This window comes from Eurosta solidaginis, chromosome 2 (assembly GCF_040869045.1).
Source record: "Eurosta solidaginis isolate ZX-2024a chromosome 2, ASM4086904v1, whole genome shotgun sequence".
Lineage (NCBI taxonomy): Eukaryota > Metazoa > Arthropoda > Insecta > Diptera > Tephritidae > Eurosta > Eurosta solidaginis.
The window spans coordinates 93,254,368-93,542,725 of NC_090320.1; the positions used below are offsets into that span (position 1 = coordinate 93,254,368).

Consider the following 288,358-nt stretch of genomic DNA (forward strand, 5'->3'; position numbering starts at 1 on the left):
TTGGCTAGAGAAACCGCCTCACACCTGGAAAACTTACGTGGCCAACAGGATCTCTCTCATTCTCGATCATGTGAGCTACGCTACCTGGCGACATGTTGCGAGTGGCGATAACCCCGCCGACCTCGGCACCCGTGGTTGTAATCCACAAGAACTCTCGATGTCCGATTTATGGTGGAAAGGCCCGGAATGGCTACAAAAACTCCCTTCATTGTGGCCGAAAACATTGTCAACTCATCCTTCTCCACCTGAACAGCGCCGCCTTGAATCATTTCATACCGTGGAATATGTTGATCCTCTCGAACGCTTCTCTTCCCTCCCTAGAGCACTTCGCGTTATGGCATACGTGTACAGATTTATTAACAATTCGAGGAAACGGGCAATTCCTACGTCCCTGAAATTGACTCATAGCGAAGTAAAGCAAGTGAAAATGCGTCTTATCACTCAAACCCAAACTCATTACCCACGTGAGATGCAGTCACTACAAGCATCAACCCCCGTCAGTAGCAAGAGCTCCTTGCTCACCTTAAACCCGATGTTGGATCGATTTGGAGTCATGCGAGTCGATGACCGTCTATCCCGAGCTGACCTCAGTCGTAATGAACGATTCCCTATTATTCTCCCAGAGAACTCAAAATTCTGTTCGCTGCTGCTCACTTTTCTCCATCAAGAAATGCTGCATGCTGAAAAGTAGTTAATGGTACGGATGGTACAAAAAGAATATTTTATTCCCTGGTTGAAACAAAAGCTAAAGAAATGCGTATTGCAGTGTAAGACGTGCACCATTTACAAACAAAAAATGCGCACACAGATTATGGCCGCACTCCCCCCTGAGCGATGTACCTACTCACTTCCCTTTCACACCACAGGTGTTGAGTTTGCTGGACCATTCTCGGTTAAAACATCCACACTACGTCGGGCTCCCTACTCCAAGGCGTATGTGTGTGTATTTGTATGTTTCTCCACCAAAGCCGTGCATCTGGAATTGTGCTCCGACTTGACCACAGAAGCATTCAAGGCTGCCTTTGCCCGATTCGTCGGACGCCGTGGTCTCCCCTCAAAAATTATGCCAGACAACGGAAAAACGTTTGTAGGAGCTAACCGAAGCTTGAAAAAGGGATTCTCTGAAAATCTTCAAGAAACCGCGAACGACATTTCTCACAAATACATGACCCATGGCTTCTCTTGGCACTTTATCCCTCCATATGCACCTCACATGGGCGGTCTCTGGGAAGCTGCCGTCAAGAGTTTCAAAATACACCTCACGAAGACCGCAGGGAATACCAAGTTTACCTTCGAAGAATTCACCACCCTTCTCGTTCGCATCGAAGCGGTTCTCAACTCAAGACCGATCTCCCCCATGTATCAGGACCCCAGTGACCTCCTGGCCTTAACACCCGGCCATTTTCTGCGTGGGGCCCCCCTGCTCTCTACACCCGAGCCCAGCGCTGACAACCTGTTCGTCACTCATAAGTGGCAGAAGTTGAGAGCCATTCATCAGCAATTTAGTACCCGATGGAAAAGCGAGTATCTCAAGGAGCTTCACAAAAGGCATAAGTGGAAGCACCAACAACCCAATGTCAAGGAAGGAGATCTCGTGGTCACCCCCAAATGAATGGAGGCTCGGACGCATTGTCAAACTCCATCCCGGTCGTGACAAAAATACCCGCGTTGCTGATATTCGCACTCAGGCAGGAACTGTCACGCGCAATATAATAAAGTTATGCCTACTTCCCGACGCAGAGATCCCTACTTCTCATCTCGTCATGAACGCCACACTCCCATCAACAGCCCAGATAGAAGATACACGATCCCTACGCCCGCAGCCACCGTCAGCATTTAACCAGGCAGTGACCACACGGGAGAAATTGCAGAAGCTGCTTCACCGCGTAACGGCGCAGGCGGGCCGCCATGTTGAAGACATGAGTCTCAATTTATTTAATCCCCTGTATTTATGTATAAATTGCGTGCGGACGGCAACCCTACCTTTTCATCTTTTTCCTATATAAAAAATGTATAAGAGAGTCACGTAACGGTCCTTTCAAAATTGTAAGCGGTCAAAAGCCGCTCTAGTTGTTCTTCCCTTCAGATAAGTTGAGTTAGGCATAGACGCGTACAAGATATTTTATGTAGCTACAATTCCTCTACGCTTCAAGATCTGCATACGTAGCTACTTACAAGCGTCGCTACAAAAATTTATTTATGCTGTATAATTGCCATTATACAAAAGTTGATTTTGTATAAAATTAAAAACAAAAGTTTTCACCACCGCGCATAAGAGAAAAAAAGAATTTTCAATTCCAAACGGTTTTCAATAACAATTTTTGTTTGTATCGGTCAACATAAACATGTCCAGCGACGAAGAATTGGTATTGCTAAATTTCCTTCGTCGCAGAAAGGAAAAGAAAGCAAAGAGAAAATATTGGGCACATGCATATATTCAGAAAAATGTTAATTGTAGACTGTTTGTATGTGCAAAGGAGTTGTCTCAGGATGATACAAAGTTCCGGACATTTTATCGTATGTCAAAAGCTACATTCAAGGATTTGGTTATGCTCGTTGGTGCTTCCATACAGAAAAAAAAAAACACCAATATGCGTGAAAGTGTCCCTCCTGAAGAACGGCTTATGGTAACATTAAGGTATGTGTATAACATTGTTTCATTCAATGTACGGGATTCAATTGTGTAGGGCCTCATTTTCGGAAAAGGTTCAGTAACGTTGTTGTTGTTGTTGTAGTAAAGTTTCGCCCCACCTAATAGCTGCGACCGATCACAAATCGCCATCAACATCCGCTAACGGGAGTCCAAGGAAACTTGCTGTTTCGACAGGGGTGGACCATAATTAAAGGGGTGTTAGAGGCGTTGGTTCCACATTACAATTAAAGAGATGGTTGGTGTCATGTGGGGACACATTGCAAGCGGGGCATACATTTTTTATGTCGGGGTTGATTCTGGATATGTAAGAGTTTAACCTGTTACAGTATCCAGATCGAAGTTGAGCTAGAGTGACGCGCGTTTCCCTAGGCAGAGTGCGTTTCTCCTGTTGTTGTGTTAACAGTGGTCGTTCCTCTTCTGCTAGTTTTGGGTATTGTTCTTTAAGTACTGGATTCACCGGGCAATTCCTGGCATAGAGGTCCGACTCTTTGTGGATTTCACTGAGGACCTGTTTGTGCTTTTCAGCTTTATATGGCTGTGTCCTCAGGTACCTTATTTCCTCATAATGCTTACGGAGATGACCTCTTAAGCCCTGGGCGTTGTAGTTCATCAATCAGATGTGTGTTGGGATGTCCAGGTTTCTGGGTATTCAACAGAAACTGTTTCGTTATCATTTCATTTCTCTCCCTAATGGGGAGTATTCTCGCCTCATTATGTAGATGGTGTTCTGGGGACGTAAGACGACAGCCCGTAGCGGTTCTGAGGGCGGTATTTTGGCAGGCCTGTAAATTCTTCCAGTGAGTAGCCTTTAGGCTTGGCCACCATAACGGGGATGCGTAGAATGCAATCGGCCGACCAATTGCTTTGTAAGTGGTAATGAGCGTTTCTTTATCTTTACCCCAAGTGCTGCCGGCAAGAGGTTTGAGGATTTTATTACGCTTCTGGATTTTCGGTACAATTGCGGTTGCATGCTCTCCAAGTTAAACAAAATAGGGAATAGGACACCACCCTGTTCCACATCTTGTTTAATTCCTCTTGGTTTGGATGTTGCATTCCTGAATTGCACCGATGCTAGCCGACCAGACAGATAATTTGCGGTCCACCTTTTAAGACTTAGAGGAAGGGGAGACCCTTCCAGGTCTTGCAGTAACGTGCCATAGTTGACCGTATCAAAAGCTTTTGACAGGTCTAACGCAATGAGTACTGTCCGATGATGAGGATTTTAATTTAATCCGCAATTTATTTGAGTACTAATTGCATTTAACGCGGTGGATGTGCTGTGTAGTTTTCTGAAGCCATGCTGATGATTGGCTAGTTGCAAATTTGCTTTGAAGTAGGGGAGCAAAATGGCTTCAAGCGCCTTGGCTACTGGCGACAGGAGAGATATCGGGCGATTAGCCTAGGCCATTTAAACTGCTGCGTAGAAATGCGACACAAAATCGCTTGCAGCACCTGGGGGAAAGTACAAAGCAACGCCTTTGACGATGTAGAACGCAATTGGCTGACCGATCTTTTTTGTGAGCCACCAGTATGGTCTTCCGATCTACATATCCTCCACTGGATACAGTTGCAGGCCTACCATAATTCTACACTCATAACTGCTATGAAATGCTTGGTTATGACATCTGAATAACACGAACTCCTCCTTGTTGAAGATCGAAATGATATGCTAAACAAGCTGCTTCTGAAATTTTCTAAGCCGGGATTTCCCGACCGAAAACCGTTTTATCCAGATAAATACGCGCTGGCCCGCAAAGGTTTCTAAACACAGTTGGCTTAAACCGCATTTCCAAACGTTGCAGATAAGTACGTACATTTCCAGGGCCCGATACCATCTCGCCTTTCATAATCTGGTTAAAGTACTTTCAATAGTGCTTAGTCCCTCCAAAACTTTCCGGGACCTGGGGTAATTAAACACTTCCCAGTGCGTTCCTTGTCACCTTGTCACTTGCTCATATTGTTACAGAGTAAATTCTTACTTATCCAGAATCACCCCGGCATGCGTCATGTAATCCGCATGACATACACCACCGAGTCAATTGTAATGTAGAACCAACAAATTTATTTATTTATTTATTTGAAACTTATTTGTACAAGTAAGACACTGTCTTTTAGGTAGTACATCACATCAAAAAATTGAAGTTACATACATATAAATAAACTTAATAAAGAATGAGCACAAAATTTTGATTAAAAATAATAAAAAGCTTATACGTATTTAATTAATAATAGTGTGATAGAAACAATTCCAGACCAATATTTGAAGAATGAAGGTTTGGGATATGTAAATTAGGGTAAGTTAAGAGTTTAGGAAATATAATACTGCTTGTTTGAAACATCCTGCCTTACGAATTGCTTTTGTCTTGGAAGGAAGTGAGTTCCATAGACGGATTGTACTGACAAAGAACATTCTAGAGGATGTGGAGTATTTAAAAGCCGGTATCAACAGATTCAATGTTCGAGTGGACTGACTCAAGGTTAGCTTATTAAATAGGTAAGGGGGATATTGAGAATGCAGAAGTTTGTGCAAGAAACATAGATTTCTCATTTTTAAGAAATTGCAGACGTCACTCCCGAGTATTTGCACGGCACACGAAGATATGTGATCGTACTTTCTTTTAGAAAAAACAAATCGGGCGGCATTATTTATGGCCAGCTGAAGTTTGTTAAGCGATACCGAATCAAGGTTACCATATATAAGTTCACTGTAAGAAACTTGAGGTACTATAAGAGTTTTGACCAGCTTCAGTTTAGTGTCTCGCGGTAGTAAGTAGGCAGTTCTGTAAAGATGGCGAAGGGTGTTATAGATTTTACCCACCACAAAGCTGATATGGTTAGCACTAGTAAGACTAGAATTAATTCTGAAGCCTAGATTGGTAACCACATCCTGGAAACCTATTTTATCACCATTTAGCAAAATTTCAGGAAGGCTGCTTAAATCGTATGCTGCGTTCGATATTGCAATCGCCTTAGATTTTGACGCATTAAGATGTAGCTTATTTGCGCGAGCCCAGTTACTTATGCGCTTTAAATCATTATTCAGCCTAACAAATAAGTCTTCGGAGAGCCCGATCGGGCGCGACATGTAGAGTTGGGTATCGTCAGCGTAAAGGTGTATAGATGCGTGGCGGCAACAGGCGACTATGTCGTTGATAAAAAGTGTAAACAATACTGGTCCCAGGATGGATCCTTGTGGAACGCCCAACGTTATGGACTTTAAATCAGAGAGTTTATCACCGCACTGAACTCGCTGGAATCGGCCATTGAGATAATTTTGCATTAACTTAATTGCAAAAGGGCTGAAATTATAGTAATTTTCGAGCTTGCGAAGTAGTATTTTAAAATCAACCATATCAAAAGCTCTTGAGAAGTCTAGAAGTACTAATACCGTAAGATCGTTGTTGTCGTAAGCTGGACGTATATCTTCCAGAATCTTCAACATGGATGTAGCACAACTATGGCCTTTTCTGAAACCTGATTGGACTTCAGACAGCAAGTGGTTGTCATGAATATTGTCAATTATCTGCTTTGATAGTAGCTTTTCGTATACTTTGGATAAAGCAGGCAGTAGGCTAATTGGTCTAAAGTCTTTGCAGGAATCAGGAGAATTTGATTTAGGAATGGGAATAACATTCGCCGTTTTCCATTCACTTGGAAATCCACTGGTTATTATAGAAAAATTAAATATATGTGTCAGAGAAGAGATGGCAAAGGGAAGTATAAGTTTGATAAAACGCAAGCTAATGCCGTCGATTCCCACGACATTAGACTTAGTAGCCATAACAGCTCCTAGCACATCATTCTCAGTTACCACAGTGAAATCAAAAGTACCTGAGGTAGGCGGACTTTTAACCCCGGCTACAGCTATTTTACTATGATCGTTATCATCTTCATACATAATAGCATTATTTTCACTATCATTTGATTGGCCGCGTAAAAAGAACGAGTTCATAACATTGGGGTCAATGCTGCACTCAAGACGGTCTTTTTTGGATACTCCTAAGGAACGAAGATTTTTCCAAACCATTCTAGGGGGTAAATTAGTATCAAAATTAGCATTCAGATAAGCTACCTTAGCATCGCGGATGCAAAGATTAACCCGATTTCGCAAAACGCGGTAAGCTTCCCAATGGGTTGCATTTTGATATCGCTTCCACTCCCTGTACGCTCTCCCACGCTTTTTTATTAAATTTAAAATTTCCGCTGTAAACCACGGCTTCTTATGGCTTTGAACTTTTATGGTTTTTAGGGGAACATGTGCATTAAAGAGGTAATTAACAATGTTATAAAAATATTGCAATTTTTCATCTAACGTAGAAAAATACACACATCCTCTCCAATCCAGACGAGAGGCCTCTTCATTTAGAACTTCTAAGTTAACACCGTTGTAGTTCCTATATGTTAATTCAAAGCCAGATTCTTTAGTATTAAATTCCAAGTCATACGCTAATATCTGCATTTCATGGTCAGAAATGCCTTCCATGGGAAGTTGGTCAAAATGATTTACGAAATTGACATTATTAACACATACCAGGTCTAGCAGACTAGGTTTACTGTTGGGAGCAAAACGGGTCGCGAATTGATTTATAATGTGTAAATCACACGATTCAAAGTTATCTATGATGGACTTACTACGGGAGTTACTACTAAGAATATCTATATTGAAATCACCGCAAATAATAACGTGCTCATAACTTAGAGAAAACTCAGTCAACTTCTGAAATAAGTAAGACTAAAAACTAGGGAATGAAACATTGCATTAGCATGCTGTATTAAATATAAATATTGCATCACACATATGTACATATTTTCATAATTTCTCTGCTACTGCAATTCAGTCAGCGCTCTCATGTCATTAATTTTAACTGCTTCACCTTGTTGGTGAGTACGCACATACACAGATCCACGCATTGTGAAAACAGAAATAAGCCGCTTCTGTTTTTTTAGTTGAAGCGCATGTTGTAAAATCTCACGGTTGCTCCTCGTTAGACATTCATGCACAAAAATTTTGCCGCTTTTGTTGTTCCCAATATCCGTAAGAGTCATTGGCCTTTTGCTAGTTTTACAAAACAATGCAATTGCCCTTAGAAGTGAAGAGCGGTCAGAGGGAGAGTTTAACTTAAAAATTACCGGCGAACTACCATTTTTGCTCTTACGTATGCGAAAGGCAGAGCGTATTGACGGCACACTTAGCTTGACAGTGCGACATATGTTTGTGAATACTTCACCTAAATTTTCATCTGCAGTCTGTGGAACTCCACTTACCAAAACGTCCGAAAGCACAGCATTGTTTTGACATTCATTTATCTGCGTCTTGAGCGAATTTACCTCCAATCGAAGCTGCTTGCATTCAGTTTCCACTAATTCAACCCGGGTTTCCATACCATTGTAGATTGTTTTCAGATTTGTGATCTCTGCCGTCAGCTCACCAACTCTTTGAAGAACTCTCTGCTCAGACTCTCTTACAAGTTCAGCAAACTGCTCCATCATGCTCTCTTTCCATATGATCAATTTTGCCTCTAGGCGGGAAATCTCACTAGAACTTGGCGGCGGGCTCTCCACTTTCGAAGCCTTCACAAATGTAGGAGTGTGAAGAGGAGAAGCAGAAGAAGAAGCAGAAGACGTTTGGCGTGTTGTTATCTTTGTTTTTGGTAGTGGCATATTTATGTATGTTTATGCAATAATAGCAACGAATTCAAATAAATAGATTTATTTTAAACAAATATAACTGCAGCGAAACTTTGCAAACGGATCTCACGTACTGATAGAAAATAAATCTAGCAGTAATTTCTTTGTCGTCCAACTCTGTTGAAAATCCTAGCATTAGGTGTTGCTACAACAACATCTACCCTGTTCTGGTGACAAATTCGATTTGTTATAGGAATATTTTCTGAGTCGGAGCTTTTCATTAGATATGAGTATCTTTGAATTGGGGCCACTACTGAGTTGGTGGCGAACATGTTGTTGTATATGTGCGTGGTCTAAATTCTTTATAACTTTTTGTTTAGGTATCTGGCTACAGGATGCACGTTCAATGCGCTTGCTTTATATTTTCAAAGAGGAGAACGTACAATCGGAGTAATTGTTGAAGAAACAACAAAAGCTATATGGAATTCATTTAAAGATTGTTATATGACGTTGCCAAATGAGGAGCGTTGGAAGAGTATTGCGGGAGGGTTCTCTGATCTATGGCAGCTGCCAAATTGCTTAGGAGCTATCGACGGAAAGCATGTGCGTATTCAAAAATATCCAAATTCGGGTTCAGCTAATTTCAATTACAAAAACTACCATTCAGTAATATTACTTGCCTGTTGCGATGCCGACGGGATATTTACATCAATAGAATTCGGATTTGCAGGACGAAATAGCGACGGGGGAGTTTTTAGAATTTCGACGTTTGGACGTTGGTTAGAAAGTTACAATAATTTACCATCCCCAAAGGAACAACCGCATGACGACAGTGGAAATAAGTTTCCATATTATTTCGTAGCAGATAACGCCTTTCCTTTAAGGAAAAATGTTATGCGGCCTTATCCGGAAAGGAACATTGTCAACAAGATGCGCATATTTAATTATAGACTAAGTCGCGGTAGGAAGAACATAGAGTGCAGTTTCGGGATGATGGTAAAAAAATTTGGAGTTTTCTCAACACCTATACGATGCCAAAAGTACGAAACAATCATTTCAATTATACAAAGTGCTTGTATCTTACATAATTTTATAAGGAAAAAAGATGGCATATCATACACGACCTTCCTTCCCGATATCGAAAACCAGCAACCAGTTCAACGGAACCCAAGTACTCTGCCAGAGTTCGATAATGTAAACATAATGGAAAATTCTGCCCCACAAAACTCACGACACTATTTAAGCAATTATTTTTTATTACCAAATGTTTCTTTGCCCTGGCAGTGGAATTATTGTTTATAAAAACTGTTAGACTGTTTTACTTTCCATTTAACAACATTTATTGCAATAAATTTAATTCAAATAGTGGAAAAAAGTGAATAATAATTCATATCAAATAATATTACGAATAGTACTCGATCTGTTCTGTGAATGAGGCTAGTTTGAACTATGTGTACACATGCGAATAAAATTATAGCAGCAAAAATTAATTGCAAGTTGTTTCAGCTACTTCCTTTTTTGTTTTCACTATTTTTAAATAAAACTTAAATTAATTGTAGAACGAAAACTATGCAAACCGATTTCAAAAACTTGTTCTAAATTTTGGGAAACATTTTAAGCATGTGATTTTTTAGTCCACCTTATTTATATATATATTTATATAATTATTTTTCTAAAGCAAAACTAGGTGAAAACCGCAAAAAGGCCTTGTGGCAATACTTACTTCCCTGGGTGTACATGTATTCAAACTAGCATCCACTTGTAACACTGGTACTTTTTTCGTTTACTATTGTATCGTCTAATTCATGACTACTTCTATGTAGTAAGATACTTATGAGATCAGCCCATTGAAAACATACCCATTCTAACATCTGTTTATAACTAAATAATAGTATAATTATATAATAAATAATATACAAAAACGCAAGTTTACTCGTTTGTGTAAAAGGCTCTTTCATTTTCACAGTCAATTGTTTCAAATAGTACTGGAGTATAGGTTGGAGTATCATCGGGCGAAGGAGCTGGGGTGCAGACTTCTATATTTTGGCTGGATCAAACAGTTCCCGCCTTGTTCATTTAAAAGCTCCTCTAGCAGCATCATAGATCGAATTTTAAATGTGCGCAAATTCTCGAGAGAAAGACTTCTTACGTCGGGAAGTAAGCTCATTAGAAATATTTCTTTTTAGATCTTCCGAAGTTGTATTTCCCTTTTTTGTTTTAAGGTAATTTAGAACCGCCACATCGACTTCATCTCTGCCTCGTGTGCACCTTGCCTTAGTTGTCTTTAACTACCGCCGCGTCCGCATCGCAATTATCTTTGTAAATACGAGTTGTCGTATAAGTGATTTAAAGCTAAATAAAGTTCATATTAAAGCACATGAAGTGCCAGTGTATTTAAAGTGCAGTGTTGTTATTTTATTTAAGTGGAAAATTCTCTCCCTTGCGCAGCGGTGCCATCCCATAACCCCCATATAAAATCATATTCAATGTCTAATTCCATGGCATCGTCCTACAGGGATCCAGGCTTTTTCTATTCACCTGAGACACCTTCCCAGTTTTCCTTCATATGTGCTACGAAAAAAAAATGTTTCATTGGGAGAAACTCTTCAGAGGTTATTAATTTCCCTCCCCACAAAGAGATTGACTGGCTCCATCGGATGACAGTTTTTTACAGCTGATATTTTGACATTGTTTGACGGAATATAAATATAGGACCCGAGTGATTGAGAAGGACCATTAGTGTCTCTGCCTATTTGCATGGCATTTGTAGGTCGAATTCTATCTTACTTGAGCAGATTTGTATTCAAAGTTAATTTTCTTTGCTATCAACAACGCTACAACTACCTATAGAGCCTACTTTAAATGACTGTGATTAGAAGCGTTGGTTCCACATTACAATTAAAGAGATGGATGGTGTCATGTGGGGACACATTGCAAGCGGGACATACATTATGTATGTGGGGGTTGATTCTGGATAGGTAGAAGTTTAACCTGTTATAATATCCAGAACGAAGTTGAGCAAGAGTGATAGGCTAGCTGCAAATTTGCTTGGAAGTAGGGGAGCAAAATGGCTTGACGCGTCTTTGCTACTGGCAATAGGAGAGATATCGGACGATACGACTTTCCTATGTTAGTATTTGAAACCCTCTTTCCCTAGGCTTTTAAGCATCGGCATGGCTATGCCGTCTGGGCCCACTGCTTTGGATGGTTTAGCACGATCAATGGCGTCCTCAACCTCTTTAGCGGTGATGGTGATCGGTGACGCGCTGAATTTGTGTTTATGTGCGTGTCTATTGGCTCTCCGTCTATCTTTGTCGACCGTAGGATGCATTATATATTGTCGGCAGAAAGCGCTCGCGCATTTTTTCGCGTCCGACAGCACTTTGTCACCAAAGGCGATGGAAACTTTGTCTTTGTGCTTAGTCGGATTCGATAGGGACTTTACGGTGGACCAAAGTTTACCCACACCGGTAGAGAGGTTACAACCTCTTAGGTGCTCCTCCCATTTCGCCCGCCTGTACTCATCCACAAGCAATCTGATGCGTTGGTTTATATCCCTTATTTGGGGGTCGCCTGCATCAAGCTGTCTTATAAGGTCACGTTCTCTCGCTAAGTTTGCGGCCTCCGCCGGGAAGTGGGGCCGGATTTCGGGAATTCTCCCGGCGGGAATGAAACGAGCTGAGGCGGATTCAATGACCTTGCGGAAAGCACGCTCCCCTTGGCGGGCATCCGTCGGGATAGGGAGGGCAGTAAAGCGGTTGTCTGTCAAGGATTTGTATTCGTCCCACTTTCCTTTTTTGAAGTTTATGAAAGTGCGTTTTTCTGTGAAGATGAAGTCGGCAGTACGTTCGATCGAAATAAATAAAGGCAGGTGGTCGGATGCCAATGTTACCATCGGCTACCAGTTGACGCAGTTTACGGAGTTCTGCGCTCACGATTGAAATATCCGGCGAATTGTGACAGCTTCCTACCATATGTGTGGGGGCGTCTCCGTTTATTGTGCAGAACGTCGTTTCTTCTATTTTATTCGCCAACATCTCACCCCTACAGTCCGCCCGTAAGTTTGAATGCCATAGATCGTGATGGGCATTGAAATCGCCTAAGATAATGCGATTGTTGCCAGTGTGCAAGGCGCTGATATTAGGTATCCACCGGGGCAACAGGTGGCAGGAGGGATGATGGCAGGTTGATGATTTCTAGGTTTGCATCGCCTGACACGACAGATAAGGCTTGACGTTCTAATCGTCCCTGCGGTCGATGTCGGGATCAAATATATGATATTGCACAGAGTGGTGTATGATAAACGCGAGGCCGCCTCCATTTCCGCTCATGCGATCTTTTCTGTGGACATTAACCCAGAACAGGTTTGCAGTGCAGATCTTGCTGTGAGTTTAGCCTCTTGAATCGCAGCAATGCGGATGTTGTGCCGCTTCATGAAATCGACTATCTCCGTGATCTTCCCAGTTAGTCCATTACAGTTTAACTGCAGAATTCTGAAGTGCATAGGGGGAGACGTCGCCACTCTCGGAGTAAGTGACGGGTGACTACGCCTGGGTTGAGGAAGGCCAGGACGCAACTGCTGTTGTGGCCTTGGGACTGGGCGGCCTTGGGCAAGCATTGGGGTACCCGGTAGATTGAGGTTTGCGACCTGGCAACATGGCGCAATGAAATCCGTCGGGGGTTGCCGTCGCGGAGGCCAGAACATCTAGGAAAGTGGCACCGCCATCAATCAGATGTCTGTTTGGAAGCCCACGTTCCTGGGTATAGGAGGCAGCCCGTGGCGGTTCTGAGGGCAGTATTTTGGCAGGCCTGTAGCTTCTTCCAGTAGGTAATCTTTAGGCTTGGCGACCATATGGTGTAGGAAAAATAGTGACTCCTTCTGGTGGTGAAGATAGCTATTGATATGTAGAAGTTAAACAGAAGTAGAGATAGGACGGCGGTTTGAATGCGAGTTTTTTTGAAGTTATTTCAAAAAAAGCGTTGAGGATTTTTAATATCTTACGATGTACCTTCGTACATGTTTCTGAGAATGAAGAATGAGACCTATTCAAACTCAATTTTCACCAGGACAAGGCCGCTGAGACTTTGCTATACTTTAACATACAATACTTTACCCCTTTTTAGCACAACTATCATTTTTGATTTTATTAAATTTTAAAAAATGTTTCTTCCCTTACAGTTCAGCATATCGTTTGCCAACACAGTCAATTGCCACCAATGGATATTGCGGCGCGCGATTGATCAACAAGACGATTCCACGACACCTTTGAGTATTCTTGATCTGAAAATTAATATGCAACGAATTTGTACAACACACACTGAAATAATCTTGAGTAACTAATAATTCTAAGCTTTTTCCTACGTTCCTATTCTAAGCTTTTTATGCTCTATTTAAAAAAAATATTCAACAATCGCATAAAGTTTGCAAAGATTTTTGTCAAAAATTTTTAAGAAAACCTTATAAACTAGATGTATAACAAAAAATATTTTGAATATAAATATTTGCTGATGAATTTAACTGACAGTACCAAAACCATCAACTAAACGGTCCTTATAAATATTGTAATCACATAATTTAAAACAAAATCACGAAAATCACGAAAAAAAGAAAATTGCATAAAGTACCCTCAATGTAAAATTATTCCACTGAATGTATATATCGCATATAAAAAATGTCAAAAATGAAAAAATTTTAAATCGGTATTTAAGTGTAAATCGATCCATGAAAGTATCGTGAAATAACTTTTTTTTTGGTAGTTACCGTTATCGTTTAGTTAAGAATTTTGTTATTTTTGTTGTATAAATCAACATTCAACACAAAGCTTCACTGATTATGAGTTGCAATACTTTTTTGTTTAGGTTTCGATATGTAAAATTACATATTTTTGTACACAGTTCTAAAATGTAAAGGAAAAAAATTTATATTTGTCTATTAATTAAATTATTAAAAAGATATTGTTATATTAATGATATAGAGAAGCGCCAACACGAATGCAAGTGGTTTCAAACCTGTGGTAGGCAATTCACCACTTTAACTGTCAGAAAAAGTTTTAAATTTTTCATTTTATTTAAAAAAAAATTGAAAGTTGCAATTGAAGTTCTGAAAGCTCGGAAATTTCAATTGAAGTTCAAAAAATTAAATAGAAGTTCACAATTTTCAATAGAAGTTCAGTAAATTATAATTGAAGCTCAGGAATTTCAACTGCAGTTCAGCAAATTACAACTGAAGTTCAGAAAATTACAATTTAAGTTCAAATATAATTTTCTGAACTACAAACAGAAATTCTGAACTTCACTTTTAATTTTCTGAACTTGAATTGAAATTTTTGAACTTAAATTGTAACTTTCGAACCTCAATTGCAGCTTTCTGAACTAAAGTAAAAAAGGTATAGCATTAAAATTGCCGAATTACAAGTCAACTTACTCATTTTGTCAATTGCCTACTCGCGATTTGATGGTTTACTGCAACCAATAGTTCTGTTAGTTCTTCTCTTTTGTTTTCTATATCATTAATTAATTTATTTAAGTTTCCCTTAACTTTGTATGCATACAATCGCATACAATAAAATTTGTATTTATGGCTCACCAACAAGACTGAAAAACTATTCCTTCGTTATAGTTAATAATTTACAACTAATATATATAATGTAATATATTATAAAAATGTTGAATAAAAGAAATGTTAATGGATTTGAATTAAAGAAATGTTTTATTTATACCCTGCAAAAACACTCCACGTCATTTTACGGTCATTGTGACTTTTCCCAGCGGTTATATTCATATTCACATTTGTATGGGCGTGATTAGGTTTTGTGACCAAATTTTCCGTTTCTCCTATTAATGTGATCGTGCATTCTGCTGCTCACACACGTCACAATGCTCGTCAAATGGCGGTCATATTCTTCGTCATTTCACTCCACATTTTCGAGTCATTCGACAATCAATTTTACTGCGGTTTTACCATTTATATAACCGCCATATAACATGAATTTTACTTGCAGATTTACTTTACCTGGAGCAGCCATATGAATAAAATATGAACCAAAAAAATTGAATTTACAATATTTATTATTTTCAATATTGTTATATATGTACATGAAATTGCAACTTATATTAACACAGTTCATATAAAAAAGAAGTACTTTAATAATAATCAAACTCGCTTAATTGGTTTTTCTTTTCCAATTGAAATCTTTTCTAAGCGAGCAGAAAATAATTTTAAGCTTTAGAAAAAACTCCAAATATTTGAATAATCTACAACTTAAAGCTTAGTAGAAATTCAGATTAGGTTTACTCTTTTTTTCAGATCAAGAATATTCAAAGGTGTCGTGGAATCCGATTGCTGTCGTAATTGATGAACTTAAAAATGTACGACTAGTAATTGAGTCAGACATATTATTGTTCTTAATCGAGTCATTCAAGCAATAATTCTGCAACCCTCAGCAGGAGTATTGATTGGTTTCAAATCTAATTCCGACAGCAATCGTATCACGACATCCCTTATTATAAATGCACATGAAATTGCAACTTAAATTAATACAGTTGATATAAAGAAAAGTAAGTACTTTAATAATAAATAAACTCTCTTAATTGGTTTTTGTTTTCCAACTGAAATCTTTTCCAAGCGAACAGAAAATAATTTTAAGCTTTAGAAAAAACTCCAATAATTTGAATTAATTTAAGTCTACAACTTAAAGCTCAGTAGAAATTCAGATTAGATTTACTCTTTTTTTCAGATCAAGAATATTAAAAGGTGTCGTGGAATCCGATTGCTGTCGTAATTGAATTTGAAAGTAATAAAGTAAAGTATGAACTTAGAAATGTAGGACTAGTAATTGAGTCAGACTTATTATTGTCTAAATCTAATCAATCAAGCAATAATTCTGCAACCCTTAGCAGGAGTATTGATTGGTTTCAAGTCTAATTCCGACAGCAATCATATCACGACATCCCTTATTATATATGCACATGAAATTACAACTTAAATTAATACAGTTGATATAAAGAAAAGTAAGTACTTTAATAATAAATAAACTCTCTTAATTGGTTTTTGTTTTCCAATTGAAATATTTTCCTGTGCAAGCACATCGCTAACCTGTGTTGGCAAAAGATATGATTATACTGTCTTCGATAGATATTCGAACGAGCCACTACTCGGCGAAGTAGAGATGACCGTTGTGTCGGTGGCAGCAGTTACAACAGCAGTTTCTAACTTTGCACCATCCGTACAGTGTGATGAATGCTTCACTGCCTTTACCAATTGCTTGGCGCCAGCAATTTTTGTTTGTAAAGCTTTAGCTGTAAAGCAAATATATAGATGGGTTAAAGTGGTTTTCGTATGTTATTCAACAACTCACCCTATACCATGATCACAGCCTTCTCATCGATTTTGAATATATGTACTGTTTCAGTATTCAGACCCAGTTCGTTGATGAATACGTATACTATCCGTTAGGAAGACAATTGGGTGCGTTCGATTCATTCATATACTGTGGATATTTGAGCCGTAGACGCAGATATTTTGATTCTTTTTGAAATGTAACATTTGTAAACAGTTTGGTTTCTCTGCTGTCACCATCACCACTAGAGATCTATTGAAGAAACGCTCGACCAAGATAATATGTTGCGATTTACGCGCATAGATTTCTCCCACCTTGTCACAGTTATTGATGGAGAAAATGCGAAAGCCATATTTACCATCCAATACGGAAATGGAACTGTAGAGGAAGAAACATTTTATAAAATTTAATAAAATCAAAAAAGGATAGTTGTGTTAAAATGGGGTAAAGTATTGTATGTTAAAGTATAGCGAAGTTTCAATAGGTCTCATTCTTCATTCTTAGAAACATGTACGAAGGTACCTCGTAAGATATTAAAAATCCTCAACGCTTTTTTTGCAATAACTTAAAAAAAAACTCATATTCATCAAATTTCTGTTTAACTTCTACATATCAAGCTACCTTTACCACCAGAAGGACTCACTATTGCTTCTACATCTATGCAATTGTTTCCTACATCGATGAGCTCTGTGATAAAATAAACAGCTATCTCCCCAATCTCTCCCTCACTAGGGTAGGCACCTCACCGTTGGTGTGAGGGCTTAGCCGAACTCCATAGCGCCCGACTATGAGGCGGAACTGTTTAGGACTGGCATCTACGCCGTTTTGCCTCATAGGAGGGCGGCGGGATGTCGGTGACCAAGAACTGTCAAGCTGCTAATCCGGGGTGTTATGTGGACCGTGCCTATTGGACAATTTGCAGCCAGGGGATAAATTCGGCTGTATTCGAACGGAGCCTTCCCGATACCGGACCACCTCGGGAAGTATTGATGGCCTTACCACAGTAAGGGGCGCTGCTATGGCTGACGGTGGAGGAGAGGGTGAGGAAGGCTTCAACGGCACTTTATGCATGTAAAAGAATGCAAAAGAACCGGCATATACGATCAGAAGGCACTCGAAGACGATGCCTCAAAACTAACAACCAGAAGCAATAATTATCATTTCACTGACACAAATTTTATTGTTTTTTCTTCGGGAGTTGAACACAATCTTTTCATTATATTACTTATGAATTTAAAGGCTTCATTCTGTATTGCGAACGATAGCTCAGACGAACGATCCGCCTCCAAACGAATTCGTCTAGCAATGGTATTCTCTATCATTTTTGTTCAGGCTTTACGTTTCTAACTAACAGGATGCCAAAAGTAATTATCAAGTGATAAGTTGCCATCGTTTAACATAGTGCAAACACACTAGCGATTCGTTTCTGATCCGCAACGAAGGTCGTTCCGCAATAGAGAATGAGACCCTAAGATTAGAAATTTTTTTCAATTTGTATTTTGACTTACCAGCAACAACAGAATCATGTTTAATTGTATGCCGCACAATCATTATAGCATCATGTAACGAAGCTCAGTTTCTTCCAAAAATTGTTCGGCACCGCCACATAAAATCAATGTACATGTTCTAGTATTAACGCAACCTGTAAATAATTATAAACTATGAAAATAAAATCAATGTCAAACCTATCAAACCTTGGAAAACGTTGAAACGTTCACCACCAACTTGACGTTCTTCAAAGTAATCACATTGACCCAAAATACTTGAATTAATATCATTAGCTGTAGTCATAACAGCACCACCACAAGCTTTCATTCTACGTTTCCAATCTTCTTCTGGTACATGAACAGCACAGAACATATCACGATCTGCAAAATACTGTGTAGCAACATCACCAATTGGTAATTTAGAAAACACAACATTGGCGCCTTACGTAGCTAGTTTATTCTATAGAATACGCCATTCAGCATCAACAATTTTCTGATACTCTTGGACATTTGAGGACATTGCTGTGGCAGATCATTTTTCCAATAAAGCACTTTTTTGCTCCTTTGATTGGCGCTTCGACATGTACAGCCATGTCATATTTTAGCATGCATAATTGTAATGCTTTACGTATAGCTTTAATGATGATACGTGCATGCACGCCTTCCTCAACATCTGGCTTAACTTGTTTTAAGATTTCACATGCTTAAAATACTACTGAAGTGGTGCCATCGCCGACCTGATAAGAGAAACATTTTTATTCTACACATTCTAATATAACAAAAAACTTACCTCAGCATTTTGAAATTTGGCGATGTCTACTAGAGTTTTACGGCTGGATTCACAATATCCAATAGTTTCATAATGGTTTCCCCAATGATTGAAATTGTGGCCTTACCACTGGAATCAACAATATGCTTGTCCATACTACGTGAACCCAATGTAGTGCGTACAGTGCCACAATTGAATGCGAGGCATTGATGTTGGATATGAGTTGAGGTTTACCATGAGAGCTATCAGTACCCAAGCATTTTTTACACAAATACTCATGTACCCAATACAAGTTCAGGACGTTCATACATATTTATCGACACGCTGTCGGGTATGGCCCAAATGTTGGGAATATGCAGTTGGCACTGTTGAGAAAAAATATGGATCAATGAACACAAGTAAAAGTGAAAGATTTTTTTTACCATCTCTTGTTACTTTACACATTAGACATTGGAAACGACGACCAGCATCTACAAGTTGCTATTGAGCCTTGCAACGATTACATCTAATTGCACCCAATTCACCAAAATTTACAATGGGTGGCTCATATTCACCCTCAACCGTGCGTGCCATTGGTGAGACGGTAAGTGTAATGGACAAAGCTGTTGTTTTTAATAAATCAGCTGTTGCAGGTATATAATACAAAGACGACCTGCAAAGAAGAAAGATCAATGTAATTGCCAAACAAAACATTAATTTCGATTATCGATACCTAACGTAACGTGGCGAGGAGTTACCCTGATCTTCTACCACATATTTTGTGGTCACCAATGGTGGCAATAAACCCTGTTCATTAGTAATAAAAGCACCACCAGCGCTATTTTGATTTTCAATGATAACGCTTATCGGATTTGGCATCTGATCGGGATCTAAACGGCGTTGGGCTTGATCATACTGTTGCGGCTGTTGATATTTACCAGTAACAGGTGCAGGTGGTTGCTAAAGAAAATAACACAAAAATAATCATCAGCAAATTTGTAAATTATTAGTTGTATTAGCATACATTATAACCAGGACGTCCGGACGTGTCCGGGTATTGAGGGTTGACCCGGCTTGGGTGGTTGACTGAGCATTGGCGTCTGTCCAGGTTGTGTTGGTGGCATCATAAAAGCCATCAATAACAAGTGCCAAGAATATATCCGCGGCATACCTGCCGACCAAAATGATTCAAGGGGTTGTAATTACCAACCTCACCTACCCGTGGCGAATCCTGTACCTAACAATTTGGAGTGAACAATCGGTGCCAGTTAACCCTCTGAAATGATCGGCGCAATTGTACGCCATTGTGTTGCATTAATTTGGCAAAATGCAAAAACTTTTCATCCTCCTCCCGTGACCATTCTGTCTTCTTTATGCTAGGATCAAGCCATTCGTACCAGCGTGCCTTACATTGCTTGGCAGGTTTGCGGTGCAGCAGTGATGCAATACGTGACCACTGGTTTTTGCCATATTTCATTACAGCTGCTTTGAGGATTTCATCCTGAAAGTTATCAATTTAGTTAATAAACGGCCAAGAGTAACCAGTCGCGTCAAATGCTTACCTAAGGGTTTCTCCACACACCACCTTTTATCATAATTCGCGGCATGGTGTTATATAATTGTGAATTCTTTCGATGAGCACAAAAATCAAATCAAAAATGTTTGTCGAAATAAACAGCAAAAATCATTGTATATTAAAGACTGGGAAAATTTTAGAATAGCACCCCGGGCAGTTCGGGGTAAAACTTGGTATCAAATGAAAGAGGGAGTTGTTAAAGTTTGCAAATTTAGCAAATTTCTAAAGCACTTTAAATTGCAATTTACACATCTTTCAAAACCTTAATCCACATACATATCTATATAAATTGGCAACGATAAACTTAAGTTGCATTTTTGTGTATTTCACATTTCATTTTTGCATTGTTTTTACTTATTATAAATGTTTTTATTAAATCAATCGCGCTTTTGTCGCAACATGCACATATATATATATATTTTATTGATGACATTACAAAGCTGTACTGCCACATATATATACGTATACACATATAAAATTTGTATAGAAATTTGCAAACTTTAACACCAAATAACTTTTAAATTATAAGTTTGCGCACTTTAAAATATATATATTTGTGATCTGGAGAACTCCCTCTTAATGTTAAATCTTTCCGGAGATATTCCATTTAAAACTCTCAAAATTGAAAAAATTTTCCACCACCAAATGTTTTGCTGTCGCTGCTGAATTAGAAATGGCGGATTTTTTTGCACGCAAAAATGACGTATTTTGCTATCCCTATAAAAATAATAGGTGCGAGAGAGCACGATACATTGTGGGAAAGCAAAATTTGTCAGCATGCTATTTCATTTGCACAATTTTTCATTCCAAATCGTCACCCGTGTCAAAAATTCGTGTGGCTGTGTGGGTTTTTGGTCACACGATTTTTGCAGGGTATAGCAGTATAATCCAAGTAAAAAAACGGTCATAATACTAGTCAAAAGGCGGTCATATTAACGTAAAAATACTGTAAAAATACTCGTCAAGTTACAGGTATATAACTTAAGCTGGAGACATTGGTGCTTTATCGGTAACCGTATCGATAACCTTATAACAGCTGATTCGACCAACCTTATGAGAATCAATGCAATCGATTATTGGTGCCGCTAAAGTCGTAACCGTATCGTAGCCAACCAATTGGGTTTTGGTTTACCGTCGTAACGATAAACAGCTGATTACGTTAGGGATACGGATACAGCGATACGACATACGGCACCAATGACTCCAGCTTTAAAATATGACTGCCATAACGTGAATGTAATAACAGTACAGCACTATAGTTTGTTTACATTTCGATAACCTAAAACCGTATATGTGTGAGCAGTATGGACAATCACATAAATAGGTACGACGGAATGGACTGGTCACGAAAGTTACCGCTGCGCTGTACAAATGCTACATAACGATTTACGTGTTCCATCGACACAGCTTTTAGTCATTTTCCTAATAAATTTACGGGCACATTTTTGCTGGGATGTTAACCAAATTACCATAGTCGTATGATAGAACCATGGTACAATTACCAGGTAGAAGCATTAGCAAAAATGCAACCCTCCCGTGTATTTTGTTGTTGCCGCTGGAACATAAACTGTCAATCGGTCTTTCAATTTTTGTTGTCAAAAGTGATGGAAGAAGAAATGTCATTTGTAATTTTTGTCAACAAACCGAAAACTAAAATAGAAAATTAACTGGTAAATGTTAGTTTTCTGCCCATAGATGAATCTTTGCCGCTCACGAAATTATTCTTTCACACCGACGCAGCACACGCAGTTGGCAAAATTCCAATTAATACAATTAACATTGATTTAATGTCAATATTTGGCCATAAATTATATGGTCCAAAGGGTATTTGGGCACTTTATATACAGAGTGGATCTGGACAAGATCGTGGTATACGTAGTGGTAATGTACCTGTACTGATTTGGTGCTGCATGTAGGCTATTTGCCTTAACAATTTGTAGTTATCTTTCTGATATTTGTTTTGGTTTTTAAGGAAAACGTGACCTACTGGCCGAATTGTATTCGGATTTAAGCCCAAAATATATTGGATTTACAACACCGCCAACAGGAACTGGTGCTGCATATAACGGTAGCGAAAGTGATGGGGGACTTCAAAAAAGAAGTACACGGCGCCGCGAATTGCTTATATATACTACAAGTCCAGATATAGGCGGTAGCGATAGTGAACTTTTGACTGATGCAACGACTACGAGACGTACACGTAACCAGGCAATATCGCCTTCACCGACTACATTAGCTGTAGCAAGTAAAAAGTTTATAAGTCCTATTGAGAAATTACTTGTGCGAAATTGTGAGACACAAAAGTAGTCCGTAAATGGATTAAATCGCATTGGACTTTTTGCTATAAAAGATATACCAGCGGTAAGAGCGCTTATCTCTAGCTTCAAATATATATTAAGAGTGTTAAAAGTTATTGTTTAAAATTTATTTTGTAGGACACAGAGCTTACCTTCAATTATCATTGGGATGATCTGTTGGGTAATGAGATAAAAGTTTGTTTATGTGGTGCTGTTAAATGCGCTGGTGAAATTGGTGGCAAAACAAAAGAAGAAAGACCTTTTAAAGTGAGTGGTAACACAAAATTGCATAAATAATAAAAAAAGATAATATTCATTTTGGTTTTACAGGAGCATTCCACTATAACGGACGTCAGTAAGACAAAATCAGTTCATTAACGTAAAAGAAAACCCCTAAAAAGGCTGCGAAATCGCGTTGAGGAAGATAGTGGAAAAAAGATAATAAAAAACGTTCGGTAATTGTGCAGTTTAGGGGCCCCACCCTAAAATTTGTCCTTTTTTTTGAGTGAGGTATCAAAAGACGCGTATTCACGTCTAGATCAATAATCTGAAAGCGGAAGTTAACTTTTTTTACCCGTTCAAAAGATAATAACGAAAAACCGCCACGGTGATGCACAATTTTTTTTGTGGGTACAACAGAACAACAACCATATGCAAATCGCCAACTTCAACTGCAAATATCTCCGGACAGAGATACAATTTTTCTTTTCCGCCTTCGGATTATTGTTCTCGAGATTAATACGCGTCTTTTGATACCTCACTCAAAAATCTTGGCCCAACTTTAGGGTTGGGCCCCCAAACTGCACTACTACCAAACGTTCTTTGGTTAACGTGAAGATGGCTGAAGAAGTTCCAAATGCAACTAATACAAGCAGTGAAATGACAAATTTGGAAAAGCAAATTGAGGACAACACTACTGAAACGCCTACCGCTCATGACGAAAGGAATTATAATGCTGGTGTAAAGCCATAAAATTGCTGATGCGATGGAAAACATGAAATTGTACCTAGTATGAAGATTAATGAAAATGCAAGCTTACTATGTAGTAGGGCATGTTTTTCTAACAAAAAATTTAAAAATTTGAAATATTTAACGAGCTCGAGGCCATATACATATATATTCAGATTAAAACCAGGATAGATTTTATATATATGTATATATATTAAATTTTATTTAGTCGATATTTCGACCTCAATCTGAGGTCATTCTCAAGACTGTAAAAAACAAACACGAAACATTAAAATCATAAAACATATAAAAACCTATTTATAAACTTACACTCTTGGGTGTAGCTTGTCGACTAATTTTACAATATTAAACATAAGTACAAGAAGGCAATAGAACCGAAAAAGTAAACATCAAAAAATATACAGTAATGGTAAACAAATTTTTACACAAACAGCAATACATTAAACTAACTAAATAATAGGCGAAACTCTCATAGTGTTCTCCTGTTGCTCCTGTTGATCAGTTGGCGGTATGCCGACACGCATTTTTGGACCATCCAAGACATGGAACAGCAAGAAATTGAGAGAAATAACTTTACTTCACTAATAAGGGATCACTTAAAAAAACCGAAAATCAGTGAGCGTGACAGATTTATGTTAGATACCCTACAATCGGCAAAGATGGTCCTTAAGAAGAACAACGACTTATTGGTTCTGAATGTCGACAAAGGTAATGTTACAGTCTTGATGAAAAAATCTGATTATGAAATGAAGGTGCAGCAAATGGTTAAAGACATTTCTGCATATCGCATTTTGAAGCGTGACCCTACCAATAAGTTACAAGAAAAAAAAAAATGAAATTGTTGAGAAATTATTCAAGAATAAAATGATAGATACAAAAGAGAGATATAAACTTTTGAGTAAAACGGCTAACGAGCCAAGATTATATGGTCTCCCAAAGATCCACAAGGAAGGAGTTCCCCTAAGACCCATTTGTTCGTCTGTTAACTCCCCTTCGTACAGTTTATGTAAATATGTTGTTAACGTCCTCAAAAATATTACGAAATCATCAAAATATAATGTCAAAGACGCTATTGAATTCAAAAATAAAATAAAAGACACTCACATATTTGACGATGAGAGTCTAGTATCATTCGATGTTGTTTCCCTATATCTCAGTATTCCTGTGGATCATGCTTTGGAAATTATATCATCCAAATGGAATCTGATAGAACCCCATACAACTCTGACCAAAGAACTGTTTTTGGGAGTCGTACGTTTTTGTATTAAATAAAATAGGTATTTTAAAGTCAACAATAAAATATATGAGCAGCGTGTAGGAATGCCGATGGGGTCACCGGCATCGCCGGTTATAGCAAACATAGTAATGGAGGAATTGTTAACAAAATTTGAAGAGGATGCGTCTCAAAAGCCCTGTTTGCTAACAAAATATGTTGACGATCTGTTTGCCATTGTGAAAACGAATGCAGTGGAAGACATGATAAATCTATTAAACAGCTACAATCGAACTATCAAGTTTACATTTGAAATTGAAAAAGATGGATTACTACCATATCTAGATACGCTGGTAATAAGAAAGTATAATAAGTTATCCTTTGATTGGTACAAAAGACCCACTGCATCGGGCAGATTGATCAATTTTTATTCGAAGCACGACAAATCAACCATAGTCAACACAGCGAAAAACTTTATCAAGAGAGTTTTATCAATCAGTGATACGATATACCATGGCAAAAATATAGAAACCATTACGAAAATTCTGAAAGACAACGATTTTCCTTTAGGTCTAATAAGAGGCTATATTCACGACCATTTTACAAAAGCTAACACCAATCAAACCTTTAATGATAAAACTAATTCTATATATGTATATAAAAAGAAGTGTACATTTTGATTGTCACTCCATAACTCGAGAACGGATAGAAAGATTGCCATGAAATTTTTAGGAAAGATACAGGAAGGAGAGATGATGGTTAGTTGATTTTGAAATCCCAAATCGGTTTAGCCATTCTTGAGTTATGATTATTTTTTAGAAAAATCTAATATATAAAATTCTTCTGTCACGGTTCAGAGGCTTAACTCCTCCGAAACGGTTGAACCGATTCTCATGAAATTTTGTGAGCATATTGGGTAGGTCTGAGAATCGGCCAACGTCTACCTTTTTTCGCTACGTGCCTAGGGTCTTGAGATCAAAACGTGTACCCCTAGAATGTGTTTATACAATATGGATATCAAATGAAAGCTGTTGATGTGTGCTATAGTACAGGATAATTTTCATACCCCTGGGTGACTAGGGTCTCGAGATATAGGCCAAAACGTGGACCCGGGTACCCCTAGAATGTGTTTACACAATATGGATATCAAATGAAAGCTGTTGATGAGTGCTATAGTACAGGATAATTTTCATACAACTGGGAGGCTAAGGTCTCGAGATATAGCCCAAAACGTGGACCCGGGTACCCCTAGAATGTGTGTGTATTATGGATATCAAATGAAAGCTGTTGCTGAGAGCTCTGAAGTTCATTGTGATATTTGATTTAGTCGCATCAACCTGGCAAAGCTGATAAATATGCACGCGAAGCCGAAATAAAGACAAGAATTAATAATACCCACATACCTATTTACATACGTCCTATTTGATTTGCCTGAAATTTCGTATATGAATTTGCCTATATTAGTATTTACGATGCTTTTTTCGGGGAAGTATACCAGAGACGGACTGGGACTGGGATTAGGACTAGGACTGGGACTGAGACTGAGACTCGGAATGGAACTGGAACAAAATACATACCACCCTCTGGGACTGGCAATAAGAGATGAAGAAGAAGGAGAAAAACTTGAGAAAAGAGAGGAGACTGAGAAAGAGATAGAATGAGACGAAGATGGAGATAAAGCGAAAAATACGGAGGGAGGAGTGAATAAAAAGATTAGGAAAAAGTGTAGAGGGGTAGGGCAGAGTTAGACGGAAAAAGCTTATTAAAATGTATGCAGATAGGCCAAATTTAGGGCAGAAAAACGTCTGCCGGGTCTGCTTGTAATATGTAAAACATAATTGTCTATCAAATTTTTCTCTTGGTGGCCCTGATAAGGGCCGTTTTGCGTAGGTATAATTGATTCGCAATTTTTTCTCTTTGGTGGTTAGTGGTAGCCCTGATAAGGGCCGTTTTTCGTATATATAGTTTTTCAATCACATTTTGGAATCATATTTGAATCAAATGTGTTTACTTTGGGTGATCAAAAATTTATAATAATTTTTCATTCTGCTTTCTGAATCTTGTATGAATATGTATGTTGACTGAATAATGAATTTTATACTTGTTGAAATTTTACTTTTCATTAAAAATCTTTTTTTTTCGCATACACATATTTTTTCATGAAGCTAAAAAAAAATATATAAAAATTTTATTATTTATGCAGAAGATATTCATTATTCAAGACAAAAATAATGTAATGCTGCTTGTGAACGAAGATTTCCCCAACCATTTCTCTCCTTCAGCTTCCCAGAAAATACATAATGATTGGACAATACATAGGTTGTGAGCTATTTGAACCCCAGGTAAGTGAAACTATCTTGACATACCTGGATACGGCTTCAACATCCCGCAGTCGCAGGTGTATATCGGTCAAGTTTGTTTGCGAGTTAGCTGTGGTTCGACTAGCTCACTTTTGCATGCTTTCTTCCCCTGATGAAATAAGATTATTATGTAGTATCCTATTTTGAATGAGATATGAAGAATAAATGCATTATAATGGCATTCCAAAATGATTCAAAAATCTCAACCAAAACGATTGAAATATATTCACGAATATGATCAGAAAATGACTGTGAAAAGCAGTCAAATATTACTCTAAAACTATTAAAGCTCAATTTTACAATGATATCAAATATGAATAAAAAGCGTTTCGAAATAGGAATCATAAATGATTATTCAAGAATAATCACATTTATGGTACATTTTTCTCTAGACGATACGTTAATTTTCGAACAGAAAATGCTTTTAAATTTGAACGTTTTTAATCATCTTGGGGTATGATATTTAAATATTTTTTGATCAAAAATTTCAATAAATACTGGGTGGGAACTATTTTGTTTTAATTTGTAATGTTGAATACATAAATGGTTTTAAGCCCAATCCCAAGTTCTATGCACAAATAAAAGCTATGGTACTTTACTCCTAAGTTCTACGCATGCCAATTAGTATATATACAATACAAGGTAACGGAAAACACTTACCACGTAGCAACATCTTCTGCATCTGTCCTTCTGTAAAAACAGACTCCACGGCAGACATTACGATGGCCGTGTTGGCAATATTTCCTTTCAATTTTTCATTCTCCTCACGTAGCTTAAGATTTTCCACCCTCAAGCGGGTAATTTCTGATTCCATTGCACACTGGAGTAATATTTCACTAAATAAATTAAATTTATATGAGGTATTAGAAAGACTAAAATGTAAAGTGAATAAACTACGGGAACTTACTGCGTCTGGGTTTCACAGCTTATTTGTTGAACATCATGTATATCCGTTTGTGTGCTGCAGTTTTTCCGTGCCAAGTATTGGCTTTTCGCTCCAAACGTGTCACTTAAACAAAAAAAACCAAACATGTAGAAGGGACTTTATCAAATAACTTGCATATATTATCTTACTTTTCTTTCATATTAGAGATGAAAGGTTCACTTTGTAGCGGCGAAAGTATTGTCCGAAATTTTGGTAGATCACCGTAGGAATTACGGTTGGGGACGACGAGACAACTTTCGTTTTTAACAAACTCTTGATTAGTACTCCTAAGTCATAAATAAAATTATATTTCATTTTTTATCTTGCACCAATCGGGAAACTGAATACTTACATAAAAGCCGGTAAATATAGCGACGGAGTGGAGTTGGGCATCAAATTTACTCTTTGCGCTCCCACAATTAGGTCAGAGGCTTGAAAATGGAGCGAGCAAATGAAGCCGTTTTGCGGAAACTTAACGCCACAAGCCTTTTCCCAATTTTTTCTCTTCCTTGGATCTTGCGGGACTGTGAAAAGCTTCACACCCGCTTTCTCCCTTCTAATATTTGTTATGGAAACGCATTTACATTGGAATCAGTAAGGAAGGCGGTCGGCATGATGTGTTGGTGCACAGTGGCTAGTCATTGTCGGCTGGGGCGGGTCCTTGCCAACCTTACTGTTCCTGCGCCATAAGCAGAGAAAATGGTCATATCATGCCTATCAAAACTGAAAGCTGTCAAAATCAAAAAACCCTGACTGAAGCGCAGAGACCGACTCAAAACGCTTATATATTCAAAAGAAAACAACATCCGGCCGAACCGGATGTCACGGACAGACCGTTAAACATTCAAATTCAAATTCAAAAAAAACTGTCAAAAAAAGAAACTAACTAACGATCAAAAAAAAACTAACCGAACCGGAAACGACCGGTTACTAAATCTGAAAAATCAAAGAGAGAGAAAAAAGCTGAAAAATAAAAATACAAATAAAAGGGCCGAATATATAGAGGGGCGCCACGGGTGGCGTTGCGACGCCCGGTGCTTGTCCCACCCTCAAATCCATGGCCACCGACGCACCTGAATTTCGGTGGCCCCTTACCTGCATGCCTACCTAGTGCCTTCTAAATAACGTAGACGCCAGCATTCCCATTTAGATTACAAAATTTATTCACAAGTCATTATTAAGACAGAGGTATACTAGAAATACACAAATGTTGAAATATTTTCTATTATTTATAAGTTACCCTAACTACTGATTTTACATTTTGGTGCTTTACGCACTTTTATTAAAGGAAAAAAAAATCTCAAAATAATTAAATAAAATTGAAAAATTTCCTCAAAATTGCTGGTATGTATAAATATGCAAAAGGCTCCAAAGAAATAAAATACCATATCAGAGGTTTAGGTTAACTACCGAACGCAAAACTATTAGAGCCAAAAAAAAATTTACTTTGAATTCCTTTCTTTTCTTTTCATAACCTGTTCTTAGTTATTTAGTTTAAGTTTAGCTAGTTGTATTACCCTTTCCAATTGCTATTCATTTATAATTGCCTTTTGGTTTTGTTAATAATTCATTGTATTTATGAGGTTTTATCTCATTTTATTTTATTGATTTATTGTATTTATTTACGTATTAAGGTATTTATTGTCTTATTTATTTACTCTATTTATTTATTTCGCTTTAATTGATTTTAATGTAGTTTTATTCTAATTTACTTTAACCTGATTTTATTTTAAATTATATTGGTTAATTCGTTTATATACGCGCGCTGATTTTAGGTTTATAATTTATTTTCTTTTTCTTTTATATGTATGTATATATATATGCATTTCGTTTGCTCATATACTAGTAGACATACTTACATTCTTGCAAGTTGTATGAAAGCTTGCTGACATTTAACTTTCTTAAATTTATGTATAGGTAGGTATGTCTTATAATATACTATTTCCGTGTATTAATAAAGTCATTTTAGTATCTGTTGTAAAGTTAGCTTATTTTTAACTTTATCTTCTTTATTTAATTGTGTTCTTTTAATAATTTGTTACCGCTTTTGAATATATATATAATAATATAGTTAGATTTACAACAAATTCAACTCCTACGCACCTTTTTTATTTTTGTATGTATGTTTGTATATTTTAATTACGTTACGCCTTCACTTATTGATTTCTGAACTTATCGGATCTAATGCAAATTGATGCAATTGATTTAACTCAAATTTCCGTAAATACTTATTTACTCTGGTTGTTGTATGTTATCTTTATATATGCATATTAGTTGCATTTGCTACTATATATGTATGTATGTATGTATAGATTTTTGTTTGCTTACATTTGCACACTTAAACGCTAGAATATTGTTTTCGAACTGTCGCTATACTTGTGCTTTTGCTTTGCCATTTCATTGTACAATTATGCATGTTTATGCTATATACTACACATTTTCTTACTGCTCCTCCTATTCCTGCTCCCTACAGTTGTATGTATTATATATTAATGTAATTACTAGCATTATTTAATTAGATTGTGTTCAATTAAGTTAAGTATAATTTTCTTCTTTTTGCCAACTTCTAAGCTTTCTAATTCAAAAATTCCATTTTCTGTTTATTATTATTACTTGTGTTTTGGAACGAACTCACCCAAGTCAGGTTGCAGGCCATTGGTGTTGGCTCTGCCGTTGTCGCTGTCGTTGCAGGTTGGTGTTGGTACTGTTCGTGGTTGTTGCGCTCTGGTCCGAGGTGATCAAATGAACCTGGTGGCAATATAACTTCGTGTTGACCTTTACGATCTTGATGACTTGGTGCTAATTTTGGGCGTTCGTGGTGTTACGCTGCCGCGTACTGCTGCCGTTTCTTGACTGTCCTTATGTTACTACGAAAAACAATTGCGTGGTTGCGGTTGACTAAGATTGGTCCTTTGGTGTGGATTAGTTGCTTTGCTTTATATACGTGTGTTTTTATGCTTGGTGACGATGATTTGATACTGTCACCGGAGACTGATCATTTCAAGTAATTTTAATAAAACTTTGCAGATGTAAACAAAGCCAGGTGTTGAGCCTGCAATCGTCAGAATGTTTTATAGGTATAAGTATGTAACTTTTTCACAAAATTTGGATGGACATCCCCACAGTAATAATGTATGTTTGTTAAGGTTTATCACACAACGATTAAGCTATTTTATTAAGTTGCTCCACTTTCAGCCCAAACAGAAGTCAATGATCTATGAAATTCTATACATTAGTTCCTTCCAAATAACCATAATACGTAATTCTTCCAACTGCAATTCCAGTCCGGTTATAGCATTTATTGTACACCGATGAGAATAAACTGTCTGTATGCGCTTCACGTTCAACCGTCCCTTTTGTTGCTTTTTCTTCAAATACCTTTCAACGAATTTATCGAAATTGTAGTAATAGTATTTTTAAAATAATACTTCCATTATTTTTATAATTTTGCGCCCGAATTTTAATAAAATCGGTAATTTTCTTTTTTATCAGTTTCTCTCGTTTTTTTTTCTCGTGTGTATCGGGCGGAAACTCATGGTAGCAAAAAAAAATTTTTCCTCGTGATGGCCGGTCTGTCTGTTCCCTTCTTTTCCGATATTTTTCATCGCAACCTTTGCCACATCGCTAGGTGTGTTCCCGTGAACACGCTCCCAAGTGGATCGCAGCCATATACCGTAGCAGCAGACCGTAACAAACCTGCTTCGCTTAGAAGGCCCGACGATGGAGCGAACAGGAAACCGGATCCGCTGTGGGAAGCCACTGCCAGGAGCCTCCAATGCCAATCAACGTGGGGCACGACTCACCCCTGAGATAAGAGTCTCAAAGTCCTACTACGAAGCTAGCCGGGCAACATAGGTCCATCAAAAAAAAGTTAAGTCAAATTTGGGAATTAATTCTGTTTCCTAGTTTAAAAGGGCTTTGCGGCAATTAGACATTTGTTATGGAGAACTCGTCAAAACTCCGAAAGGTTTTAGTGGTTATCGCCCCACAAAGGCAAGACAAAAAAAAAGTATAGACATTTTGATATGGAGAACTCGTCCAAACTCCGAAAGGCTAGTCCGCCTTAAGCGTGGACTGCCAGGGTGTTCACGGTCCTCGGTGAGTACGCGTGTGAACATCCTATGAGGTCAGTGCTCGGGGAGAATACTGGGCGAGATGTCCCCGACCGCCAAAACGCCCGGACAAAAAAAAAGGTCCAATTGGTGGGTATATATAAAAAAAAATCAAATTGTAATTTAGCAAGGAGACGTTTGCTGGTTCATTGTGAACGAATGTCCGAAGCGTGAAAGCGACCTATCAATTTCCCGTTTAGGTCCTCGAGATCATACAATGCGTTGCCTATTTTTCGAAGCACGCGACACTTCAGGTATTTGGGTAGGAATTTGGCATTAATGCCCTGTTTAAAATTACTTAAGGCAAAGTTTCTCCGAAAAACTTCCTGACCTTCCTTATAGTTGACATGTCTAGAGCGCTTGTTATAGGTGGTTACTCCCCTATCTTTGGCCTGATCTAAATTTCTGCGGATCTGCTCACGAATATTAGTCAACTTGTCAGCTCGGCTTACTACCGTAACCTGGTCTTCTCGAAGGCTGCCGAGTTTCCCTAAAATGTTGTACGTTGAGGCATGCTGGACCATGTTTTGGCCATATAATGCAAAGTATGGAGAACACTGAATCGCCGTATGAAAATCACTTCTCAAAACTGATAAAATTTCGGGTATATGCTTATCCCAATTAGTGTGGTCAGGTTTATCCTTCAGGAAAATCCTAATCTTAGAAACAATTTCTCTATTGACGCGTTCGGATGCGTTCGCTTGGGGAGAATATAGCCCCGTCCTCACGTGCGTCACCCCGTAATTTACTAAAAATTGGTTCATTTCCTTCGAGGCAAACTGTTTACCATTGTCACTGTGAATAAACTCAGGGACCCCTACAGCCGGAAAAATTTCTGACGCGAAGTAATTTATAACGTTAACAGTGGTAGCTCTCTGCATGGGCTTTAGCCAAACGTATTTTGAAAAATGGTCTAGTACTATGAAAAGAAATTGATTTCGCCATTTAGATCTCGGATACGGCCCTAGAAAGTCGCAATACAACCGCTGAAATGGCCTTTCGGATTCAAAGGTACTCCCTATAGGTGGTCTCGACTGCTGATTGGTGGGTTTTACCGTTTTGCAGGTGTCACAACGCTGGACGTAGTCCCTGACGTCCTTAGCCTGCTGCGGCCAGAAGTACTTCTGCCTAACACGTTCTAAGGTTTTCTGCCATCCGCCATGGTAACTCCGGTTAGCGTCATGTGCTAATCTCACTGCTTCCTCAGTCAACCCTTTTGGCAACCATAAACGCCACAGCGAGTCTTCTTCCCCTTCCAACCCCTTACGAAACTTAACTCTTTTGAAGATTACACCGTCTACCACTCGTAAATCCGGAAGTGATTCCTCGTTTTCGGTGACGGTCCGAATTAAGTCTAAATATTCGTTGCTGCTAAATTCGGGAGAGACTAAATCTATTTCTCCGGGCGTGGTAGTGAAAGTTAACTCGTCAACATCAAAACGCGACAGCGCGTCCGGTACTACATTCAGGGTGCCCTTACGATGTTCCATTCTAAAATCGTATCTTTGCAGTAAGAGTGACCATCTCGCCAACCTCCCGCTCAAGTCTTTTTGTGTCATCAACCACTTGACACTGGAGTGGTCCGTAACAATCCGAAAAGGTAATCCTTCGACATAGGGTCGGAAACGCTTCACGCTAATTATGGCTGCAAGACATTCTAGCTCGGTTACTGTATAATTGCGTTGAGCATTATTCAGCTTTTTCGACACGAACGCGATTGGATGCTCAGCGCCGTCATCATCGACCTGGAACAACACTCCGCCAACACCTATTTTGGAAGCGTCGCATTGTATTACGAATTCTTTGGAAAAGTCTGGTTGGGCCAAGACAGGCGCCGAACTCAAGGCTACTTTTAGTTTTTCGAACGCCTCTATAGCTTCAGGAGTGAGTTTAAACGGGCCTGCTGACTTGCGGAGACAGTCGGTCAAGGGACCTGCCAAGTCAGCAAAATTGGTAATAAATGCTCGGTACCAATTCGCCATGCCCACAAACCTACGCACTTGCCGAGGGGATTTAGCGATCGGGAAGTTTTGTATTGCTTCTACTTTTCCCGGATCCACTTTCAGACAGCCGCTGCCTATCAAGTACCCTAAGTAGCGTATTTCCTTCTGACAAAATTTACTTTTTTCCACATTTATTGTCAGACCTGCATCTCTCAAACAGTTCGCCACTTCCGCTAGCAATTTTAGATGATCCTCAAAATTGGTGCTACATACCATCAGATCGTCCAGGTAGACAAAGACGTTCTCTCGCAGACGCGAAGGGATCGCCTTGTCCATCAGCCTACTCATAGTCTGCGGTCCATTGCACAGACCAAATGGCATCACCTTGAAGTGGTACAGAGGCCTCCCCGGAACTGCGAATGCTGTTTTTTCCTTAGAGGACTCTGTCAATTTGATCTGGAAGAACGCGTCTTTCAGATCAATGCCACTAATAAAATGCGTGTCCTTGAGTCTGCTCAATAAGCCGTTGATATGAGGCAGGGGGTATGAATCCTTCTTAGTCACCGCGTTGACCTTTCTCGAATCTATGCACAGCCTGACTTTGCCTGGTTTCCGGACCAGTACTACAGGACTACACCACGGGGAGTTGGATTCTTCTATAACTCCTAACTGTAGTAACCTGTCTAGTTCTCTAAAAGCTTCGGCTTGCCTCGGCGGCGAAAGGGGGAAATGCTTGCTTTTTATAGGTACAGCATCACCGGTGTCGATGTGATGCTCCACTAATTTAGTTTGCCCTAGGCCTAACTTCTCGTACGAAGGAAACGTCTCGATGACTTTTCGCAATTCTGATTTCTGTTCTGGTGACAATTCATGGAGGTTAAGTTCCTCTTCCTTTTCAAGCCTAGTCTCTAAACACTCTACGCTCGGGAATATTTCGGGAGCTAACGCAAATGCTCTCCAAAAATCTATCCCGAAGTATGCTTCTTGGAGCAATGAGGGAACAAGGTAAAAACGAATAGTCTTTGTGATATTTTTAAAAGTGACCGGTAGAGATACTGAGCCTAAAATTTTTTGCTTGTTGCCGCCTGCGGTATATACGAACGCATGTAAGGGCTGATATTCGAAGCTGTTATCTTTAGGAATTCTAATCCATTTTTCCCTAAGATGGAGACGTTGGCTCCCGAGTCCAACAACCCTACAAGAAAACTATTTTTAATTTTAGCCTTTACTAGAGGCCTTTCGTCCTCTGTAAGCGTTAACGTGGTGGCTTGCAGCAGTCTACGCTCCTGTACTCTCCGGTGGTATCTCTTCCTACACTTCAAAATATTGTCCGATACCGGATATTGGTCAAAAATGGTATGTCTTATTTGTTCATACCTATGCTCCCTTTCTTCTAGGGTTGGGGAAAGTTGCGTTTGGCACGCGACATCCCTATGCTGGCGTCGCAGAATTTTGATTTGCTCGCCCATCGTGAAAGAGGACGTTCGACTCTCGGATTCAGAACTATTCGAATCGTCAGTACTATCGGGGAAGGTTATTATTACAGTCGAGGGTTCTTCTGCCAGGGTACTACTGCACCTCGGAAGCTCACCACCTCCATGCAGAGATTCGCCCTCTGGTTCAGCGCACGGGACGACGCCTCGAGCACTGGCTGATGTGGGAGCTATGAAGCCGAACGAGGTTCCCCCGCCTTCTCGCTCGGGTACTGGTTTCCCTGCCTGCGATGGTCCCTAGGGCATTTAGGAGTGAATACACCCTTATACCCACATTTAAAACAAAAAGGACTTTTTATGGGTTCCTCGCAATATATATAGGAGTGCCCCATTCCCTGGCAATTCGAACACTGGATTCCCGAGTAGTCCGGTCTTCTGCTGCGTCTATATTCCAGCGCCTCTATCTGGGGATCTATCTCGCCGTCCTCGCCGTCCATCTTCGCGTCCGGGGTTGTCACGCGTGCTTCGCTTACATGCCGTCCTGGGTAAATGGCTCCCAGCAGCTTGCTCTCTTTCAGCACTTGTTCACCTCTGCGTGCTACATCGCGTAGATCATGGAGGTTACTTACGTCCGCATTAAAAAGCATTAGCTTAAGGCCACTGTTGACGTTCCTTTTTATTATGTCAATCAGTAGAAGCTCTGACATTGGCTCCCTTAAGCGCGCGTTCAAGGAGATTATGTCCGCGTGAAACACGTCATAACACTCACTTGCCTTTTGCTTCCGCATGGAGATCTCCATCATGATCTCGTGGTCCGTTTTCAAAGTGCCAAACTCTCTTTTTAACGAGTAGCACAAAAAGGCATAAGTCGCATTTGGGTTTTGTTTGGTAAATAGCCAGTACCATTCTTCGGCTCGTCCAGAAAGGAACAAGTGGAAACTGGCCATTATTTGTTCATCCGTGCATTGTGTGCGCTCACACAAGGTGTTCAGTTTAAAAAGAAAATCGGCTACGCTGCCAGTGCCGTCGAATGCGATTTTCCACTCCTGCGGTTTTACTGCTATGCTGCTTGGAGTCGGGTACATTGGCGGTACTACCGATGGCAATGGGTTACGGTCCATCCTACTTGCGTTCCTGTGTTGCTGGTGTGCTTGCTGCGTGGATTCGAGAGCGGCGTTGAGCTGGGCCATGTTGGCTCTAATTGAGCCCATCTCTCTCCGCATTTCCTCCTGCGAAGCCTGAAACAGTTGGTGTAGCACGTCCACCCACGAGCCTCCACGAGTGGCTTCGTCCTGCATTCCTAGGGTGTTCGCCTGATCACTGGTAGCGTCCCCAAAATTTCCAACCTCTTGATTTGGTGGTAAGGCACCAGCTCCATCTGGTGCATAGTTCGACACATTGGTCATTAGCCCCGAGATGTTATGTGTGTTTAGCAGCGATGCATTCAAATTGCTGGTGCTTACAGGTATGTCCAATTTGTCGCGGTCGTCGTTCCGGTTTGAGCCTATATGAGTCCCCGCGGGATTTCCGTAGGACCCCCCTACTGGGGTATGCACCACCAAAGGACGCCTAGCTTTCGAAAAAGCCCCCCTATTAGCACCGCCCCGGTGCTGGTTCCCTCGAAAACTGCCCGCACTCCCGAACGGAGTGTTCCGGCCCGTTTGCCCGTAGGACTGGTCACGCGACATAATCCGTTAGAAAAAAAATTACTTTGTCAAATCCTAGTATTCGAAGAAAACTTCTGTTCCCAGAAGATGGTTTGTTGAAAGAGGGGAAAAAAAATTTATATATCTATATATAAAAAAAATTGTGCGAGAATTAATGCAATCATTTATCAATGATCGCACCAAAATAGAAAAAAATTTCAAAAGCTGAAAAGAAAACGGTTATTATATATAAATTTTATATGAACAATGTAGGTGGTGACGGGAACGCTGACATCTCATCATCAGAAGGCAGTAGGCCAGGCAAAAAAAAAATTTTTTTTGGTACAACACATTCATACTTGGCCCTAGTGCTCCCAACCGCAATCGAGGGGGGGTCTTAAGGCCCCCTCCGAGATAGGTTGGGCCCACTAGGGTCCGTTCCAGGTACCCACGGGTTGGTCTCAACACGCCCAGCCGCAACACAGGGGCAGTCTCCAGGGGCTTGCCCCTGGGACTGGTTGGGGGTGTTGAGGCCTCACGTCCATTCTCCCTGGACACCCCTCCTGCCTCCGCCGCAATGGGTGGAGCGGTTTCGAAACCGCTCCCCAGTCTGGTGGGGACAGGAAGGAGTGCCACTCGGAATCCCAGCTCAACCCATCACCCTCCAGGTGGTATTCCAAGCTACCACCTGGGACGTGGGACGAGCTGGGGTCCTCACTACACGCACACACACATTCACCCTGGACAACACAAATTCGGCTAAAGGAACCTAAAAAAAAACTACTCTACAAAAAAAAACCCAAGTTAGCGGACATATTATTACCAGGGCCGACTAACGGACAAAACATCCGGCAAACCAAAATCCCAACTACAAAAAAAATCAAGTGCGTGCAGCACTGCCTCATCGGGTGAAATGAAAAAAAAATCCGGGGACTTGACGTAAAGTCCGTGGCTCCTTCGGCCACTGCCCCCGATGACCAGCCCGGACAACCTGATCCGTCTAACCATCCCACCGCAACGTAGGTGACAGCTTCTGTGGCTGCGCACTCGGACTGGTGGGATGGTCAACCTCACAGGTTGGCCCGACTGACCCCTGCGGCCAGCGCCTTAGGTGCCACGTTGGGCGCCATCTGTTATGGCGCCCTCAGCAACTGTCAACGATGATCACTTCGGACAACTTGATCCGTCCAACCATCCCACCGCAAAGCAGGTGGCTGCTCCTGCGGCTGCTCACCTCGGACTGGTGGGATGGTCAACTTCACAAGTTGACCCGGAATGATCAGCGCGACAGCGCCTCAGGCACCGAATCTCGTTGGGCGCCATCTGTTATGGAAACGCATTTACATTGGAATCAGTAAGGAAGGCGGTCGGCATGATGTGTTGGTGCACAGTGGCTAGTCATTGTCGGCTGGGGCGGGTCCTTGCCAACCTTACTGTTCCTGCGCCATAAGCAGAGAAAATGGTCATATCATGCCTATCAAAACTGAAAGCTGTCAAAATCAAAAAACCCTGACAGAAGCGCAGAGACCGACTCAAAACGCTTATATATTCAAAAGAAAACAACATCCGGCCGAACCGGATGTCACGGACAGACCGTTAAACATTCAAATTCAAATTCAAAAAAAACTGTCAAAAAAAAGAAACTAACTAACGGTCAAAAAAAACTAACCGAACCGGAAACGACCGGTTACTAAATCTGAAAAATCAAAGAGAGAGAAAAAAGCTGAAAAATAAAAATACAAATAAAAGGGCCGAATATATAGAGGAGCGCCACGGGTGGTGTTGCGACGCCCGGTGCTTGTCCCACCCTCAAATCCATGGCCACCGACGCACCTGAATTTCGGTGGCCCCTTACCTGCATGCCTACCTAGTGCCTTCAAAATAACGTAGACGCCAGCATTCCCATTTAGATTACAAAATTTATTCACAAGTCATTATTAAGACAGAGGTATACTAGAAATACACAAATGTTGAAATATTTTCTATTATTTATAAGTTACCCTAACTACTGATTTTACATTTTGGTGCTTTACGCACTTTTATTAAAGGAAAAAAAAATCTCAAAATAATTAAATAAAATTGAAAAATTTCCTCAAAATTGCTGGTATGTATAAATATGCAAAAGGCTCCAAAGAAATAAAATACCATATCAGAGGTTTAGGTTAACTACCGAACGCAAAACTATTAGAGCCAAAAAAAAATTTACTTTGAATTCCTTTCTTTTCTTTACATAACCTGTTCTTAGTTATTTAGTTTAAGTTTAGCTAGTTGTATTACCCTTTCCAATTGCTATTCATTTATAATTGCCTTTTGGTTTTGTTAATAATTCATTGTATTTATGAGGTTTTATCTCATTTTATTTTATTGATTTATTGTATTTATTTACGTATTAAGGTATTTATTGTCTTATTTATTTACTCTATTTATTTATTTCGCTTTAATTGATTTTAATGTAGTTTTATTCTAATTTACTTTAACCTGATTTTATTTTAAATTATATTGGTTAATTCGTTTATATACGCGCGCTGATTTTAGGTTTATAATTTATTTTCTTTTTCTTTTATATGTATGTATATATATATGCATTTCGTTTGCTCATATACTAGTAGACATACTTACATTCTTGCAAGTTGTATGAAAGCTTGCTGACATTTAACTTTCTTAAATTTATGTATAGGTAGGTATGTCTTATAATATACTATTTCCGTGTATTAATAAAGTCATTTTAGTATCTGTTGTAAAGTTAGCATATTTTTAACTTTATCTTCTTTATTTAGTTGTGTTCTTTTAATAATTTGTTACCGCTTTTGAATATATATATAATAATATAGTTAGATTTACAACAAATTCAACTCCTACGCACCTTTTTTATTTTTGTATGTATGTTTGTATATTTTAATTACGTTACGCCTTCACTTATTGATTTCTGAACTTATCTGATCTAATGCAAATTGATGCAATTGATTTAACTCAAATTTCCGTAAATACTTATTTACTCTGGTTGTTGTATGTTATCTTTATATATGCATATTAGTTGCATTTGCTACTATATATGTATGTATGTATGTATAGATTTTTGTTTGCTTACATTTGCACACTTAAACGCTAGAATATTGTTTTGGAACTGTCGCTATACTTGTGCTTTTGCTTTGCCATTTCATTGTACAATTATGCATGTTTATGCTATATACTACACATTTTCTTACTGCTCCTCCTATTCCTGCTCCCTACAGTTGTATGTATTATATATTAATGTAATTACTAGCATTATTTAATTAGATTGTGTTCAATTAAGTTAAGTATAATTTTCTTCTTTTTGCCAACTTCTAAGCTTTCTAATTCAAAAATTCCATTTTCTGTTTATTATTATTACTTGTGTTTTGGAACGAACTCACCCAAGTCAGGTTGCAGGCCATTGGTGTTGGCTCTGCCGTTGTCGCTGTCGTTGCAGGTTGGTGTTGGTACTGTTCGTGGTTGTTGCGCTCTGGTCCGAGGTGATCAAATGAACCTGGTGGCAATATAACTTCGTGTTGACCTTTACGATCTTGATGACTTGGTGCTAATTTTGGGCGTTCGTGGTGTTACGCTGCCGCGTACTGCTGCCGTTTCTTGACTGTCCTTATGTTACTACGAAAAACAATTGCGTGGTTGCGGTTGACTAAGATTGGTCCTTTGGTGTGGATTAGTTGCTTTGCTTTATATACGTGTGTTTTTATGCTTGGTGACGATGATTTGATACTGTCACCGGAGACTGATCATTTCAAGTAATTTTAATAAAACTTTGCAGATGTAAACAAAGCCAGGTGTTGAGCCTGCAATCGTCAGAATGTTTTATAGGTATAAGTATGTAACTTTTTCACAAAATTTGGATGGACATCCCCACAGTAATAATGTATGTTTGTTAAGGTTTATCACACAACGATTAAGCTATTTTATTAAGTTGCTCCACTTTCAGCCCAAACAGAAGTCAATGATCTATGAAATTCTATACATTAGTTCCTTCCAAATAACCATAATACGTAATTCTTCCAACTGCAATTCCAGTCCGGTTATTAGCATTAATTGTACACCGATGAGAATAAACTGTCTGTATGCGCTTCACGTTCAACCGTCCCTTTTGTTGCTTTTTCTTCAAATACCTTTCAACGAATTTATCGAAATTGTAGTAATAGTATTTTTAAAATAATACTTCCATTATTTTTATAATTTTGCGCACGAATTTTAATAAAATCGGTAATTTTCTTTTTTATCAGTTTCTCTCGTTTTTTTTTCTCGTGTGTATCGGGCGGAAACTCATGGTAGCAAAAAAAATTTTTCCTCGTGATGGCCGGTCTGTCTGTTCCCTTCTTTTCCGATATTTTTCATCGCAACCTTTGCCACATCGCTAGGTGTGTTCCCGTGAACACGCTCCCAAGTGGATCGCAGCCATATACCGTAGCAGCAGACCGTAACATATTGCACAAACAACACTTTCCCATATTTAAATATGCACAAAACACAAGTAAATTCTGTTTTCTTTCTTTACAAAAATTTGCAAAACATTTAAAAACCACTGCGTATTAAGAAATTTTCACATCAAAAGTAAATAAACGAAAAATGTAAACATAAACAAAGTTTGACATTTTATGACCACCTTCGAATGAAAAAACACGTAAAATGCAACTCTGATGCTTTTACCTGGTAATTGTACCATGGATAGAACGGAACTACAAAACGTCATCTTTGACTACATGTACAGTCGTGTACATTAAATTAACAAATTGTTAACAATGTCGAGTACTTTAAAAAGATTAATAAAAATAAACACATTAAAAATTTGCAATTAAATGAGATAAAATATAAATGTTTTTGTGACTGGCGTGATGCCACATTATCCGTGCATATAAATAAAAGAAAAATTACTTACCAAAAAAAAAAAAAACATGGAAATACTTAATTGAGCAAATATTATAAAGTGAAATTAACATTTGTTTAAGAAATAACTAAATAAATATGTTGACACAAAAGTAATCACAAACTAACATAAAAGCTGATATGCGTATTGAATCATGGATATATGCACATTGTTCAGAGATTAATCTAACGGAACATATATGTGATTAAATAGAAACTAGTAATACATAAACTTATAGACATATGCACATATAATCAGATTTTGCATAAAATTGGAGCAAAAAAGAATGCAAGAAACGGAACATGTAACGGGGTAGAGATTACCTCATATATAATTTACAAAGATACCTACAAAACCACTGAGGACATATAACGGAATAGAAAACATCTTTATTTTTTAATGTACAGTCATGTACAAATGACGAGTAAATATAAATTCTTTAAAATATAACGCTAAATACGAAGACGAATTGAAATTATGTGAAAGATTATACCTTACATATAAATGGTGTGACAAAGCGGTAAAATTATCATAATTTCATGATATAACGGAGTTATAAAACTGTAAAATGGAAATTATTGGAATGAATATAAATTTATGAAAATACGACACCTGTTATGACGAATATACATTTACAAAAATAAGTTTAAGTAAATATTGGCAAAAAAGCATAATATAGCAACTTTAACAAGCGCATTGCAGTGTAAATATTAGCAAATAAGCATAGCATAACAACTATAACAAGCGCATTACAATACCTTGTCTAACCTGGTTTCAACTTTACAATTAAACACATTTCTACAATTGGAATTACAATTTTACAATTAAAAAATTAATAATCTACATAAAGAAAACAAGTCACGACTGGAAATTGCCCAAAAAGCTGAATTATTTAACAAATCAACACGACACATGATGACTATATTAATATTTCTATTACAATGGGAGGATGCCTGAAGCCACTGGCTTGGGCATGATGGGGGTACCACTTGCTGGATGGAGTGAAATTATGATACATACATAAAAATATAATTCAGGAGTAATTGCAAATCTTGAAAAAGCACATGGCAACAAGCCATATATTTAGCGGTTAAAAGGAAACAATTTGTGCTACGGGTTTTTACTTTGCGACATATGTTAGCTGCTTATGCACGTCTAAATGTTGCAAGTATATTATCCTTATACGTTGGTTAACCTGGCGATTTAAGAGGCAATTTCAGGGTCCTCTTGCCATTTATTGGAATTGAAAGATTCAATTCCCAAAACAGGAAAAAAATAAATAAAATTGTTGGATTACGTGTTCCATTTTCTTCATGCTGGAGTACTCTAACAATACTCCTTTGCAATGCGTTTGCGGACCACCATCAGGCGATCATAGCTCGTTTTTTAACGACAGTGATCACGACACGATGACGATCGAACAGAGTTGCCAAAAGTAAAATATTGCATGCAAATAACTTATAATAAAATTTTACTTTGGCAACTCTGATAAAATGCAACATGCGCACTGGTTTTATGTATACATACTATAGTATGTATAGAGAAATATTAGTTTCTTTATTCACGCAAATGCTAAATAACATAAGAATATTCGTAGCATAAAATATAAAAGTTGTATTGCCCCTCTTCATTTACTTTCATTTTAAATTAAATTCACTTTGATAATTCTTTCCGACACAATTCCTCTTTAGTACTTTGGCACAGGCATGCTTAACCAACGAACCGATATCATTTCGTTACGATAATTAACGTTAATAAACGAAACAAAGTCATTTCGTTTCGTTTATTAACGTTAAGAACGTCAAATTAACGAAGTGATTTTGCTCCGTTTTCTGCCATATCAAAACGAAATCAAATCGTTTATGTTGATTATTAATTTCAAACTATGCTGGCAAAGCTGATTGATGGCGGAGTCATTAAAGGTGAAGGCATTAGCCAAGCTGATTGCAACTTTTCTCATGAATTTTGACAGTACGAACATTTCTCAGAGTATTTTGACATTACCACCAACGAATTACACAAACAAATTACATGGAGTTCGTGTGTATGTCCGCTCGCTGTTGGCACCTTACTGGCTTCACCATGGCTATAGCATTGCCAGCACAATTCAAACTTTAAGTATCACGTTTTTGTTAACGTTTTTACCGTTAACGAAAGCTTTTCGTTTCGGTTAAAAACGAGATACAATTTATCTTGATAATTTCTTTATCGATAATATTTCGAAGTGTTTCAACGGAAACGGTGGAAATTTTTTGATAAACGATTAGCTTAACGTTAAGGTGCATCCCTGCTTTGGCATATGATCCTCTGTGGGTGCTCTATAGAGTACTACAGTGAAAGTACTTTGGAAAGTACTCTCACGTATGTACTCTATGGAATACTGACAAACAAAGCGAGAGTGGGATCACCTACTCCTCTCCTAGGACATCGCAATGTTAATTGGAGCACATTTTTTGTATGAATACAGATTAGATTTTGAGCAGTCCTATACTCCCAAAGGAGTATTCCTTACATTATTTATAGAGTACTCGCGTTTTTTGAAGGGATGTTAGGTGAATGGAACGTAGAGAAAGCGTAAAACTTTGCAACTTTTGTGTGTTGTGGGAGCGTCGTGCGCTAAATTATGTAAAATTTTACCACCACCTCAGTGCATAATTGCCAATGCATCGGGTGCATTTTGCGTTTGCCATCTCCTGTTGACAATCTCTATGCCTGTACAATGAAACGAGTAAAATCAGCTGATGAGATGAGCCACCTACACCATTGAGCCAGGGGTTATTGAAAATTCGTCAATGTCCTGGGAATTTTTGGCGATGCCACCCGCATGAAACTAACAAAATTTTGTTTTAACCACCCCAGGCAGACATGAGTGAGGGGTGAATCCTAACCTTTTCCCTATCACTAGCCAACTGGTGCGTTCCAAGGGTGAATCTCCCAAGTGGACCATAACAGGATCAGAATTTAAAAATTTGCGCAATTTCCACTGTACACTTTAAAATTCACAGAGAGAGAATACAGCCCCATATAGATATCAGGATCACAGAACACAAATCACAACAAAACCAAAATTATCGGCAGGCATGTCAAAAGACCCGTATTGGCCATAGTATTTTTGCCCACAACATTTTTCTGCGTTGGCGGCCTTTGCCCGCGCTTATAAAAATTACCCTGGCCGGTCCACCAGTGGGGTGGGATCAAAATTAAATACGTGCAAAATTCCTCTGTACCTACACACAAGTTTTTTCAGTGAACAGCAACATTACAACAACTACATGAAAGTTGCCAACGTCAACTGCAAATATCTCCGCACAGAGATACAATTTTTCTTTTCCGCCTTCGGATTATTGTTGTGGGGCCAATACGCGTCTTTTGACGCGTCTATCGAAATTTTTGGTAACGTATTAGCAGTCGACCCGTGTTCTAGACTATTGGCAAGTTATATTTATTTATTTATTTATTTATCAGTCTACAAATTAAACAATTACACAGACCAAATATACCGGCACTTAAATCTCAGATGTAATACATGATATATACAACATAAGCAGTCATCAATTCTAAAGTAATATTTAAACAGTATTGAACCAAACGCTTGACAATTTCAATGAAAGACTTAGAAGTAAGCAAAAGATAAAATGTTGTAAATGTGTTAAAATGTACTCATGAAGGAGCTAGTAAATAATAATTTATGAAATTGACAATAAAGCAAATTAATAGTAGATAAATATATACAGAATAGAATTTATACAGAATTTCATTACATATAAAAATAATGATCACTACACAATTTCGCAAACAAGTTTCAAGTAACTGGTACTTCAAATTTGAAACAGAGGGTTGAACAGTATATCACGGTTTAGCGTTCTTTGCTTCATTTCGAATTACAAATTTAATGTAGTTAAAAGGTATTTTTTAATACCAAGAAACGAGTCGCTGACGTCTAAATTTTTACAGTGTTTATTAAAATCACGACATAAACAGTGAAGTGGTTCGTGCATTTCATAATTCGACCTGCATGTAGCTACAAAAATTGATTGAAAATGTCTAGATGGCCTAATAGGAACGTTAAACTTAATTTCGCCAAGCAAAAATGGACTATTTATTGACCCTCTTATTAATTTAACAATAAATAAGACGCCAAGCATCTCCCTGCGGCTTTGCAATTTGGGCAGCTGTATTAGTTTTAACCGGCTGCAATAGGGGGAAGATTTTTAGAAGGGGCCCATGGTAAGGATCCCATGGTAATGTCAGAGATAAAATATTTATGGATCTCATTCCCGGTTTTTTAGGGACCCGTTGTCATTTTTATCTTTTTCGTTAATATCTTTTGAACGAGTTATTTTCCACCTTCGGTTTATTATTACTGATATCAATACGCGCTTTCGACACCTCTCTCGATATTTTTGAACGCGCATTAGCAGTCGACCCGTGTTCTAGACTTTTACCAATTTAGGCAAGGTGCACACGAGGCTACGCGTCATAGATGCGTACAAGATATTTCATATAGCTACAATTTCTCTACACCTCAAGATCTGCACACTAAGCTACTTTCGAACGTCGCTACTAAAAGCAAACAATTATAGAAAAAAATAAAAATTAAATTTCTTCAGCTATATCCGTCCCCGAAACGAAAGGAAAATAGGTATTAAAAGTTGTTTGTATCCCCGTGTCTTTGTAAATTATGAAAGGCAATTTTAAACCACCGCGGACTAGAGAAAAGGGTGATTTCTAGTTTCCAACACTTTTAAGCCTTGTGGTGTTAAAACCCTTTTTCGCTTTGGTAATATACTTTTCACGCACTTTTATGAACTGCAGTCATATTTTTTAACTAATTACACAAATTTGCATACAAAAAAATGTAAACAAACATCTTGTTCTTTTTTTTTTTTTTTTGCAAGCGTACGTACGCTCAGCGGCCAAAATTGTTGTACGCTTAGCTACACGAAAATCTAATGCTTTGTCGCTTTCATGCAGCTGACGCCTCGTATGCAGCTCTCCATTCAAATACATGAGTTCGGCATCAAAGCGTACAAATTTCGCCTTCAGCGTCTATGACGCGTAGCCTCGTGTGCACCTTGCCTTATATGTATGTCAGTGAGAAAATATTTTTCAAACGCCACGCAAACAAAGCAGTCATTGTATAACAGAGTGTACACTGGCTTTCAAGAAAATTTACGAAGTTTTTATCAGTGACATCACAGTTTTGCTTGGCAGGATCAGAATTTTAAAATTAACACAATTTCAAGTTTCACTCACATTTAGAGTATCTAGCACCAATAATGACAACCGTGTATGCAATGTGTTTAGTACATAAGAAGGAAAGTATCGAGCAGTTGCTAAAAATCCATGGTTCAACTATACATGGTTGGCTCATCTGTAAAGCAACAAAATATGTCTGTTAAAATTGTCAATATCTGCTTGCATGTCTCGCAATACCAGATCAATATTATGTATGTATGTAATACACTCTTCGCAAATAAAATTCACCATTGGATGTGTTCCTATTACAGTAGCTTTATAGCTATCCAAGCCGGAACATTTTGCTGCCGAGTGGTATACTTTCGCACACACACCCACACATCTAATTCCCGTCTCCCCGCGAATTGCAAGTTTGCACTTGTCACACTTATTTTCGCTTTCAGACATATTGCCTTTGCTATCGTTTTCACTATGCCGTTTTCGTTTTGTGTTAATTTGTAATTATATATGCATATGTATGCGTTTCTATTCGCTAGACTTGAGTCACTTTCTCACCGGTATAAAATTATTAAATATTTATATGGTATTTCACTAGGTTTTGAAACGTTATTGATATTCGATTTTGTTAAATTAAAAGTGAACTGATCTTCTTACAGAGTCTCTATCTCACATATTTGTCACTTTTAATAATTATTCAAAGGGTTTCACCATTTTTGCAAACAAAATTCAGCGAGCGATCTTAAACACGTCCTTTCCTCTCGACTTCTCGCTTCATCATCAATGATGACTAAGTGTGTTATCTTATCTATCAACTGCCTGACAGGCTGTTCAATATGGCTACTTTTCAGCGTTTTGACAGGGTGTTCAATATGGCGGCGCCTATCTTCAGCGGGCGATAGAAAGAGAGACAGAATGAGACAGCGATAGTCAAATACAAATCAGGTGATCCAATCACTTTGGAATTTTGACGTTTATGCAGAAGATATCACACTTAAGGCTCCATTACTCATACTTAGCATAGACTTGACTTGGCTTGCGAACTGTCACTTACAGTTCTGTTAAATTAACATTGCATGTTACTGATTACTCAAAATTTAACTTGACTTAGAAGTCTGTTGAATTTTGATTTTCTATGTAAGTTCTAAGTGACGTTTACATTTTGAGATGCCATTTGTTTGTTTCCATTTCATTTTGACATTTTGTCATACAAATTGACATTTATTTAGAAATAAATTTCAACGCTGATTATGATGCCAGATTTTATGCGCCAAGTGGAGTATAATCGTGGCTAAGTTGCCAAGTTTACGCCAAGTCAAGTCAAGTCTATGCTAAGTATCAGTAATGGGGGCTTTAGTCATTATTCAGAATGATCCCTTCGACCATGCAATGAATAGATAAAATCAGCTGATGAGATGAGCCAACCTGTATAATTGAACCATGTAAAAATCGTTATATTTAGCTCTAATTTACAAATCACTCTCGAAGATTGTGCATGGCGCATGTAGACATTAGATCAACTGTTTTTTATGGGCAATTCGGCGTCATTTTCCTTTAGCGTCTTTTTTCTTTCTTTCATTCGCTCAATCAATCAACTGTGACGTAGCTGCGCAGAACGAAGCAATTTTGAACTCGTGAATGTGCAATCTGTTGACTTGATTTGTGGGTCTAGTCATTGATGGCTCTATTAGTTACAAAATTCGTTGGCATAGTAAGTGCAAAACGAGGTTAAGTATAATTTGAGTAACATTAATTTAGATGAGTCGCACACTTATAATAAGTATTAGTAGGTGTTCGTCATATTTCATGAAAAGGCTTGTAAAATATGTTCTTTGTTAGTGTTTAGGTAAAGTCCACAAATTTGCATTCGCTAACAAAGAGACTTTATTTATTATGTACCCAAATGGACTGTCTCCCTGTATAACGAGTGACTGAATTTAAAGTATACATGCCACTGAGAAAGTTTGTATAGAATAATTTCTATCTTTTATTCATAATGGATGTTTGCCTTATTGTGGATGGATTGTTTTTCATTCATTTTATAATTCGATTTGAATTCTCTTTTTTCAGATATACTAAATACAAAGACTTGGGAATACATTTTACGGATATAAATTGATCTGTGCACTACAAAAAGCAAAAATAAATCGAGTATCTAAAAAACCCTATTAATACGATCTAACTTCGGTTGAAAATAAAAAATGCAAATTAAAAACCCAGAGGCATTGAAAAGCTGGCTTGTAGTAGTGTTGGAGCCCCTGTAAGCAGTGATATATTATGTAAAGTGATGCATTTAAATTTCTTTTTTAACTCGTTCCAGATGCGATGCTGACTCCTCTGCTTTAGCGCGTTATGTTTTGGCTTTGCTAAAAAAGGATAAACCAGAAAAAGAATTGAAAAAATTGATGAAAGAACAGCTTGATGTATTCCTAGCTGAAGAAACGAAACCATTCGTTGAGAGGTTATTCGGTGCCATTAACTCTGAGGACTATTTTTCTACCATGTTGCTTCCTGACAACAAACTGGAAGATGACCCTATTTCGGCTGCAGAATGCTCTTTAGACAGAGTTCAAATGAATGAGATTTCACAGGAAGGAGGAAATGAGAATTTACTGCCGTCAAAGCCTATAGATATCATGCCACCTGTCGTTGGTACTGAACAAATTCAAACCCCACCCATTGATGAAGTAAGTCTTATAAGTTGTCAACATTTTTCTTAGTAGCCAATTAATTTCTTATAACATTTTAGAATGTCGACAAAGAATTGCTAATTAGCGGTATTGCCGATAATCAAAAATCAAACATTACAACCCAAATTTCTTCCAACACAGCAATAATTAAAACTGAAACCACTTCGATAATAGCTCATACATATACTAGCACATATGCCCATCATATGTGTAGTTTAAGTCCTCCAATAAGAGAAAATGCGGACAAAGAGAACCAACCACGAGAAAATCGACGTCGTCGTTCCTCTCTTCATTCTCGCTCGCGAACAAGGTCCCGATCAAAATCCAATGAAAGGCTATCTCGACGATCTCGGTCCCGCGATCGCCGAATAAATGAGCGTGAAAAAATTCAACGGCAATTCCGTAACAAATCTCCTCCCACCACAGATTTGCGTCACGTTGGAGGTTATGAAAGGCGTCGTGGCGGCAGTGGTAATGAACGTAAACGTGCTATTAACAGTAATAATATGACTGGTGCAGGCGAACGTTCTCCTCGATTTAGTGGAAATGCTGGAGAAGGAAGCACTCGTAAAAAACGTCAAATTGGTTCAAATTCACGAAGTCGATCTTCTTCCTTGGAGCGTAGAATTAAAGGGTCCCCAAATACTTCCCGCAGTGCTCGTACTTCGCCCGATCGCCATAATCATCACTGTCATGATCAACATGAAACAGAAAAGCGTCAAAGATGTCGAGATTTTGATGAAAAGGGGTATTGTGTTCGCGGAGAGACGTGCCCTTGGGATCACGGAATTAATCCTGTAGTATTTGAAGATATCAACAATTCCGCTTTAATTGGTATGTCACTTCCGGAATATAATCCAGACTCTCCTGATTTGTGGATGAGATCGAGCTCTGGAGCAATGGTCAGTGTTTCTCCTACTTCACTTATAACTAGTACATCAGGCATAGTTAGAGATGTTAATGCTCCAGGTATAAATCCATTCACCGGTGTCGCGAGAGGAAGTGGAATATTACCTATGACTGGAGTTTCTACTTCGGTAGCGTTTCCCCAAGTAGGGCCTGCATCGAATAAATTAGGCAACAATGGAACTCTGTTAACAGCAGCCTATACTCGCAGCACCAATACAGGCCCTGATTTCAGAGTAGCTGCACCTATGCTATCCTTTCCTTTCAATGCAACATCAGTAACAGCTCCACTTCAGCGGGAACTTATCCCCATACCAGTGGTTGATCCAAGTAATCAAGTCTCTGGAGGCGATATAAATCAAGTAGCCTCAGGTAAACGGCGCTTTGATTTGGAAGACTCTGTAGCAATTGCTGAGGCTCCCACAAAACGTAAACTCCCTATTAATAGCCGCCTAGGACCACGTTTACCTAATATTCAGAACAACTGCTCCTTGGAGCTACGAAAAATTCCCCGTGGTTTGAATACAATCGCTCATCTTAACAATCACTTTGCAAAATTTGGTAAAATTGTAAATATACAGATATCTTATGACGGTGATCCCGAAGCGGCTATTGTAACATTTTCCACCCATGCAGAAGCAAATGTTGCTTACCGCAGTACCGAGGCTGTGCTTAACAATCGCTTCATAAAAGTGTTCTGGCATAATCAAGACAGCGTTGCATTAATTAATGACAATTCGCCTATTTCTTTAGGAGGACTTCGAAAAAATAGTCAGTATCATTTAAATAATATACCAGCTGTACCCACACCGACATCAGATTCAGCTAAAATTTCAAATGAAGTCCCCTCAAAGCATTGTAAGAGCTCATCGGGAAATACAGCGAACGGGTCAACTACGAATGAATCTTCAAACCCAACGAATATTACAACGCTCGTAGCAGCAGCACATGTGCCGCCAACATCATTGCGGCTGAAAAATAATGTATCTCGAAGCGCTTCAAATGCCATTATACGGAAAAAACAAGAAGAGCAAGCAAAAGCTGTTGTTCAGCTGGCAAATGGACTTCGAAAACGAAAACAGGAACTATTACAAAGTTATGTAAAACAAATGAAATCGGCATTAGAGCTGGTAGAACGTTGTGATCAAAATGATCCACAGCGCACAAAGACTCTGGACACCATTAAAGTTTTGCAAGAAACTATTGATAAATTACGTAAAGAGATAGCTGCAGAACAAGAGCAAATACAAGCACACATACAAACCCAACAGCCACCCCACGCGAAAAAGACGAAAGAACAGCAGAAGAAAGAGTTACTTGACATTGAATTAGAGTTAATTGCTCAACAACAAGAAGGCAATGATACAACTGTCATTCAGAGGCGTCTTGAAGATTTACAACGCAGTCTTGGAATAGTTCCTGGAAGTGGCTCTGTAGGTATTATACCTACACAATCACCACTAACTAGCGGAAAAGCGCCGTACTTTCCTACTAGTAAAACAATTCCTCGAAAGCGCTCATCATATCCAGAAGGATCCACTCGCGTTGATCGCAGACCGAAATCAATAGTGGTCACTGGATTTACTTGTGAAGAGTCCGAATTTGTTCTCGGCCACTTTAAGGTACGTTAATTTGAAATATTGTAAAAATTTTGAGATTAAAATCGCATATTGAATTAAAAATGAAGTTTAGGAAGGAAATCAGTGTCCATTCATCACTCATCCACCAATTTTATTTGTTAGACTTTCAACTTAATAAAAAAAAAAAAAAACAAATACAAGACGCGAAAACCTCCAAAAAGATTTCGCTTCCAATTCGTGTCGTGTTCCTATTAATTTTTTCTAAAAATCACTATTCTTTCCGGCAGTTTAACCCGGGACCCTCGGTGTGGTAGGCAGAGCACGCTGCCATCACACCATCGCGGCCGCCTTTCAACTTTTGGATGTTGTTGTTATGTTAATAGTGCTTCGCCCCATTTAATGGGCGCGACCACTCACATATTTATTGATGTATTTAGATCTAGTAACAAAACGATTAGTGCAGGTACTTATGGTTATATTACAGAAACCAGCTTAAGTTAAGCTTTGGAATACTTTAACAAAGATAATTGATATTGGTACACGCTTATATTAGCTTCACGTGTATATGCTTGTTTGTAACTGTCTAGGCTAGGCGCGCAACGGAGAGTTAGACCCATCTAGCGGCAATTATTGAAGTGGTTAAATAACTAGCTACAAAACGATTTGTGCTTAATAGCGTGGGCACGAACCTCGTACTATGGTGTTATCAACATCAAATAACTGAAAGTGTATAAATCCATCATAGAGCCGTTTTCATATATTGTCCCACAATATTCTTTATGGCCAATGAAACTCAGGTAGATAAGCTACAAGTTATGCAAAATAAAGCTATGAGAGTTATATTAAACATGAGGTATGATACTCCCATTAATAACATGATAGAAGCACTAAACTGGTTGAGTATAAAACAGCTCATATTCTACCACAGTATGAAATTTGTATTTAATATTAAGCACGGTGAATTACCAACATACCTCAGCGAAAAGCTTATATATGTAAATGATGCACATTCATACGTAATCAGAGAAAACAAAAATTTTAGATTACCTCTTTTCAAAACAGAAGTGGACAAGCAAAATATATTTTATAAGGACCTGAAATATTTCAATGAACTTCCTAATCACATAAAAAGTAGTAATACCTTCAATACTTTTAAAAAAAGTTTATTGGAGCATTGTAAAACTCTTCCAATAAGATACAGTTTTTTTTTCTTTTATTTTTTTACATGATATACCGATACTGGAGCGCGAAAAGGGAATGGTAATATTGGAAGCAGCAAAATACAATGCACCCGGCCGTAAGGAAAAGAAAATCAGTCGCCACCTGTAACTCCAGACAGTTCCAACAACTGATTTCGCTGGAATTCGGTATTTTCAGCCTATATTTACTGTTGCTGATCGGAATCACTCGCATTCAGACAGCATAAATATAACAATAAAATTATATTATGTGTAACCAAAATAAGGTCAAACAAAAGTTGGAGCAGGGGGGATTGGAAACACGTCCTTTTCAACCTCCCATTATATTTTGAGCTGTGCTGATCGGAATCTTCATGCATTCCGACAGCGTCTTTACTAAACAAAGTTGAGGGGTGATTGGGTACACGTTATTTTCAATTTCCAACATCCAAAGACATGTTTAGCTGTGTTGATCGGAGACCAATACATTCCGACAGCTTAAAATACACATATATTTGAAAAATATAAGTTCCAAACTTTGTTGCCTTAAGCTGGGAGCACTGGAGGATTGGAAACGCGTCCTTTCCAACCTTCCTTAAATGACTGGCTCCCAGACTCGTCCTTTTGTCACGCCAGTAAATATGCTGATCGGAATCACATGACATTCCAACAGCATATTCAATAGAAATAAGTGATATAATAATGAATTGTACTTAGTAGTTTAAGTTTTAGGCCTAAACAGCCGTAATAATAAATAAATTAAATTAAATATCTAAGTGGATTGTAGATACGAAAATGGTACCATATTTGCGTGTTTTTTTTAGTTTTTTTATACTATTTAATTTAATTTAATGTATTTATTATTATGGCTGTTTAGGCCTAAAACTTAAATTATAATTGGAGCTTATATTTTTCAATAATAAATGTATTTTAAGCTGTCGGAATGTATTGGTCTCCGATCAACACAGCAAAACAATGCTTTGGATGTTGGATATTGAAAATAACGTGTACCCAATCATCCCACAACTTTGTTTAGTAAAGACGCTGTCGGAATGCAGGAAATTCCGATCAGCACAGCTCAAAATAAATTGGGAGATTGAAAAGGACGTGTTTCCAATCCCCTCTGCTCCAATTTTTTTTTACCTTATTTTCGTTATACATCATATAATATTATTTTTATATTAATGCTGTCGGAATGCAAGTGATTCCGATCAGCAACAGTAAATATAGGCTGAAAATACCCAATTCCTGCGAAATTAGTTGTTGGAACTGTTGTTGTAGCGATAAGGTTGCTCCCCGAAGGCTTTGGGGAGTGTTATCGATGTGATGGTCCTTTGCTGGATACAGATCCGGTACGCTCCGGTACCACAGCACCATTAAGGTGCTATTCCGACCATCTCGGGAACGATTTATGTGGCCACATTAAACCTTCAGGCCATCCCCTCCCTCCCCACCCCCAAGTTCCATGAGGAGCTTGGGGTCGCCAGAGCCTCGTCTCTTAGTGAAACAGGATTCGCCGCGGATAGGTGAGGTTGACAATTGGGTTTGGAGAAGCTATATATTGCGCTGGCAACCTGAAGGGTTACGCTACACACCCCTTGAATCTGGTATTTTAGTCGCCTCATACGACAGGCATACCTACCGTGGGTATATTCTGACCCCCTTACCCGCTGGGGGCTTGTTGGAACTGTCTGGAGTTACGGTGGCGACTATCTTTTCCTTAGGGCCGGGTGCATTGTATTTTGCTGCTACCAATATTACCATTCCCTTTTCGCGCTCCAGTATCGGATATATCATGTAAAAAAATAAAAGAAAAAAAAAAACGAATCTTATTGGAAGGGATTTACAATGCTCCAATTAACCTTTTTTTTAAAGTATTGAAGTTATTACTACTTTTTATGTGATTAGGAAGTTCATTGAAATATTTCAGGCCCTTATAAAATATATTTTGCTTGTCCACTTCTGTTTTGAAAAGAGGTAATCTAAAATTATTGGTTTCTCTGATTACGTATAAATTCGCATCATTTACATATATAAGCTTTTCGCTAAGGTATGTTTGTAATTTACCGTGCTTAATATTAAATTCATACTGTGGTATTGTTATATGTGGTAGTATTATAAGCTGTTTTATACTCAACCAGTTTAGTGCTTCTATCATGTTATTAATGGGAGTATCATACCTCATAATTAATATAAATCTCATCGCTTTATTTTGCATAACTTGTAGCTTATATACCTGTGTTTCATTGGCCATAAAGAATATTGTGGGACAATATATGAAATGCGGCTCTATGATGGATTTATACACTTTCAGTTTGTATTTTCTACTGATAAATTTGCATGACAAAAACCAATTTTCTTGCCTATTTTGGCAACTATGTAATCAATATGATCATTAAATTTTAATTTATTATTAATCTGAACCCCTAAGTACTTGAAAGTTTTAACTTTTAATGTTTGAGTTCATTATTTTTAGCTCGATATTACAAGATTCCTTATTCATCGCTCTAGATATGACCATGAAATGGGTTTTATTAACATTAAGTTTAAGCTTGTTGTTACAAAGCCACCTGTATAGGGAGTTCAAGTCTTCCTGCATTTTGCTCCTAGCTAACATGATACCAATTTCACTTACTGCTAGCAATGCGTCATCCGCAAACCGCCTTATTTTACTATGTTTTAGTGCCGAAGATATATCATTTATATATATGTTAAATAGGCCGTTGCCAAAACCGATCCTTGTGGCAATCCAATTCCTGTCAATACCTCATCTGAGACAACCGACTCAATGGCCGTTTTTTGTCTTCGGTTACCTAAAAAGCTCTGAAACCACTGCAGCTCGTTGCCCCTAATTCCAATTTTTTCTAATTTTTTAATCATTATATTTCTGTCTATAGTTTCAAATGCTCTCTTTAATTCAATAAAAACAGCAAGTATACTTTTCTTTTGATTTAGTTCTTCTTTCCAACTCGATATTACATAATTTAAAGCCGTTTCACAAGAGTGGCCTTCTCTGAAACCGGATTGTTCTTTAATTAGTATTTTATTTATTTCCAAGTTATGAGCTGATTTTTACTATTGTTTCTAGAATTTTTTCGATATTCGGCAACGTGTTAATCGGTCTAAGATATTCTGCCTTTAATGAATTATTTACCTTCTTTATTGGCACTATTGTTGATATTTTCCATGCGTCGGGCACTATGCCCTCTACTAATGATTTATTTATGATATCCGCATAGAAATGTCCCATGTATGACACCGAATCCTTAATTACTCCTTCTGATAGTAAAATTGTTCCTCCCATTTTATTTTTTAAAAATGATTTGGTGCAACTAAATGGATATCAACTTTTCAGGGCTGATAGACGTGGTCATGGTGGTGGTGTTGCTATATATGTCAAAAGTAGTTTATCCTGTAAACTTTGCTGCAGTGCTAGTCCAAGTGATTCTGTCGAATATGTGTTCGTAGACGTGTTCTCTGTAAATAATGAAAGGCTTCTTATCAGCTGTGCATACAGACCTAATCGTGGAGTTGACTTCTCTGGCTTTATTGAATTTCTCGAGCCTCTACTTATAAGCTATGATAATATAATCATCGCTGGGGATTTCAACTCCAATCTTCTTGTCGACTCAACTCTAAACCTAAGTATGGAGTCTCTTGGAATTTTTCCCACCAATTTAACTTCACCTACACACTTTACTGACTAAAATTCTTCTTTGCTGGATTTATTTTTTGTGAATGATCCCCTGAAATTGCTCCACTACGATCAATTGTCGGCATCTTGCTTTTCAAAACACGATCTGATATTTCTTAGTTACAACTTTCAAACGTCACACATCCAATGTTCCTTTACGTATCGTGATTTTAGAAGCATATATTACAGTTCCCTTAATGCAGCGGTGGAGTCGGTCGAATGGAGCTTGATTCGTACGCTAACATCGGTCGATGATCAGGCATCATTCCTACAGAACCATATTATTAGGCTTTTCGACAACCATGTGCCAGTGAAACTCAAGGCTGCTACACACAATAATACCCCTTGGTTTAGTGCCAATCTAAAACACTTAATTAACCAGCGTAACCTTGCTTACTCACGATGCAAAAGATACAAAACCCTGGAAGCTCACAACTGCTTCAAAGCAGCTAGGATCGCTGCAAACAAAGCCATTAGGTCAGCAAAGCAGAAATTTTATAATAAGTTTAGTGCTGCTTTGAGTTCGAAGGAAACCTGGAAGTCGATTAAACATATTCATAAATCAAACATACACATAAATCTGCCAATCCCAACTGACAATATATGTGCTGACAATTATTGTATTCGCGCTAATGTTGATTTTGGTCCTCTTGAGTTTGCTAGTGTCGATGATTGTGATGTCGTTCAAGCCATTCTTTCAGTAAAGTCTAATGCTATGGGGTTCGATGGTATATGTCCGCTTCCCAAGGCAGTCGGTTCTATGTACCGGAGCGACTCGGGATTTTTCCCGACCAAGGACTGTCATTTCAGTGTGACCCCATTTAATTTGTTTCGTCCCTCCCACAAATTGTCATCCTCCCAGCAGCTCCTTGCAGCAGGACTGCTACATATTCTCTTACTCCGGGAAGGTATCGAACCCAATTCGGGTCCGTCTCCTGGCCCCGGTCCTGAGAAATGGTTTTGCTGCATTTGCCAGAAAAGAATCTTTTTAGGACGGTCATACTCTGTTCAGTGTGTCTCGTGCAAGGGATGGTTGCATCGGACAGGTTGTTCTGGGCTTGATCCCAAAACCCGACGTCCACGTAACTTTTATAAATCTTTTGTGGCTCCTTGCTGCTCACGCCCAAGGGCGTCCCGTAGTCTACGCCTAAGCGTATCCCCACTACCTTCCAGCAGCTTCGCTGCTCAGCAAGCCACAACAAGTACCCGCTGCTGCTCGCGCCCCACGGCGCTAACAACTCAAACAGCTGATACCACTCATAACTACTACCTTCGTAGTAGAGCTGGTAGCAATGCTGAGCATTAGCCCCTGCCCCCGTCTTCTCCCCCCCTCTTTTCTGGCAGCAATCGTGCAGGTCAGGGAAACAGACTCTTAGTCCCTGCCTCCGTTTGCACCGTCTGCCAGCACGGAATATATAGGTTTGCGACATCCGCTCAATGCAGCTCCTGCCTTGGGTGGTGCCACTTTCCTAGATGTTCTGGTCTCCGCGACGGCAACCCCTCGACGGGTTTCATCGCGCCATGTTGCCAGGTCGCAAACCCAAATCATCCGGGTACCCCAATGCTTGCCCAAGGGCGCCCAGTCCCAAGGCCACAACAGCAATTGCGTCCTGGCCTTCCACAACCTAGGCGTAGTCACCCCTCACTTACCCCTAGGGTGGCGGCGTCACCCCTCATGCACTTCAGAATTCTGCAGTTCAACTGTAATGGACTAACTGGGAAGATTACGGAGATAGTCGATTTCATGAAGCGGCACAACATCGCATTGCTGCGATTCAAGAGACTAAACTCACAGCATGATCTGCATTGCAGACCTGCTCTGGTTATAATGTCCACAGGAAAGACCGCGAGAGCGGAAATGGAGGCGGCCTCGCGTTTATTATACACCACTCTGTGCAATATCATATGTATGATCCTGGCATCGACCGCAGTGACAATGTCTTAGAACGTCAAGGCCTATCTGTCCGGTCAGACGATGCAAATCTAGAAATCATCAACATCTACATCCCTCCTGTCACCTGTTGCCCCAGTGGATACCGCCCTAATATCGAGGCCTTACTCACTGGCAACAATCGCATTATCTTAGGCGATTTCAATGCCCATCACGACCTATGGCATTCAAACTTGCGGGCGGACAGTAGGGGTGAGATGTTGGCGGATCAAATAGACGGAACGACGTTCTGCACAATAAACGGAGACGCCCCCACACGTATGGTAGGAAGCTGTCACGGTTCGCCAGATATATCAATCGTGAGCGCAGAACTCGTAAACTGCGTCAACTGGCAGCCGATGGTAACATTGGCATCCGACCACCTGCCCATACTTATTTCGTTCGAGCGTACCGCCGACTTCATCGTCACCGAAAAACGCACTTTCATAAACTTCAAAAAAGGAAAGTGGGAAGAATATAAATCTGCAACAGACAGCAGCTTTGCTGCCCTTCCTATCCCAACTGATGCCCGCCAAGGGGAGCGTGCCTTCCGTAAGGTCATTGAATCCGCCTCGGCACATTTCATTCCCGCCGGGAGAATTCCCGAAATCCGGCCCCACTTCCCGGCGGAGGCCGCGAGCTTAGCGAGGAAACGCGACCTTATAAGACAGCTTGATCCAGGCGACCCCCAAATAAGGGATATAAACCAACGCATCAGATTGCTTGTGGACGAACACAAGCGGGCGAAATGGGAAGAGCACCTAAGAGGTTGTAACCTCTCTACCGGTTTAGGTAAACTTTGGTCCACCGTAAAGCCCCTATCGAATCCGACTAAGCACTAAGACAAAGTTTCCATCGCCTTTGGCGATAAGGTGCTGTCGGATGCGAAAAAATGCGCGAGCGCTTTCTGCCGACAATATATAATGCATCCTACGGTCGACAAAGATAGACGGAGAGCCAATAGACACGCACATAAACACAAACTCAGCGCGTCACCAATTACCATCACCACTAGAGAGGTTGAGGACGCCATTGGTCGCGCTAAACCATCCAAAGCAGTGGGCCCAGACGGCATAGCCATGCCGATGCTTAAAAACCTAGGGAAAGAGGGTTTCAAATATTTAGCGCATGTCTTCAACCTGTCTCTTTCCACCTTTGTCATACCCGAGAAATGGAAAAAAGGCCAAGGTGGTCCCGCTACTAAAGCCTGGGAAACTAGCTAACGTAGGTGAGTCATATCGTCCGATATCTCTCCTATCGCCAGTGGCAAAGACGCTTGAAGCCATTTTGCTCCCTTATTTCCAAGCACATTTGCAGCTAGCCCCTCATCAGCATGGCTTCAGAAAACTTCATAGCACTACCTCCGCGCTAAATGTCATTAGCACCCAGATAAATTGCGGTTTGAATCAATATCTCCACCATAGAACAGTACTCGTAGCGTTAGACCTATCAAAAGCTTTTGATACGGTCAACCATGGCTCGTTACTGCAAGACCTGGAAGGGTCTACCCTTCCCCCATGTCTTAAAAGGTGGACCGCAAATTATCTGGGTGGTCGGCAGGCATCGGTGCAATTCAGAAACGAAACATCAAAACAAAGGAGAATTAAACAAGGGGTGACACAGGGTGGTGTCCTATCCCCGCTTTTGTTTAATTTCTACATATCTAAGCTACCTTCACCACCGGAAGGAGTCACAATCGTTTCCTACGCCGATGACTGCACAATAATGGCCACAGGCCCAGGCCCAAAGATCGATGATCTATGCAATAAAATAAACGGCTATCTCCCTGATCTCTCCAGTTTTTTCGCCTCGCGAAACCTGGCATTGTCACCGACTAAATCTTCCGCGACCTTATTTACAACATGGACGCCCCAAATGTCGACCATATTGAACATCCACGTCGATGGCACTACGCTACCGACTGTCCTACACCCCAAAATCTTGGGTGTGACGTTTGATCAGGATCTACATTTTGGTGCGCACGCAACCGCAATTGTTCCAAGAATTCAGAGCCGTAATAAAATCCTCAAATCCCTTGCTGGCAGTACCTGGGGAAAAGATAAAGAAACGCTCTTGACCACATACAAAGCAATTAGCCAGCCGATTACGTGCTACGCGTCACCCATATGGTCGCCAAGCCTAAAAACCACCAACTGGAAGAAACTACAGGCCTGCCAAAATACTGCTCTCAGAATCGCCACGGGCTGTCTTCTTATGTCCCCTGAACACCATCTGCATAATGAGGCGAGAATACTCCCCATCAGGGAGAGAAATGAGATTCTGACCAAACAGTTTCTGTTGAATACCCAGAAACCTGGGCATCCCAACAGACATCTGATTGACGAACCAGCACCGCCTAGGGGCCTAAGGAGTCATCTCCGTAAGCATTTTGAGGAAATACGGCACCTGAGAACCCAGCCGTATGAAGCGGAAAAACACAAGCAGGTCCTTGGTGAACTCCATAGACAGGCGTCGGACCTTTATGTCGGGAATTGCCCGGTGAATCCAGTACGTGAAGAAAAATATCCAGAACTCGCAGAAGAGGAACGCATACTCCCCAGGGAAACGCGTGTCACTCTTGCTCAACTTCGTTCTGGATACTGTAACAGGTTAAACTCTTACCTATCCAGAATCAACCCCGACATACAAAATGTATGCCCTGCTTGCAATGTGTCCCCACATGACACCAACCATCTCTTTAATTGTAATGTGGAACCAACGCCTCTAACACCCCTTTCCTTATGGTCCACCCCTGTTGAAACGGCAAGATTCCTTGGACTCCCGTTAGAGGATATTGATGACAATTTGTGATCGGTCGCGGCTATTAGGTGGGGCGAGCATTGCTACAACAACAACAACATGGTAATGTCCGAAATTTTTAAAAATAATTCTTCCTAAAATCCTTCCTCACTTAACCTACTTGGTTAACTCTGTGCTGACGTCCTGTGTATTTCCCAAATATTGAAAAGTTGCTAAGGTAATCCCAATCCCCAAGCAAAACAAGGAGTATAGACCTATAGCTATTCTGCCTTTCCTTTCCAAGGTCGTCGAACGAATTTTACACTGCAGATAAATACTTATGTGCAAGATAATAACCTTCTCACAGATTCCCAGTCTGGATTCAGGTCAAATCGTAGCTGTAAAACGGCGCTCCTATCGGTGATAGAGGATATATGAGAAGAAGTTGACAAAAATTTTACTGCTTTCCTAACTCTTTTCGACCATTCAAAAGCGTTTGACTCGGTCGACCACACCGTTCTCTGCAAGAAGCTGGACAACCTATTTAATTTCTCCAACTGTGCAACAGCCCTCATCAGATCGTATTTGGCTGACCGAACTCAGGCAGTAAGTGTTGATAGCAGAAAGTCTGACTTCGTCAGTGTTTTAAGAGGAGTCCCACAAGGCTCAATCCTTGGTCCCCTGTTATTTGTTTTGTATATAAACGATTTGCCTGGTGTTCTCAAGTATTGTAATATTCACATTTATGCTGACGACGTACAATTGTATATGTGCTGTCCTAGTTATCGTACCAGTTCATGTATTAATAACTTAAATTACGATTTATGTCAAATTGGTACGTGGGTTTCTATGAACGGCTTATGTCTTAACCCTAAGAAGTCGAAATGTATAGTCATTCATACTAGATAAAAGTGGAATGGAAAATTTAATTTTTGACAACACTATTATAGAATACGTTGACACGGCAAAAAATCTAGGTATATATTTTAACAAAACCTTGACATGGAAAGATCACATCTTCCGCACAGTGGGAAAAGTGTATGGGATGCTTCGTACACTCTGGCTTACACAATATTTTACTCCGTTACATATTCGTCTACTTATAGCAAAAGCGTACTTAATACCTACGCTGCTTTATGGTTGTGAGGTTTACTCTAATTTTGACTATGTATGTAATAGGAAACTTAATGTTGTTTATAACAACATTGCTAGATACGTCTATGGGTTGAAAACACTTGACCACGTCTCTCATCATGCTTACAGGTTGCTAAACATTTCTTTCGATAACCTTATTAAACTTAAAACGCTCACTACGCTACATAAATTAATATATATGAAGGAACCTGACTATTTGTATCGGAGGCTAAATTTTCTCCAGTCGTCTAGATCTGTTCTCCTTACCCACTTCAGACATCGTATGCTAATATCTGATCGCCAGTTCTTCATTACTTCCATACGTCTTTGGAACTTGCTCCCTTCTAGACTTAGGCTTATAAGCAATGCTCTGCTCTTCAATAAAGAATTAACAAGTTTCTATAATAACCTAGACAATTGAAATACTGATTTCTTCTAAGCAAATGTACTCTATCATTCGTTTATTTTATTTATTTACTATTTATTAAATATATTATTTATTGTAACCTTTTCTTAGCCATAGTCATTAGCTTTAAGTTTCAAGTTTAAATTGTTCTTATTTTATGCCTTTTACCGACTAGCACTGTAAAATAATTTTTGCCAAATTGTTGTGCTGGGATGAATTGCCTAATAAATACAAATACAAATACCCTTTAGCTACAAATATGACATCATCAACCGTAACTTCTTGGAATTTCAGACATGTGCTAAGCGTGTATTGCACACTGTCGCCACTATCAAAAGTTTCGATTTCTCGATTTATGTCAACAATACTATCAATAAAGAAGGAATTCAATGCTTGAGCTATACTTCGGGTGTTTCATATGTTATACCATTTACAATCACTGTCAGGATATTGTCTCGCACCTCAGTTAAGTTTACTGCTTGCTTAAGGTGTTTCCACATTAATTTCCTATCAGAGGAATTTAAGGCGATATTTTTCTCCATATACTTAATCTTTTTAATTTTGATTAGTTTCTTATAATACTTCGCAACCGGATTATATTCTTAAAATTCATCAGAGGATCTGGCTTGTGAGTGTATTTATTTGTATTTGTATTTGTATTGGATTTTTTAATTTGTTAATTTCGGTCAGTTCATGATCGTACCACTTATTTATCAACCTCACTACCCTGTCTTGTTCTGATGTTAATAAACCCATGCAGTGTGATAAGCAGGTATTTATATATTCAACCGAGTCATTGAGATGCATATTTTTTAATACGCTGAAATCATAGTTTCTTAATAAGTAAATGAGGTTATTAGCAGAATAATTCTTCCAACACATTGTGGGTATCATTCTCCGCAGAGGATTTGAATTACACACTTTGAAGGCAAATGAAATCGTTTCGTGATCAGAAATTCAGTGATTTTCAAGATTAGTACAGGACAGTACATCAGCATTTGCATATAATAGATCTATTCTCGTTTGGGACCTCTCAGCAATACTTGTATTGAAATTTACCATTTGCCTCATTGCGCTACGTGAGAATATCTCATTGAGATTAGAACTAGTTGCGGTATTAACATTCATGTTAATGTTAAAATCATCAATTAACAAGGAGTTTGTACCACTCTCCAGTTCCTCAGAAAGTATAGCTTCTAAGTGATTTAAAAATTCGATATCACTAGAGCTTGGAGAATGGTACAACACACCTATTTGCCATTTAATGTCGAACTTTCTTAATTTAATTATAGCACACCAAACATTTAAATCAATAGCTCTATTATACCTGACTTTGTACTGGATACCTTTTTTTAATAGTAAGACTACACCTCCTGTGTGTCTGCTATGAGAATCGCAACGAACCATTGTATAATATCGTTTTGCTTGTTATAAACAATGGATGATTCCTGTGGAAAGTGCAATAAAGGTTTCGGTAGATCTGATTCTATGATTGTCCCATGTGGTGGCTATTGCAAACAGCTCTTCCATCGCGCCTGCTGTGCAGGGCCTATCGCCGAATATGACGTGAACCTGATGAAATCTAACCATAATATTCGGTACCTGTGCCCAGACTGTGCTAACGGGCCTGAAAAACTCTGTAAACTATTTGAGTCTGTGATTGCTACACAAAAAAGTGGGTTAGAAGCACTGATGACTGCCTTTGAAATTAAATTCAAAGATTTGGCCGCGCAAATTGATATTCTGAAAGCTAATATGAACATAGTGCCGTTGCATTACAACAACGAAACCAATAAAAGTAATGTGACTGACAATAATGGTGCAAAAAATAGCAAAAAACACCAAAAAAGAGCAAAACAACACGAAAATAATATTAATACGGCTTTATTAGCCGCAGAAATAAATGCCCCAAAGACAGATGTAGTTAGCTCTCGTACTTTTAGTGCTAAAAGCAATCATAATATTAATTGTGATAGTTGTCGCTCTGCAGATGTCGATTTCTTGGCATTCTCGCCTTTGCCCAGTACCTCACACACTCTCCCTACTCCACATCTGGTTACCACTCCTGCTAACAAACCTGTTAACACCGATCCTAAAATTAATGCTGCTACAAATACAGACAAGACTAATACTGCCGCGATCAGTAGTGCGCTGTCAATTAACCATGCTACTAATACGGTTGAATCTATTTCTGCTGCTCCGTCTGCAGGGCCTGCTGCTGTTTCTACTGACGGCTGCCCTGTCTCTCCGGCTGCGTCCCGACGAATAGACTCTGCAAACATCATTGGCATAACTGCTGCTGGCATTTTGGGCCAAGATCTTAATCATTTGGCCTCCATTTCAACACACAGCCTGCTGTTTTTCAGAATGTTCGAAGAGAAGTGACAGCCGTTCCGCCTCGTAAAGTGATCTTTGTATCAAAGTTGCATGCATCACTATCGGAAGAAGACATTTCTAATTATATCTGCACTAAGCTTCGAGTTGAAAATAGAGGCATCAATGTCTTCAAGTTTACTTTTAAAAATGCAAGAGATATATCTTCCTTCAAAATATCGGTTCCTGATAAATATTTTGATAAGGTACTGGATACTTCCTTTTGGCCGACTCATTCTGTGGTTCATGTATACTCGAAAAAGCATGTCAATACGTCAAAAAACTAAGAGTCCTGTGCTGTGAGAGCAGCACATACCTTGATAGCTGTCTACCGTCCTGTTCAAAAGGTCAAGGAGTTGATAATATTTCCATAAATGGCACCCAAAAGCAATTGAGTGTCTACTTTCAAAATGTCTCCGGAATGCGAACTAAGTCTAACGTAATGTACAATATGAGTTCGCTTGTGGACTATGACGTGTTCGTTCTTATTGAAACCTGGCTAAATCCTGAGTTCCTTGATGCTGAGTTTTTTGACTCTTAATCTGTACACTGTTTATCGCAAGGATCGCGATTTTTCCAAAACTGGACTCTCTAGAGGCGGCGGAGTTTTAATTGCCATACGCCGGCACACCAACTCGTCGCTTGTGGAGCTGAAGGATCAAGACTCGCTTTTGGACCAACTGTGTATCTCAGTTCGCGGCATCTCTGAAATTTTTATCTGTGTGATACATTCCACCGTCTAGTCTAGACTCACTTTATAAGTCTCATATAGATAATATTACTGATTTAGTTCGTTCTTGTGATAGTGGTAACTTTTGCATATTGGGTGACTTTAATTTACCTAATATTGAATGGTCTTACGTCGATAATAACTACTCATTAGTTCCGAACAATGTAAACACCACGTCTGAGATTTACCTTATTGACAGTTTCTCAAGTGTTAGTCTTTCTCAGATTAACGGCTTCACCAATCAACTGTCGAGAATTCTTGATCTTGTCTTTCTTAATGATAATTTTAGCTGTACGGTCACCGAATGCCTGGAACCGTTGTCGTGCTCTGGTTTGCACCACATTCCGCTTATCCTCGAAGTAGAATTCTATAACTTCGAAAGTATTGGAACTCTGAATGAGGATCCTACTTTTTCATTTAGACGTGGAAATTATGACTGTATATATCAGGAAGTTTCTTCCGTTGATTGGGAAGCCCTGTTTTGGGGATGTGATCTTGCTCGATGCTTCAGCTTATTTAAAAACGTTGTAAATCAAATCTGCATAAACAATATACCTCAGAAAATGAAGCGGTGTTACAGAATACCATGGTATACTAGAAAACTAAAGAGGCTTAAGAATCAGAGGAATAGGTTTTACAAAAAGTTCAAGGCCACTAAGCTAATGGCGTATAAAGAAAAATACCTGCGTTATTCCAAATCGTTCAAAGCGTTAGGCAAGAGGCTCCATGGTAACTATGTTCGTAATTTTGAATGCGACATTAAGGAAAACCCTAGGGCATTCTGGACTTTGTAAAATCCAAAAAACGATGCTCAAGTATCCCTGCCTCAGTCATCTATAATTCTGAGCATGCTTCATCAACAGCTGAAGCGGCCAACCTTTTTGCAGCCTTCTTCTGCTCCAATTTCGTGACACCACCGGAAGACCCGCAGGAGTTGCCCACTGTGGTTGACAGTCCCATTAACTTTGGTGCGCTGACTCTATCAATTGAAGATATGGTCGATGGAATCCAGAATATTAAATCATCTACCCATACTGATATTGACGGCTTATCGTCTTATCTTTTGAAAAATTGTTTGGCTCTGGCATTTCCCCTCCTTTTAATTTTCAACAAATCTTTAGAGTGCGGCGAATTTATTGATGCGTGGAAGATAACCTTCATCAGCCCTATTTTCAAGTGTGGTAGCAAGAACAATGTCGCGAATTATAGGCCCATTGCAAAATTATCATCTGTTTCAAAATTATTCGAGTACATTGTGAAACAAAAAATGTACTTTGCTGTTAAACCTCTAATCACTGAAAATCAGCATGGTTTTATGGCCGGTAGATCCACTGTAACAAACCTATCTATCTTCTCTGATTTTTGCATATCTTCTTTTAATGACCGTTGTCAAGTTGATACTGTGTACACCGACTTCTCAAAAGCATTTGATAAAGTTAGTCATTCTATCCTGATTTCTAAATTGACTCGCGTGGACTTCCACTCGATGTTTTTATCATGGATTAAATCATACCTCCACCAGCGTAGCTGTGTTGTGGTTATTGACAATAACTCTTCAAACACATTCACAGCCACCTCCGGGGTGCCTCAAGGTAGCATACTTGACCCATTACTTTTTGTAATTTTTATAAACGATATTTCCACCTGCTTCCAGCACTCTAATTTTCTATTATACGCTGATGACCTAAAGATTTTTAATACCATCGCAAACTCAGACGACGTGAGTAAAATACAATCTGATTTAGATAACGTTGCTGTTTGGTGTCGTGCCAATAACTTGCCACTAAATGTTAGCAAATGCTTTCTTGTAAGCTTTTCTAAATCACGTGGCCTCATTCCCACTTCCTACTCTCTCGATGGTACCCACCTCTCAACACTTAACGAGATAAAGGACTTGGGGGTTGTCTTCGATTCGAAATTTTCTTTCACGACTCATATAAATTCTACTATTGCTAAGGCGTATTCACTTCTGGCTTTTATTAGGCGTTCCTGCACAGACTTCACGGATCCCTACACCCTCAAGTTATTGTTCACTGCACTAGCTCGTTCGAAGCTGGAATATGCCTGTTTTATTTGGAGGCCGTATCATGAATGCTATATTGTTAGGCTTGAACGTGTGCAGAAAGCGTTTGTTCGGTTAGCGCTGCGCTCGATGAACTTTTCTGAACCGATTCCATCTTATGAATCCAGGTTCTCACTTATCAAATTAGAGTCCCTGGAATGCAGAAGAACTGTCCTATCGCTCACGTTTGTTTATGACATCATTAATGGTGTAGTTGATGCACCTTGTCTCCTCAGGAGTCTCCAATTCCATATCCCTATAAGGCCTCTTCGCAATATACCGATTTTCTATATGGATTGTGTCCGAACCCTCAAACGCACCTTTGCTTAGAGCTATGACCGACTTTAATCGCATCTCTGATTCTTCAGCTATTGATTTTGCTCTTTCTAAGTTTACTTTTAAAACTATACTTACTGATATCTTTTCAAACAGATAAATGTACTGGTCAATCTCGTTATTTATTTATTTATTTTATTTATTTATTTATTTATTTATCAGTCTACAAATTAAACAATTATACAGACCAAATATACCGACACTTAAATCTCAGATGTAATTCACGATATAAACGACATAAGCAGTCATCAATTTTAAAGTAATATTTAAACAGTAGTGAATTAAACGCTTGACAATTTCAATTAAAAACTTAGGAGTAAGCAAAAGATAAAATGTTGAATTTATACAGAGTAAATTTGATTGCATACATAAAAAAAATAATGATCACAACGCAATTTTGCAAACAAGTTTCAAGTAACTGGTACTTCAAATTTGAAACAGAGGGTTGAACAGTATAGCACGGTTTAGCGTTCTTTGCTTCATTTCGAATTACAAATTTAATGTAGTTAAAAGGTATTTTTTAATACCAAGAAACGAGTCGCAGACGTCTAAATTTTTACAGTGTTTATTAAAATCACGACATAAGCAGTGAAGTGGTTCGTGCATTTCATAATTCGACCTGCATGTAGCTACAAAAATTGATTGAAAATGTCTAGATGGCCTAATAGGAACGTTAAACTTAATTTCACCAAGCAAAAATGGACTATTTATTGACCCTCTTATTAATTTAACAATAAATAAGACACCCAGCATATCCCTGCGGCTCTGCAATGTAGGTAGCTGTATTAGTTTTAACCGGCTGCAATAGGGGGGAAGATTTTTAGAAGGATCCCATGGTAAGTGTTTTAAAGCGAAAAGCAAAAATTGTTTCTGGACCGATTCCAGCTTGTCAGAATGAACCTGATAATGCGGATTCCAAATTATTGAAGCATATTCCAAAGTAGGTCTGACGGATTGGAAGGACTTCCTTGTAAAACACATGAACTTACATTTAGGTAGGTTTAGTGACATGGCGTTTACATTACACCAGTCACCAAGACTATTCAGATCAGCCTGAAGACATGCCCTATCCACGGGTGAGCGGATAGGCATTACAAGTTTGACATCATCAGCGTACATCAACGGCTTACAGCTCTTCAAAACACTAGGAAGGTCATTAATGAACAACAGGAACAAAACCGGACCAAGATGGCTGCCTTGGGGAACACCAGAAGTTACGTTTATGAACCGAGACCAACAATTATTAAATATAACTGTTTGTTTTCTTTCCCTCACATAAGAAGAAACCCAAGATAGAAGCAAAGGAGGAAATCCTAACCGATCAAGTTTGAACAAAAGTATAGAATGAGAAACTTTATCAAATGCCTTACCAAAATCAGTATAAATAACATCAACTTCACAATTAGTCTTAAAACTTTTGGATACAAAGGTTGTAAACTCGAGCAGGTTGGACACTGTTGATTTACCCTTGCAAAAGCCGTGTTGTGAAAAGTCAATTAATGAAGATACTCTAAAAGCAATCTGTTTTGTGATAATCAATTCAAATAGCTTAGGAATAGTGTTGAGTTTGGCTATTCCTCTATAATTTATAACCCACGTTCTGCTTCCATTTTTATGCAGTGGTATAATGAATGATTCTTTCCACTTCTTGGGGAATACCCCTTGCTTCAGGGATGCATTAAACAAACAGGTTAGAGGTCGATATAAGTATCGAGCACAAAATTTCAGCACTACCGACGGAATATGATCCGGACCACTAGAGTAAGAAATTTTTAGATTTTCCAGATGAGTTAAAACATCATCAGTACATATATATGGGACTGCCTGGGAATCCAGAGGAGACAATCTGAAAGGATAATTCGATGGCGGGTAATCATAGGTGTTTGAATAATTAGATTCGAAGAAATCCGCAAACATGTTAGCAATTTCGAAGCTATCGTTGGAATAATTTAGCTTCATTGTAGAAGGAAACCCTTTTATCTTCCTTTTTGAATTAACGAAGCTGTAAAACGACTTAGGATTGACAAAAATTTGGCATTTAATCCTACTGATATAGTTCTTGTAACAAATTCTGTTCAATGTGTTATATTTGTGACGTAAAATTGAGTAGGCCGCATAGTCAGTCATTGATCCAGAAAGTTTGTAACGTTTGAATGAACGCGTCTTCTGGTTTTTCAGGCGTTTCAATTCTTTAGTGCTCCAAGCCGATGATGATATAGCAGTGGTTTCTGACGTAGGTATGCATTTTTTAAATATTCCGTATAATACATTATTAAAATGGGATATACTGTCATCAATATCCCCATCGTACTCAGGCCAATTTATTCTCGATACTTCGAGTATTACTTTAGACCAATTGGCTTTTCTAAACAGAAATCGGTGAGGGGTCTTTCGCACTACGTTGGAGGAACGCTCAGAAAAATAGTAAGATTCCATAAACATCGCGAGAGCAGGATGATACACATCTTCAGGCAGGGCAAGGGGGTCACATCGATTTACAAAACAATTTGAATCGTCTGAGAAAATTAAATCCAAGCATTTACCGAATTTATTCTGAATGTTGTTAACTTGAAAAAGTCCAACATCTGCAAACTCGTTTAGGAAATCATAGTCGATAGCACGAGAAGAAGTAGGGACTAGCTTCCCATCGATAAGACTCCATGACACACATGGCAGATTAAAATCGCCAAGTACAGTGACAGAATCGCAGGCCCTGGCAGTACTGCACACAGATTTCACTATTGAGGAATGATTCAAATATAAGGAAATGTCAGATTGTGGGGGAACTTAGTTGGCTATAAAATATTTGTAGGTTGAGGAAAGTTTTACTCTAACACAAGGAAGCTCAACATCCTCAAAGTCAGGAAAATGTAGTTCCTCCGCGGAAAACCTAGTGTGAACGGCAATTAACACACCTCCACCAGCTCTGGCCAGTCGGTCTTTTCTAAACACTTGAAACGAACTCGATAAAACTTCAGCATTAAAAACTGTTGATTTTAGCCAAGTCTCAGTAAAAACGAGTACATCATAAGGACTCTCATGACTCCGTAGAAAAATTTCCGTTAGTTTGGTATTCAACCCCCTAACGTTCTGGTAAAGTATACTAAGTGAGATATTATTTACGTTTGATAAGACATAATTTAAGTTTGTACCACTTCTGGAGTGTTGTCTGGCAAGTTTTTTGATGCATTTAAAGTAGCGCGGTCACGGTTCGACTTTCTAGTAAACAAATGCACCACAGAGTGCTTCGGCCAGAAAGTAGAATCGAGTACCCTATCAAAAAATGTGTCAGGAACTAAGATTCTGAAAGAAGAGATCTCTCTCCCAGACTTAAAATTAAATTTATAAACATTAATATTGCTGTTAAGTTCAACACCAAGCTTTGAGCATACGTAGTTAGATATATCAGCTTCCGTCAGCGATGCGTGGAGCCGTGATACAAAACCTGGACCTACGGGGGGGAACAGCAGTCACCTCCCTAGGAGCACCAGTTTCTAAAGCAACCGATTCGGAAACAGGGGCTGTGATTGGGGCTGCGAGTGCGGTTGTTGTTACAGCAGTCGAATCATTACCAGAATTGGGTTGCATAGCAGGAACATTAACAGCATCAGAATCATCAGCATTAACAGAATTAGTGCTGTTCCCAACAGCATTCGCTTTGTTTTTTGAAGCTGGAGTCTTGTTCTTAACAGACATTGCAATGTTAGCAGCAGCACTGGGGTTAACAGTTGTATTGGGAATTTCAGCAGTATTAACAGGTACAGGAACATTAACACCATCAGAATCATCCGCATTAACACAATTAGTGCTGTTCCCAACAGCATTCGCTTTGTTTTTTGAAGCTGGGGTCTTCTTACTAGACATTGCAAAATTAGCAGCAGCACTGGGGATAACAGTTGTATTGAGAATATCATCATTATTAACAGGTGCTGTCAATCGTTTAGCATAAGACATTTGTGTATTGAAATCATGCGAGGGGGTGGCTGAGTGAACGCAAAAAGGCTCACTATTGTTATCAGCAGAAATTGGACTCGCATAAACAGGTGTTCGGGCGAGCAAGTGGCAATGTATACATGGCTGCATTAGTGTAGGTGAAATCGATAGAGTATGAGGTTTGAGCGGCAGCAACTAACATTACCACTAGTCAACGAGTTCGGATTAGTGATAGAGCTAACAACATTTTTTATTTTATTTATGCCATCAGCCATCACCTCCACACACCTTTCATTGTTTTTGTTAGAGTCGTCTTCATTATCTTTAAAATGTTTTTTGATGACACTTTTCATATCAGCCATCTCCGCAAACAAATCCTTAAATTTAAGGTCCAAGGCAAGCATTGTAGACTCCATTGTAGCTTTATGGGATGCCAACACAGCGTCATAGGCGTTACAAAGCTTGCCGTAGGCGTTTAGGCAATCCGCGCACATATAACTTAGGTGGCAGTTCTTCATAAGCAAATTCACGTCGTACTCTGAAAAGTTGCCTTCACAGCAAGAACGATGGTAGACTTTCTTGCAAAAGCCACCACAAGGCACAATAAGGGTATCCGAACGCGAAAAATGCTTGTCACACTTGGCACAATATTTATCCATTACACCAGATATCGTAATAGGTAAAATAGGTAAAATAAATATATAAAAACTGGATAAAAAGAATAAAAAACAGAGAGCGAGATAAAACACGTCTGTTCGGCACGAACGCAACTATTATTATAGCATGTAAGTTTTATTGTGTCTATACTCAACTTATGTACTATACTATTAAATAAGTATCTAATTTTAATTCAACATTGTTATCTAGTCTGTAAGGGCTGTAAATGCCATAGACTGAAATAAAGAAATATGAAATATTTCCGCATTACTAACACTAAGCGATGTTATACATGCTTCTGAACATAGAACGATGTCCGGATCTAACTCCTCTATAATTCTTTCGAGTTCAGCTTTGTTGCCTAGAAAACTACAAATATTTAGGTAAATGCACTGTAAGTTAAAAGCTTTTATCGCCCGATCAACTAGTTTTGGTGGCTAAAAGCCCATGCGTTGTCTTTCCAGCTTAAGTTTCCTTAAATAAACTGGGCATTCATGACTCATGATGTTGTGTTCTGTATTAATATTTAAACCTAACCGATTATTGGTATCTATGCAATTACCACATTTATTTTGGGGTACACTCTCTGTACAGTCTTCGACTTTATGTTCCCCGCTACATTTACTACACATCTGTTTAAGTGTACAAGTAGCCGCTATATGGTTAAACCCTAAGCATTTATAACATCTTTTTACCGTTTGAGCATCGTAAACTGGACAGCGGTCCCAACCAATATTGATTTTCTTGCATTTCAACACGTCTTCATAGTATTTGTGCTCAATCTCAATGACTGCATTGATATATGAGGCTCTGTTGTTGTTGTTGCAGTAGTGCTTCGCCCCACCTAACAGCCGCGACCTATCACAAATTGTCATCAATATCCTCTAACGGGAGTCCAAGGAAACTTGCTGTTTCAACAGGGGTGGACCATAATGAAAGGGGTGTTAGAGGCGTTGGTTCCACATTACAATTAGAGATGGTTGGTGCCATGTGGGGACACATTGCAAGAGGGGCATACATTTTGTATGTCGGGGTTGGTTCTGGATAGGTAAGAGTTTAACCTGTTACAGTATCATGAACGAAGTTGAGCAAGAGTGACACGCGTTTCCCTGGGGAGTATGCGTTCCTCTTCCACAAGTTTTTGGTACTTTTCTTTGAGTACTGGATTCACCGGGCAATTCCTGACATAAAGGTCCGACGCCTGTTTGCGGAGTTCACCAAGGACCTGCTTGTGTTTTTTTGCTTTATACGGCTGGGTTCTCAGGTGCCGTATTTCCTCAAAATGCTTACGGAGATGACCCGCTTCCCAAGGCAGTCGGTTCTATGTACCGGAGCGACTCGGGATTTTTCCCGACCAAGGACTGTCATTTCAGTGTGACCCCATTTAATTTGTTTCCTCCCTCCCACAAATTGTCATCCTCCCAGCAGCTCCTTGCAGCAGGACTGCTCCATATTCTCTTACTCCGGGAAGGCATCGAATCCAATCCGGGTCCGTCTCCTGACCCCGGTCCTGAGAAATGGTTTTGCTGCATCTGCCGGAAAAGAATCTTTTTAGGACGGTCATTATCTGTTCAGTGTGTCTCGTGCAAGGGATGGTTGCATCGGACAGGTTGTTCTGGGCTTGATCCCAAAACCCGACGTCCACGTAACTTTTATAAATCTTATGTTGCTCCTTGCTGTTCACGCCCAAGGGCGTCACGTAGTCTACACCTAAGCGCCCCCACTACCTTCCAGCAGCCCCGCTGCTCAGCAAGCCGCAACAAGTACCCGCTGCTGCTTGCGGCCCACGGCGCCAACAACTCAAACAGCTGATACCACTCATAACTACTACCTTCGTAGTAGAGTTGGTAGTAATGCTGAGCATCAGCCCCATCATTGAATCCGCCTCGGCACATTTCATTCCCGCCGGGAGAATTCCCGAAATCCGGCCCCACTTCCCGGCGGAGGCCGCAAACTTAGCGAGAGAACGTGACCTTATAAGACAGTTTGTTCCAGGCGACCCCCAAATAAGGGATATAAACCAACGCATCAGATTGCTTGTGGATGAACACAAGCGGCCGAAATGGGAGGAGCACCTAAGAGGTTGTAACCTCTCTACAGGTGTGGGTAAACTTTGGGCCACCGTAAAGCCCCTATCGAATCCGACTAAGCACAAAGACAAAGTTTCCATCGCCTTTGGCGACAAAGTGCTGTCGGACGCGAAAAAATGCGCGAACGCTTTCTGCCGACAATATATAATGCATCCTACGGTCGACAAAGATAGACGGAGAGCCAATAGACACGCACATAAACACAAATTCAGCGCGTCACCAATCACCATCACCGCTAAAGAGGTTGAGGACGCCATTGGTCGTGCTAAACCATCCAAAGCAGTGGGCCCAGACGGCATAGCCATGCCGATGCTTAAAAGCCTAGGGAAAGAGGGTTTCAAATATTTAGCGCATGTCTTCAACCTGTCTCTTTCCACCTTTGTCATACCCGAGTAATGGAAAATGGCCAAGGTTGTCCCGCTACTAAAGCCTGGGAAACCAGCTAACATAGGAGAGTCGTATCGCCCGATATCTCTCCTATCGCTAGTGGCAAAGACGCTTGAAGCCATTTTGCTCCCTTATTTCCAAGCAAATTTGAAGCTATCCCCTCATCAGCATGGCTTCAGAAAACTCCATAGCACTACCACCGCGCTAAATGCCATTAGCACCCAGATAAATTGTGGTTTAAATCAATACCCCCACCATAGAACAGTACTCGTAGCGCTAAACCTATCAAAAGCTTTTGATACGGTCAACCATGGCTCGTTACTGCAAAACCTGGAAGGGTCTACCCTTCCCCCATGTCTTAAAAGGTGGACCGCAAATTATCTGGGTGGTCGGCAGGCATCGGTGCAATTTAGAAACGAAACATCAAAACCAAGGAGAATTAAACAAGGGGTGCCACAGGGTGGTGTCCTATCCCCACGTTTGTTTAATTTCTACATATCTAAGCTACCTTCACCACCGGAAGGAGTCACAATCGTTTCCTACGCCGATGACTGCACAATAATAGCCACAGGCCCAGGCCCACAGGTCGATGAGCTCTGCACCAGAATAAACGGCTACCTCCCTGATCTCTCCAGTTTTTTCGCCTCGCGAAACCTGGCATTATCACCGACTAAATCTTCCGCGACTTTATTTACAACATGGACGTCCCAAATGTCGACCATTTTGAACATCCACGTCGATGGCATTACGCTACCGACTGTCCTACACCCCAAAATCTTGGGTGTGACGTTTGATCAGGATCTACATTTTGGTGAGCACGCAGCCGCAATTGTTCCGAGAATTCAGAGCCGTAACAAAATCCTCAAATCCATCGCTGGCAGTACCTGGGGAAAAGATAAAGAAACGCTCATGACTACATACAAAGCAATTAGCCAGCCGATTACGTGCTACGCGTCACCCATATGGTCGCCAAGCCTAAAAATCACCCACTGGAAGAAACTGCCAAAATACTGCTCTCAGAATCGCCACGGGCTGTCTTCTTCTTATGTCCCCAGAACACCATCTGCATAATGAGGCGAGAATACTCCCCATCAGGGAGAGAAATGAGATGCTGACCAAACAGTTCCTGTTGAATACCCAGAAACCTGGGCATCCCAACAGACATCTGATTGATGAACCAGCACCGCCTAGGGGCTTAAGGAGTCATCTCCGTAAGCATTTTGAGGAAATACGGCACCTGCGAACCCAGCCGTATGAAATGAAAAAACACAAGCAGGTCCTTGGTGAACTCCATAAACAGGCGTCGGACCTTTATGCCGGGAATTGCTGGGGTTATTCCTGTTGTTGTTGTTGTAGCAGTGCTTCGCCCCACCTAACAGCCGCGACCGATCACAGATTGTCATCAATATCCTCTAACGGGAGTCCAAGGAAACTTGCTGTTTCAACAGGGGTGGACCATAAGGAAAGGAGTGTTAGAGGCGTTGGTTCCACATTACAATTAAAGAGATGGTTGGTGTCATGTGGGGAAACATTGCAAGCGGGGCATACATTTTGTATGTCGGGGTTGATTCTGGATAGGTAAGAGGTTAACCTGTTACAGTATCCTGATCGAAGTTGAGCCAGAGTGACTCGCGTTTCCCTGGGGAGTATGCGTTCCTTTTCCGCGAGTTTTGGATACTTTTCTTTGAGTACTGGATTCGCCGGGCAATTCCCGGCATAAAGGTCCGACGCCTGTTTGTGGAGTTCACCAAGGACCTGATTGTGTTTTTTCGCTTCATACGGCTGGGTTCTCAGGTGCCGTATTTCCTCAAAATGCTTACGGAGATGACTCTTTAAGCCCCTAGGCGGTGCAGGCTCATCAATCAGATGTCTGTTGGGATGCCCAGGTTTCTGGGGAATTACAGGAACTGTTTGGTCAGCGTCTCGTTTCTCTCCCTGATGGGGAGTATTCTCGTCTCATTATGCAGATGGTGTTCTGGGGACATAAGAAGACAGCCCGTGGCAATTCTGAGAGCAGTATTTTGACAGGCCTGTAGCTTCTTCCAGTGTGTAATTTTTAGGCTTGGCGACCATATGGGTGAAGCGTAGCTCGTAATCGGCTGGCTAATTGCTTTGTATGTAGTCATGAGCGTTTCTTTATCTTTTCCCCAGGTACTGCCAGCAAGGGATTTGAGGATTTTGTTCCGGCTCTGAATTCTCGGAACAATTGCGGCTGCGTGTTCACCCAAATGTAGATCCCGATCAAACGTCACACCCAAGATTTTGGGGTGTAGGACAGTCGGTAGCGTAGTGCCATCGACGTGGATGTTCAAAATGGTGGACATTTGGGACGTCCATGTTGTAAATAAGGTCGCGGAAGATTTAGTCGGTGATAATGCCAGGTTTCGCGAGGCGAAAAAACTGGAGAGATCAAGGAGGTAGCCGTTTATTTTATTGCATAGCTCATCGATCTGTGGACCTGGGCCTGTGGCCATTACTGTGCAGTCACCGGCGTAGGAAACGATTGTGACTCCTTCCGGTGGTGAAGGTAGCTTAGATATGTAGAAATTAAACAAAAGTGGGGATAGGACACCACCCTGTGGCACCCCTTGTTTAATTCTCCTTGGATTTGATGTTTCGTTTCTAAATTGCACCGATGCCTGCCGACCACCCAGATAATTTGCGGTCCACCTTTTAAGACATGGGGGAAGGGTGGACCCTTCCAGGTCTTGCAGTAACGAGCCATGGTTGACCGTATCAAAGGCTTTTGATAGGTCTAGCGCTACGAGTACTGTTCTATGGTGGGGTTTTTAAAAACTTCAAAAAGTTTAAATCGTATGTTTGTCGTCTTCCCATCGTTTGTCGAGGAAAATTTTTCGTTTGTCCACCTTTTGCTAAAAAGTTATAACAAAAAAATTTTTTTGTTTCGAAAAAACCACACATTTTTTTTCGCTTTATTATGTTAAATCGAATGTCCGTCGTCTTCCCATCGTTTGTCCATGTTTGTCGAGGAATAATTTTCGTTTGTCCACCTTTTGTTAAAAAGTTATAACAAAAACATTTTTTTTCGTACCAGTTTCGACTCACAAAAACATTTTTTTTTTTCGAAAAAACTCCAAAAACTTTATTTTCGCTTTATTATGCTAAATCGTATGTCCGTCGTCTTCCCATCCTATGTCGATGTTTGTCCAGGAAAAATTTTCGTTTGTCCACCTTTTGCTAAAAAGTTATAACAAAAAATTTTTTTTTTTTTTGAAAAAACTCCAAATTTTTTTTCGCTTCATTATGCTAAATCGTATGTTTGTCGTCTTCCCATTGTTTGTCGAGGTAAAATTTTCCTTTGTCCACCTTTTGTTAAAAAGTTATAACAAAAACATTTTTTTTTTCGAAAAAACTCCAAAAAAATGTTTTTCTTATATTTAAGAATTCATGAGCTTAACACCGGCTTATAATAATTGAATTTCAATTATTATGTTTTCTAAGAGAAACTGAAAAGAAAGAAACATTAATATGGGGACAAAATGTCTCAATTGTGTTGTTAGTGTAGAAATGAGAAAAACTGAATTAAGCATGAAAACAAATACCAGCAGGATGGGTTAGTGGTTAAAGGCTACTGCAGTTTCACCATGTGATTCACGGTTCGAATCCCGGTGAAACCTTTGATAACATTACAAAATTGCCTGATGATGATTACGTTGGCGGTTTTCGAAATGTGTCCATCGCAATATGCCAGTAAATGTTTCTTTCTTTTCAGTTTCTCTTAGAAAACATAATAATTGAAATTCAATTATTATAAGCCGGTGTTAAGCTCATGAATTCTTAAATATAAGTATAAACTGAACACACCATTAAACAAACATACATAAAAATTTTTTTTCGTTTTATTATGTTAAATCGTATATCCGCCGTCTTCCCATCGTTTGTCCATGTTTGCCGACGAAAAATTTTCGTTTGTCTACCTTTTGTTAAAAAGTTATAGCAAAAAAATTTTTTTCTTTTCAATTTAGACTTTACAAAAACATTTTTTTTTCGAAAAAACCTCAAAAACTTTATTTTCGCTTTATTATGCTAAATCGTATGTCCGGCGTCTTCCCATCCTTTGTCCATGTTTGTCGAGAAAATATTTTCGTTTGTCCACCTTTTGTTAAAAGATTATAACAAAAATATTTTTTTCGAAAAAAAATTTTTTCGCTTTATTGTGCTAAATCGTATGCCCGTAGTTTGTCCATATATTTGTCCACGAAAAATATCCCATTGTCCACCTTTTGTTGAAAAGTTATAACAAAATTATTTATTTATTAAAAAACCCTAAAAAATTGCTGCTCATGAAATTATGTGTAAATTCAATTGCGGCATTTAGTCTTTTTTTATGTGGAAATATATGACAAACATTTGCTAACATAACGGGTTATAAAATTCGGGTTGCTCTTCTAACTCTCGAAGATAATTTTTCAGGGAAACTTCAAATTGCATGCGTGCTGGTTTTTTGTACTATCTCTATATGTGTTAAAACAAGTAAGGAAAGCTAAGTTCGGACGGACCCGAACATTATATGCCAGCTGTGATCTGCATATTACACAGGATAAAAAAAGAGAAGTGTCATAGACATTAATTAATTTGCCACTCATGGCATTAAAAGTATTATGGAAAAAATTAAAAATTCGTACGACTTTTGTTTGTCTAAGAAAAAGTCTTGCTTATTAACCTTTTGGATACAACCTGTAAACTAATAATAATAAAAAATATAAAAAATGTAGCTTATATAAGGCAATTTTCCATCCTTAGTCTACTACTGCCCACCTGTTTTATTTATTATTATACATACTACTTTTGTATTTTAATTGATTGCGATTGGCGGCCACTGTAGTGTGATGGTAGCGTGCTCCGCCTACCACACGTATGCCCTGGGTTCAGAACCGGGAAAAGCAACATCAAAATTTTAGAAATAAGGTTTTTCAATTAGAACAAAATTTTTCTAAGCGGGGTCGCCCCTCGGCAAGCGCTCCGAGTGTACTTCTTCCATGAAAAGCTCTCAGTCAAGAGCTCTCAAAATCAAGAGGAGCACGACGCAAATTGGAAGAGAAGCTCGGGCTAAAATCTCTTCGTGGGTTATCGCGCCTTACATAAATCTTTTTTTTTTTTTATTTTAAATTTAAATATCTCTAGTCGCTAATTAAATATATTGCAAAACCTCTGCAAATTTCTGATTTTCCCCCACTTGAACAAATATTGAACAAAAATTTTATCTTACTTGCGTTCACTCATCAAAGTGTGTTGTATAACATTTATATTTCACCTCTCTGGCAACCCCAACAATGGGTTGACAGAGGTGAATATATGTATACACTAGGCCGGGTCGATTTGTGGGGAGGCAAAAAAATCGCCCATTGCTCTGTGAAAATCATTTTCTAGGGATCAAAATAAGAAACTTTGCCGAAGGAATCATATCTCTAAAACGAATTCTGATGTCCCCCCCTTTGGGTCGTAGGGGCAAATTTTGAAATATCCCACTTTGAAATGCCTATGTTTTTTCTTTTTGGAGTTTATTTTTTTCTTTAGAAATTTATTTAGTCAGAACATATGTAAATGAAAAAATGAATTTAACTTAGTAATAGAAAAGAAATTAAAAAAAAATTATTAGAAATTAGCGTTTTTACAACCCCCTTTTAAAACCAAGGTGATGCATTTGCATGCCGTAAACATAGTTGTGTGGGTTTTTTATTCAACCGTTTTAAAAAATGAAGGTATCACTGTGACACAATTGCAGATCGTAAAATTGCTTGTGTTGTTTTTTTTAAGCCACCACAAGACACAGCAGGTAGAATTGAAATTGCCCCTACCCAAAAGTTCGACCCAACGGGGGGGGGGGGGGGGGGGGGGACATCAGAATTCGTTTTAGAGGTATGGTTTCTTCGGCAATGTTTCTTACTTTGATCCCTAGAATACGATTTTCACAGAGCAATGAGCGATTTTTAAATCGACCCGCCCTAGTATACACATATGTTAGTTGATATTTCTCGTCATATTATTTATTATTCGAATTCTTTAACCATCCCGTGTGTGACACAAAGAATTTGTAAAGTCTCCTTTAAAGATATATATATATATATATATATAATATATTAAAAGAAATAGTTTCACTTTTGAAATTTATAAAGCGCCACACATGGCATTAAAAGTATTATGGAAAAAATTAAAAATTCGTACGACTTTTGTTTGTCCAAGAAAAAGTTTTGCTTATTAACCTTTTGGATACAACCTGTAAACTAATAATAATAAAAAATATAAAAAATGTAGCTTATATAAGGCAATTTTCCATCCTTAGTCTACTACTGTCCACCTGTTTTATTTATTATTATACATACTACTTTTGTATTTTAATTGATTGCGATTGGCGGCCACCGTAGTGTGATGGTAGCGTGCTCCGCCTACCACACGTATGCCCTGGGTTCACAACCGGGAAAAGCAACATCAAAATTTTAGAAATAAGGTTTTTCAATTAGAACAAAATTTTTCTAAACGGGGTCGCCCTCGGCAAGCGCTCCGAGTGTATTTCTGCCATGAAAAGCTCTCAGTGAAAGCTCATGTTGGCCCGTCCGGCCAATTTGTAGGGAAAATCAAGAGGAGCACGACGCAAATTGGAAGAGAAGCTCGAGCTAAAATCTCTTCGTGGGTTATCGCGCCTTACATAAATCTTTTTTTTTTATTTTAAATTAAAATATCTCTAGTCGCTAATTAAATAAACCGCTAATAATAAAACCTCTGCAAATTTCTTTTTTTCATCTACTTGAATAAATATTGAACAAAAATTTTATCTTACTTGCGTTCACTCATCAAAGTGTGTTGTATAACATTTATATTTCACCTCTCTGGCAACCCCAACAATGGGTTGACAGAGGTGAATATATGTATACACATATGTTAGTTGATATTTCTCGTCATATTATTTATTATTCGAATTCTTTAACCATCCCGTGTGTGACACAAAGAATTTGTAAAGTCTCCTTTAAAGATATATATATATATATATAATATATTAAAAGAAATAGTTTCACTTTTGAAATTTATAAAGCGCCTTTCCTTTGAGAAACATTCGTTCTGGTCAAATCGCTATAGAGGCTTGCATAAAGTTCTCTGCATTCAGCAGCGACGTGTTTTTTGGACGTGCAATTTTCGTTCTATTTCATCGGTACCTTCCTGGTTTTGAAGCTCTTTTGTATTCCGAGCCAGAGAAATATTCCCCACCGTTAGTGTGCCGCAATTATAAAACTTAGTGACGCACTCTACCCCCGCCAATTCGCAGAGGTCACCGCCGCTATATCACCATATTCAGCCAGCACCACCATCATCATCATATCACCATCACGTCCACGCCATCGACACCGCCGCATCCACAACAGCTACATCCCGTCAGGAGAGGAAGGTACATTGTGCATTAACCACACCCCCTTAAACAGCCGCAACTGAATTTAAACATAATTTCATGAGCAGCAATTTCCTAGGTTTTTTTTTCAAAAAAAAAAAAAAAATAATAATAATTTTGTTAAACTTTTTAACAAAAGGTTGACAATAGGAAATTTTTAGTGGAAAAATATATGGACAAACTACGGACATACAGTTTGGCACAATAAAGCGAAACAAATTTTTGGGTTTTTTCGAAAACAAAATATTTTTCTTATAACTTTTTAACAAAAGGTGGACAACATTTACAAACAGTGCGAAGACGACGGACATACGATTTAGCCCAATAAAGCGAAAATTTTTTTTTGGAGTTTTTTCGAAAACAAAATGTTTTTGTTATAACTTTTTAACAAAAGGTGTGTTAACGCAGATGACAAGTCATTCTACAACCAAAAATGAAATGAAATACTAAACCTAAAATGAAATGTTAATTAAAAAGAAAATAAAGACACGCATGTAAATAATCAATATTTACCTTTACTTACCTTGAAATTTAGTTGTAAAGGAATGACGCAAACGTCATTATAGCTGTGAAGTTGCATTTTATTTTGCTGTGTTTATTTTGCGAGTTTTAATTTATAATATCTAAATTGTAATACTAGTTTGTGACAAAAATAAGTGCGAAAACCTAGAGTTCATTTTAATACAATTGGTTTGCTTTGAAAAGTTAAGATTTTGTGAATTTTTAAAGTTTTTAATCAATTTCTTATTATTCATTTTGTGTTTGCCGAGTCATTGTGCATTTGTGTTTTTGTTGCAATTTGGATTGCCACCTTTTCACCTTGCAATTGTTTTTGTGCGCACACTTTTTGTTTTTCTCGCAATTTACTGTCTTCGCAGCTGTTTGCGTCGCTTTTTAAGTGTCAAGTGACAGTGACTAAAGCTGCTAGCTACCGCTAAGCTCCCAAACTTTCAGAGTTGCTTTATATATAACCTTTCTCATTCTCAGTGCTATTTCAACTGTTTTTTCTTTGTAATTTACAAACATATCTTTATCATTTATATATTCTTATACTAGTCTATTTTCACCTTTCTATAAAAAAAATGATGGGGAGAAGGGAGTACGTTGGTCAAGCATTAAATGCAGATCAACTGAGGTTGACCTATTTAAACTGTTTAGACAAACACGAAATGCGTTTTCTGAAATTGCTAAAGAGTTTTCCATAATCACGGAAAAGTTCAATCAATACGATAGCTTGTTCAAATCCTTCAAGTGTTTGGATGAGTTGCCGCATTGTTTAAATAGAAATAAAGACAACCGCGATAATAAACAAAAACACTCTGAAGACTGACCTAACGCTTTGAATCTGAATCCTGCTCAGAACATTAATCTTCCGCAAGTGGAGCTCATAGACTTGGCTTCCCCTAATCCGCAAGCTGTGGTTCCATCCACTTCTAAGGCCGCGGAAAAAACCTTAGAGTCTCAAACTGTAACTTATGAAACTGTAACTTCTCAATCTGTGACTTCTTATTCAGAAGCACCGGCTAAGAAGCTGGTTGTAGTCCCGCTCAAAAAATCGATTTTTGTATCTCGCTTTGACAAAGACACTTCCGTTGAGGATATCAAGTCTTATGTCACTTCGAAAGTTAAGGCTGACGGCATGACTTTAAGAAAACTTAAATTTAATTACGAAAGAAACATTTCTTCATTTAGAATTGATGTCTACTCAAAAGATTTTGATAAACTTTTGGACAACGGATTTTGGCCGCTAGGGGCTTTTGTTCGCGAATTTTTGCATAAGACTATTGAGATTACTCAAAATGTAGCAAAAATTCCTCCTCAAAGTTCCGATTCATAAAACTTAATTTAACATCTTGCTTAAGCATTTACTATCAAAACGTTAGAGGCTTAAATACTAAATTAACTGACTTATATTTGAAAACCATTCACTGTAACTATAATATTATTGCTTTTACCGAAACATGGCTGAAACCCAATGTTTTAAATTCCGAAATTTTTTGCGGTGAGTATCAGACCTATAGAAATGATCGCTTAAATAGGACCGGAGGTGGTGTCTTGCTAGCTGTATATTCTACAATTCCATCTGGAGATGTTAATTTAGCCGAAGTTGATTCCATCGAGTTTAAATGCATCCGAATCTTACTAGGCCGGGGTCATATTTACTTAGCCGTTTGCTATATTCCACCGTCTTCTGATCTATCAGTGTATTTGCACCATATTTCACTGTTACAATCAGGCAATTCGATGATAAAGACCACGGACTCAATGATTGTTTTAGGCGACTTTAACCTGCCACATATATCTTGGAATACCGTTGATCACAATATTGTCCCCGTATCATCCAAGATGCATAACAATGACTTTTTGGATGGAATTACTGATCTTTGCCTTAATCAGATCAACTTCTTTCCGAATAAGTATGGAAAATTCTTAGACTTAGTATTTGTTGACGACATATCTAAATTCTCTATAAATCGGTATGAACATCTTGTTTTGCCAGAAGACGTTTACCATCCTTCTCTTGAGATAACTTACGAAATCATAAGCAACGAAGTCGGCTGCACTAACAAAACACGTGTCTCTACCAGATGCTTTGATTTTTCCAAAACTAATTTCAACAATTTAAATAAAGAGCTTTCTGAGATAACGTGGCCTCGATATAAAGAGGATGTAGAGGAAAACGTTTTACATTTTAATAAAACCATTTATACTTTATTTGAAAAACATGTGCCCAAACGCACATGCTCGTACATTGAACCAGTGCAAGCCTGGTTTACTAAAGATATAAAAGCTTTAAAAAATAAGAAATCACGTTTATTCAAATTATATAAGAGAACCTGTTTACATTCTCATTATGCACAGTGCGCTATTTTCCGTCATAAGTATTTTGAAATTAATAAAAAGTGTTATAAATCTTACATATGTAAAATTAAAAGAAACATTATTTGCCACCCGAAGTCTTTTTATGATTTCGTAAATTCCAGACGCAGAACTAACGGGTTTCCTTCTGCCATGAAGTTTAGAAATAGCATTTCCAGCGACGATCAAGAGATTGCAAACTTCTTCGTTCAATTCTTTCACTCTAATTACTCCGCTGTGGTTGATTCATCACCTACAAATTATCCGTATGAGTTCCATTGTAGTAACTCAATATATGCCCCACATTTGCTGCCTGCTCAAGAATCCTTCAAATACGGTCCCGATTTCATCCCAACAAGTTTTCTTAAAAAATGTGCGGAATACATTTACCAGCCCCTTACTGATCTGTTTAACCTCTCTTTAAAAATAGCATTTTCCCAACGGCTTGGAAAGAATCTTTTCTTATCACACTCCATAAAAAAGGAAGCAAGTCGTCTATTGAAAACTATCGTGGAATAGCACAGCTCTCCGCTATCCCTAAGCTTTTCGAAGCAATCGTTACTAATCACCTTACATTTTCGATTTCTACATTGATAGATAGTTCTCAGCATGGCTTTTGTAGAGCCAAATCAACAACAATCAATTTGCTTGAATTTACAACTCACGTCTTTAATGGGTTTAGAAACAATTATCATACCGACGTTATATACACAGCAAAGCATTCGACAAAGTACGCAACTCTTTACTTGTTTATAAACTCGAATTGCTTGGTTTTCAACCTGGCCTAACTCGCTGTATCTCCTCCTACCTTTGCGGTAGAACACAAAGTCATTTTTAAGAACATTTGTTCGAATGTCATCTATGTTCCCTCCGGTGTGGCTCAGGGCAGCCATCTCGGTCCTATTCTGTTTTTGATCTTTATGAACGATGTTTCCACAACTATAAAATATTCTAAAATTTTAATGTATGCCGACGACGTTAAACTTTTTAAGTCATACGACTCGGTTGAAGAACGTTCTGCACTCCAGGCGGATTTAAATCGTTTAGTTACTTGGTGTAATGCGAATTTTATGCCTCTCAACATAGAAAAATGTAAATCCATGTGTTTTTCACGTGGGAACATACAGCCAGCTTCCTACACAATTAATGGCCAAACTCTGGAAAGCGTTGATGTTTTTGTCGACTTGGGAGTTACAATGAATTGCAAACTTAGTTTCAACCCTCATATTAATGCCACAGTCAATAAAGCGAGAGGAGTTTTAGCATTTGTGAAAAGATGCGCAAAGGAGTTTAGTGATCCTTACGTTACAAAAACCCTTTTTACATCATTGGTGAGGCCGATATTAGAATATGGATCGATAATTTGGGATCCGCGTTATCAAGTTCATGTGGATAGACTAGAATCAATTCAAAAACAGTTTTTACTTTTCGCCTTGAGAAATCTTCAATGGGACTCTCCGTATAATCTTCATCCTTACACTAATCGATTAAAACTAATAAATCTTCCTACCCTTGAAAGTCGTAGATAAATGCTAGGTGTACTATTTATGGCTAGACTTTTAAATGGATCGGTTTCAAGCTCATTTCTTTTGAACGAAGTAAACTTGAATGTTCCATGCCGAGTTTCAAGGCATTATAAACCTATAATTCTTAAACAATGCAGAAGCAATTTCCAACTACTCGAACCCTTTCTATGTTTGTGTGAAGATTATAACTCTCACTCGAGAATAATTGATGTTTCGGACTCGCTGTTTGCCATAAAAAAGACGGTTCTATCTTCTCTTAATAATTAAGAAATTATATTTATACTTTTAGTCTATTGTATTTTGTGAATCTATATTTCTCAGCTGATGAGTTTCTCTGTAGGTGAGCGGTTTTAGATCTCGGCGCTTAAGAAGGCACTGCCTCTCAAAGACTCGGTAACAAAAAAATTATAAATAAGACATAAATAAGAATTAGGATACAAAAAAAAAAAAAACAAAGAAAAAAAGTATGTATGAATTAAAAAAAAAAACAAACAAAAACAGGATTAGCCTGGTTTCATCGGGCCACTTGAGGGCAGTGCGCTGCCACAACGTCCGCAAAAAAAAAAAATGCTTACCCTTTAATATTTAAGAAATCTTGAATTTACAATTATAATACTTACCTGAAATGTTATTACTTTATTCACACCCTACCTTTGCACTTACCTTTGCAGTTATAGCACAACCATTATGTACGTAATATGCATTCTTACAGCGATGGACCTATATGCATACCGTGTGTGTATACTTTTATGTGCGTGTCCACCCGCTCTTTCGTAGATATGTATATACGCATAGGTATGTACATGGGTGCATTTAACTGACTACTGGTTCGCTATTGGAATATTGCAATTTTGTAACTGAGGATCAAGAGAAATACAAAGATTATAAAGAGAAGAAATTGCATATTAAAGTTATAGTTTCTGATTAATGGCAACCGACGTTTTTATTTGTGCGGAAGACAGGCAATTAATGCAGTGATTTCTTGTTAGAATTTGCGCTCCCCATAATCTTCACATGCTTCATTTGTGAATTTTGATAAAGTGTTTTGCATGGCGTCTGACCAGGGACTTGAGTGCATTTAAATAAAATTAAAAAATTAATATTAAAAGTTGAAATTGCCTGTCCGCGGTCGTTTGCAAAAAACAAAAAGTTAGTGCAGTGCAGTGGCAAAAAAGTAAAAAAAAAAAAAAAACAGATACACACATAAAAGACAATTACAACTAAACACAGTCATAATAATAAAGAGGTACTTACCTAAACATTTAGAAGTGTTCTATAAGAAAAAAATTTTAATACAAGAGGTACTTCCCCAACAATAATACAAAATTTCCTAATAAAATTATTATATTAATTCATAATTAAAATTAAAGAGGTCATACTTACCCACAAGTGCAAATCCAAAGCGTAGGCAAAAACAAGAGGTTTTCATCCAATTGTTCGGTTGCATGTTAGCAACCTAAAAATATTAATTAAGGCTGGGTGCGAGTTCGCCTAAATTTTAGGTACATAAACTAATATTCCACTGGACTTTCCAGCACTGCAATAATTTAGGTAAAAAGCTGTCAGAACTGTGCGAGTTAAATTGACAAACTAATTTATTTTTCATGCTAGGAAAATGATAAGAAAATTTTACATTTTTCCCGATTGCAATATTTATGCATGCACAGACTAGGGAGCACTAAGACCCATGACAGGTATATAACCTCTAGATAGAAAACAAGAAGGTTCGGCGGTTCCGGGGAATTTGGCCACATTTTTACCAGCTGGTGGAGAGGAATGTCCGCCATGATATTGCTTACACTCGGCATGTGAACTATATCTCACTAACACTCTAGGTCCACATGGCTGGTCATTGTGAGAACATTGTGATGCGCGCTTGATCCTCATTTTGCAGTCTTCTAAATCCAGCATCCACCAGAAACCTTTTTGGAGACCCCGCCAACAGCACCACACTATATTGGAAGCCCAGTCGCCACACCAACCAAAGCACCAGCCATCGTCCACTGAACAATACGGTACATGCCATGGTACATGCATAGGCGCATATCGACAAAATTAAAATCAATTTCAATTTTTTTTTTGTTCAAGTTTGACATTTCAATTAAGGTTGAAAAGTATGCTCAAAAAAGTCTAAATTTGTTATTTTGCACTGCCTTGCCGAGAGTTTCCAGTGATTTAGGTTTTTTTGTATTTAGGCAAACTCGCACACAGCCTTAATTTGCAATAACAAAGAGTTTTTGTAGCCGCGCTAATTTAAATTAATTAAAAATCAGCTAAAAAATAAGTGCACAAGTGCCCTTTTGTGTTGATCAAATACCGTTCTGGTAAACTAAGGTCGATACCGCAACTATCATCAAGGTGTTCTTACTTTCGAGGAGTTGGCCCTTAGCATCCTACATCGTTGGACAACGTGGGAATGAAGTACAACTGCCTACTTTGTAAAAGGGAAGTTGAAGCAGGAAACGAACTAGTACACAAAAAACAGGTATTGCTTACTTACTTACTTAATTGGCGGTTAACCGTTTAAACGGTTATGGCCGTCCAACAAGGCACGCCAGTCGCTCCTTCTCTCTGCCAACCGGCGCCAATTGCTCACACCAAGGGAGTTTAAATCGTGGTCCTTCCAACGGAGTGGGGGCCGCCCTCTACCTCTGCTTCCATAGGCGTGTTCCGATAGAAACACTTTCTTAGCCGGATCGTCATCTTTCATTCGCATAACATGGCCTAGCCAGCGCAGCCGCTGCGTTTTAATTCGCTGGACTATGTTGATATCTGCGTATAGCTCGTACAGCTCATCGTTAAATCTTCTTCGGTACTCGCCATCGCCAACGCGTAGATGCCCATAAATCTTTCTAAGAACTTTTCTCTCGAACCCTCTGAGAGCCGTTTCATCTGATGTTGTCATGGTCCATGCTTCTTCGCCATATAGCAGGACGGGAACGATAAGTGATTTGTAGATTTGTAGAGTATGATTTTCGTTTGCAGAGAGAGGACTTTACTTTTCAATTGCCTACCTAGTCCAAAGTAGCATTTATTGGCAAGAGTGATTCTTCACTGGATTTCAGCGCTGAATTTCAGAGCTAGATTTCAGTTGCTAGTGTTGATGCTAGTTCCCAAATAAACGAAGTCTTTTACTATTTCGAAATTATGGCTGCCAACAGTAGCGTGGTTGCGAAGGAGCATATGCGCTGACTCTTTGCTCGATGACAGCAGGTACTTCGTTTTGTCCTCATTCACCATCAAACCCATCTTTACCGCTTCTTTTTCCAGGTTGGAGTAAGCAGAACTAACGGCGCGGGTGTTTAGGCCGATGATATCAATGTCATCAGCATATGCCAGTAATTGCACACTTTTATAGAATATTGTTCCAGAGCGGTTAAGTTCTGCAGCTAGTATAATTTTCTCCAGCATCAAATTAAAGAAATCGCACGATAGGGGGTCACCCTGTCTGAAACCTCCTTTAGTTTCGAACGGCTCGGAGAGGTGCTTCCCAATTCTGACGGAGTTGATGGTGTTGCTCAACATCATTTTGCACAGCCCTATAAGTTTTGCGGGGAAATCAAATTCAGACTTAGCTGCATATAGGCAGCTCCTTTTCGTGCTGTCGAAGGTGGCTTTAAAATCGACGAAGAGGTGATGTGTGTCGGTTCTTTTTCCCAAGATTTGGCGCATTGTGAAAATCTGGTCGATGGTAGATTTACCAGGTCTGAAAAAAACAGGTATTGTTGTATTAAAGGTTGTTGAGGTTAAAGTTTCGTCTAAATTGCTGCATAAGTACCCAACAACGGTGGACAAACGAATGACATTTGGTTTTTTTAATTACTCGCATATGAAGGCGCCGACTTTTTTTTTTAATTTTTCTTTGAAATAATAAAAAAAAATTTAAATACAAAATTAGTAGGTTAGGTTAGGTTGAACTGGGCGGTCCATGAGGACCTCACATAGACTGATTAAGACCGTAGTGTTACCAGAAGTTTGTTTTAACGACCAAACTGAAAAACCTATCAAAAACCAGGACCTATGTTATAAAAAAACTCCGTCCTCTTGGCAAATACTAGAAGCTATCTAGGACTTAAGCCACTTGCTGCTTCTAGATCTGACAGCTGTATCACTCCTAATAGCTGGAGTCTTAGCCTGGCAAGTGCAGGGCACGAGCACAGACCATGCTCGATCGTTACCTCGTCCAACCCGCACTTCCTACATCTGATATCACTGACCAAGCCTAATTTAAAGGCATGTGACGCCAGAAGGCAGTGTCCAGTCAGAATACCCGTCATGAGTCTGCAGTCCTCTCTTTTTAATGATAGAAGCAACTTTGTTAGTCTAAGGTTGTAAGACCTACACATAATCTTCGACACTTTACAGCCCCGCGCTTGAACCCACGCCTTTCCCGCTTGGTCGATCATGTGCACCTCTCGCCTTCGCTTAATCTCGCCCTTTCTAATTGGGACGTCTACGGAGCAAGCTTCAAGGGTGCGCCCTTTTTAGCTAGTTCGTCCGCTTTGTCATTCCCATCTATTCCCATATGCCCTGGAACCCAATAAGATGTATGCTTCTCCCTGTCCCGATTCTCTCCAGAGACTGCTTACACTCTAACACGCATTTAGATGCTGTGCTATGCGAGATTATTGCCTTAATTGCTGCTTGACTGTCAATATAAAAGTTAACACGATTGCAGCTTAAGCTATTCTTTTCCAGGGTTTCTACTGCTTTGGTTACGGCTAATATTTCCGCTTGGAAAACGCTACAGTAATCTGGCAGCCTGTAGGATCTCCTTATTTCCGGATCAGCACAGTATACCGCAGATCCTACTCCTTCCACTACTTTGGAACCATCTGTGTACACATGTATCGCCTCGTCCGCCATTTGCGCACCCTTGCGCCAACCTTCCACCTCTATTGGGGCGCTAAGATCTCCCTCGAAGCGCAGATAGGGAATCACGTAGTTTGTTCGTCTTGTGATTGATGACGCTATACTACTATGGCCATATGGTCGGCGCTCAAGCTGCCCGAGGCACCGAGCCTGGTTGCGGTTGTTAATGATTTGTTCTTTGCTTTGTGTGCAGAATGGCATACAGGGCAGCCGTCGGGGTTGTTTTCAAGGCTCCCGTAATGCTAAGCATCGATAGTCTGCATACCCCCTCTAATTTTTTGAGGTATGTTGTTTTATATGTGGCTTTCCACCAAACAAGAACTCCATAGGGCTTACAATCGCTGTAAAAACCCAATGAGAAAGACAGGGCGATAGGCCCCACGTACACCCCAGCATTCTTTTACATGCATAGAGTGCCGTTGAGGCCTTCTTGACCCTCTCCTCCACGTTGAGCTTCCATGACAGCCTACCGTCTAGGATGATTCCTGGATATTTTGTGCAAGGTTTCTCCTGTAAGGTCACCCCTCATAACTTAGGCCTGGTCCAATTTGGGACCTTGTCCCTCTTTGTAAACAAGACCATATCCGTCTTCTCCGCATTGACTTTCAACCCGACATTAGATGCCCAGGTATGAATATCCCGAAGCGGCCGATCCATCAAAGAACTAAAAGTTGGAAGGCACTTTCCACTTATGACAATTGCAACGTTATCTGCGTAAGCCGTAAGTTTTGCGGGTTCCTCATCGAATCGCCTGAGCAGTTGGTTGATGACCAGCGTCCACAGCAGAGGTGATAGCACCCCTCCCTGCGGCGTGCCCCTGTCCACTGATTTCGTGACCTCGTACAATCCCCATTGTGATGTAATCTTTCTGCAATTTAACACGCAGCCGATCCATCTCATTAAGGCAGGATGTACTTTAATGTAATTAGGACCATCCATAATCGCCCATTTTGCAACATTATTGAAAGCCTCGGCAATGTCCAAGAAGACTCCTAGAGCATACTCCTTATATTCCAGGGATTTCTCTATGCTTATTACCACCCTATGCAATGCGGTGTCTACCGACTTGCCTTTGGTGTATTGTGGAGAGCAGCTTTTCATCCACGTTGGACTTTATGTACCCATCTATCAGCCTCTCAAAAGTTTTGAGCAGAAATGATGTTAAGCTAATGGGTCTATAGTCTGGGATACACGTGACCGATCTCCCCGCCTTTGGTAGGAAAGCTACACGAGCAGTTCTCCAAGAGTGCGGTACATGATTCAGCCTTATGCACCCATCGAATATTATTTTAAGCCATTCCACGACCGCCATACTTGAAACTTGTAGCATGACCTGGAATATACCGTCTGGGCCCGGCAATTTAAACTTAGAAAACGTTTTCACTGCCCATTCTGTCTTGGTATCGGTCACCAAGCCCGGCACTTCCCGATAGGAAATGTGTGTGAGAAGCACCTCAAGGTATTCCTCACTATTACGTGACCATTCCCGGTTCTCTTTCTTTATTAGTCCCTGGACTATGATGACTCAGCTCATTGCTCCACCATGGCGGCTTTGCTTTTCCTCTGAATCTTCTTAGAGGGCAAGCTTTGTTATACGCAAACCTTGTTAGGAATTCATTCGACTCTTCCAGTTCCTCTACATTGGCAACCTCTTTGGGTTGTCCCAGTTTTGTTTCTACAAGTTTCTGGAATTTAGTCCAGTTCGTTGACCTAGGGTTTCTAAAGGTTCCTCCCTTCTCTACCCTCTTTAGGGGGATGCTGAAGCTGATATACGCATGGTCGGAGAAGGATGGTCTATCAAGAACCATCCAATCACGCTCGGAGCTCTATGTAATATCCAGAACCATGTTGGACCAATGTATGTAGGGACATTTCGCCTCTCTCGTTCGTATCTGCTCCTCCCCTTATGACCAACCGCCCTTTGCGCCCTTCCTCCTGTACTAGCCTTTTGCACTCCATCGGTGGAACCTCCGCAGCATGGGCCATGTAGCAGGATGCCAAGATAAATGCCTGCTTATTCATTTGCTCAACGGCCACCGCTACGAGATCCTCAGTGGTGTAATTAGGCAGCATATATGAATGCAGCTGTTTCCTTACCATTACTACAGCTCGCACCCGTCCTTCCGTTTGCGCGTAGTAAACGCCAAACTCCCGCGCGCTAAGTCCAGAAACCTTTCCTCCCCACCTTTCAGCGCCACGTCAAACGAACCCTCCTCAAGGGTTAGGAGGAGTTCGCTCGACGCCACTTTACTGTGTTGGAGGTTTATCTGTAGGACTCGCAGCACCATTGGGCTGTTTGTCCCCCTCCAGCACCTTCGTCTTGACGTCGTCGTCCTCCCCTTGCCCTTTTGGTTTAGAGTATTCGAGGCCCCCTTCAGCCTCTCGTGACTGTTGTGCCGGGTGTTCCTCTGTGCGAGTCACAGCACTATTTGGCGGTTGGTCCTCTTCTAACACCTTCGTGGTGACGTCGGTGACCTCCACCTGTCTTTTTTCCCTTAGGATTTTGAGGTCCTTTTCGACTTCGCCCACCTCTAGCGTGTTAGGGTTTTTATCCTCGGGACTTCTCTTCCTGAGTCGCATGTAAATTTTGCCAGTGCCAAAATAAATTTTGCCAAGCTGCGTGTACAAAATCTCCGCCTGCTTGTTTATTTGGAAGATGTAGAACTGGCCATCCTCGGTAGGCCGAGATACAGTAAGTACCTTCCAATCCTGTGTCGGTATGTACGGATTCTGATTTTGCAGAAGTCGCAGTGTATCCTCCGACTTCATCATGCATAGTATCCATACCTTAACTTTTGGTACCGTGGGGATTTGAGCTTTATCCACCACCTCAAACCGCGCGTTCGTGCCTTGCCTTTTGAGGTTTGGAACCACTTTCTCCAGCCACCGCAAGCTCGCGATGTTGTCACACGCTATCATCTTCACACCATTATACCATCCCCCGAATCAAAGGTTGGAAGGGGTTTACTTGGTTGTTCCCGCATCATCTTAAGCATTAAGCTAATAAGCTCCCTTTCCACAGATCTCCACCTTTCAGTAGTCATTTGTCCGAAAGGACTGCTACGATCAACCAGCGCACTATGGCGCCTTTCGAGCTTTTTCTTTGCACAAATCATAACTTTTGAACTAATGAAGATATTTTAAAGCTTTATACTGCACCTGAAAGCTAATTATTTAAACTTTGGACAATTTAAAATACATGGTGCCAGAGTAACAGGGTGCTTCACAATAATTCGTCAAAGTTGAAAAATTGTAGAAAAATAGAAAAGAAAAAATTTTTTTTGTTAAAAACTGAAGGACAAACTTTGAAATTTTTTTATGAGGATGTATTTGAACATGAAATCAGATGAACTTATGATTTGTATGAAGGAGTGTGGCTCTACCCACTTATGATTAAAAGTTTTGTCTTACTAGCAAGGTTATCAATCTCCACCAAACTTGATGGACGCATTACTTCTTTTAAGACGTTATACTCTTATAAAAGTGAAATGTGTACGCTAGGGGATAAGTATATAAACATTGCTTGAAAATTCATTGTATAAATTTACTTACACATTTTTGAAAAATTCAAAACCAAATATTTTATTAATACTTAACTAAGAAAAATTATTAAAAGTTGTTCAATATTATAGTATTTGAGCCAAAGATGAACAAGTAATAAATGTTTGAGTACTGCCCACTTATGATAAACAGTTTTATCTTAATAACCGCTTTACCAATTTTATTGATTTCTGTAAAAATTTATTACTCTTCTGATAGCCAAAGCCTAAGCTTTAAAATAAATATACATAAAGGGTGCTTCAAAACTCATCTTAAAATTTGATAAATTTTAAAAAGATGTAAAAACGAAAATTATATGATTATAATTACTAAATGAAATAACTATATTATTTATAATAAATAATAAACTTGTATTTATTGATTTCTTTTTTTTCAATAAAACAACAAAACCAAGTACTAAATAATTGTTTTGTTGTGATAGAAAAAGGTGGATCATTATTTAATCTTAACGTAGTCTTCGTCACTTGAAAATATATCTAACAAAGAAACCATTTCTGAGCTATAGGTATTCTATTAAATCTTTTCCATGGGCCAAAATTTTATGTACCGTTGGTGTGAGCTTTTTTTCAGGATACTTTTGAAGCAGCAGCTCTGCAGTTTTCGATGCATATTCTCCAAATTTAGGTCCATTAACTTTTTCATGGCAATTTAAAATATCTAAATTACTCCCAATCGTTTGACAATATCTCTATCGACTCCAGTAATGCGAGCAGTCATTTCATCGTGTTAAAAAAATATTCTTGAGAAGTTTCCATCATTTGTGTTGCCGTATCCATACTTTGGGCAGTCAACTCTCAGGCCAAGCTCTTTATAGAATGCATCTTGAATTATTTTTTTTCTAATGTTTTGTTTTTCCTTAGATGTTACATTGTCGTCGAAAACTTCTTGTTGTGGTAGTGTATAAGCCAGTTTCAAAACGAATTCCATGCACCTTATCCTCGCATGCAAAGGAGATATTCCATACTCATAATTTAGTTCGTCAATAATTGAATCATCAAGATTTTCAAAGTCTTTTTGACTCTTCTTACAGATTGGACATTTCAATGTAGACGATGTGTTTGTTAGTAAGTTTAAAAAAAAATAATGACTCACGCAATATATTATATTTATCCTTCATAACCCGAGGTCTATAAACAGCGCCAAAGACTCTTCAGGAGTGTATCTCCTAGGTAGCGCATTTGGGGTGAGGGAATGCTGTTTTTGATCCTTCTCAGTCGCACAGGACTTGCTAACGCAACTGCTCCCATGATATGAGACTTGGTGTTTTCTTCGTCCTTTTTATATTTAATAGCCAATGCTTATGAAAGATGAGTCGTGGCGATAGTTCTAGTATAATCTGACAGCTTCCATTTCTTTGTGTAGGTCGAAAATTCTTCTATGGGTTTTGTAGGTCTTCCTCTTGTTCGATTGGTTGATGTGCTAGGCATTTCTTCGTCCAACGAACTTTTACCAGCTGGCCAGCTTTCATGCTTACTTATAAACCTTGACGTAGAACGACCGACTGCTTGCTATTTTCTTTGTGTTGGAATGTAGAGGAAGCCAATTTTTTCTTCGTCTTCTATGTTGCATGCTTCATTTGGTAATTCTGTCACAATAGCCTCAACGAACTCCGCTTTTGTTTTTGAAGCTTTGAACACCTCAAATAGTTTGGAGTTTTCTAGAGACATATCAAAATTTGCCATCGAGTATATCTTACTAAAAAAATATGTGAGCTATATTTATGTTTATTTAAATAAACAGAATACTTTATTCTATAGACTCCAAAATACAACTGATTTTGGGCGTTGTATTAAACATTGCTTTATATACTCAAATTATGGAAATGAGTTCCAGGTATATTATGCGGCTTGTAACCGAAAAATTTGGTTTTATTAACAAATTCCAACAACAAAGGTGACCATACTATGCACGTATTTATACCCAATGTTCCTTCACTTTATTTGATATAAAAGTGAAATCGCAGCTGGACGCAGGTAGCCCTTATGAATTCAGGTAACCGAATATTTAGCAAATACCTACTGTAAATTTCACGGATACCTTTTTTGTCCTTTTTTTATTTTCCATTAAAGTTCGAAAAAGGTCCTAAAAATAGGCTTTTCGAAAAACAGGTGGATCTGACAACTTTTATAAAAAAAATAATTTTATGTTTTGCTTCAACCTAGAATTAAATATTCTTTCGTTATAATACAAGAAAGCAGTAGCAGGCCGTTTTATTTAGATACAAAACCATTTTTAATACAACAAAAAAGAACAAAAACCCCAAATTTTTCTAAGTGTTAAAAATTAATCAATTTTGAGCGGCTCTACCTCCTAAAATTTTCTGTTTAATAAGAGTTATATATTCGTAATCCCAGGAAAATTCTCTATTGGCGCAGCTTTCGAGGTAGTTGCTACCTCGCTAATGGAGCACATCCGTCTTACAGCTTTGGGCCTACTTGTCTTGTCTATGCGACTGCCCTGCCTCGTGGCTCTAGGACTGGGTCGCCTTCCGCCGAACGTTGCCTCTTCATTCTGCCATTGGACGCTTCTTCCTCGTACCGGTTGCAGAACCGAGGGTTTCTCGCAGCAAACCTTTTGAACTGCCTTCGACCTACTTCTACCGCTTCATGGGCCCATTCCAAGCGCTCAATCCCCACTTCTGTTGAGTCGACCACTGCTCCCAAGTGTTCTTAGTCCTGCACGGTACTGCGAGAGAGCTCTTTTACTTCCTCAGCTCCTCACCCCTCTCCACTCTTCTACTCCGTTTTCATTTGTGAGCTTCTCCAACACGGAGTTCATTGAATCAGCACTACTCTTGCTCCCCGAGTCCGACGCATTGCTTAATTCGAATTTGTCGTCCTTGGATTGCGACTCAGTCCTCTTTACATCGTCCTTATTACAATCAGGTAATGAGTCGTTCATCTTGGTCGTACGACCACCTGCCCGACAAGGCGGGCTCAGCGGTCCAGTATTATATACGGGGAAAGAACCGTCCGCCACAGCAGCGCCCCTTACTGTGATAAGGCCATGAATACTTCCCGAGGTGGCCAGGTATCGGGAAGGCTCCTTTCGAATACAGCCGAATTTATACCCTGGCTGCAAATCGTCCAATAGGCACGGTCCGCATAACACCCTGGTTAGAGGGTTGGCAGTTCTAGATGTCAGTCCTAAACAGCTCCGCCTCATAGTCGGGCGCTATGGAGTTCGGCTAAGCCCTCACACCAACGACAAGGTGCCTACCCTAGTGAGGGACACAAGTAGTATGTATAATAATAAATAAAACAGGTGGACAATAGTAGACTAAGGATGGATATCCTTATCTAAGCCACATTTTTTTATATTTTTTATTATTATTAGTTTACATGTTGTAACCAAAATGTTAATAAGCAAAACTTTCTTAGACAAACAAAAATCGTACGCACTTTTAATTTTTTCCTTAATACTTTTAATGCCATAAGTGGCAAATTAATTAATGTCTATGACATTTCTCTTTTTTTATCCTGTGTAATATGTAGATCACAGCTGGCATATAATGTTCGGGTCCGTCCGAACTTAGCCTTCCTTACTTGTTTTAACATATGTACAGTTAGTACAAAAAACCAGCACGCATGCAATTTGAAGTTTCCCGGAAAAATGATCTTCGAGAGTTAGAAGAGCAACCCGAATTTTATAACCCGTTATGTTAGCAAATGTTTGTCATATATTTCCACATAAAAAAGACTAAATGCCGCAACTGAATTCACACATAATTTCATGAGCAGCAATTTTGTAGGTAAAAAAAAAAATAATTTTGTTATAACTTGTTAACAAAAGGTAGACAATAGGAAATTTTTCGTGGACAAATATATGGACAAACGATGGACAAACTGAGCGAAAAAAAAATTTTGGGTTCTTTTCGAAAACAAAATATTTTTCTTATAACTTTGTAACAAAAGGTGGACAACATGGACAAACAATGCGAAGACGACGGACATACGATTTAGCACAATAAAGCGAAACAAAATTAATTAACGAAAGGTGTGTTGACGGAGATGAATTCTAAAACTAAAAATTAAATGAAATACGAAACCTAAAACATAATTCCTGGGATGACCGTAGAAACACAGGGTAAACACCCGCTTATAATATGTGGAGACTTCAATGCATGCTCAACTGTATGGGGTAGTAGTAGAACTACCGATAGAGGTAGAGTTCTTCTCGAAATCCTTACACCCCTGAGGTTAGAACTTCTAAATGAGGCAGGGAAATATACATTCGACACTGGCAATAGACGCTCCACTATAGTTCTCACGTTTGCTAGTAGCGAAATGGTCCATCAGTAACGTCTACACACACAGCGATCACAAAGCTATTAGCCTAGAGCTAGTGGAAACTGCACCAAGGAACGCCTCCAACCAGCTGCAAAGAAGATGGAAACAACACCTTTTTGAATCAGAAGTATTTGATGTTGTATGGAACGATGCCGTAATACGAAGGACACATGCGGAAGATCTTTCGGTTCAATTATCTAAGTTGTTGTTGCTGTAGCAATGCTCGCCCCACCTAATAGCCGCGACCGATCACAAATTGTCATCAATATCCTCTAACGGGAGTCCAAGGAAACTTGCCGTTTCAACAGGGGTGGACTATAAGGAAAGGGGTGTTAGAGGCGTTGGTTCCACATTACAATTAAAGAGATGGTTGGTGTCATTTGGGGACACATTGCAAGCGGGGCATACATTTTGTATGTCGGGGTTGATTCTGGATAGGTAAGAGTTTAACCTGTTACATTATCCAGAACGAAGTTGAGCAAGAGTGACACGCGTTTCCCTGGGGAGTATGCGTTCCTCTTCCGCGAGTTCTGGATATTTTTCTTCAAGTACTGGATTCACCGGGCAATTCCCGACATAAAGGTCCGACGCCTGTCTATGGAGTTCACCAAGGACCTGCTTGTGTTTTTTCGCTTCGTACGGCTGGGTTCTAAGGTGCCGTATTTCCTCAAAATGCTTACGGAGATGACTCCTTAGGCCCCTAGGCGGTGCTGGTTCGTCAATCAGATGTCTGTTGGGATGCCCAGGTTTCTGGGTATTCAACAGACTCTGTTTGGTCAGCATCTCATTTCTCTCCCTGATGGGGAGTATTCTCGCCTCATTATGCAGATGGTACATAAGAAGACAGCCCGTGGCGATTCTGAGAGCAGTATTTTGGCAGGCCTGTAGTTTCTTCCAGTGGGTAGTTTTTAGGCTTGGCGACCATATGGGTGAAGCGTAGCACGTAATCGGCTGGATAATTGCTTTGTATGTGGTCATGAGCGTTTCTTTATCTTTTCCCCAGGTACTGCCAGCAAGGGATTTGAGGATTTTATTACGGCTCTGAATTCTCGGAACAATTGCGGTTGCGTGCGCACCAAAATACAGATCCTGATCAAACGTCACACCCAAGATTTTGGGGTTTAGGACAGTCGGTAGCGTAGTGCCATCGACGTGGATGTTCAATATGGTCGACATTTGGGGCTTCCATGTTGTAAATAAGGTCACGGAAGATTTAGTCGGTGACAATGCCAGGTTTCGCGAGGCGAAAAAACTGGAGATATCAGGGAGCTAGCCGTTTATTTTATTGCATAGCTCATCGATCTCTGGGCCTGGGCCTGTGGCCATTATTGTGCAGTCATCGGCGTAGGAAACGATTGTGACTCCTTCCGGTGGTGAAGGTAGCTTAGATATGTAGAAATTAAACAAAAGTGGGGATAGGACACCACCCTGTGGCACCCCTTGTTTAATTCTCCTTGGTTTTGATGTTTCGTTTCTGAATTGCACCGATGCCTGCCGACCACCCAGATAATTTGCGGTCCACCTTTTAAGACATGGGGGAAGGGTAGACCCTTCCAGGTCTCGCAGTAGTGAGCCATGGTTGACCGTATCAAAGGCTTTTGATAGGTCTAGCGCTACGAGTACTGTTCTATGGTGGGGGTATTGATTCAAACCGCAATTTATCTGGGTGCTAATGACATTTAGCGCGGAGGTAGTGCTATAGAGTTTTCTGAAGCCATGCTGATGAGGGGCTAGCTGCAAATGTGCTTGGAAATAAGGGAGCAAAATGGCTTCAAGCGTATTTGCCACTGGCGATAGGAGAGATATCGGACGATATGACTCACCTACGTTAGCTGGTTTCCCAGGCTTTAGTAGCGGGACCACCTTGGCCATTTTCCATTTCTCGGGTATGGCAAAGGTGGAGAGAGACAGGTTGAAGACATGCGCTAAATATTTGAAACCCTCTTTCCCTAGGTTTTTAAGCATCGCCATGGCTATGCCGTCTGGGCCCACTGCTTTGGATGGTTTATCTAAGTCATTAGGTATGGCGTGTTATGTTGCCATGCCCAGAAGTCGCGCAAAAGTAAATCGGACTCCGGTATATTGGTGGAACGAGGAAATAGCGGAGGAGCGTAGAAAATGCCACAAGGCACGGCGAAGGGCACAGATGGCGCGCTCGTCGCCACGATATGATGAGCTACACAATACCTACATAGCCCAAAGGACGACACTTAAAAATACTATAAGGAAGAGCAAGAGAGCCTGCTTCAAGGAACTGATGGATAGTGCTGATCTTGATCCTTGGGGATTGGCTTACAGAACGGTGATGGCGAAAATTAAAGGGCGAAAATCAGAGCAGCCTACATGCCCAATATTAATGAGAAGAATCGTAGAAAGTTTTTCAAAGACTGGTTCTATTGCTGGAACCTGGTAAGATGCCCCACTAGCCATCTTCATACAGGCCACTTTGTATGTTGGATTCAATAGGAAAGATTCTCGAACGTATTATTAGTGGGCGTCTGCAGCAGATCCTTTAAAGCCCAGGTGGCTTGTCAAATAGTCAGTTTGGATTTCGAAAATCGATATCCGCGATAGATGCAATACAAACAGTTGTCAACATAGCCCGCGGAGCCATAACCGGAGGCCAAAGTAAAAGGAAGCTCTGTGCACTGATAACTTTGGATATTAGTAATGCTTTTAACACCGCGAACTGGGGCTGGAGATGGCTAGCAATAAGACAGAAGTGGTTCTGGTGAGCTCAAAGCGGACTGTGAATGAGTTGGTCCTAACTATAGGAGAATATCAAATAAATTCAAAGCCCTCCTTGAAATATCTAGGAGTAATTATTGACTCAAAACTAACTTTTAGGGAGCACTTCAGGGCGGTGGGGGAGAAAGTTTCTAGAGTTTGTGGAGCCCTAACGCGAATAATGCCCAACATCGGCTGCCGAAGCGAAGCTACCCATCAGCTATTATTCAACGTAACCAGCTCCATAATATTGTATGTAGCACCAGTATGGCACGGATCTAAAATGGCCCACCAAAAAGATATACTAGCACCCTACCGCTTTACTGCTTTACGAATAGTATGTGCTTATCGGACGGTGTCCGACGACGCGATCCATGTTTTATCCAGGAAAATCCCAGTAGATCTACTCTCAGGTGAAATGGCAGATCTGTAGGACATTGGAATCAGCCGACCATCTGAACATGCTAAGAAAAGCGCAAGGTCACGAACAATAGTTAGGTGGCAAGAACGGTGGATTCGAGAAAAGGGCGCTGGACCTTCATGCTAGTCCGGAATATAGCGGAATGGTTCGAGCGAAAACACGGCGAACTAAATTACCACCTTACACAGATATTGAGCGGGCACGGCGGCTTTAAGGAATATCTACAAAAGCGTGGGATAGAGGAGGATCCTTTCTGTCCAAGCTGCCCCTCCGAATTGGAAAGCGCAGAACATGTAATGTTTCACTGCCCTCGTTTTCACAGCGAAAGACTGTCTGTAAACAGAGTTTTTGGAGAGGAGCCTTCCATTAGGAATTTAGTTCCACGAATGTGCTGGCAAATAGATTGTTGGATTGCTGTGAGCAAGATGGCCTTTATAGTAATTGATGCATGCTGAAAGGGAGCGCAGAGAAATGCGCATACGAAGTAGTGGCGACTAAATAGTTTCTGAGTAATCGGCAACCGGCGTTTTTATTTGTGCGGAAGACAGGCAATTAATGCACTGATTTCTTGTTAGAATTTTGGCTCCTCATAATCTTCACAAGTTTCATTTGTGAATTGTGATAAAGTGTTTTGCTAAAAACTATTAGCGTTTTTCAAGGTGGACAAACGAAAATTTTTCCTGGACAAACATCGACAAACGGTGGGAAAACGACGGACATACGATTTTGCACAATAGAGCGAAAAAAAAATTTGGGGGTTTTTTCGAAAAAAACAAAATATTGTTAAATGCAATGACGTAAATGCGTATTTCAAGAATAATTCATTTAATGAATTTAAACACTTAAATCTAACAATTTAAAGTTTCTGTGAAGTAAAGTATGGTAATTCGAATGATAAGTGTTTCAACAATGGAACGAAAATTTTGTTAAATGAAAATTGATTAATTAAGTCGGAAAATGTAAGTCGGAAAATGTAACTGTGATTCGATCCTTCTTGCGACCGCGCAAGGCTTAGGTGGAGTTGGGGGATTAATGCAGCGCAAGTACTACTTCGGGTTGTTTTATAAGGAAAAATACGGTTTGAGGATAAATACTTCCTTTGTTTGATGTGGTGGAGGTAATGATGAAGATGATTGATCCGTATTTGGTGACCTGATGAAAACGGTGGATGATTTGTACATTTAAACGGATCCGGTAGCTTGGTCGATGCAGGATGATAGCACAAGTGAAAGAGAGCGAGACGATGCATCGCACTCGTATTTATAGGATATGCTATTGATGGAAGGCAACTCCAACAATGTTGACTGGAAGCATTGAATGGTAACTCCAGTCTACTCTACAGCCAAGGTTGCATGAGAGCAAGTCATACAACTAGTGAGGTGAACGCAAGGCGCCGCACAGTGTTTCGTGTAGAACAAGCCAGCTGGACAAAAACAAAGTTCTTATTCCAAGAAAAGTGTAATGAGAAATAAAAGAAAACAAACAAAATAACGGGATTTTTGCTTTTTTTTTTGATATTTTTGCTCATATATATTGAGTAATAGAAGTAAGAAGGCAGGAGTGGCCGTAAAATGCATTGATTAATTTGCAAAATTCTTGTTGAATATTAAGCTTAATATTTCTTTTAAGTGAACACTTTTATATAATTTTTTTGATGGATTCTAAGCTGGAAGGTAAGCAAAAATTTTTAATAGTAATTCTTTCGCAATTAGAGTATTTTCAATATATTTAACATTCCGCTATTAAGAAGAAAAGGTATTTTTTCTCTATATTTTTAACTTTAGGGACAAAAAAGTTACATACATCCGCGGACATCCGGGCTAAATTTTACATATGTTATAGTCGCAAGTATTCTCTAATAGTCGAAAGAAAAAAACCATTGCGAATTCTTTGCACATCTATTTTTAATTTTTTTTTTGTAGATTTAGTTATCTCTACATATAAAATAGGATGTATGTACGTACCAGCTCCGACGAGATATTTGAAACTTTAAAGCTGATCTACAAACCGCAAAACCAATTCCCAGGTACAGGGAACAAACACGTAGCCATAAAATACATAAAAATAAATGCGCAAGGTCAACAAGAGCACACCAAAAGCAAAAAGGCGAAGATCACTGACTTCAACCTGCCACAACCTACCGCACCAGTCACCAAGGCATAAAAACAGGTACATACAAAGCAATCCTAATGTAGGTCTAACCACACAGGAACGCTACACAAAACAACCCCATTTGGTAGCATCTACGCCAATACCTGAATGTAAAATAAATACTGCACAACTGATAACAAATCAGAACGATCAACTACACTTGAGATGCAGCACAACAATCATCAACTATTCACCCTGTCGGAAAATCAACAACACAAAGCAGTTTAGTTATAACCGTACCAAGAACGGAGTTTTTTGACATTTGGGTTCAACATTCGAAGGAAACTAGATATAAAGAATTATTGAGTTTTGTTGTACTTAAGTACGATTTAAGCGAAGCAGTCGAGTATTCGATAAAAAGTTTAAGCTTACAAATATCGGCATATTCGTCGAAGCTGGATCAAAATTGGGACACTTCTGGAAGACATAAGGAGCGATTTTTGAATAAAAACTCGGAGTGGCTTTCGGGTCCAGACTTTACATTTACAATAACGGTGGATTGAAAGTTGCCATCAGACCAACCAACCACTTCTTCAGGTAACCCCGGCCCCGGAAGACGAAAGAAGGACTTTGTTAGCTGCAGTGAAAAAACCAAACGGCGTCGAGTGGATGACCTCTTGCAATCTAGAAGTCCTGGTGAGTTACTTTATGCGGCAGAAGTATCAACGCGTATGTCCGGCAACAGAAATGTTGCTAACATTATAAAAAAAATCACAGGAAACAACTCAAATATCCGGCAAGATGACATGTGAGCCAGATGCAAGATGCTTGAGCAATGTAGAAGCTTTAGCATACGACTCATGGGTACAAAACGACTCGGAAGTGGAGCAACAAGGCAGGCCATAAGATTTATCCATCATTTTATAGTCTAAGAAAAGCTAAGGCAGAATGCTATCCAAATAAAATTGATGTGGGTGAAACACGTGCGGAAATTAAAGTCCAGTCCGTATTAGATAAAACTGTTAAGCGTTTAGTTTTAGCAAATCGAGAAGTTTTTGTTAGTTTATTACCTACAAACTTGACGTATACTTTAATCAGCAAGTGGCGGTTGCGATGGTAGCTCTGGCCATAGCACATATAAGCAAAAGTTTACATGCAGTTCTAACACTGATAAGTTTTTGTTTATATTTTCTTTCGTTCCTTTCCAATTACAGGATGAAAAAGGTAACATTCTTTGGCAGAATCCTCGACCTTTTTCTACCATGTATTGTCGTCCAATTAAATTTATTTTTTCTAAAGAAACGAAAGATTTTATTGTTTTTGAAACGAACAAAGTTTTAGAGGAGATAAATGCGTTGTTGCCAACAAAGTACATGCTCGAAGAATACGAAGTTTCCGTAAATCACAGTATGCTTCTAACAATGATTGAGGGAAAAGTTTGCAATGCTTTGACTGAAACTTCTTCCGCACAAAAGTGTTATATTTGTGGTGCCACTCCAAAAGATATGAATAATGAGTTACGGGACTTTAGGCCTAACCGAGATAATCTTGGTTTTGGTTTGTCTACTCTCCATGCATGGATAAGATGTTTTGAATGCTTGCTTCACATAAGTTATCGCGTCGAAGTAAAAAAATGCCAGCTTAGGAATGAGGCAGATAAAGAGAGTGTAAAGCTACGTTTCAACGAAATCCAGAATAAATTTAAAAGTGTACTTGGATTGATAGTAGATAAACCAAAACCAGGTTTCGGCAATACCAATGACGCCAACACTGCTCGTAGGTTTTTCGAAAATTCTGAGGCTAGTGCTGAGATTACGGGATTGGATATAACGCTCATCAAAAGATTCGACACTCTCCTTCGCGAATTAGCATCTGGGTACAATATAAATATCCAAAGATTTAAAAAATTTTCGGTCGAGACTAAAAAACTATACATAGATCTCCATGGTTTAATATGCCTGTTACAGTTCATAAAATCTTAGTGCATAATACTGACTTTATAAAATCAGCAATTTTACATATTGGTCAACTTTCTGAGGAAGCACAGGGAGCCCGTAATAAAGATTTGAGACGATTCAGGGATGATAACACACAAAAGCAGTCGCGTGAAGCCACGAATAGAGATCTTGTGAATATGTTGCTTATAACATCGGATCCTTTAGTTAACAGTTTTAGGGAGATTCCTAAGAAAAAATTTAAAAGTCTGACTTCAGAAGTATTAAATTTACTGTCCCGCGATAATGTTGAGGAGTCAATAAATACCCCAGTTGTTTCAAGCTTTCACAGTAGTGTTGCTGATGCTCATGACTATTCCACAAGTGACTCATCGAATGAAAGTGATGATAGCGAATAATAACATAATTATAAAAGATAACCTACCCTATAACTTTTTGTTGGATCAGGTTTTATTTAATTTAAATCTATTGTCTTTTCTACTTTGTATGATACTTTACTTTTAGGTTTTTGCAATAAGTAATTTTCACATAATTAATTTAATTATTTACATTGTTATTATTATTATTGTAATTCACTTTTACATTACTGACTGGTACAATAAAATAATTTTGTAAAAATTGTAGTGCCAGGATAAATACTCAAATAAATACAAAATATGTATGTACATATGTACAGTCACTCACATAAATAAGTAGACACCCCTTTTTGGACAATTCTTACAATTTTCGCTTTCGCAAATTTATTTTAACTAATTTCCCATAAGAAAATTTGTCACGATCTATAACAAAAACTAAATTATATTTAAAAAATTTTTGAAAAATTCGAAAAATTTTCATAAAAAATTTTAATTTTTTTTCCGAATTTTTAGAATTTTTTAGAGTATTGCGATTTGTAGTCCATTCAATTTAAGTACAATAAAGTAATATTCTTAAGTCCTTTAAATATTTTTGGATCTACGTCACTTATGTACTGTATATGAAATAAGCAGATGTATGCATATGAAGTAAAATTTTGGAAAAAAATAAAAAAAAGAACATATGGCTGAAAAAAATTACGTAGTTGTAATAAATGACTGCATATGAAACGGAAAATCTCATAAAATAATTTTGTCCAGCTAGCTTGTTCTACACGAAACACTGTGCGCCGGAGGAACGAGAAAGTGATCGCAAGTCACAGGTGGGGCGGTTAGGTGAACGCAAGTCACGGACCCGTTTCATATTTAAGTGAGCGCAAGCCACTTAAACAAATATTTTTGTTATGACCATTTAACAAATGTGGACAAACGAAATTTTTTCCTGGGCAAGCGATAAACGGTGGGAAACGACGGACATACGATTTTGCACAATAAAGAGGAAAAGAATATTTTTGTTACAACTTTTTAACAAAAGGTGGTCAAACGAAATTTTTCCTGGACAAACATGGGCAAATGATGGGCAGACGACGGACATACGATTTTGCACAATAAAGCGAAAAACAAATTTTGGGGTTTCTCGAAAAAAAAAAAATGTTTTTGTTAAAACTCTTTAACAAAAGGGGCACAACATGGACAAACAATGGGAAGACGACGTACATACGATTTAGCACAATAAAGCGAAAACAAAATTGTTGGAGTTTTTTCGAAGAAAAAAAACATGTTTTTATTATAACTTTTTAAAAAAAGGCGGACACACGAAAATCTTTTCTGGATAAACATGGACAAACGATAGGAAGACGACGGACATACGATTTTGCACAATAAAGCAAAAAAATATTTTTTTGGGGTTTTTCGAAAAAATACTTTTTTTGTTATAATTTTTTAACAAAAGGTGGACAAAGGAATATTTTTCCTAGACAGACATGGACAAACGAATGACATTTGGTTTTTTTTTAATTACTTGCAAATGGAGGTTCCAACTTCACATACGATTTTTTTGTTTTTTTTTTTTTTTTTGAAACAACTTTTTAACAAAATGTGGACAAACGAAAATGTTTGCCAGACCAACATGGACAAAAAAAATATTTTTGTTATAACTTTTTAACAAAAGGTGGACAAACGAAAAATTTTCTTGGACAAACATGGACAAACGAATGACATTCGGTTTGTTTAATTACTCGCAAATGGAGGTGTCAACTTCACACACGATTTTGTTTTTTTTTTTTAAATAAATTTTTAACAAAAGGTGGACAAACGGAAATATTTGCCAGACAAACATGGACAAACGATGAGCAATCCGTGGACATACGTTTTAGCACAATAAGGCCCGGTTTTTCAGTACAAGTTCAACTCAGTTTTTCAGTTAAACTACGCTTAAACTTATTCTGCAGTTTTTCAGTCTACTTTAACTGAAGTTTAAGCGGTCGATCTGGCTGGGTTAAACTCTAGTTAACATATCGGTGATTTCCGTTCATTCGAAATGGCGTCGAATATATCCAACAAGCATTTGGGCTTTAGTACCATTAGAGCTCATGTTGATAACTAGGCTTACTTCTAAAATCTCAAGATTTGTTTCGAAACAGTGGCTCAAGTCGAGAATCATAGCGTACTCAGCTAAAGAGGGAATTTTTTATAAATCAAAAAATTATATTACTTAAGTTGAACAAATTTAATTAACAACTTGTGGTTCATTAACTGGACTCAAATGTAAGATTCCATACTACAGTTTTTTAGGAAAATAAAATGAAATATATATAATTTAAACAATAAATAAATGTGACGCGCTAACCTCCGAAGGGATTTTAGGCAGAGCTTCTCTTTCGTCATGTTCCGTTTAATTTTTCCTACAAATTGGCCGGACGGGACCTACTTGTTTTATGCCGACGCCGAACGGCATCTGCAAGGCAGATGAGTTTTCACTGAGAGCTTTTCGTGGGAGAAATACAAATGGAGTGCTTGGAAAACACTGCCGAGAGGCAATCCCACGGCCACCCATATAATTTATTTTTGATTACTTACGCCTCATTACTACTATCAATTAGGTGTTCATTTCTCACAATAAATAGCTATTTGCTTTGGTGGTACCACCTTGGAGATTTTTTTCAACTTCACCTCAACTCGATATCCAATGTAGGATATCAACTGGAGAAACTTGTTGAATATTCATTTGAGAACTGTACATTTCTCAAAATCTCTCGAAATTAGGATATTAATTGAAAAATATTAATGACGTAGGATATCAACTCGAAAACTTTAAATTTTACAAAATTTCTCAAAGGTTATTAGAGAATGAAGTTTGATATCAACTCAAGTATTATATGGTTTAAGAATAATTAAATAATGATGTTGGATATCACTTCCGGAACTATATATATAATTTCGCTGGAGAATTTTTTTCCATGTTTGTTGGGTAAACAAAATCCAGCTGTTGCCGTATCTACAAATTATCTAGATAATAAAAAAACCAATATTGCCGCACGTAAAAGCATACCCCAAAGGCGGCCTTAAACTGTGACTGAAAAACTGCTCCGTAGTTTAACTGGAGTTTAAATTTGACTAGAGTCTGAGCAAACTTAGTTTAAGCTTAGCTTAACCAACTACTGCAAAACCGGGCCTAAAGCGAAGGAGTTTTTTCAAAAAAAAAAAAAAAACTAAAAAATTTTTGTTATAACAAAAGTTGGACAAACGAATTTTTTCCCTAGACAAACATGGAAAAACGAATGACATTCGGTTTTTTTAATTACTCGCAAATGGTGGTGCCAATTTCACACACGATTTTTTTTTTTAATAACTTTTTAACAAAAGGTGGACAAACGAAAATTTTTCAAAATCAAAACTTATTTCCCCACCAGAAGAAGTTACTAACATTTCCTATGCCGAGGACTGCGCGATAATGGCAACGGGACCTAACCCTTAAATAAACGAGCTAGTTTTTGAAATAAATAGCTATCTGCCCAGTCTTTTTGGTTTCTTATGACCCATGAACATAATCTACATAGCATAATCACAAGCAGGACAAAGCTTATATCCAAACCTTTTAACAATTAGGCCCTAAATTAATATAAGTTATCGAGTTCCAAGGACTGGGGGCGGGTAATTTGTTTCTAAAAATCTTTAGAAGATAGTAGTAGAATTTTCTTTAGAGCCGCGTACTGCAAATAAAATTTTGAAAAACGAAATTGTTTCGTATGAAGTTTTAGGGTTCCTTTAGAGCTGCATATGGCTCTTTAAACCGATGACGAGTTTAAAAAAATAGGTTTGAATTGCTAACAGTGTAGTTTTCCTTAGGAGCGAAGATATGTTATATGCACGTAAAACGTTGTAATACTAGAATAATAATATTATATTGTTACAATTTTTAGCATTTTGGAGAAATAACCAAGCACCACATGGATAAAGACATAAACCAGCTAATAATATCTTATGCTACACGAATAAGTGCGGAACAAGCTGTATTGCGGGGAAAAGTTTTTAAAGACAAGCGACTACAGGTAATATATGTTTAGCTATAATATCAGCTCTGTAATCAGGACAAGGCATCGATCGGATTATCTTAATCTCCCGAATGACCAAGATCTATTCCAAAAGCAATAAAAACAGCCCTGTTTACGTATATATAACTATGTAATTTAAAGTTTTTTACTATGTTATTAACACTAAAGTCATGTAAAGTTAGTGTATTACTTACTAGCCGCTTTTTTTGCAAACTAGTGGAAATAAAACGCTAGGTAGATTGGCGAATTGCATAGAAAACAACAACACAAAGTAAGCTAGTTCAGTTGGCTAAGCGGTTTGTGAACGGGCGAATGAAATGTACATGCGAATGTGCAGAAAAACAAAAATAACAATATAACAGCGTGGCGGAAAGATGGCATACACACGCATTCCATGTATTTTCTTTTTGTAATTCTCTGGTTAAGTGTCGAAAATGCACTGTGCCAGCAGTAGAAAGGCCAAAGCAGCTAAAAAAAGGACCAATTAGCTGATAAACTTCAACCACCTGTATGGTACCGCTATGAAGAAACTGTTTATTTAGTTGAAGCGTTTTTTTCAAGTTCGCTTGCAAAAAAAGCAACTACTGTTGTGATATTTATTTATTTATTTATTAAATGAAGAATAGCATTAAAATTACTATTCTACAGACAAAAAGGAGCACTAGCTGCCAGGGCTTTCGACTGTTGTGATATAAAAGCAACTACTGTTGTGATGTATACAACTTTTTAACTGCAACGTTTAACTTTCACAAAATCTAATTCCTGGGCTACTAAGGAAAAATTCAGCACGTTTTGAACATGCAATAACTAGCACAAAAGAATTAATAGAGAAATTTGGAGCCATTGAGCTGACAAGGGACAGCAAACTAATATCTTTTGACAGAAAGCATCTATACTAGAGTTCGACCGACTTCTAGTACGGTTACGGAATGGCTCGGACTTATAGTTCGGGATCGTTTCAGATTAGCCTAAAAAGTTTGCCGAGCATCCGAATTTGAATTGAATTTGACAGATTACACTACTTACAGCTCTTAATCTTACTTTTTTTTACCATGTGTGTCGACGGATGATGGCGTGGTTTACACTTAGCTATTCATCGCTAGCAATTTGGCACAGGGCTATGTCGTGATACCATCTCTGCTCTGTACATGTTCTTGACTTCGCTTTGTCGCACTGTTTCGAGTAAATCTTATTTGGATTTTGGTAAATTATTTTCTCTTATTTGCTTTGCAAAGTACTTAGTATATCGTTGTGATTATTTATTATTTGATCAATTAAACTTATAATAAAATTATAAATTTAAAGCTTATTTACCACTAGCTGCGGAGGCTATCGGCTAGGTAGTCAAATGTAAAAAAAAAGTATATTTATGTACGTATCGATTGCAAGAACATATGTATGTACATATGTGGCGTGGTGTTATGGTATAGCTACATTTTTATATTAATTGCTTTTATGTATTTGTAAATATTATTGATGTTTTCGATTGTTGGGTTTTGCAATAATGTCATAGGGTTTTCGGTCCTAAATATTCTAATTCGTGTGCTATGTACGGCTGTGCATTCTGCGAGAATATGTATGACAAAAGTGGTAGAAGTCTGACAATATAGGCAGTGGTTGTTTCTATTTGTGTCTAATAGGTGTGAGTGGGCGTAATTAGTGTGCCCGAGCCCTAGACGGGACAAAATTATGACTTTGTGCTTTTCAATGTTAGTTGGATATCTTGGTGGCATAAGGTTAAGGTTTATGTATTTGTAGCGTGCTTGTTGATAGAGGGAAGCTATTCGTGAGTGTTCGGTCTTTATCTGGTGGTGAGTGTAACGTTGTAAATCAATTTTCTCAGTTAAAGAAATAAATATTGTTGGTGAGATGCAAGCCAGCTTAGCAGCTTTGTCAGCGCATTAATTTCCTGTTATGCCAACATGATGTGTGTTGACGAATTGTGTTTCCTAATCTCAAATCATTGAACTGGTTTTGTATAGCTTATATGTAGTACTGATAGGCTGTCGGTTCATATAACAATTTTTTTCTGCTTTGCTTTGCTTATACGTATATCCTCGAGTATAGCAGCCGGTTCTGCAGAGAATATTGAAGTTATATCGTTGGAGATATTGTATTCAAGTGTTCGTCCTTGGGAATCCACTACAGCATAGGCCGAGTTGTGTACGTTTTTTGATGCATCCGTGTACAGTATTTGGTAGTTTTGGTTTCGATATGTGGATATTAATTCGTTGAATGCTTGGCGGTAGGCTTCGACGGATGTACTGTGTTTCGTGAGTTTGGCTAGGTTAATTAAACATGATTTTGGGCTCTGTCCAAAAGGTCTCGAACCGTATTGCTAATAATGCGATGAATGGCAGAAGGGAGCCTGGAATGCCTTTTACTGGCCATGCCTTGGTGAAATCAGCGTGACCGAGTTTTGTTTGTAGATTGTTTTTGGCAAAAGTCTGTAAATTGATGAATTATATCGTTCTTCCAGACCCGGCAGTCCTGATTCTGTTAGAAGGTTAGCAATGGGTGTAGTGGGAAATGCGTATAGGCTTTTCCGAATTCCTTGGGGGTATACAGGTTTTAACATGTTTGAGGTTGACTTCGGTGCATTGCCGTATAAAAATAATCCGTAAACGATTTTACTCAGGATGAGAGTTCTTATGAGGTATGTTAGAGTATTTGTATGTGCATAGCCTTTTCCGGATAGGTAACGGACTATGTTGGTTCCGGTAGTTATGGATTTCCTTAGGTTTGAAATATGAACTTTCCATTTGAAGTTTTTTGTGAATGTTATGCCGAGTGTTTTTAAGTTGTCCACATAGTTGATTTGGGTGTTGTTGTTTATTAGATTTTGGAGTGTCTTTCCTCCATATATGTAGTATTGAGGATTTTTGGAGGAAAATTTTTGCGCCGGCTTTTTGACCCCAAATTATGTATATCGCTTATTACTGAGGAGAGTAACCTGCTGTTGTCGTCGTTCGAATTCCTTGTAGCCATGATGTATAAGTCGTCGGCATAGATGTAGTGATCTAATGACTTATAGAGAGGGGATCCCTGTGGGACTCCGTTCTGCAGTTGTCTGGATTCGGATAAGCTGTTGTTAATTTTAACTATAACGCGATGGTGGAGGAGAAATTTTATTATGTTAGCTAACATCTTAGGTCCGATGCCCCACATATGTAGTTTTTCCAAGATAACGTGAGGGTTAATCCTGTCAAAGGCTTTTTCGAAATCTATATCTATATGTAGAAGAGCGTCAGTGTAACCCCGATTGGGTCTGAAAGCGACTTTCGGAAGTTTCAATCCGCACTGTATTCAGTCCGATTTCGGTTAGTAGGTTGTTGTTGCTATGTATTGTGACGATTTGAGTGTAATTGTTTTTGTTTCTGGACAGCCTTACTTGCTTCCAGATTTTGTCAATTCGGGTGTTTGGGTTTATGGATGTGGTGAATTGTTGAAAGCATGAAAATTTTGCTTGTTTTGCTGCTTTGCGAAATTTGGCGTTTTGCTTTTTGTAGCGAATGAGGTTTGCATTCGTTGGGTGGGTGCCTTTTAAAGGAGTACCAACCCGTAGTTGATAGAGCTCAGTTCACCATCATGGTACTGTCGATTTTTTGTGTGGACGTGTTTATGGAATGTGTAGGTTAGCGGATACTCGGATGCATTTTGTAAGTATGGAGGCGTCTATGTCTGTTTGGTTGAGTTTATCCAAATCGCGGGTTCGAATCGAGCTCAAGGCCTAACAATAATTTTTTATCATTATTATTGTTATGATAAATTTTTTCTTAATTGAAAAAATTTTTAAATTAGAATAGAAGAAAGAAAAAATTTTAGACAACTGCCAAAGCTCGTTGTATAGATCCATTTCGGGAACTGCTAAATTCCTTCATCGGCAACGTTTAGGCGCCGCTGCTATAACCATTCAGCCACCACAGCGGTTTTTTGTTTGTCTTCATTAATCCTACTTCCATTCTGGTTCGTGCCAATTGATATTCACAACACTGCGACATCTGTTGCAGAATAGCTGTGAAAATTGGACTTGTTTGTTGGCAATGCTGCCATAGTGTCATATTTTATTGACACTTTTTTTTTTCCCCCGTGCTCTGGGATGTATTAACAATTTTTTTTTTTTTGTTGTTATATCGGCCTACTGATTTTAAGATCGCGGGTTCGAATCGAGCTCAAGGCCTAACAATAATTTTTTATCATTATTATTGTTATGATAAATTTTTTCTTAATTGAAAAAATTTTTAAATTAGAATAGAAGAAAGAAAAAATTTTAGACAACTGCCAAAGCTCGTTGTATAGATCCATTTCGGGAACTGCTAAATTCCTTCATCGGCAACGTTTAGGCGCCGCTAAAAATTATTGTTAGGCCTTGAGCTCGATTCGAACCCGCGATCTTAAAATCAGTAGGCCGATATAACAACAAAAAAAAAAATTGTTAATACATCCCAGAGCACGGGGAAAAAAAAAGTGTCAATAAAATATGACACTATGGCAGCATTGCCAACAAACAAGTCCAATTTTCACAGCTATTCTGCAACAGATGTCGCAGTGTTGTGAATATCAATTGGCACGAACCAGAATGGAAGTAGGATTAATGAAGACAAAAAAAAAACCGCTGTGGTGGCTGAATGGTTATAGCAGCGGCGCCTAAACGTTGCCGATGAAGGAATTTAGCAGTTCCCGAAATGGATCTATACAACGAGCTTTGGCAGTTGTCTAAAATTTTTTCTTTCTTCTATTCTAATTTAAAAATTTTTTCAATTAAGAAAAAATTTATCATAACAATAATAATGATAAAAAATTATTGTTAGGCCTTGAGCTCGATTCGAACTCGCGATCTTAAAATCAGTAGGCCGATATAACAACAAAAAAAAAATTGTTAATACATCCCAGAGCACGGGGAAAAAAAAGTGTCAATAAAATATGACACTATGGCAGCATTGCCAACAAACAAGTCCAATTTTCACAGCTATTCTGCAACAGATGTCGCAGTGTTGTGAATATCAATTGGCACGAACCAGAATGGAAGTAGGATTAATGAAGACAAACAAAAAACCGCTGTGGTGGCTGAATGGTTATAGCAGCGGCGCCTAAACGTTGCCGATGAAGGAATTTAGCAGTTCCCGAAATGGATCTATACAACGAGCTTTGGCAGTTGTCTAAATTTTTTTCTTTCTTCTATTCTAATTTAAAAATTTTTTCAATTAAGAAAAAATTTATCATAACAATAATAATGATAAAAAATTATTGTTAGGCCTTGAGCTCGATTCGAACCCGCGATCTTAAAATCAGTAGGCCGATATAACAACAAAAAAAAAAATTGTTAATACATCCCAGAGCACGGGGAAAAAAAAAGTGTCAATAAAATATGACACTATGGCAGCATTGCCAACAAACAAGTCCAATTTTCACAGCTATTCTGCAACAGATGTCGCAGTGTTGTGAATATCAATTGGCACGAACCAGAATGGAAGTAGGATTAATGAAGACAAACAAAAAACCGCTGTGGTGGCTAAATGGTTATAGCAGCGGCGCCTAAACGTTGCCGATGAAGGAATTTAGCAGTTCCCGAAATGGATCTATACAACGAGCTTTGGCAGTTGTCTAAAATTTTTTCTTCTATTCTAATTTAAAAATTTTTTCAATTAAGAAAAAATTTATCATAACAATAATAATGATAAAAAATTATTGTTAGGCCTTGAGCTCGATTCGAACCCGCGATCTTAAAATCAGTAGGCCGATATAACAACAAAAAAAAAAAATTGTTAATACATCCCAGAGCACGGGGAAAAAAAAGTGTCAATAAAATATGACACTATGGCAGCATTGCCAACAAACAAGTCCAATTTTCACAGCTATTCTGCAACAGATGTCGCAGTGTTGTGAATATCAATTGGCACGAACCAGAATGGAAGTAGGATTAATGAAGACAAACAAAAAACCGCTGTGGTGGCTGAATGGTTATAGCAGCGGCGCCTAAACGTTGCCGATGAAGGAATTTAGCAGTTCCCGAAATGGATCTATACAACGAGCTTTGGCAGTTGTCTAAAATTTTTTCTTTCTTCTATTCTAATTTAAAAATTTTTTCAATTAAGAAAAAATTTATCATAACAATAATAATGATAAAAAATTATTGTTAGGCCTTGAGCTCGATTCGAACCCGCGATCTTAAAATCAGTAGGCCGATATAACAACAAAAAAAAAAATTGTTTATCCAAATCTTTATCTATAGTCTTCTCAAAATTCTCCCAAAAATTTAGGTTTGAACGGCTGCGGGCGTGGGTGTTGGAGAGCGTTATTGATGTTTTAATAGGAAAGTGATCACTATTGGTCACTATTGTATTGTAAGTCGGGTAGTGTGTAAGAGGATGTGGTTGGGAGTAGGGAAGCGGAGCAACAATCGACGTTTACATGCGTGAGTGTGCTGTGGGTAGATAAGTGAGTTGGTTGATGGTCATTTAAAATGAACAGTTTGTGTTGTGCGATGGCGTTTTCAAAGGTTACACCTCTAGCGTTGTTTATTCGCGACCCCATAACGTGTTCCAACTGTTGATGTCGCCCACCAGTACTAAAGGTTTTTGGGCATTTCGTAATAAATTATCTATTTCTTGTTTTGTAAAATTTTGATTTGGAGGTATGTCAAGTGAGATCACTGTGAACTTAAAGTTTAGGGTTATTTCTATGCATACGTTTTGGATTGGAGAAGGAATGGGTGTGTATCTGTGTGGCACGTTTGATTTAATCAAAACGCCAGCTCCTTGTTTTGCGTAAGTAGTTGAATTGTTGACGAAGTATGCAGTATAGTTTGGATGGGATTAAAGCCGCTGGGGCAATTTGTTTCTTGTAGGGCTATAAGATGTGGTTAGATGTTCTTTTCGAAGGAGATCAAGATCAATATTGTTATTAATGAAACCTTTGCATTGCAATATATTGAATTTGTCTATCATTATGTATGAAATAAGATATAAGTTGTCGTTGGACGCAGGGTCCGACGCTGGTTATGGTATATAATAATCGTTGTAGCTTAGGAGCATTTGTGTAAGATTGGAAAATGGTGATTAGGTTCTGCTGTTCGTGGTAACAGGTTGAATATGTTTTGGGGTGGTTGGTAGGTTGCTTGTATTTTTGGTGGTTGAAAGGCGGTTGTTGTTGGTTAGGATAACTTTTTAAACGGTTTTATTTAGCTTGACAGGCCGGCACGAATTTTGTAATTGAAATTTAAGTAACTTCTCGATAAGCTACAAACTTAAAACTTGGAATATAGTTCAGAACCCGATGAAAATGTAATAATAAGAAAAAACTCCGATAGGTGGCGCATGGATCGAAATATTTCAAAAAATTCTTATTTCTTATCCGATTTAGTTCATATTTTGAACACATAATACATACATGAATAGAAATCGACCTATGAAAAAATCGCCGCTAGGTGGCGCAAGGATCGATATATTCATAAAAAATCGTATTTGTTGTCCGATTTGGCTCATATTTGGAACACATAATACATACATGAATAGAAAGCGGCCTGTGAAAAAAATCGTCACTAGGTGGCGCAAGGATCGAGATATTCAAAAAATCGTATTTGTGGTCCGATTTGGTCCATATTTGGAACACATAATACATACGTGAATAGAAAGCGACCTATGATGTCCGATTTGGCTCAAATTTGGAACAAATATTACATACTGTCCAGTAGAAGTGACATCAAAATATTTTGGAGTTCGAGGAGGGACAAGCATACGTGGCGCAGAGTCCATTAAAGTCTTTGGAAGGATTATGTATTGAGGACTTAGATTGTAACTAATTGTCAGGAAAGATTCCTTGTAATAATGAGTCACTAACTGAACTAAATAGAACGAAACGGTGAGACTGAGGAAAGAAGATGCAGTCCAGTGACTGATAAAGAAGGACGACACACAGTAGTGAAGAGTCCCTTGAGACACTCCTTAACACATACTTCCCATAAGGAGATGATGTGGAAGAGTTATGTAATCACGTCTATAGACCTCTGCGGTTTTATTGACATATAAGGGGCTTTCGATGATACAACACATCAAGCTATCGAACATGGTATGATTCACAAGGACATAAGCCCTATGATTATTCGATGGGTGTTGTCCATGTTAAAGAGCAGAAAAATCGAATTGGAACTGGGAGGGACTACTGAATCAAATGCGGCCACAAGAGGCTGCCCACAAGGGGGTGTGCTGTCCCCTCTCCTGCGGACCGTGGTCATAGATGATCTTCAGTTACTGAAAACCAAGGGATTTGACACACAAGGGTATGCAGATGACCTAGTTATCTGCAACACAGGCATACACGAAGAAACAATATCATATCGCATGCAACAATCTCTTCGCATCATATAGAGGTGGTGCGATACCAGAAGACTGTCTATCAACCCTTTCACCCGGAGAAGGACCGTTGCAAGAACCATTCCTGGGTGGCACTAAAATACAATTCTCAATGGCGGCAAAATACCTAGCCTTGCTCAACTCAGGCGTAGTCACCCGTGACTTACTCCCAGCGTGACGACGTCTTCCCCTTTGCACTTCAGAATACTGCAGTTAAACTGTAATGGGTTAACTGGGAAGATCACGGACATAGTTGATTTTATGAAGCGGCATAACATCCGCATTGCTGCGATCCAAGAGCCAAAACTCACTGCAATATCTGCTTTGTAGACGTGCTCTGGGTATTACGTCCACACAAAATCCGAGAGTGGAAATGGAGGCGGTTTCGCATTTATCATCCACCACTCAGTGCAATATAATCTATTTGATCCCGACATCGGCCGCATGGATAGTATCGTGGAACGTCAAGGCATATCTGTCCGGTCAGGCGATGTAAATTTAGAAATCATCAACATCTATATCCTTCCTAAAACCTGTTGCCGCAGTGTATACTGCCCTGAGATCAGCGCATTACTCACTGTCGATAATCGCATTATCTTAGGCGATTTCAATGCCCACCACGGTCTATGACGTTCTAACCTACAGGCGGACAGCAGGGGCGAGATGTTGGCGGACCAAATAGAAGATATGACGTTCTGCACGATAAACGGAGACGCCTCCACTCGTATGGTAGGAAGCTGTCACGGTTCGCCAGATATATCAATCGTGATCGAAGGCTAGTAAACTGCGTCAACTGGCAGCCGATGGCAACATTGGCATCCGAACACGTACCCATACTCCTTTCGCTCGAGAGATCTGCCGACTTCATCACCACTAAAAACTCACTTTCATCAATTTCAAGAAAGGAAAGTTGGAAGATTGCAAAACTTATACTGACAATCGTTTTGCTGCCCTCATTATCCCGACTAATGCCTGTCAAGGGAAGCGTGCTTTCCGCAAGGTCATTGAATCCGCTTCGACTCGTTTCATTCCCGCCAGAAGAATGCCAGAAATTCGGCCCCATTTTCCAGGGGAGGCCGCAACTCAAGCTTGAGAACGTGACCTTATAAGACAGATTGCTAGTGGATGAACACAAGCGAGTGGAATGGGAGGAGCACATAAATAATTGTAATCTCTCTGATGGTTGGGGTAAGCTGTGGTCTGCCGTAAGGTCCCTACCGAACCCGACTAAGCACAATGACAAAATCTCCATCGCCTTTGGAAATAAAGTGCTGTCGGATGCGAAAAAATGCGCGAGCGCTTTTTGCCGACAATATGTAATGCCTTCTACGGTTGATAAAACCAGACAGCGGGCCAACAGACGCGCACACAAGCATAAATACAACGCCTCCCCAATTACCATCACCGCCAAAGAGGTTGAAGATGCTATCGTTCATGCTAAACCATCTAAAGCAGTAGGCCCAGACGGCATAGCCCTGCCGATGCTTAAAAAACTAGGTGAAGAGGGATTATTTGTATCTAGTTATGTAGACTAATCCGATCTAATATGTTTTTTAGTGCGAATGAAACTTGTAAATTCCACTGTTTTAACCAAACGTTTCGCTAATGGTTATTAACTTCTTCAGGGGTATATTGCATTTATTTATATAATACAAATAATTCCTAAAGAACCTATCGTACAACCAAAGATGGATTTAATTATCTAGCGCATGTCTTCAACCTGTCCCTTTCCACCTTCGTCATCCCTGAAAAATGGAAAATGGCCAGGGTGGTTCCGCTATTAAAGCCTGGGAAACCAGTAAGCATAGGAGATTCTTATGGTGCGATATCTCTCCTATCGCCAGTAGCCAAGACACTTGAAGCCATTCTGCTTCCCTATTTCACTGCAAATTTGCGTCTTGCCAAACATCAGCAGGGCTTTCGAAAACTACATAGCGCTACCACCGCGCTAAACGCCATTAACACACAAATAAATTGCGGATTAAATCAAAAACTCCACCATAGGACAGTACTCGTTGCGCTAGACCTGTCAAAAGCTTTTGATACAGTCAACCATGGCACGTTACTGCAAGACCTGGAAGGGTCTCCCTTCCTCCAAGTCTCAAAAGGTGGACCGCAAATGCCTGGGCGGCAAGCATCGGTGCAATTCAGGAACATAATATCTAAACCCAGAAGAATTAAACAAGGGGTACCACAGGGTAAGCTACTAGCGCGTGGTGACGGTTGAAGTAATCTCTCAAGTGGATCAACAGCAATAGAAGCGGGTGCCAACTTGTCAGTAGGTGGCAGACACAGTGAAGTGGTGATAATAAGTTTAATGAATAACTAACTAAGCGAGCCTGGTTTTGTGGTCGCCTTAAGAGGTGGCATTGTTCATGCGTCCCACCATAAGCGGTGACGTGTGCGCGATTGTGTAAACAATCAGCTAGATTGACAGTGACAAAATCACAAACAAATCGTTAAAATTGTATACTTGATTTTATAGTTTTTTTATTATTAATTTATCTATTTTCTTTTAGTTATTTGTCTTTCTAGGGTTGAGTGCAAAGCGTAGGAAATGTGTTTAGATAAATCATGTGAACATTAGAATTCAATAAATCCTTTCCATTTTATAATTTATTTAAGAATTTGGGAAAAATTTAAACAACGTGACTCAGGACGGACAAGGCGACAGCTGTTTCGATTATACCTTGTAAATCTCTTCAAAGCCTTTTCACCCGGGAGTGGGATTTGAACCCGCACTCCTTCGATGGTTGAAGTGTTACAAACGCATTCAGCCACGTCTTGCCTTAGTTGTTGTAAGCCATATCCCAATTGTTTTCATTTCATCTTTTGACTCATTTTTTCAAAATTTTCTTGGCGCTGTAGCGAAAGTTAGGAAATGTCGCAAGTGGAAACATGTCACTTGCACATACTTATGCATTTATGCAAGTGTTTGTTATCATTCACTAGTTGTAAGATGTCACTTCGATTGACAAGCTGTGTTGTTGTGTTGCCAGTTGGCAAAATATTGTATGTTTATTGCAATTTTGCTAGTGTCACGCCAATCAGCCCCTCATATGAGCTCCACAGTTCTGAAAACAATGTTTGTTTATTGCAAGGTTTTCACGTTAGTTTGAGTTGAACTCAGAGCTGGGTAGTAATGATTACTTTATGTAATCAATACCCGCCGATTCCCCATTACATGTATTTGGGGAAAGTAATCAATTCCTTTCCTCCACAGCAAAGGTATGCCTGTCGTAAGAGGCGACTAAAATACCAGATTCAAGGGGTGTGTAGCGCAACCCTTCAGGTTGCCAGCGCAATATATAGCTTCTCCAAAGCCAATTGTCAACCTCACCTATCCGCGGCGAATCCTGTTTCGTAACGTTAGAGGAAATTGCTGACAATCTGTGATCGGTCGCGCCTATTGGATGGGGCGAAGCACTGCTCAAACAACAACAACAACAGCTTTCTTCGCCTGTGCATGGGGGATATCTCCAAATCTGGTAAACTAGACATTTAATACTGTAATGAAGCCAGTCACCTAGACCAGTGGCAGAAGGCCACGCAAAGAACGGCAGCAGCAAAACTAAGCAAACTGCATCGACTAGTTTGCATTGGTATAACGGGTGCGATGAGAAAGTCCCCTAGTGATGCACTCAGTGCTTTAGTGAGAATACCTCGCTTCCCTATTCTTACAGAGAAAGAGGCAACACTAGGCGTACTAAGTCTTCAAAATATTTCGGAGTTGAAGCTAGAAAACATGATAGGGCATATAAAAGAAATAGGAAAATTCATAGGAAAGCCCATATTACAACAACGTGACGTAAGTCCCCTAAGTTCAGAATCTCACGGAACTTATGACCCTGACTGAGAGGTGTGGTTCATGAATGGATCAAACTTTGATGACGGAAGAACGCGAGCTGGCATCTATGGAACTTCAAGAAGTGGAACCATGGGATGCTAACCCACCATATTTCTGGCAAATATCCATGCAATAGAAGTTTGTGTAGAGAATGTTAACGGAGAGCCTCATCCTCGAAGAGCTGCCCTGGATGCCTTGCAATCCTACATACTTACATGGATGACTGCATTGAAATCTTTAATGACCAGGGCGCCAATAGCAAGGGACATGAAGGTAATAAACATGCAGATTACCTAGCCAAAGGTGCTACAGCAGCATTCTATGGTCCAGAGCTCTTCTGTGGACCCACAAAAACACACACTAGGGAAACCGTAAGTTACTGGGAAACAAAACAATTCAGAGTCACTGGATTGACTGCCCAGGGCAAAGACAGGCCAACCTGTTTATACTCCGGGCAACGAAAGTATCAGTCAAACTGATCAATCTAAGCAGCGAGGACCTACGAACTCTCATTGGGTACTATACGGGACTTTTTAGTCTACGATATCACCTAAGTAAGTTAAATCTATCCGATACACAAATTTGTCGTTTCTGTGAGCTGGAGGATGAAACGCCGGTTCACATTTTTTGCGAATGCGTCGCTCTGGAAAGTCAGAGACCCTCCCATCTAGGTGTTGACTCTTAATACCGTTGTGATATGGAGTAAAAAGCTGAAGTATTTAACTACATTTATAACCTCCACATACAAAATTCGGCTAAAAGGTCATGCACAATAGATCTACACAAAGGTCGCAGTGCTTCCAGGCCTAATAATAATAATAATAACCTACATCGCAGCTTTCCCCTGCTCCGATGCTTCTTTAATAACTGCTGAGGTATACTCGCCGTGTTCAGGGTTCCGTAAAATAAATTTATATTTTGGAGCCCTTTTGCAAGTCATAATTCACTTTACTTAAACATTTATCTCTAACTGTATACTATTAATTCAATGTTTCCTTATACTTAATATATTTAACTCTTCAATTTGTGTTTGTTCTGGGCGGCGGCGTTTGCCGGCTTGGTAACGGTCCACCCAAGTCCCATAGGCGTGCTTGCTTGCGTTGGCTTTGTCTAGGTTGGTTATGTTGACAAGCGGTCCACCAGTGTCCCGTTAGCGAATGGTCACGATGCACGTTGGTGACGTGTGTCTTCTATGCCTTATTTTGATTACCTCTGTTGGTTAGCGGTTCACCCCGGTCTCGTTACGTGTCTATGCTGGCGTTCGTCGTTGCGTTGACTGTCGTGCTTGGTATTCTGTCGCTGTGAACGCTCCGTTGCCATTGGCGCTGTCGCGGTGCTGGCTCTTACGATTGGCGCTTTGACACGGTTGATGCCCTGCCGCTGGTGGCGCTGGCTGTCGTGGTTGGCGCTTTTCCGTCATGGGCGCTATGGTGCGTGTGAACTTTCGTGAGGGCTCTTTGTCGCTGTGGATGCTCTGTTGCCGTTGGCGCTGTAGCGGTGCTGGCTCTTGCGAGTGGCGCTTTGACACGTTTGACGCCCTGCCGCTGTTGGCGCTCTGAAAGCCGCAACACTCAAGAACGGCTCAGTCTGCGTCGGGTGGTGATGGTTACGGGCATTGGTTACAACCTATTTACGAGCTGTCACCATCCTAGATCGATTATTTACCACAGCGCCGGGTTGAATCGCTTGATGGGCGGCAATGGCTCTGTTTCTAGCACGGTTGAGTTGCGTTCACGTCGGCGTAATGCTCTTTGTTCGCCACTATTTCAATGCGTTCACCCGCGCTGATATGATACGGCTGAGCTTTCAAAAGCGCGCCTAAAAATCATATCCACACCATTAGGAATAAACTACATACAGAGTGTATGTGCCTACATTGTGATCAAAAGGAATATAAACAAAAAGGCAACTCTTAGAGACCAATTGTACAGCGAACAACGGGACATTCATATGGCTTAGCAGCTAAAAAGGCATCTGTCTTTGCACTGATATGAATGTTGGAGATTCGAGTTCAACGCTCAGCTCCCGAAAAGCTAGCTGATGAAGAAGTGAAATTCAGAAACATGTCCTAGTAACCATCGCCGTTTGTAAACTTACAATTTTTCTCTAATATCAATTACAAAAATTTTTTTGTTTTTCTTTTTATCGGCCTATTATAAATGATGCAAGGTTCGATTCGAGCTCAAGGCCATAACAATAATTTTTTTCTAATGATAATTATTGTTATTTTTTAATTTTTCTAAATTTGAAAAATTTTATTTTTGTTTTTGGAATAGTAACTAGCAAATTTTTCAGACAACCTGCTATAGCTGGGCAGATAGATCCATTTCGAAGGGTGCTAAGCCTTCATCATCAGTACGCTTTAGGCACGCTGCGCTAACCATTTAGCTACACAGCGGTGGTTTGTTTGACTGGCAAATTGCTACTTCTATTCCTTTTTACCAACTGTATTTATTCAGTGTTGCGCCATTTGTTGCAAATCACTGATAATGCTGAATTTGTTTATTGTCAATTACTTTGTTTGACATTCCCAAGTGCTCATGGTTTATTAACAATTGTTTTTGTTTTTATCGGCCTATTGATAAATGATTAAAGGTTCGATTCAAGCTCAAGGCCAGAACAATAATTTTTTTCTAATAATAATTATTGTTATTCTTTAAAATTTTTCTAAATTTGAAAAATTGTATTTTTGTTTTTGGAATAGTAAGTAGACAATTTTTCAGACATCCTGTCATAGCTGCGCAGATAGATCCATTTCGAAGGGTGCTAAGCCTTCATCATCAGTACGCTTTAGGCACGCTGCGCTAGCCATTTAGCTATACAGCGGTGGTTTGTTTGACTGGCAAATTGCTACTTCTATTCCTTTTTACCAACTATATTTATTCAGTGTTGCGCCATCTGTTGCAAATCACCGATAATGCTGGATTTGTTTATTGTCAATTACCAAGTGCCCACCACTGTATAGCTAAATGGTTAGCGCAGCGTGCCTAAACCGTACTGATGATGAAGGCTTAGCACCCTTCGAAATGGATCTATCTGCGCAGCTATGGCAGGTTGTCTGAAAAATTTTCTACTTACTATTCCAAAAACAAAAATACAGTTTTTCAAATTTAGAAAAATTAAAAAATAACAATAATTATCCTTACAAAAAAATGATTGTTCTGGCCTTGAGCTCGAATCCAACCTTGAATCATTTATCAATAGGCCGATAAAAACAAAAACAATTGTTAATAAACCATGAGCACTTGGGAATGTCAAACAAAGCAATTGACAATAAACAAATCCAGCATTATCAGTGATTTGCAACAGATGGCGCAACACTGAATAAATATAGTTGGTAAAAAGGAATAGAAGTAGCAATTTGCCAGTCAAACAAACCACCGCTGTATAGCTAAATGGTTAGCGCAGCGTGTCTAAAGCGTACTGATGATGAAGGCTTAGCACCCTTCGAAATGGATCTATCTGCGCAGCTATGGCAGGTTGTCTGAAAAATTTTCTACTTACTATTCCAAAAACAAAAAGACAATTTTTCAAATTTAGAAAAATTAAAAATTAACAATCATTATCATTAGAAAAAAATTATTGTTCGGGCCTTGAGCTCGAATCGAACCTTGAATCAAAAATATTTTTTTTTGGTTTTTTTTTTTTTAATGTTAGTATTGCGAATCACTTTTTAATTCTGGGGAATATTTAAAAACAAAAATATTTGATAATTCATATTATGCATTTAATTTTTTTATATTAAATTTGCATTTAACAATCCAAAAAAGGTTCAAATCAAAAATTTAGCTATTCCACCTTGTTCGAATTTTTTTTTTTTTTTTTTGGTTATATGATGCTTACTATTCCAGCTTGTTCGTTAGTACCAAAAGAGTAATTAAAAGCAAAAATAATTCGATCGGTCAATAGTCCATGAAATCTCCAAATATACAGATAGGTATATGACAAAAAAAAACTAAAAAAAAAAACAATTTTTATTATTTTAAGTAAATGTTGCGTCTCATATGTAGTATGTATATTCGTACCCAATTGAAATTGAGAAACTAAAATATTTAGTTTTCTGTATCATAGTCGAGGTTTTGGGGTAGGAGTAGTAGAGATTTCACTTCTTCGGATATTTCCTCATGCTTACTAGGTAATTTCGATCTCCTCCTTTCGTTATCCAAGATTTAAATTCTAATCGGTAAGATATATGAAGAATACACTCCATAAACCGAATTCTCGCATGCAGAGTTGACATTCCATATTTTTAAATGTCAGTACCAAAGTGAGGTCATTCATCTCTTTTGAGGTAGCCTTACATATGTTGCCTTACTCTCTTTGAATTGTAACTTCACTCGTTAAAGAACATCAAATAAAGCGGACGTAAATTTTTCGATTAGCAAAATTTAATTAGTTTTTCCTTGTGAACATATGTCACAACGTTGCGTGGATGTATCACTCAAAATTGATGAAGCTTTTCCATCAATCATGATTAGTATTAATGAGTGACTGACTTTTTAACTTTTTCACATTTTGTTTCCGTTAAATTTTCGATTTCGAATTGAATCGCACTCATTTTTTTAGTGATAGTATATTTTTTTTTCTTGCACAAATTTGAAAAAATGGGACGACATAAATATGTCGAATTCGGAAATTCATTTTCCCAAACAACCTTCTCCTCAGATGCTAATTTAATCGGCACCAAACTTCCCATTAAAATGCAAAAATCGTTTTCAATATCATCACAATTTCTAATTTTTTGCTTGTAATTGGCTTGAATGGAATCACCATCAAAGCCGCATTTGCTTGTTAATGTTAAATTTTGGTATTCATTACCCTCTAACTTTATCGTTTTCAATAGCCTTATTACTGTTAGATCCAAAGTGACTGCAACCGAACTTTAGCACCACCATCTGTTAATGTTATATCGCTTTTAGGCACATAACATTCCTGCTTTTCTCCTTGGATTTTATAATATGAAGGAAGTATGTCCTCAGCCTTTTCATGCATACGTTTTCTTAAAATGTTGTATTGCCATTTAGACAACTTCAGTGATAAAGCTAAGCCCAAAGCTTCGATCGATATATTCACAAAAATCTTATTTGTGGTCCGATTTGGTCCATATTTGGAACATTTAATACATAACTGAATAGAAAACGACCTATGATGTCCGATTTGGCTCATATTTGGAACAAATATTACATACAGTCCGGTAGAAGTGACATCAAAATATTTTGGAGTTGGAGGAGGGACAAGCATACGTGGCGCAGAGTCGAGTAAAGTCTTTGGAAGGATTATGTGTTGAGGTTTTGATTGTAATTGAATTGTCAGGAAAGAGTCCTTGTAATAATGAGTCACTAAATGAACTAAATAGAATGAGAAATAATAGGCAAATAAAGACTAAAAACTTGAAAATAAAATAATTAAAAAAAAAATGTTAAATTTAAACGGTTTTATTGAAAACAATACTTACATGAAGTAATAATAATATTAAAAGCTAGAAAATAATTAGGTAGGTCCTAGGTACTAATCATCAAACTCCTCATCAATCATCACACACCTCATAAAATAAAAGCGTTGGACGCGTCAAATTTCTAATTGATAGTCATATATAAGACCAACTAAAACTTAATCAGGTTATGCTACGCCTCACATTTTTAGAAATTTCACGCTCCCAACGCTTTTATTTAATTGTCTGATCAACGCCCTAGACTGATGAGGAGTGTGACGATTAGTTCCTAGGACCTACCCAATTATTTTCTAGCTTTTAATATTATTATTACTTCATGTAAGTATTGTTTTCAATAAAACCGTTTAAATTTAACATTTTAACATTCCAGAGTACGAACGGAACAGTTATGACGCATTGATGGCTGCTGTAGAACGGCGATACGGAAGCAAACACAGGAAACAGATATTTCAAATAGAATTGCAAAACCTTTACCAAAAAGCTAATGAGACTTTGCAAGAGTTTGCTTCGGATGTTGAAAGGCTAGCATATTTAGCGAATGCGGACGCACCCGTGGAATACACTGAAAGGGTAAAGATTCAGAGCTTTATAAATGGCATACGGGACGCCGAAACAAAGCGAGCTACATACGCAAACCCAAAGCCAACATTCGCAGAAACGGTGTCACAAGCTCTGATTCAGGAAACAGCGTCGCTTCTGTGTAAGCCAGTTTTCAAAGCACGCCGTGTGGAAGTAGAAAGGCCAGAGTGGGTAGACGCAATATTGGAGGCGCTGAAAGGATCGCAAAAGCGGAGGGAAAAAGTTATCAAATGCTTCAAATGCGGGAAGTCCGGTCACATTGCACGTCATTGCGATCTTGGTCCTAATAGTTCCAACAATGTGGGTGGCCGTAAACGCAAAGCTGGAGGAGATGAGCAAGAGCGAGTAAGAGGTAGAGATCGAGAGCTAGAATGCCCTGTGATATCTGTGTTGCAAATTGGTAGAAAATCGAGCAGTCTTACCGTCAGAGGGAATGTGGATGGTAAAAAACGTGTACTGACTGTAGATACGGGCGCATCTCATTCCTTGATCCGATCTGACTTGGTCAATAGGAGAATAAAACCGTTACCTGGAGCAAAGTTGCGTACGGTCACTGGCGAGTATAACCAAGTTCAGGGAGAAGTGATGTGTGATTGGAAAGGTCACGGTTCTACACAAATTCTTTGTGGCGAAGATCGTTGAAGAAGTCATATTGGGAGTGGACTTCTTGGTTGACCATTACATCAAGATCGATATGCAGAGAAGGGTGATGCGTTATGAGAACCAGGATATACCACTTAACTTCAAGTTGGAGAAAGGGTTCAGTAGTAATCGAGTACTGGTGGAGAAGACTCGACATAAACCGCGGAAGTCAAAGGCAAAGGTTAATAGGTCGAATGGGCCAAATAAAGCAAAACAAAAAGTACCTGCGAGAGAAACACTGGCATTGACGAAACCTAAAAGACGCAGGAAAACGAAGCAACGAATTTCCGAGAAAGAATGCGAGGGTAGTTTCAAGCCGGAGCGCACTACTGTTGTGAAATGCGGGAACGATACTGATTATGCGAAGCCAACCCGTCAAGCGCAAGCTCTACGAAGCAGTTCATTGGCCAGAGTGCGAGGGAACGATCCAGGATAATGAGTAGTAAGATGAAACACAGGTACGACAAAGAAAATAATTTGGAAGGTTTCCGGGAGGGAGATTTGGTACTGCTATACAACCCTCACCGGCGGAAAGGTGTTCCATCCAAATATCAGTGCAGTTGGGAAGGCCCAAAGTTGTAAAAAGGATCAGTGATGCCATCTACCGCATACAAACAATTGGGAAACCACGAAATAGAAGGGTGGTTCATTTGGAGAGGCTAGTTGCGGTTAGATCGAGAGATTCGTCTGATCGGGACGATCAGACTTAGGTGGAGGGCAGTGTCACGGATATTAGCATCACTAAGCTATACCATCGCTAAGGCGATGCTAAGGCCATGCTAAGCGGTATTTACGTCAATAATCAAATCATGTATACACATATATAAGGCAGCCGAGAGATGTCACACACACATGCATTTACTTATACGCCTATGTGTGTGCGAGAGACTAAACTACAAACTCACATACATCTGAGAGACGCTGAAAAGTAGACAATTGTAAACAAGTAGAAACTATATGAGAACTATAAACACACGAAATAGTTGGTTAGTTCTGGAAATAGAAGAGCCTAGATGTATGCAGCGTAAACTATAAAAGCGGCGCAAGCGAGTAAGAAGTAATTCAGTTTGATTTGAGTTGTCAAGAGGTTTCGACTAAGACGCTATCTAGCGAGCAAGGGCAGTATTATTTTGAATAGTAGAGTTTCATTTGAGCTATCAATCAGTTTGGTTATTAAGCAAGCTATTCGTTGCAAAGTTTGAGTGTAATTGTGAAGTACTTTAATAAAGGCCATTTTGCATTATTAAATATTGGAGTTACTTATTCAACAGTTTAGTGATTCGAACTCAGCAGAAGATTGCAAATAAGGGGAATTGCAAGTAAAATCGTTACAATAAGGTAGCCTTAAGCTAATGACTAATGATTGATTTGATTCTCTGAATTTGAACAACAATCTATTACTTGATTTGTTAAAAATATCGTTTATAGCAAAAAAATATGTCGCAGGATTAGGATCCTTTATTGGAATTTAAGTTAGGTTGACGCGCACTGCTTACTTTTGCTTCCACTTCCAAAAACTTAATGCCCAAAAACTTCAATAATTTTCTCAACTTTTGTTTTAGAGTAAAGTGCGATTTTAGTAGCCCTTTGCTCTACAGTCATTTGGATTTCAATCCACTTCGCACAAATATGCTCAATAATATCTAAAATCTCTTTATTAACTGTAGATGTTGTCCAGTCCAACTCTATAGTTATTTCCACAGCATTTTTGATAGCTGCCGTCAGCAAGGAGACGGAGTGTAGCGCATAGTTTTAAAATAGGAGTACAACGGTCGCTCATTGGAAGCTCATCATTTGTCACTTAAACGTTTTCTTACTTGGTGCTTGGTAGTTCCAAGGGATTGGACTGATCATGCGAATTTTCCCCGTATTCGCGACATGTCAATTATATCACCAAAATATTCGTCGGCAGCCGAAACCTCACAGACAATTCCCGAAGGAGAGGCGATACGGAAACGAACACAGAAAGAAGATACACCAAATATGTAGAGTTGTAAAACCACTACCAAAAAGCCTATGAGACTGCAAGAGTTTGCGTCGAATATCGAAAGGCTAGCTCATCTGGCGAATGCGGACGCACCCGTGGAATATACAGAGAGGGTAAAAATTCAGAGCTTTATAAAAGGAATCCGAGATTCTGAAACGAACCGAGCTTCATACGCAAACCCAAAGCCAGCATTTTCTGAAACGTTATCACATGCAACGGCTAATGAAATAGTCTCACTTTTTAATAAGTACGTGTACAAACAAAGCTCATCACGTGGAAGGGAAGACACAATTTTGGAAGCATTAAAAGGAACGCAGCAGAAAAACGATGGTGCCGTCAAATGCTTTAAGTGTAGAAAACCCGGGCACATTGCACGTTATTACAGTACCAATAGTTCCAACAATGTAGGTGTTCGTAAACGGTAAGCTAAAGCGTGTCTGCCGCAAGGGACGACAACTGGCTTCCAAGGCAGTCGGTTCTATGTACCGGAGCGACTCGGGATTTTTCCCGACCAAGGACTGTCATTTCAGTGTGACCCCATCTAATTTGTTTCGTCCCTCCCACAAATTGTCATCCTCCCAGCAGCTCCTTGCAGTAGGACTGCTCCATATTCTCTTACTCCGGGAAGGCATCGAATCCAATCCGGGTCCGTCTCCTGACCCCGGTCCTGAGAAATGGGTTTGCTGCATCTGCCGGAAAAGAATCTTTTTAGGACGGTCATACTCTGTTCAGTGTGTCTCGTGCAAGGGATGGTTGCATCGGACAGGTTGTTCTGGGCTTGATCCCAAAACCCGACGTCCACGTAACTTTTATTAATCTTTTGTGGCTCCTTGCTGTTCACGCCCAAAGGCGTCCCGTAGTCAACGCCTAAGCTCCCCCCACTACCTTCCAGCAGCCCCGCTGCTCAGCAAGCCACAACAAGTACCCGCTGCTGCTCGCACCCCACGGCGCCAACAACTCAAACAGCTGATACCACTGATAACTACTACCTTCGTAGTAGAGTTGGTAGCAATGCTGAGCATCAGCCCCTGCCCCCGTCTTCTCCCCCCTCTTTTCCGGCAGCAATCGTGCAGGTCAGGGAAACATATTCTTAGTCCCTACCTCCGTTTGCACCGTCTGCCAGCACAGAATATATAGGTTTGCGACATCCGCCCAATGCAGCTCCTGCCTTGGGTGGTGCCACTTTCCTAGATGTTCTGGTCTCCGCGACGGCAACCCCCTGACGGGTCATGTTGCCAGGTCGCAAACCCAAATCATCCGGGTACCCCAATGCTTGCCCAAGGACGCCCAGTCCCAGGGCCACAACAGCAATTGCGTCCTGGCCTCCACAACCCAGGCGTAGTCACCCGTCACTTACCCCCAGAGTGGCGACGTCTCCCCTTATGCACTTCAGAATTCTGCAGTTAAACTGTAATGGACTTACTGGGAAGATTACGGAGATAGTCGATTTCATGAAGCGGCACAACATCCGCATTGCTGCGATTCAAGAGACTAAACTCACAGCAAGATCTGCATTGCAGACCTGCTCTGGGTATAATGTCCACAGGAAAGACCGCGAGAGCGGAAATGGAGGCGGTCTCGCGTTTATCATACACCACTCTGTGCAATATTATATATTTGATCCTGGCATCGACCGCAGGGACAATGTCTTAGAACGTCAAGGCCTATCTGTCCGGTCAGGCGATGCAAACCTAGAAATCATCTACATCTACATCCCTCCTGCCACCTGCTGCCCCAGTGGATACCGCCCTAATATCAGGGCCTTACTCACTGGCAACAATCGCATTATCTTAGGCGATTTCAGTGCCCATCATGATCTATGGCATTCAAACTTGCGGGCGGACAGTAGGGGTGAGATGTTGGCGGATCAAATAGAAGAAACGACGTTCTGCACAATAAACGGAGACGCCCACACACGTATGGTAGGAAGCTGTCACAGCTCGCCAGATATCTCAATCGTGAGCGCAGAACTCGTAAACTGCGTCAACTGGCAGCCGATGGTAACATTGGCATCCGACCACCTGCCCATACTTATTCGCTTGAGCGTACCGCCGATTTCATCGTCACTGAAAAACGCACTTTCATAAACTTCAAAAAAGGAAAGTGGGAAGAATATAAATCCTTTACAGACAACCGCTTTGCTGCCCTCTCTATCCCGACTGATGCCCGCCAAGGGGAGCGTGCCTTCCGTAAGGTCATTAAATCCGCCTCGGCACATTTCATTCCCGCAGGGAGAATTCCCGAAATCCGGCCCCACTTCCCGGCGGAGGCCGCAAACTTAGCGAGAGAACGTGACCTTATAAGACAGCTCGATCCAGGCGACCCCCAAATAAGGGATATAAACCAACGCATCAGATTGCTTGTGGATGAACACAAGCCGGCGAAATGGGAGGAGCACCTAAGAGGTTGTAACCTCTCTACCGGTGTGGGTAAACTTTGGTCCACCGTAAAGTCCCTATCGAATCCGACTAAGCACAAAGACAAAGTTTCCATCGCCTTTGGCGACAAAGTGATGTCGGACGCGAAAAAATGCGCGAGCGCTTTCTGCCGACAATATATGCATCCTACGGTCGACAAAGATAGACGGAGAGCCAATAGACACGCACGTAAACACAAATTCAGCGCGTCACCAATCACCATCACCGCTAAAGAGGTAGAGGACGCCATTGGTCGTGCTAAACAACCATCCAAAGCAGTGGGCCCAGACGGCATAGCCATGCCGATGCTTAAAAGCCTAGGGAAAGAGGGTTTCAAATATTTAGCGCATGTCTTCAACCTGTCTCTTTCCAACTTTGTCATACCTGAGAAATGGAAAATGGCCAAGGTGGTCCCGCTACTAAAGCCTGGGAAACCAGCTAACATAGGTGAGTCGTATCGTCCGATATCTCTCCTATCGCCAGTGGCAAAGACGCTTGAAGCCATTTTTCTCCCTTATTTCCAATCAAATTTGCAGCTAGCCCCTCATCAGCATGGCTTCAGAAAACTCCATAGCACTACCACCACGCTAAATGCCATTGGCACCCGATAAATTGCGGTTTAAATCAATACCCCACCATAGAACAGTACTCGTAGCGCTAGACCTATCAAAAGCTTTTGATACGGTCAACCATGGCTCGTTACTGCATGACCTGGAAGGGTCTTAAAAGGTGGACCGCAAATTATCTGGGTGGTCGGCAGGCATCGGTGCAATTTAGAAACGAAACATCAAAACCAAGAGAATTAAACAAGGGGTGCCACAGGGTGGTGTCCTATACCCACTTTTGTTTAATTTCTACATATCTAAGCTACCTTCACCACCGGAAGGAGTCACAATCGTTTCCTACGCCGATGACTGCACAATAATGGCCACAGGCCCAGGCCTAAAGATCGATGCGCTATGCAATAAAATAAACGGCGACCTCCCTGATCTCTCCAGTTTTTTCGCCTCGCGAAACCTGGCATTATCACCGACTAAATCTTCCGCGACCTTATTTACAACATGGACGTCCCAAATGTCGACCATCTTGAACATCCACGTCGATGGCACTACGCTACCGACTGTCCTACACCCCAAAATCTTGGGTGTGACGTTTGATCAGGATCTACATTTTGGTGAGCATGCAGCCGCAATTGTTCCGAGAATTCAGAGCCGTAACAAAATCCTCAAATCCCTCGCTGGCAGTACTTGGGGAAAAGATAAAGAAACGCTCATGACTACATACAAAGCAATTAGCCAGCCGATTACGTGCTACGCGTCACCCATATGGTCGCCAAGCCTAAAAATCACCCACTGGAAGAAACTACAGGCCTGCCAAAATACTGCTGTCAGAATCCTTACGGGCTGTCTTCTTATGTCCCCAGAACACCATCTGCATAGTGAGGCGAGAATACTCCCCATCAGGGAGAGAAATGAGATGCTGACCAAACAGTTCCTGTTGAAATCCCAGAAACCTGGGCATCCCAACAGACATCTGATTGATGAACCAGCACCGCCTAGGGGCTTAAGGAGTCATCTCCGTAATCATTTTGAGGAAATACGGCACCTGAGAACCCAGCCGTATGAAGTGAAAAAACACAAGCAGGTCCTTGGTGAACTCCATAAACAGGCGTCGAACCTTTATGCCGGGAATTGCCGTATGAATCCAGTACTTAACGAAAATTATCCAAAACTCGCGGAAGAGGAACGCATACTCCCCAGGGAAACGCGTGTCACTCTTGCTCAACTTCGTTCTGGATACTGTAACAGGTTAAACTCTTACCTATCCAGAATCAACACCGACATACAAAATGTATGCCCCGCTTGCAAAGTATCCCACATGACACCATCCATCTCTTCAATTGTAATGTGGAAACAACGCCTCTAACACCCCTTTCCTTATGGTCCACCCCTGTTGAAACGGCAAGTTTCCTTGGACTCCCGTTAGAGGATATTGGTGGCAATTTGTGATCGATCGCGGCTATTAGATGGGGCGAGCATTGCTACAACAACAACAACTGGCTGCCGCAATTGAATGTCTATGATCTCTATCTCGGAAATTGGAAGGAGGTCGAGGAATCTTACTGTTGGAGGGCATGTGGATGGAAAGGAATGTTAACTGGCTGTAGATACGGATGTATCTCATTCCTTCATTCGATCCAATTTAGTCAACAAGAAGATAAGGCCATTACATGGAGCAATATTACGTACACTTACTGGAGAGGGCACCCATGTCCTGGGAGAAGAAGCATGTGAAGTCGCAATTGGGAACGTCGCGGTACTACACACTTTTATAGTGGCAGAGATTGTTTATGAAATCATAATTGGAGTGGACTTCGTAATCGACCGAGGCATTAAGAACATGGATGTGCCACTTAATTTCGGCTACGCGAAAGGTTACAGCAGTAACGAGTACTGGTGGAGGAGTATCTGCAAATACCTCAAAATCGGAGGCAGTAATCTGGGCAAAGGTTGAGGGAGATAATGGGACACACAAATTGTTCGAGGCAGCGAATAAATCAACACCAAATGTACTTGCATGAACAACCCTGGCTATGACAAAACAAGATGGACGTATTCCGGTAAGAGTACTCTATGAGTTCAAGTCATGACTAAAACTGAGCAAAGGCTTTACATTGTGAAGATGCGGAGAGGCTGAAGTAGTAATTAATTGTGAGCAGCTCCAGGAAAATATTTCAACCAGCTAGATTGATCTTTCAGAAGACATTGCTGGACATGGCCAGAAGGGCTAGAGGAGTAAGGCAAAACAACTTCTGAAGTATGCAAGCATATTTGACGCGGATGGTTCCAAACTGGATTCGCCGGGCAATACCCGTAATATGGATCCGACGCCTGTTTGTGGATATCACTTAGGACCTGCTTGTGCTTATTTGCCTCATACGGTTGTGTTCTCAGGTGCCGTATTTCCTCATTATGCTTACGGAGATGACCCCTTAGGCCCCTGGGAGGCTGGGAGGTGTAGCCTCATCAGTTGTCTGTTGGAATGCCCAGGTTTCTGGGTATTCAGCAGAAACTGTTTGTTCAGCATTTCATTTCTCTCCCTCCTCTGGGGACATAAGAAGACAGCCCGTAGCGGTTATTAGGGCAGTATTTTGGCAGGCCTGTACTTTCTTCCAGTGAGTAACCTTCAGGCTTGGCGACAATATCGGGAACGCGTAGCATGCAATCGACCGGCCAATTGCTTTGTAAGTAGTAATGAGCGTTGCTTTGTCTTTACCCTAAGTGCCGCCGGCAAGAAATTTGAGGATTTTATTACAACTTTGGATTTTAGAAACAATTGCGTTTGCTTGTTTTCCAAAATGTAGATCTTCATCGAACGTCACACCCAAGATTTCTGGGTGTAAGGGGTTGAGTCGGGATAGTTCAGAGCTTAACCTGTTACTGGGGAGGTTCTTTTCACTACTTCGTGTTTAGGGTATTTGACTTTAAGGAGGGGGTTCGCCGGGAAATTCCTGGCATAGAGGTCCGACGCGTTTTGGTGGATATTTCTGAGGATCTCTTTTTGCTTTTTTCTACAAACGGCTGGGCTTTCAGGTGCCGTATTTCCTCATAATGCTTGCGGAGATGACTTCTTAAGTCCCTGGGAGGCGGGGTCTCCTCAATCAGATCTCTGTTGGGGTGCCGAGGTTTCTGGGTATTCAGCAGAAACTGTTTGTCGAGCATATCATTTCTCTCCCTTATGCTGTGTACTGTTCTGGGGACATGCAAGCGTCCAGCCAATTGCTTTGTAGGACGTAATGAGCGGCTCCTTATCCTCAGTCTAAGTATCGTTTACAAGAGATTTTACGATTTTATTACGGCTCTGGAGTTTAGGTACAATGCGGATGCATGCTCGTCAAAATGTAGATCCTGATCGAACGTCCCACACAGTGTTTTAGGGTGTAAGAACGTCGGTAGCGTAATGCCATCGACGTGGATGTCCAATATTGTTGACTTTTGTTTTGTCCACCCTGTAAACAAGGTCGCCTATGATTTGGTCGGTGACAATGTCAGGTTTCGCGAGTTGAAGAAACTAGAGAGATCAGAGAGATAGTCGTTTATTTTATTACATATAGCTCATAAATGGTTGGACCGGGACCTAAAGCAATTATCGTAATGGTAGCTCCTTTCTGTGGCGAAGGGAGTTTCGATATTTAGAAGTTAAACAGAAGCAGATCTTTTAAGCTGGCCCAACTTTTCTAGCTCAATCAAAAAACGAGACCGTACGATTGGGCATATCGGTTGGGCTAGCTTAAACCCTGCAGTCAAAAGCCAAAGTAGTCAGCAAACATTATAGTTCATTGACTAGAATTTTGTGGGTTTATTCATACTAGTCAGCTATTGAATAGTTCATTGACTATAATTTTGTGATGTTATTCATACTAGTTAGTGTATGAGTAGTTAATTGACTAGAATTGTGTGGCGTTCATCATACTGGTCAGTTTTAGACTGGTTCATTGGCTATAATTTTGTGGTGTTATTAATACTAGTTAGAATTTAAATAATTCATTTGACTAGAATTTCGTCTGTCGGCTCGAGGAAGTGCGCGAGTGACAGGTGACAATGCTAGATATCGTCCAAATCAACGGGCACATAAACACAAGCATGACGAGTCAACCCTCACCGTAACCTCAACAGAGGTTAAAGAAGTTATTGAAAAGGCCAAGCCATCCATATCAATAGTCCCAGACGGAAGACCTATACCGATGCCAAAACACCTGTGCCATGAGGGCATCAGTAGCCTAGGACATTTTTTCTACTTGTCGTTAAAAGCCTATGCCTTTCCAGAATAACAGAGAAAGACCGGAAACCCAGCCAGTATCTACCGATATTATACCTTTAGTCAGTAACGAAAACGTTTAAATCCGTTATGATTCCCTCATTTAAATGAAATTGTTCGGTCATCCAGCCATAAGCATGACTTCCGTAAAGTGCATATCAATACCACCATTCTGAACTCCATTAACACTCATAACAGGACGGCGTTTACACAGTCAACCACTATGGCTATGTTTTTTCTTTATTTTTATTTATTTATTTATAATAAAATTTATTATTTATTTATAATAATATCTATTTTTTCTCTTAAGAAATTTATTTAGTCAGAACATATGTAAATGAAAAAATTAATTTAAGTGAGTTATAGAAAAGAAACTAAAAAAAATTATTGTTTGAAGTCTTTTTTACTTTCAAGTCTGGGCAATTTCTCACGGCTCTCTAATGTCGTCGCCATAACAGCCTCTACATTTTCCGGTATAACCCGTTTGGAAACGCTAGCTAGCAATTGAACATGTCGTTCCGTTCCTTGTATGTGTGATGGAATTTTTGGATCATTAAACGGTGGATCATCTTGATTTAAATATTCTTTCAATGTATCGTACGGAATGCTTCGCGTGAATGGTGGTTCAAATACGATATTTATATCATTCAAATTGATCATTTCCGTATAACTTGTGCAATTAAAGTTTATATCTAGTTTTTTATAAACTCTTAAGTGTCATTGGCTCGTCAACATCGGTTCGATAGCGTAGAATTTTCTTGATGGCACAGTCGCGCTTTTCTTTGCTATAATCAAACAACATTGATAACAAGATATTTTCCGAATGCGCATAATATGAATTATCTTTAATTACTTGATTGACAATTTTGCGTAAACGAGGTTCTAGAAATCGTGACCAACCAATGAACTTGAATAATAATGCACTGCCGTACACGACAGAGCTGTAATACTTGATATTGAAGTACATTGGCACATAACATTTAATTATAAATTCAACCAGAATTCTTAAATTTGCATCTGGATTTTCCGTTATCACATATACTCGCAATAATCTAGCGGCCTTGGTGAGCCACCGAGAATGTACAATTTTCCCTGGTTTGATGTTAGCCAGATCCACAGGAACCACGCCGCTAGAAATTGCATGGGCCATGTCGTATAAGTACTTCGAATCGGTGGAAAATTCAATTTTTTCTGGAGCAGGGGGCATATTTTGCAACTCAATTTTCTGGAAGCCGTCCACCACCTGAAAATATATAATAATAAAATAATTAAAAATGGTTGACAATTATAATAAATGAGTGATAGCAATTGTAGCATTATACGTCACACCCACTGTATTGTATCATTATACGTCACACTCACTGTAACATATTCGCGGCATTACGCATAACAAACTCCAAATATATTTTAGTAATAATCATATTACAATATTTTCCAACATAAATTATTGAACTAACCCAGACGGCTAGCCAACATCAATGGAATGCCGAATATGAGACCCATATCCATTCACAGCTCATAAACTATACATACAAACATACAACCCATGGTGGGAAAATATTAAAACACTCAAATTGATCTGCTGACGCTGCTAAATGTACAAAACTACATGTATGGAGTTATGCATACAAAACTACATGTATACAAAGACTGTATACAAACGTACATGTATGCATAACCCATTTCCTATGTACTTATTTTTAGTTATTAGTATTAAGATATTAATGAATGTATAGGTTAAGCAAATTACTATAAAAGACAAGAATTTATTTAATAAAACAAGATTTAATGTTGGAACATTGAACGCTAAACATCTTTTCCTTTTTAACATTTCATGGCGATGCTGCCAGTTCAGATCAAATCAGCACAACTGCTAAAAACGATCTGACTGGAAAAGATCCTGCCAGTTTGGTCACTTTTTAGCGAAAAATTTGCTCATAAGCAGAAATGCTAAAAAGTCCATTCTAAAGACTAGAAATAAATCCTAAAAAGGATCTAAGTAATTTTTCTAAAATTTTTTAAATCGGTCAAAAACAAAAAACCAAATATTCGTACATCGGAAATTAAAATGTATTAACTCTGAGGATGAAAGAGACTCTAATTTTTTACTGGCAAAAATGCAACTCACAAAATGGAAGGCTAAAAAGGCGTATATCAGCAAAGGAAACTAAGGAGACGCAGCAAAGCATAAACAAATTGGAATAATCAGAGCAAATTTCAGCCCGATGGATGGCATAATTGTAACCAACAAACTTCTTTTACCTACTGTATGCATAAAAAGGGTGGAATATCTACCACATTGATGACAATAGATCAACACTAAGACTGGGAGAGAAAAAACGGACATTGGTGGCTCGCAACATTCTAACCTGCAGCAAGTTTTATAAGTATATAAAATAAACATTAAGTTTTAGAAACAAATTGGGCGGCCTTTATGGACGCTAAACAATGAGCAAAAACGAAAGTTTTTGCTTAGGATTTTTTTTTTGTCTCTCTAAGTAGGAAACAAAATAAATAATATGAAAGAAAATTAGTTGAAAAAAAAATTTTTTGTATTAAACGTTGAGCAAAAATTTTGTTTGTTGAAAAAAAAAGAAAAAAAAATTATAGATAGATTAAAATTAAAAGACAAGATTAGAGAATTGAGAAAGAAAAAATAAAAATTTTTGAGTAAATTGGAATGTCGTCTAATCACAGGGAACACCCCAGTACATGGGAAGATAAAGATATTAGAAATAAAACAGAGGTAGATTATGAAAAACAGCTCCTATGGTTAAAACCATTTTGGAATAAAATAGGCATGAAAAGGGAACCTACAGTAGAAGATGTAAAAAACCCTACAACAACAGAGGAAGAAATAGCTAGGATGATAAGAACGGTCTTCCCAAATGAAAAATAATTTTTTTTTTTTTAAATTAAAATCTAATACTAAATTATATACTGGTTGACAAATAAATGAATAAATAAATAAATACAAATTTTCTTAGTAAAATTTTTTTTTAAAAAATGGCATGGTGGAAAACTATACTAATAGGTATCGCAGGATACGAAGTTGGTAAGGAAAATACAGAAAAATAGCATAAAAAATTATTTTTAAAATATTGTGTAAAATGAAAAAAAAATTTTTACATTAAAATGCTAAAATTAAACAAAATTTTCCAACGGAATCTTTCTTAAACTTTTATGTCAACTAAATAAAGAAAAATAATAAAAGTAAAATGGAATGCATAGGATACAAGAATAAAATCGAAAAATTTTATTAAAAATTAAAATTTAGTTCATTACTCATAGAAGCAGGAAAATAGCCAAAATGTCTTGGTGGACAAAATAGCCCAAGGCATTATGATAGCCATAGCTGGCTATGAATTCGGCAAAGAAACCTCTGAAGAGGAAATAGTTGACAATAAATTGGTAAAATATGAGCCACAAGCCCAAGTGGACACAAAAACTACAGACATTTGGCTAGGTGCTTTAATATGCACGATAGGGCTATTAATAATAGCGATAGCCGCTATTCTTAAAAACTACATGAAAACCAAATATAGGCAAACTAATAACGTGCAACAACGCGTATAAAATTTTTTTTTCTTCCCCTTCTACCCAAATTTCCAAACTCAAAGCTGAGAAGAGCAATAAATAATTGAAGTAAAATCTCAAATAGTAAGTCTCAAAATGTCACAATCGACAGTAAAGGTAGCTCTGCCTAATGCGAACAGCAAATCCAAAATTCGCATAATTCCTTCGATTGCCCCTGACAAAGATGGCCAGGAAGCAATAGGAAATTCTAGGACAGTGGAAGTAAGCAAGACCTAAAGAAAAAAAATATATACTAATATTTTACAACCAACCAGAAGAAAAAGTCACAACGAGAACATATATATATATAGATAAATATTAAAGCGCTATATAAATTTGCAAGAAAAGACTAGTCGCGCTCGTTTTCATCTTAGGATAGAAAAATGGTAGCGTAGAAAAATTTTTCAAGCAACCAGATTGTTGAGGAAGTTATTGACTTAGGACAATATTCGACCAGGCATAAAAGAAATGCCGGCAATCCAGGACTTGAAATTTATAAGGAAAACACAGTTGTCCTGAGGGACAAATTGGTGAAAATAATTGAATATTTACTGCAGTAGGCGAATTTATAAAATAATAATTGGTACCCAAGTTCTCTAAGATCAAATAATTGCACTAACCAAAGAGGTTGTGCCTGTGACAATCCCGGTATAAAAATAAAAATAATTCTTCATAAAAGTCATGACGATTCTGTCTTGGTGGCCGCCGCAGAAATCGCATGACTCATAAGATCAAAGATGTTGCTGGAAAATAGGGAAATTATCGAAAATATAAAAATAACATTTAAAACATCCGAAACATTCTTCTTTGCACCCACTGTACCTTCCACTTATCCATAACAGAACTACTATCAATACATAGCTACCCCGCTCTTCCATCAGCAACCACTCTATTGTATACAGTTTATTACAGATTTACCTTATTATAAATGAAAAAAGAAAAAAAATTCCAAGCGAAAAAAAAATCGTTTTCCTTGAATAATAAACAGAATTAGTTTAATAAAATAAAATAAATACAATCATTTATTGCCTAGGTCTAAGGTCATATTTTTACATATTAGGAAAATAATTCACTTTAACCCCAATAAATAGAATAGGAAAATAGTTTGCATAATTTACTACATAATGATAGGAACAATAAAGATATTGAATTAATAATCCATAAGAATAGGCTTAAACGCATATGGAATAAGCATTTCACGTTATTCATTACACATTAAATATCAAAAAAAAAAATCGAAAAAACGAATTTTTTTTTCTTAATTCCACATTTACATAAATTATTATAAATATATAAACACTAGGGAATATATACCGACAAGCGGATTTTAATTGGGTGCACACATTTAAAATCCGACTACAAAAATGTATACAATAAATAAAATAAGAATAATAATCATTAAAAAAAAAAAAAAAAAACTTTTTCTTTTTAAGATAATAATAGTGTAAACAATAAATATAGAAGTAATAAATATATCAAGGTCAGCAAATCAAAAACAAAAAGCAAAATATCAAAATATTAACAATACGACAAAGAGTCTTATACAATTTGTTCACACAACAAATGTATAACACTCTTTTTCTAAGGTGGATGGTGTAGCATTATACGTCACACCCACTGTATTGTATCATTATACGTCACACTCACTGTAACATATTCGCGGCATTACGCATAACAAACTCCAAATATATTTTAGTAATAATCATATTACAATATTTTCCAACATAAATTATTGAACTAACCCAGACGGCTAGCCAACATCAATGGAATGCCGAATATGAGACCCATATCCATTCACAGCTCATAAACTATACATACAAACATACAACCCATGGTGGGAAAATATTAAAACACTCAAATTGATCTGCTGACGCTGCTAAATGTACAAAACTACATGTATGGAGTTATGCATACAAAACTACATGTATACAAAGACTGTATACAAACGTACATGTATGCATAACCCATTTCCTATGTACTTATTTTTAGTTATTAGTATTAAGATATTTATGAATGTATAGGTTAAGCAAATTACTATAAAAGACAAGAATTTATTTAATAAAACAAGATTTAATGTTGGAACATTGAACGCTAAACATCTTTTCCTTTTTTAACATTTCACAATAACTTACCGGAAGAGTTTCACAAGTTTCGATTTGACGGCTCAGTTTTCCGGTTGCCGATCTTGGTCCAGTGCTGGTTGATTTATCCAAAGCTTCAAACAAATGCCGAAACGGAAGTTCATTGAAGTTTAGAAGGCAAACGAACCAATGCAATGGTCTTTTTAACAGCAATTCGAATCGTATAATGCCACCGTGTGGGCCAGTGTTTGTTGGCTCACCGTCAGTGCATATTCCAATTAATGCATCCAGTGATATATTTTTATCGTTGAAAAACCCATTTAATTTGGTTGTTTTGTATTCAGCGGTTTCATGTTCCAGTCTTACGTAACCAATCAATTCAGAATTGGGTTCTCTCAAAATAACAAGATGAGGTTCTTTTACCATCCTAGTATGATACTTCTCATCAATTTTATCTATAGTTAAAGCATCATCTTTTCTGCCATCGAATGAAAACGCTAACAAATTGGTATCATCTAACCGTTTGCGAAGCACTTCTTGTCTGCATTTCTCTTTTTCTCTGCGAACTTTCGATTTATCCATGATGAGAGGTTTCCCATGCTTATCTTTAATTTTAAAATCTTGCAAAAGAGCGGTTCTCAATGCTGATGCTACTCTGTTAGGCACACCAAATCTGTCTCATATCAAGGCAAAGTTAAACAATTTCAATTTTTCCAGAGATTTTACATACTCTGTAAATTGTTGGGTGTTGTTTCTTCTCTTGATTTGCTCCAATCAACTTATCTTGTACTTGAATAGTGAATAATTTAATGGGAAAACTTTTTTTGTTCTGTTTTAGCACGTTCGCTTAAGTAAAAATAATATCTCAAGATATCCAGATGGGTTGGTAAATTAAGATCAGTTAAATCAGTAGACACACCAAAAACAGTAACATGATGCTTGGGTATATGACTCATTGGGTTTTCGATAGTTGTTGATGTAGTTGCTTTATCTTGCGGTGTTGAGGATGGTGGATTCATTGTAAACTTTTTGATTTGGAATGGTCACTTCACTTATTATTTTTTTTTTGAAATATTTTTGTATATGAAATTAGCACTTCACACTTTGAGTTCTTCACAACGACTTAATGCATTCACAAAAACTGTTGCGTTATATATGGTCTACGAGACGAGGTAATAAGAATGAAATGGTAATTTCAATTATACCTGCTGTGTCTTGTGGTGGCTTAAAAAAAACAACACAAGCAATTTTACGATCTGCAATTGTGTCACAGTGATACCTTCATTTTTTAAAACGGTTGAATAAAAACCCACACAACTATGTTTACGACATGCAAATGCATCATAGTGATGCCTTGGTTTCAAAAGGGTTGTAAAAACGCTAATTTCTAATAATTTTTTTTAATTTCTTTTCTATTACTAAGTTAAATTCATTTTTTCATTTACATATGTTCTGACTAAATAAATTTCTAAAGAGAAAAATAAACTCCAAAAAGAAAAATCATAGGCATTTCGCTGATTTTTTCATGCAAAGTGCAAAACCGACGATTTTTTGAAATGTTTGTATGGGGAACCCCCAGAGGGGGTTCCAGGGGGTGTGCCACTGGCATCGGTGGGTCGGGCCTCCAAAGTTAGTGGGGGTCGGTCATACATTTCGACTCGATTGGAGCACTCTAAATGGATCAAAGTGAGATTTTTCAAAATTTGCCCCTACCCAAAAGTTCGACCCAAATTGAGGGACATCAGAATTCGTTTTAGAGGTATGGTTCCTTAGGCAAAGTTTCTTATTTTGATCCCTAAAATACGATTTTCACAGAGCAATGAACAATTTTTAAATCGACCCGCCCTAATACATATGTATATATATACATACCTTTTATATATATTGTAACGAATTTACTTGCAAATCCTCTTATTTGCCCTTCTGCTAAGTTCGAATCACTAAACTGTTGAATAAATAACTCCAATGTTGAATAATGGAAAAATGGCCTTTATTACAGTACTTCGCAATAACACTTATACTTTGCAACTAGCTTGCTTAGCAACCAAACTGATTGATAGCTCAAATGAAACTCTACTATTCAAAATAATACTGCTATTGCTCGCTAGATAGCGTCTTAATCGAAACTGCCCATAGCGCCTCTACCGCTGATGCTTTTATACTCTGTGATTTCCTCGTGTCATCTTCTAGGCGCTTCCAGAATTTTACTTAGTTAGTTATAAATTTCGCTACAACTACAGATGTATAATTTCTCATTTGAGTAATACTTGCACAAATTATTGCCCTCTCTTGTGACAACTCAGATAAGATATATGCATGTGTTTGTGCATTGTTTCTCCGCTGTTCGTATACGTACATATGTGTAAACGCAATTATTGATTCGTTTATGTAGATACATAATGATTGAATTATTGATGTGAATTCACGTTACTGCTTAGCATCGGCTTAGAGATAGCCGCACCCCTTATTTTTGCTAATATTCGTAACAATATGAAATATAATGAATAACATAAATTTGAGCTAATTTATCAATTTTCAAGTAATTTTTCAACCCAACTGAGACTAGTATATTAAATAGTAGGATGCTGCTGGAAATATCGACTAGTATGTCAACTGTTATTACATTGATGCATAGACTGAGTAGTATGCCAACTGGTATGTTGATGTTTTATACACTGACTAGTAGACTGGGTCGAAAAAAAAGTTGCTAATGCCCGCCCCTAAATTTGAAGATAATTTTTTGTTAGCTGGCCTAATCATGTGAAAACGACTTCATAGCTTAAAGGGACATTAAACGGAAATGTGGAGCTTCTCAAGACCAAAATAATGACATATCAATTTTAAAAATCGGTCATCAAATAACCAAGTTACAACGAAAAAACCTTTTTGGCTGTATTTCGAAGGATCAAAAAAAAATTTAAAAAATTTTTTCCGAAACCCTCTCAACATAATCTTCAAATTTTTTTTTGTATGGGGACCAACCCAGTCTACTGACTATTATGTCAATTGGTATGATATTGGTGTATATAATAACTAGTATGCCATCTGGTATAATAATGGCGCAAAGGCTGACTAGTATGTTAATTGGTATGAGTCTGATGGGTATGCTGACTAGTATGTCATCTGGTATGATGTTGGTGTATATAATGACTAGTTTGTCAATTGGTATGATGCTGATGCAGAGGCTGGCAATTGATATTTCGTAGGACATCGCCGTGTTAAAAATACCAGTTGGTAATATGGAAAAAGACAGAACTCATACTAGTTGAGATTTTTGGCAAACTAGTATTCTTCTAGTATACAACTAGTTGGTTTGACTACAGGGTACTCGCTTCCCAAGGCAGTCGGTTCTATGTACCGGAGCGACTCGGGATTTTTCCCGACCAAGGACTGTCATTTCAGTGTGACCCCATTTAATTTGTTTCGTCCCTCCCACAAATTGTCATTCTCCCAGCAGCTCCTTGCAGCAGGACTGCTACTTTTTCTCTTACTCCGGGAAGGTATCGAACCCAATCCGGGTCCGTCTCCTGACCCCGGTCCTGAGAAATGGTTTTGCTGCATTTGCCAGAAAAGAATCTTTTTAGGACGGTCATACTCTGTTCAGTGTGTCTCGTGCAAGGGATGGTTGCATCGGACAGGTTGTTCTGGGCTTGATCCCAAAACCCGACGTCCACGTAACTTTTATAAATCTTTTGTGGCTCCTTGCTGCTCACGCCCAAGGGCGTCCCGTAGTCTACGCCTAAGCGTATCCCCACTACCTTCCAGCAGCTTCGCTGCTCAGCAAGCCCCAACAAGTACCCGCTGCTGCTCGCGCCCCACGTCGCCAACAACTCAAACAGCTGATACCACTCATAACTACTACCTTCGTAGTAGAGCTGGTAGCAATGCTGAGCATCAGCCCCTGCCTCCCCCCCTCTTTTCTGGCAGCAATCGTGCAGGTCAGGGAAACAGACTCTTAGTCCCTGCCTCCGTTTGCACCGTTTGCCAGCACAGAATATATAGGTTTGCGACATCCGCTCAATGCAGCTCCTGCCTTGGGTGGTGCCACTTTCCTAGATGTTCTGGTCTCCGCGACGGCAACCCCTCGACGGGCTTCATCGCGCCATGTTGCCAGGTCGCAAACCCAAATCATCCGGGTACCCCAATGCTTGCCCAAGGGCGCCCAGTCCCAAGGCCACAACAGCAATTGCGTCCTGGCCTTCCACAACCTAGGCGTAGTCACCCGTCACTTACCCCTAGAGTGGCGGCGTCACCCCTCATGCACTTCAAAATTCTGCAGTTCAACTGTAATGGACTAACTGGGAAGATTACGGAGATAGTCGATTTCATGAAGCGGCACAACATCCGCATTGCTGCGATTCAAGAGACTAAACTCACAGCAAGATCTGCATTGCAGACCTGCTCTGGTTATAATGTCCACAGGAAAGACCGCGAGAGCGGAAATGGAGGCGGCCTCGCGTTTATTATACACCACTCTGTGCAATATTATATATTTGATCCTGGCATCGACCGCAGGGACAATGTCTTAGAACGTCAAGGCCTATCTGTCCGGTCAGGCGATGCAAATCTAGAAATCATCAACATCTACATCCCTCCTGTCACCTGTTGCCCCAGTGGATACCGCCCTAATATCGAGGCCTTACTCACTGGCAACAATCGCATTATCTTAGGCGATTTCAATGCCCATCACGACCTATGGCATTCAAACTTGCGGGCGGACAGTAGGGGTGAGATGTTGGCGGATCAAATAGAAGAAACGACGTTCTGCACAATAAACGGAGACGCCCACACACGTATGGTAGGAAGCTGACATAGCTCGCCAGATATCTCAATCGTGAGCGCAGAACTCGTAAACTGCGTCAACTGGCAGCCGATGGTAACACTGGCATCCGACCACCTGCCCATACTTATTTCGTTCGAGCGTACCGCCGACTTCATCGTCACCGAAAAACGCACTTTCATAAACTTCAAAAAAGGAAAGTGGGAAGAATATAAATCTGCAACAGACAGCAGCTTTGCTGCCCTCCCTATCCCGACTGATGCCCGCCAAGGGGAGCGTGCCTTCCGTAAGGTCATTGAATCCGCCTCGGCACATTTCATTCCCGCCGGGAGAATTCCCGAAATCCGGCCCCACTTCCCGGCGGAGGCCGCGAGCTTAGCGAGGGAACGCGACCTTATAAGACAGCTTGATCCAGGCGACCCCCAAATAAGGGATATAAACCAACGCATCAGATTGCTTGTGGACGAACACAAGCGGGCGAAATGGGAAGAGCACCTAAGAGGTTGTAACCTCTCTACCGGTGTAGGTAAACTTTGGTCCACCGTAAAGTCCCTATCAAATCCGACTAAGCACAAAGACAAAGTTTCCATCGCCTTTGGCGATAAGGTGCTGTCGGATGCGAAAAAATGCGCGAGCGCTTTCTGCCGACAATATATAATGCATCCTACGGTCGACAAAGATAGACGGAGAGCCAATAGACACGCACATAAACACAAACTCAGCGCGTCACCAATTACCATCACCGCTAGAGAGGTTGAGGACGCCATTGATCGCGCTAAACCATCCAAAGCAGTGGGCCCAGACGGCATAGCCATGCCGATGCTTAAAAACCTAGGGAAAGAGGGTTTCAAATATTTAGCGCATGTCTTCAACCTGTCTCTTTCCACCTTTGTCATACCCGAGAAATGGAAAATGGCCAAGGTGGTCCCGCTACTAAAGCCTGGGAAACCAGCTAACGTAGGTGAGTCATATCGTCCGATATCTCTCCTATCGCCAGTGGCAAAGACGCTTGAAGCCATTTTGCTCCCTTATTTCCAAGCACATTTGCAGCTAGCCCCTCATCAGCATGGCTTCAGAAAACTCCATAGCACTAGCTCCGCGCTAAATGTCATTAGCACCCAGATAAATTGCGGTTTGAATCAAGATCCCCACCATAGAACAGTACTCGTAGCGTTAGACCTATCAAAAGCCTTTGATACGGTCAACCATGGCTCGTTACTCCAAGACCTTGAAGGGTCTACCCTTCACCCATGTCTTAAAAGGTGGACCGCAAATTATCTGGGTGGTCGGCAGGCATCGGTGCAATTCAGAAACGAAGCATCAAAACAAAGGAGAATTAAACAAGGGGTGCCACAGGGTGGTGTCCTCTCCCCGCTTTTGTTTAATTTCTACATATCTAAGCTACCTTCACCACCGGAAGGAGTCACAATCGTTTCCTACGCCGATGACTGCACAATAATGGCCACAGGCCCAGGCCCAGAGATCGATGAGCTATGCAATAAAATAAACGGCTATCTCCCTGATCTCTCCAGTTTTTTCGCCTCGCGAAACCTGGCATTGTCACCGACTAAATCTTCCGCGACCTTATTTACAACATGGACGCCCCAAATGTCGACCATATTGAACATCCACGTCGATGGCACTACGCTACCGACTTTCCTACACCCCAAAATCTTGGGTGTGACGTTTGATCAGGATCTACATTTTGGTGCGCACGCAACCGCAATTGTTCCAAGAATTCAGAGCCGTAATAAAATCCTCAAATCCCTTGCTGGCAGTACCTGGGGAAAAGATAAAGAAACGCTCTTGACCACATACAAAGCAATTAGCCAGCCGATTACGTGCTACGCGTCACCCATATGGTCGCCAAGCCTAAAAACCACCCACTGGAAGAAACTACAGGCCTGCCAAAATACTGCTCTCAGAATCGCCACGGGCTGTCTTCTTATGTCCCCAGAACACCATCTGCATAATGAGGCGAGAATACTCCCCATCAGGGAGAGAAATGAGATGCTGACCAAATAGTTTCTGTTGAATACCCAGAAACCTGGGCATCCCAACAGACATCTGATTGACGAACCAGCACCGCGTAGGGGCCTAAGGAGTCATCTCCGTAAGCATTTTGAGGAAATACGGCACCTGAGAACCCAGCCGTATAAAGCGAAAAAACACAAGCAGGTCTTTGGTGAACTCCATAGACAGGCGTCGGACCTTTATGTCGGGAATTGCCCGGTGAATCCAGTACTTGAAGAAAAATATCCAGAACTCGCAGAAGAGGAACGCATACTCCCCAGGGAAACGCGCGTCACTCTTGCTCAACTTCGTTCTGGATACTGTAACAGGTTAAACTCTTACCTATCCAGAATCAACCCCGACATACAAAATGTATATCCCGCTTGCAATGTGTCCCCACATGACACCAACCATCTCTTTAATTGTAATGTGGAACCAACGCCTCTAACACCCCTTTCCTTATGGTCCACCCCTGTTGAAACGGCTAGTTTCCTTGGACTCCCGTTAGAGGATATTGATGACAATTTGTGATCGGTCGCGGCTATTAGGTGGGGCGAGCATTGCTACAACAACAACAACAACAACAACAACTGCAGGGTACTAGTTGAGATTTTTTGCAAACTAGTATTCTTCTAGTATACAACTAGTTGGTTTGACTGCAGGGAACTTACGAGCGGCCGGAGTACTGATCACTGTTTTCACTTACGGTAGACAATCCGAAAAATTTAATTTTGCAATTTTTCATGGCTTTTTAGTGTCTTTTTTTATATGCACATTATTTTTTATAAAACATTTTTTAAAAAACTGAAAGTCAAAAAAGTGGTTTATGTTTATGAATAGTTTCAAATATTTGATAAAATGTTCACCGCCTTGAGTATAGCAGTGGGAGAAAGAGTTGATGATGAACGAGTTTGTATCGTCCTGACGGCTGTAATATTTATTGCCCTGCCGCTATATTACGTTACGGTGAACTTCACCGTCTCTTTAGTTTCCACATAATTACCTTTAGGTTAGGTGATAGCTGCCCTGGTAGGGGAAGCGCGCACGGCCAACATGAAGGTCCGTTGTGATACCGAATTAAATAAAGTAAAGTAGCTATAGCTACTTAGAGAATTGTCGCGTAGCAATAATATAGTTTCGATTGAGACCGATCTCAACCTTCGATAAATCTTCCAGAGATCCAAGTGAGGCTTGACCGAATTACTTTCGTCTACACGGAGAGAATTATGTGCAGAAATTATGCGGTATGGGCACAACTTATGCACAAATTGTTCACGAAAAATGACCAAGAGCAATTTCTATGCACACTTGTTCATAACTTAAGTTCAGCACTATGAGCATGTTTGATGAACAACTCGGCATAGATTATAAACAAAATTTTCATAGATTCTGAACAAATGGGCATAGGTTATGAACAACATTTTCATAGATTGTGAACAAATAGGAAACATTTTTACACCTCCTGGGAATATTAAAGAAACAAAATTTCATTTTATTTTCAAATGTCTTTATTTCAAAGTACAATTGCTTACTAACTAATATTATATATATGCATATTAAAATACAATAAATCATAGACTTCAGTATTAACATGTTTATTTTAAAGTCATTAATTTTTTCACATTTCTATGAAATGTTTATCATAAAACATAGTTTAGTGCTTAGTATTAACATGTTTATTTTAAAGTCATAAATTTTTTTACATTTCTATAAAATTTTTATCATAAAACATAGTTTAGTGCTTAATATTGGATGAAGCTCAAAGGGTTTAGGAAATTCAATTTCTGTAATGGATTTTAATACATAATTTTCCGTTCTTTCCCCAAAAATATAAGCATAATAATACAAATCAAAATTTTCAATTTGGTATTCATTAAGTAATAAATATATGCCATCTTCTAATAAAATTATATTTATTTATTTATTTATTTATTTATTTAATTATTTAAAGTCAACTAACAAGAGTGGTCGACTAACAAAATACAAAGGAAAGTAACATAAAAAAAAAGATAGCGTAAAAATATATACAAGTATAGAATTAAAAATGGAATAAATTAAAAATTTACAATTTATTTTAACATTAAACAAGAACTTAAATTAAACTATCATTACAAATTAAACAAATAAACTTTAAGATATCAGTTGAGACTGAAAAGTATACCATTGCGTAAGGCAACAAACGAACATTCGATACTAATGCAATTATACAAGTCGTTATAGTACGAGCACCAAACACGTATAGGATCATTTTTGTCAAAATTTCTACGACACAGGGGTAAATGGAAGGGCACGTAGTGTCTGGACGTCCTAGCAGGAACTGCAAAGCTCAATCGACTTAGCAGCTCAGAGGAGTCAACCTCACCTAGAATTAGCTTATGCAGGAACATTACCCCGAGTAATATTCTACGATTTTCCAGAGTTGGCAAATTAATGAGAAGAAGTCTACTTCTATAAGACGGAAGATGAAGATTTGAGTCCCAGTTAAAGGCCCGTAGAGCAAAAATTAAAAATTGTTTCTGCACAGACTCAATACGCTTTATATGAGTAGTATATAATGGACACCAAACACACGAGCAATACTCAAGTATTGGGCGGACCAGCGAAGTGTAGAGGACTTTGGTCAGATACGGATCCTTGAACTCCTTAGCCCAGCGTTTCACAAAACCAAGGGTACCCATTGCTTTATTAGTAATAGCAGAAATATGTGAGTTGAAGCTCAGTTTCGAGTCAAACAGAACCCCTAAATCGTTAATCGAAGATATACGCTCCATAAGAGTGCCATAAAGTGCATAAGACGACAGGACAGGCTTCACCCGATGAAATGTCATGAACTTACATTTGGAACAGTTTAGAACTAATGCATTAATTGTACACCAGCGTTGAAATGAGTCCAAATCAACCTGAAGTAGATTTGAGCGAGTTAACTCCGAAGGCAAGCATGTATAGCAAATTTTTACATCATCGGCATACATTAGAGCTCGTGAATGATTCAAAATCTGTGGCAGATCATTTATAAAAAGAGTAAAAAGCAATGGGCTTAAATGACTGCCCTGAGGTACACCAGAGGTAACATGAATTGATTTTGAAATAATATTTTTATAAAGCACCTTTTGGGTTCTATTAGAAAGATAGCTTGAGAGCCATGAAGTCAGACTCTTCGGAAAGCCCAGTAAATCAAGCTTCAGAATCAGAAGTTCGTGATTCACTGAATCAAAAGCTTTACTAAAATCCGTATAAATCACATCAGTTTGCTTGCAAGCCAAAAAACCATCCCGAACTAAAGAGGTAAACTCAAGTAGGTTTGTGGTGGTTGACCTACATCTCACAAACCCATGCTGAAAGGGTGATAATATGGAAATACACGAATGTTGAAGCTGACAGGTAATTATTTGTTCAAAGGTTTTAGGAATAGCTGAAAGCTTAGCAATTCCCCTATAATTCTCAATATTAGATCTACTACCCTTCTTGTGCAGAGGTATGATAAACGACTGTTTCCAAATTGATGGAAATGACGCTGATTGCAAAGATAAATTGAACAATTTTACGATCGGTTCTGTTAAGTTCACAGCACAGAACTTAAGCATACAGCCAGGAATACCATCGGGCCCTGGAGAAAAAATCGGTTTCAGAGCTAAAAAACTCTGAAGTACAGTGGCACTATCAATGACTGGATTGAGAATACAGTTAGAACTAACTATCTCGAACGGATAACTACCGGTTTGGGTACAGGTTGAAGAATAGGTCGATTTAAAAAGTCTGCGAATAAGTTGGCAATATCATGGTCAAGGCTAGCATTCTCGCCACCCAAAGACAAAGATGATGGAAATCCCGAAGATCTGCGCTTTGAATTAACAAACCCGTAAAATTTTTTAGGATTTTTAAAAAACTCAATTTTGCATCTTGTTAAATACGACTTGTAGCAGTTTTGATTCAGGCGTTGGAAATTGGAACGGGCAACTAAATATTTAGAAAAATCTTCAGAAGAACCAGATCTTTTAAAACGCTTATAGAGCCTCGATTTAATATTGTTCAGGTTAGCAAGTTGCCTCGAGAACCAAGGTGGTTTACTACTCTTAGCCTTAACAAAATGAACCGGAACGCAACGATTAATAAAGTCACTAAGGTAACTATAAAAAATAGACGTGGCAGTCTCAACATCAGTAGTATTTAGAGTTCACCACGTTATTAATCTGAACTAGCGGCAATTCCATAAGCGAACCAATGAAATCATGCTGAGTAACAGGAGTCAAAAAGTTTGAATCATCGTTGCCAATCCAACTAGCGTATGGTAAATTAAAGTCCCCAAGAACCACTAGGCGATCGTTATCACGCAAACGAGAATGAAGGCTGTGGATAACTGCTTTATAGCAATCATAAACGTACATATCTGACCGAGGCAGTATGTAGGAACAAGAAATATATAAGAAAAAATTCGGGAAAAAGAGCTTTACAGCTAAGAATTCAATGTCAAGCGCGTCCTCAAAGCTCAACAATTCAGTAGAAATACTGGACAATACAGCTATCAGGACACCGCCTGCTCTCGATTGACGATCACACCGAAAAACAACGTAGTCATTTGAAAATAACTCCGAATTTAAATTATCAGGTTTTAGCCAAGTCTCTGTGAAAGCAATCACTTCCGCAGTAAAAGTAAAACTGTTAAGGTAAAATGCATTTAATTTAGAACGTAAACCACGAACATTCTGATAGTGAATAGTTACTTTTGAATCGTATTTGCAGGGCTGGTAATCAAGTTTTTTGAAACTATACGTGCGCGAGGCTCAACCTTCGACTTTGTGGTGTACAAATGTACCACCGAATGTATAGGCCAAAAAAATTTATCAAGAACCATATCAAAATATACATCTGGAACTGATATTTTAAATGAAGAAAAATCCCTCACATACTTAAAAACAAATTTATGTGCACTAATATTAATAGAACCTGTACTATTAATCTTAGCTAAGATATAATTAACGACATCAGACTCCGTCAGAGATGGATGCAATCTTGATACGAAAATTGCCCGTCGGGGCGGCACGGCAGTAACCAACCTAGGACCAGCCGGATCTAAATTAGTGTCACCCAAATTTCCAGCAACATCAACAATGTTATCGTCATTCGATACAGCGTCATTACCATTTAAAGTACGCGCAGTGTTGCTATCATCTACAATATTTTGGTTATTAACAGCATGAGAAGAGGCAGTGTTCATAGAAATGTTAGCGCCGGCATTAGCAGTGTTAGTAGCGCAAGGCACTTCGGCAGAGCTAACAGCAACATTGAAACTGCTTTGGACATTAGCAGCAAAAACGGGGCCAGAACTCTTTTCAATGTTAGCGTCGGCAGAATTGTTACCCATGATTGTGCCTTTGTCTTTGTTTCGTTTCTTTTTTTTGCCAGCACTACCCCGCAGTACCCCACCCACCGCTTCATCATAGAGCTTATGTAAATTACTGAGCTCAGAACGTAAAATTTCCAATTCGCCTAATAACCGGTTTTTGTCCGCTTGCAGAGAGTGTATACCGGCAACCGCGCTTGCTTGCTGTGCTCGCAAACTTTTCACTTCGGCAAGAATAGACGATAACATAAAATTTAGATAATTATCATTTACATGTTGTTGCTGTTGTTTTTGTACAGCAATAGCATTGTCATCAACAGCACAATCGCCACAAATATACATCTCATCCGAATTTTTAAAATGATCCAAATCGGCAGCTAAGGTACCAACAACACATTGCAGGTGATAAACTTTTTTACATTTTTCACACTGCACACTGCTTTGAGCGCGTTCAACTCTGTGTCCACAGAAACAGGGCATATTGTTTGTGTAAAACAGCTATGAAGACAAAAACAACGTGTAGACAAGGCAAATAATATGCGAAGCAGACAACTGTCAACAGCTCAAATCAACATACACCTGCACTGCTTTTTAATATATATTGTTTATATTGTTTATATATAATGAATTGCACGGAATTGATTTAAAATCTGCTTTGCACAAATTGTTAATATTTGATTATATTTGTTAATATTTGTTTAGCACAAAATACATTTGTATTACACAAATAGAAAAATATCATAAAATATCGTAAAACGAAAAACACAGAGCTCTAGTGAAACACGTCCGTACACAGCGATCGACAATACTATAAACACACTGCTTCATAAAAATATAGTACCCAATTTTGTAAATTGTTCCTTTGTAACTTATAGAATTTGAAACATTTAGTTCTCTTTTTGTTTCGAATGGTAGTAGTAATTGTTTAAATGAATATTCTTGAGTTGTGACTGTTTTCATATTATTAATTTGAATGATATTGAAAAGATCCTTGTTTACATGCATTTGATTTGAAAATTTTACACAGAACTTTTTTGTCATTGATAGTTCTAAATTAATTCTCGAATATGAAACTTTGGAGTATTCTTTTAACATTTTGTTTTTACTTTCATGTCTCATACACCATAAGACCTTCAAAGGGCCAACTGCTCTTATAATAGAGCCATAATGTGTTATGTTATGATGTTTTGGCTTTAAATTAGTTTTAAAGCAATCCGTATACATTTTATGGTGCTCAGATATAATGCAAGTCAAACTTATAAGTTCTGCGTTACTAAAGGATTCTTTCAATAAAAAATCTATCAACTCTATCAACTTGATAGTATACCGCCATACTTTATTTTTTTTGAAACGAATTCGCCTACGAAAACAGTAAAATAGCGTAAAAAAGAAAATGTTTCTCTGGCTGAGTTGAGTTTATTTTGTTTTAAGTGCTCTAATTTAATATTGCCAGGAGGCTTGCTTCGAAGCTCAATGGAACCGCATTCAAATGTATGTCATCTCAGATATTGATTGAAAAGATTTTTTTCTAATATAAAATATTTTAGAGATTCGATTAAACCGAATTTTACACAACCTTCTAAGCAATCATGCATAAAATCAGAATACAAGTTTTGTGTGACATGGAAAATTTTAATGCATTTAATGGGGAATTTGTTTTTACTCCAGTTTTGCTATAATCATTTGTAAGCTATAGTGTTCAAAAATAATATTCTGTGTTAATACCCTTAAAAGGATCAGAACAGCAATTAAAAAGTTTTTCTTTTTAACATTTTTCTTCCGACGGGACTATTGGAATTATTATGTCTGACAATAATGTAAACTAGTGGTGGGTAATGACACTATTTTTTGAGTGTTAACACAACTCAGCACACTTTGCAGTGTTAACACATTGTGTTATAACTGATTATCGAAAGTCGATATGAGTGTAGGCACAATATCAGAGCACAGTACTGTGTTACTTACCTCTAACGCCACGTTTGACGCCATTTAGAAGAGTAAATCATGGCAACATTTATCTTCTTTCATACTCCAATTTTTCAAAGTCATATCATCTGATCAAGAGGATAAGTAAGTGCCCCTGTGGACACCATTTTTTCATGAAAAAATCAAAATAAAATAAAAATTATGAGAGCGCAGTGAGAATTTTAAAATCGTTTTATTTATTTATTTTTATGTATTTATTTATTTATTATTACGGTCTTTAAGACCTAGTTTAGGTTAAAATAAGAGATTAACATAAATACTCATGTCACATTTAGTGACTTACAATATAAAAACAGTTTTTCTTTGAACTTACTAATATTTTCACAGTCTTTCAAATCAGAAGGTAACTCATTGTACATTTTATACCCTAAATATTCAAGAGACCTTTTGGCGAACTCAGTTCTTATTCTAGGCAGTCTTATATTATTGCAATTTCTAGTTCCATAATTGTGGATTTCATGATTATAATGTATTTTACTACTCAGATAATTCGGTAGCATTCCTAACCTAAGTTTGTGTATAAATTTCAATGTGAAATAACTAACTGCCTGTTTAATACTAAGCCAGTTTAATCTATTGAGCATTGCAATTTTTGGCGTTCTTGGAGGATATTTTAAAATAAATCGCATTGCCTTGTTTTGCTGTATTTGAAGTTCCTTAATATATATATCATTACTTAATACCAGAATAGTAGGACAATAAATAAAGTGTGGTTCAATGATTGAACGATTAACCAATATTTTATGACTTTGACTAATATGTTTACATGTTCTATATATGAAGCCTATTTTCTGTGCAATTTTCCTTTCCAGATAAGTTACATGCTCTCCAAAATTTAGATTATCATCAATCAAAGCTCCTAAATACTTAATTTTGTCTACTCTTTGGATTTCCATGTTTTTTACCTTCAGCGTAATATTATTTAAACTATTGTTACCTATGATATTAGTGTTTTTACAAAATATCATGAACTTAGTTTTTTCGACATTTAATTTCAGTTTTCTAAGGCATAACAATTTATATAGCGAGTCCAGTTCTTCTTGTACTTTCAGCATGGCACATTCTGCATATTTTTCACTTATGATAAGCAATGCATCATCCGCAAATAGACGTATTTTACAATATTTTAAGCATCTTTTGATATCATTGATATACAATGTAAACAATATTGGCGCCAAGACCGAGCCTTGTGGTAAACCAATGTTAACATCCACCACTGATGAAACCTCCTTTCCAATTATCGTTCTCTGTTTTCTGTCACCCAAATAACTCCGGAACCATTCCAACGCCTTTCCTCTTATACTTATCTATCGACAGTTTAAAAGCCCGTTTTAAATCCAAGAAGACAGACACCGTAAATTTTTTGTCTGCCATGTCTTCTTTACAATCTGCAATTACTATATTCAACGCTGTTTCACAAGAATGGCTCTTCTTGAATCACGATTGTTCTGGGATAATCACATTGTGCTTCTCTAAGTATGCCACAAGGTGATCCTTCACCACTGTCTCCATAATTTTTTCATCTGTAGGTACCGTTATAATTGGACGTAGTTCCTCAGGTTTCATTGTATTTTTACTTTTTCCACAGGTATTATTGTTGAAATTTTCCAGTAGCTAGGTACAACACCGCTGTTTAAGGATTCGTTAATTATATCTTTGTAGAAATTAGCAGTATATGTCATGGCATCTTTAACGACACCCTCCGATAAAAGCTTGTCGCCGCCATATTTGTTTTTAAGTGATTTTGTGATAATAATAATATCGTCCACCACAATGTCAGTAAATTTAAATGTTTCAAATGGATTACTATGATCTGCGCTTATTTCATCCCGATTTACAATTTCTTCGATGCTATCATTAATTTCAACAATATTTTGTATAAAAAAGTTATTTAGGGCATTAGCTATATCATATTCATTTTCCAGGCATTCACCGTTAATTACAGTTTTAGTGATATGTTTTTTAACATCATTAAGCTCGACGAGGTCTTTTAGACACTTCCACATACGTTTCATATCGCCATTGTTATTATTTACTCTATCTTCCATGTATTTCTTTTTTTTATAAATTATGGTTCTTTTATATATTTTCTTAATGACGTTATATTCGTCCCAAAATCCAGTATTTCGAGCAGTTTTATAAGATCCTATTTTTCTTTTATGCAGGTTTGTTAATTCTCGGTCGTACCACTTATTTCTTATATGTATTTGGGTCCTCTTTATATAAGTCAGTGCTTGCATAGCCTCAGTTAAAACTTCGTTCAGGGCTTTAGTTTTAGTTTCTACTCCGGAAATTGACATAAAGCCGAAATCGCATGTTCGTAGCAAAGTTAAAAGATTTTCAGCACTATAGTATTCCAAACATGTAACTGTAGCATACCTTCTCATTTTACAAAGCTTTGTTGTTGGCACTTCGAAGTGGATTGTATCATGGTCAGAAATGCGATGTTCACCTATATTCACTGCTTTAACTTTATCATTGTTACTGAATAGCATACCAATTCTTGTAGACGAGTACTCTGTTATCCTCGTGTCGAAGTTTATCCTTTGTATCATTGCCATTTGTGCAAATAAACTTGTTAGCTGGTTTGAGTATGTTGACGATACATTTACATTGATATTAAAATCACCAATTATTAAATTATTATCCGCCTCCTTGAGATGTTCAGTGATGATTTCATTTAGATAAGTAATAAAGGTGGAGTCACTGCTACTTGGTGAGTGATATAATACACCGATTTTCCATTTTAACGCACATTTGTTTATTTTTACAATAATGCACCACACATTCATGTTGATAGCTTTATTACAAACTATGCTAAATTGTATATTTTCATACACATACATGACAACACCGCCAGTATGCCTACTTTGAGAGTCGCAACGAATGCATTTGTAGGTCGGAATACTAAGTTCAGAATCCAAGATATGTTCTGTTGTACACGTTTCCGTACATAACACAATACTTGGTCTTCTTATTTCAATAAGACGTTCCAGCTCGCTTTTATTTGCTATAATACTACTAATATTAAGATAAATGCATTCCAAGTTGTATATATTGCTATCTCGATTTAAATAATATTTTGACTTTTGCGCTGCAGTAAGGATTTTCTTTGGTTGCTAATAAACAACTTTCCTTTTCCTTGCATCTAGCTTTTGTTGGTATACGGGACAAGTTCTATCCAGAGTATCATGGTTTTCGTCAAGTCCTAGATTCAGCTCCTTGTTTGCTCGTATGCAGTTAATGCACTTGTTTACTGCATCCTTTATGCATTGTGTATGTTTATGCTCACCCAAGCATTTTGTGCATACTTCCTTTTCCTTGCAGTCAGCCGCTTTGTGATTGAAGCCTTTGCATTTAAAACAACACAATACCTGCACTGCATCATATACTCGGCAACGTTCCCAACCTACATTAAGCCTCCTCCAGCTAGTACATTTGCGAACGCTTCAACATTCATTTCTATCACAGCATTATAATACCTTTTCGCGCTCTTTTTCACTTCATATTGCTTAACAATTTTGATGTCCGTTTCACTTAAACAAATGTTTTGTCGTTTAATTCTTTGCACCACTTCCTCGTCGCTATATTTAAAATTTATACCAGTCACCATGACTGCTGGTTTCACTTTTTTGGGAATCTTAACCTCATAGTTATTTCCCAGATTGTTCTCAATGGCATTTTTTATTTTGTCACGCTCATGGTCATTTTCGCTTTCAACAATAACAACTCCGCTTTGCCTTGCTACTATATTAGTTATTTGCAGCCCTTTAGGATCAACTTTCGAGTTTAGGTCAATTTTGGTTATTTCTATATTTTGCCTTTTATTCGGCTTGACAATTAAGGGATGATTCTTTCTAATGTCTGGCAACACTTCTTTTTTTTGTCCATCATTTTTTGTTATCGCTGCGTATGACACTTTGGCTTCAACACTATTAACATTTTTCTTTATTTCATTGCACATTTTTTTATTCTCTTTACTTATTTCTTCAATCATTTTCTTATTGTCATCCTGGTTTGTTTTCAACTCATACAGACCTGCTCGCTGCTTCGCTTGAAGCCTTCAGCAATTTCCCGTATTTTGTTCACTTCTACAACACTCTTTTCGCATGATTCTTGCGCTTTTTGCTTTGCCTTAATTCTGTCGCTAAATGCAACTTTCACTGCTTTTAAAACTTGCTTTATTTCTCTTTCATATTTCTTGAGAGCATTATCAAATTCATTCCTGTACTCGGATAGTTGTTTGCCATTTTTGCTCACTACCATCTGCATATCTTTTAGAATGTCATCTACGTTATGCATATACTGCACACAATCAGTACATAAATCTAAGCATTTCACATTCGTCTAATTTATTAACACTGTATTGGTCTATGCCAGAGCATTTTGGTGCTAAATGATATCTCCCGCACACCCCTTCGCAACGAATTTTTTACACTTCTCCACGTATTGTACTTTTGCACTTGTCGCATTTACTCTCCATTTTGTATATAGAATGAATATATGTATATGTATGTATCAAACTTTGTAAGTGTATGCGTTTTGCTTTCTTTATTTAGTCACTTTCTCGCAAATATATTAAATTTAAAAAATCTAACTTTATTTGGTATAATATTCTTGAAACCAACTTCTGATTCCGCTTTTTGAGTCTCTGTCTCACACATTATTTATTCTTAAAAAGTATTTGAATATAGTTTTACCATTTTAAAATGTAAAATTCGAGGAGTAGAAATAAACACAAGCGTACCGTTTTGCAAAAAAATGTCATTATCCTCTCACCGGTTTTATCTTGTAATATTTGTATCATGTGTATAAATATGTTTTGAGTGAAGTGTCATTGGAAAGCAATACAATCAACACACACGCACAATGGACTATCTATGTATGTGGTGCACTTACGATCTGAATGTCATTCTCTGTGCTATAGAGCGTGTTACTGTGTTATGAGCATTTACCAGTTTGAGCGGCATTGCACAGTCAGCTTTGTGGCATCGAGTGTGCCACTGTGTTATAAATTAATCGATAAGTGTGCGTGTGCGTGCCGCACATTACTGAGTGTTAACACAATAACACAGCACAGTGCTGTGTTACTGAGCCTTAATGTAAACATCTGTTTGGTTATTATATCTGTAAAATATGCTAATATTAATTGAATAGCTTTCGTGGTCATATGATTTCCACTGAAAAGATTGCTAACAAATGCTAAAGCGTTGTCTCGCATATTTAAAAAAAAAATTCAATATCTGCCTCATATATGATTTCAAGTTTCTGTCTTTTTTCAGGGATCACCTCTATACTATTGCTTTGTTGATCACGAATCATGTTATTATATATTGTTGTAGATTTTGGTTCAATTAGAAAATGTGGTTCATTTGTTAGCATTTTAAACTGGCAAACACTTAAAATATGTTTTTTATAGATAGAAAAGTCATGAAATTTGCAATGACATTTGGAACATACTAATTGGTTATGCTTTTTGAGGGAGTGTATTGGTTTCAAATGGCTTATTAGTACATCCGCCGATACGAACGAAGAATTGCAAAGAAAGCAGTTAAAGTTCATGATTATAATTTTTTTTTTCAACAATACTTAAATTTCTTTCTGAAATTATTTCTGTTTTAACTGTGTGAAAATATCTAATTCTGGTGAGTTAATTTTAGTGGTTGGTATACCATAAAAAAATGTTGAACAAAGTTCTAGAAAATTGTGTTTTCAAACGGGTATTCTAGGTTGAAGACGAAAAAACACTTGAAATATGTATCAAAAGCATTAAAAGCGTCAGCAAAAAGATAAATTAGACGTTCCACGATTAGAACATATTGATATGAATTGATATCATTTCGATCCTTAAGAATGATCAAAAATGGTTGAAAATTTATTTCGTGCTCACACAAAATTCTTTACGCTTGTTTATGGTGCTTTGTATGTCAGCAGCGCTGTTTATTTCAACGATGGAAGGAATTCCAAGCGTCGCCTGTGCTAACCTTCCACGCCTGTTTCTCAACTGTTTTTCTTCTTTAATTCATAAGTTCAAATTGTTTTTTTACCTTTGTTTGTTGGAAGATTATTTATAATTTTTTTAGCAGCTGGAAATTTAACAATATTTTTGCATACTGCTATGATGTTATCCTTCAGTGAATTCCAGTTGTTAAGAAATAAGTTTGATTTTTCCGGATACAAAATATGGAAGTCAATATCGATCTAAATATAAAAAAACAGCAATTTAAATTAAAATATAAATTAATACTTCTAAATTTGTAGAAAACATATATTCACTGCTTTGCTGACCTGCGACGTTTTCCAGTGTATGTACACTATTTCGTTATTAAAAAAACCATCGTTAAATGTCATAGTTACAGTGATAAATATATGATAATAACTCAATACTTACCTCTGGTTTTCTTAATTTGCACAGTTATATATTTCTAAACAATAGTAAATGATATATAAACACACTTCAACTACTGTCGCTTCTAAACACAACCGGCACTCTTGACACGAAGAACATTAGTGAAACTAAGTTGCAATTAATGCATACTCATTATCCATATGTGTACGCATTGTTCATAATCTATGCATAAATGGGCACAACTTATGAACAATAAGTGTTTATAGTTACATATTATGCACAATGTTCATATATCATGATCAATTTTGTTTGATTTTCAAATAATTAAGCTATGAACAATGTTCACAAACTGTGCACATTTTTTGTGTAAATTATATGTTTATTCAAAACAATTATTACTTGAATTATAAACTTTATTAAATTAAAGCGTTGTTACAAAAAGCTCTTAAAATATTGTTTCCTTTTTACAACCGGAGTGATCTGCCCATTGGTCTATTTGCAACAACCAGCACTGCTGTTAATTCTAATTGGAAAGAGCTGAACCTCGCTCTCTGTCACATTTCGCTGCCGGCTGCTCTGTTTGCTCTCACATATATTCAATCAAACTATTATTTGAGTCGTTTGCTGTTAAATGCACTGATCGCTCTCACATTAGTTCGCCCACGCTTGTTTTCGAACTATTGGTTATGTTAAGTCGTATGCAATCACTGTTCTCCAACAATTAGGTTTATGCGAATGATGTCTTTGCTGTTGTTATCCACTGATCGCTGTCACGGCAATTGGTTCGCACTTGCTTTACAACTACTGGGATGTAAAGTAGTATGAGATGATGTCGTTATCGCTGTTAACTACAGTGATCGCTCTCACAGCGTTCGGTGTTCACTTGTCTAACAGGTTTTGGTAATGCTGTATGGTTGTATGCTCGTCATATTCACTAGATGGAGGGCATCAGAGAGCAGAACCTTTTACGTGGGTGACCAGCAGTTATTAGTGCTTAACTCCTCCCCTTCTAAATGAGATACGTCCGCGATCCTCAACAATAATGCCAAAATTAATTTAATTTGTATGATTGGTTTGGTAGGTTATCACAACGATATTATTGCATAAATTTCTAAGCAATTACAGTTTTGCACATAGAATAGGTTGAGTTATAACTTTGTATGGTTATGGTTGAGTCATCTTTACTTTTGGCATTAGTTCCGCAGACCCATACATAGATTGTAACAGAAGTGAGTTACAAGTTAATGACTGAGATAGCGGGCACGACGATAATGAGTAGTCGAGCATTGAGAAATTTAATAGCAGTTTAGCAGCGGTATGATAAATCCATGAGAGCTCAATATGCTGGTATTTGTGAGTAAGTTGCAATTACGTGGTTGCCAAGTCGGTTTTTCTTAAAACTACTAACTATCGTTATAACTTAACATAAATTTCCATTTCATTATAGTTAACAAAAATTTCAAAGTACAGAATTTTTACATAGTGCAAATGAATTTTCGTGAAATGCTCAGTTACCTAGTCACCATAAAATTCGATGTAGCAAAATTTTATTTTTTGTAATAAGCCTAGGTTTCTGTTATTGGAGTTTCAAAGAAGAAATGGGGCCAGACTAGTATTTATTTCAAATTGTCTTTATGGACCACCCTCCCCTTAATTAAAACTGTACTCCCTAGGTCTTTTTCAATTGTGTGTTCCTCATAAAGTGGTGTTAACTTATTACCTAGTCTAGTATTTCTTTTTACCATAACTTTATCTCCTTCCTTGAAAACACGCTCTGTTCTGTTTTTGTTGTGACTTGTAAGCTCTTTAGGTTGCGAACATCTAATACGTTCAGATATTTCATTATTCGGTTCATAACTGGTGGATCTAAATATGTCTATTGGCCTCATTTTAGTAACAGAATGTATTGTTTTGTTATATTCAATGGTTGATAGCAAGATTAGATCCACCGTGTCATCAATACATCTTTCCAACTTCAGGCATCTAGCAATTTCAATTAAAGTGCTGTGAAACATCTCTACCTGACCATTGGAGCAGCTATGCAAAGGTGGAGCATTGACGATATTAATACCAAAATTATTGGAAAGAAGTTGTCTGACAGTGTTTGAATTCAATGATTTTTCGTTGTCACAATAAATAGTTTTTGCTTTTGGAAAAATGTTCAAAATTTGTATTAATTGGGGCTTTATGTCCAAAATTGTTCTCGACGCTATGGTCTGAACGATTGCGAATTTTGAGAACTTGTCTACACAAGTTAAGAAATACTTTGAATCGGTAGCAAAAATGTCAATATGCAGGATCTCTCCTGAGTATAGTGGAATGGGTGTATCTGCTATTTTATGTTTCCGATGCTGCCTATTGTACTTCGATTTAGAGCAGATCCTACAGTTTACCACAACCTCTTTGGCTTTCTTTTCCATCTTTGGGAAAAAGTAGTCTCTCAATATTTGCTTAACATTTTCCTGTGCTGCACGGTGTGCACGATTATGCTCCGTAGCTATTATTTCCAGCTGATCATTCGGGTCAAAAATGTCCGTTACATATGTTTAAGTATATCTGAATTTTGTACTTGGAAACATTTGCACCAAGTCATGCTGAATGTAGGCTAGTATGGATAAATTACAATGGTATTCACAATGTCCTGAATAGTTCCTAAGAGCGTGCTTCTGTCAAAAAACTGTATGCAGTGTCTAGCTTTATTCCCAAAAATAATGAAAGTTCGCTTTCACTTCACTTTCTTCAATAATTATTTGGTTCCTAAAACAATTAACAGATTTTTCAACTACCTCTATGGTGTACGTTAACGATCTTTCGCTGTGAATCATGGCTGAATCTGAGTTCATATTTTCATCCATCATATTGACTTGCTGACGTGAAAGAGCATCGGCAACGTAGTTTTCCTTTCCAGGCTTATAATAAAGCTTCGCATTTTGTTCGTCGATAAATGCTTTCCAACGTTTAATTTTTGCATTTGGATTTCTGTCAGAAACCGCAAACGTTAGCGGTTGATGATCAGTAAAAATATTCAATTGGCGTACACTATAAAGATAGTTACGAAGATTCTTTAGTGCCCAGACTATGGCCAAAAGCTCCCTTTCATTAGTGGCAAAGTGAAGTTCATTGTCTTTTAGGGTTCTGGAAACCATAGTTATTGGTCTGCCTGAGAAAGTACAGCACCCAGGCCATGGTTGGACGCATCTGTAGTTAAGTCAAATGGTTTTTTAAAATCGGGGTAAGCGAGCATTACGTCTTCCGATACTAAAATTTGTTTAAGTGTCTCAAATGCTTGCAGTTGTTTTGAATTTAAAAATATTTTCACTCTTTTCGATCTGTAAGCGCTGACTCTTCCATTTTCCCCCTTCAAAATATCAGTCAATGGTTTGGCAATACTGGCAAAGTCTTTCACGAAGCATCTATAATAGCTTGCTAATCCTAGAAAGGATCTGAGACCCTACAAGGTTTCGGGGGTTGGGACGTTCAGCATTGTGCTAACTTTATCTGGGCACGTCTTAATGCCACCCCTTGATACAATAAATCCGAGATACTCTGTTTCAGTTTTAAAAAATTTGGATTTGTCGACTGACACCCTCATGTTAGCGTCACATAGACTCTTCAAGACCCAGTCTATGTCTTTAATGTGTTGTTCTTTAGATTCGGAATATATAATAACGTCATCCACGTAAACAAAGCAGCTTTTTCCTATCTTTTCCCTTAAGATGTCGTCTATAGCTCTTTGAAAAATACTCGGAGCGTTTTTTAATCCGAAAGGTAGCCTACAAAATTCATACTTTCCGTTGCTAACGCAAAAGGCTGTTTTTTCCCTGTCTCGCTCAGCGAGCTCGATCTGGTGGAATCCAGACTTCAAATCAAGCGTTGTGAAGTATTGTGCAAGTCCCATATTTGATAAAATCGAAATGACATTTGGTATTGGGTATTTGTCGTCAATGGTATTTTCGTTCAGTTTGCGAAAATCTACCACCAAACGCTTTTTTTTTTTTGCCAAACTCATCAACGCCCTTCTTGTCCACGACCCAAATGGGGTTATTGTAGGGAGACTTAGATCGTCTTATAATGCCATTTCGTAAAAGCTCTTTTATTTCATTGTTAACAAAGTCAACTACCCCCATTGGATAAGGATACATCTTGGAATAAATCGGTTCTTCATGTTTTGTGCGAATCCTAGCAACTACATTTGTGTTGTAGGGCAGAGATTCATTGGGATCGGCGAAAGCCTGTGATCTTTTTTAATCATATTTGAAAAATCCCCCCTTATTGCAAGAGGTACGCTTTCCTGTTCAACTTTCAAAGCATTAATGTTATCAATTTTTATAAAAAATAATTTTTCGATTCCAAAATCATGAACTATTTCACCTTTTTGAAGGTCCACGACTGCGTTGACTTGCGTTAGCAGGTCAAGCCCAATTATCGCGTCAAAGTTTATCAAGTTTGATAGTATTATAAAATCCGAAGTTATGCCAAACAAGCGGCCACCGTGGTGTGATGGTAGCGTGCTCCGCCTATCACACCGTATGCCCTGGGTTCAACTCCCGGGCAAAGCAACATCAAAATTTTAGAAATAAGATTTTTTCAATTAGAAGAAAATTTTTCTAAGCGGGGTCGCCCCTCGGCAGTGTCTGGCAAGCGCTCCGATTGTATTTCTGCCATGAAAAGCTCTCAGTGAAAACTCATCTGCCTTGCAGATGCCGTTCGGAGTCGGCATAAAACATGTAGGTCCCGTCCGGCCAATTTGTAGGGATAAATCAAGAGGAGCACGACGCAAATTGGAAGAGAAGCTCGGCCTTAGATCTCTTCGGAGGTTATCGCGCCTTACATTTATTTATTTTATGCCAAACAAGTTAATTTTGCATTTTTGCCCTACTTTGCTCTCGCCGTGAACTGACTTAACTACGAACGGTCTCGTTAAAGACACAATGCCTTTTAATTCAGTAAGTGGCTTTATATAGCTTTTTGAAGCTCCTGTGTCCACTAACATTTTTATCTCTTTGCCCTCAGCTCCTATTGTTCGTTTGACCCAAGGGAGCTGGGCACCCTCCCTAAAAAATTAATTTCGTCGATATCTTCGACTTCCCGTTCCACAATACTATCGTACGAAGTTTTTGTTTCTACATCTTCCGATGTATCTGATATGTGGTGGATTCTCTGGACTTTTGGGCCAGTACTTCTATCTGAAACAGGAGGTCGCTTAACTTGTTGACCTTGATTGCCTGTATTAAAAGGGATTTGCCGATTATTAGAGGTTTGTATATTTTGGGACTTATTTTGTTGTAAAAAATTTCCTGTGGGATTGTGGTGCTCGAACTTTGTTGAGCGGCGGAGACGAGATGTTGATGGATCTATGTCCGTTGGTTCAGTGCCCTTATCTCTATTATTACTCGAAAGATTGCGCTTTTCTTGTCTGTTTTGGAAGTAGGGTTTTTTATGACCGCTACGTGATTCTATTTGGTTGTTCTTGGTATCATCTATTCTCTTAACTGAAGGGTGACCCCGGTCCTTGTCCACAAGATGTTTAGAGTAGTTTGATGCAAACATGTATCGTTCATGATTTGCTTCTACCTCCTGGGCAAGTGCCAAAGCAGAAGGCAAATCTGTTGGACGAGTGGAAGAGAGTATATCGCAAAGGGGCTTCCTAAGGCCAGAGACAAAAACACGTAATGCATCTAACCTATATTTATCATTTATTGAGTTAGCTATATGACTTTCATATGTCATGATAGTTTTATTGGTAAGCAACGTAAGCTTTCTTTCGACTTCGTCGTAGAAATTCAACACTGTCAGATTTCCTTGCCTCAAGGTACTTAGCTCCTATTCAATTAAATATATTGGCCGCTTATCAGCGTACGTGAAACCTAATCTTGCCACTATAGCCTTAAAGTTAAGAACAGTGTTGAAAGACGCTAAAACAGCATCTGCAGCGCCTCTAATTTTATTCCTTATAATGGCCACTGCCTGATAATGTTTAGCGCTTCCATCATAAGGTTCATATAATTTATAGGCCGTATGTGCGGCTTGCCTCCATGAGACGTAAGTCTCTTGCCTACCATCGAATTCAGGCAAAGATTTAACTAGGTCAAGAGTTTCCTCGCAACGCACGGTACCTGAAATCCTAACCTCTTCGAAACTCTCTACGTTAGCTGTCGACGTACTTGTAAATCTTTTTGAGATTTCGTTCAACTTTTTGTCGAACTCCTCTTTTTGTGAGCTTAAGGCGGCTGATAGCGCAGCTGTTACTATAGCAGTTAACTCCTCAGTATTAATTTTTGGTAAATCTTTATCTTTCAGAACTAAACTATTTAAAAGGCTCGCTAAATCTTCGTCGCACATTAAAGTATTGACCGCGCAAAAACCCGGTATAATAATATACCTCAATCATAAATCAAGTTAAATTTATAAAAAAGTTTCGAAAATACCTTGAATTCCAATGATGATCATAGTATTTAAATATATTTATTAAAAAAAAGGCACTGAGCAAGTCACTTACGTAATTTACTTTCTCTAAGCACGTGGTTTAGTTTGTTACATTCATAAAGATAATTTTTCCAAAGGTTAGCCAAGCCCGTAAGATACCACACAGCAGGTGTTTCAAAAATTGGTAGAACTCAGTAATTTTTTCAGCAATGGTTAGATTTTCATGTTTTCGCCCCAATCATCCAATTTAAAGCAAAATGAAAAACGTGGTTTAAGCTCTTCTGTGGACGGGTTCCTTTTTGGTCAGCAAACAGCAATATTCACGTGTTAGTTTTAGCTCTTCAGTATTTCGTGAAATCCGAAATTTTAATGCGTTGGGTGCCAATTATATGTTTATTCAAAACAATTATTACTTGAATTATAAACTTTATTAAATTAAAGCGTTTTTACAAAAAGCTCTTAAAATATTGTTTCCTTTTTACAACCGGAGTGATCTGCCCATTGGTCTATTTGCAACAACCAGCACTGCTGTTAATTCTAATTGGAAAGAGCTGAACCTCGCTCTCTGTCACATTTCGCTGCCGGCTGCTCTGTTTGCTCTCACAATTCTTCAATCAAACTATTATTGGAGTCGTTTGCTGTTAAATGCACTGATCGCTCTCACATTAGTTCGCCCACGCTTGTTTTCGAACTATTGGTTATGTTAAGTCGTATGCAATCACTGTTCTCCAACAATTAGGTTTATGCGAATGATGTCTTTGCTGTTGTTATCCACTGATCGCTGTCACGGCAATTGGTTCGCACTTGCTTTACAACTACTGGGATGTAAAGTAGTATGAGATGATGTCGTTATCGCTGTTAACTACAGTGATCGCTCTCACAGCGTTCGGTGTTCACTTGCCTAACAGGTTTTGGTAATGCTGTATGGTTGTATGCTCGTCATATTCACTAGATGGAGGGCATCAGAGAGCAGAACCTTTTACGTGGGTGACCAGCAGTTATTAGTGCTTAACTTGTATAACTTATGCACAATTTTAATAGATTGTGCAGAATTTATGATTATTAGGCATAATTTATGCGCGAAGTTGGATATTCCAAAATGTACCTAAACATTTTATAGTTAAGAACAGCTTGTGCATAAATAATGCACAACAGTTTTCTCCGTGTAGTTGTGGAAAAAGGGACTCCATGATTCCACCTGATCATCCACCATACAGCTGCAGCAGGATGGGGTTTCCACCATATTGAGACGTGTCGCATGGATTCCCATTAGACAGTGTCCTTTCAAAACCCGAATGAGCATTTATAGATGAGGCTTAGTGAACCATTTCGGCAGACCTCCTGCTATGCATTTCCAGAAGGATCGTGCTACCCTCCAAGTGGTGGTGACCGCCCAACGTTTGCGGGGATGACTTGGGTCCATCTATGCAGGAGCAGAGCACAAGTGGCCAGCGGAATCCCGAAATCCCTACAACCATCTTTATCGAACTCAAGGCGAACGATAGCCACTTGGCTATCAGAGTAGATGTTAAAGTCCCTAACCGTAGTAGCACTGGATAGCATTTCATCCACCGCATCCTTAATCGCAGGAATTTCAGCTTGGAAGACGCTGCAGTGATAAGCCAGGTTAAACTTGCGACTTACATGTAGCTCTTGACGGAAGACACCCCCCCCCCCCCCCCCTACCCCTCCCCCTACTTTCCCATCCAAATTCGACCCATCCGTGAACAAGTTTACCGGTCGCCTGCCGCAGATGTGTCCTGGGGAATGACTGACTGGGGTGAAGGTTGTATAGGGAGCAGTAATCGGCATACAAAAGTCCGTCGTGTCAGGGATAGAGTCCTGGTAAGAAGTCAGAAAGCCAATAGCCCATATCACGAAGCCCGACCAACGACCGGATCGCGGTCGCCTTTCCCGAAAAATATACTGAATGTATGTTCAGCATAACATTCCATACCAAGGTAGGTGTTGTTCTAAGACCGCCGCTGATACCAACCAGCGCCGTCTGTTGTATTGACACTAATATTTTGGTGGTGCTCACCGTGTGCAGTGCATTCCACCAGACCAGCACCCCATAGAGCAGAATCGGTTTGGCTACCATCTCATAAAGCCAGTGTACTACTCTTGGCAAGAGCCGCCATCTCTTGCCGATAGCCCCCTGCAGCAGAACCAGGCAACCGTGACCTTTCGTCCCTATCTTCGACATTGGGTCTCCAGAAAATTTTGTTGTCCAAAAAAATCCTGAAATATTTTACCTTTTCAGAAAGTACCAACGGTACCCCTGCACTCGAAGGAATTCTGAAAGCGGGCATCCTATATCTCCTGTGAAAAGAAACAGTTCCATTTTTCCTGGGTTGACCGCTAGTGCATATGATTCAGCGTACATAACTTAGTCACAGCGCCCAAGTAGCCCAGCAAAATATTGCGCAGGGTGCCCAGAAATTTGCCCCTGACATGATAGTCAGGTCATCTGCATGGGCAACAACCCGACAGACATCGGCTTCTAGATCCATAGGAAGTTCGTTGACTACCACAACCCACAGCAGAGGACATAGAACACCCCCTTGAGGCGTGCACCTGTACACCTTCATCTCGATTATAGCCCTTCCCCTCTCCGCTGCCACAGTTCTGCTGCAGAGCCGTTTGTTGGGCAAGTAAGAGTTTAACCTGTTGCAGTATCCAGAACGAAGTTGGCCAGTAACTCGTGTCTCCCTTGGTAGTGTGGTCTCCTCTTCTGCAACAGTAGGGTATTGTATATTGATAACAGGTTTACCGATTCTGTGTGGATTTGGCCTAGGGCCTCCTTATGTCTGGATCAAACCGCTGTTTTGGCAGGTGCCGGATCTCATCATAGTGCTTATGCGAGTCTAGATCATGCAGTTTTTTTTTTCTAGGGTGTTTTGCAAAAACTGCTTGTTGAGCATTTCGTTGTGTTCTTTTATGTTGAGCTCTTTGGCCTCATTTTGACAGGTCTGCAGCCTTTTCCAGTATGTGTTTTTAAGACCAAGTGACAAAACTGGTGACGAGTAGCACATAAGCGGCCGTCCAATTGCTTTGTATGTGGTTAGCAACGTTTCTTCATCATTTCTCCAGGTGCTGCCGGCAAGCGACTTGAGAATTTTGTTGCGGCTTTGTACTTTAGAAACAATTTCGGTGGCATGCGCCTTGGCTTTGCTGAAGCCATGTTGATGGCTAGGCGAAGATTCGCCTTGAAGTGAGGGAGTAGGACTGTTTCCAATATCTTCGCTACTGGCGAAAGTAGTGATATCGGTCGATATGACTCGCTTTAGATGGTTTACCAGGCTTTATTAGTGGAATTATCCTTGCCGCTTTTCGAGAATGATAAAGGACTTCAACGACAGGTTGAAATCGTGCATTAGGTAGTTTATTCCCTCAGCGCCAAGGTTTTTTAGCGATGGCATGGCTATTCCGTCTCGGCCTATTGATTTAGAGGGCTTGACCTTTTGGATGGTTTCCTCAACCTCTGTGGGATTCAATCACCGATTGTACAAGGATTTGTCGGTTGATCGCAGTTTACCCACACCCGCAGAGAGGTTGCAGTTCCTAAGATGCTCCTCCCATTTGGCACGTTTTGTTCATTTACCAGCCCCATAATAACCAAGGTTATACTTCTAATATGGCGGTCTCTAGGGTCGAGTTGTTTCGCCAGGTCAAGTTCTCCTATTAACCCTATATGCCTGACTCTCCTATTAACTTCGGATCATTGAATCTTTCCATTGATGATGTTGTGGATGGAATTCAAGACTTAAAATCATCTACACATACTGATATTGACGGCTCATTGTCTTATCTATTGAAAAATTGCTTGGCTCTAGTGTTCCCCTCATAATTTTTAACAAATCCCTCGAATGTGGTGAATTCATTGATGATTGGAAGATAACCTATATTACCCCAATTTTCAAAAATGGCAATAAAAATAACGTCGCCAATTATAGGTCCATTGCAATGTTGTCAACGGTATTAAAATTATTTGAGTACATCGTTAAACAGAAAATGTATTTTTCTGTTAGGCGTGTAATCAATGAAAATCAGCACGACCTCATGTCCGGTAGTCCACTGTGACTAACCTTTAAATTTTCTCTGATTTCTGCATATCCGCTTTCAACAGCCGTCTTCAAATTCATGTTATATACACGGATTTCTCAAAAGCGTCTGATAAGGTTAGTCACTCAATATTGATCTGTAAGCTAGCCAGTCTGGCTTTTCACTCAGTATTCTTATCTTGGGTAAGATCATATCTTAACCAAAGGAGCTGTGTGGAATTCTTTTATGGCCACCTCCGGCGTGCCACAAGGTAGTATTCTGGGACCATTGCTGTTCGTAATTTTTATAAACGACATTACGGCCTGCTTAGTACTCTAACTGTCAAGAAATGCTTTCATGTAACCTTCGCTAAATCGCGTAGCCACATTCCCACCTCGCATTCCATTGAAGGTGCTCATCTCTCAACTCTTAGAGAGATTAAGGATTTAGGGGTAGTTTTCGATTCAAATTTCTCATTTACGACTCATTTAAATACTACTATCGCTAAATCATATTCAGTCTTGGCTTTCATTCGGCGTTGTAGTTCAGATTTCACTTGTCATTATACTCTTATTTTTTTGAATCGATTCCGTCATATTAAGCTAGATGTGCACTCATAAATCGTCAGTCACTTCAATGCAGAAGAACCATCCTCTCTTACTCTTGTTTTTGACATTATTAGCGATGTGATTGATGCTCCATATCTACATGAGAGCATCCGCTTCCATGTCCCTAACAGGACTCTTCGTAGTAGAGATATCTTTTATACGGATTTTGCGAGGACCTGTCACGCCATTTGGTACATAGAAGATTTGCAGATTTCCAATTATATTGACTGGCTATACTTTACCATCCAACGCCTTGTTCAAGTTGTGCCGTATAATTAACTGCAGGTTACTTATGGCACCTTTTTATGTGTGGCTTGTTACACTTTATTATAACTTACATGTTTTAATAAAAACTTATGAATATTTGAATTTAGACGAAACGGTCCGAAATGTGTATATATAACACGGTGCTACAAAAAAAAATTCAAAACACTTTTGAATTGACCCAGTGTACGTTATAGACCTTGACGAGTACATCATGATAGTGTGTTTCAAAATTGTCTAACACCCCCAAAATTTCAAGTTATTGTCCAAAAACCGCTTTTCGTCTACTACGCGCACTAAAACAATCATAACGTCGTCATGTTTTAACCGATTTTCGATTGCTTTACGATTTTGGAAAGAAGAATATTCAGACGAAAAATTGGGATATTTTCCAAAAGTTATCTAAGATTTACCCATTTTTTCCCCGTTTTTCACAGTCTGTGATGTAACATGTCATAAAAAAAAATCTTTTTTACATTCATTCTGAAAGAACTATTTATCCCGAGTAAGAAAAGTCATGTGTTATCAAAATTGGTTGATAAATGTTTAAGTTCCGACGCTTATTGTAAACAAGAAAATTAATAAAAAAATTCTATCAATGGTCTGTACTCTGTCATTTGCTGTGAATCAGGTGTATAAATTGAATGTCATTTTGCCGTCGTCTAGAGCGCAAATGTCCGCATATTCTAAACATAAATCTAGTAAATTGCTTGTAGCATAATAAGAAATTTGGTTTTTTTAATTTTTCCTTAGCTCGTCAATACGTTTATTTTCTTTTACTACTTTGTTGATTTTATAAGCGTTATATTTAGAAAGTTGTTCCGTCCGAATGTCACAGTTGTTATGTATTTTACGCTGTTTGTGGTATTTACTACATTTATGATAGGATTACTTGTATCGACAATACATCTTGCCGTAAAAGCTCCGTTAGAAATTTCTTGTGAGTCCACGAATAGTGGTTCTGTTGATTTTTATAAATCAACCATACCAACCAACCATAAATCATAAATTATCTTCCCTTCCGTGCAGGATTGGAAGTGATACTTTTTCGTTGCCTATCCAAGAAGAAATACAATTTGAGTCATAGTTGATATGACATTTGTTTGTTTTTAAGAAATCTTTTCCTAGTATTCCGTCTGTCGGAATATTAAAATCATTATCTACCACGTGTATGTTTGATAAAAAATTAGAAAAAAATAGCTTGGTTGTAAAAGTGCCTAGCGTAGAAACATTTTTATTAACGAGATGTGCAAAATTTGTTATAACCAGTAATGTTTAACTGTATAAAGTCGGAATAGTTTAAATTTAAGCAAAAAATAACTTTAGAAAGAAAAAATGTGTATGGAGAATCCGTTAGTTGTCCGTCTCGTCCTCACTCAGTGTTCGCTTTGCAGTTCTATTTCTAGTGTTTGATGTCCGCGTGTTGTTTGTATTGCCAGTATTGTTGTTGCTATTTCTCTGAAATCGGTTTCCGTTTACTGAACGGGAATATTGCCAATGATTCCCTCGATTGAAATTATTGTTCTCACTGTAACGAATTTAGTACAATTCCTCTTATTTGCAACGTTCTGCTAACGTTCGTATCGCTAAACTGTTGAATAAAGAACTCCCATATTTAAAAATGCAAAATGGCCTTTATTAAATTACTTCACAATAACACTGATACTTTACAACCAATAGCTTGCTTACATGAAACTGATTGTCGCGCCTCTACTGTTTCGGCCTTTTATACTCTGTGATTTCTCGTTTGCATACTTCTAGGCTCTACCACAATTTACTTAGTTACTGCTATATAATTATAACTACAGATGCACGTGTATAGCTTCTCATATGCGCATATATTTGTGAGCGACACTTCCACAATTATAATTGCATACTTTTGGGAGCATCTCAGATAAGATATCTGCATGTGTTTGTGCGTCTCTTCCCTCCGCTGCGTGTACGAACATATGTGTAGACATATTGATTGACCTATTGATGTGCATACAAGTCACTGCTTAGCATCGGCTTAGAGATGATAGTATCCCTTAGTGTTGCTAACATTCGTCACACTGCCCTCCACCTAAGTCTGATCGTCCCGATCAGACAAATCTCTCCACCTAAACGCCGTTAGCATCTCAAAATGTACCACTCTTCTATTTCGTGGTTTCCCAATTGTTTGTATGCGGTACTTGGTATCACTGATATTCTTCACAACTTTGTACGGGCCTTCCCAACTGCACCAAAATTTGGATGGAACACCTTTCCGCCGGTGAGGGTTGTATAATAGTACCAAATCTCCCGCCAAGAAACCTTCCGAATTATTGTTCTCATCGTACCTGCGTTTCATCTTACTACTATTTATTCTGGATCGTTCCCTCGCACTCTGTTGTTTGGCCAATGAACTACTTCGCAGAGCTTGCGCTTGACGGATTGGCTTCGCATAATCAGTATGGTTCCCTCGTTTCACAACAGTGGTGCGCCCTGGCTTGAAACTACCCTCGCATTCCTTCTGGGAAATTCTTTCCTTCGTTTTCGTGCGTCCCTTTGGTTTTGTCAATGCCAGTGTTTCTCTCGCAGGTACTTTTGATTTCGCTTTATTTGGCCCATTCGATCTATCAACCTTTACCGTTGACTTCCGTTGTCTTTGTCGAGACTTCTCCACCAGTACTCGATTACTGTTGAACCCTTCTTCCAAACTAAAGTTAAGTGGTACATCCTGGTTCTCATAACGCATAACTCGTCTCTGCATATCGATCTTGATGTGATGGTTAACTAAGAAGTCCACTCCCAATATGACTTCATCAACAATCTCCGCCACAATGGATTTGTGTAGAACCATGACCTTCCCAATTAAGACTTCACATATTACTTCTCCCTGGACTTGGCTATACTAGCCTGTGACCGTACGCAACCTTGATCCAAGTAATGGCTTTACTCTCCTATTGACCAAATCAGATCAGACTAAGCAGTGAGATGCGCCCGTATCTACAGTCAGTACACGCTCCATGCTATCCAGCTTTCCTTTGACGGCAAGACTGCTCGATTTTCTTCCAATTTGCGAGATAGATATCACAGGACATTCAATAGCTGGATCTAGCTCTCGATCTCTACATCTTACTCGCTCTTGCTCGTCCCCTCCAGCTTTGTTATTAAGACCACCCATGCTGTTGAAACCACTAGGATCAAGATCGCAATGACGTGCAATGTGACCGGGCTTCCCGCATTTGATAACTCTTTCATGGCGCTTCTGCTATCCTGTCAGCGCCTCCAATATTGCGTCTACCCACTCTGGCCTTTCTACTTCCACACGGAGTTCTTTGAAAACAGGCTTACACAGAAGCGTCGCTGTTTCCTGGATCAGAGCATGTGATACCGTTTCTGCGAATGTTGGCTTTGGGTTTGCATATGTAGCTCTCTTTGTTTCTACGTCCCGTATGCCATTTATAAAACTCTGAATTTTTACTCTCTCGGTGTATTCCACGGGTGCATCCGCATATGCGAGATGAGCCAATCTTTCAACATCCGAGGCAAACTCCTGCAAAGTCTCAATCGCTCTTTGGTGACGGTTGTGCAACTCAATTTGGTATATCTGTTTTCTATGCTCGCTTCCATAACGTCTCTCGACAGCGGCCATCAATGCTTCATAGTTGTTCCGCTCTCCTTCGGGAATCGTCTGTAGGATTTCGGCTGCTGGCCCCTTCAATGCTACGAATAGAGCTGCAACTTTATCTTCAGCATTTCAGTTGTTCACTGCTGCGGTCTTCTCAAACTGTAGCTTAAAGACCTGGAAAGGAATAGAACCGTCAAAGGATGGAGTTTTTACCTTTGGATTAGTCGCTGAAGTGACTGGGCGGTTCAATTGTAATTCCTGGATCCTATCTTTCAAAGCTTCCATCTCTGCCTCTATTTTATCCTGTCGACCACTGAAGCCTTCATGAAATTGGGTTAGTTTTTCTTCCATATGCGCTTCCAGTTTCGATGATATACGGACTTCCTGCTCTTCTAGTTTGGAGATCTGAGATGATATCTGTGCTGAAATTTGTACCGACATTTCGGAAATAAGCGTCTCTTGTGCTTCAATCTTAGATGCTATGTGTGTCTCTTGCGATTCTATTTGGGATGCCATATATGTCTTCTGTTCTTCCAGTTGAGTTTCCATCTTGGCTGTAATCTGTGTCGACATTTCTGGCATACGCGTTTCTTGTGCTTCTAGTTATTGTTCCATCTTCGATGTTACTGTCGACGTTTGTGCAGATATTGCTGCTAATATTGTGTTCAAGTCTGTGTTCGCCATTATCTGCGGTGTTTCGTTTTTCTCCTCAATTTTTGTTGTTGTCTCGTCGAAATCAAGATGAAAGACATACTCTTCCACGTTAATTCCTTCTGCTTCCATTGACTCTCGTAGTCGTACCTGAAGTTTGAGTTTAATGCCGGTTGTATTCAATCCACGGCTCTCCAACTCCTTCTTCAGTTGCTGCATCTTCAATTCACTTATCTTTGCTATGTACTTGTTATCCTCTGGAATTTATTCAACAATTCCTCTTCTGACACCAATTGTAACGAATTTAGTGCAATTCCTCTTATTTGCAACCTTCTACTAACGTTCGTATCGCTAAACTGTTGAATAAATAACTCCAATATTTAATAATGCAAAATGGCCTTTATTAAAAAACTTCACAATAACACTGATACTTCACAACCAATAGCTTGCTTAAATGAAGCTGATTGTCGCGCCTCTACTGTTTCGGCCTTTTATACTCCGTGATTTCTCGTTTGCATACTTCTAGGCTCTTCCAGAATTTACTTAGTGACTGCTATATAATTATAACTACAGATGCACGTGTATAGCTTCTCATATGCGCGTGTATTTGTGAGCAACACTTCCACAATTATAATTGCATACTTTTGGGAGCATCTCAGATAAGATATCTGCAAGTGTTTGTGCGTCTCTTCTCCGCTGCGTGTACGTACATATGTGTAGACACAATGATTGATCTATTGATGTGCATACAAGTCACTGCTTAGCACCGGCGTAGAGATGATAGTATCCCTTAGCGTTGCTAACATTCGTAACATTATTATTGTTGAAATTTGGTCTGTGTTGTCTATAATTGTTGTAATTACGGGATTGATTGAAAAAGTTACGACCTAGACCATTATTTTGAAATTTTTTGAAGTTGTTGTTGCTACGAGCCCTGAATGCTAGTACTTGACGTTCTTTTACTTCATTTGACTGTTCTACTATTAACTTGTCAACTACGTCTTTGGAATCTGTAAATGTAGTTGAAACGAGAATCGACAAACATTTACTGTTTGCTCGATTGCCATTTCGTGAGCTTTCGCTTGTGTGATGACTTCTATAATGAGCAAGCGTTCCAGTGAGTCGGCTAGTTCCTCAACACGTCTAGTAAAGTCAGTATAGTTGTTATTATTTACTTGCAAAGCTGCGATTTTTCCAGCCACATCCTTCGAGTTGTCTGGTTTTATACGATTTCGCAGTGCTGTTTTTATTATTAACAGAAAGAATTTGAGTAGGTATCGCCTCGAGGGCTTTACACTGAAAGAAATGGTGCTAGCAAAATCAGCGAATCGGTTCTGTTGTTCTTGACCTAACGGAGATTCGGTGAAATTGATCGAATGATGGTTAATTCGACCGAGTTCTTTGTCAAGCGAACAAATTAGTTTAGTCATTTCACCAGAAGTGAAATTGTCGCTCTTAAGTTAACAAAATTCTGTGAAATTTACAGATTTACGGTGCGGCCACCGTGGTGTGATGGTAGCGTGCTCCGCCTACCACACCGTATGCCCTGTGTTTACACCCCGGGCAGAGCAACATCAAAATTAAGGTTTTTCAATTAGAAGAAAATTTTTCTAAGCGGGGTCGCCCCTCTGCAGTGTCTGGCAAGCGCTCCGAGTGTATTTCTGCCATGAAAAGCTCTCAGTGAAAACTCATCTGCCTTGTAGATGCCGCTCGGAGTAGGCATAAAACATGTAGGTCCCGTCCGGCCAATTTGTAGGGAAAATCAAGAGGAGCACGACGCAAATTGGAAGAGAAGCTCGGCCTTAGATCTCTTCGGAGGTTATCGCGCCTTACATTTATTTTTTATTTAATCAATCTAACTGATTTTTCTGTTAACACAACTGATTTCACTGGTAATTTCAACGGCGAACAATAGTCAATGCCTGAGCAAATTTCAAAGAGAATTTTACGCTCACTGCGCTCTCTACTTTGTACTGATGACGATGACTTGTTAAAAAAAAAAACCAAAATAAGAAAACCACCAATTGGGAAAACACACATATTGGGAAACCACAACAAAAATTAAGTTTTTCAGTTATCAATACAAAACGAAAAACCCTGTTTTAAATTTATTGTGCATAACACTGCAAAAAATTATACGATACCGGGACACCTGTTTATCGGGTACAATTTTGCAACTTCTCCTCTAAGCGAAATGCAAAATTGCGCCCTCTTGTTGCAAAAGTTTTGTTTGAACGAACAGGATTTTTCCAAAGCTAGTAACATTTTGATCAAGTTTTTTCCGAATTTTCACTCACGCGAATAATATAATAAAAATATCCTTTTTTAATTTGGATGTTTCCGACAGCATAAAAGTTTGAGTTGTTTTGGACTCGTTTCAAAATAAAGTGTTACGAGAATTAAACTTGCCGAATTACATTTAAAGTCGCTCCATTGGTGAATTACCTTCCCGCGATTTCATTCTTTAATTTTCTATAACTTACAAGTTCTCTGTTTAAAATGTTATGTCAAACATTTATACTACAAGTTTTGTTCGAAACAATCAAGTGTTGCAACTCTACATGCGAGAGAAGAGATTGAGAATGAGCTGCAACTGAAAGAATTGAGAATCAGTTTAGTCACTACTACGAAGTTCAAAACTATAAATTAAATAAATTATAAAAAATTAAATTTGGTGAAAGTGCGTTTAATACAACAAAGTAATAAAGTGTATAATGTTTAATGTGTGCCAGCATATTTGATGTACGCCCAGTTGAAGTTCTGTCAGTAAGTACATACATATGTATGTACATATGTACTTAAATGTCCGATTTTTGTTTTAAATTCAAAGAAAACGGAAATATTTTATATCAATAACTCTGTTAATTTAACAGTTGACTCTGGTTATTTCGAATGAACATTTCTGTGGCTTTCGTGTTAGTCTCATCTTAACATTAAATCTGTTAATTTAACAGTTTGCACTGGTAATTTCAAAAGAACACAAAACCCTTTTGTTATATATGAATGTAAAGTTCTATTTCACTCAAAAATATCCATATTGCTATAACCATATGTATATGTAGTTAATGCTCCATTGCACATACACTTATATAGCCATGTAAATTCACCTCTTCTATTCTATATTTTATACATAGTTTTAAGTCTCATTATTTGAAATAAAGTCTCTCATCTACCCTCAATCTATGTGCGTGTATCTTCTTAAATATAACAAGTGGCGACGAGTTAAAAGTTTGAAAAAAGTTTTAGTATATTCGGTGGCCAACGACAAAAATAAAAAAATGCCAACCGATAATTTTTTCAATTTTGCTTGAGCAACAGCAGCAATTTACGAAAACTCTTATAGAAGAACAGCAAAAGTGGATGAAATCTTTCATGGAGCGGACTAGTGGTCAAAGCCATAGTGCAAGTGGATCAGTGAATTGTCCCCCATTTCATAATTTCAACAAGGACTTGCAGAATTGGGAGTCATATGTACAACAATTAACGCAGCATTTCGTTGCTTATTCAGTTGAGAATGAGGAAAAGAAAAAAGCATATTTTTTATCGTGGATTGGTTCAGATGTGTACGAACTGTTGAAAAATTTATTTGTAACCGATAATTTAATTGCGTGTTCTTACAAACAGTTAATCGACACATTAACTGGACATTTCCAAATGAAAAGACACATTGTAGCGGCACGGTATGATTTCTTTAAGAGAACGATGAGAGACTCACAAACACATAGAGACTGGGTAGCCGACCTTAGAGGAATCGCGCGCGAATGTCATTTTGGTTGCTCTACGGCAGGGTGTTCGTTAAATTTTGTCGATGATATGATCAGAGATCAAATAATTGTAGCGGCTCTTCAAAAATTACAACCAACACTTGAAGATGTGTTAGTAATTGCTGAGACGTATGAAACAACAACAAAGACGGTAGCGAAAATAAAAGAAAGATGCGTAAAAGTAGTAAACCTTGTGCAAACACGCAAACAGCAAAGTACGCAAAATAATAAAAAATTGACAAACAAGTCTAATCTCAAATCTTGTAGCGGTTGCGGACACTCTCATTCCCGAGACAAGTGTAAGTTTCGCAATGCAATATGTCATAACTGCGGTAAAAAAGGACACATAGCCGCTGTTTGTATGAAAAACAAAAGTAAAAAGAATCACGATGAAGTGAAAAGTGCTCAAAACAAAAACAAAGCGGCGAGTACGCAAAGAAACAATGTCAAAAGCGCGAATACAGTAGACTCGATTGAAGCAGTTTATAGTTTAACGGGATTCGTAAAAAGTAAGGCAAATAAAAATATTATTGACATTGAAATTTTAAACCAAGTTATTTCATTCCAAATGGACTCCGGCGCAACAGTTTCGGTTATTAACTATACAACATATAAACAAACCAAAATTAAATAAGTGTAACCGTATATTACATGCATTCGGTCAACAACAAATTCCAATTTTGGGCGAGTTGCACACTGTCGCAAATTGTGGAAATAAATCAAAAGAATTTACTATGATTGTGACTAGCCTTGAGAATTGTAACAATTTGTTCGGGTTGGATTTATTCAAAACTTTCGGGTTTGAAATTCAACAAGTAGCGAACATAGTTGCGGAAGTAACGCCGCAAATAGCAGAATTATGTTAAAAATATAAAGAGGTGTTTCAACCAGCTCTCGGTGCGATAAAAGATTTTCAAGCGAGTGTTGTACTTAAGCCAAACGCCACTCCAAAGTTTTTCAAATCCAGGCAAATACCATTTGCACAAATGGATAAGTTTAAAGCTGAAGCAAACAGGCTTAAGGAAGCAGGTATTTGGAAACCTATCAAATTTAGTAGCTGGGCATCTCCTATCGTGCTTGCGCCAAAGCCAGACGGTACACTACGCATTTGTGGTGATTTTAAGCAAGCTGTAAACGCACAAATCGACGTTGAGCAGTATCCACTACCAACGCGCGAAGCTCTATTACATGCAATACGCCACGGTAAGCATTTTACTAAAATTGACGCTTATTTACAAATGACGCTAGACGAACCTTCGAAACAGATAATGGTTGCAAACACGCCTCTTGGTCTGTTTCAATACCAACGATTACCTTACGGCATAGCTAGCGCCCCAGCTATCTTTCAGCGATACTTAGATCAGCTTCTAAATGGTATAGAAGGATGCTGAAACTATTTAGATTACATAATCATTACAGCACCCACTATCGAGCAACATTTCAGCCGCGTTGAACAAATTTAAAAAATATTAGAAGACAACGGAATAAGATGCAAGAAAGAGAAATGTTCTTTTCTCCAAACTGAAATAGAGTACGTAGGCCGTCGCTAGCGCTAAGGGTATCCTACCGGACCATTCAGGGCTACAAGCAGTCAAATAACTCAAGCCTTCCGCCAACATTCGAGAACTTGATGCGTTTATGGGCAAAGTGAATTACTACCATAACTTCATTCCTAATTACTCACAGTTAGCAGCGCCTCTCAACCAAGTTCGTAGGAAGGGGGTTCCTTTTAAGTGGGGTGTACAACAGCAACAAGCTTTCACAGCTCTGACACAGCATATTTTGAACGCTACTCAATTATCGCATTTTAATGAAAATTTACCAATAGTCCTCGCTACTGATGCATCTTCTTTTGGTATCGGTATAGTTTTATCGCACATCCATCAAGATGGCAGCGAACGTCCTATAGCGTTTGCATCTAAAACTTAGACAAGCACCAAGTTAAGTACAGCCAATTCGAAAAGGAAGGGTTAGCTATTATCTTCGGAGTAAAACGGTTCAACCAGTATCTCTACGGGCGAAAATTTACGCTCAATACAGACCATAAGCCGCTGGTAACTATTTTTAACCCTAGCAAACATCTGCCGTTGATGACAACAAACAGGTTACAACGGTGGGCTGTCATACTAATGGCGTACAATTTTGATATTAAATATAGGTCGACAACTGCGCTTGGAAATGCAGACGTACTTTCGCGCCTACCAATGCCCACAGATGTAAACTTCGATAAGCAAGAAACCTGCTACAATATAACTAGCCTAGCGCCGCCAATCACTGCAGTAGTTATACTTGCTTGCTAAAGAAGGTATGACATTATGTATCAAATGGTTGGCCAGAAAAATTGCCAAAATGTAATCAAGATATTTTGCCTTATTTCAATCGGAAACTTGCCTTAACCATAATAGAAAATATGCTACGCCTAGAAACCGATGTTATTAGAATAGTTATTCCTCGCTATTATTATAAGTATATATAACACTATATTATTATATGGTTTAATGAGTGAAAGCCTATATTCTTTTAATTTATTTGCTTTCGTCGACAATGGTTGTTTTTGTAAAATTCGCTTCGTTACTCTAAAGAAATCACTTAGTCTTATTTTAAGTTCAGTTTCGAAATCTGATATAGCCTTTTACAAAAGCCAATAATCGCAAAAGTTCAATAGTTTATAAAAAAATCAAGACCAAAGTCAAAATCGAAAAAAAAAATTATCCGAGGATTATTAAACCCGGTCTTATTAAATTTTATGTGGTTTAATAAGAAGAAGAATTAATTTCAGTCATAAAATGTTTGATTAATTTCGAAGAATATATAGGAGAAATTTTCCAAATTTTATTAATTGATGGTCTTATGACTTCCAGGGCGGATACTGATTGCAAAAAAACTTAAACTCTGAATATTCAAAATTTATTTTATTAAAATAACCCTGTAAAAATACCCGGAAGTATGAGGAATTACGTCGAATAACGGAAGCTATATTAAAACTTCAGAAAGTTGTGACTGCATTTGTAAAGAACGCGTGTTCGGAAAAAGGAAATCTCAATGGAATAAGCAAGATTGGAATGAGCATTAATTATATAATATAAGTTAAAACGCACTAAATTGATAGGGTGTCCCGATTTGGCAATTTAACTTATATGCAAACACCTAAATAATATTTAAATTATTTTATATATTGGAATTAATAAATTCCGCAAAGTACCGTTTGCAAAATCACCTGTAAAAATGTATTGAGGTAACATGCAAGAGGATGTCCACATGCAATTTAAAACACGTGAATGCTCTGAAATGTGTATTGTATGTATAACAAATTTACAGTATATACCTTTTTTGTAAAAATATAAGAAAATATGGAATTTATTTATTTATTTCTTCTTACAGCCTATACTAAGCCTAGCTTATATCTATATATAGTAATAAATAAATAATCTAAATAAAGTTATTTACATGAGTCTATTGACTGCCCAAATGGAGTGAAGGATAGGTAGCAGACGAAAGACACCAACACAAGGATTGTACCAGTTGTATCTGACGCTGTTAACGTATTTAAAGTGCGAAGGCAACATCTGAACGGCGATGCACTTATTAGGTTGAGTGATGCGTTACAGTGTGCGCTTCGGCTACTTTTTGCATACGTGGGAAAGCTTCCTAGTGCCAGCGTAGAGTACTCGGGATGTATGCAATGCTATTGGTGATGCGAACGTTTGCCCACCTTGCACTAGAATGGCAGTGTTCTACAGTAATTGTACAATTTGTGTTTAAATTCCCTTCTGTTACTAGATTTTACTTCATTTGGTAATTCATTGTAGAATTTTAGTCCCTTATAGTACAAATTACATTTGTCTGCTTCTGTTCTATAAGCTGGTAAATTAAAATCATTCCTTCTTCCTGTATTTACGGAATGAATATTTCTTACATATTTTATATTACTTTTCAAATAATCAGGCAAGTTGCCTTCTATTATGTTTCTAATAAACTTCATCGTATGATAAAACAGTATCTGTTTAATGCTTAGCCAATTTAGAGCGGCGAGCATATATCTGATAGGTGTCCAATAGCGTTTCCTAAGAATAAATCGCATAGCTCGGTTCTGTTGCTAATGCAGTTTGTAAATGTTGGACAATATATACCGTTTGTACCGTCTTCTTAAATACTTGCAGGTTCTTTGCATAAAATATATATATTTTTGGCTATTCTCCCAACCGTGTAGTCGATGTGCTCACTAAAGTTGAGTTTATCATCGATTTTGATTCCTAAATACTTGAAAGTATTGACTTTGTCAATTGCTTCGCTGTTTATATTTAGAAGTGGTAATTCATTGTTTTGAAAATTCCTTCTTGATATAACCATAAATTTTGTTTTGCTTATATGCAGTTTCAATCTATTCGAGCATAACCAATCATATACTCTGTTTAAGTCTTCTTGTAATTTTCTATATATTTCAGTGATATTATATCCACTAAGCATCAACAATGTATCGTCAGCAAAGAGTTTAATATCACAGTACTTTAGAGAATTGGTTATATCACTAATATAGATATTAAACAGTATAGGAGCCAGGACAGACCCTTGCGGAAGTCCAACAGGCACCTATCTTTTTTCTGACAGGGATGATCCAATTACAGTTCTTTGACTTCTCTTCATGATAAAGTCATGGAACCATTTTAGCTCCGTTTCAGTAACACCTATGCTATAAAGTTTTTTTAGCAATAAATTTTGATCGATAGCCTCGAAAGCACGTTTTAAGTCTAGGAAAACAGCTATTATATGTTTATTTCTGCTCAGATCTTCTTTCCAGTTAGCTAAAACAAGGTTCAAGGCACTTTCACATGAATGTTTTTTCCGAAAACCTCATTGCTAGCTGGTTTTTAACTACAGTTTCCAGTATCTTTTCATCACACGCTAACGTGTTAATTGGTCTTATCTCATCAGCTCTTATATTATTCTTGACTTTCTCTTTTGGTACCACAATTGAGGTTTTCCATAGGTTAGGAACTACCCCTTTGTCTAGACTTTCATTTACAATTTGAGTATAAAAGTATCCCGTGTATGTTATAGAGTCCCTTATGACTCCTTCAGTTATATGTTTTTTCCCTCCAATTTTATTTTTGAATTTACTATTTCTAGTATATCGCTTGCAGATACCTTCTGAAATCTGAAAGTAAGAGTGCTACTTTGAACTGCCGAAAAAGCTACCTTATTGTTATTAACTGGAATATTCGAGCTGATTTCGACTATACTGTCAATGAAATAGATATTGAGCGACTCGGCTATTTCATTGTCCTGAGTATATAGTTGGTCGTTTATCAATATTATATTTATTCCATTATTTTCTTTGGACATACATATACTTTTCTTCAAATGCTTCCACATTGCTTTACTATCCCCAACATTATGTGTGATTCTTTGTTCCATATACTTGGCCTTTTTAATCTTTATAAGACGTTTATACATGCGTTCTGTAAGGTATTCACTCCATTCACCTGTTCTTCGAGATATTTTGTATAGATTGAATTTATATTTTTGCAGATTCGCTAGTTCAGAGTCGTACCACTTATTCATAAGTTTCACAGTGATTTGTTTAGAGTATGTTAATGTAGTCATTGCATTCGATAATGTATTGTTTAGGAATGAGACCTTGTTTTCGACACTGAGATTCTCAAATCCAGAGTAGTTAACCTGTCGTAATTGGTTGACAAGACTATCACATGCATAATATTCCCAAGAAGTTATAGTTTTTTTTTAGCTCTCATTTGAAATTCTCTATCTAACTTGATTTTGAACTGTATGGTTTCGTGATCAGAAATCAGATGCTCTTCCAATTCTTCACATGAGATAGATTCACTGTTCACTATCATTGTTTCGGTATTATCAGTCTTTCGGGTATAAAAATCTATTTTTTGTACCATAGCAAAAGACCTAAATAGGTCAACTAACTGCTTGCTATATATCGTGCTTCTATTATGATTTATATTGTAATCCCCAATGAAGATGACCTTGTCGTGTGTAAGACAGTTGTTGTTTAGAATTTCGTTAAGGTATGCAATAAAGTCAGCATCACTCGCACTAGGCGAATGATAAACCAATCCTATTTGGTACTGGGGAAAGATGTTTTTGATTTTTATTATTATACACCAAATATTTTTGTTAATAGTATTATTTTAAACTATTTTATACTCTATTGAGTCATGTATATATACTAAAACACTCCCTGTATGCCTGCTATGTGAATTACACCGTAAACGTTGGAACAGCTTTCTGAACAAAGAATCAGATGTGGTTTCAGAAGTTCGGTAAGACGTTCTAGCTCGCCTTTATTAGCAACAATACTATTTATATTTAAATATACACAGTTCAATTCATGTAATGCTCGTTGCTAAACGCGCACTTTATTTTATAACTGCGCATGTTTTTGTACCCTGGACAGTCTTTACTGAAAGCGTGATGATTGACATCTACGTCACTCACTTTATTTTTCACCAGTTCACAACAGTTAACACATTTAATCGTACTTGATGTACATTCCTTGCTGTCGTGGGATCCAGCACATTTGCTACAAGCCACTTTATTTGTACAATCGCTTGCTTTGCGCTTATATCCCGCGCACTTAAAGCATCTCAAACCACTTACGTCTTCGTAAGCGAAACAGGTATCCCACTCTATATAGTCTTTTTTGCTGCAATATATTCTCGACTGTTATTGCGTCAGTTTCTACTAATGCAATATAACTTTCTTCCTTACGATTCGTATTTTCATACATCTTTCTAACTACAAACTCTTTTCCTGCACAAGAATCGTTCTGCTTCGTTAAACACTCTATTAACCGTTCATTGCTAATTTTTTCAGTTATACCAACTATCTTAACTGTCCTTTTTATCTCACTTTTATTTTTTGTTTTCTTCGCTTCGTAATCTTTTCCTCTTTAATCTCTTTAACATTTCTGACAAGGCCAACTGTGGGCTCAACAACTTTCTTAAGAGCTTCCTTAGTTTCCTTCGCTTTCTTTTTTTGATTTTTCGGTTTAATAACGATTTTGTTCTCATTTGTTTTAACAGCCCGAGCAAATGTCAACTTAGTGTTAACGTTCTCACTAGCTGTCTTTAAGTTACCAATAACTGCATTACTCTTGTGGAATTGATTAGCTATATCCTTTACAATTTCATTTTTCGTTTATTTTTACTTCTATATTGTGCTCCAGAAGGGAGTTGGAATCTGTTAGGATGCTTCTTTTTAATTGTGAACATTTATTGATAAATATTTGATCGACTATTTGTTTTACATCCGAGACTTTCATTTTTGATTGCTCACTTTTGTTTATAAGGTGTTTGATCTCAATGAACTTTGTATTTGTATCTGGCAAAGTGCATTGATTGCAGAACCATTTTAATTTCAAATTTTCTGAGATTATTTTTATCTCGTTTATTTTTATGTTGCTGCATTTGATGCAAAAACTATAACCCCACCCACCAGAGCCTGCTACCATTTCATCTATCTGCAGCAATTTCGCTGTACACTCTTTACATTCAGCTGGCATTAGGGATGTATATTGTTTGTGGAATTATCACAAACATATACATTAATTATATAACAACGTTATCTTAAAATAATTTTTATTTTTATAATCACTAAAAAGTTATATAAACTCTAGCTATAGTAGCAAATAACTAAAACTAAACGCTGTGCGGTGAATGAGAGGTGGCAGGACGATCTTTGTAGTAGATGTTAAGTTTTCAGCCAGATGTCGCCACTGTAAGTTGTCCAGGACACAAACCAAGATCAAATGTTATCCGAAAAACAGATGGCGCTGAACACAAGACCAGATGATAGATTCTCGTAGTTGTTGTTGTTATGTTTGATATACATATGTACATATGAAGATGTGGAAAATGATTTATATACATATAAATACATATACGTCGGTGCAGCACGGTCACAAATGAGGATTGGGTGGATGGAACACAATGATGATGATGAAAATTTCATTTAATGATGGTTGCATTGCAGCCGCAAGAATAAAGACCGAAATTTTTAATATATATGTATAATATAAATATGTGTCCTATTGGTGGCAACGTTGGAATGAATTCAAAAGTTTAGCAGCTAGTAAGTTTGATGTCGGAACGTATAACAACTGATGGTAGTGTTGGCCAAATTATGGATTATGGGCACTTTAGCGAGGAAAGGGATATTTCAGAACTTTTCAAAATTATAAATTGCATGAACCGTTGCGTGCACTAGATATTGTAGACCTCACAGTTGACTTTTTGATATTGCTTAAAGGTGCTTTTGCCAAATCCGCCATTTTGTATGCCGCGTCTATCCGTCGCAAAAATTTTCACGGTCACGGTCGCCATGTCACAGTATTTGGTATATAGAAGATTTGCAGATTTCCAATTATATTGATTGGCTATACTTTACCATCTAACGCCTTGTTAAAGTAGTGCCGTATAATTAAAACACTGCAGGTTACTTATGGACACTTTTTTATGTGTGTCTTGTTACACTTTATTATAACTTATATTTTTTAATAAAAACTTATGAATATTTGAGTTTAGGCGAAGCGTACCGAAATGTGTATATATAATTAATGAGCTCAGTATATGATCGCTCTCAAAGTGTCTGGTCTCTTTCTAGTTCAAAAAATATCTACCTCTATGTCACACACGCACTGGGTTGCATTCGCCCGTGCGCTACATCAGCTGATGAATGTTTGCTGTGGTGAGATTGAACTTAAGGTGTCATTACAGACCCTCTTTGGCTCTAATGCACCTATGTTTAGGGCAATGACAGAATTTAAAAGTATCTCAAGTTTTTCAGCCATTGATTTCTCTTTGCCAAAACCCATGCTCAAAACACTTTTAACCGATATATTTTCATAGTGAGTTAAGTTTTTGGTATATTTGTTATCTATGTAGTCTAAATTTATTGTTACTAGATCAGTTAATGTTTTAATCAATTTATAAGTTAACCAAATCATTATAAGTATACCAAATCATTATAAGTCTGTAAGGTTGGTAATACCATAGACTGAACTAAATTAATAAATTCTAGTGGGGCCTTCGTTTATCGTGCAGAAAGTCGTATTTTATATTTGCTCTGCTAGCTGCCTGCCTAACGACTGGCAAGCTGGAATTCCAGAGGTCGTGGTTGAAATCGCCAGGGATATGACGGTTTTGCCACAGAGTAGCGCGCTGATATCAAGGCGATAGCCACTTGGACAGCATGTGACAGGAGGAATATAGATGTATATTATTTCTAGATCAACATCACCTGACCGGATGGTTATGCCTTGACTGTCTAAGGTTTTGTCCCTGCGGCTGATGTTGGGTTGAAATAGACTATATTGCACAATGAGAGAGAGAGACCATCACCATATCCCCTTGTGCGATCTTTCTTGTGGATGTTGTGGCCATCGCATGTTTGGAGATCCGATCTGGCAGATGGCTTTGTTTCTTGAATTGCGGCTTTTAGTTTTATTCATGTAATAAAATATTTTATTCATGTAATCAACTCTCTGCGCGATCTTTCCGGTTAACCGTTACAATTAAGTTGCAGAATTCTGATGTGCAACGGGGAGAGGGCAGTGGTGCCTTTGGGGGTAGAGATAGATATGCCTTGAAGGATATAGGCTTTGTCGATTGCGCTGTCCTACTGCTGCTGGAATACCTAGGCAATTTGAATTTCCCGTAGTGGAATGGCAGGCGTTCTTGCATAGCAAACAATCGCCGACTGTGCAGTCGGAAATTCCTGCGCAACTGAGACATTAGGAAAGTGCTTGTCCAATAGGAGCTTAAGGGACTCCTCGTTCTTGGACGCGAACACCAGGGAGCCACAAATGTTTTGTAGAAATTTCGGGGGCGACGTACGTTGGGTTCTAACCTGGAACAACCCGAACAGTGTAACCATCTTTTACACATGACATACTGGGAATAGTGTGACCGTCTGATGTAGATCCTGTAAAGTGGCATACCGATGCCACTCGTTTTTGGCAATTAGCCCAACGCACACCCACACAAACGCACAATAAAAACTATTTTAATTTTTAACTTTAGTTTCTTTTTATTTAGGTTCACTTTTAAGTTTTTTCGTACGATTAATGTCTTTAGGTTTTTATTCTAACAATTTATTTTTCGTCCTCCTTATTTGTACCAATTACAAATTTAGTTTCACTTTTTCGTTTCTTTCTAATTTGCGCGTCGGCCGGTTTACTTCAAACTCCACTCAATACTGAAAAACTGCTGACGCTTCAAAAGCAGCTTTGCCGGTATGCAAAAGTGCATAACGGGAAAATCGTATGATGCTATAGCTAGTAACGGGAGATTCAGCCAATGGGGTTGAATCTCCGCGTCATTCCACTCTAACATTTTAAGTGATGCCAAGTGTTAATATGGGTGTTGCTTCTTTTTATTTATTAGAGGGGGAGTTGCCAGACTTAAAAGCAGTAACCCAATTTGACACTACATCATCCCCCTTTAGAAAAGAAGAATTTGGCAAGGTGATCAGTCTTGCCACATTCTTCTTTAGGCTTTACTAGGATTAAGATTTAAATTTATAAGAAAATGAAATATGTAAAAAAGAATGTTTTTAGTTTGAAGTAAGCCGTTACTATTTTTTAAAATGTATGCTTATTATTAAATTGAGTAAAATATATATATTTATTAAGAAGTTCAATTTAACATCTAAATTTTGTACATTAGGCCGTATTAAAAATTAATATTAATAGTTTGTTTAGTTTGGCCTTCATTGGCACGTTCTTAAAGTAGGTTTATATTTAAAGATTATTTTCGGCTATCAATATAATTAATTTTTTGTAAACGATTTTGTGTACAATTTTTTCAATTTTATTAATTTCATCAAAAATTTTTACATTTGGTCCATCGATATTCTTTATTATGTAGGGACCTTAATATATATTTCTATGTTAATCAAATTTGTTGCCATTTTATGAGATTTTTGCATTCTATATTTAAGCTCTTTTGTATAATTTTCTACATTATAGATCGGATCGATTTGTTCCTTTTGTAATTCATGTGGCATTGTAGATTTCCTGCCAAATATTCATTCGAAAGGAGTAAATTTATTATCGAAAACCGAACTACTTGTAGTATTATGTAAAAATGCAAAATATTTCAAATACGTATCCCAATCTGAATACGTTTCATCTAGATATGCACGTAAATATTCGTTAAAAACTCTATGGTTTCTTTCAACGGTACCAACAGTTTCGTGGTGATAAGCTGTTGAGAAATCATGATTAATTTTTAAAAGTTTTGTTAATTCCGAGAATAATTCATTTTTCTATTCCGTCCCTAAATCGGATCTAATGGCTTTCATTGTACCATATGTTAGTATAAAGGTTTCAAAAATAGCGCATGCGATAGTTTTTGCTGATTTATCTGGTACAGCTACTGTTACCAGGTATTTAGAAAAGTCACAAATCATAGTAACAGCGAACTTGTTACCATAGTTTGATTCTGGAAGTGGACATATTGTATCGATAATTACTATGTCAAATGGTTTACAGGGTGTTGGGGTAAGGACAAGATTTTCTTTTGTTTTTGGTCTCACTTTATTTAAAAGACATTTATTGCAATTTTTCACAAAGTTCGCTATATCACGTGTCATGTTTTTCCAGTAATATTTAGTTCTTAATTTGGCATATAACCTTTTTGTTCCGCAATGACCTCCTAACACTGGATCTTCGTGATAAATTGTCATAAGTTTTTGTTTCTGTTCATTGTCTGTTACGGTCTCTACAGGGTCCGTCAATATTATTTGTAATGATTTTAAAATTTCATTTCCGCGGATTTTAAAATTCGTAATTGAAAAATTATTGAAAAATATATCATTTTTTGGCCATTCTAATTGTTTAATATTGTGATTGTCGGCTGCTTTTTCCAGGTTCGAAAGTAACTCATCTAAATTCGTTATTTCGTTAACAGTCACGATATTAAGTAAATTATATTTTTTATGTTTTAAATGCGCATAAATTTGTAAATTGGAGATCTCCTTATTTTTATTATATTGTATAGTTGATTTTACTCGCGGTATCTTTTTTGAAAAGTCGTATGAAAATTTATCATAAACTTGTACTTTATTGTCGTTAGAAGTCGTATCATTTAAACTTATTTTTTCATTTTGTAATTCTTGTTGTTTAGTTTGTGGCCGCGTTTTAAGGGCTAAAACGTGTTTTGTCGAATCTTTAATCTCGTCTATACTTATACGCGAAAGTGCATCAGCCACAACATTCGATTTTCCTTTAATATATTCAATTGTAAAGTTGTATTCTGATAAATCTAATCTGATTCTAGAGAGTTTCGAGGAAGGATCTTTCATATTTAATAGATAAACTAATGGTCTATGGTCTGATTTTACCGTGAAATGTGTACCGTAAACATACGGCCGAAAATGTTTTATAGCAAAATGTATTGCTAAAAGTTCTAATTCTATGATTGCCTTTTTCTGTTCGGCTTTATTGAAAGATTTTGATGCAAAGCAAATCGGTAAATCATTATCTCCATGTTTTTGGCTTAATATAGCGCCACAGCCACTCTTAGATGCATCTACAGTGATAATAAATTCTTTTGAAAAATCAGGGTATTGTAATAGTTGGGGAGACATTAATGATAATCTCAATTTTTCGAAAGCATTTTCGCAAGCATCATCCCAAACAAATTCAACTTTTTTTCGATTTAGACGATTTAAAGGGGGTGTCAGTGACGCAAAGTTAGGTATAAAACGCCTGTAATAATTTGCAAATGCAACGAATCGCCTAAAAGCGTCCTTGTCTTTAGGTTTAGTGTATTTTTTAATTGCGTCTATTTTTGATCTGGCAGCAGGCCTTTTGAGGTGCATTTATGGCCTAAAAAAGTTACTTCAGAATGAAGAAAATTGCATTTGTTGGGATTTAACTTTAAATTGAATTTTCTACAGGTTTCGAAAACTTTTTCTAAATTTTTAAGGTGGTGTGTCTCACTACAACCAATGACGATAACATCGTCAATGTACATAAAAGCTTGATTTGGCGAAATGCTAATGACATCATACGTGAAAAAGAGTTTGGTGCTATATTTAAACCGAAAGGTAAAACTTTCCAACGAAAAGCTCCTCGATCTGTACTGAAAGATGTAACGTCTCTAGAATTGACATGAAGTGGTATTTGGTGAAAACCAGAAAAAAGATCTAAAGTTGAAAAGTATTTGGCTCTGCCAAGATTGTCGAGTATGTCGTCTACGCGTGCCAACGGAAATTTGTCTGCGATAAGCTTTTTGTTGACTGCTCTGAAATCAACGCACATTCGATAAGACTTTTGGCTTGAAGGATCTTTTTTCGGCACCAAAATTAAAGGACTGTTATAATTAGAAAAGCTGGGTTCTATTAAATCATTTCGCAATAAATTTTCGACTTGTTTATTAATTTCTTCACGTTGTGTATATGGTAAACGATAATTTTTTATATAGACTGCATTTTTATCAGTTAAACGTAGCTTTTGTTCGTAAAAATTATTTAAAGTCATACGATCAGTTTTTAAAGCGAATACATCGGCATATTTTAAGCATAAATCTAGTAATTGTTTTTGAGCATTACCCGGCATTTGATTTTTCAAAATTTTCGTTAATTCCTCTAAGCGTTTTTGATCTTTTGAAGTTTCATTGATTCTGTAGACATTGTAGTTGGTGATATCTTCCGTTACGATATTGCAATTGTTGACATGTTTTACTTCGTCAGTAATATTTAAAATTTTTAGAACTGGATTATTTGTGTCAACAATGCACTTTGCCGTAAAAACACCACTACAGATTTCTTGCGAGTCTACAAATACAGGATTATCGCATTTTGGTAATTTAAATAACCGATAAACTTCACATCTCGGAGGAATAACTAAAGAATCGGTACTTGTGCCGTGTAAAATTGGTATATTTGCGTTATCTAATCCGTAATCTAGTAAGTTTGATGTCGGAACGTATAAAAACTGATGGTAGTGTTGGCCAAATTATGGATTATGGGCACTTTAGCGAGGAAAGGGATATTTCAGAACTTTTAAAAATTATAAATTGCATGAACCGTTGCGTGCACTAGATATTGTAGACCTCACAGTTGACTTTTTGATATTGCTTAAAGGTGCTTTTGCCAAATCCGCCATTTTGTATGCCGCGTCTATCCGTCGCAAAAATTTTCACGGTCACGGTCGCCATGTCACGGTATTTGGTATATAGAAGATTTGCAGATTTCCAATTATATTGATTGGCTATACTTTACCATCTAACGCCTTGTTAAAGTTGTGCCGTATAATTAAAACACTGCAGGTTACTTATGGACACTTTTTTATGTGTGTCTTGTTACACTTTATTATAACTTATATGTTTTAATAAAAACTTATGAATATTTGAGTTTAGGCGAAGCGTACCGAAATGTGTATATATAATTAATGAGCTCAGTATATGATCGCTCTCAAAGTGTCTGGTCTCTTTCTAGTTCAAAAAATATCTACCTCTATGTCACACACGCACTGGGTTGCATTCGCCCGTGCGCTACATCAGCTGATGAATGTTTGCTGTGGTGAGATTGAACTTAAGGTGTCATTACAGACCCTCTTTGGCTCTAATGCACCTATGTTTAGGGCAATGACAGAATTTAAAAGTATCTCAAGTTTTTCAGCCATTGATTTCTCTTTGCCAAAACCCATGCTCAAAACACTTTTAACCGATATATTTTCATAGTGAGTTAAGTTTTTGGTATATTTGTTATCTATGTAGTCTAAATTTATTGTTACTAGATCAGTTAATGTTTTAATCAATTTATAAGTTAACCAAATCATTATAAGTATACCAAATCATTATAAGTCTGTAAGGTTTGTAATACCATAGACTGAACTAAATTAATAAATTCTAGTGGGGCCTTCGTTTATCGTGCAGAAAGTCGTATTTTATATTTGCTCTGCTAGCTGCCTGCCTAACGACTGGCAAGCTGGAATTCCAGAGGTCGTGGTTGAAATCGCCAGGGATATGACGGTTTTGCCACAGAGTAGCGCGCTGATATCAAGGCGATAGCCACTTGGACAGCATGTGACAGGAGGAATATAGATGTATATTATTTCTAGATCAACATCACCTGACCGGATGGTTATGCCTTGACTGTCTAAGGTTTTGTCCCTGCGGCTGATGTTGGGTTGAAATAGACTATATTGCACAATGAGAGAGAGAGACCATCACCATATCCCCTTGTGCGATCTTTCTTGTGGATGTTGTGGCCATCGCATGTTTGGAGATCCGATCTGGCAGATGGCTTTGTTTCTTGAATTGCGGCTTTTAGTTTTATTCATGTAATAAAATATTTTATTCATGTAATCAACTCTCTGCGCGATCTTTCCGGTTAACCGTTACAATTAAGTTGCAGAATTCTGATGTGCAACGGGGAGAGGGCAGTGGTGCCTTTGGGGGTAGAGATAGATATGCCTTGAAGGATATAGGCTTTGTCGATTGCGCTGTCCTACTGCTGCTGGAATACCTAGGCAATTTGAATTTCCCGTAGTGGAATGGCAGGCGTTCTTGCATAGCAAACAATCGCCGACTGTGCAGTCGGAAATTCCTGCGCAACTGAGACATTAGGAAAGTGCTTGTCCAATAGGAGCTTAAGGGACTCCTCGTTCTTGGACGCGAACACCAGGGAGCCACAAATGTTTTGTAGAAATTTCGGGGGCGACGTACGTTGGGTTCTAACCTGGAACAACCCGAACAGTGTAACCATCTTTTACACATGACATACTGGGAATAGTGTGACCGTATGATGTAGATCCTGTAAAGTGGCATACCGATGCCACTCGTTTTTGGCAATTAGCCCAACGCACACCCACACAAACGCACAATAAAAACTATTTTAATTTTTAACTTTAGTTTCTTTTTATTTAGGTTCACTTTTAAGTTTTTTCGTACGATTAATGTCTAGGTTTTTATTCTAACAATTTATTTTTGGTCCTCCTTATTTGTACCAATTACAAATTTAGTTTCACTTTTTCGTTTCTTTCTAATTTGCGCGTCGGCCGGTTTACTTCAAACTCCACTCAATACTGAAAAACTGCTGACGCTTCAAAAGCAGCTTTGCCGGTATGCAAAAGTGCATAACGGGAAAATCGTATGATGCTATAGCTAGTAACGGGAGATTCAGCCAATGGGGTTGAATCTCCGCGTCATTCCACTCTAACATTTTAAGTGATGCCAAGTGTTAATATGGGTGTTGCTTCTTTTTATTTATTAGAGGGGGAGTTGCCAGACTTAAAAGCAGTAACCCAATTTGACACTACATCATCCCCCTTTAGAAAAGAAGAATTTGGCAAGGTGATCAGTCTTGCCACATTCTTCTTTAGGCTTTACTAGGATTAAGATTTAAATTTATAAGAAAATGAAATATGTAAAAAAGAATGTTTTTAGTTTGAAGTAAGCCGTTACTATTTTTTAAAATGTATGCTTATTATTAAATTGAGTAAAATATATATATTTATTAAGAAGTTCAATTTAACATCTAAATTTTGTACATTAGGCCGTATTAAAAATTAATATTAATAGTTTGTTTAGTTTGGCCTTCATTGGCACGTTCTTAAAGTAGGTTTATATTTAAAGATTATTTTCGGCTATCAATATAATTAATTTTTTGTAAACGATTTTGTGTACAATTTTTTCAATTTTATTAATTTCATCAAAAATTTTTACATTTGGTCCATCGATATTCTTTATTATGTAGGGACCTTAATATATATTTCTATGTTTATTTCTCGGTTCTGTTTCTACTAAAACCCTATCATTAATTTTAATTTCTAAAGGCTTAGCCGTTTTATCATATAATTCTTTATTTCTAATTTTATGTTTATTAATCAAATTTGTTGCCATTTTATGAGATTTTTGCATTCTATATTTAAGCTCTTTTGTATAATTTTCTACATTATAGATCGGATCGATTTGTTCCTTTTGTAATTCATGTGGCATTGTAGATTTCCTGCCAAATATTCATTCGAAAGGAAAAAAATTATTATCGAAAACCGAACTACTTGTAGTATTATGTAAAAATGCAAAATATTTCAAATACGTATCCCAATCTGAATACGTTTCATCTAGATATGCACGTAAATATTCGTTAAAAACTCTATGGTTTCTTTCAACGGTACCAACAGTTTCGTGGTGATAAGCTGTTGAGAAATCATGATTAATTTTTAAAAGTTTTGTTAATTCCGAGAATAATTCATTTTTGTATTCCGTCCCTAAATCGGATCTAATGGCTTTCATTGTACCATATGTTAGTATAAAGGTTTCAAAAATAGCGCATGCGATAGTTTTTGCTGATTTATCTGGTACAGCTACTGTTACCAGGTATTTAGAAAAGTCACAAATCATAGTAACAGCGAACTTGTTACCATAGTTTGATTCTGGAAGTGGACATATTGTATCGATAATTACTATGTCAAATGGTTTACAGGGTGTTGGGGTAAGGACAAGATTTTCTTTTGTTTTTGGTCTCACTTTATTTAAAAGACATTTATTGCAATTTTTCACAAATTTCGCTATATCACGTGTCATGTTTTTCCAGTAATATTTAGTTCTTAATTTGGCATATAACCTTTTTGTTCCGCAATGACCTCCTAACACTGGATCTTCGTGATAAATTGTCATAAGTTTTTGTTTCTGTTCATTGTCTGTTACGGTCTCTACAGGGTCCATCAATATTATTTGTAATGATTTTAAAATTTCATTTCCGCGGATTTTAAAATTCGTAATTGAAAAATTATTGAAAAATATATCATTTTTTGGCCATTCTAATTGTTTAATATTGTGATTGTCGGCTGCTTTTTCCAGGCTCGAAAGTAACTCATCTAAATTCGTTATTTCGTTAACAGTCACGATATTAAGTAAATTATATTTTTTATGTTTTAAATGCGCATAAATTTGTAAATTGGAGATCTCCTTATTTTTATTATATTGTATAGTTGATTTTACTCGCGGTATCTTTTTTGAAAAGTCGTATGAAAATTTATCATAAACTTGTACTTTATTATCGTTAGAAGTCGTATCATTTAAACTTATTTTTTCATTTTGTAATTCTTGTTGTTTAGTTTGTGACCGCGTTTTAAGGGCTAAAACGTGTTTTGTCGAATCTTTAATCTCGTCTATACTTATACGCGAAAGTGCATCAGCCACAACATTCGATTTTCCTTTAATATATTCAATTGTAAAGTTGTATTCTGATAAATCTAATCTGATTCTAGAGAGTTTCGAGGAAGGATCTTTCATATTTAATAGATAAACTAATGGTCTATGGTCTGATTTTACCGTGAAATGTGTACCGTAAACATACGGCCGAAAATGTTTTATAGCAAAATGTATTGCTAAAAGTTCTAATTCTATGATTGCCTTTTTCTGTTCGGCTTTATTGAAAGATTTTGATGCAAAGCAAATCGGTAAATCATTATCTCCATGTTTTTGGCTTAATATAGCGCCACAGCCACTCTTAGATGCATCTACAGTGATAATAAATTCAGGGTATTGTAATAGTTGGGGAGACATTAATGATAATCTCAATTTTTCGAAAGCATTTTCGCAAGCATCATCCCAAACAAATTCAACTTTTTTTCGATTTAGACGATTTAAAGGGGCTGCCAGTGACGCAAAGTTAGGTATAAAACGCCTGTAATAATTTGCAAATGCAACGAATCGCCTAAAAGCGTCCTTGTCTTTAGGTTTAGTGTATTTTTTAATTGCGTCTATTTTTGAGTCATCTGGCAGCAGGCCTTTTGAGGTGCATTTATGGCCTAAAAAAGTTACTTCAGAACGAAGAAAATTGCATTTGTTGGGATTTAACTTTAAATTGAATTTTCTACAGGTTTCGAAAACTTTTTCTAAATTTTTAAGGTGGTGTGTCTCACTACAACCAATGACGATAACATCGTCAATGTACATAAAAGCTTGATTTGGCGAAATGCCTGAAAATGCTAATGACATCATACGTGAAAAAGAGTTTGGTGCTATATTTAAACCGAAAGGTAAAACTTTCCAACGAAAAGCTCCTCGATCTGTACTGAAAGATGTAACGTCTCTAGAATTGACATGAAGTGGTATTTGGTGAAAACCAGAAAAAAGATCTAAAGTTGAAAAGTATTTGGCTCTGCCAAGATTGTCGAGTATGTCGTCTACGCGTGCCAACGGAAATTTGTCTGCGATAAGCTTTTTGTTGACTGCTCTGAAATCAACGCACATTCGATAAGACTTTTGGCCTGAAGGATCTTTTTTCGGCACCAAAATTAAAGGACTGTTATAATTAGAAAAGCTGGGTTCTATTAAATCATTTCGCAATAAATTTTCGACTTGTTTATTAATTTCTTCACGTTGTGTATATGGTAAACGATAATTTTTTATATAGACTGGATTTTTATCAGTTAAACGTAGCTTTTGTTCGTAAAAATTATTTAAAGTCATACGATCAGTTTTTAAAGCGAATACATCGGCATATTTTAAGCATAAATCTAGTAATTGTTTTTGAGCATTACCCGGCATTTGATTTTTCAAAATTTTCGTTAATTCCTCTAAGCGTTTTTGATCTTTTAAAGTTTCATTGATTCTGTAGACATTGTAGTTGGTGATATCTTCCGTTACGATATTGCAATTGTTGACATGTTTTACTTCGTCAGTAATATTTAAAATTTTTAGAACTGGATTATTTGTGTCAACAATGCACTTTGCCGTAAAAACACTACTACAGATTTCTTGCGAGTATACAAATACAGGATTATCGCATTTTGGTAATTTAAATAACCGATAAACTTCACATCTCGGAGGAATAACTAAAGAATCGGTACTTGTGCCGTGTAAAATTGGTATATTTGCGTTATCTAATCCGGTATTAATAGTTATGCTATCGCTTGCATAATTAATAATGCATTTATTTAATTTTAAAAAGTCTTTGCCGAGTATTCCGTCTGAAGGTATATTGAAATCGTCGTTAACTACATGTAAAGTATGCGGTATTAAAAATTTATATGCAATTAAGTTGGTTTTTAAGGTTCCTAAAGCTGAAATTGTTTCAGGTGTTACGCCTGTTATGTTGGTTATTTCGTTTCTATTAAAGTTACAATTTTGAGATAAACTTGAAATTTTGATTAAAGAAATATCTGCTTGAGAATCTACTAGAAAAGTACATGGTTTGTAGGAATCGCTACATTGAAGTTCAATAAAATCTGAATAATTAAGGTTCAAGCAGTAGATGGATTTTAATATTTTTGAAGAAGATTCGGTTAATTGTCTAAATCGTGATCTCGATCCCCCAGTGTTCGCTCCTGAGGGTCGTTCATGTTTAAAGCGCGTACATTGGCATTACTTCGCGAATTTGAACGTCTATTATTATTATTAGCATTATTGTTACTACTACTAGGCTGATTGTTTCTATTATTGCTATATCTGTCATTATTACCTCCATTAGAATTATTGTACCCGTAATTATTATTGTTGTAATTATTTCTATTGTTATTGTTGAATCTTGCATTTGGATTGTTGTACCTATTATTGAAATTATTACCTCTATAATTTCCTCGAAAACTACTTTGCCAATTACCACGAGTACGGAATGCTAGTACTTGTCTTTCTTTAACTTCATTATTATGTTCAACAATCATTTTTGCCACAACGTCTTTTGAATCACTGAAGGTAGTTGAAGCCAGGATGGATTTGACCAATTCTGAACGAGTGTTCAACCTGCACACATTCACTGTTTGCTCTACGGCCATTTCATGTGCCTTGGCTTGTGTCATACCTTCAATAATCAAAAAACGCTCCAATGCGTCGGATAGTTCTTCAACGCGCTTAGCAAAGTCTGAGTAGTTATTATTGATGACATGTAAAGACGCGATTTTACCAGAAACAACTTTCGAGTTGTCGGGTTTTATTCTATTTCTCAAGGCAGTCTTTATGTCATCGACTGAATTTATTACGGTTGGTAGTGCTTCGCGTGCTTTTCCCTCAAGTTTGGATTTCAAAAATGCAATAAAAGTGCTATTTAAATTTTCATCTGAGAAGACTTCAATTAATTTTATTTTGTCGATAAAAGATTCTAATGCCAGTGGATCGCCGCTGTAGTTGTCCCTAATAATTGAGGCGCAACTGGTAATGAACACCTTTTTCTGTTCTGAGGTTGCCATGATTGAAATATTATTCGATTGTAAATCTGAAGAATTATTTGTTGAAGGCAAAGTAGAAGAATTTGAAGTAGAGTGAGAATTGGAAAAGTCAGCTCCTGACTGAAAATTGGAAGTGCTAGTTAGTAGGTTGTCTGAATTATTAGACGAATTTGCTAAAGGCTGAGTGTTTATAATATTAGTTACTGACTGAAAATTTGAATTATTATTTTCTGCGATATCTGAGTCATTAAATCCTAAAAAATCTTCTTGACGAGCTAGTGAACACCTTCCTTTAGAGCTTGATTTATCGCTGGAATTGCCCTCAGAATCGGACATGTGTTTGAATCAGGATAATTTTATTGAAAATTATTTTAAAAGAAAAAATTTTGTAAATCAGGTAAATATTTTGTAAATCCGAGTATTATTTGAAAATCCGGTTAATATTTGTCGCGTTTGGTATAAATTTTATAAAATGGTAAGTCTGGTTAAGAAAATTATATAATTTGTTTTTTTTTTTTGAAAACAAAGGAACATCCGGTCTGCGGATTTTCTCTAAATTATAGGCCAGAGAAATGCCTACCCCCCTTCCGTGCCGAACTTGGTCGGACTTACCGACTGTCCCCCACTAGGTTAGCCCCGCTAGCTAACCAATGGACAGGCTGTCCTAAAAAGGACACTTGGTCTGTGGTTTCTCGCCCCCCAGAATGGGCTTTGCAAAATGAAATAGGCAAGCGTGTTCCGGTTTTATTTATTTTGTGGAAAACCGAAACAGGCTGGTATATTTCCGGACTATTGGAAAAAAATATAAAAAAACCGCACTTGTTTTCACAAGCCTTACCAAAATTTTTCCGAATATATGGCGAGGTTTACGACCACATCGCTTTATATTGAAAGTATGAAAGACGTATTTTGTATCGCGGACTCACCGCTTTCTATCAAAAAAAATCTTCTATTATATTGCGGACGCACCGGTATTAATAAAATTTCCAAACCGTTTCACGAGAACATGTATATATATAATATCTACAGCAAACGAAACGCTTTGTTTAAGTTGTGGTTGATGAAAATATTTTAATTTTTTTCATATTAAATTCATGTGGTTTATGTACATATACGAAGGCAAAAATTTCATTTTATGGCATTCATATTTAAGAAAAGAGGGGAGCTCAGGATTTTGTGCAAATGGTCATTGAATTTACAAACTGGTGTAGTATTGGCATGGCAAAAACGCAACATCAAAACCGAAGTAAATGCACAAAACTCTGAACTGCCTAATGTATTTTAATTAATATATTTTTTTTTTAATTTTTTTTTCACAAAATATGTTACATTTCAGTAGTAATTTCTCAAAATGTTTTTAAAAGAGACCAAGGAAACTCTCTGTGATATCATAAATTCAATTTAAGTATGTAATGTAAGTATTTAATCTGTGCAATGTAAATTGTAAATGTTTACAAAAATTACGAAAACTATTTTCCAACTTTTTCTCACGGAAACTTCTAAAACTTGGAAATGGCAATAATTGAATTAACTACAAAAATGCATTATTTAAAAAAGCATTAGAGAAATATTTGCATAAAACTGTAGAAAAAGCTTTATTTTAGCAAAAAAAATTTTTTCAAGGGAACGAGAAATTCAATATTAAATTTTTAATATATTTTGATTTTTTCCAAAAGCATTTTGTATTGAGGGTAAATGTACAAATTGGAAAGTTTATCGCTTTGAAAAGCATGCGAAAAATATATCTATAAAAAAATCTTTATTTTAGCAAAATTTTTTTTTCGCTTACGATTAAAATAAGATATGTTTTTAAAATAGAATAAATACTTTACATTCACGTCGCCAGTTGTGTTAGTATGAGATGTGCTGCGTGCTGGTTAAAAATTTTGTCGGTGATAGGTCTGGTCTCAAATTATTCGTGGTTCATCTCCCAATTGTTATCTTCACCCATACCTGTTTCTAATTCTAACATAGCTAACGCTGTTGTCCACGCTGTTCACAGTGCGATGATATTTCAACATTTAATTTGCATTCCACATGATGTATTTTATTTGATTCATATTTTTCGCAGGCTAAATTATTTATAATGGGCGTAGTTTGATGCACCCATAATATAGCAATAGCGTCGATTTTGTAAAATTTTTTGTAATTGTAATTTTTCACGCAATTCATAATGCGAACGCGTCGGCTTTATAACAAATGTTGTTGTAAGCCGCAAAATGTATGAAAATGTTTTAACCGTAAGTAGGAAATTAGCACGTGGCACCCGACTAATCGTTCCAATTCCTCTCGTGCATTTTCCGGTTTGATGGCATCTGCTAGAGCTGGATTTCGATCCATTTCTTAAAAAAAGATTGATTAAATCGATTATCTTTTTAGACACATTCGATTTTTGGCCTTCAAAGTTTTGACCAAGTATTTATTGAAAAAAAACGTTCAGAAAATATGTTTGTTGTAATTTTTATATAAATTTGGCTCTTGCTCACGGTCGCCATGTAAAGTGGCATACCGATGCCACTCGTTTTTGGCAATTAGCCCAACGCACGCCCACACAAACGCACAATAAAAACAATTTTAATTTTTAACTTTAGTTTGTTTTTATTTAGGTTCACTTTTAAGTTTTTTCGTACGATTAATGTCTTTAGGTTTTTATTCTAACAATTTATTTTTGGTCCTCCTTATTTGTACCAATTACAAATTTAGTTTCACTTTTTCGTTTCTTTCTAAATTGCGCGTCGGCCGGTTTACTTCAAACTCCACTCAATACTGAAAAACTGCTGACGCTTCAAAAGCAGCTTTGCCGGTATGCAAAAGTGCATAACGGGAAAATCGTATGATGCTATAGCTAGTAACGGGAGATTCAGCCAATGGGGTTGAATCTCCGCGTCATTCCACTCTAACATTTTAAGTGATGCCAAGTGTTAATATGAGTGTTGAATCTTTTATTTATTAGAGGGGGAGTTGCCAGACTTAAAAGCAGTAACCCAATTTGACACTACAATCCTTTTCTTTCCCGGAGCAGGAGGATATGAAGCAGTGTAGATGCAAGGAACTGCTCCGGGGATGACAATTTGCGGGAGGGCCGCAGCAAATTAAAGGGGGTTACACTAAAATGACAGCCGTTGTTCGAAAAAAAATTCCGAGTCGTTCCGGTACATAGAACCGGCTGCCGTGTAAAGCGACCGCCCTGGCGTTTTAAGAAGAAATTACGAGATACTGATTGGCCTGGAATCCTTAGATAAGAGCTTCTGCCGGCCTTCGGAATGAAGGTAACCTTGGCCGTGTTCCAAGACTTCGGAATATAGCTAAGCCTAAGGAAGTTATTGTAAATGATGGCCAAACAGCAGCAGGAAATCCCTAAAGAACTTTGAAGTTGCGCAGGAATGATGCCATCCGGGCCCGGAGATTTACTGTGCTGGAATGATTTGATAGCCCAGCCAATTTGACTTTCTCGTCGTGGAATGGCAGGCATTCCTGCGTAATTGGGACATCGGGAAAATGGTTGTCCAATAGAAGATTTTAGATTCCCCGCTAATCATCGACCAGCCCCCATTATAATCCCTCAGATATCCTAAAGGGGCAGGATTCCTCGAGAGTATTTTTGTAAGCCTCGCGGATTCATTACAACGTTCTACGTTTTCGCAGAAGCTTCTCCATGAATCTCGCATGGCTATCCTTACTTCGTATATATATATACCCAGACTAATCTAAAAGAGCTCCCCGTCCAAGGGTAGTTTACTCCTCCTGGCTCTACTGAAGAACCGCCTACTGAACGCTCTAAGGTCGTCAAGAAAATCAGGCCACCAGGGTGGCTTGCCCTTACCGCTATAAGTTTTCATCGGGCAGGACAGATGAAAGGTGCTGTTACTTGCTGAAGTGTACTTTTCCACAAGAACGTCTATTTCAGATTCCAACAGTTCCAAACTTAAGGTAGGTGCCGCAGGTAATAGCGCCCTCAGCTTCCTACAAAACAAGCCCCAGTTAGTACTTTTAGGGTTCCTTAAAGATTTTTTACCAGGATGTTCTTCGTTAACAGAGAACTGAATACATTGGTGATCAGAGAAGAAGTACTCGTTGAGAGCCCTCCAACCCGATATCAAGTTCTCTACTAACCAGGGTGACGCCTTTACCCTTACCGCTGTAACAAAAGTCGGGTCATTCCCCTGTTGCATATACCGAGTCCCTCCTCTTCAATAAAAGTAAACAAAGACTCACCTCTTGTATTGGAATCCAACCTTTCCCAGATGCTTTGGTGGGCGTTTGCATCGGCACCCACAGTGACGCCAGCGTTTCTCCGCTTTGCTTCAGTGGTGATATCACCCAGTGTGGAAGGTGGTGGGCCCGCTACATTCACATGGGGCATGTACGCTTAGACCAACCTCATTGAAACCTCGCTCGAGGCAGACTGTAGTTACATCGTCATCTTTGAAATTTATGAGAATAAAAGCTTAAACCTCCTTTTGACAAGCACACAGGATCAAGGCCTACCTTTCTCCTCATGCACCAAGATGTTGAATTGTCCCGTCCTTAATCCTGAAAACTTTCCGCCTTTACTACTCAGCAACGGCTCCTGGACAAGAACTATATCCACTCCGCCTTGTTCAAGGCATAGCAACAAATTAGCGTAAGCCGCTTAGAGTGCTGAAGATTGGTCTGACGGATATCCATCATCATCGCTTTTCCTCAGCACCCCATCCTTGGCGGATTCGCCATCCGAGGCTAGGAGGCCTCCTCTCTACCAAACAGACGATTCACACTGGTGACACATCTCGCCATCGACGAGCCGCCAACAGTTTTGTCGCTGTCCGAATTAACGGGGTCAGCAGACACATCCATGAAAGCTGGCTCCCCTGCGGACGCCTCCACCTCACGAACAGTCTCGCTGGGAGAAGGGCCATCTCCCATGGAATCGGCGTCACCATCGAGACCATAGGGGAAAACCCCCCTCATGCCAGAGGGAGGACCGGTGAACTCCGCACTAGGCAAAATTAGCACTTACCGACGTGGTACAACGGCCTCCTCTACTTTAAGGACCATATAGTTATATGTCGGGAGGTTTGGGTTGTAATATCGCAACAACTCCAGAATTTTCTCTGGCTCAGAAGGTCGGGTAGACAATCACACTAAAGCCCTCTGTCGAACGGGAACATCCCCCCGTTGTACGACCTCTAGCCTAGCTCCCTTTAAGACCTCCCCAACCAAAGAAATTTCGTTCGCGTCGTCCGACTACCTTTCCTGGCTGGCTTCGATTTCGATGCGCTGCCACTCTTACAGGCAGACCGATCCAAGACTCTCACTGGGAGAGATCCGCACCTGTTGACTTTGGTCAACAGGTCAAAAAACGAAGTCAAAAACCTATCACTCCAGTTCGTCATCGTTGTGTGCCGATCTTGATACTTTACAGAGTCATCCCACCCCTGAGCTTGGCACAATGATCCAGAGTTACGGATTTAATCGAGTTGTCCTCTATAGATCCGCCATTATCACTAGAAGCAGGGGCACGTGACAACTTATCACGCTTGACAATTCGTCACTATGGCCAATCTAAGACTGACCTGGTACCACGTATGATATCCAAGCCAAGCATCTTAACCTCCTAAAATTTACCTTTGCATTGCAGCGTTCTTGACAACGTACTCTACCGTTATGCAATGGCCCCAATATAGCGGCACCGCTTTGGAGAAAACCGGGCCTTAAAGAAAGTACAAGTAGGTCATCTATCTTCGTTATCCAAGATGATGTTGTTTTAGATGTCCCGCTTCTAAAATGTGTCCCTTCTATAAAGCGTAGAAAGTCATACGTCTTCATTGAGTGAATAAAAACATTTCCTTCGCGGCGCACAAAATTAAAGAAAATGCAATAAATTAGGAACAAATTCCACAAATAATAAGTCACTTAGTCAAAACGTGTCCAAAACAAGAAATCAAATATCTGTTAACGCAGATGACAAAGCATTCTAAACCCATGATATACTAAACCTAAAATGAAATGTTAATTAACAAGAAAATACAGACACATATGTAAATAATCGGTAAATATGGAAGAAATCTTGAACTTTCAATTATAATACTTACCTGATATGTTATTAATTTAATCACACCGTAATAAGCTATTTTCTTACTTTCTTTTGCAGTTATATATGTACCAGGGATGGGCGTTATCAACAAATTTGAATAACCATTGACGAAAAAATAAAAAATAAATTTTTATTCAATGTCCAAGAAAACTTGAGTGATGAATAACATGTTGTTTTTTATTCAAGCATTTCTTGAATAATGAATAACATTTTCTCGTTATTCAAAATATTCTGATTGATGTAACCGCTCATTTTTATTTTTGCAAAATTTGAATAAAGAGTTGAGTTATTATTCCTTATTTACAAAATATGGAATAACAATACAATTTTAGTTTTTATTCAGTTATCCAAAAATAAAAAAATAAACCATCGAGATGCCCTGAAAATATACCCATATGCGTAACCAGTTCGTGTGTAGTTCTGAAGCTTCTTAGGGTAATATTGAGATGATTTTGGGGAGTATTCGTGGGGTTTTTGGGGCGGTTGGGGGGTAATTTCTGGGACACCCTGCGGATCCTCCCGGGGCCTATTGGGGTCCATTCCAGGGGCTCCCTCGCGATCCTTCTAGGGTTTTGGGGTCGGGATGACTTTTGCGACTCCCTCGAGGTCTTTTGGAAGTCATTTTGGCATGTTTTAGGGGAGTACCACGGGGTCCTCCCGGGGTCATTCCGTGATCTTTTTGGGGCTCCCTCGGGGTCATTTGGGGGTCCTTCCGGGATGATTTTGGGTACTTCATCGGGGTCATTTCGGGATGGTTTTGGGGACTCCCTCGGGGTCATTCCGGGATGGTTTTGTGGACTCCCTCGGGGTCATTTCGGGATGGTTTTGGGACTCCCTCGGGGTCGTTTCGGGGTCATTCGTAGGTCATTTCGGGATGGTTTTGGGGACTCCCTTGGGGTCATTCCGGGATGATTTTGGGGACTCCCTCGGGGTCATTTCGGGATGGTTTTTTGGACTCCATCGGGGTCATTTGGGGGTCATTCGTAGGTCATTCCGGGATCTTTTTGGGGACTCCCTCGGGGTCATTCCGGGTAAGTTTTGGGGACTCCCTCGGGGTCATGCCGGGATGGTTTTGGGGACTCCCTCGGGGTCATTTCGGGATGGTTTTGGGGACTCCCTCGGGGTCATTCGTAGGTCATTTCGGGATGGTTTTGGGGACTCCCTCGGGGTCATTCCGGGATGATTTTGGGGACTCCCTCGGGGTCATTTCGGGATGGTTTTGTGGACTCCCTCGGGGTCATTTCGGGGTCCCGGAAGGGTTTCGAACTAATCCCGAAATGACCCCAAGGGAGTCCCCAAAATCATCCCGGAATGACCCCGAAATGACCCCGAGGGAGTTTCCAAAACCATCCCGTAATGACCTACGAATGACCCCCAAATGACCCCGAGGGAGTCCCCAAAACCATCCCGAAATTACCCCGAGGGATTCCCCAAAACCAACCCGGAATGACCCCGAAATGACCCCGAGGGAGTCCCCAAAACCATCCCGAAATGACCCCGAGGAAGTCCCCAAAATCATCCCGGAATGACCCCCAAATGACCGCCAGGGAGTCCCAAAAAGATCACGGAATGACCCCGGGAGGACCCCGTGGTACTCCCCTAAACCATGCCAAAATGACCTCCAAAAGACCTCGAGGTAGTCGCAAAAGTCATCCCGAAATGACCCCAAAACCCTAGAAGAATCGCGAGGGAGCCCCTGGAATGGACCCCAATAGGCCCCGGGAGGATCCGCAGGGTGTCCCAGAAATTACCCCCCAACCGCCCCAAAAACCCCACGAATACTCCCCAAAATCATCTCAATATTACCCTAAGAAGCTTCAGAACTACACACGAACTGGTTACGCATATGGGTATATTTTCAGGGCATCTCGATGGTTTATTTTTTTATTTTTGGATAACTGAATAAAAACTAAAATTTTATTGTTATTCCATATTTTGTAAATAAGGAATAATAACTAAACTCTTTATTCAAATTTTGCAAAAATAAGAATGAGCGGCTATCATCAATCAGAATATTTTGAATAACGAGAAATGTTATTCATTATTCAAGAAATGCTTGAATAAAAAATAACTTTTTATTCATCAATTAGAAAATTTAAAATGATGACTAATTTTTTATTTTTTATTTTGATTTGTTTCATTTCCAAATGACTCAACCCTGTTATGTACTACGTAACATGCATACTTACATATTAGTTAATGAACCTATGTGCATACCGTGTGTGTATACTTTTATGTGCGTGTCCACCCGCTCTTTCGTACATATACACACATACGTATGTACATGGGTGCATCTAACTGACTTACTGTCTCGCTATTGGAATATTGTAATAGAAGATCAAGAGAAATACAAAGATTATAAAGGAAAGAAATTGCATATTAAAGTTATAGTTTCTGAGTAATCGGTAACGGCGTTTTTATTTACGCTGAAGACAGGCAATTAATGCGGTGATTTTTTGTTAAGAAATTGCGCTCCCCATAATTTTCACAAGTTTCACTTGTGAATTTTAATAAAGTGTTTTGCTAAAAACTATTAGCATTTCCATGGCTCCCGAGCAGAGCTCTAGTCTCAGCATTTAAATACTATTAAAAAATTTATATTAAAAGTTGTGTAGTGCAGTGCGTTAAAGGTATAATAAAAATAAAAGTTAAAAAAAAAAAAATACACACATAGAAAACCATTACCACTAAACACAGTTACAATAACTAAAGAAAAGAGTTACTTACCCATTTTGGAAGTATTCTATAACAAATATTTTAAATACAAAAGAGGCACTTACCCAACCAAAATACAAATTTTCCTAATAAAATTATTAAAGAGGTCATACTTACCCACAAGTGCAAAACCAAAGAGTAAAATCAATAAAAAAAGAGGTTTTCACCCAATTGTGCAGTTGAGTGTTGGCAACCTAAAAATATTCATTAAATTTGCATTAAAAAGTTTTTGTAGCCACGCCAAAGTTGATTGTGCTAAAAATCCGCTGAAACATAAGTACATAAGTGCCTTTTGTTTTGATCAAATACCGTTCTGGTCAACGGAGGTGGATACCGCAACTGTATTATATGTATTCTATTATATAATCTTTATTTTCTCGTAAATATTTACAATTTCTAGAGTATTACAATATGAAATAAAAATACAAATAAGGAAATAGATAATGACATTAGATGCTCCTTCAAAGAGCAGAGGAAATGCCACTTCGTTCGTTTAGTATTATAAATGCTAAGTATAAGGAAAAAGTATAACGATTATATGCATATATATTAAAACAAAAAATTCAAAATTACAGATGTCAAGGTACTTTCATCAAATTGAAAAAGAAAAAAAAACCTCGATGCTAATGGACACAGGTACTTATATTATAAGTCTCAAAAGAATTTCAATGCCGTCATGATTGCAACCAAGTAGCCACTGTTTCACTTCCCTCAGAAACGCTGGTAGCCTACTAATGAGTCGTATTTCAGCAGGTAGTTTGTTATATAGATTACATGATACGATGGTGTAGAAGTTACGAAAAAGTGTGGTGCGAAAGCTAGGAACTTTTGTTTGAGATAACGTCTTATTTCTCAGATTGTAAAGGTTGTATATTGGGCTACCCGCTCCTTATAAAAAATCTTTTTAAAACTTTAAAATAGTATAAGTGCCGCACAGGAAGAATATTTAATTTTTGAATAGATCCATAGTGTGTTAAACGACCAGCTTTACATATTCTTCGGATTAGACACTTCTGTAGGATTAAAAGGGGATGGATCTTAATAGCGTAGGCACCACCCCAACAACTGACTCCGTATTGTAATTTTGAATGGATTAGTCCATGAGACAGCTATAACAATATTCTATTAGAACACAGTTTTCTTAAGTTATAGAAAGAACGAAGAGCTAATAACATATAAGATTTAATTGCAGAAATATGCGATGACCAACTTAGATGTTGATCGATTATAACACCCAAATATTTGAAATTAGAGGCGACTTCGATCTCAAAACATTTACTGTCACAACTTATTTTCTCATCAAAACGAACAGTTTTTTATTTTAGCAGAAGTAGTTGAACACAAACGATGCCGCATACATATAGAAGTATGAAAGACAACCTCGTTCTTAGGTATTTCCTTCCTGCAAAGGTTGAAATACATCAACTTCGTTTTGCTGCTTACCACGAGCTTATGCCTTGCGAACCATGATCTTAAAAGGTAAACATCGTGAATAATATCAGCAAAAAGATTAAATTTATTTTTCGATCCATATGCGATGGCAAGGTCATCAGCAAACGCTGTTACTTTACCAATAAAAGGCAAAGAGAATATTGAATTAACGTATATTAAAAATAAGATTGGTCCAAGATCCGAACCCTGTGGAATCCCTAGGGTTATAGGCCTGGGTTCACTTAGATTATTTTCAACTTTAACTCTCTGAACTCTATTCTCTAGATGTCACGTACACCAATTAATAACACAAGTTTACACATTCAGGTCAACTTTTGGATCTGAGCAGATAAGAGCGATTCTTAACTATATTTGATATGCTGAATTCGAATCTGCATTCACTTTTTCAAAATTGATTCTAGTTTCCGAGATCTCGCATGATAGCATCATTGTGCTGTTATAGCAGCTTTTAAATCGTGGCACTGCTTGATAAGTAAGTAAAAATGGCAGAATGTTCATAAAAGTATGAACATATAACTACGCCGCTCTAAAATAAGTAAATTTATACAGTCCACTAGAATTTAAGATAATATTGTCATACATACATACTTACAAAACAAACAGGATAAGGTACCTAAACCTATCACACATACACACACATATGTACACACATACAGTCCACTTGAGGAAAGATAAGTATAAACAACCCTCATACAAAACAGATGGTTTCTTAATAGAAGCAAACAATAGAATAAACTAAGAAGACATTAACATTAGTCCTTTGTGTAACATTAGATACACAAACGCACTTACAAGTATAGTTACGTTTAGGAACATAGTTTTAAGATTTAGTATATAAGCAAATGTAAAATAGTTTAAAACTCAGAATTAAAATATATTCTAAACCATCAACATCATTATATAAAAATAAAAATGCAGAGACAGTGTTGCAAAGTTGATCCAAATTGTTTTTTTTACGTTTGTGGTGGTTATATGATTAAAAAAAGTGGCAAAATAATAACAAATGCGCTCAAAGATGCTTATCTGCACTACTTTGGTTTCAGAGTAGCAGACAGTCATAAGTCATGGATACCGAAATTTATTTGTAATGCATGAAAAACAAAGCTGTATAAGTGGTCATCGGGAGAACGTGAGTACTTTTCCTTTTCAATGCCAGCGCTCTGGAGAGAACCTAAAAACCATAAAGATGATTGCTACTTTTGTTTGATGAAAGTTACGGGTATAAATGCAAAAAAATTAGCAAAATATAATTATCCTGATGTATCATCAGTATCCAAGCCAGTTCCACGTACTGCTAATGATCCATTGCCAGTTTATCGAAGTATAAGTGCAAACGTCCTGGAAACTTTAACTCCATCACCCCCGAGAAGTGAAAGCGACTTTGTCATGGAAGGGCCACATTTAATTTTGCAAGATGAACTAAGCGATTTGATTCGTGATTTGAATTTGTCCAAACAAAAAGCAGAGTTGCTAGGATCACGGCTGCAGCAATGGAAAAATCTAGACTCTCGAACAAAAGTTACTGTATACAGAAACAGAAATGAGGCACTTCGACCGTTCTTCAAAAAAGAAGACAACATAAGTTTCTGTAACGATATTAATGGGTTATTTAATGAAATGAATGCACCCTACGATCGAAACGAATGGCGTTTATTCATTGATGGTTCCAAATACAGCCTAAAAGCTGCTCTTCTCCACAACGGGATTCCGATTGCTCATGCAGTACAAACGAAGGAATGCTACGAAACAATGCAGAAGATCCTGTGCTTCATCAAATACAATGATCATAAATGGAAAATATGTGGTGATCTAAAGGTATAAACATTAATTCCAATTAAATCGAAAACACTTATTTTTTATATTATTTCAACAGGTTATTGGCATCTTAACTGGGATGCAATCTGGATTCACCAAATTTTGTTGTTTCTTATGCTTGTGGGATAGCCGCGCAACTGAACATCATTATGTGAGGAAAGAATGGCAAAGGCGTACTCAATAGAGCCTGGACAGCAAAACGTCTCCGCTGAACCACTTGTAAATCCACAAGACATTTTCCTGCCACCTCTTCACATTAAACTTGGTCTTATAAAGAACTTCGTCAAAGCATTAAACCGTGAAGGACCGGCTTTTCAGTACTTAGTCAAGTTGTTTCCTAAATTGTCATATGCGAAAATCAAAGAAGGAATATTTGTCGGACCTAATATTAGAAAACTAATGGCTGATAAAGAATTTACAAAATGTTTAACGCCCGATGAAGCAGCCGCGTGGGCATCTTTTCAAAATATCGTTCACCACTTTCTTGGTAATCACAAATCCCCTAATTTTTAGGAAATTATTGGCGATATGTTGGAAAATTATCGCAAGATTGGAGCTCGGATGTCTCTAAAGATGCATTTTCTGCATTCCCATCTCGATTTTTTTCCCGAAAACTTGGGTGATACGAGCGACGAACAGGGAGAGCGGTTACACCAAGATCTAGCCAACATTGAAAGACGATACCAAGGATTTTGGGATGAAGGCATGATGAGCGACTATTGTTGGAATTTAATACGCGTAACAGATACTAAACAATACAAAAGGCAAAGTTCCACCAATCTTCATTTCTGATTTGTTACTTTTAAGTTAATAAAATGAATATTATTTGACAAAAATCTTTAAAAATGAATTTATTGACTATATTAAAAACTAGAATCAATCTTAAAAAACGGAATGCAGATTCGGATTCAGCGTCATAAATTGACTTAAAAACCACTTTTAGTTGCCCAGATCCAAAACCGTGTATACTTGTGTAATGTTACCACAAAAACCTGCGTAGCTAAGCTTGCTTATTAGAATACTATGGTCAACCACATAAAATGCTTTTGTTATGTCTACAAAGAGACTCGAACAACATTTTTTACCATCAATTGACTTATAAATAAAGGAAGAAAAATCTAGAAGAGCATCTTCAGTAGAAAGCCCGGACATAAAACCAAATTGCTTAGGACTAAAAAAATTAACTTTGTTTAAATACGACAGCACCCTATTTTTCACTGCTTTCTCAAAAATTTTTGAGATTGAAGATAAAAGAGATATGGGCCTGTAGTTATTTTTGTAATTTTTATTTCCCTTTTTAAGAGTGGTATAACCAAAGCGCATTTTAAGTGAGCAGGAAAAACTCCGGAGCTATACTTAAATTAAATAAATGTTTAAAATATCAACAATGTTAAATGCTATGCTCTTTAATGTTCGATTTGATATGTTGTCATTACCACATGAATTAGATTTCTGCGCCTGTAATGGAAAAAATGGAAATGAAAGAAAAACTGTTACTCGGAGGAAAGAATTCGGTATGTATTGGGTTTGTATAGCAGGTGCAGGGCTTAGGATTACTGCTTAAATCGGAGGCTTTTCCTACTTTGACAAAGAAATCATTGAGTTCGTTTGCAACTTCCTGAGGCTCCGACACATCTACACCATTCACGTTTAATACGAGCGATTCGAACTTTCTTTTAGAATTACGGTTTGTTATTCTATTTACAGCATCCCATTATTTTTTGGAGTTGCCCTGCGCTATGAAAAAAAGTTTTGAAAATATTTATCGCGCCTTGTACATATTTCTTTGTTTACCCTTTTAGTCAACAGACGCGTACGATTTCTTAGCTTAGTATTCGCCGGATGCCTGTTGCTTTTTTTCCGTATCGTGTTTTTCAGCCTGATTTTTTAATAGAGTTTGAGTGATCCAAGATTTAAGAAATAAAGTTGATCTTTTAGGAAAAATAGAGATACTGGAGTAGTTTATGTGCATTTAAAACTGTTTCCCATTTTTCAAAGCGAAGTGATTCATTTAAAACACAAAAATTTATTTTCCTAATAACTGATAATGTATCGCAATCGGTAATTCGCCTATTTGCATTTAAATTAATTAGTCAGTTGAATCCCGGTCATAAAGTGGTCCGAAATTCCAAAGTCAAGGTTTATACCAGCATGCATATTATCTTCAATATTACTAAATCTACCATAAACATGGTCTATACAGGTCCCTGATTCTGGACTAGTAACCTCATGAATGAAGGAAAATAAACCATGTTCTTCTAGGAGCGCAAGATAGTTGTCTAGCATAGAATTGGTGCTCATTAAATCAAAATTAAAATCGCCTAATATAACAATATTTGATGCTTTTTCTCTACTTAAAAAAAGAGAGAATTCCTCATGGAACAATTTAAAAGTTAGTGAGTGAAATCTATACAGACATACAAAAGTGAAAGGTACATTGCATATTTGCAATGAAATTTTTATTACATAAGCGCTTGATAGACTAAGGCAAGTAATTTCACACTCGTAAAAATCACGTATAAAAACTCCAACACCATCAGCAGTATACGAGTCATTTGTATTTGCAAAAAAATTATAACTAGGAATGGCATAGTCATTTATTTCATAAGAAAAAATCCAAATTTCTGAGACGAATATAATATCGGGAAGATTAACAAAGGATTCGAGTTTGCAAACTAAGGTATCGAAATGCCTGAGACTGCTTACATTTTAATGCAAACTGTAAAGGTATTGTCTTTGGATGTTAATATATTAGAGTCATTGAAGACATTAATGACTGGGCTGTTATTCATAAGAACTGATCTTATATTTATAATTTCGAATTAAAAATAAAACAATTATTATCATCAAGGTGTTCCTACTTTCGAGCAGTTGGCCCTTAGCATGCTCCATCGTTGAACAACGTGGGCATGAAGTACAACTGCCTACTTTGTAAAAGGGTAGCTGAAGTAGGAAACGAACCAGTACATAAAGAACAGGTATTGAGCAGTTGAGGTTAAAGTTTCGTCTAAATTGCTGCATAAGTACAGAACAAGCTTTAATTTTTGGCATCTCTTGTATTCACTTTGCGATAAAATCGTATATTTTACACCAAATACGTAAAACAACGTTTCGGGAGTCTGTGTAATTGAAGCTACCTCGTTATATTTCCGACAAGGTTGATTACCGGACCGATCATATTTTCGAAAGCTATACTGCTTTACTTGTTTAGTTTTACCGTCGGCCAAATTTTCGCTCATGCTTAGATTGTTCAAATTTTACGAAAAGTTACTAATTCGATGAGAGAAGGCGACATTGAATGTAATAGGAAATGGAAACGCAACTCAAAAGTGTAGGGCTAAATTTAGTGCAATCGTTCAGTCCCGAGTGAACGATTTTGAGTTTCTGGCAGATTTTTGGGTATTGGGAGCAAATTCTGCAGATCACCCGGATCGAGCCGTAAATACGGGAGGCTGGAAAATTCCATCAAACATTGAGTTAACCGATCCTGGGTTTTATAAATCCGCAAAGTTCGATCTTTTGTTGGGAGCTAAAACATAGCTTGATCTTCTTTCGATCAAATTAAAACTGACCCGAGGTTCCCAACGCTTCAGAAAACAATTTTAGGCTGGGTCATTTCAGGCAAATACGGCTAAAACCAAGGTGGCAGCCTCCAAGCTAGCAGTGCTTTCTATAAGGCTGGAGATGATGTGGAAACGATTGATCAAATTGCCTTTTTGGATTTTGGGCAATGGAAGAAATCCGTTCAGGCTATAAAGTTAACCCCCTAACAAAAGAATTGCGAGGAAAACTTTGTTAAGACCTCTGAAGTCTTACCGTCGGGACGGATTCAAGTAAGATTGCCGTTCAAAATTGACTACAATGTGTTAGGTCAATCATGAAACTGCATCTCGGCGGCTTCAGGCGCTGGAGAGACGTACGTTGAAAGATCCAAGACTTCGTCAAATATATTTGGACTTTATGGAAGAGTACTTAGCATTGGGCCACATGAGTCCCACTGACAATAAAATCCCACTACTTCATTCCGCATCAGTGTGTATTAAGACCTCGAAGTACGTCGATAAAACTCCGCGTTGTTTTCGATGCGTCAAGTTGGACGACTACTCAAGTTGCGTTGAATGACATTTTGATCGTTGGACCGACCACACAGGAAGATCTGTATTCGACGCTACTTCGCTTTCGAATGCATAAGTATGCTATTACGGCGGATATCACAAAGATGTATCGCCAAATTATCGTAAATGAAAATGACAGACATTTTCAGTTGATTGTGTGGAGCCGAGCCTCTGCGATTTTTTCAATTAAACACCGTAACATATGGCACTGCGTCAGCTTCATTTCTTTCAACGCAGTGTTTGCAGATGCTATGTGAATGCACAAAAATGTTATTTTTAACCGGAGTAGAAAATTTTGAATCCTTCGACAGAGTTCGCTGTGAGGTAAATATTATGTTAAACTCGGCAGGATTCCAGTTAGCCAAGTGGTACTCTAACCACCCAAGCCTAGACAGGCAGAGTCAAGAAAAATCGCTAAACTTCAACGATTCAGACTCCTATAAAACGCTAAGCATTCACCGGTTGTCGAAAAATGATTCATTTCGGTGCATTCTGGATGACAACTTCGAAAAGTTACGGGCTATAAAACGCAATATTTTATCGGTATCTGACCGGCTCTTTGACCCTCTTGGTTTGCTGACCCCACTAGTGATCACAGCTGAAATCTTATTACAAGAGCTTTGGTTTAAGAAACTAGATTGGGATGAGTCGATTCCATTGTATCTCAACAGCAGGTGGCAGAGTTTTAAAGTGAATTTGTTTCAGTTACCTTTAGTTAGCATTCCTCGGTTCGTGTATATTGAGTCGAGTGCCAATTGTCAAATACATGGCTTCGCCGACGCCTCAATAAGAGCGTATGGTTGTTGTATTTACATTCGAAGCCAATTCGGTAATGGAGTGAAATGCACGCTGCTGACTGCAAAATCTAGGGTTGCTTCGTTGAAGACAAAGCTCTTCCTCGTCTAGAGCTCCCAGCTGCACATCTTCTGGTCAAATAATGGTCACGTATTGTGCCTTTGTTGAGTCGACCCATTGACAGCACAACTTCTGGACAGAATCCGAAATACTTTCGCATTGGATTAAAACACATACATCAACGTTGCAAACTTTCGTTGCAAATAGAGTGTCAGAGATTCAAGAGTGGACCCAGAATGCTTCGTGACGACATATGCCAACTAAACAAAATCGTGAGGATCGAGTGTCTCGCATTTACAGCGTGGATGAACTACAGAACTCCATTTGGATGTCTGGCCCAGTCGAACCGTGCGAAACAGCCATTTATGGTTTGTGGGGTAGATTTTTGCGGTCCAATTTATGTAACACAAAAGATACGGGGCGGCCCCTGTAAAAATTTATATTGCAGTCTTTGTGTGTTTTACCTCAAAAGCTGTACACTTAGAACGCGTTTCTGACTTAAGTTCTCATAAATTTATTCTCGCCCTCAAAAGGTCAAAGGAGGTACTCCAATATGCAGCAAAAGAAGGGTTCAGGTTCACCTTTATACCTCCTAGGGCTCCGCACTTCGGCGGCTTATGGGAGGCAGCAGTGAAGTCGGCGAAGCACCTTCTCGTACGAGCCGTAGGCAACGCGAGTCTCACCGCCGAAAAAATCGAAACGCTGCTCGTCGAGGCAGAGGCCGTGCTAAACTCGCGCCGCTCAGCGAAGACCCGAACGACGGTGAGGCTATAACTCCCGCGCACCTGTTGATCGGATGCTAGCTCAAGGCAATGCCAGGGGAAACCGCACTCCCGGCACCCAGCACACGCTACTCCGACAGACGTCAACATGTTTGCTCTCTCAAGCATCAGTTTTGGCAAGCGTGGTCCAAGAATTACCTTCTTAATTTGCAGGAGCGCAACGAATGGCAACTTCCGCAACCCAACGTCGAGGTAAGAGAGCTCATCGTCGTTCACAAAGCAACGTCCCGCCCCAGTAGTGGATCCTAGGCCGAGCGATAGACATGATTAACGGCCAGGACGGGAGGGTGAGGGTGGCAGACGCTCGCACAAAGGCAGGAATAATTAGGCGGCCTATACATAAGCTGGCCGTGTTACCCGCATCAGATGCTTGAAGAATGCAGATTCGTTCAAGATGGTCGGTGTTAAAGCAGGTGACAAATCATTGTAAAACCAAAACGGAAATGAAAAACTAAACCTAAAATGAAATGTTAATTAAAAAGAAAATACAGACATATGGGGAAATCCGCCAAACTGGTTTTTTTGGAGAAAAAAATTTTTTTTAAAACATGGTATCACGCAAATATCTTTTTGTTAGGAACATTGAGGGGTAAATTGGAGCTATAGTGCATCGCCGTTACTCGTCTTACATAATGCCTCACAAAGATATAGTCAAAAGATCGAGCAAAATATATATAAATTGAGGTCGCAATTTTAAATATACATTTATTTCAACATTTCTGTACCGATGTTATCGAAATTTTAACAAAATATGGAGATATATGCAGCCGTTAGCTATGTAAAATTTTTTTGATACACGAGACCCGGTTTTGTAGATATCTTTAAAAATATAAAACCGAATAACCGCCAAATACATTTATTTTAATACCTTTCTACCGATTCTTTTGAAACTTTAAAAACATATAGATATGTGAACGAAGTATGTTTAGGTAAAAAAGTTTTAATACCCGAGATCCGGTTTTGGAGATATTGATAAAAAAATTTGTTTTTACTTATTTAAACACTTCTTAACCGATTGTGTTGAAATTTTATCAGGATGTACATACCTATATGGGGTATATTTAGGTAAAATTTTGTTGATACCCGAAACCCGAAACCCGGTTTTAGAGATATCGGCAAAAATATGAAACCGAGTAACCGTCAAATATTTCATACCCGTTTGTTAATTTTTTCTCTACACCACAGTAGTATACCATCAATTGCCTCATCTTGGAATATTCGCTCAAGGAAAGTTATTGATGTTTGTACATGGGGCAAATATACGGAATTTTCGCCAAAAATTGGCAATCGTCAAAAAGTGTAGAAAAAAATTTAATTTTTTTTTTAATTTTTGTACAAAATTTGTGTTTATTTTCATTTGCTTTTAAATAAAAACTGGTTTAAAAAAATACAAAAAAAAAATTTTCTGCACTTTTTGACGATTGCCAATTTTTGTCGGAAATTTCGTATATTTGCCCCATGTACAAACATCAATAACTTTCCTTGCGTGAATATTCCAAGATGAGGGAATTGGTGGTATACTACTGTGGTATAGAGAAAAAATTAACAAATGGTTATGAAGTGATAAAAGTTAAATTGTAGCTGTGCCCACAAAAAAACATGCTCCTGAAAAAAATTTACGCAACCAAGTGCTTCCACTTTTCTGCCTCTACCTTCAAAACTGAAAGAGGCACATCGAATTTGAAGCCCCACGTATTTTTAGTCCCTGATAGGCTATTATCGTGCATAATCCAAATTTCAATATTCAGTTGCCTCAAAAAGCTATAAGCAAAAAACTGTCAATATTGAAAATGACAAAAAAAAAGTATCGCTACTTTGATTGATGATAGTTTTGAGTATTGGAGGGGCACATTAATTTTGCCCATACTTTTAGAATCTTCGTCTCAAAAACAACATTCAGTTGGAATTCCATAGCGATGCCTCAAAATTTTATCGAAAAAATTCAAAAAAAAAAAATGAAGGGTATCGCTTGAAAAAGTGTAAAAATCGTTTTTTACTTTTCGAAGTTTCGAGATATCGTAACCTAAAAGTGCAAAAACACCGTAAGTATTCATCACACAGGCCGACAAAATTTAACCAACATTCAGACCCAGAAACCAGACTATATTGTAACGAATTTACTGCAAATCCTCTTATTTGCAACCTTCTGCTAAGTTCAAATCACTAAACTGTTGAATAAATAACTCCAATATTTAATAATGCAAAATGGCCTTTATTAAAGTACCTCACAATAAATAACTCTACTATTGCTCGACATATAGCGTGCTTAATCAAAACTGATTGTAGCGCCTCTACGGTTGCTGCCTTATGCACTCTTTGATTTCCTCGCTGCATCTTCTAGGCGCTTCTGTTCTAGAATCTTCTAGTTGGTTATAATTATAACTACAGATGTACGTGTATAGCTCTCATATGCGCGTGCGTTTGTGAGCGACACTTTCACAATTATAATTGATATCTCAGATAAGATATCTGCATGTGTTAGTGTGTTACTTCTCCGCTGCGTGTACGTATGTGTAGACTTAATTATTGATTCGTTTATGTAGATACATAATGATTTATTTATGGATGTGCATACAATCACTGCTTAGCATCGGCTTAGAGATGGCAGTACCCCTTAGTGTTGCTAATATTCGTACCAATATATTTCCGAAAGTTTATGATGCACTGAAACCTCTCTATCCTGAATCCTGCTCTATCAGCTCTGGTTTTCGAGATATCCTAACCTAAAAGTGCAAAAAACACCGTTTTTGCCCATATTTGAGGTTATGTAGCCTTGCAGATGTTTTCTTTCACCAAAATTAAAGGATGGCATCTTTAAAAACAAGTCTTCTTCTTTCAAATGGAGTTGAGTTTGCTCAAATATACTTTTTTTTTCGCTGAGATATCGCAACCTTGAATATCTACGAAATGTTATTACTTTATTCACACCCTAATAAGCTACTTGTGTCACGTAATTTGCAGTTATAGCAAAGAGGATAAATTATGATGAGAGCCACCAGTTTGCTACGAGTGGCGAGTAACTCGCTGGAAATCTAAAAATTGGTGCCGAATGTTTTCTATAAGGGACATTTTTGAATAGTCTCCCATTTATCCATGCGGTGTAGACACCTTGTGCAACTGTGATTTTTGGAAAGATGATTAATTAATTAATTAAATACAGTCGGAAAAATAAACACAAATACCCACGAAAATGTATAGAAGACATTTTATGCACATCTCGCTCAAAAAAAACTAGCCGCTACCTCATAGAAAACATCGAGCAAATGGCTACGAGTAACGAGTGACGTCTCTTATTATAATTTGTCATCTTTGGTTATAGCATAACCATTATGTGTCTAAGCATGCATACATATTAGGTAATGGACCTATGTGCATACCGTGTGTGTATACTTTTATGTGCGTATCCATTCACTCTTTTGTACATTAACACACATACGTATGTACATGGGTGCATCTAGCTGACTTACTGTTTCGCTATTGGAATATTGGAATTTAGTAACTGAAGATCATGAGAAATACAAAGATTATAAAGGGAAGAAAATACATACATATTGTAACGAATTTGCTGCAAATCCTCTTATTTGCCCTTTTGCTAGGTTCGTATCGCTAAACTGTTGAATAAATAACTCCAATATTGAATAATGGAAAAATGCCTTTATTAAAATACTTCACAATAACACTCAAACTGTGCAACGAAAAGCTTAATAACCAAACTAATAGCTTAAATGAAACTGACTTTCAAAATAATACTGCTATTGCTCGCTAGATATCGTCTTAGTCGTAACTGCTTGACAACTCAAATCAAACTCAAACTCCTCGCCTTTACTGTCGCGCCTTTTATACTTTTTGATTTCTAATTGCATACTTCTAGGCTTTTCCATTCCAGTACTTACTAGATAGTTTCGGCTACAAAATCGCCAGCCACAACTATGTGCACAAATTATTGCCCTCTCTTGTGACAACTCAGATAAGATATATGCATGTGTTTGTGCATTGCCGCTCCACTGCTCGTATACGTACATATGTGTAGACGCAATTATTTATTCGTTTATGTAGATACATAATGATTGAATTATTGATGTGAATGTTTGTAGTTTACAGTCTCTCGAGTACACATAGGCGTATAAGTAAATGCATCTGTGTGTGACATCTCTCTCGGCTGCCTTATATATGTGTATACTTGATCTGATTATTGACGTAAATACTGCTTAGCATGGCCTTAGTGATGGTATAGCTTAGTGATGCTAATATCCGTGACACTGCCCTCCATCTAAGTCTGATCGTCCTGATCAGACAAATCTCTCGATCTAAACGCTGCTAATCTTTCGAAATGAACCACTTTCATTTTGGTTCGTGGTTTGGTAGTGGTTTGTATGCGGTACACTACATCGTTGATCCGTTTTACAACTTTGTATGGGCCTTCCCAGTTACACTGCAATTTCGGGGACAAACCTTTTTCTCGTTGTGGGTTGTATATCAGCACCAAATCTCCTTCCTGAAATCCTTCCGAATTAATTGCTTTATCGTACCAGCTCTTCCTCCAAGACATCAGTGGATTTATTGACATTCCTCTCCGCATCGGCATCTATCCCATACTTCAAATCAGCTGGCAGTCGAAGGTCATTGCCAAGAATTACCTTTGCGGGAGTTTGGCCCGTTGTGTCATCTACTGCCGATCGGTAGGCCATCAAGAATAATGGTATGTGTGTATCCCAGTCCTTATGGTACTTGTCTACTACTTTCCTTAAATGCTCCTCCAATGTTCTATTGCAACGTTCCACCATACCATCGGACTGAGGATGCAATGCAGTTGTCCGTGTTTTTGGAATTCCCAACTTCTTGCATATTTCTTGGAACACAGCTGATTCAAAATTCCTGCCTTGGTCAGAATGTAACTCCATTGGTACACAATACCTTGCAACCCATTCGTTTTTAACCACTTCTGCTACTGTTTCTGCTTCTTGGTTTGGGATTGGGTATACCTCTGGCCATTTACTGAAATAATCCATAACCACCAGTACGTATTTGTTTCCGCGGTTGCTAGTAGGAAATGGACCTGCGACATCCATGGCGATCCTTTCAAATGGTGCACCTGAAATATACTGCTTCATCTGGCCATGACTTCGTGTTTTGGGACTTTCCGCCTGTTACAAACCTCGCAGTTGGCAATCCACTCGGTGACCGACTGATGGCAACCAATGGCATTTCTCGAGCGTCTTCGTGATTCCAAGATCACCTCCACTTGGACCATTATGCAGATCTCTTTCTGGGAACAACTATCAGTTTCTTCTTCCATTAACCATCCTCACTCTCCCATAATCATTGCAAGCAACCGGATATCAATTCTAAACTGTTCCACTGTGCCCAATATGACTTCGCAATGGGACTCTCTGCTGACTTCTCCTCTCTATTTGGTCTTCCGTTTCGTTCGAGCCCTTGCATAACATGTAACAGATCTGTATCTTCTAGCTGACACTTCCTTAGTGTTTCCTTGTCCCATTCATCCGGGCACGTTATAGTCATTAGCCGGACATCTATAATAGCCGTGTTTTTTAACACGCGTATATCCGTTTACGCTTAAACTTTATATTGACTGCTAGTCGACAAACTATAAATACACCTCTGAAATTGCTGCGCATAAATTTTGCCCTACTAAATTTCAATACGCATTATACTCAGATGTAACTAAAATATGTGTCTTTGTTTCACCCTCTGCACTAATTCTATGTATTCTATGTGTGTCCACAATTCATCGCAACTGATTCAGCCATATGTTATACCCTATGGCCATCAGAGCGTTGCGTCTCCGCTTTACGATACACCCTGTTGCTGTAGCTAGTTGTTTAACCACAGCCGCTAGATGGGTCTCCTAAGCATTATCTAAGCGAAGATAGGCGTTTTTTAACACGCGTAAACGAAACGTATACGCGCGTGTTAAAAAACACGGCTAATGTCTTCTTTAGCCTCGGCCTTTGAACAGTGCTTGCATTCCAAACTACATGGTCTTCGTGACATTGCATCAGCATTTCCATGGGTACTACCTTTTCGATGCTCAATGGAAAAGTCATAGCTTTGTAGGCACTCGATCCACCGTGCCAATTGTCCTTCCGGATTACGGAACTGCAGAAGCCATTTCAACGCTGCGTGATCTGTCCTGACACGGAATCGCTGGCCGTAGAGGTATTTGTGAAAATGTTTAATGCACTCTACCAATGCCAACAGATCTCTCCGCGTAACGCAGTAGTTCCTCTCTGGTTTTCCAATCGAACGGCTGTAATATGCAACTACCTTTTCCTGTCCGTCGACCAGTTGTGATAAAACGCCTCCTATAGCATATCCACTCGCATCTGTATCTAGAATAAATGTTGCTCCTGGAATCGGATATGCTAACATTGGGGCAGTGCACAAACGCTCCTTCAATGTTTGGAAAGCCACTTCTTGCTCCTTCTTCCATTCAAAAGCTTTATTTTTTCTTGTAAGCTCATGGAGGCTATGGGCTACGCTGGAAAAATTTGGTACAAATCGGCGGTAATATGTGCACAGCCCAAGAAAACTTCTCAATTCATGTAGGTTCTGTGGTATTGGCCAATCCTTTACAGCATCTATCTTTTCGTTCGCAGTGCAGATGCCCTCTGTCGTTACCTTGTGACCCAAATAATTTACTACCTTTTTAAACAGCGCACACTTTTTGGGACTTGACTTCAGACCAGCGCCAGCTATTCTCTGGAAAACTTCCTCCAAGTTCTTAAGATGTTCATCAAAATTCTTGCTCAATACGATGATGTCGTCCAGGTACACCAAGCATGTTTTCCAATGTAGTCCTTTCAGTACCTGGTCCATCAGTCTCTCAAAAGTAGCTGGTGCATTACAAAGTCCAAAAGGCATCACTGTAAATTGCCAAAGACCATCACCCACACTGAAGGCTGTTTTCTCTTTATCTTCCTCCTTCACTTCAACTTGCCAGTAGCCGCTATTCAAGTCCAGTGTGGAAAACCATTTCAGAGTGTCGTCAATTCTTGACAATGGGTAGCTATCCTTTTTCGTTACCTCATTCAACTTCCGGTAGTCCACGCAAAACCTCATTTTTCCATCCTTCTTTTTTACAAGTACTACCGGTGAGCTCCATGGACTAGCTGATGGTTCGATGACGCCGCTGTCGCTCATTCCTTGAATGATTTGCCTCACAACTTCCCGCTTCGCCAGTGGAACACTACGTGGAGCTTGACGGATCGGCCTCGCATCTCCAGTGTCTATTTGATGTTTCACAACGTTGGTGCGGCCTGGTTTAGAATCATCCTGGTCAAATATGTTCGCGTACTTTAGGAGCAGTTGTTTTGCCTTACTCTGATATGCTTCCTCTAGCCCCTGCGTCCATGCCGTGATGTCATTTGAAAGATCAGTGTTACTAGCTGAAACGTGTTCCTGGAGCTGTTCACAGTTAATAACTACTTCAGCCTCTTGGCATCTTCCCAAAATAGCTCCTTTAGTCAGTTTGAGTGGTGACTTGAACTCATTGAGTACTCTTACCGGATTACGTCCATCTTGTTTTGTCATAGCCAGGGTTTTTCCTACAAGTATGTTTAGTGCTGATTTGTTTGCTGCTTCGACAACCCACAATTTGTTTGTCCCACAATCTCCATCAACCTTTGCCCAGATGACTGCTTCGGATTTTGGTGGTATTTGCTGACTTTCTTCCACCAGCACTCGTTTACTGCTGTAGCCTCTCTCGTAGCCGAAATTAAGTGGTACATCCATGTTTTTATATCGCATCGTCTTGCTTTGCATGCCGATCTTGATGCCCTGGTCGATTAAGAAGTCCACTCCAATTATGATTTCATCAACAATTTCTGCCACTATAAAATTGTGTACTACCGTGACGTTCCCAATTGCGACTTCACATTCTACTTCTCCAATTACCTGGGTGTCCTCTCCCGTGGCTGTACGTAATCTTGCTCCAAGCAATGGTCTTATCTTTTTGTTGACTAAATCCGCTCGAATGATGGAATGAGATGCACCCGTATCTAAAGTCAGTAAACGTTCCTTTCCGTCCACATGTCCTCCAACAGTAAGATTGCTCGATCTTCTTCCAATCTGCGAGATAGAGATTATGGGGCATTCAATTGCGTGAGCCAGCTGTCGCCCCTTGCGGTTGACTCGATTTAGTTTAACGATTGAGTGGTCTTGGAGATTTGCTCATCACCTTCTGCTCTGCGTTTACGACCACCCACATTGTAGAGCTATTGGGACCGCTGCTGCAATGTCGTGCAATATGACCTGGGTTGCCGCACTTGAAACATTTAATAACTCCGGCATTTTTCTGTTGTGATCCCTTCAGTGCTTCCAAAATTGTGTCTACCCAATCTGGTCTTTCCACTTCCACACGATGAGCTTTGTATGCTGGTTTACTCAATAGTGAGGCCGTTTCCTGAGTCAATGCATGTGATACCGTTTCAGCAAATGTCAGCTTTGGGTTTGCGTATGTAGGTCGGTTCGTTTCCACGTCCCGTATGCCATTTATGAAACTCTGAATTTTTACCCTCTCGGTGTATTCCACGGGTGCGTCCGCATTTGCGAGATGAGCCAACCTTTCAATATCCGAGGCAAACTCCTGCAAAGTCTCATTCGCTCTTTGGTGACGGTTTTGCAACTCAATTTGGAATATCTGTTTCCTATGCTCGCTTCCATAACGTCTCTCGACAGCGGCCATCAATGCTTCATAGTTGTTCCGCTCTCCTTCGGGAATCGTCTGTAGGATTTCGGCTGCTGGCCCTTTAAATGCCACGAACAGAGCTGCAACTTTATCTTCATCATTCCAGTTGTTCGCTGCCGACGTCTTCTCAAATTGGAGCTTAAATACCTGGAATGGAACAGAACCATCAAACGTTGGGGATTTTACCTTCAGAGTAGACGTTGAAGTGATTGAATGGTTCAATTGTAACTCCTGAATCCGATCTTTCAAAGCATCCATGTCGGCCTCCACTTTATTTTGTCGTTCACTAACAGCCTCCAGCTGCGATGAGAATTTTGTTTCCTGTGCCTCCAGCTTTGTTGAGATACGTTCTTCTTGTGCTTCGAGCTGTAATGTTATGCGTGCCTCTTGTTCTTTTAATTGTTCTGCAATTTGTGACGCCATGTGTGTTTTCTGTTCTTCCACTTGTGATGCCATATATGTCTTCTGTTCTTCCAGTTGAGTTTCCATCTTGGATGTTATCTCTGTCGACATTTCTGAAATGCGTGCCTCCTGTGATTCCAATTGTGATGACATGTTGGTAGATATTTGTGATGACATTTCGGACATTTGTGCCGATATTGCAGCCAATATCATGTTCAGGTCTGTGTTCGCCATTGTCTGCGGTGTTTCTTCCATTTTTGTTATTTCCTCGCCATCAAGATGAAAGTCATACTCTTCCACATCAATTCCTTCTGCTTCCATTGCCTCTCGTAGCCGTGCCTGAAGTTCAAGTTTAACGCCGCTTGTATTCAATCCTCAGCTCTCCAACTCCTTCTTTAGTTGCTGGATCTTCAATTCCCTGAACTTTGCCATGTCCTTGTTGTCCTCTGGAATTTATTCAACAATTCCTCTTCTGACACCAATTGTAACGAATTTGCTGCAAATCCTCTTATTTGCCCTTTTGCTAGGTTCGTATCGCTAAACTGTTGAATAAATAACTCCAATATTGAATAATGGAAAAATGCCTTTATTAAAATACTTCACAATAACACTCAAACTGTGCAACGAATAGCTTAATAACCAAACTGATAGCTTAAATGAAACTGACTTTCAAAATAATACTGCTATTGCTCGCTAGATATCGTCTTAGTCGTAACTGCTTGACAACTCAAATCAAACTCAAACTCCTCGCCTTTACTGTCACGCCTTTTATACTTTTTGATTTCTAATTGCATACTTCTAGGCTTTTCCATTCCAGAACTTACTAGTTAGTTTCGGCTACAAAATCGCCAGCCACAACTACGTGCACAAATGATTGCCCTCTCTTGTGACAACTCAGATAAGATATATGCATGTGTTTGTGCATTGTCGCTCCACTGCTCGTATACGTACATATGTGTAGACGCAATAATTTATTCGTTTATGTAGATACATAGTGATTGAATTATTGATGTGAATGTTTGTAGTTTACAGTCTCTCGAGTACACATAGGCGTATAAGTAAATGCATCTGTGTGTGACATCTCTCTCGGCTGCCTTATATATGTGTATACTTGATTTGATTATTGACGTAAATACTGCTTAGCATGGCCTTAGTGATGGTATAGCTTAGTGATGCTAATATCCGTGACAATATTAAAGTTATAGTTTCTGAGTAATCGGTAAACGGCGTTTTTATTTACGCGGAAGGCAGGCAATTAATGCGGTGATTTTTTTTGTTAAGAATTTGCTCTCCCCATAATATATTTGTATATTTGTATTTGTTAAAGAGTATATTAGTACAATAAGATGTTGAGATCTTTTCTAGTACAACAATAATTATGAAAAAGATAGTAGACATAATTAATTAATCAACTGCATGTCAAGAAATACTTAATCTAATTATAATAATTAAATTAAAAGAGAAAAAAAAACAACGAAAAAACAGCAAGGTATACATAAGTGAAGAAATGTATGTATGAAATGGATATAATAATCAAATTCAGAGGAGCGCATAATTAAAGAATAAAATAAACTGATAAATAAAAATAAATATGAGACTATAGTTAGAACTGAAAGCAGGAAATATTTTTATTTATTTATTTATTTAAAACTTATTTGTACAAGTAAGACACTGTCTTTTAGGTAGTACATCAATCACATCAAAATATTGAAGTTACATATAAATAAACTTAATAAAGAATGAGTACAAAATTTTGATTAAAAATAATAAAAAGCTTATACGTATTTAATTAATAATAGTGTGATAGAAACAATTCCAGACCAATATTTGAAGAATGAAGGTTTGGGATATGTAAATTAGGGTAAGTTAAGAGTTTAGGAAATATAATACTGCTTGTTTGAAACATCCTGCCTTACGAATTGCTTTTGTCTTGGAAGGAAGTGAGTTCCATAGACGGATTGTACTGACAAAGAACATTCTAGAGGATGTGGAGTATTTAAAAGCCGGTATCAGATTCAATGTTCGAGTGGACTGACTCAAGGTTAGCTTATTAAATAGGTAAGGGGGATATTGAGAATGCAGAAGTTTGTGCAAGAAACATAGATTTCTCATTTTTAAGAAATTGCAGACGTCACTCCCGAGTATTTGCACGGCACACGAAGATATGTGATCGTACTTTCTTTTAGAAAAAACAAATCGGGCGGCATTATTTATGGCCAGCTGAAGTTTGTTAAGCGATACCGAATCAAGGTTACCATATGTAAGTTCACTGTAAGAAACTTGAGGTACTATAAGAGTTTTTACCAGCTTCAGTTTAGTGTCTCGCGGTAGTAAGTAGGCAGTTCTGTAAAGATGGCGAAGGGTGTTATAGATTTTACCCACCACAAAGCTGATATGGTTAGCACTAGTAAGACTAGAATTAATTCTGAAGCCTAGATTGGTAACCACATCCTGGAAACCTATTTTATCATCATTTAGCAAAATTTCAGGAAGGCTGCTTAAATCGTGTGCTGCGTTCGATATTGCAATCGCCTTAGATTTTGACGCATTAAGATGTAGCTTATATTCGCGAGCCCAGTTACTTATGCGCTTTAAATCATTATTCAGCCTAACAAATAAGTCTTCGGAGAGCCCGATCGGGCGCGACATGTAGAGTTGGGTATCGTCAGCGTAAAGATGTATAGATGCGTGGCGGCAACAGGCGACTATGTCGGTGATAAAAAGTGTAAACAATACTGGTCCCAGGATGGATCCTTGTGGAAAGGCCATCGTTATGGACTTTAAATCAGAGAGTCTATCACCGCACTGAACTCGCTGGAATCGGCCAGTGAGATAATTTTGCATTAACTTAATTGCAAAAGTGCTGAAATTATAGTAATTTTCGAGCTTGCGAAGTAGTATTTTAAAATCAACCATATCAAAAGCTCTTGAGAAGTCTAGAAGTACTAATACCGTAAGACCGTTGCTGTCGTAAGCTGGACGTATATCTTCCAGAATCTTCAACATGGATGTAGCACAACTATGCCCTTTTCTGAAACCTGATTGGACTTCAGACAGCAAGTGGTTGTCATGAATATTGTCAATTATCTGCTTTGATAGTAGCTTTTCGTATACTTTGGATAAAGCAGGCAGTAGGCTAATTGGTCTAAAGTCTTTGCAGGAATCAGGAGAATTTGATTTAGGAATGGGAATAACATTCGCCGTTTTCCATTCACTTGGAAATCCACTGGTTATTATAGAAAAATTAAATATATGTGTCAGAGAAGAGATGGCAAAGGGAAGTATAAGTTTGATAAAACGCAAGCTAATGCCGTCGACTCCCACGACAATCAAACAAAGAAAAGAGAATAGTAATAGTATTAGCAGTAGTTGTAACTGGCCATTATTTTTTTATCTCTCAATTTGATTTCCAAAATGTGCGTAAAGCAATTGTTTATAGTTGTCTTTGTTTAGTTGATTCCTAGTACTTGATGGTATAGAGTTCCATAGACGTATAGTGTTGACAAAGAATAGTCTTGCTGATGCAAGCGAATTATAATGGGGTACAATTAGGTCAGTCAAACGTGCCGATCTGGTGAAAACCAACTTTGTATATAGGTAAGTAGGTGTTCTAAAGAGCATAAGCTTAAATAAAAATATACAGTTTCTAGCCTTAAGATATTTTAAGATGTCACAACCTAAAAGACTATAACTCCATGGAGAAATATGGCCAAACCTAGGTAGGCCATAAACATACCGAGTGACGTTATTCATCAAGACCTGGACTTTGTGCGCGGAGTGACTATCCAGCTTACTATATACCAGCTCAGAATAAGTAATTAATGGGAGTATCGGCTGCAGAGAAAATTGACGCCTAGTGCCAGTAGGGGTGTAAGGACTAAACTGTCGCAGGTTGCGCAAGGTTAAATATACTTTGCTTATTACCGAGTTAATATGATCGCTATACGAGAGCTTAGAATTAACAATAAATCCTAGACTTCTTCATCAATTTTCACTTGTGAGTTTTAATAAAGGTTTTTGCTAAAAACTATTAGCATTTTCAATATCCAAAAATTTAATGAACTTACCAAATGAAATATTTATAAGGATTGCGATTGAAAAAATTGTCCTTCACTAAATACGACAAACTTTCTAAACCAGTAGACCGACTCTTGACACAGTTTTTGGGCACACTTTTACATCCCTCGCAATTTTTTTGAAAGTCCACTGAGGATGGTCTTGATAAACTTGCACAATTTGTTTACGTACTTCCAATTCGCTTGCAATTTTTAATCGAATAAAAGTGTTTAGAGAAAATATTTGTGTAAAAATATTTTTGACATTTATAGCAAAGCATGCCGCAAAAAAGTAATTTAAATATATCAATTTGGAAAAGAGTTATTTGATTAAATAAAGGTGAACATTTTTTCAAACGCAGACCTTAGTTAATGCATATGGCGAAAAACCAAAAACCGTTTGGTTGGTAGGGTATGGTATGGTACCATTGACTAACTACATTGATTTCCATAAGGTTGGTTAAATCAGCTGTTTTATACGGATATGGATATGTCAACTTTTCCCGGGCTTACAAGCCTCACTGGCAGACACTTTCCATAGTGACTTTGTCCAGCTAGACATTTTTTGTAAACAAAACTGTACTTTTTCACAATATAAAAGCTTAACTTTTTCCCGGCAAACACAATTTTTTAAAGATTTTGTATTCGTGTTTCATTGTTGAATGTTCTTTCAAGCTTAGGAGGATTACAAGTATTTGGCAGGGCAAAGCCTCTATGGAAAGTTTCTGGCAATCAGAAATCACTTCTAATATCGTTACGAAGAAAATATATGAAAATCAGCCTTTATAAAATTTGCACACATTGCACGATGGCGGAAGAAGATAGCCATTATGACTCAAGCTTCATAGTATACTAACAGTTGGAAGTATGAGCTGACGAAATTTCAGCTTTTATAAAATGCCAAATGATTATATTATTTTATATTATAGATGTTTATATTGATTATAATAAATTTGTCCATCGTTAATCTCTTTAACTATCAACAGATAACATGGGCTCCAGTGGTAACAACAACATTACCTACTTCGGGATCTTTGGCTGCAGACAAGCTATCAAAGTCTGAAGAGAATTCAAACATGTCGAACCCTGCCAAATTGATTACATCAGTCAATACTAGTGATAAACCATGCAATGATCCTGAAGTCTGTGTAGAAACTTTGCCTGAACTTCGAATTGAGGATGAAGAAGATGATGAGGAATCTGAGGATCGCTCATGGCGACGCTGATCGAGAAATAGTGCAATGAACATATTGCGATATATTTTAGTCTGTATTATAGTAAAACCAGTGGTATGTGGCTAAATCACATCCTAACGATAATAAGTAAATAGAATATTTAGCACACTATACATCATTTTCATAATGAAATGAAAACTATGATTGCATGCGGAACATCTAATGTTTCCGTTATTTTGTGGGCAATGTAGGACGCTGTAAGTAATTTCTCTCATAGTAACAGTTGCCATCTGCAGTGCGCTTTAAATTCTCTTTCTTTTTTACATATCATTAGCTTAATTCATAAAGGCCCTAACGAAAAATTTTAAAATTTTGAAGTAGAAACATTTCGACCTTTTTGAATTAATTTTAATGCATATATAAATTTATAAGTAGCACTCATGATATAAAAAGGAAAGCCAGTTTATTCTGTACGAAGTTTACATAAAACCATTTTAAACATTAATTTGTCAAATTGCCATAGAGGTGCTTCCAATTGAAAAATAAATTTAAAATTTTTGTTTTCTTAAAATTGTAAAAACCAATGTTATTCCTTTTCTCTTTTGTAGCGATAAAGACACTCCCCGCAGGGTTTGGGGAGCCTTATCGCTGTTTATGGTCCTTTGCGGCTATTGATCCGGTATGTTCCGGAAAGAAGCACCATTAAGGTGCTAGCACGACTATCTCGTGAACGGTTTGATTTGACCACGTTGCACCTCCTAGGACATCCTTCCGTGAGGGGTCGCGAGAGCCTCTCCTGCTAAAATAAACGCCACTGTCAGTGAGGTTGAAAATTATGCTGGTGCAGCTATAAATTGCGCTGGCAATTGGCTCTACACAAACCTTCCTATCTGTCGTATGCACTATTTTTTTAACAAGTTTGATACTGGAACCATGGAAATACGACAAAAGTCCCAGCAACGAATACAACCCCTTTTTTGAGCTTACCAAGTGTTTCCCGTATTTATTTTAGTTTTCGATTTTTTGTTACAATAACGATATACTTTTCAGGTTGTAATATTTTTTGTTACAAATGCGGCTTGCGACCGGCGCCTGATAGAAAAGCCCTCCTCCTTTTAAAAGAACTATTCGCGCAGATAGTTATCTAGAACAAACGCACATGATGCTCAGAGATTTGCCACTGGCCAGAGTTGTCAGGTCATCTGCATAGGCAATACCCCTCTGGAGCTACTGGTTGCGTGGACCACCACCAACAACAACAGGACCACCAAAATCTTTGTGTACCAGCATCCTCTGAATGCGCAATTCATTTCATTTATTTTTGATTTACAAATCGTTGGTTTTACATTTTTGTTTGTTTTATTTTTGTTAATTCTCAGGTTTTTTTTTTTTTTTATAAATATGTGAATCAAATTGGTAGCACACTTTTGAAGAAGAATAAAAAAGGCATTTACATCCGATTGTTAATTTGCCTGACAGAAATACTGAGTAAAACTATCTTCTTTGTTGTATCATAGTAGCAGTGTTCTTCGAGCTCGCCTACGAAGTCATTTCTTTGAAATATAAATACACAAATAATAAAGGTTTAACACAATTATCAAGCAGCAATTTTTTAAGATTATTTCATTATTTATTCATGAAAGAAGTACAGGATTTTGCGCAAAAGATCTAGCATCATTGCATTTGTAAATTGGTGTATATTTACACAATACACTAACAAAATATGCAGCTATGCATTTGCTACGTCATTGCGAATACGCAACATCAAAAACTAGCATATTTTTTTTTAACATTGAATAGGAAATCAGCAACTGTGAATACATAACAAAATTTGCAAAGAAAAAGGGAAAACGAAAAAAGTAGTTCACGATCCGTGGCTTATATTATGTTATAAAGTTTTCAATATCAAATGCATAAAACTTTGAACTACCTTGTTATATTAGTTACTCAGGGCATAATTTCATTTGCAAACTGGTGTATATTATCACAAAAATTTTTCAATATGTACGGCCGGTTCTTTTAACTCTGATTAGTGAAACCAGTACAAAAAAAAAAAAAAATCTAACTAGAAAGAAATTCACAATCTGCTTTAAAATACAGTATAATATCAGCAGTTGGAGGATGCTTTGACAGCTGTCATATCGACCGCTATTAGCACCAGGTTGTACTTTGGAATTACACGAGAAGGGGGCATACAAAGTATTGAATTTCATACTTTTTCAATACTTGATATAATATAGAACGAGCTGTAGAATTTAAGACTTTATGTAATATCTATAACAAAATATTATTGCAGCTTAATGGCGTCTTTTTTTTTTTTTAAATGCAATTTGTGCAAAAAGTAGTTGTTGATCAGTAAACAGTTTCTTAATCTTACAGATTTTGGGTCAATGTATGTACCTCCACATAAAGTAAATATATGTGCACATCTTGAATTTTAACTAAAATTTGATTAATAAATCATATAATAGTAAAACTTTTTTTTAGTAGCTTAATAATTAACGAAAGATTTCATTCGTTTAAAAAAAGAAGATATAAGAACAATAACATTTACGATCCGCCAACAAGAAAAAGCGTAGCTTTGACACATAATAACATTCAAACTATGTACTTTGCAAAGGATAAAATTGAACAACAACTAACGCATGGCGTGGCTGAATTTTTTTGGAACAGTGCAACCTTTCAGGAATGCGGGTTCGAATCCCCTTCCCGGGAGAAAAGGCGTTGAACAGTTTTACGAGGTATGCTTTGGCCATTTTGATGTCACGTTGTTTCAATATTTTCCAAGTTATTAAATAAATTAAGAGCTAAGAGGCGGAGCTGTTTAGGACTGGCATCTACGCCGTTTCGCCTCATAGGAGGGCGGCGGGATTTTGGTGACCAAGAACTACCAACCCCCTAATCTAGGGTGTTATGCGGACCGTGCCTATTGGACGATTTGCAGCCAGGGGATAAATTCGGCTGTATTCGAACGGAGCCTTCCCGATACCGGGCCACCTCGGGAAGTATTGATGGCCTTACCACAGTAAGTGGCGTTGCTGTGGCGGACGTTTCTTTCCCCCTATATAATACCACCCGCCTTTTCGGGCAGGAGGTCGTACGACCAAGATAATCGACTCATTACCTAATTTTAATAAGGACGATGATAAGAGGAGGACTGAGTCGCAAGCCAAGGACGACAAATACGCATTAAGCGATTCGTCGGACTCGAGGAGCGATATTATTGCTGATTCAATTAATTCCGTGTTGGAAAAGGATACAAATGAAAACGGAGTAGTAGATTCGAGAAGGATACGGAGCAGAGAAGGTAAGTGAGCTCTCTGGCAGTACTGTGCAGCACTAAGAATTGTCCAACGGCTAGGAGCATTGGTCGACCCAACATAAGTGGAGATCGAGCCCTTGGAATGGGCTCATGAGGCGGTAGAAGTAGGTCGAAGGCAGTTCAAAAGGTTTGCTGCGAGAAACTCTCGGCGCTGCAACCGGTACGAGGAGGAAGAAGCGTCGAATGGCGGAATGGAGAGGCAACGTTCGGCGAAGGCGACAAGCCTGCTTTCAAGAGGCAGAAAGAACCCAGTCCAAGAGCTACGACGCAGGACAGTCGCATAGACAACACAAGTAAGCCCAAAGCTGTAAGGCAGATGGGCCCCAATAGTGAGGTAGCAACTACCTCGAAAGCTGCGAGTCAGAGGGAAGTTCCAACTACGGAAGTAGGAGATAAGCCAAAGGGAGATAACGCTAAGACTCCGGATTTTCCCGAGAAGATGGGTTGTTGTTGTTGTTGTAGCGATTAGGTTACACCCCGAAGGCTTTGAGGAATGTTATCGATGTGATGGTCCTTTGTCGGATACAGATCCGATACGCTCCGGTAACACAGCACCATTAAGGTGCTGGCCCGACCATCTCGGGAACGATTTATATGGCCACATTAAACCTTCAGGCCATCCCTCCCTCCCCACCCCCAAGTTCCATGAGGAGCTTGGGGTCGCCAGAGCCTCGTCTGTTAGTGAAACGGGATTCGCCGCTCGAAGGTGAGGTTGACAATTGGGTTGGAGAAGCTATATATTGCGCTATGTGGGAAAGCAGTCACTGACTGTGGTGCTGGTTGATCGTAGCAGTCCTTTCGGACTGATGACTACTGAAAGGTGGAGATCTATAGAAAGGGAACTTATTAGATTAATGCTTAGATGATGCGGGAACAACAAAGTAAGCCCCTTCCAACCTTTGATTCGGGGGTGAGGTATAATGGTGTGAAGATAATAGCGTGCGACAATATCGCGAGCTTGTGGTGGCAGGAGAAGTGGTTCCAAACCTTCAAAGGCAAGTTACGAACGCGCGGTTTGAGGTGGTGAATAAAGCGAAAATCCCCACGGTACCAAAAGTTAAGTTATGAATACCACGCATGATGAAGTCGGAGGATACACTGCGACTAATGCAGAATCCGAATCCGAACATACCGACACAGGATTGGAAGGTACTTACTGTATCTCGGCCTACAGAGGAAGGTTAGTTCTACATCTTCCAAATAAACAAGCAGGCGGAGGATATATTGTATACGCAGCTTGGCAAAATGTCCTTTGGTACAGGCAAAATTTACATGCGACTCAGGAAAAGAAGTCTCGAGGATAAAAATCCTAACACGCTAGAAGTGGTCGAAGTCGAAAAGGACCTCAAAAGCCTAAGAGAATAAGGACAGGTGTAGGTAGCCGACGTCACCACGGAGGTGTTAGAAGAGGACCAACAACCAAATGGTGCTGCGAGTCACACAGAGGAACACCCGGCACAGCATTTACGAGACGCTGAAGGGGGACTCGAATACTCTAAACCAAAAGGCAAGGGGAGCACGCCGACGTCACGACGAAGGTGCTAGAGGGGGACAAACAACCCAATATGCTGCAAGTCTGATAGATAAACTTCCAACACATTAAAGTGGTTTCGAGCGAACTCCTCCAAACTTTGAGGAGGGTTCGTTTGACGTGGTGCTGATCCAGGAGCCGTGCCTCTCATCGGGAGGAAAGGTTTCTGGACTTAGCGCGCGCGGATTTGCCGTTCACTACGCGCAAACGGAAGGACGTGTGCGAGCTGTAGTCATGGTAAGGAAACAGCTGCACTCATATATGCTGCCTAATTACACTACTGAGGACCTCGTAGTGGTGGCCGTTGAACAAAAGAATAAGCAGGCATTTATCCTGGCATCCTACTATATGGCCCATGCTGCGGAGGTTCCACCAATGGAGTGCAAGAGGCTAGCACAGGACGAAGGGCGCAGAGGGCGGTTGGTCATAAGCGCGGATGCAAATGCGCACCACAATGTGTTGGGAGGAGGAGATACGAACGAGAGAGGCCAATCTCTATTTTTATTTATTTATATATATTTAGTCTATGGTATTACAAAACCTTACAGACTAGATAACAATATCTTATAAATAAAACTTGACTTACAATTATAAAAAAATTAAACAAGCCAGGATTTAAAAATAGCAAAATTGGAAAAAATGTCCACATGAATATTAGTAAAGTGAGTTAAAGTCAGTTAGCATTCTTCTTATTGGCTCATAATGAGCATAATTGCGCCTAAAACATTCAATATAAAAGAGATCAGAATGACGTAAAGCTCTACATGGAACGTTAAGCTTTATGAGTTCTAGCAAAGGAGGGCAATCAATATTCCCATTGAGTAGTAGTAGGAACAAGAGTCCAGAAATTGTCCTTCTAACCTCAAGAGTTTGCATATCAATCAATCTACATCGCGAAATATATGAGTCAAACCTTAATAGGAACAAAGCAAAGTGCAGGAACCTTTTTTGAACACGTTCATTTCTATTCGAATGGATAGCGTAGAAGGGATTCCAAACTATGGCCGCATATTCCAGTTTCGACCTAACAAAAGCATAATAAAGTATTTTTTTCTGTAGTGATCTTTAAACTCACGACTATTCCGTTTTATAAAGGCAAGAGCGGCATAAGCCTTAGGTATAAAAAAATTAAGATGCTCTGTAAAAGAGAAATTGAAATCTGTCAGGGGTGGGTGTTCTCAGCGTTGGGCGTACCTTGCCCCGCTCGAGGAATGTTAGAGGGTATAAAAGGGCATAAAGCCGGAGGCCGCTCTCAAGGGTGTCACCGAAGTTTACCTGAAAAAGACAAAAGAAAAGTACCCTAAAGTAAAAAGTTCTTATAGGCAGGGTGTAAATTATGTATGTATACTTCCCGTAAACTCAACATTCCAGGGTTCCAACACCTCGCCTCCTACGCCGCCTAGTTTCCGCATTGAAAAAGAAAAAAATTATTAAATTATTTTGGGGATAAAAGCGTCGAATCACTTATATAAGTGCACAATTTTCTTCTGTTGGGTAAAGAAACCATCAAAATTACAACCACCACATGAAAATTGTCAACTTCCACTGCAATTATTCTTAACTAAAACGTTCATAGTTATTACCTCTTATTATCATTTCCGAGGCTTTCGGTCATCGGTAGAAACCTCTCCTGATATTTTTGGACGCTATTAGCAGTCCACCACTGCTCCAAACTTGTATTTTCCAGGCCTCTGTGCCTTGAGACCATAACTTGAAGTGGCTTTTTGTAAAGTGCTCCATATGCCGGCATACACAATATTTACACTGCACTGAGGAGCCGCGTTGCTCCCATTTTATGAAATAACACTCGCGTACGTAATCTCTTTTATTTAAATAAACAAAAAGGTTAAATGCTTCCGCGGACTTTAAATTTGCACACGATCAAAAAAATGTAAACAAACGAGAAACGTCAAGTTAAAGAACCGACAAATTCCCAATATGGGAAATTAGTAAAAGCTCCGGTCGAAGGGTTGCCGGATCGTAGCGAAAGAGACGAAGGAAAATGGAATCGGTCATGGGAAAAAAGGAAAAGGATGGATATAGTTTACAAAAACTGCGATGAGGTTTGAAATGAGGACAATAGGAAACGGTAAGGTGAACGGTGTTGCTGGATGACTCGGCAGATATATAAGGAGCATAACTGTGGGCACAGCAAGAAGAATAGTAGTGTCAATGCTGTAAGTACATCGTTACTGTGCAAACGTTTTTTTTGCGTTAAGTTCCCTGTGCGCGTGAGGTTCAGTAAGGACCTAGTCGAAAGCGTTAAAAAAGATAAGGAAGTAATAATTTTTATGGCGCACTGCACCGAACGAATGAATTTACGATAAATATATCCAGGAGGTATATTGACTCGGTAAGTTTCAAGAACCAAGACTTTTTTTTTTGTTCGTTTCCTTTCGAAAAATGTTTGTGCTTCATGCCTCTCTGGGGTTCACGTAACCCTTCCGCTGACGTGAGTCAGCAAGTCCCCCGGGAAATGCAGACGCAGCACAATGCGTGTGCGGGCAAGAATTTCCACCAGAGATTTTTGATAATTTTTCTTTGCATTTTCGATTTGTAAATTCCTGTCTAAATAATCTTGCTGGTAACTTTCTTTGCTGGTATATATATATATTTATATATCTACCTTGATGGTAACAAAAGTCCTCTTGTAATCAAAGTACGTGAACGCCACATTGGCGTGTAGGCATTGCATATTTTTTTTGTTTTGGCAAAAGTATAAAAATTTAACCTTTGTCCTGCTAGTTGGAATACCCCCACTCACAAACAAAAGCTTTTGGCAAGCACAGGGAAATTTGCCCATAATTACCTTTTTACCAACCCGACATACACTTTTTTCAACAATATCGGAGTTTTCATCCAACACCATTTTTAGCCACAGTGCCTGCGCAACTGTTTGGTCAATACCGGAAACCCAGCGAACAAATAGGTTTTTTTTTTTGCATATATGTACAATTAAATGTTCTTTCTAAATTTTATGGAATTTTTTGTTAGTAATCCTAAGTGTAAATAGGCAATTGTGACTGAAGGTCGCACGAATGTACCCAACAGCGTCCCCTAAACATTCAAAAACAATCTTTTTTTTTGTGGCTGGAAAGTCCTCCTCCAAGGAACCCCTTTGTACCACCGAAGAGAGCTCTTTTAGGTAGGATTTAGGGTTCAGGGCATCTTTGAATTGGGCTCGTGTTGAGCAACCAGCCGGTTTGGTTTTCTTTTGTGTTGACAGAAAGTCCCCACCATGTATGTTACTTGTAAACTAAATTGATAATAACTTGAAATCTTTTTGTATGGTTAGTGATAGACATTCTGTATCATTATATGTAAGTCGAAGTACATCTTTTGTTATTTTTTTTTTAATATTATGTTTAATAAGTAAACACACACACGTATTAAGTACATGTATATTACCTTTATTAAAGATTTGTTGATGTGAAATTTAAAAATTCAAATTATGGCGTGTTGAAATTAAGTGGGAGGGGTAAGACGACTGAAAATACTGGAGCAAAGGTAAGGTAAGCGACCAGCATAGTGAAGGGAGCGGACCAAGGAAGGGTGGACTTCTTGTGAGATGAGTTGAGGGAGGAAATCATTAATATGATTGTGACATCCGCCCCGCATCAAGGTGGAAAAAGGGTTCAGAACCGCGACTCCATATACTGAGCTAGCTGGGGCGACTCCACCTTGATTGCGCAAGGGGACGGATCCACATATGTATGTGTACGTGACAATCATAATTAATAATGGCGCCCAATCAAAAACATATAGAGGGGCCGCCTTATTTTATTAATATGGCGTCCAAACAGGAAGGTTCTTTTTTTTATAACAGCGCCAGGTTGGAATTGGCGCCCACGGATGAGCTAACATTTAAAATTGATTATCAAGATCTGATCAGCGAAATATTAGTCAATGCTCAAAAATGCCATTTTGCAAGAAATTCGGGATACTTTGCCAGCAGTAGGTGCATCAGGTCGCGTGTTAGAGTTGTCGGGGGGTAATAATAATAACAACAGGTCGCGTAACCGCAATAAGAGAAGGAGGCACAACTTCAGTATTGAATCCGTTGAATCTAGGCGTTCTAGAAACGAGTTAACCATACACAAAAACTCAAATCACTTTGCCGGTAGTCGACACAATAATTTTACCATACCCCATGCAGCAACATATGCATTTCCGCCGCGCAACGACCAGCGACCAATTCGTCAACCCCCAAGTGCAGAGGCAGGTATGCCCGCAGCCATCTCGGTAGGGCATCGTGGACAATCGGAGCGAGAGAGTAGGGAATATGGCGGATCAGACCTCAAAGTCGAAAAGTTGGGGATTAACTACCAAGGGCGCCGCGATGCAATGTCGGTTGAAGACTTCCTGTTTCTTTCTTCTATTCTAATTAAAAAATTTTTTCAATTAAGAAAAAATTTATCATAACAATAATAATGATAAAAAATTATTGTTAGGCCTTGAGCTCGATTCGAACCAGCGATCTTAAAATCAGTAGGCCGATATAACAACAAAAATTGTTAATACATCCCAGAGCACGGGGAAAAGTGTCAATAAAATATGACACTATGGCAGCATTGCCAACAAACAAGTCCAATTTTCACAGCCATTCTGCAACAGATGTCGCAGTTTTGTGAATATCAATTGGCATGAAACAGAATAGAAGTAGGATTAATGAAGACAAACAAAAAACCGCTGTGATGGCTGAATGGTTATAGCAGCGGCGCCTAAACGTTGCCGATGAAGGAATTTAGCAGTTCCCGAAATGGATCTATACAACGAGCTTTGGCAGTTGTCTAAAATTTTTTCTTTCTTCTATTCTAATTTAAAAATTTTTTCAATTAAGAAAAAATTTATCATAACAATAATAATGATAAAAAATTATTGTTAGGCCTTGAGCTCGATTCGAACCAGCGACTTCCTGTTTCGTTTGGAGTACTTGAGGGAACAGTACGGGTGCTCATGGGCAGACATAATACGCGATTTTCACAAGTTGTTGAGTGGCGAAGCCCGCGAGTGGTATTGGCTATATATCCGTTCTCATGGTAGAGTCGACTGGCCAAGTTTGCAAATGGCTCTTCGACGTCAATTTGCCTCTCAACAAACAGACTTCGAAATTTTAAGGGAGTTAACCGAGAGAAAGGGAAGAGCGGGTGAAAGCATAGATGCCTACTTCCATGTTGTTGGCACGCTCTGTTCGCGACTGCGGAATCCAATTCCGGAATATGAAATTGTGCGCTTAGTAAAAGGTAACTTGCGCGAATCTCTGGCCAAGTTGGTATACCCTATGTCAACATATTCATTGGACCAGTTGAGAATGGATTGTAAAGAAGCCGAAAGATGTTTCCCGCGTCGCGAACGGCACGTCCACAAATTGAGGAGATCTGCGAGTTCGAATACCAAGAGGCGTTCACTCCCGGTGATGAGGGTCAAGTCGCCGTGGAGAAGATACGTCAGCAGGCTTTACCAAAACAGGCAACAAGCAACACGCAACAAGCAAATGCTACAAATGCGGGAAGTTGGACGTGATAACCCCGAAATGCCCCTTATGTAACAAATCTGGAAGTGGATCCCGGAGCGCGATTGTGACGGGGGAATCGCGTGCCACACAAACCTCGTCAAAGTAGATGCGTCGACCAACACATTAACAGACGACGAAAATACATGCAACAAGGAAACTTGCATTTTTAAAAGTAGAACAGTACCAAAGGTGGCAAGGGAGAGAACACCATCGTATGAGGAGAGATATAGGAAGTATCTCGAAAGGCGAGAAAGAATTTTCGCAGAAAGTGTAGTGATGGGTCGCAGAGGAGTTTCACGGAGAATACAAAAAGCTAGGCAACGATTTCGTCAACGAAAACTTCTACGACAAAAAGTAGTGGCCTCCGTCAAAAAAATAAGTAAGTCAGATCCGCGTGTCCACGCGGATATAGAAATCATGGGCGTTCAAACACGAGGCTTGCTGGACACTGGCGCATCAGTCAGTATTCTGGGATGAGGGTGTATGGAATTCGTTTGACAAAATAGGTGTGCCGATAGAAAGATATGTGTCCTCCGGCAAAACAGCTGGCGGCCGGAGGCACAACGTTTTAGGAAAAATTACTACTTTTGTAAAATTTAACCAATTAGAACAAAAAGTTACATTCTTTTTATGCCCGTACCTGGAGCAAAATATCTACCTAGGAATAGATTTTTGGCGTGCGCTTCAATTAGCGCCGGAAGTGGTGGCTGTTGACGAAATTGATTTAAATAAATTAGAACAGGAAATGGTTTCAGAAGAAGATAAGAATGAACGGCGCGTGTTACATAGCCTAACAGCGGAACAGAAACAGCGTTTAGAAGAAGTTGTTAGCGGTTTCAGAACTTTTGAGAAACACGGATTAGGACGTACCAAACTAGAGAAACATACAATCAAGCTTGTTGATGAAGCGGTACCCGTCACAGAGCGGCATTATCGTTTGTCACCGCCACTGCAGGCAATATTTTATGAGGAGGTGGATAAAATGTTAGAGTTGGGGGTTATAGAAAAAAGTGAGAGTCCTTGGAGTAATCGAACGACAGTTGTGCGCAAACCAGGCAATAATCGATTTTGTTTAGATGCGCTCAAACTAAACGCCGTAACCGTGAAGGATGCGTCCCCTTACAAAATATCGAGGGCATCATTAGTCGTATCGACGACACCCACTTTATAAGCAGTGTCGACTTAAAATTCGCATTCTGGCAAATTGAGTTACACTACCCGGTCGTCCTCTCTACCAATTCGTCACCATGCCATTCGGGTTATGTAACGCTGCCCAAAGGTTGTGCCGACTCATGGATCGTGTTATACCACAAAAGCTAAAATCGAATGTTTTCATTTATTTGGATGATTTACTAATCATCGCGCCAGATTTCGACTCGCATTTGCGAATCTTAAAAGAAGTCGTCACTTGCTTGACAGACGCAAATTTAACAATAGGATTGAGCAACTCTAAATTTTGTTTTAAGGAGTTGCCTTATCTTGGCTTTATAGTAGGGGGAGGGATGTTGAAAACAGACCCGGAAAAGATTAAGGCCATACAAAATATCATTGTTCCCAAAACAGTCAAAGAAGTTCGTAGTTTCCTAGACACTACCGGATGGTATATGTACAATTGTGGTGTTTCGCAGACTCGGCAACGGAGTGGAGGCACCACAATTGCGTTTAGGTTAGATTTAAAATGAAAGGAAAAGAAAGGCGAGAGATATTTCTCGTTATAATAATGATTTTATTTGAAGTGAAAATTATAATTAGTACAATAATTTACCTTGTATAAAACTTGTGGCGGGGCTTCTCGGGACGGCTGGTTGTAGTTCGCTCAACGATCGCTGAAAAAGTAGACGGTTGCCTTGTCGAGGACAACCGTTGAACCGTGGAAAAAGTCTCCGGTTTTAAGGGGAAGCTTCCCCACATAGTTGTACCGGCATGCATTTATATGTGTACGGACAACATAACCCTACCCATGTACACCCATACATGCATGTGGGCGAACTAGTCGTCGATAATATGGTGCTATTAGGGTGGCGCAAATTAATAAGAATTTAGGCGTCGGGCCTAAACGTATAGATAGGCGGTTCATAAAAGATTTCGCCACCATGGCAGCGCCGCTAACCGACTCTCTGAATAAGGGAAGAAAATTTGAAATGTCATACGAAGCAATAGAAGCATTTAACGGTTTAAAGAGATCCCTCACAAGCGTTCCGGTTCTGAAACATCCAGATTTTTCCAAACGATTTTGGGAGAGTGTGATGCATCTGATTATGGTCTGGGTGCTTTTTTATATCAGAAATAATATGATGGTGAAAAACCACCGAGAAGGAATGCCTTGCAGCAGTAATGGCAGTCAAGAAATGTCGGCCTTATATCGATCTGATGCCATTTACAGTGGTGACAGATCACGCCAGGCTGTAGGCTGGCTGTATTACTGGCCTAATATGGTGGTGCAGGTTCGGAACTTCGTGAGGGAATGTCAAACATGCAAAGAATCGAAACCATCTAATGCAATTCTAAAACCAGGGATTCGAAAAGAAGTAGTTACCGTCCTTCCTTTTCAGAAGATATACATAGATTTCTTGGGGAAGTATCCTAGATGGAAACGCGGAAATTGTTTCATTTTTATTGTAGTCGATCATTTTTCGAAATTTATTTTTTTGAAAGCGATGCGTGAAGCTACCGCAGCTAATGTGGTTAAGTTTATAACCGAAGAGATTTTTCACAAATTTGGCGTTCCAGAGATCATACATTCCGATAACGGAAAGCAATTCGTATCGAAACAATTCTCGGAACTGTTAGAAACATACGGTGTCATACATTTGAAGACAGCCTATTATACTCCTCAGTCGAACGCCTCTGAGCGAGCGAATCAATCGGTACTAGCCGCCATTAGATCATACCTCGAGAGCGGACACAGGCACTGGGATTTGTACCTGACTGAAATAGAATGCTCACTGCGTAGCGCTGTACATTCGACCACGGGAGTGTCACCATACTTTGCCCTGTTCTTCTGTCCGATGTTTGCTAATGGTGCAGACTATGCATTGGCAAAGAAATTGGATTGCCTAACGAAGTGTTCATTTTAGATCCTAGCGATAAAATGAGACTAATGCGCGAGAAAATAAAAGAAAACCTACACGAGTCGTATGAAACAAACGCGGCACGATACAATACAAGAATTCGCGAAACACGATTTACCCCCGGGCAAGAAGTCTATAAACGCAATTTTATTCTAAGCGATTTCAAACAGAATATAAACGCTAAATTTTGCCGGAAATTCACGAAATGTCGCGTCACCAAGGCTTTGGGGAATAAGATGTACCTCCTGGAAACCTTGGCAGGAAAGAGTCTAGGGGCATGGCACGCCAAGGATATTAAACAATAACTTAAGACTACCTATCTTAATACTACACGTGTACTAAATAGCGTAACTTACATAGCCTATACCAAATAACTTAAAACTAAATAATTTATTTAATCATAAATGCAGCTGTTATCTGGAATGCAGGGTGCTATCTGGAAATAGAACAACATTTTATAGAACTCATCCAAATAAATATTCATTACTTGCTGTGAATACCACCTTCGAAGAGGGTCAAGTCGGTGATAGGACATTCCTGCCGAAGTGGTGAGGCCAAATTTCCCTACAGGAAAGAAAGGAAAGATTATAAAAAGTAATAATAATAGAATAACCAACTTTCATTTGATTGGTACAAGAAGCCCACTGCATCGGGTAGGCTAATCAATTATAACTCGAATCATGACAAAGCAACGATAGTCAACACAGCCAAGAATTTTGTCAGAAGAGTTCTCTCCATTAGTGATGAAGTCTGCCACGAGGAGAATATAAAAGTAATAAAAAACATATTAGAAAATAATGAGTTTCCAACACATATAATACAGAGCTATATAAGAGATTATTTCGTCAAATTAAATACAAATAAACCAACTAATGATACAAAGAAAATGTATAAGTCGACCACATTTGTATCTGGTCTGTCTAATAGAATAAAATATTCAAACATATATGACAGAGAGAGATTTAAATTAGCTTTCACATACAACAATACGTTGCAACGGAGGATTTTTAGCAATACGAAAAGCAGAATATAGAAATTTGATAAATCGGACGTTATATATAAAATTAATTTTAATGGCGACGGGTCCCACGTATGCGACAAAGTATATGTGGGGACAACTAAATCGAAATTGAAGACGAGGATTTCCGGACATAAATCAAATATTAAAAATCGTGACAACCCTAATGACAATAAGACAGCTTTAACTCAGCACTGCAGAACCACTGGACACTCTCCCGACTTGGAAAATGTAACAATAATGCAGCATGAGAGAAACAGCAATAAATGCTATATACTTGAAATGTTACACATAATAAATACACCAAGTGACAAATGCATAAATTTCAAATCAGACACAGACCATTGCGCCTACGCCTATAGAGAACTTATCAACAACAACAAAAAAGCCTTATAATAAGAGTGTGACTTCGTTTGCACAATTGTTCACCTGCTGCTGATGTGAGCGTCGCTTACGGTTGGAGATTTAATGTACTGTTGTTTGTATAAACATTTGCTTACGATTACTGTATTTTATTGTTTATATTTTTTAATGTTCTTCTTTTACCCTTGTTTGTTAAAATATAAAATATAAAGTTAGTCGACCAGGTGCAGTCATAAGTGTAAATGGGCACTTGCGATAATTGTATAATTATGTATGTATGTACCTATGTCTCAATAAAGGTTTTTCGTTTTTTCAGTCCTGAAGATGACTTCAGATTGAAGTTGAAATATTGGCAAGACAAACCATTCAACCATCAAAATCATCAGTATCGAAAAAATATCGGACTATAACCACGCCCACTTTTTCGATATCGAAAATTTCGAAAAATTGATATAATTCATTACCAAAGAGGGATAAAGCGATGGAACTTGGTAGGTGCGTTGAACTTATGACGCAGAATAGAAGATAAGTAAAATTTTGGACAATGGGCGTGGCACCGCCCACTTTTAAAAGAAGGTAATTTAGAAGTTTTGCAAGCTGTAATTTGGCAGTCGTTGAAGATATCATGATGAAATTTGGCAGGAACGTTACTCCTATTACTATATGTATGCTTAATAAAAATTAACAAAATCGGAGAACGACCATGCCCACTTTTAAAAAAATTTTTTTTAAAGTAAAATTTTTACAAAAAATTTAATATCTTTACAGTATATAAGTAAATTATATCAACATTCAACTCTAGTAATGATATGGTGCAACAAAATACAAAAATAAAACAAAATTTCAAAATGGGCGTGGCTCCGCCCTTTTTCATTTGATTTGTCTAGGATACATTTAATGCCATAAGTCGAACAAAAATTTACCAATCCTTGTGAAATTTGGTAGCGGCTTAGATTCTAGGACGATAACTGTTTTCTGTGAAAAAGGGCGAAATCGGTTGAAGCCACGCCCAGTTTTTATACACAGTCGACCGTCTGTCCTTCCGCTCGGCCATTAACACGATAACTTGAGCAAAAATCGATATATCTTTACTAAACTCAGTTCACATAATTATCCGAACTCACTTTCTGTTGGTATAAAAAATGGCCGAAATCTGACTATGACCACGCCCACTTTTTCGATATCGAAAATTACGAAAAATTAAAAAAGTGCCATAATTCTATACCAAATACGAAAAAAGGGTTGAAACATGGTAATTGGATTGGTTTATTGACGCAAAATATAACTTTAGAAAAAAACTTTGTAAAATAGGTGTGACACCTACTGTAGCATTATACGTCTCACCCACTGTATTGTATCATTATACGTCACACTCACTGTAACTTATTCACGGCATTACGCATAACAAACTCCAAATATATTTTAGTATTAATCATATTACAATATTTTCCAACATAAATTATTGAACTAACCCAGACGGCTAGCCAACATCAATGGAATGCCGAATATGAGACCCATATCCATTCACAGCTCATAAACTATACATACAAACATACAACCCATGGTGGGAAAATATTAAAACACTCAAATTGATCTGCTGACGCTGCTAAATGTACAAAACTACATGTATGGAGTTATGCATACAAAACTACATGTATACAAAAACTGTATACAAACGTACATGTATGCATAACCCATTTCCTATGTACTTATTTTTAGTTATTAGTATTAAGATATTTATGAATGTATAGGTTAAGCAAATTACTATAAAAGACAAGAATTTATTTAATAAAACAAGATTTAATGTTGGAACCTTGAAAGCGAAACATCTTTTATTTTAGTACATTTCATGGCGATCCTGCCAGTCTAGGTCAATAATTAGCACAACTGCTAAAAGATCTAGCTGGCCAGAAGAGCCTGTCGGTTCGGTAAAAATAAATAAAACAGGATTGTAAATCAAACATTTTAACTAACTGGAAAAAATCCTGCCAGTCCGATCCTAAATAAGCATAAAAATTTGCTGAACAAGCAAATATTGCTAAAACGATCGACTGGAGGAAATTCCGCCAGTTTATAAACCAGGACAACAAGTAAATACTGCAAAATTGCAAACATTTTTTATATGATGAAAGAAAGAATCGACAACGCATCTGCAGTTTAAAGACCTGCTAATTCTTCAGTTGGTAAAAATCTCGGATGGTATTCAAACCAAGGAATTATTTTCATACACCACAAGCAATGCTGAAATAATTACACATACATACATGGCTAATCGCATAAAGGGTGGAATAAATTAAGGACAGGAAAATACATGGCTACATATATAATCGCATAGAGATGGAATAAATTGAGACCGGAAATACATTAGCAATCGACGGAGTACCGGTTGAGACGACAACAAAACTGGCAGATATATAAATATAAGTAGGAATAAAACTTAGAAACAAATTGGGCGGCCTTTATGGACGCTAAACAATGAGCAAAAACGAAAGTTTTTGCTTAGGATTTTTTTTCTCTTCTATTTAAGTAGGAAATAAAATTAGTTGCAATTTTTTTAAACACTGAACAAATATCTTTTAAATAGAAAATCTGTACTATTCAATTTGAAAAACAAAGGCTCAGCTATCTCCTTTAGTTATGCAAAAAATAAAAACTGACGAAGATTTTCACAAAGTCTTTAAGAAGTGCGAAGACACCATTAGGGAATTTATAAAATTAGCAGAAGAAATTAAAATAAATAAAACAACTAAACAAGGTCCAACTCCGATTACAATAGAGGAATATCGGAGACGGAACAATCTTTATAAGAAGGAAACAATTCCTATAATACCTTCCCCGACAATAATAAGAAAAAGAAAACGGTGAGGTAAACAATTTAAAAAAAGTAAGGAAATAGCTGAAACCTTTAAACTACTAAATATCATTACCAATAAGGAAGATAGATTAAAATTAAAAGACAAGATAAGGGAATTGAGAAACAAAAAATAAAAATAATTTTGAGTAAATTGGAATGTCATCTAATCACAGGGAACACCCCATTACATGGGAAGATAAAGATATTAGAAATAAAACAGAGGTAGATTATGAAAAACAACTCCTATGGTTAAAACTATTTTGGAAAAAAAATAGGCATGAAAAGGGAACCTACAGTAGAAGATGTAAAAAACCCTACAACAACAGAGGAAGAAATAGCTAGGATGATAAGATCGGTCTTCCCAAATGAAAAATAAATTTTTTTTTAGAATTAAAATCTAATACTAAATTATATACTGGTTGGCAAATAAATGAATAAATAAATAAATACAAATTTTCTTAGTAAAATTTTTTAAAAAATGGCATGGTGGAAAACTATACTAAATGGCATACTAATAGGTATCGCAGGATACGAAGTTGGTAAGGAAAATACAGAAAACAATAGCGAAAATAAATTGGTCAAATACGAACCAAGGGAAATTATAGAAAATAAAGAAGAAATCTCCGATAAATGGTTAACTATTTTTGTTTGCGTGACTGCATTTTTGATTGTCGCAATTGCAATACTAATAAAAAATTACATAAAAAACAAATTGAGACAATTAAATAATGTACCAAGAGTTTAAACGAAATTTCAGAAAGAAATGAATACATGGCAAGAAATCCATAATAATTTAACAGAAGAAAAATTAAAAGCAGATAAATCATACAAGTGCATAAACAAAAGTACTACCATAAAAACGGAAACAATAGCAAAACATTTAAACATAATTTTAGAAGCCTTAAATGTTATAAAAGAATTGATTAGTAAAGTAAATCACATACTTACTACCGACCACCAAAAAGAGGCTCAACAAATTTTCTCAACTGTACAAGATAAATTAGTATCTTCATTAGCAAGATATAACATCGATATCCCTATACCAGCTACTATAGAAGAAAGTTTCCAAATTGATTTTAATACCGTTCTAACCGAACCCTCAAGAAACCGTACCCCTTCACCATCATTTAGTCTAACCTCATCAGTGGAAGAAAATAAACCACTGCTTAACCGACCCATAAACGTCACAATGGCACAAACAGTAGTAGAGTTTATCAAAACTGCCTCATCAGTGCTGCCAGAGTTTGATGGCAAGCCTGAAAATTTACACAGTTTCTTAGATGCTCTTGATATTTTAGACCAAATCAAGGATACTCATGAAGCTTTAGCTATAACCATGATAAAGACAAAGCTAAAAGGCACGGCAAGGAACTTCATAAGTAATGAAAGTACAATCGCTCAAATAAAAAGTAAACTAAAAACTGCAATAAAAGGAGAATCAGTAGAAGTTTTAACAGCAAAACTCCTGAATATCCAACAACGCAGCAAAACTGCAAACCAGTATACTGCTGAAATAGGAAAAATCACCAGATCATTGGAAGGAGCTTATATCTCGGATGGACTTAACCCAGACTTAGCGACGAGATATTCTACGCAAGCAGCAGTAAAGGCCATGTGTAAAAACTGCTCCAATGATAAAGTGAAAATGATAATGCAAGCAGGAACGTTCACAACAATGAACGACGCAATCTCAAAATTCACAAACAGCTGCACGGAAATCACAGGCAGCTCGAATGCTATCCTAACCATTCGTCAACAAAACCAATATCGAAGTAATTTCCGTGGAGGTTACCGAAGTAACAACTATGGGAATTACCGAGGCCGAAGATTTAGACCACAGTCGAGATACAATAATAACACAGTAACAAATAATAATGCTCAAAGAGGAGCACAAACCCAAAACGTCAATAGACAATACAACCAGACTCGTAACGTTCGAAATTGTACCCAGCAGGAAAACCACGAAACTCCACTTCAAAATCAGTAGATAGAAAAATATGTGTACTAAACTTACACTTAAATAGTTATATATCTACAAAAACATCACTAAATAACTCGATTTCAAATTTTTTAGTAGACACAGGAGCAGATATCTCCATAATTAAAAAGAATCAAGTACTTAATCGTACAAAAATAAATACAGAACAAATAACAGACTTAAAGGGCATTGGTCAGGGTATAACCAGTACATTAGGCACAATTAAAGCTGATTTAAAAGGAGATGACCTTCTAATTTATCATAAATTTCACGTCGTAGAAGACGACTTTCCAATACCATGTGATGGAATAATAGGTTTGGACTTTATAAAGAAATATAATTGTATTCTAGATTATGGCAAAAAGGAGGATAAACTAATCCTAAGACCATATGATTTTCCCCAAACAATCACCATGTACCTAACAAATTATCTGTCTGCCAACACAATTACGATCCCTGCTAGATCTGAAGTCATTAGACAAGTAACAGTTAACTCTGATAATAAAAACATCTTCATACCACATCAACAATTATCTGAAGGAATTTTCATAGCGAACACAATCACAAATAAAGAACAAACTTTTGTCAGAATTATAAACACCACACATAAAAACACAACCATTCAAAATTACAAAATAAATACTGAAAATTTAGACGACTACAATTTAATTAAAACAAAAACACAATAAACAGAGTAACGACACAGAAAAATTAAAACGATTAACTAAAAATTTCCCAAAATTTGTCAATTCAGAATTAACCTCATTATGCACCGAATTCATAGACATATTTGCACTAGAAACAGAACCAATCTCCTCTAATAATTTTTATAAGCAAAAATTACACATGAAAGATGACACCCCAGTATACATAAAAAATTATAGATTGCCTGAAACTCAAAAAGGGGAAATAAGCAAACAGGTTAATAAATTGATCGAAGATGACATTATAGAACCCTCAATATCAGAATACAACAGTCCAATTTTACTGGTACCTAAAAAATCACTACCAGGTAATACTGAAAAAAGATGGAGACTGGTAGTTGACTACAGACAAGTAAACAAAAAACTAGCAGCGGATAAATTCCCACTTCCAAGGATTGATGATATCTTAGACCAACTTGGAAGAGCAAAATATTTTTCATGCCTTGACCTTATGTCAGGTTTTCACCAAATAGAATTACACCAAGATTCTAGAGATATAACCTCGTTCACAGCAGACAATGGTACATATAGATTTAAAAGACTACCCTATGGATTAAAAGTAGCACCAAACTCATTCCAAAGAATGATGACACTGGCATTTGCAGACCTCAAACCATCCCAAGCATTTCTATATATGGATGATTTAGTTGTACTAGGATGTTCAGAAAAACATATGCTGAAAAACTTAAGAGATGTTTTTGCTACTTGTAGGAAATACAACTTAAAATTACATCCAGATAAATGTCTATTCTTCAGCGAAGAGGTAACTTATTTAGGACATAAATGCACAAGCGAGGGAATACTACCCGACCCAAGCAAATTTGAAATAGTCCAAAATTACCCAACACCAAAAACAGCAGATGAAGTTAAAAGATTCGTAGCGTTCTGCAATTATTACAGAAGATTTGTACCGAATTTCGCAGAATACTCAAGAAAATTAACTAAGCTTTGCAAAAAGAATGTTTCCTTCGACTGGACAGAAGAATGTCAAACAGCTTTTGTCTATTTAAAGGAAGCATTAACCAACCCAAAACTTTTGCAATACCCCGACTTCAATAAAGAATTCTGCATAACTACAGACGCTAGTGGGTATGCTTGCGGAGCAGTCCTTAGCCAGGAACATGATGGCAAACAGTTACCAATCGCTTACGCCTCCAGATCCTTTTCAAAAGGTGAAACAAACAAAGCTACAATAGAAAAAGAACTAGCAGCAATCCATTGGGCCATAACATTCTTCAGACCATACGTTTATGGTAGAAAATTCAAAATCAAAACCGACCGTCGCCCTTTAACTTACCTTTTTTCGATGAAGAACCCTTCATCTAAGTTAACACGAGTAAGACTCGATTTAGAAGAATACGATTTCGAAGTGGAGTACATTGCTGGAAAAGAAAATCACGTCGCAGACGCATTGTCTCGCATTAACATAACAAATCTATAAGAAATGTCAGTGGAGGCATGCAAAATAATGAAAGTTTCAACTAGATCAGCAGCTAAAAATATAAAAAATAACATTAAAATTGAAGAAAGTCACACAGAGAACCCCAAAATATACGAAGCGCTAAATAAATTTGAAGTAAAAAGACTAGTCGAGCTCGTTTTCAACCCTTCGAAATTCTATTTCAAAAAAAGGAAAGAAAATTTGTAGCGATTTTGATACAAGCAACCTAATTGTTGAGGATAAGATTGACTTAGGACAATTCTTTACCAGGCTCGAAAGAGAAGCCGGCAATTTAGGCCTTGTACGAATACAGTTGTCCCTAGGGGACAAATTGTTTAAAAGAAATTATACTGCAGTAGGAAAATTTATTGAAAAAGGAAACAAGGTTCTTAAAAAACTAACAATTGCACTAACCCCAGAGTTTATACATGTGACTAATCCCGGGAAAATTAAGGAAATTCTGCAAAAATATCATGACGATCCTATTAGTGGTGGCCACCCAGGACTAAATCGCATGGCAAATAAAATCAAGCAGAAATATAGCTGGAAAAACATGAAAAATTACATAAGAAAATACGTAAAAAGCTGCATCCACTGTCAGAAAAATAAAATAAATAAGCATATAAAAGAACCAATGACAATAACGGAGACACCTCCGAAGGCTTTTGACATAGTACAGATCGATACGGTCGGACCATTACCGAGATCAATAAACGGAAACGAATACGCAGTTACCATCATATGCGACCTCTCCAAATATTTGGTAGCAATTCCAGTTCCGAGCAAACATGCGATAACAGTTGCTAAAGCTATATTTGAGCACTTTATTTTGATCTATGGTTGCATGAAAACCATCCTAACAGACATGGGAACCGAATACAAAAATTGCTTATTCGAAGAATTATGCAAACTATTAAAAATTGAACATAAAACCTCAACACCATACCATCATCAAACTTTAGGCACTGTAGAACGTAGTCATAGGACGTTTAACGAATATGTACGTTCATACATATCCAGTGATACAATGATTGGGACGAATATCTCAAGTATTTCGCGTACTGCTACAACACGACTCCATCGACGGTACACGAGTATTGCCCCTATGAGCTCATATTTGCGAAAAATCCCCCCATGTATGAATTCTTAAACGATAATAAAATAAGCCCAGTATATAATCACGAAGCATATGATAAGGAAATTAAATATAGACTTCAAATAGCACAACAAAGAGCTAGAAAGTTAGTAAAAGAAGCCAAGGAAAAACAAAAAAACAATTATGATAAAAGTAGCACCAGTAAGGAAATAAAATTAGGAGATTTAGTATTAGTAAGAGAAGAAGATAGTCATAAGCTAGACCATAGATATAAAGGACGGTATAAAGTAAAGAAAATTGACGAAAATAACAATTTTACTTTAATACCACATAGAGAGGAGTCTAGTAACAGGAAGAGTAAGGATAAGGAATTAATAATCCATAAGAATAGGCTTAAACGCATATGAAATAAGCATTCCACGTTATTCATTACACATTAAATAAAAAAAAAAAAAAAAAAAAAAATCGAAAAAACGATTTTTTTTTCTTTCTCAATTCCACATTTACATAAATTATTATAAATATATAAACATTAGGGAATATATACCGACAAGCGGATTTTAATTGGGTGCACACATTTAAAATCCGACTATAAAAATGTATACAATAAATAAAATAAGAATAATAATCATTAAACAAAAAAAAAAAACTTTTTGAAGTAATACATATATCAGGGTCAGCAAATCAAAAACAAAAAGCAAAATATCAAAATATTAACAATACGACAAAGAGTCTTATACAATTTGTTCACACAACAAATGTATAACACTCTTTTTCTAAGGTGGATGGTGTAGCATTATACGTCACACCCACTGTATTGTAGCATTATACGTCACACTCACTGTAACTTATTCACGGCATTACGCATAACAAACTCCAAATATATTTTAGTAATAATCATATTACAATATTTTCCAACATAAATTATTGAACTAACCCAGACGGCTAGCCAACATCAATGGAATGCCGAATATGAGACCCATATCCATTCACAGCTCATAAACTATACATACAAACATACAACCCATGGTGGGAAAATATTAAAACACTCAAATTGATCTGCTGACGCTGCTAAATGTACAAAACTACATGTATGGAGTTATGCATACAAAACTACATGTATACAAAAACTGTATACAAACGTACATGTATGCATAACCCATTTCCTATGTACTTATTTTTAGTTATTAGTATTAAGATATTTATGAATGTATAGGTTAAGCAAATTACTATAAAAGACAAGAATTTATTTAATAAAACAAGATTTAATGTTGGAACCTTGAAAGCGAAACATCTTTTATTTTAGTACATTTCACTACCATATTAAGTAAAAGAAAATGAAAAAGTTCTGCAGGGCGAAATCAAAAGCCCTTGAAATCATGGCAGGAATACTGTTCGTGGTATTACATATATAAATAAATTAGCGGTACCCGACAGATGATGGTCTGGGTCACCCTGTTCCACATTTTGGTCGATATCTCGAAAACGCCTTCACATATACAACTACCACCACTCCCATTATAGAGTCACCCCTGGTCCACCTTTATGGCGATATATCGAAAAGGCGTCCACCTATAGAACTAAGGCCCACTCCATTTTAAAATACTCATTATCACCTTTTGTTTGATGCCCATAATGTACAAACGCATTCTAGAGTCAACCCTGGCCCACCTTTATAACGATATCCCGAAAAGGCGTCCGCCTATAGAATTAAGGCCCACTCCCTTTTAAAATACTCGTTAACACCTTTCATTTGATACCCATATCGTAAAAAAATTCTAAAGTCACCCCTGGTCCACCGTTATGGCGATATCTCGAATGGGCGTCCACCTATAGAACTAAGGCCCACTCCCTTTTAAAATACTCATTAACACCTTTCATTTGATACCCATATTGTACAAACAAATTCTAGAGTCATCCCTGGTCCACCTTTATGGCGATATCTCGAAAAGGCGTCCACCCATAGAACTAAGGCCCACTCACTTTTAAAATACTCATTATCACCTTTCATTTGATACTCATATCGTACAAATTAATTCTAGAGTCACCCCTGGTCCACCTTTATGGCGATATTTCGAAAAGGCGTCCACCTATAGAACTAAGGCCCACTCCCTTTTAAAATACTCATTAACACCTTTCGTTTGATACCCATATTGTACAAACGCATTCTAGAGTCATCCCTGGTCCACCTTTATGGCGATATCTCGAAAAGGCGTCCACCCATAGAACTAAGGCCCACCCACTTTTAAAATACTCATTAACACCTTTCATTTGATACCCATATCGTCCAAATTAATTCTAGAGTCACCCCTGGTCCACCTTTATCTCGAAAGGGCGTCCACCCATAGAACTAAGGCCGACTCCCTTTTAAAATATTCATTAACACCATTTATTTGGTACCCATATCGTACAAACTAATTCTAGAGTCACCCCTGGTCCACCTTTATAACGATATCCCGAAAAGGCGTCCACCTATAGAACTAAGGCCCACTCCCTTTTAAAATACTCATTAACACCTTTCATTTGATACCCATATCGTACAAACAAATTCTAGGGTCACACCTGGTCCACCTTTATAACGATATCCCGAAAAGGCGTCCATCTATAGAACTAAGGCCCACTTCCTTTTAAAATACTCATTACCACCTTTCATTTGATACCCATATCGTACAAACAAATTCTAGAGTCAGCCCTGGTCCACCTTTATGGCGATATATCGAAAAGGTGTCCACCTATAGAACTACGGCCCACTCCCTCTTAAAATACACTTTAATACCTGCCATTTGATACGCATGTCATACAAACACATTCCAGGGTTACCCGAGGTTCATTTTCCTACATGGTGATTTTCCCTTATTTTGTCTCCATAGCTCTCAACTGAGTATGTAATGTTCGGTTACACCCGAACTTAGCCTTCCTTACTTGTTTTTTTTAATATTATGTTTAATAAGTAAACACACACACGTATTAAGTACATGTATATTACCTTTATTAAAGATTTATTGATGAGAAATTTAAAAATTAAGATGACTGAAGGGTAGGTAGGTTGGAAAATACTGGAGCAAAGGTAAGGTAAGGGGACCAGCATAGTGAAGCGAGCGGTCCAAGGAAGGGTGGGATTCTTGTGAGGTAAGGTGAGGGAGGAAATCATTAATATGATTGTGACATCCGCCCCGCATCAAGGTGGAAAAATGGTTCAGAACCGCGACTCCATATACTGAGCTAGCTGGGACGATTCCACCTTGATTGCGCAAGGGGGCGGATCCACATATGTATGTGTACGTGAGAAATCGAACACAACACCAAGATCCTTAATTTTGGTAAGAGAATTTAGAGCAAAATTCGAAATTAAATAAGAAGAAGGAGCGTTCGCGTCTTGTGGTAAGTAACGAGGCAACATTTGTCAACGTTTAGAACTAGCTTTTTTCGTCTACACCATTCATCGAAACAATTAAGCTTATGTTGAATAAATTCAATATCAATATAACTTTTTACCATCATGAAGATCTTCAAGTCATCAGCATGGAAAAGATGATGACAGAAGTTAAAATAGGAACTGGCATCATTAATAAATATTAAAAATAATAAAGGTCCCAGTATACTACCCTGAGGCACCCCGAGGTAGCAATTTAATGAGGTGATCTCGCATCATCAACAACAACATAATTAACCCTATTGGCAAGATAAGATTTGATCCAATCGTGAAACTGATTATACATACCCAGCGAGGATAACTTTCTCAGTAGCAAATTATGACTAACTCTATCAAATGCTTTTGATATATCAGTGTAGATAGCATCCACCTGACCCTGACCCTGACTGAGAGTGTAATTAATAAGCCTAAGGGCTCGCAAATCGAATCTATGCATTCCTTAAGTACAAATGCGGACAGTCCATGCACGTCAACAAGCTTTGCATTTTTTAATCCAATTATAGATTTAGAAACGTCTGCTGCAGAAATTGCCAGAGAGCCAAAATCTAAAGAGTTTGACAAGTGATTACCTCCTAAATTATCATCGGAAGAGTCAGCATCAAAATTTGACTTGAAAAAATCTGCAAATAAGTTTGCTGCCTCTTACCATTATAAAACATCGCAGCCGGAATATACGAAGTTGCGCGTTTAGAATAGATGAAATTCCAAAAAGCCTTTGGATTCAACCTTATGTTTGATTCAAACCCCAAAATTTAATTTTTTAAAGAAATTTATTCAATGCACCTTCTGCTAACGTTCAAATCGCTAAACTGTTGAACAACTCACTCCAAAATTCAGTATTTCAAACTGGTCGTTATTTAGATTACTTTGGGGTAGTACTTCACAATTATACTTCACAACCAATAGCGTGTTTAAATCAAAACTGATTAGTTGTTACTCAGCTTGCGCTGCTTTTATACTCTGTTGCCTCGCCCGCATATTTCTCCAAAGGTCTAATCGTCTCACCTTCTAGAACTGTTGTATCTCCTGCTTGGTAATTTACTTATATGCGTTTGTATGTGTGAGTAAGAACTTCGGCTGATGACTACATATGTGTGTGTGAGATATCTCTTCACTTCGGGCTGCTGGTTATGTGTGTTCATGTTCTTCTCGTCGCCTTCCATGTATGTGTGTAAATGATGATTGATGTGTTGTTGTTGTTGTAGCGATAATAACACTCCCAGAAGGCCATCCCGCCCTCCCACCCCCTACATCCTTCAGGAGATCGGAGTCGCCAGAGCCTCGGCTGTTAATGAAGCAGGATTTGCCACGGATAGGTGAGGTTGACAATTGGGTTAGGAGAAGATATATATTGCGCTGGCAACCTGAACCGGTTGCGCTACACGACCCTTTGAATCAGTTTGAAATATCTAGTATCTAGCTCATCGAGAAGTTACTTAAAAGCCGATTTCAAATTTCCAAATTCTCATCTAATTATTTCGATCCATGCACCACCTAATGGGCGTTTTTTTCCTATTGTTCCTTTGTCGCGGTGTCTTAACCTATCTGTGAAGTTTCACGTTTGCAGCTCAATGAGAAGTTACTTAAAAGTCAATCACAAGATTCCCTCCGTTCCGTGCGATTTTTCTAAATATCACAATCCGTGCGCCCCATAGTGAAACTTTTTGTAAAGCGTTTTGTACTGTCATTGACCTCTGAGTTAAGTTTGAAATTTCAAGTCTATAGCTCATTGAGAAGTTACTTAAAAGCCGGTTTGAAATCCCGCATATATTTCTCCTGTAACGCGTGTGCGGGCAAAAATTCCCACCTAAGATTTTTGATAATTTTCTTTGCATTTTCGATTTGTAAATTCCAGTCTAAATAATCTTGCTGGTAACTTTCCTTGCTGGTATAGATATATACTTATATATCTGCCTTGATGGCAACAAAAGTCCTCTTGTAATCAAAGTACGTGAACGCCACATTGGCGTGTAGGCATTGCATATTTTTTTGTTTTGGCAAAAGTATGAAAATGTAACCTCTGTCCTGCTAGTTGGAATACCCCCACTCACAAACCAAAGCTTTTGGCAAGCACAGGGAAATTTGCCCATAATTACCTTTTTACCAACTCGACATACACTTTTTTCAACAATATCGGAGTTTTCATCTAACATCATTTTGGGCCACATTGTCTGCGCAACTTTGGTCAATACCGGAAACCCAGCGAACAAACACGTTTTTTTTTTGCATATATGTACAATTAAATGTTCTTTGTAAATTTTGTGGAACTTTTTGTTAGTAATATTAAGTGTAAATAGGCAATTGTGACTGAAGATCGCACGAATGTACCAAACAGCGTCCCCTAAACATTCAAAAACAACCTTTTTTGGTGGCTGGAAAGTCCAGCTCCCAGGAACCCCTTTGTACCACCGAAGAGAGCTCTTTAAGGTAGGATTTAGGGTTCAGGGCATCTTTGAATTGGGCTCGTGTTGAGCAACCAGACGGTTTGGTTTTCTTTTATGTTGACAGAAAGTCCCCACCATGTATGTTACTTGTAAACTAAATTGAGAATAACTTGAAATCTTTTTGTATGGTTAGTGATAGACATTCTGTATCATTATATGTAAGTCGAAGTACATCTTTTATTATTTTTTTTTAATAGCCGTGTTTTTTAACACGCGCGTAGCCGTTTACGCTTAAGACTGCTAAGAGACAAGTTTTTTTGTCGCTTATGAAATAGTAGAATATAAAATCAGTACTTCCAAGTTTCAATAAGTAGTTTTTATCGACTTTTTTAGTCTGCTTTACCATCCCTAATTAAAAAACAAAATGTCAGCAGGAGAAATGTAAGTAGTTTTGTGTAAATATTGTAAAAATTTCTAAATAATGTATATTTACTAAATTTTTTCAGAAAAGAATCAAGGAAACGTTGGACGAGAGAGACGCTTCTTTTGTTGCAGTGCTACAGTGCCCGAAAGGACGAGTTTAAGCATAGCAGGAAAAAGAAGTATGCGTACGTGAACGTGTTGGAAGATATGTTTGGACGAAGCTTTTTGGTAGGTTTCTTTACTAAATTTTGTATTCAAAAGGTTGATAATGTTTTATATTGATTTTGTAGGACACCACTGTAACAATAAAGGCGTTGGAGGCGAAGATGCGCACACTTTTGATAGCGTATAAAAGCGCCAAGGACAACAACAGGCAGACCGGTGCAACATATTGCCAAGCTCCATTTATGGAAGAAATGGATGAGATTTTTGGCCGTGAACCAATAATCTCAAATTCTCACAGTCTGAATTTAGGCTCAAGAATGCAAAGGCCATTATCTGAGCGCTGTTCGTTAGCTGCTGGTGGTAAATATTTCACTAATTGGTCGTCTATGAGTTTCTCTTAAATACAATATTTTTTTATATTTATTGATAGAGTCGTGTTTACTTCGTGATAACCTGTTGTTGTCCTGTGAAAACTCATCATCGAACACATACTCTCAGCGCAATATAGCTTCCACGTCAAGGGGTTTGTCGACTTGCAATCGCGATCCTTTGGGAGATGTGCCAGCGTCCAGTGGAAACTCATTTGCCAGCCCAGAGTCAATGTGCTATGTAGCCTCCAACCGAGTACATTTGACTACTGGAACAAGCAATCCCCGAAAAAGAAAGAGTGCAAAGGAGAACTACTATGAAAAAAAGTTAGAGTTAAAAAGACAATTTTACGAGGATATCAAAAATATGATTTCGGAGAAATTAAATGCTCCTTAACCCAAGGAATTCACGCTTTTGTGTACTCAGTGCATCTGTTGTATAAACTTGGGAGAGCGTGAGCATAATGTGTTGTGAAGTACGTGAAAAATGCTGAAATATATTGAATCAAATTCATTTGCTTAAATATATTAGTAAACAACTCGTACGTATGTTACACTTACACTTCAATACTTCTACAATCAACTTCAATTGTTGCAAAATTGTGATAAATATCGCAAGTTGTTTACTAAGATATTTGAGCAAATGAATTTGATTCAATGTATTTCAGCATTTTTCAGGTACTTCACAACACATTATGCTCACGCTCTCCCAAGTTTATACAACAGATGCCCTGAGTACACAAAAGCGTGAATACCACGATCGAAAAAATAATTGCTTCTTCTTAAGATTTCTGAAACTTCAGATAAATTTTCTTAAACAAAAATTCAGGTAGAAGGAGGGAAATCTTAAGCTGAAGCAATTGCTCAATTTTTATTAAGATGCAAATGAATTTTAAAATTAAAAAAAGTTAAAAAACAACAATGAATTTAAAATGTGATAAGCAATGAATTTAAAAACTTAGTTGATAGTCTATTTATTTCGAAATTCCGGGCTAAGGGTAAATTAAGTATTAAAAAAAAATTAATCGTTAGTAGTATTTTAGAATTTTAAAATTAAAAAAGTTAAAAAAAACAATGAATTTAAAATGTGATAAGCAATGAATTTAAAAACTTAGTGATATTCTACTTATTTCGAAGGGCTAAGGGTAAATTAAGTATTTAAAAAAAAATAATCGTTAGTATTTTAGCAAAGTAAGCGAATTTATGAGCTGAATTATGTGATGAATTTGTGTAAATATGTATGCTTCTGAAATAGGGCGCATTCGAACTGGCAGACGTGGTATTCCACTCAGCAGTGGACATACTAATAAATAAATGTATATACATGAAGTCAGCAAATTTAAATGAATTTTATGAATTAATTTTAATTTTTGTCAATCGTGTAACACAGCACCTGGTTTAAGACAGCATACAAAACAGTTAATTAAATAAAGTATACAAGTTTAATGTTACTTCTGTTATAGTATTACCCGTTGTATCAATGTTGCCGGGTCATTGGGAAACCATTCTATTTTGCGATAGGTCGTTTTCGGGCCTTAATACCAATCCATCAGCTAAAAGTGACATTAGGATTGGTATTTTCGAATGAAGAAGTTAAAGAAAATTGTGGGTAGGGTAGATAACTTTGTTCAATATTACAGCTCTTGTTTCTAGATGGCGATCGCATCGGAAATTCCCCAGGCCTACTTTTGAATCCGTAATAGGGAATATCCTACCCTGACGTTAATATTTTCCGTATCCCTCAATCGCAGTAATGTCTTTCCTTACCCTCTTTCTTTTCCTTTCTAACCTTGCCCCTATTTCTACTGTTGCCCTTACTATTTACCTCTACCTTTTATCTCGACCCCAGTTGAGGAGATATTTAAATAAAAACCATTTGTTCATATCTTTCGTTTGATACCCATATCGTTAAAACAACACAAAAATCCTTGGAGGTACCTCTGGTTTATATATAGCTTTCTATCTCCAGAGCAGAGTAAGGGATATAAACTCTCGTTGTATGGTCTCCGGGATCCATATTTAGGTAGATATCTCCAGGCCCTGGTTACCCAATAGTATGAAATATATTTAGCTACGTTCTCGCACACCTACCATATATACATACAAAATTCGGTTCAGTGATTTCTGAAGGAGTTGTTCCAGTAAAACCATGACACGAGATTATTACATATAATAAATACATTTTAATTCTAATTTTCAATCATATATTAAGACAGCAATTTATAGTAGTTATGGCATTCAACGCTGTGGTGATGCTAGAAGAAAGGTTTTTAGTGTAGTTAGGAAGTCACATGTTGGGACTTGTGTCCTCTAAAACTCCAGGCAGTGGATTTATTGTGTCATTAGCGATTAGCTTGTATTCCATTCCCGGATGAACTTTCCTTCGAGACTCCCTACAAGGGATATTTATTGCTTTCATCATATCTTTGTCGCTTCAACGTACTGGTAGGGGATACGCGTGTTGAATTATAACTAATGTTACGGCGATGCTGTAATAGAAAAAAACTTTTTAAAATAACAATATGGTAATGAGTGGTAGTTTTGAGTTTAGGGCACTATTAACTTTATCGTTTTCAACATCAATTAAAAACAAGGAAGGACGTGACATACCTTTAATGAACGGAGCTGCCCTAAAGAAGCAAATTTTTAGATAAATATAAAAAAATAAAAAAGGAGTTAACTTGTGTGAGAATACAAAGTTTCACGTTTCTTGTGATCTGCATGACATAGCTATGAATCACCTGAGTAACATATGACGTATACGTACGTATTTGATGAAATTTTAAACTTCTAGCTGGGGCAGAGATTACGAAAAGCTTCTTATGTGAACCATCGGTTTGTATGGGGTATAGACTATATCACCATCACAGGGCGGTGCTCGTGGTACTTGAATTGTCATAAGCTTTTCACTCAGTCAAACGCAGCACGCTACTCCAAGACATACATATATATTAGGCTCACATCTGTCCCCTTTTCTAAAAATATGGACCACTAATTATCTGAATGGTCGGTAAGCGTCGGTTCAATTTAGGAACGAAATCTCAAAGCTAAGGGAAATTAAAAAGGGGGTCCCACAGGATGGTGTCCAATCCCCGCCTTATCTCATTTCTACATATCAAAGCTTCCTTCCCCACCAGAAGGTGTTACAATCATTACCTATGCCGGCGACTGCACGATTATGGCAATGGGACCTGGCCCTTCAATAGATGAATTAGTTTCTAAGGTAAACAGCTATCTCTCCAATCTTTCTAGTTTTTTCGATCAGGATCTACATTTTGGTGAGCATGCAGCCGCAATTGTACCGAAAATCCAGAGCCGCAATAAAATCCTCACATCTCTTGCCGGCAGCACTTGGGGTAAAGATAAAGAAACACTCATCACCACCTCCAAATTGGCAATTGGCCGGCCGATTGCATGCTACGAATTCCTGATATGGTCGCCAATCCTAAAGACTACTCACTGCAAGAAGCTACAGGCCTGCCAAAATACTGCCCTCAGAACTGCAACGGGCTGTCTTCTTATGTCCCAAGAACTACATCTACATAATGAGGCGAGAATACTCCCCATTAGAGAGAGAAATGAAATGCTAACCAAGCAGTTCCTGTTGTATACCCACAAACCTGGGCATCCCAGCAGACATCTGATTGATGAGCCAACACCGCCCCGGGGCTTAAGGAGTCATCTCCGTAAGTATTATGAGGAAATACGGCACCTGAGAACGCAGCCGTATGAAGCTAAAAAACACAAGCAGGTCCTCAGTGAAATCCACAAACAGGCGTCGGACCCCTATGACAGGAATTGTCCGGTGAATCATGTACTCAAAAAACAATACCTAAAACTATCAGAAGAAACGCGCGTCACTCTAGCTCAACTTCGGTCTGGGTACTGTAACAGGTTAAACTCTTACCTATACAGAATCAACCCCGACATACAAAACATATGTCCTGCTTGTAATGTGTCCCCACATGACACCAACCATCTCTTTAACTGTATTGCGGAACCAACGCCTCTAACACCCACCCCTCTCATTATGGTCCACCCCTGTTGAAACAGCAAGTTTTCTTGGAGCCCCGTTAGAGGACATTGAATACAATTTGTGATTGCTCGCACCTATTGGATGGGGCGAAACACTGCTACAACAACAACAACAACAACATATTTCTAGTTTCTTCACCTCGCGCAACCTGGCATTATCACCGACAAAGGAACAGATGTCGCAAATATTGGACATTCGCGTTGATGGTGCCACACTACCAACCGTCAGTCACCCTAAGATCTTAGGGGTAACGTTCGATAATACTCTGGCCTTCAAGGCGCATGCCACCAAAACTGTATCCAAAGCACAAAGCCGCAACAAAATCCTCAAGTAGCTTGCCGGCAGCACCTGGGGAAAACATAAAGAAACATTGCTAACCATGTACAAAGCAATTGGCCGACTGCTTATGAGTAACGCGTCTCCAGTTTGGTCGCCTGATCTTAAAAAAAAAGGATACAGGCCTGTCAAAATGCTGCAATCAGAACTGCCACCTGATGTCTCCTTATGACCGCCGAACACCACCTACATAGCGGGGCCAAAGAGCACAACGAAATGCTCAACAGACAGTTTTTTCTTGTCACGAACCAGGATATTAACGATTGGAATACATCTTGCATCAATTGTCAAAAGTCCAAAATTCCAAGACATACTAAATCTCCTATTCAAAAAATTCAAATACCATCAGATCGTTTTGAACATACTCATATGGATATTGTTGGACCTCTTCCAGTTTCAAATGAAAATTGTTATATTTTAACAATTATTGACAGATTTTCACGTTGGCCTGAAGCTTATCCACTTAAAGACATTTCAACAAATACTATAGTAAAAACTGTTATTCAAAATTATATACCACGATTTGGTATACCATTAAATAGTACAGTAGATCAAGGTTCACAATTCACTTCAAAATTTTTTACGGAATTAACTAAACTATTAGGTTCTCATAAAATTCATACATCTCCTTACCATCCCCAGGCAAATGGCATGATAGAGAGATTTCATCGAACTTTAAAATCAGCAATTATAACATCAAACGACTCTGTTCATTGGTCTGACATTTTACCATTCATTCTACTTGGTTTACGAACTTCTATTAAAGAAGATTTAAAATGTTCATCTGCTGAACTTGTCTATGGCCAAACACTTAGAATACCTCTCTTCAAAAAATAAGAGAATATTTTTCGCTTGTTCGTTCTAAAGTTTTTCATCATAACAAAGAAAACTTTTTCGTTCCTAAAAAATTAGAAAATTGTGAGGTTGTTTTAAAGTTATTTCTAAGAACATAAAATATTTATAACTCAATACAACAATACTATTAAAAATTTTTCGATTGATTTACTTAAACCAGCAAATATACTTTTTAACATTAATTTAAATACAAATACAAATACATTAAACAACAAAAAACAAACAAAGGTTACATTTAATATTAATTCATTATTTATTTGTTTTAAATTTTCTTGGAGGGGGAGTGAATATAGTGTTTATTATTTTTGTTAAATTATTAACTTTGTATTTTATACCTTGAATTTTAAATATTTTGCTATCGAATAAGTTTTTGGTAAATAAAAATTTTTGAATACTTCAATACAAAGTTAATAATTTAACAAAAATAATAAACACTATAGCGTCGACACATTCACCGTCTCCTGCCGATTTTGTCAGAAGAATGACGGCATACGATTATGCCCGATCGACAGGGGAATGTCGGCAGAAGAACGCCTCCGGACCATTCTAATACATTGTCATTGCCCCAATTGTCTATCGCCTCGCCATGCCTAAGCTGCGACCACACTTCGCTGCACATGTAGGATGAGCAAGCGCGGCCACCCCCTATATATTGCGAAGGGCGCGACGATGAAGCAAGCGCCGACGAGGTGCTCTAAATCCATATCACCGAGGACACCAGATCATGGGCACAACAGGTAGCAGACGAGGAGGAAGAAATGGAGGAGATCGACAGAAGCGCAGCAGCCTTAGCCATCGCCCCAACTACCAGCGGAGAACATTAAAAGTGGACCGGAAACGCGACCAGGTGCAACAGAAACACGGGGATGGCGCGGAGACATACCAAGTGCACTTTAGTGCTGCGCGGGAAGTATGGAGTTACGGACAGAATTGCGACCCAGCCTACCGTGGTAGCACGGCATACGCGTTTGAGCCCGACCGCAATGATTGATTCCTCGGTCGCCGCACCGTTCCAATTCATGAAACTCGCTGACCCTACGTTCTATCGATCAGCGCCGGTTCTCGTAACACTCGGTGCCGACGTCTACGCCAACATTATGGTCAGTGGCATAACCCCGCAACGGTCAATGGGCTTCTCATGCAGCCGACTGTCTTCGGACTGGTCATTCCGGAGCGTTCCAGCAATAACGTTCTGGCATCGCTATTACGCGCCTACAACTACATCTAGCTTCTATATCACATATAGTTTGTATGCCAATCAAAAAAATCTACATCAGCAACCCCACGTCCTTGAACTCTAACTCTTCTTCTTCTTTTTCTCTTTCATCCACAGCACCTTCCAGAGAGGTTGCGTTATTGGAAGCAGTGATGTCCACCGGAGATCGTTTCATATTTTTAATTTATTTAGTACATCAGCCCTGGGGACGGTTGCTGGCGCATCCGGCGGGTTCTTAGTTGCTCGCCGCAAGGGGCCTGCATATTTAGGCGCGAACTTTTTCTCGGTTTTACTCTTTCACTTCATTTTTGGAACAATCGCAAGTCAGCAGCTATCTCCAGTTGATTTATCCTACCACATATCCTTTTGAATCATAATCAATTTACCAATTTCACACTTGTAATTTGCATATCTAATTTGGCTTTGTATTTGAACTAATTAATTCTTCTTACACACAGCAATTAGTGTTAGTATATATATCTTTAAATAAACATTGTTACTAGTTACTAATTCTGTTTCTATTTCTTTTTTATTTGCGTGCACCGCTCCCCATTACCCCGGGTGCCACATCCCCCCGCAACAAATATTGTGAACAAAGTGTATCAGTTAGCGTGACTAATTGACTGATATAAATAAATATGTGCATTCAGTGCAGAAGTGCATGTTTGGCAATTGGACATTTGGGTTATTAATATTTTGCTACATGTGTGATCCGCATGTGTGTAAATAAGTAATGAACAATTGAATGCAGTGAAAGTGGAACTAATTCTAAATGCACGTTACTGTAGTAGCGGACGGTGAAAAAACAATTAAAGAAAACGAAGGCGAAATAGGTGCAGCTAGAGCTGTAGGTGTGTTGATGGTCGATGCATTATCGGCAGCAATTAGCTGTGAACTATGCAGTCTAGAGTTGAGGGTGGGAAACACAGACAGCGAACCCGAAACGGCAGGCATAGGAGAAAAAGTGCAAAGATCATTACTATTATTGGAAACAAAAGCGCTAGAACTAACCGCGGTTTTGAGCGCACTTATTTCACCAGTTAACACACCAATACTGCCACTACTGCTCTTTGTTTTAGCACTACCTTTGATTATATTTGCCTTTTCCTTTGCATTGTTTTTGTTGTTTTTTGACTTTTTCTATGGTTACAGGCACTTGATTGCCGCAGATTAAAGATGTTAAACTGTTTCTTTGGTTGGATAAATCTTTGAATTTGACCTCAAATGAGGTAATAATGGCTTCCAATCCATGCTTTTGAGAAGGAAGGACTATGTCAAAAGCTTTGGAAATTTTTTCCGGTGCATTTACGCATTCAGGGCACCAATAGTGAATATTAAAATTAGCTTTCATCAATTTAACGTCATACTCAGTGATGACGCCCTCACAGCATCCGAGGTGAAAACGCTTCCTGCAGAAGCCACTACACTGCACACTAACATTGTCATTACGAACAAAAGGTTTGTCGCATTTGCCACAGAAATCATCCATAATTAATTAGTGAAAACATTCAAACGAAAAATAATAAATAAAACAAAGGGAGCAAATAAAAACACGCCAGCACACGATGAAACTTAAAAACTTTTTAACTAATTAATTCTCTTTCCAAAAATCACAGTTGCACAAGGTACCTACACCGCATGGATAAAATTGCAGATAGCCAACAGGAGAAGTGTCTCCACATACATTGGTCCAACATCCAGCAATGTTGTTGATATTACATTGAGCTCCGAACGTGATATATCAAGGTATGATTGGATAGTTCTTGATAGACCATCCTTCTCCGACCATGCGTATATCAGCTACAGCATCCCCCTAAAGAGGCTAGAGAAGGGAAGAAACTTTAGAAACTCTAGGTCAACGAATTGGATTACAGAAACAGGTAGAAACAAAACTGGGACAACTCAAAGAGGTTGCCAATGTGGAGGAACTGGAGGAGTCTAATGAATTCCTAACAAGGGCACTTATGACTGCGTATAAAAAAGCTTGCCCTCTAAGAAGATTCAGAAGAAAAGCAAAGCCGCCATTGTGGAGAAGTCAGCTGAGTCTTCTAAGAAGACAGGTAAAGGAAATGTTTAAGCTAGCAAAGACCAGGGAAAGCGAAGCATGTCGGGACGAGTACAGGGATCTACTGAGGATCTACAAGCGTGAAATGTCCAGAGCGAAGAGAATCTCATGGAAAAGTTTCTGTACGGACATAGAGTGCTCCAGCGAAACAGCACGGTTGAAAACGTCCTAGCAAGGGGAAATATAATCCAGGGACTAATAAATAAAGAGAACGGTGTATTCCCGGCCATGCTACAAGTTTCAAGTAGGGCGGACGTGGAATGGCTTAAAATAATATTCGATGGGTGCATAAATCTAAATCATGTACCGCACTCTTGGAGAACCGCTCGTGTAGCTTCTCTACCAAAGGTGGGCACGTGTATCCCAAAGACCATAGACCCATTAGCTTAACATCATTTCTGCTCGAAACCTTTGAGAGGTTGATATATGTGTACATAAAGTCCAACGTGGATAAAAATCTGCTCTCCACAACACAACATGCGTACACCAAAGGCAAGTCGGTAGACTTCGCATTGCATAGGGTGGCAATAAGCATAGAGAAAGCCCTGGAATATAAGGAATATGCTCTAGGATTCTTCTTAGACATTGCCGGGGCTTTCAACAATGTTTCAAAATGGGCGATTATGGATGGTCTCATTTATATTAAAGTACATCCAGCCTTAACCAGATGGATTGGCGGCATGTTAAATTGCAGAAAGATTACATCACAATGGGGATTGTAGGAAGCCACGAAAACAGTGGACAGGGGCACGCCGCAGGGAGGGATGATATCACCTCTGCTGTGGACGCTGCTCATAAACCAACTGCTCAGGCGATTCGATGAAGGACCCGTAAAACTTACGGCTTACCCGGATGACGTTGCAAATGTCATAAGTGGAAAGTGCCTACCAACGATTAGCTCTTTGACGGATCGGGCGGTTCGGGAAATTCGTACCTGGGCATCAAATGTCGGGTTGAAAGCCAACGCGGATAAGACGGATATGGTATTGTTTACAAAGAGATACAAGGTCCCAAATTGGATCAGGCCTAAGTTAGGAGAGGTGACCCTACACGAGAAACCTTGCGCAAAATATCTAGGAATCATCCTAGACAGTAAGCTGTCATGGTATCTCAACGTGGAGTAGACGGTGAAGAAGGCTTCAACGGCACTTTATGCACGTAACAAAATGCTGGTGTGTACGTGGGGCTTATCGCCCTCTCCTTCTTATTGGTTTTTTACAGCGATTGTAAGCCCTATTCTATACTATGGAGTTCCTGTTTGGTGGAAAACCACACAAAAAACAACATACCTCAAAAAATTAGAGGGGGTATGTAGACTATCAATGCTTAGCATTACGGGAGCCCTGAAAACAACCCCGACAGCTGCACTGTATGCCATTTTGCACATTCCACCTGTAGACCTGGTAGCAAAGAACATAGCGTTAATAAATGTAACCAGGCTCGGTGCCTCGGGGCAGCTTGAGCGCCGACCATACGGCCAAAGTAGTATAGCGTCATCAATCGCTTCGAGGGAGATCTTAAGGCCATAATAGGGGTGGACGGCTGGCGCGGGGGTGCTCAAATGGCGGACGAGGCGATACATGTGAACATAGATGGTTCCAAAGTAGTGAAAGGAGTAGGTTCTGCGGTATACTGTGCAGATCAGGAAATAAACAGATCCTACAGGCTGCCAGATTTCTGTAGCGTTTTCCAAGCGGAAATATTAGCCGTAACCAAAGCAGTAGAAACACTGGAAGAGAAAGCTTGAGATGCGACCGTGTTAACTTTTATATTGACAGTCAAGCAGCAATTAAGGCAATAATCTCGCATAGCACAGCATCTAAATGCGTGTTACAGTTGTGAGGACCAAATAAAACCTCATTAATTTGGCCCACACAAAAAGATCCCACAACATATTTAACACAGTACTAAGACAACAGCCAGTCACACAAGGCCCTAGCAACACGACAAACCAACAAGTCTCAGCAACACAACTAGCGATCTCAACACTTAATAGCAACACGACAAACTAACGTCGAAGTCTCAGCAACACAACGAGCGGTCGCAACATTTAACAGCAACACGGTAACCATGGAAACGCAACCATTTGAGCTAGCAACACCAAACACAACAACCATAAAAGGAGCGACACAGCAGAACAGGAGTTAGTTAGCACGGAGCTGTGGTCGTGACCGGAGCTACCAGTGAAGCATACCTCGAATGTGTCGGTTGTACCACCAAGAGAGATCGTTTCATAGGAGTGAGTCGTGGCTTCAAGTGGTGAATGTGTCGGTTGTACCACCGAACACCGCTTGAGATTTCGTTCACACCCGCGTAGGCAAAGGCCGCCCCACAGTAACGCATACTCGCGAACAGGTGACATCCGCTCGCCTACTCCGACGTCAACCGCGCCGCGACGCAAGGCGCGGCAGAGCATCGCCTCAGCAAGCAGACGCAAGGCGCGGCAGATCATCGCCCAACAATGCAAGTAGACGCCGACGCAAGGCGCGGCAGAGAATCGCCTCAGCAATACATGCAGACGCCGGCGCAAGATGCGGCAGAGCATCGCCCAACAATACAAGTAGACGCCGACGCAAGGCGCGGCAGAGCATCGCCCAGCAATACAAGTGGACGCCGACGCAAGGCGCGTCAGAGCATCGCCTCAGCAATACAAGTACACGCCGACGCAAGGCGAGGCATAGCATCGCCTCCGCAATACAAGTAGACGCCCATATAAGGCACGACAGATCACTGCGGCAAAGAGAGACGCCGAAATAAGGCGTGACAGGGCACGGACGCCACATACTAGCGGGATCCATCTAACGGAATACGGCCGGACCGTTAAGGCACGCCACCACAGTCGAGGATACCGCGAGATAATCTAAGTGAATTTGTAAATGAAGTATACAAACACGTTTTGTCTTATATTATATTATTTAAGCAGTCAATGAATAAAGTGAAGTATTCTCTTAAATCGATTTGCAAGGTGCCCCTTAAATACAAATTTATTGTAAATTAACCCCGGACACGGCGAGTATACCGCAGCGATTATTAAAGAAGCAACGGGGCCACGGAAAAGCTTGGTTACAGAGTGTAAGCAGTCTCTGTAGAGAATCGGGACAGGGAGAAGCATACGTCTATATTGGGTCCCAGGACATATGGGAATAGATGGGAATGAAAAAGCAGATGAGTTAGCTAAAAAGGTGCGCATCCCTTCAAGCTTGCTCCGTAGACGTCCCAATAACTTTGGGCGAGATAAGGCGAGGACGAGATGTGCACATGATCGACGAAGCGGGAAAGGCGTGGGTTAAGCGTGGGGCTGTAAAGTGTCGAAGATTATGTGTAGGTCTTACAACCTTATACTAACAAAGTTGCTTCTATCATTAAAAAGAGAGGACTGTAAACTCATGACGCGTATTCTAATTGGACACTGCCTTCTGGCGTCACATGCCTTTAAATTAGGCTTGGTCAGTGATAGCAGATGTAGGAAGTGCGGGTTGGAGGAGAAAATGATCGAGCACGTTCTGTGCTCGTGCCCTGCACTTAAGAGGCTTAGACTCCACCTATTAGGAGTGATACAGCTGTCAGATCTAGAGGGAGCACGTGGCTTAAGTCCTAGAAAACTTCTAGTATTTTCCAAGAGGACGGAGTTATTTCATAACATAGGTCCTGTATTTTGATATGGTTGTTCAGTTTGGTCGTTAAAACAAACTTCTGGTAACACTGCGAACTCATTCAGTCTATGTGAGGTCCTCATGTACCGGCCAGTTCAACCTAACCTAACCTTTTATAGTACAACCAGAAAACATAATCGCTATAATAATAATGTGGTGCTAGCGTGGTGCGCCTACCACACCGAGGGTCGTGGGTTCAACTCCTGGGCAAAGTAACTTCAAATATTTTGAAAAAAGTTTTTTCCATTCGAAAAGAAGAGTTCTAGTTGGCGTCGCCCCTCGGAAGAGCTTTGGCCATTGAAAAGCTTCTCAGTGATAATTCATCTGCAGACGCCATTCGGAGTCGGCAAAAAACATGTAGGCCTAAATCTCCTCGGAGGTAAATCGGGTCAAGTATTTTTTTTTATAATAACAAAATAAATTGAACCAGTTCAGATTTACTAATGAACCTTATAATATGTGTATTTTTTAGACAGAGCATCACGTTCTTCGGCAAAGTATGAGAGCTGTGGCAACTTCACCTGTTCGTTTAATAAAACGCACAAAAAAGCTGTGAAGTTGTGTTTTGATTTTGGCTGTGCCTTACTTTGTTCTAAATCAATAAACTTGTTTCTTTTAATAATTTTTGTGCAAGAATGTATGTGTAAACCTCTTGTTAACTGCATTAAGCAATTAAAAGATTTGCTATTCTTTATTAAAATAGATTTAATTGTATTTTAAATATAATTGATAAAGTGTATACATACATATTTGCCTAGTCACTTGCATATTTGTTGTTGCAGTTGATTGGCATTTATTTTCAGTTTTCAATTGTTGTTGTTATTTGCTCGTGCACATTTGTTTAATTTTTCTTCTCTTTATCACAGCTGTTTGCGTTGTGTGTTGTTAAGCGTCATTTAATAATGCTCTCAAACTGCTCATACAGTGATTCTCTAACTGCTTATAGAGTGATTTTCAAACAGTGATCTCCAAACTATTTTACTGCCTCCTGTGTTTTCAAATTTTTTGCTTTTTTGACCACATTAACTAAATAAACTTTAAGCAGGGGTGTGTGATGCGATCAACGATAACAAAGGCGTGCGTTGGTCGTGCTTGAAATGCAGATCAACGGAAGTGGATATTTTTAAGCTTTTCAAACGGACCCGAAACGCTTTATCCGTAATATGTTATGAACTTTCCACATTAGGAGATAAATTTAAATGCTATGAAAACTTGTTTAAAACTTTTTAATGTTTTACCGATTTACCATCTAATGCTAATAGTGAAAGCCGTGATAGCAAACGGATACGGACTGATGTCTCAGCTGCAATCGTTCCCACATCTTGCACGCTAGAATTAAAAACCTTAGCAAGTTCACTTATAAAAGGGCCGTCAACATCAAAACCACCTCCAACAAAATCAACAGCAGTAAAAAATATTGAACCTAAAAACCGTTCGCAGACGACTAAGCCTGGAACTAAGAAATTGGTTGTTGCCCCTCTTAAAAAACTATATATTCGTGTCGATATTCGAGAGAAGCAGTACTGAGGAGCGTCGTAAGTCTCAAAAAGGAAAATCGATGACGAAACAATTCGGAAATTTAATTTTAGTTATGAAAGAAATGTATCTTCCTTTAGATAAGATGTACCCATTGAAATATTTTGATATTATTTTTGAGTTTGAATATTGAGTGGAATAAGAGTCGATAATAATGGGTTCTTGTGCATACGCCCACAGCTAGGAAATATACACATTTATTTGGCTATCAGCTGCAATCCCGCCATCTTCTGGACTGTCCGCTAATATACATCACATCCTTGGTAAAAACAGTTAAATCGATGCTAAAGCCTTCCGATTCCATTATTGTCTCGGGTGACTTCAATCTGAGACACATATCACGGTGAATGTCTTCCAACAATGAATTTCTAGACGAAATGGCCGAACTTTGCCTTCACCAGATCAACATCGAATAAATTCACAAAAGTATTAGATTAAGTCTTCGTGAATGATGTCTCTAAATATTCCATTAGTCGATGCTTTACGAATTGGTAAGTAATGCTCGCAACCGTAGCAATCGCTTTGATTTTGCGAAGTTTTTTACTTTTACAATACCATTTACTGTCTTATGAAAAAATACGTACCTAAGCGGATTTGTGCACTTTCCGATACCAGCCAAGTATGGTTCACTAAACAGCTGAAAATTAAAAAAAAAAAGTAAATAGTCTCGGTCTTTTAAGTTGTTTACGAAGACGAATTCACATAGCCATTACTAACAGTACTGGAAATACGCCATAAGTATTTTCACTTGAACAAAAAGTGTTACAAATCTTATCTATGTAAAATGAAAATAAAAATATAGCCTGCGGTCCGAGGGCATTTTGCGGATGATTCGTAAACTCTAAACGCGGGATGAAAGGGTTTCCATCATCCATGAAATTCAAAAAAAAAAAAAAAAAAATATTTCCAGCGACGATCAAGAGATTTCCGGCTTCTTTACAGAATTTTTAAAATCAAATTACTCCATTGAAACCAACGTTTCGTCTACTGAATACCCATACCATCTTGATTCATGTAATAAAATTAACACTACATTTGTATCTGCAGAAGATGTATTATCTTTTTAAAAAACTTGAAAAGTATCTGTAGATGTTCAACAGAATATAAATTAATTATATTTTTATTTTAATAATTGAGGAGAATGTATATTCCGATCTTTTAAGTTTATAAGAATGAAAATTTTTGAAACAAAGAAAAATTAAAATTAATAACAAAATATTGAAATGCATATGAACATATTAAAATCAAAGTGGTATAATAGTTAGGTAGGTAGGTTGAACTGGCCAGTCCATGAGGACCTCACATAGACTGAATGAGTCCGTAGTGTTACCAGAAGTTTGTTTTAACGACCAAACTGAAAAATCCTATCAAAAACCAGGACCTATATTATAAAATAACTCCGTCCTCTTGTCGAATACTAGAAGCTACCTAGGACTTAAGTCACTTGCTGCTTCTAGATCTGACAGCTGTATCATTCCTAATATATGGAGTCTTAGCTTGGCAAGCGCAGGGCATGAGCACAGAACGTGCTCCATCGTTTCCTCCTCCAACCCCACACTTCCTACATCTGCTATCACTGACCAAGCCTAATTTAAAGGCATGTGACACTAGAATGCAGTATGCAGTCAGAATACCCGTCATGAGTCTTTTCTTTTTAATGATAGAAGCAACTTTGTTAGTCTAAGGTTGTAAGACCTACACATAGTCTTCGACACTTTACAGCCCCGCGCTCGAACCCACGCCTTTCGAGATTGGTCTATCACGTGCATCTCTCGCTTTCGCTTAATCTCGCCCAGTCTAATTGGGTCGTATAAGGAGCAAGGTTCAAGGGATGCACCCTTTTTAGCTAGTTCATCTGATTTTTCATTCCCATCTGTTCCCAATTGCCCTGGGACCCAATACAGATGTACGCTTCTCCCTGTCACGATTCCCTCCAGAGACTGTTTACACTCTAACACGCATTTAGATTCTCTGCTATGCGAGATTATTGCCTTAATTGCTGCTTGGCTGTCAATATAAAAGTTAACATTGTTGCAGCTTAAGCTATTCTCTTCCAGTGTTTCTACTGCTTTGGTTACGGCTAATAATCCGGCAGCCTGAAGGATCCGTTTATTTCCGGATTAGCACAGTATACCGCAGACCCTACTCCTTCCACTATTTTGGAACCATATGTGTACACATGTCTCGCTTCATCCGCCATTTAAGCACCCCTGCGCCAACCGCCCCCCTCTATTGGGGCCTTAAGATCTCCCTGTTTGTCTTGTGATTGATGACGCTATACTACTTTGGCCGTATGGTCGGTGCTCAAGCTGCCCCGAGGCACCGAGCCTGGTTGCAGTAGTTAACGCTATGTTCTTTGCTACCACGTCTACAGGTGGAATGTGCAGAATGGCATACAGTGTAGACGTCGGGGTTGTTTTCAGGGCTCCCGTAATGATAAGCATTGATAGTCTGCATATTCCCTCTAATTTTTTGAGGTAGGTTGTTTTTTGTGTGGCTTTCTAGCAAACAAGACCTCCATAGTATAGAATAGGGCTTACAATCGCTGTAAACGCCCAATGAGAAAGAGAGGGCGATAAGCCCCACGTACACCCTAGCATTCTTTTACATACGTAAAGTGCCGCAGAGGCCTTCTTCACCCTCTCCTCCACGTTGTGCAACCCTACGGCTTAAGGAACAAGAATGATTTTAGAATTAAATTTTATAAATCCAATAAGGCACAAAATGTTTTAATGTATAAAGGCCTAAAAATGTTTAATGAATTGCCAAGCAATATAAAAAACGAAAGAAATATTAATGTATTTAAAAGACTGATAATATATCATATTAGAGAACATTATAGCTCACAATGAGCTAATTAGCTATTGCTAAGGTTACCGATTTTGTATTACTAAACTGTACCTGAACCTGGCGACCACCGTGGTGTGATGGTAGCGTGCTCCGCCTACCACACCGTATGCCCTGGGTTCAAACCCCGGGCAAAGCAACATCAAAATTTTAGAAATAAGATTTTTCAATTAGAAGCAAATTTTTCTAAGCGGAGTCGCCCCTCGGCAGTGTTTGGCAAGCGCTCCGGGTGTATTTCTGCCATGAAAAGCTCTCAGTGAAAACTCATCTGTCTTGCAGATGCCGTTCGGACCTACCTATGCAAAGCGGTGTCTACCAACTTGCCTTTGGTGTACGCATGTTGTGTTATGGAGAGCAGCTTTTCATCCACGTTGGACCTTATGTACACATCTATCAGCCTCTCAAAGGTTTCGAGCAGAAATGATGTTATGCTAATAGGTCTATAGTCTTTGAAATAAACGTGACCGATCTTCTCCGCCTTTGGTAGTAAATCTACATGATCCAAGAGTGCAGTGCATGATTCAGTCTTTTGGACCAATCGGATATTACTTTAAGCCATTCCACGACCGCTCTACTTGAAACTTGTAGCATGGCCGGGAATATACCATCTGGGCCCGGCGATTTAAACTTAGAAAACGTCTTCACTGCCCATTCGATCTTGGTATCGGTCACCAAGCCCGGCACTACCCGCTCCGTTATCGAAGTGTGAGTGCTGTCTACTGGCTCTCCTAAACCATCTCCCGATGGGAAATGTGCATCGAAAAGCACCTCAAAGGATGCGTCACTATTACGTGACCATTTCCCGCACTCTTTCTTTATTAGACCCTGGACTATGTTTCCCCTTTCTAGGACTCTTTTCAACCGTGCTGTTTCGCTGGAGCACTCTATGTCCGTACAGAAACTTTTCCATAAAATTCTCTTCGCCTTGGAAATTTCACGTTTGTAGATCCCTTTACTCGTCCCGACACGCTTCGCTTTGCGCGGTCTTTGCTAGCTTAAACATTTGCTTTACCTGTCTTCTTAGAAGACTCAGCTCTATCTGCAAATTGGTTTGCAGGATGTAACAAAATAGAGATTCGCCTCTCTCGTTCGTATCTGCATTGTGGTGCCCATCTGCATCCGCGCATATGACTAAACGCCCCTTACCATTACTACAGCTCGCACCCGTCCTTCCGTTTGCGCGTAGTGAACGGCAAATCCGCGCGCGATAAGTCCAGAAAACTTTCCTCTCGATGAGAGCCACGGCTCCTGGATCGGCGCCATGTAAAACGAACCCTCATCAAGGGTTAGGAGGAGTTCGCTCGACGCCACTTTACTGTGTTGGAGGTTTATCTGTAAGACTCGTGCCATCACTGGGCTGTTTATCCCCCTCCAGTACCTTCGTCGTGACGTCGTCGTCCTCCCCTTGCCCTTTTGGTTTAGAGTATTCGACCCCCCTTCAGATTTTCCTAAATGCTGTGCCGGGTATTCCTCTGTGCGACTCGCGTCACCTTATGGTGACGTCGGCTACCTCCACCTGTCCTTTTCTCTTAGGCTTTTGATGTCCCTTTCGACTTCGCCCACTTCTAGCGTACCAAAGGACATTTTGCCAAGCTGGGTGTACAATATATCCGCCTGCTTGTTTATTTGGAAGATGTAGGACTGACCTTCCACCGTAGGCCGATATACAGTAAGTACCTTCCAATCCTGTGTCGGTATGTTCGGATTCTGATTCTGCAGAAGTCGCAGTGTATCCTCCGACTTCATTGCGCATGGTATCCATGCCTTAACTTTTGGTACCGTGGGGATTTGCGCTCTAACCACCACCTCCTCAAACCGCGCGTTTGTGCCTTGCCTTTGGATGTTTGGAACCACTTCCTTCAGCCACCGTAAGCTCGCGATGATGTCACACGCTACCATCCCCAATCAAAGGTTGGAAGGGGCTTACTTGGTTATTCCTGCATCATCTTAAGCATTAAGCTAATAAGCCCCCTTTCTACAGATCTCCACCTTTCAGTAGTCATCTGTCCGAAAGGACTGCTACGATCAATCAGCGCCACAGTCAGTGACTGCCTGACTCATCTTCTACAGAAAAGCCGGAGTCTTAGTGTTGTCTTCCTTTGGCACCTCCGAGAAAGCCGGAGTCTTAGCGTTAACTCTCTTTAGCACCTCCGAGAAAGCCGGAGCCTTAGCGTTATCTCCCTTTGGCTTATCTCCCACTTCCGTAGTTGGAACCCCCCTCTGACTCACAGATTTCGAGGTAGTTGCTACCTCGCTATTGGGGCCCATCTGTGGTTCAGCTTTGGGCCTACTTGTCTTGTCTATGCGACTGCGCTGCCTCGTGGCTCTGGGACTGGGTCCTATATGCCTCTTGAAAGCAGGCTTGTCGCCTTCCGCCGAACATTGCCTCTTCATTCTGCCATTCGACGCTTCCTCCTCGTACCGGTTAGAGAACCGAGGGTTTCTCGAAGCAAACGTTTTGAACTGCCTTCGACCTACTTCTACCGCGTCATGGGCCCATTCCAAGCGCTCGATCTCCACTTCTGTTGGGTCGACCACTGGTCCTAGTCGTTGGACAATTCGGCTGCACGGTACTGCGAGAGAGCTATTTTACTTCCTCTGCTCCGTACCCTTCTCCACGCTTCTACTCCTTTTCATTTGTATGCTTTTCCAACACGGAGTTCATTGAACCAACACTTCCCCGAGTCCGACTCAACGCTTAATGCGTATTTTTAGTCCTTGGCGTGCGACCCAGTCCTCTTATCATCGTCCTTATTACTGTTAGGTAATGACTCATTCGTCTTGTTTGTACGACCGCCTGCCCGACAAGGCGGGCTCAGCGGTCCAGTATTATATACGGGGAAAGAACCTTCCCCCACAGCAGCGCTCCATACTGTGGTAAGGCCATCAATACTTCCCGAGGTGGCCCGGTATCTGGAA

At 38.6% G+C, this 288,358-nt stretch overlaps 4 protein-coding genes and 2 long non-coding RNA genes across 11 annotated transcripts; 3 read left to right on the top strand and 3 right to left on the bottom strand.

Annotated features, from left to right (window-relative positions):
* Window positions 1–16,428: 16,428 nt before the first annotated feature.
* On the bottom strand, window positions 16,429–20,047 carry LOC137242279 (protein transport protein Sec24C-like). 3 transcript variants are annotated; one of them, XR_010950167.1, is made up of 8 exons: window positions 19,880–20,047; window positions 19,589–19,815; window positions 19,299–19,528; window positions 18,898–19,241; window positions 18,554–18,844; window positions 18,129–18,498; window positions 16,646–16,998; window positions 16,429–16,579 (listed from the first exon to the last, which is right to left on the bottom strand). XR_010950167.1 is itself a non-coding variant. In XM_067769626.1 (3 exons), exons 2-3 carry the CDS (start codon window positions 19,732–19,734, stop codon window positions 19,357–19,359), a joined length of 318 nt encoding a protein of 105 aa, XP_067625727.1. In that variant the 5' UTR covers window positions 19,735–19,815; window positions 19,880–20,047; the 3' UTR covers window positions 19,268–19,356. The 3 variants fall into 3 exon arrangements, 1 of the variants encoding a protein (XP_067625727.1); XR_010950166.1 differs by having other exon boundaries at window positions 18,129–18,844; XM_067769626.1 differs by lacking the exons at window positions 16,429–16,579; window positions 16,646–16,998; window positions 18,129–18,498; window positions 18,554–18,844; window positions 18,898–19,241 and having other exon boundaries at window positions 19,268–19,528.
* Window positions 20,048–20,220: 173 nt separating this feature from the next.
* Window positions 20,221–21,073, bottom strand: LOC137242280 (uncharacterized). Its single transcript, XR_010950168.1, has 3 exons — window positions 20,970–21,073; window positions 20,418–20,483; window positions 20,221–20,356 (listed from the first exon to the last, which is right to left on the bottom strand). It is a non-coding gene; the product is annotated as an uncharacterized lncRNA (long non-coding RNA).
* Window positions 21,074–22,191: 1,118 nt separating this feature from the next.
* LOC137242281 (uncharacterized) lies at window positions 22,192–23,783 on the top strand. The gene is made up of 4 exons (XR_010950169.1): window positions 22,192–22,343; window positions 22,404–22,792; window positions 22,867–22,995; window positions 23,059–23,783. It is a non-coding gene; the product is annotated as an uncharacterized lncRNA (long non-coding RNA).
* A 3,415-nt stretch (window positions 23,784–27,198) lies between these two features.
* Window positions 27,199–28,735, bottom strand: LOC137242282 (uncharacterized). 2 transcript variants are annotated; one of them, XM_067769628.1, is made up of 5 exons: window positions 28,548–28,735; window positions 28,345–28,482; window positions 28,178–28,279; window positions 27,931–28,106; window positions 27,199–27,379 (listed from the first exon to the last, which is right to left on the bottom strand). In XM_067769628.1, exons 1-5 carry the CDS (start codon window positions 28,586–28,588, stop codon window positions 27,357–27,359), a joined length of 480 nt encoding a protein of 159 aa, XP_067625729.1. In that variant the 5' UTR covers window positions 28,589–28,735; the 3' UTR covers window positions 27,199–27,356. The 2 variants fall into 2 exon arrangements, with proteins under 2 accessions (XP_067625729.1, XP_067625728.1); XM_067769627.1 differs by lacking the exon at window positions 27,199–27,379 and having other exon boundaries at window positions 27,805–28,106.
* Window positions 28,736–49,024: 20,289 nt separating this feature from the next.
* swm (Zinc finger protein swm) lies at window positions 49,025–241,705 on the top strand. 3 transcript variants are annotated; one of them, XM_067765997.1, is made up of 6 exons: window positions 49,025–49,130; window positions 49,490–49,679; window positions 49,740–50,106; window positions 50,169–52,637; window positions 112,224–112,352; window positions 239,041–241,705. In XM_067765997.1, the coding sequence occupies exons 2-6, from the start codon at window positions 49,621–49,623 to the stop codon at window positions 239,278–239,280; spliced, it is 3,264 nt and encodes a 1,087-aa protein (XP_067622098.1). In that variant the 5' UTR covers window positions 49,025–49,130; window positions 49,490–49,620; the 3' UTR covers window positions 239,281–241,705. The 3 variants fall into 3 exon arrangements, with proteins under 3 accessions (XP_067622098.1, XP_067622097.1, XP_067622096.1); XM_067765996.1 differs by lacking the exon at window positions 49,025–49,130 and adding an exon at window positions 49,136–49,265; XM_067765995.1 differs by lacking the exon at window positions 49,025–49,130 and adding an exon at window positions 49,163–49,381.
* Window positions 241,706–268,352: 26,647 nt separating this feature from the next.
* Window positions 268,353–270,222, top strand: LOC137242283 (uncharacterized). Its single transcript, XM_067769629.1, has 4 exons — window positions 268,353–268,380; window positions 268,446–268,590; window positions 268,653–268,887; window positions 268,958–270,222. The coding sequence occupies exons 1-4, from the start codon at window positions 268,364–268,366 to the stop codon at window positions 269,290–269,292; spliced, it is 732 nt and encodes a 243-aa protein (XP_067625730.1). The 5' UTR covers window positions 268,353–268,363; the 3' UTR covers window positions 269,293–270,222.
* The last annotated feature ends 18,136 nt before the right edge of the window (window positions 270,223–288,358 follow it).

Coding starts and splice junctions, on each gene's coding strand:
- LOC137242279 (XM_067769626.1), bottom strand. CDS start 19,734: ATGCCAAATCCGATAAGCGTTATCATTGAAAATCAAAATAGCGCTGGT. Junction 19,529..19,588: donor TCCTCGCCACGTTACGTTAG/GTATCGATAATC, acceptor TCTTCTTTGCAG/GTCGTCTTTGTATTATATAC.
- LOC137242282 (XM_067769627.1), bottom strand. CDS start 28,588: ATGCCCAACTCCACTCCGTCGCTATATTTACCGGCTTTTAT. Junction 28,483..28,547: donor CTATATTTACCGGCTTTTAT/GTAAGTATTCAG, acceptor TTTATGACTTAG/GAGTACTAATCAAGAGTTTG. Junction 28,280..28,344: donor ATCTCTAATATGAAAGAAAA/GTAAGATAATAT, acceptor TTTTTGTTTAAG/TGACACGTTTGGAGCGAAAA.
- swm (XM_067765997.1), top strand. CDS start 49,621: ATGCAAATTAAAAACCCAGAGGCATTGAAAAGCTGGCTTGTAGTAGTG. Junction 50,107..50,168: donor AAACCCCACCCATTGATGAA/GTAAGTCTTATA, acceptor ATAACATTTTAG/AATGTCGACAAAGAATTGCT. Junction 52,638..112,223: donor TTGTTCTCGGCCACTTTAAG/GTACGTTAATTT, acceptor TACAATTTTTAG/CATTTTGGAGAAATAACCAA.
- LOC137242283 (XM_067769629.1), top strand. Junction 268,591..268,652: donor TGTTTGGACGAAGCTTTTTG/GTAGGTTTCTTT, acceptor TTGATTTTGTAG/GACACCACTGTAACAATAAA. Junction 268,888..268,957: donor CTGTTCGTTAGCTGCTGGTG/GTAAATATTTCA, acceptor ATTTATTGATAG/AGTCGTGTTTACTTCGTGAT.